The sequence below is a fragment of the Aedes aegypti genome, chromosome 2 (genome assembly GCF_002204515.2).
Source record: "Aedes aegypti strain LVP_AGWG chromosome 2, AaegL5.0 Primary Assembly, whole genome shotgun sequence".
NCBI lineage: Eukaryota > Metazoa > Arthropoda > Insecta > Diptera > Culicidae > Aedes > Aedes aegypti.
The window spans coordinates 71,074,450-71,362,807 of NC_035108.1; the positions used below are offsets into that span (position 1 = coordinate 71,074,450).

A 288,358-nucleotide genomic window follows, 5' to 3' on the forward strand; every position below is an offset into this window, starting at 1 on the left:
TGGGACCTATCTAAACAAGCACCAGAATCAAAACTTTTCCTACACGTTTCAAACATTTTCCTAGAGAGTAACACTAAAACATTCAAACGAATGATTTTTATCAAAAGAAAAAAAAATCAATCTTATATTACGTAATTGTTGAGTACACCCGATTCTGTTTTGCACGGATTTTTTTACACGGCCGTGCAAAAAAAAATTTCATACTTTTTTTTTTCGCCAAAACCTTATTTTTGCATGAAACGTCGAGAAATGGTGTGACTTTTTATTTGCACGGTTTTTGAAATTTTGGACTGAAAACTTTTTTTGCACGGTACGCATCCCCCGTGCAAAAATAGAATCGGGTGTATGAGAAAAAATAAGTTTTCAAAATATTTTCTTCTGTTTTTATTTTTGAAATATGCATTTAAAATTGAACGAAGACAGAGGTAAAATTAAAAATACATCATGAGAACGATTACTATTACTATAATATTTTATTTGAACTTTATTTTGATATTTCTACCAAATTCAGTAGTTGTGGAAAACAGTTCCATTAAGTGGTTTTCCGCCATGCATAACAGTAAAAACAAATAATAATAAAATATTTGAAAATTTGTCAATTATTGAAAGTTTACGTGCTGCATTTCGATTTATAACTTATGAATGATGTATTTTGAACATGTTTTATACCTCTTTACGCTTTTAGAGGAATTTTCAGTTAAAATTAAATGCGATGTGACATAACCTTACATTTATGTTTTCTTCATAAAACTTTACTTTTTTTATTGTTGATCTCTAATGTACATCAAATATGTACACAAAATTGAAAATCTATGATTTCTCAATCCTATTATTGCAATGGTTGACTTACTGATGTGATTTGACACATGAAACTGCGTCTAATGGCTCATTGTCCATCTTTCTTCTAAGGTTTTCACAATTTCGAAATTATTTGATCAAATTCATGTACACACCAGCAAATATGTTGCAAAAATGTGACCGTGTTGTTGGATCTGCATAATATTGACTTTTGAAAATTACATTGAACAATAGGTTTGAACTTTTGTTTTTTTTTATGTCCCACTTGCCCCGGGGTACCTTAACTGTGCTGCGCGTGCTCTAAGAACATTCCAAACATAATTAAATACACGCTGTAGGAATATGAAAGAAGCCTGTATTTTTTTCGTTTATGTTTTTTGCTGCAAGGTATATACGTCCCTTGCGTCTCTGATTTTATTAAGTACCTGGTAAAATTTAATCCAGTCATACTGAGCTTTTTAAACTATATTTCGAACTGTTGATTGTGATCGAACCTTGTATAGCAAAAAAAGCATTCTATTAGGCTAAGTTCATCTGTTTTAGGCTGTAATAGTGTTTGAACCTTTAATCACTTCATTTTCTTCTTGCGGGGGCAAGCGTTTAACACGTAGCGGTCGGCGAGCAATGCAGCCATCGAGTAAAATCATGAATCCGATTCTTCTTTTATATATCTTGGAACGCATCACCAACCGTAATACAATCCCAGAGCCTTAACTTATCCCACTAACCCAACATCCTTTCTATGCAACTGTGAAGATACAGAGGTATTCTTCCCTTCCCCGATGACCATAAAGACGTTGCTTATCCCAAGCCCTATTCATTGAAGCTCTGTGCAACCTCGATTGTTGTTGTCATTTATGGAGTAGCTACTACGAATTGCACGGTCATCTATGCTCATGCTTAGGTCTTCTGTTTTTCGGTTATTTTTAGCATCGCTGAAGGATGTACCGGTAAGTGTGCCAAAATCTCCAAATAGTCTTGCAAATATCTGGTTTGAAATCATAATTGATAGCTTCATTTTTACTGAACTGGAAATTCAAATCCGTACACCCTATGACCTTCCAGAGGTTTCTAGCACGCAGATTATTTTTGTTCTAATATGTTTTTCTATCTTGCATGTCTCTCTGTCTGGCTTCTAGTTAGCATTACTATGATGCACAAGCCATCGATTGAATACAAAATTTGCCACGAAACTCACAGCTCTTGGTAGACAGTGGTGCAATCTGACTGGAAACGTGTTCCAAAATCCACCAAATCCACAGTTTCAGCAATAGAAATATTAGTAGTAGAACGCTAGTAGCGCTGTTGTCACAAAACTGATTTTAATTATTATTACCTTTAATTATGGTTTTTCATTGTTTGTTCGATGTCTTGTCGTTGTTTATGTTTTTATAATTGATTTGACACTTTGATGCCCGGTACTCAGGCTGTCAGTTCGTGGCAAACTAGATGTTGGTAACACGAACAGCAGCGACATTAGCATTCTTAGGTTAATGCTTCTACTGTTTCAACCCACGGCTTAGTACAAAGAAATCTACTAACTATGTACGTACTAGCAAGCAATCCATCGATCGTTTTCGCCGCATTGCTGTTGCTTCAAAGAGAAGGGAAATCGGACAAGCTCAACACAACTCCAATCGGTCGGCAATCGGCTCTGCAAGGCGTCTCCATTCACCATTCGAGCGATCCACAAACTCCATCGCGCCATGGCATAGTGGTCCATATCTGATGAAAAGTAATAAAAACGATATTAGCAAATTCTTCCACTGATATATTTTTGGATTTCTTGAGTTTACACTGTAAGGGTTCATTTACAAATTTCATAATGTCGAAAATAGTCATTGTTGATACCCACCTACCCCCTTGTAACGCTGTTTGTATCAATATTTTCCAAATTTTGTATGAAATCTAACAGCTTAGAGACACCCACCCAAACTATTGCAGTAATTTTCAATATGTGAATGAGACCTTGTACCTCAAAATTTAACCCTCTAATACCCAACCCCGCCTTTAGACGGGGTACACTTTGGAATTTTGTGTATTTTTTCGTAGCTCAGAAATCAAAATGATATTATTTTTGGATTTAACCTTGACTTATAACATGCATATAAGAAAGGTTTTTTTATGACTTTTGAACCTTTTTTGTATATTTGAAAATTGTTTGAAAAATTGTATTCCTATATAACCTACAAATGCCTGGGGTTCATTTAATGTGTAATATAAAAAATCGAAGCTTTTATATTTTTCTACGATCAACCTATCACAGAAGAAGGGCTTGGTGGAATTAAAATAATTTCAAACCTTTATTTCCGTTAATTACACGGAAAATAAAAATAATTCCAGAAAAAAAAATAAATTTAATATTTTTAAAAGTACCGTGAAAACTTGAATTTTTATTATTGCCAAAAATCAGTAACCAGAAGAGACTCCAAGAAAAAATGAAAAAGAATAGAGATGTTCAAAAATTAAAATTATAAAACCCAAAATTCACAAATTTGCGAATAAAAATAAATTATTGCCCAAAACGTGTTTAGAACGATTTTAGATAACGAAAAATGATATTTCGATCGAAAATAAAAATTTGGGTATTAAAGGGTTAAAATCATTAGGTGAAGAAGTGTAAGTTAGAATTGAAATGTTTCAAATGGTTACCATTTGAGATTGCCAACACAAGAACTCCTTAAAAAATATTGCAATTTTTAAAGCTTGTGTAAGATATACAGGGAATGTTGAATGATTATTTACCCCTGTCACGTGTCACGTGTGTTCTATAGTATTCAGTGTACTACTTATTGCTCACTTGCGTCTTGTTTGTACAGATAGTAACACAGAAAATCAAGTTTGGCCACAATAGGTGTAGTGAAAGTGTACCAGTTATGGCCATAGTGGTTCCCTATTTGGCAATATGTGAAATTTCGATGACTTTCACAATTTTAATCTTTTTGAATGTTTTACCATTAAGATATATCCTATATCTTACTAATAAAACACACAAAACTTTTCAAAATGTGGAGACATTCAAGTTATCACGTATGGCGAAATAGAGAACCACTATGGCCACAACTGGTACACCTACCCTACTGCTTCAAAATGGTATGCAAATTATTATACAAATCATTAGACCCGTTACACAGGTAGATCACAGTTTCTGAAATAGAATCTATTTTACCTAGCAGGTGGTTTAGAACTCAGAGTTTGTCAGTCCAGAGACTACCGTTTCGAATCACATTACAGACAGCTTCAAATTCCGGACACTCTACTTTGTATGGGACACATTTCACACGAAATGTTTCAATTTGTGCTGTTCGAAAGTTCTCACTTTCGAGGCACATTTTGATAAACTTTTTCCATAAAAATCTACCCAAGCTTATAATGCCCAACTGCCTTAGACGTCTCTTTAGTGGCTTGACGACTTCAACTGATGGTTCAACTTTTCTAATAATGATTTCCAAGAGCTGTTTGGAATTCGAAACAAGCGTCTCGCGTTAAGGCTAAGTAGCCCGTCATTCGTTTTAGCAGCAATAATGACTTTTCAGTAGGGTTTTGGTACCGGGAGTACTGGTACCGAAAGAACCGGTAATACCGACTAATTTTTAGTACCGAAATACCGGTACTGGGGAGCACTGAGTACCGGTATTTTCGGTACTGAAAAAAATCTAATAATTGTTTCTGCACAAATCGTACGTTAGTTTGATAAAGTTCGTTGATGGCGAGGTCGATTGACGTGTTACAAAAAGCATATTCTATTTATCATATTTTCAGCATTAAGGACAATATATCCTCATAGCTAAATTTTTGCATCTTGTTTCCGTTTAAATCATGTTTTAGAACTTTAAAAAATAACGAGGATGAAGTTGTTGAACGGAAATGATTCACAAGCTGCTTATGATGAATATATAGCTTTCTAGACATTTTGGTACAAATATATAAAGGTTTTACGATATTGAAGCATTTTACGGTGCTTCAAGTATGGCACAAATATGGATAGATTTTTTATATAATTCGTATATTACAAGTCTGCCAAGTTCAAAGGGAGTTATTTTTTGGCACTTCGCAATGTGTGGGCAACAATTCGAGCATCAGGATGGACCCAGAAAGAGTTTTCTCCGCGTCTAATTTTTTTGTTACAAAAATACGTACGCGTATGGCAGTTAACCATTGAATTTTGAACATGCTTCGCATTTTTAAATCCTGCTTTATGAATAAAAAGCAAAGTGATAACATGAAAATAGTCCATAAATTTTTCAATTTGATAGAGTTTCCGCACCACATACAACATTACACAATATATCTGCAACTTTTTCTAATACGTTTAACTGTGGATGGTTAAGATTCTATGACACTACCCCGAACGCCACTACCCCGAATACCACTACCCCGAACGCCATTACCCCGAAAGCCATTACCCCGAATGGGTCATTACCCCGAACGCCACTACCCCGAATGGGTCACTACCCCGAACGCCATTACCCCGAATGGATAACATTTTGAGACATATTCTAGTTAGAGAGTGGGGAGAATATTATACGATTCCTTTTGAGTATTTCACGAGTTTGGCTCAAAAATGTATTTTTCAAATATTAGAAGATAAAAAAGCAGCTAGTTGTTCAGCAAATAATTTTTACACACTAAGTTTTGTCCTCTAATTTTGGGAAGATTCACACAGCCACATTGCAATGCTCTGAAGAACAGCCTATTTCGAAAAGAAGGGTGAATTTATTATGAGAAGGATAGCTATAATATGCACAAAATTAGGTTGCAGAAAAGTCTCTTATTGGACGTCGGTAGCCACTTCCTTTACTCATTTTTATAGGTGTCGGGCATTAAGATTAAGATCTTCTTAAAGATTTTGTTTCGTAAACGATGATAATGGAAGTTCAAGTTCACCCTGAGATAGTTGCTGCAAGTGTTGTTCTATGGAACCCGCCTAAAAACCAACCTAATAGACGACCGTTCCGCTATCGTACTTGTACACTTGTACATGTTAGAAAAATCGGCGGCCTCTAATTGACGCTACAGTAACTTTTGTTGATTTGTGGGATAAGAGACCTGTCTGTTTTAATACAAGAAGATAAAAGAAAGGGAAAATTTCCGATTAGAATTATAGCAGGAATCACTTTAGTGAATGCCTTCAAGATATATTCCTTTATAAAAAGCTGTTCTATATGGAAATATTAGTGACTAGCTTATCCAACAAAACGTGAAAGAGCAGCCTATTTAAAAAAGAAGGGCAAATTTCTGGTGAAATTTTTGCAGCTATGACGTGAATGATCACTGTAACAACGTGATGCTATGACACAACCTATATTCATAAGAAAGAAAAATATTTGTTGAAAAACAGAATTGAAATATGAACACCACCAACAAGTCCAAATACCGGTGATTACGCATCTGTTAAGCAACACCATATTGAGGGTTATGGATTCGAATTCCTTTCAGTCAATAAAAGGCTTATTTTATTAAAGCCCATTCACAAATTTCGTAACGCTGAAGGGAGCAAAAAAGTTTGTGGGGGGTTGTCCTCAAAATATTACAGCCCATTCACAATATGTAGAATTTCCATACAAAAAAAAGTACGAGGGGGTGGGTAGGTGTTAAAAATGGCAATTTTTGGCGAAATGAAATTTGTGAATGAACCCTTGAATTGCGAAGGTGCCCACTGAGCTGATAAACAGGCACTGTCTCAGAAAGAATGAGAAGAATATAGTTGCCATCAAGATATTTCGAAAGAATAGCTGGAATATAAAAAAGGGAAAATATATGATGAACATTTTACCGACGAATTTTACGTGGTATAAATTACCAGCCTTCATTAGAGACGCATTTTTGCACGCAAAACAAGATACTGTACTGTATCTCATACTATTCGGGGTAGTGGCTCATTCGGGGTAGTGGCGTTCGGGGTAATGACCCATTCGGGGTAATGGCTTTCGGGGTAGTGACCCATTCGGGGTAGTGGCGTTCGGGGTAGTGGCGTTCGGGGTAATGGCGTTCGGGGTAATGGGATGGAGCCGATGGTTAAACGACAAATTTGAATGAATGTGTTCAACACATATTTCTGAGTATAAAGTTTACTCATTGTTATTTAAAATATTTGTTTAGGAAGCGTTAAAATTCATAAAAATAAGAATAACCTTCAACAAACTTGTATTTATGTGACTAATTTGAAAAGGTGCAATTTTTTTGTCTTATACAGTGTGTTTTATATGTATTGCAAACAAATTTCCAGTACCGGTATTATACCGGTACTACCGGTACTGAGAGTTACAGTACCGTAGAACCGGTACTCGTCAAAAAGCGTCGGTACTAGGAACCCTACTTTTCAGCATGCATTTAAAAGTGATAAAACTCAGTCTTGATGGTTTATATTGACTTGAAAAAGTATCACTGTATGCACTAACATGCATACAGTATGCTGATACTTTTTCAGCTGTGTCAGTGCAAAACCAACTGATTTTCTTTGATTCGTAATCGTGAGATGAATTAGCAACAATCATCAACGACGCGTACAAATTTCAATGACGGCCTACTTCGCCTTAAAATCAATGGAAACATAGAATCTTTCAAAATAATTTAACATTCTGGTCGTCACGCGGTTAACCACCGCCAGAAGCACCATGCTGTTGCTGTGAACGAAAAACGAGGTTTTCATAGCTGTGTTGTAGCAAACACATAATGCGACTATTGAAGTGTTATCTGATGTACTGAGCAGGCAACCCTTACAAACCATATCAGTAATCCAACACAGATCTTAATGGTTAAATCGTCAATGCAAGAATCCTGCTGTGATCCTTTGCAGGAGTCCACTAAGAATTTAATCAGGAATTTACCTATTTTTTTTGACAATAAGGAACTTTCATGAAGGGTCTTCACAAAATTCAACATTTCATGCAGGGCAAGTAGGATGAACTACTGGGAGTAGTTTGGGATTTGGGCACTTCAATGAGGGTATGAATTTTCTCGGCTGAGTTGTCTAAAACTTGGCAATAAAAATCGAGTGAAAATAATGCATATTATGACCAAATATGAGCTTAGTTGTTCTTAAAAACCCAATCGAAGTAAATCATGAGTTCCAAGAATAATATACATATACACAAAAGATAATTGCAGATTTCATGGGTTTCTTAAAAGCAAATAAGGAATTCTCCGATCACCTTGATAACCATAAGGCATCTTTAAAGAACTCTACCGAAAGTAACTATTTCACAAAAAATCTCGAAAGAATACCACGAATGGTTTGGGTGAAAGCAGTGAATAATCGATTTGTCTTGTCAGTAAGCTGGCAAAATCTACAGAGGATTAGGCCGCAAATATTCCACAATTTTTGTATAGAAACCTCCAGAAATGATAATAAATTTTTAATGGTAAATTAAAAATTCAAGATCGCAATGCACAGAATTAGAATGGATGCGCGTTGAGTATTTATAGCTAACTTGAAATATTTATTTGACAGGATGACATTGAAGGTATTTCCTAGTATTTTCACATTTCAAATTTTAAACAAAATTTGCTACTTGGTAATAATGTTCACTTGAAACCAGGTTGGATTACAAATTCCTAACATTTAAACGACACATATTCTCAATGGCTTTTCGGAGCCCTTGAGAACTCGCTACGGCCCCCTTGGAGTCCGCGGACCACCGGTTGAGAAACCCTGTGCTATTTGTTGATTGCTCATGCATTTTTTGTGAATAACTAACAGAAAAGGCATTGAACTAAACGTTTAGAAACCGAAATTGAGATAGAAATTACCACTCTTATTCATATCAACAGCGTTTTCAATTTGTATTTAACTATTTGTGAAGATTGTGATTTAAAAAACATTTTTTTTGTCTCCCACAATTGGTCTTGAATGCCTATCATGAATTGCCATACGATTTCATCTACAGCAATATACTTACAAGTGTCTGTTTGAAGGCAACCAATCTAAAATTATGACAAATTTAATTGTCTTGAAGTTGTTACAAATCATGTAAATTGTGAATTCAACAATTAATCAAAAAATCAATGAAAATAACCACAGATCATAAAATGGAGATGTTTTGTAATTGATTTGTAATTATACTGAAACTGCTATTAAACTGCTGTGAATATGACACATTGTAACCAAACATAAAGTTCATGCTGTTACGCACATATGAATTGGCCATCTTTTAGTGACATTGTTTGCTATTTGTTTATGTGCAGCCAAAAATTCACCTTCAATGTAACTCATGGCAATTTAGACTAAGTCACAATGCCATAGCTCAGTAACCAAAATTGGTTGGTGTTGAGTCAGAGTGGACCAAGTGACATTTTTCATATTTTGAGAAAAATGGGCTTAAAGTCTAAAGCTTTGTATTTTTTAATGCATTAAAATTTTGGTACAATATTTCTACACATCCTTATGTTACTATCAAACAATATAATGTATAGTGGTAGTCATGAAAAATCATAATCCAGACCTATGATAGAACGATTATTTGATGGACTATGTGTACTTGGTCCACTCTGACTGAACTAAAGTTCACCGTTCAGTGAGTTGGTTCACTCTGACTGAATAATTTCTAGGAAAATATCAATGTACCAATGCACACGTTCATTAATTTGACCGAATGGGTCACTACCCCGAAAGCCATTACCCCGAATGGGTCATTACCCCGAACGCCACTACCCCGAATGAGCCGTTACCCCGAAAAGTATGATATACAATGCCGTATCTTGTTTTGCGGTCAAAAATGTTGACCATACTTTTATAAAGGATTGACCATTCATGTATGCGTCTCTAATGTAAACTGATAAAATTAAATACATCGTTAAAATGTTCATCATATGTTTTCCCTTCTTTCATATGTTCTTTCGAAATATTCAAGGGTGGTACTGGCGGCCCTTTATTGCTACCCCAACGTGTAGCTGGTTCTAAAATGTAAACAACCATACAAAATTACGATCAAACAATGGTGAAGGCGTAATCAATTTTGTCGAAAACATCCATTTTGAGAATTCAGCAGAATTTTCGGATTAAATTGCCAACAGCGCACTGTAGTAGCATGTAGCAAATAACTGCTTGCAAACAATATCCTTCAAGCGCATTTATTACCTGTATTCTTGCGAATAATATTTTTTACTATCCCGCGTTAAGCCTTAAAACTGGTAACTGGTTCTGGACTTAGGTTGGCGGCTATTCAATTTTACTCCCATTTGACAGCCGCCCTCCACCCTTGGAAATATTTGGTTGGCAACTATCTTCTTCTTTTTCTTACAGGGACAGTGCCTGTTTCTCAGCTCAGTGGGCAGTTTCATAGTTCAAGGGATCATTCACAAATTAAAAACGCAGAAACTTGCCATTTTTGAAACCTATCCACCCCCTCGTAACACTCTTTGTATGGAAATTCTACAAATTTTGTATGAGGTGTAACATTTTGAGTACAACAACCCACAATATGTTTGCTCCCTACAGCGTTATGAAGTTTGTGAAGGGGCTTTCAATAAAATAATCCTTTTAATGACTGAGAGCTTTCCTTGTCAATTTACCATTATTGTACATACGTCTCTATGCACAGGGATGCCAAGAAAATTTTCAATGCAATAAGATTCACCACCTGAGGGATTCAAACCCATACCCTCAATATGGTCTTGCTGAACAGCTGCGTGAGGTACGGTGGTGACGTTCATATTTCAATTATGTTTCAAACAAAGATTTTCCTTTCTTATGAATATAGATTGTGCTATAGTATCACGTTGTTACAGTGAGTATTCACGTCATAGCTGCAAGCATTTCACCAGAAATTTGCCATTTCTTCTCTAAAAGGCTGTTCTTTTAAATTTTCGTTGGTTTAGCTTTTTAATGTATTCATTGAAGTTAATCTTATTGTCATTCTAACCAGAAATTTTCCCTTCTTTTATCTATTGTACTAAAACAGTCAGGTCTCTTATGGAACTGCTCTCCACTTTGCAGCCATCATCATTTATTCATTGTCTGGAATCAATCACAACTATTTTTGGTGATTATTTTATCGAAATTCAGCTGAACGATCCTACAAACCAACGAAAGTTTTTACTGAAGCGGCGATCAAAGGTCACCGTTTTTTATGTAAAAGTATAATAGCGTTTCTACGCCACAACGGAACGATTGTATATTATATTCGTCTTTGCGGGTTCCATAGAACACCACTTGCAGCGATAATATCAGAGTGATCTTGTATTGCCATCGTTTACGGTATGAAATCTCTTAGAAGATCTTAATGGTTGAAGACCTGCATCTAAAAAAATTAAGTGAAAGAGGTGGGTATCAGCGTCCAAAAGAAGACTTTAATACATCCTAAGTTTGTTCATATTATAGCTCTCCTTTTCATAATAAATTCACCCTTCTTATCGAAGTAGGCTGTTCTTCAGAGAATTGCAGTGTGGCTGTGTGAGTCTCCACCAAATTTGAGTACAAAAACAAACGAAACATAGTATTTTGAATTTATTTGCTGAAAATCTAGCTCCTTTTTATCTTCTTGTATTCAAAAATTTAAATTATTGAGCAAAACTAGTTTAATTCTTATATGGAATGGTACAATTATCTCCCTACCTTCTAACTATAGTAAGTCTCAAAATGTTATGCATTCGGGGTAATGGCTTTCGGGGTAATGGCGTTCGGGGTAATGACATTCGGGGTAGTGGCGTTCGGGATAGTGTCATAGAGTCGTAAATAACACTGCACCGCTAAAACGTCAACTAATGAACTCGTGCATTGGTCTATCATTTAATGTTTGCATGGTCAAACTCGGTGCACATCTCTAAGATAAACAGATTATCAAGACCCTTCGACACCAGTATCGTAAATACTTCGATAATCCATATCGTCAATACCGAAATCAGTGGCATTACGATAGCTTCAAAATTAAGGTTGTGCAGTGTCAGAGTATTGAAGGCCAAAAATATTCAAATATGTGTTCAGTCAGAGTGGACCAAGTGAAAATCTTGAGTACCGACCAAAATACACTGGTCCAAGAAGCGGGTTTTAGAACATTCCATACATACACTACAGAACTACCATTAACTTCTATCGGACTCTGAAATCGACTAAAAAAATGCAATAATCAATCAGTTTATTGCTTTTCAACACTTGGTCCGCTCTGTCTGCACAGAAATTGTTGCAATTTCTGACCACCTATTCAAATATGGTAAATGGTCAAAAATCCAAATCAAATGCATCGAATTAAGTAATACTCATGAATATCTATTGGTAGATGAGTAGAAGAATCATTCGATGTCGAAAAATCCGACAAATCTCTTGAAATGTTTTGCATTTTCTTGCATTCCTCAGCACGCTGATCATTTTCGCTGTTATGGTAATAAGCACTTGCTCCACTCTGACTGCATACTTTTATCGAATTTAATTGATCATCCAAAGTAAATTTATCTCTCGCAGTTTACAGTGTCGGGTCCGGAACCCACCTTCGATCTTGGATTAGAATGGTTCACAATCTCACTTAGGCTCCAGCAACCGACAGAAATTCCTGGCTACGAATTAGCGAAATCACCGCCAATCACCCAATCGAACACCTTGCTGCCGTCATACACCAACCACAACCAGGGAAATTTAAATCCTTTCTTCACAGCACAGTTCAATTTATCCCCCAATAAGGAACCACAGACTTCACCCTTTGATGCACTTCTGGATCTCCTTCGAGCGGACGCGGGCTTTCGGTTCGTACCGTTAATCAAACACCTTTAGTTTTCTCAACTAAATACTAAATTCTATATTACGTACTATACTTGAATTCACGGGAATGTAATTTTAAACTTCGACCGATCACGCCGATAAGCAAAGGTAGACTGGTGAGAAGTAGAGCCGTTTGATATCATCATCAGAGCAAGCCATCCATCCACCGTGCTCTGATGATCGATATCAGTGACGTCATCTACTGAGAGGACTACGATCGGCTTGGTCAGTGCGCGAGCACCCAAGCTAACTATTGTCCATCGATAGTTGTTTATCGTCTTTGCATCCTAGTCTCAAATATTCGCTCTCCACATCGCTGTAGAGAGACAAGGACAGAAGCAACGGGCAGGAGAGACAAGATTTGTCTGTCCATCCATCCGTAGCCGTCTAGTCATGGGTTGTGGTAGTAGGGTGGGGCTTATTTCCAAAAATCTTCCGTAGTCAGGATTTACAAAGTGGAAAATGATCATCGGTCCCAAAATAACATCCTGTGAAAAAATGAGAATTTTTGGTGAATGTTTAGAGGTGGCGCAAAGGGCGTATGTGCAGTTTTCCCATTTTAGTGAACTCTGAAAAATTTTGGTATGCTTTTCAGCTTGTTTTGGTAATTTTAGGACCCTTAAGGGCAAAAAATCACCTCAAAATTGCGATATCTCCACTCCTTTAGATGATATTTGACGAAATATATATTATGCATGCGATTTTTGGTCCTTGAATAGGTTACAATGACTGATTAATATGAACCCGAATAAGAATAGCTGGGGAGGATTCCTATGCTTGTGGAATGGAACGAAGAGCAAAGAAGAATGATAGAAAGAACTAAGAATACAGAAGAATGTAAGGTGGGGTGGGTTAAACAGGGGGAGGGTGTAACTGATGATATTATATTAGAATCAACTATGGAGCCGTGAAAATATCTCGGTTGGATGTATGAGATGTGATTGCAAGTTTAACACTCACTAACACTGTTTGATATAACTCCAGCATTTGCTTTTATAATCTGAAAGAAATTACAGAGGGGCCCAAATCCATACAGGCTCAAAATTCGTACACTTCATACAAATAGAAGGAGTTTTATATGAAGTTAAAGGGTTTAGATTCATTTCTTAGGTGTTCGGATTTTGATCCCACACGAAATATACTTATTAGGTAAATCCATAAACGATTTCTGCTTTCCAGCAATAACACTTCTTGTTAGAATTTCCACATGAATTTCTGGATTATGATGCCATTTCAGCAATTAATTGCGTTTGGGGTACCAATACTTCACTTTCGCCACAACACCTTCAACATAACTTCGGACAAACGAAAATGCAGATGAAGTTCAATACATCGTTCTACATCTGTATTTGAAATCGATGTGTATAAACAACAGCAGAAGGAAAAAAATCGGTAGTCAAAATTCAAATTAGTACACGAGCTTCTATAGGGTGCAAGAGATAAAGCACTTCAGGTTGAAAACCTATCAAATAAAACCAAAATTAAGTCGTCACAGTTCTGAAAAATATTTTTTAGGACAGAGTTATATGAAGGAATTTTCACAGGATGTCGTATGTATATATAAATAATTATATTAATTAGTTATGAATTAAATAGATACTGCGTGAGGCTGAATTTCCAGGATGTAAATTTTGCAACGGTCCCATTCAATAAATTGCTATCATCATTCAGAAAAAAAAACAACCAAACGATTATTGAGCTAAAGCAGTAAAGTGACGTGCATCTATATCTACCAGGAGAATAATGATGAAACTTCGCATGGTATTAAGGACATTTTAGCCGTTCTTGAAATTTTTCCATAAAGTCCTATAAAGTTGCAATAAGTTCCAATAAAATCGTGTACATGGGTCGAAAACTAAAGATGGTTAAAAAATTGGTGCTCTTCCCCTACTTGAAGAAAAATTACTTGAAATATTTCTGAAGTGGGTAATATTAAATAGAAATCAAGGGGTCGGACCTGGTGTAGTGGTTAGAACACACACCTTTCACGCTGAGGATCTGGGATCGAATTTCATCCCCGAGATAGTCACTAAAAATTTCAGTGGCGATTTCCGAAGGATGGGAAGTAAACCCTTTGGTCCCGAGATGAACTAGCCCATAGCTAAAGAGCTAAAAATCTCGTTAATAGAGATTTAAAAAAAAATGAAGTCAATAAATATAATCATCGTTTTCTAGATTCCTCAGTTACGCTCAAGACATTGCTAGTTTCACCCTCCCACCTGTTTAACCCACCCCACCTTACTTTCTTCTGTGTTCTTTGTTCTTTCTCTCATTCTTCTTTGCTTTTTGTTCCATTCTACTAGCATAGGAATTCTCCCCAGCTATTTATATGCTTATTCGGGTTCATATTAATCAGTCAGCGTAACCTATTCAAGGGCCAAAAATCGCATGCATAATATATATTTCGTCAAATATCATCTAAAGGAGTGGAGATATCGCAATTTTGAGGTGATTTTTTGCCCTTAAGGGTCCTAAAATCACCAAAACAAGCTGAAAAGCATACCAAAGTTTTTCAGAGTTCACTAAAATGGGAAAACTGCACATACGCCCTTTGCGCCACCTCTAAACCTTCACCAAAAATTCTCATTTTTTCACAGGATGTTATTTTGGGACCGATGATCATTTTCCACTTTGTAAATCCTGACTACGGAAGATTTTTGGAAATAAGCCCCACCCTATTGTGGTAGCCTATTATCTAGCTGTCGACTGCTCCATCGGTGAAACAATACCGTCTGGGTTTTGGGCGAGCTGTCTGGATGGGCAAAACAGCAGAAAAATCCACTGGCGTGTCTAGGGGACAATGCGCCCAAACATACAGCATTAATTAAATCTGATAAGAGTGAAATGGAGGTAGGGCGACGCCGACCAATTGATAATCATAAAACAGTTATGTTACAAATTATCAGACATGCAACGACAACAAATGCAATATTTTATAAAAATAAAACAAATTACCTTTTATTTTTATAAAATATTACATTTGTTACCAGTATTATTTGGGATGGATAGTACAAAAATTTGAATATCCCATCCAGCTATTTTTGTGGATGGGATATGTTCTACTTGTCCCACTTAATTCTCGCGCCACTGGTTTTCGCGATCATTTCGATCAAATTGTTAAAAAAATCCTGTTTTTTAATGCATGAGGTTTTCTGAACAAGTTAAGTCAGATTTGCCCTTTTGGCTAACATCTGTAAGGAGTGCGACCACGGTGCATCACCGCCGTGGCTACAGCGCTGCATCAACGAACTCCCACCCACTCCTCGCAACGCGCGCACACGAAGTTCGAACCCGAAGCCGCCGATCGGCGCGCGAACCGACCACGACGTGGTGCTCTCTAGAGCTGGTGACGGGCCTCGTGCTGTGCTGCGTTTGGGACCGTCCATGTTTATGAAACACAATTTTCGATTTAGTCCCTAGTTCGCATAGTTTGTGTCAATATCGCTTCGATTCTTTCGCTCCTCGCCTTGTTTCGTTGTCCGAGACTATACTTGTGACTGAGTAACCGATACGGCTAAGCCTTGTGTGTGCGGAATCACGGTGTGGTGCGCTAGCTAGAGTTAGTTAACGCTAACTTAGGATTAATCGAGTGTTGGGTTTTTGGGAGTTTTCCCTGAAAAAAAAGGAAGGAAGGACGGCAAGTTCTGTCCGGGAGTACCGAGAAGTAACTGTGTTCTGAAAAACGACGAATAAAGTGACAGTGGAAGACTTGAACAACTCGGATTCGACCAAAGGAGGTGTCAATTTTGAATGAAAGTGATAATAACGAAGATATCAATCCAACAAGCATCGAAAGTGACACCCAGCAAGACCATTTCGTGTCGAGTTGCAGAGTGAATGTGAAGCAATAGCGGAGGCATAACAAGACTCGAGCTTTTGGACGGTTGCATTCAAAAGACTGCACTGGGAAAATAAGCGACGAACCTGATTTCTCTTTTTTTGCCGCGAATATGTATTTACGGTGCTCCTCAAACCATTACTTGCAGAAAAAAATCTACTCATCTAGCTCATTAGAGACCCAGGGACGAAGCTTCAGAAAATATCTCAAAATTTTATTTTGAATCCTCTGCAGAGCTTTCTTCCTGGAATTTCAACAGCTAGTCCATATTGGTACAGCATACAAATGGCTGGCCTGAAAATTGGTTTGAAGATCAAAAGCTTGTTCTTAAGACAAAGTTTCGATTTTCTGGTAAAAATTGGATACAGACATTTTATATATTTGTTACATTTGGCTTGAATGCCCTCAGTGTGATTTTTGAAAGTTAAATTTTTATCTAGCATGAGCCCAAGATACGTAACTGCATCTGAGCAATTTATTATAACTCCTCTCATCGTGAAAACATGTCTACTTGAAGGCTTCAAATAAAGACTTTTTGATTTATATGGGAATATTATTAGTTGAGTTTTGGAGGCATTAGGAGAAATCTTCCATTTTTTTCAAGTATGAAGAAAAAATATCCAAACTCTTCTGCAATCTACTACAGATGACACGCAGGCTTCGTCCTTTGGCAGAGAGGCCTGTATCATCCGCAAACAAGGATTTTTGACTTCCCTGAGGTAACTCAGGTAAGTGAGATGTGGAAATATTGTATAATATTGGTCCCAAAATGCTGCCTTGAGGAACACCAGCTCTTATAGGAAGTCTTTCAGACCTGGAGTTCTGATACCCAGTAAACACACGATCGTTTATGATAGGATATAAGAGTACAAATGTGGAGGCGATTTACGTACATTAAGCATGCAGTCTAATGGCGTATGAACGTATATCGCCTCCACAATTGTACTCTTATGCGCTATCGTATACGAGTTTGTGTTTACTGGGTAATTAACCTGAAGTGCATGATTTGACAGTTACCTTTGAATTATTCTAACAATGTATGTTGGAAAATTAAAGATTTTTCTCAATTTTACAATCAAGCGTTCATGCCAAACACTGTCGAATGCTTTTTCTATGTCTAGAAGAGCAAGACCAGTAGATTTCAGGTTTGTTGGAACGAATCAAGTTTGTTTCACGTAAAGGTTGATGAGTGGTCGAATGGCGGAGTCCAATTGGCAAAAATTGAATTTTCGCTCATGTGGACTATCATTCTGTTCAAAATGACCTTTCCAAAATATTTACTGATGGAGGAAAGTAAGCTGATTGAACAGCTTCTGCAGGAGCCAATACCCTAAGGTTTATTCAAAATTTTAGATAATTTTTAACAAAGCTTAGAGCCAGGGCCCAATTTAAACATTTTATTTTCAATTTTTTTGTTTCTCGGTTGTGTAAAACGTTTCTTGATTTCTTTCTGCAAAGCCTGCCATATAATCTTCATAGCAGGATCGCAAGTGCGTTGAAATTGCTTTCTCCTCATGTTTTTAAGACGGATCAAGAGTTTAAGATCATCGTCTATAATCACGGATTCAAATTTTACTACACATTTTGGAATTGCAATGCTCCTGGCTTCAACAATGATATTTGTTAAAGTTACAAGAGCATTGTCAATATCGAGTTGTGTTTGTAAAGAAATGTTAACATCAAAATTAGAGTCAATATAATTGAGATGAAACAGGGACATGATCAGAATCAAAATCAGCATGAGTATTTTATTGGCTACAAAGATGAATAGAGTCGGTTAAGACCAAATCAATCGTAGATGGATTTCTAGAAAAAGAAAAACATGTAGGACTTAATTGAAATATATCCTGAAGAGCACTCATCAAATAAAATTCTGCCGTTGGAATTACTTTGAGAATTATTCCATGACCGATGTTTGGCATTGAAGTCACCAACGACAAAAAAATGACTTATTGCGAGTTGATTTTCGCAAGTCAGTTTAGAGCAAATTAACTTGCTGTCCAGAGCATTGAAAAGGCAAATAGGCAGCTATGAAAGTATATTTACCAAGCTGTGTTTCAACAGAAACACCTAAAGTTTCAAAAACTTTCGCTTCAAATGACGAAAACAGTAGATGTTTTATACGAATGTTGATTGCAACTCCCCCACATGCGATCATTACAATAAACAAAAAAATTAGGAACCTTTTTTTAGTTTGGATCCAGGTTTTAAATAGGTTTCTGTTATAACTGCTAGGGAAAGTTCCCTATTTGTCCACATGCGAGATTCGAATAGCTTTTACATTTTCAATCTTTTTGAATGTTTTAACATCAAGATATATCCTATATCTTACTGCTTAAACACTTTTAAAAATGTTGAGGCTATCAAATTTTCACGTTTGGCGAAATAGGGAACCATTATGGCCATAACTGGTACACCTACCCTATATGCACGTTATTAGCTGTAAGAAAATAAGACAGCTCGTCCTGTTTACCATTCAAAGAACGAGCATTCCAATTTAAAATATTTAAATTATTATTCATTGAATCCATTAGAAAAACGTAATCCAATAACAACTTTATTAGTAAATTTTACTCCAACTTGGACTGCTTCAGTCATAGTGGTGGCTTTGATGATTGAATCAATCATTGGATTCAATTGTTCAGTTAGAAAATTAAAATCAGAGGCAGACACATCACTTGAAGTGGGTACATTATCTGATGATTTCCCGTTAGAATTTTCGGTAGACGAAGAGGCGGAGTAGATGTTACCTGTGGCGGTAGGGTTGTTTTTCCATTTGATTTGAAACAAGTAGAATGGGTACTGAATCAGAATCTAGCCCATAACTCATAGTACGAATAGGGGAGGAGTTCAAATTACCTGCTACAATATCGGCAAAGGATTTTCCTTGGGTAGATCCATTTGAAAAATAAAAGATTCGAACGGCTACCCGACTGAATAAAAAAAGTTTGTGAATGAGCATGAGTATGATCTTCTTGATAGGTATGATTCTCGATCATTGACTCGAAATTAAGCATTGTTCTTTACTCTATCAAGGGAATTTCGAAAACGACCGTTATCGTAACGAACATTACCGTTTATCTGCCTGGCACGAGCCCCGACGACTCGCCTACGCGAAGGGCAAGTTTGATTTATGACTTATGATTGCCCCCGCAATTTGCGCATATGAACTAATCGGTATCTTCCTTCACTGGACAGACGCATGAGAAGAACCTCCGCAAATCATGCATTAAGCATCCATGCAGCAATTTTTTGTTGCATGACCCACTTTTGGCACCGACGGCACTGAGTGGGGTTCTGGTAATTTCCTCCAGGTTTCTGGATATTTTCCCTTATCACACGGACATCGAATATAAGTCGTGCTTTTTCTAAAGCTGCAATATTAATTTGATCGTTTTTTCATTGTAATTATCAACATTATCCATTTGACCCTGGGAGAAAAGTTTTTGCGGAGAAACGTCGATTTTCCTTTTTTTCTAATATCACCGGTCTTGGGAGCACTGTGCCCACTTTTCATGATTTGGCACGCTTGTAAAATTTTCACAAACGCGCCAGCCTTCTATTGGATGCAGTTTCACATCGGCTGCTGGGATCTTTCCTTTTCACTCTCCGTCGCTGCTCATGGCTCAACCATGTGCAGCGCATTTATTTTGTATAAACTTGCTAATGAATAACAACATATTTTAATAACTTTGCACAAATGACTCCCACTACACCAAGCCAGGCGCAAAGCCGCTTTCCCATCCTACCAACCACCCACAGTTTTCACTCGAATTGTGCGTTTTCTAGCTGAGCGAATTTAGAAAACCTGAATTTCTCCAGTCGGCCCTCCGCCTCATACCCTTCACACATTCGCGAATCGCAGTATTTGAAGCCCAGCTGCTAAGGGTATGCGGTATGGATTTTTTCCATGTCGATACGAAACGAAACGATACGCGGAATATCTTGCGCTGATAATGACGAAACGAAACGAAATTTAAAAATGTTTCGTGTAACTCGATACGAAATCAAATATCTCACGGAATTTTTCGAAACGAAAACGAATTTTTTGAATTTGTTTCGCGGAATACACGTTTAAGTTTTTTTTCTTGTCATATGCTGGAAATTTGACCATAGGCATAAAAAACGTATTTTTAAATCCCCGACCATATGGAAACCTTAGTGTTGCTCACCGGAATCCTTACATGTTTTGGTAACTCTTTTCTGTTTGTTTTAAATTTTCTTATTAACTTTATAAGGTTTAATTTCAACATATCTGACATTCACACAAGGCAATGGGTGGGTTTAATTTAAGGCAAAGTAGGCCGTCATTGAAATTTGTACGCGTCGTTGATGATTGTTGCTGATTCATCTCACGATTTCGAATCAAATAAAACCAGTTGGTTTTGAACTGACACAGCTGAAAAAGTATCAGAATATTTTATACATGTTAGCGCGTACAGTGATACTTTTTCAAGTCGATATAAACTATCAAGACTTAGTTATATCACTTTGAAAGGCAAGCTTAAAAGGCATCATTGTTGCCAAAACGAATGACTGGCTACTTAGCCTTAAATGTTACAACTAAGAAGTGGGTCGAAACATTTTTTTAATCATGTGGATGTGATGTTATGCTAATATATACCATAAAACATGGAATAATGATATTCATTTTTTTTTTGCTGTACTTTATGCTTTGTGGCATGAATGAATGAGATTGGAGACACAAGTCGATAAGTGATCATGAAAACACTAAACTGAGAAGCAGACTCTGTTCCAGTTGGAACATAACGCCAGAAAGAAGAAGAAAAATAAGTAGAACAGAGGAATCACTGGAATATTTGCTTTAGTATTTGCTGGAGTATTGAATTAAATTAAATTTTAAAGAATCCATCAACACATACCTAAGAAATCAATCAATATAAATTTAAACGAACTGCAAAAGTGATAAACTCCAAGAGATATTGCGGCAGCAGCTTAACCAGAATTACCTGTTGGGGTTAATTTAGAAGTTCCTAATAAATTTTCTAGAAAAGCCTTGCATAAACTGGACGAAAGCAAACTTTTAGAGTAAACCTTGTAGAAAATACTGAAGGTATTTCTATTAGGGGGAGGTCCCCCAGTGCCGGACAGCACCCAATACCGGACAAAGTCGAAACATTGAGAAATCATGGTCCAATCAAGATGGTGTACTAGTAGAAAAGAAAGCTTTTATGTAGACTAATGTTTGCGTAGAATAACACATCCTTAAAATATGCATGCCTTTTTTGAAAAGTAGAAAAGTTTGAAAATCTTTAAAAAATTGACGTATCTACTTAATTTTGAGCCTATTTAGTAAGTATTTTGAATATGAAAAAATACTTCGGATCCCGTAAGCATGATCGAACATAATCCTAATTTGATAGTATGAATGTATTTTGTACCATAATTGAACTAACTATGGACAGATTACAATTTTGGTTAAGCACCTCCTGTCCCTCAGTTTCGGACAGCATGATTTGCTATGTGATATCTTTGTAATTATTGCATCAGTGTCTCAGAATACCTTCATTTTTCATGGGTTCCGTCGATCATGGTATAAAACATGCAATAAAACTAAGAAGAATGAACATTCAGAACATCATCGTAAAATGTGCTATTTTTCATCATATATGAAAGAGGTTTTTGATGGGCATCTTGCAAACTAAGAAAAACTCAAATTATTCTTGTAAATTTTGCAAATGCATTGAATTGGCAATTTTAAACTATTCCTATAGTGTACACATTCAATGATGTTCAAATTTACAGAATTCGAGGCATTTCCAGATCGTGTCCGGTATTGGGTGCCACTTTTCGAGATCGATTAATTTGGTACTAAAATTCATCATCAAAATGCAGTGTCAAAATTCATATTTATATTTTCAAATTTATTTTTGTACACTATGAAAATGATAATATTTATCATAAATGGGTAACACGAGCCCATAAAATCAATATTTTTTCGAATTATGAATTTAGTGGCTTAAGTGTCCGGTACTGGGGGATCTCCCCCTATTTTGAAGAGCAAATACTGGAGAAATGATCCTATTCCAAGATCTGTGAAGGAATTTCTGGACGATTTCTGGAAGAATTAAGGATTGTTGATATTATCTCATTTTCAGATTCTTTGTTTAAAACGGACTATAAAACCACATTTTCACTAAATTTTGAGCCTCGAGAGTATTTTAAAAAATATTTGAAAATTTCGAAAAAAAAGTTTTGAACCTGGACTACATAGCATAGAGGAACCGCAAATAAGGCTGACAAGTTCACCCATGTTTGTTCAGACAATCCGTTTTTCAATGAGCTAAATTTAACGTTTGGCTCATTTTTTTTTTCTCGGGATTTAGATGTGCGAAAATCGAAAAAAAAAATGTTGCGTTTTTCCATTGTGAATTACCCTAGGTACCCCACCAAACTTGAATCTATATCCGGAACTAATTTTGATGGTGCCTGCAATGCATGAATCAAATTTATAACTGATTTGTGATTTTTACAGAAATAAATCATCAAAATCAATCGACAGATGGCGAAACTAGAGAATTTTGAAACTTGATGTCGGTATTGAAAAGGTTAAGACTTTTGCCTTGCGGCATTTGGCTCCTAATACTTGTAATGATATATTATCAATATTCGCATTTTTTATTGATTGGGGGTCGTGAGGAAATTATGTCACGTTATAAGAGGAGAGAGGAGTTGGTGGTGTGGTAAAGCGTGAATAAACCTAGATTCACTTTTCGATAAAAAATAATGTATGCATCTTTCTTGTTTAAGGTGAATATAAATCGAAGGCATATCTCAGAATTTCAAGAGCACAAATCTAACGAACCAGACAGCGGTTCAAGCTGAACACTTGATCGATTGGCCATCGAGTAACCAATCGATAGAGTTTTCAGTAGAGTTTTCATTCCCGGGAACATTTCCCGGGAATTGAGATTTCCCGGGAATCTCGTTTCCCGGGAAATGATTTTCTGTTTCCCGGGATTCCCGTATTTCCCGGGATTTTCATATTTCCCGGGTGGCTTTATAAAAAAGAAATTACTATCTATTTTCAAACATAAACCATCGCACCATTTACTTATCACATAATTCTAACAAATGAACTCACTACATCACTAGTTATATATCGATGCTGATTTTTTGTTTTTTTTTTTTTTTGAAATGAAATAGTTGTTCAAAAAATAGATATCGTTTTTGACGAATTCTGCTATATATAATAAAGGAATTTTCAAGGGATCTTTTCTATGAATTCAATAGGCTTATAAAGTTTTCATGGATGTAACAGTCACAATTTTTAATATAAAGACTCTAGTTGGATTAAGAATAAACTCCACTTTTGCTTAATGCTATAAACTTTTTTGTTCTGAAGCCTAGCGTTTGAAATGAAGCTATCATTTATTTAGATAAACATGAATAAATTACTCATAAAGTACAGAAATAACCAACTAATTTACTGGAATAAAATACATATAGGGTCGATGAAGCCGCATGACTAAGAACAAATATTCGAATAAAATCGAAAAATAAAGCCAGTGGCATTGCTTTTACGTCTGAAAGCTTTTTATCACGGTTTTGTAAAAAAAAAACTCAAAAATACGAAAACAAATGTTTTTGTGTTTATTGTCGCCTTTACATTTTTGCTTTAAAAAGTGAATCAACAGCTTTTGATTGATATAAAAAAATTCTAATTTAATTAATTATTTTGTTTTATGAAAAATAGATTTTCTTAGTAGTGCTACTATAGGAACAATATGAACAATTGATGCAAGGGAGCTCAAATTATAAGCAAAACTATATTTCGATCATTTTTTTTTTAACAAAATCGAGTTGTGTATCAATGGTTAAGGTTCTGAGCTTCATGTTAAAAATGTATTGCAACGATTTGTAGCAAAACGGCCGTAAAAAGCTACTAGTGCGACTATAGGGGACTGCCTACTAAGCGAACACCGACCCTACACGAAATACAGATAATTTGAAAAATAAAATTCCACCAAATTTGCTTTATTTTCACGTTTTTCAGAATTTCCCGGGATCCCGGGATTTCCCGGGAAATGGTAATTTCATTTCCCGTTTCCCGGGAAATCAAATCCCGGGAAATTTGAAAACTCTAGTTTTCAGCTTGAATGGACGTCTGGTTCTTTAGATTTGTGCTCTTGAAGATTTGAGGTGTGGCTTTGGATCACCCAAATCAATACGATTTTTTACGGCGACAACGACAAACAATCGCTGCGATTTCGCTGCTACATGTAGAGTTTTATGACACAACAACGAAATCGCGGCGATTTTTTGTCGCCATCGCAGAAAAAATTGCGTTGATTTGGGAGAGCTGTTCTTATGCTGTGTTAAAAGTGACGTCATAGCGGGAAAGCAAGAGAGAGAACTAATGCGCGCATCAATAATCTGCACCACCTGAGCAAATCCAGAAAATCAGGGACTCACGCTCCGCAGCTTTTTTTGACATTTGTGTACAAACAATTTTAGCGATATATTAACGGATTTGCTCAAAAGAACACGCGATGATCCCCGGAGGAAATTGTGGTTTTGCTCTCTTCATTCTTTTGGAAGATAACTTTTTTTTTTTCTATCTTTATTAACGAGATTTTTAACCCTGGAGGAAGATAACATTGCGGTAGTTTATCAAACGCAGTTGTTCCTTTCCTGGGCTATTCGCCGCGAGGGCAAATGGGCGTTTTTGGAAACATTACAACGGCAGTGCAGTTTATCATATCATGCGGACCAGTCAATACTACTGTCATCCAACAGTTATGGGTAGCACACAGATATGGATAAGAGTTGGATTAAACAGAGAATATCTCATAAAATAGAGTAGCAATGACGCAGAACCTATTTACCTACGCGAACCATAAATCTATACAGCATCGCAATCAACAATAACATGCTTAAACACTTTTGCTCCATTCGTAGGATATAAAATGTCATACATATGCCTAGAAGCGTTGATTCATATTTGTGGGGCATTGAAACCCATACCACAGTTGGTTGGTGTTCAAACAGGCCGGACTAGATGATATTTTGGCGTTCTAAAGATACGTTAAGGACTCAATCAAATGTGATTTTTTCTATGCTATTTTTATACAGATGTATTATCAAATAGATAAGTTCCATTATTGCAGCAAACAACACAAATATTTGGATATTTCGCATGCCTGGGGAACGTTTTTCTGGAACCATGAAAAAACACTTGATTCAGTCTGTCTGAACACCGACCAGTTATGAATCTAAGATAAGACGATTCCCAAAACGCCAAAACGTATGCTTTCACTAGCACACCATTCGTTTACCTCGCAGATAATTTGCTGTTATAGTGTTCTGATCCATGATATGAGTCGATTTGATCCGTAATACGGACCCATTTTTGACTGTAGCTAGGAGTAGAAGCGAACGCTTTGCCTTTTTTTGTTCGAAATTAAACTCGAATTTCGCGAAATTCCGTTTTATTTCGTTTGTTTTCAATTTTCCGTGGAAATATTTTAACAATTTGGCGAAACGAAACGAAATAGCAAACTACAAATTTCGCCTGTGCGAGTTCCGTGGAATTCCGCGGAATTTCGTTTCGAAGCGTATTTGACGGAATCATTCGGTATTTCGCATACCCTTACCAGCTGCAAACCTTTCGTTCAATCTGCACGGAGGCTGCGCTTTTCAACTGGCAATTTCCCAACCGCAGTGCATTTCTCTTGAGCAACCAACCAACCTTTTCTCGACGTCATTCCATCATTTGGCGTCGTTTGCCCCTGGACAGAAAACCGGAGAAAAAAAGCGCCTCGTTTGCCTTAAGTCTCGGCACCCGAGGCAAAGTTGAGAAAACTCGAAACCGGAAGTCGTGCCTGCCGATTGTGGTTTTCACATCTTCACGATTTCCTTCATCCGCTTACTGTTTTTTTACCTTCGTACATTTCGCTAGGTATTGGAACAGCAGCAGTTGTGTCACGAGTCGTCCGCAGTCCGCAGAATTCGTGAAAGTGTACGCAAAACTTTTGCCGCGCGAGTGCGTGAATTTGGCCGTGTAATTTTTCGGTGAATAGATTGTGTGTGAGTGGTATTGTAACGAGTGAAGTGAATTGAAGGACGCCAGCAGTAATAGCGGCAGCAGCTACAAATCGCGCTCGCTCACTTTTCACACGAAAGCTGAAGGACGACCTAACCTCGACGCGGCAAGGCACGTCGTAGGGAAAGAACGGAAGTGAACGCACGGAGCTACAAAATGGTAAGTTTTGATTTTTTGGGGGATTGTTTTTGGGTAATTTTGTTTCGAGAATTTCGGTGGGGGTCAGAGTGTTTTGAGGAGATGGCCTGTCACTTCAGGCGAACTACGTAATAAGCTGTCATTCGCTTCTTAGGGTTATGGGGTACAACGAAAGTAACTTAAGGCTCAAGAATCCATCATCAGCAATCTTCAAAAGTGAAAAACCAGTTTTTTCGTTCGAATTCAAATAAATAAAAATCTATCATCGCAATCCAGATCGCAAGTGTAATGCAATGATAGGTTTTCTTGAACATTGCTTAAATTTTGAGCAAAAAACTGGTTTTGAAAATTTATAAAACGATGATGATTATTTTCCTCTAAAATGTGAGACAGAGCTTATTTCAAATCAAATAGATTTGCACTTTTGTATTTTTTTTAATTCTGTTTTTTTTTCAAAACAAAACTGTTAAATCTTAACATTTCGGATTATTTATACTAGGTGCCCGAAGCGTAATATGACATCATCTAGTACAGGCCTGCCCAGCATTTTTGAATCAAGAGCCACAGTTCAGAAACAATATTATATATTGTACCCTAGTTTTGAATTCACAAGCAATTCCAACATTTTCGTATAATGAAACGGATGATTCTGCTGGAGAAATGGAAAAGGCGAAGATTGTTGCAGAACATTAATTTTCGAAGTATTTTTTCAGACTCGAAACGTACTAGTGAGAATCATGCCCTAGATTTGATTTTGCAAGAATCTTGACCATCTGTGATAATTGTGCCTAGAACCCCGGCAGAGTCATTTCTGCAAATGTCGTTTTGAAATTTGTAAAATTCTATTCAGGATTACACAAAAATCATACACAAAATTTTGTCACACCCTTACCAGAGTTAGGTGAGAATTATGCATAAGATTCTGTGATCTTTCTACCGAAAATTCTTCTCGAAAGATTTCGTATCTCCAAGATAATGCGATGTTTCCGCTTAAGACTTTGTGTAAGATGTGTTACCCGCAACCTGAATTAGGTAAAAAAATCAAATTTGAAAATCCAATCTCCCATATCTTACTATACTTACGATAAAAAAGGTATACTGTGATGTTTCCAACGTTTTTGATGATGATTTAAAGGTGGCCCAAGGGCAATGGAAATTTCCATGAGAAATTTTTGAAATATGTCAATACTGTAATGTAAGTACAATCTTATTATCTCATAGTAAAAACTCATTCTTCAAATCTGAATAAAAGTAATTGCTGAAGAAAACAGTTCAATCCAACGGAAGGCAGAAGGTATATTCATAAACTTTTTTTTCATATAGCCCTCAGCTTCAGCAACCATCTCAAAAAAAAATAGCTCAAAAAGGTTTTTTTCTTCAACAATGTCTTTTACTCAGGTATGAAGAATGGTTTTCTTTTATAAGATGATAACAGTTAATGTTCGAAATGTGATTTTTTTTTCAAGACGCTTCATAGTGATTTCCATAAAAACAACACTGTCTTTGGACTGCTTCTTAATCATCACCGAAAAAGCTGAAAACTTCACAGGACTCTATTTTAATCGCAAGCTAGATATGGAAGATTGGATTTTCTAACATCCACAGATTTGGATACTAAGCAATCCTTATCGAATCCTCCTCACATGAAGCATGTTAATTGTTTATAAGGAATCTGACTGATAAATGTTAATGACTGACTATAATGTTAATAGTTTTCCAAGGAATCTGACTGATAAATCACATAGTAATGATGGAACTTCTCAAATATGAACAATTGATCGATGTATGGTAATAGTTATATCTGATTTCCTCAAGGAGGATATGTGCTCCGTTTTCGCATATAAATCAAAAATTCTTTATTTTCTTAAGAAAAAGTTTTCCCTCTAACTATGATGTCAATGCAAATCAAAAATATTTACGCTGGCATAGCTAGGTTATTTTTCTGCAGGGGGCCTAGAAGGGCCTAGCAAATTCTTGTTTTACAGAAATAATATCGCTCGCAATAATCACGATTTTTACAAAATTAGTATTTTTTTTTGTGGTTTGTCTTATATTGCTGCACATCAGTGATATTTTTAAATTCCTGTTTTAACCACGCAAAATATTAATTCTTCGTCTAATCAACAAAAAAATCTTCACGATTTTTCCGTTTTCTGATCTTACCATTTCTCGAAGCATCTTAAAAAAATTGCATTAAAAATTCCGCCAAAGAATGTTATAAAATTGTTTCAAACATTAAATGTTCTTATATAAATTCCATCCTTAAGCATACAACATTATTCAGATGTTTATTAACAATTTGTTAATGAATTTCAGGAATTACTGAAGATTTCTTTAATAATTAGTACAGAGTTTCGACAAAATTGTCTTCAAGATTGCCAAGCAAAGATTCTTTCCACAAATTCTTCGGAGAGTACACCAGCAGTTTTTTTCAACTTTTCCTTTGAGGTTCTTGTTAAAGTTTCTCTTTAGATTCCTTCAATAAATCTTTCAGAAAATCTCTCCAAAATTCTTAAAGAAATGATTGAAAATTTCAGCAAAAAATATCCAGGAAAAATTGATTCTTCCAGTTGTTACATTAAGGGTTCCTTCAATACTCCACAAGATTTTCATAAGCAATTGAATAGTTTTCAATTGAGAAAATGATTTCTCTGAGATTTATCTCCCCAAATAGGTTTTCCGCAGATTTATCTGCATTTCTTCCACAGAAAATTCTTTTAAATATTTCCTAGGCTGATACAAATATAAATTTTCTTCTATGTCCGAGACCACTTGGAAGGTACGAGGGGGGATAAAAATAAATAAAGAATAAAAAAAACACGAAAAAAAGTTGTTTTTTCGATTTTTTTATTTTTAACGATAGTTGTTAAACTTCGAATCGTCATCTTCATTATTTTACCTGGTTTTTACTCTAAAAATAAAAAAAACCTAACTGATATCAAAAAAATGATGAATCTTTTTTTTCTCCCCTTCAAAATTTTTTGATTTTTTAAGGGGGGGGGGGTGACATAAAAGAAGAAAATTAATATATGTATCAGCCTTAGATTTCTCTAAAAATCTTTTTGATGTTGCTCCCCACATTTCTTCAAAGTTTTCTCCAAAATAATATTTTCAAATTTCTTCAAAAATGTATCATTAAGAAAATGTTAAAAAAAAACAAACAACGAATGACAAGTGATTTTTTTATAATCTTGTCTCTAGAGGTGAATGATTAGAGGATAATTAAAACCTCTCTAATAAATAAAAAAAAAACTCAAAAAGTTCCATCAGAATCATTTTAAGAAATTATCCTTGAAATCTAGCGGAATCCTTTCCTTAAACATCGAATTCCCAAGAATCGGACCAGAAAGCCTCTAGGAATTCAGCCCTATAAATGCATAAGAATTCAACTCCAGAATATGGATTCTGTCAATGAATGATGAAACTATTTTTAAATGTTTTTAAGAACAATCCTTTTCCTTTTCCCAGTTATTTTGCAAAATGTTCCGCTATGCTAATTTCAGAAGTAAAAGTATTTCCTGGAAAATATGAATGGATGATTAGGTTTACTATTAGTTGAATAAAAAATAATCGAAACTTTCAATAGCTATTGATTTTTCAGATAATTAACATTTTGAATTATTTAAAATAAATGTTCCAATTATGTTGGACAATGTCTGGAAAAAATCATACTAAACGTTTGCATTTTTTTTTTATTCGTATCATTTCAAACATTCCATTCATTTCTTATATCTAGATACGCTATGTCTGAACCAGACGATTATAAAAATTGAATGTACCGTTTTGATTCATATTACGGACACTTAAGGCCTCAGTGAAGTATAACCCAGCTTGGACCATACAAAATAAATCATTCTGTATGATTTTTTAACGTTATCGAGCGTCGGAAGCCCTTAACTTTCGGATGGTGGGTAAAGAATACGCGTCCGCAACTTGAATAATTTTAAATAAATCAAAACGTGTGGCCTTTTCATGATTCTTATTCCGGACGCTCCCTCACTTTTGCGTCATATTCCGGACGCTTTGATTCGAATTACGAACACCTCATGATAATCATTGATGGAACAGTCAAATTATCAATTGAAATCGTTCAACCACTTAAGAGACGTCTAAGGTAGTTGGGCATTATAAATTTGCAATGATATTTATGGAAAAAACCTAATAAAACGAGCCTCGAAAATGAGAACTTTTGGACGGCGAAAATTGAAACATTTCGTGTGAAATGTTTCCCATACAAACGAGAGTGTCCGGAATTTGAAGCTGTCCGTAATATGATTCAAAACGGTACATCGGATTTTTTCTCGCTAGAGATCAGTATTTGGTCAACATTTTCATAATCGGAAGGTTTTAAAATATTCTATCGGTGAATATTTTTTTCATACATACCTGATTTTCTTGGGATTTGGTATGAAAAATGGCTAAAAAGTGTAAAAAATCAAAATTTCACCGATGGAATATTTTAAAACTTTCCGATTATGAAAATATAGACCAAATACTGATCTCTAGCGAGAAAAAATCCGATGTACATTCGATTTTTATAATCGTCTGGTTCAGACATAGCGTGCTAGGTGTTCTGTGTTATTAGATAATACTATCATTCTTATTTGGTAAAACAAATTTATGATTTTATTAACATTCTGTTAACAACATATTACATTTCATTTGCCGTAGCAGTTCAGATTTTTTACAGGTGAGTTGATTTCACCTGCTTATAAGAGAAAAAAAAATTTTTTTTGAACGTTTGCAATGATTTTCCCTTTTCAAATGAAACACTGAATACGTTACGGAAAATGGTACTTTCAGGGCCCATTAGAAACTATATTACTTACTTACTTTTTCTATAGGATTTGTAGATCATCTACATTCTAGGTATAAGGATGTTAAACAAAATTGACGTAAGGCATGAAGACATTAAGCACAATAGACGTTTGGCATAAAATACGGTAGGCATGATGGACGTTTGGCATAAAATAGCATGTATAGGTGTACACATTTGGAAATAATATTGAAACTGAATTTTCTTCCTTACGTATACATTCAAAATTATACTTATCGTTGGGAAAGGATTTTCTAAGAAAACTGTTACATTACAAATAACCTCATACTTGAGCTTGAGCTTGATTGGCCGCCCGTGGATGCTACTCCAGTATAGCCAGATCAGCTGCACTTACACAAGGAACCAATCGAATGACTGCTTGGGACTAACAGGCATCCTCAGTGTACAAGTGCTGGTGCCTGCCACGTCAGAATGCAGACCAATGTGGGGAAGGGGGAGGAAATGATGTTGCACTTACTGGCCCACTGTAGACCGTGGAGTCCGACTGCATCTACGCCAGTTCATGCAGGAGGCTATGGATTGGGGGAAAGGTATGGCAGAGAGGTAGTTTGAGTGTGATAGATTTATAATGGAAGATAGAAGCAAGCGAGAGGTATACAACTACAAAGTACGAGGAAAGGGACGGGCCTGGAATTGAACCCATGACTTTCTGCTTATGAAGCAGAAGCGGTAGCCATCAGACCACCAACCCCGTCTCACAATACAAATAACCTCATACTATTAAACAACTCCAAAAATGATTAACGACATTTGTTAACCTTCCCAAGTGGTGTGATCGACGAGAACCTCATCCTTTTTATAAAATATTCAACTATTACTATTGTTACTATTGTTATAATTATTTATCTTTTCACTATTATTAAGGTGGCGTTTTAACTTCGGCTAAGTTAGAACCTCTTGAGCCTCTCGCAAAACCATGATAAGTAATCGCTAAAATGATTTCAATTATATTGAAAATTATGTTTATAATCTATTGTGTCTAACGTCCATTAAGCCTTACCTATATTATGCCATACATATATTATGCCTAGCGTATTTGGATTGTTTTACATAGCCATTCAGCATGGAACCTTTTGTAGCCAGTAGGGTAAACAGGTATAATACGCCCCCCTAACGAAAAATTGCTCTATCGCAGTGTGTAACCACTAAGTAACCGCAGCGCCACCACCAGTGCAGCGGCGGGTTTTGAAATCAAATAGTAAAAAAAAAACTGCCGATATGAGAACTCCCGTAGATTGGGTTCAGACGGAACTATTTTTTTGAAGGTTTAAGTCTTCGCTATAATTGAAGTCGCACAAAACAGAGTTTTGTTGCGCAACATCGGATGATATTCTCCACCCAATCAGAGCAGAACACGTAAGGACCAACTTCGGGTCCCGATTTTGATATGCAAATATTTGCCAGCTCATAGTGATGACCTGATATAGGCTTGGATGATTTCTGTAAGATCCGTGCGAGAGATAAGATCGTAATTGAGTGCCAAGCAGCAAGAAGTTGAATTCAATACCACAAAAGCCAACCAAGTGTGCCTATAGTATAGTGGGTAATAATTTGCCAATCAAGTGAATCTAGTTTAGAAATTATTCAAAAATAATTCTTCTAGTTTTAGTAGCCGAATTTCTGAAGAGAAAAGTTTTAAACCGCATGAAGCTGTGCTTTATATTGCAAAATTTTAGGCCTTTGCCACTAGTGATACATAGCGCACCCAATATAGAATTGTGATTATAGCCTGTGAGCTATTACCGAAGGTTTCGTCGGATTGGTGATCGATTCCACCACGCCCATACCGGCGTACGCCACGTGTCCGCTTTGAGTAGCTCCTTGGGACCCCAAGTCGCAGCTAGGCGCACGTGTAGCATCTGGCAACCACCCATCGGAGTTGAGCGACTGTTGCAACAACGACCAAACCACGATACATATTGAGGTGACACACAAGCTGTAACTCCAGGTTAGACTAGTCTGTAAAAAAAACGTGCACGTTTAGGGCCATGATAGGGATGTATAGAGAATATATGAACCCTACGAATTTTGTACTCAAAGTTAGACCCTAAACAATCGTCGGATTACGCAGAGAAGATTCCAGCTGTTATCAGATTTATTCGGTTCGATTTCCGTGTAGTTTGGGTTTTAGCCATTATATAGTAGTCTTTACCTGACCTGCCCTGAGAGGACTAGCCGGGTACGGTGATTGAACACGCTCTTCCGCAGTACGAGCTCTCGTACTGGCGCTTAAGCGGGAGAGTTTTCGAAAGGGTAGTTCATTGAAGAACTTGCCGATTTTGCGGACATAGTTCGAAACATTTGGCAGTAAAACATCTACGTTTGATGGATTCACTCGCTGGTTTGCATTATTTCCGCCCTGCTGTCTACTAACTGTTACATTTTAACGCGCGAACTTTCATCGTGGTAAAGATCCCGTGTTGAACTGAGTTTTCGAGTACATGCGTAGGTATAATAGATTGATGTGTCGTGATCAAACACAATATTGGAGCACTGTAGTTCAATAGTTAATTGTTCAAAAGTATATATAGGGGATATTGAATGCATGGGGTCGAGTGTATGAGAAATTCGAATCAGTTATGTTGTCGAGTGCGAGAGTATCGGTCGTCATCGGTCGTCGCGAGTGCGTGAAAATAGTTTAAGTTGAAGAGTTCAAGCTGTGACTTAGTAACTCGTTTGCCGATCATTATCGGAAGATTACCGCTACCGTTAATATACAGAATGATATATCATCGCATGAGTACTCATGATTTCATGGGGTTTTTCTACCGCTACCGACATAGATGGAAATGGAAAATTTCACCCACTCCAGATGTTTCTGGGAATGCATTAATATAGGGTGAGTGGAATATTGGAAATAACCAAATTGAATGAATGTGACAACATAAAGTGTGTGATAGAACTACGGTGAACTGTAATGTTTCTCCAATGCGCAATAGCCCGGTTTCCTGAAAATTATCATTTGATTTTATCATCATCTTATGTCAGCCATTTTGTTATTTCCTTCTTACTACTGTTTTTCTTCTATTACTCTTTCTTTATTTACTCGAGTGTCTAATGTAACATTTTTTTTTATTAGTATAAATATCGCTAAAGTCAAATCTATATAAATAAAATAAATAAACAAATATGCATATACAAATTAAAAACCTTTTGAAAAGTTTGTAACGAAAATTTCAATTCACGGTGTAAATTAAAATTTTCTTTCCCGAGGTTGGGAGTAAATGTAACCACTAAGTAACCGCAGCGCCACCACCAGTGCAGCGGCGGGTTTTGAAATCAAATAGTAAAAAAAAAACTGCCGATATTGAGAACTCCCGTAGATTGGGTTCAGACGGAACTATTTTTTTGAAGGTTTAAGTCTTCGCTATAATTGAAGTCGCACAAAACAGAGTTTTGTTGCGCAACATCGGATGATATTCTCCACCCAATCAGAGCAGAACACGTAAGGACCAACTTCGGGTCCCGATTTTGATATGCAAATATTTGCCAGCTCATAGTGATGACCTGATATAGGCTTGGATGATTTCTGTAAGATCCGTGCGAGAGATAAGATCGTAATTGAGTGCCAAGCAGCAAGAAGTTGAATTCAATACCACAAAAGCCAACCAAGTGTGCCTATAGTATAGTGGGTAATAATTTGCCAATCAAGTGAATCTAGTTTAGAAATTATTCAAAAATAATTCTTCTAGTTTTAGTAGCCGAATTTCTGAAGAGAAAAGTTTTAAACCGCATGAAGCTGTGCTTTATATTGCAAAATTTTAGGCCTTTGCCACTAGTGATACATAGCGCACCCAATATAGAATTGTGATTATAGCCTGTGAGCTATTACCGAAGGTTTCGTCGGATTGGTGATCGATTCCACCACGCCCATACCGGCGTACGCCACGTGTCCGCTTTGAGTAGCTCCTTGGGACCCCAAGTCGCAGCTAGGCGCACGTGTAGCATCTGGCAACCACCCATCGGAGTTGAGCGACTGTTGCAACAACGACCAAACCACGATACATATTGAGGTGACACACAAGCTGTAACTCCAGGTTAGACTAGTCTGTAAAAAAAACGTGCACGTTTAGGGCCATGATAGGGATGTATAGAGAATATATGAACCCTACGAATTTTGTACTCAAAGTTAGACCCTAAACAATCGTCGGATTACGCAGAGAAGATTCCAGCTGTTATCAGATTTATTCGGTTCGATTTCCGTGTAGTTTGGGTTTTAGCCATTATATAGTAGTCTTTACCTGACCTGCCCTGAGAGGACTAGCCGGGTACGGTGATTGAACACGCTCTTCCGCAGTACGAGCTCTCGTACTGGCGCTTAAGCGGGAGAGTTTTCGAAAGGGTAGTTCATTGAAGAACTTGCCGATTTTGCGGACATAGTTCGAAACATTTGGCAGTAAAACATCTACGTTTGATGGATTCACTCGCTGGTTTGCATTATTTCCGCCCTGCTGTCTACTAACTGTTACAAGTGGACAATGGATTACTTCTATCGTTATTGGTGTCAAAGTGTTGTTTACTTAGTTGGTCATGCTCTGCATGCAACTTTCTCATGCCAGGTAACTTCTAAAAAGAGTACAAGACGTTTTCTGTAAACGATCCAAATCTTGCCGTTTCAAAACAAACCAGGCAATATGTTCCTCCCGTAGAAAAAGTTCCGCAGCGCTGTAGAAATGTTTTCAAGGAGAATTCCACCACTTGCTAAGCTTTAAAGGGTCTATTAGCAGTCTTCTTCCGGTAAAAGTTTTTGTAATAAATACCATAGTAAAGGATGGGCTTCATTTACAATGAGGCTTCCCTATCGGACTCAAAATTTTACGCCAAAAAGCTGATTTTCGATATTTTCGGTATTTATATTGATTGTTCATACTTCTCAAAGATCTTATATGCGCAACATCAGTTTTTCGCGGATATTCAAGGTGTGTAATCATATTTACGTGTCAAATAAACCCTCATCCCTAGAAAATGAAGTGGGGCGTATTGCCCGATTGGGGCGCATTATACCAATTTACCCTAGATCACATTCACATGATAGAGCTACATTGGTTCACGCATACGAATTGATCAACAACAAAAGAAAATAAATAATTTTCCTTATAATTTTAGCTCCCATGCACTCAATTTGACCAGGGTTCTCCTACTTTGGCCAGTCTCATAAGAAATAAATGTGATCGGCCAATTAAGAAACCGAAGCTAAATGTCTGGCCAAAACTGGTTCTGGTGGCCTATACTGACCAACGAGATTTTCAAAGCAAAAAAATAAATTTAGTTCAGTTCTGATATTTTTCAAACATAATATGGATTGAAAGCTTGCGTTTGACATATGTGTAGTATGATCAGGGTTCCAAAATTTGTTCAATAGGGAATTGACTGTTTATATTTTTTTCAGATTTTTATTGATGATAATTCTTCAAGCTGGTTTTTGGAATACTTATAAATAAATGAGAACCGAATTTGGTACAGTAAACTCTCCCTTACTCGATATTCCGTATCTCGATATCGAGTTAGAGAAACATAGTAAAAGTTGGTTCTCATGGCTAATTCGATGGTCACTAGGATCGCAGTTGATGGTCCCTTCAATATCGGGTTATGGAGAGTTAACTGTACAAGGGTTGGTTTACCATTTATTGCCATAGTAGTTCCCTATTTTCCAACACGTGATAATTTTAATGTTTCCACATTTGGAAATATTGTGTGTGCTTTAGCAGAAAGATATAGAGTATATCTTGATGTTGAAACATTTCAGAACATGATAAATATGAAAGTCATCGAAATTTTACATATGGCCAAATAGGAAACCACTATAGTCTTAACTGGTACACTCTCACTATACCATTTAATTCCACTAGAGTTTGTATACTTTGACAGACCCGTTTTTGAATTTCAACTGTAAGGCCGTCTTCAGTGTCATGTACTAGACTCGACTTTTTATTGTGCGTTACTTCTGACCCAACACAAATTTAGCAATATAAAGTCTCTCAAAAAATAACGCTATTTGTGCAAAACTGTAAAAAGGTGTTTCTATGAACTGTTACGCTACCTACATATTTATAGTAAAAATAGTAGTCCCGGCAAACTTCGTTTTGCCATCAAGTAGGCTGTTGAAACATGTCATGGAACCTCCCATACAATATGACAGTTCCGTTCATGCTCGTTTTTCCGACTTTCCCGGTGAATATCCTGGGATTTTTATACACACAAACACGTCGGAACACTTGACGAACAAAACGGAATTATAATCATTCAAATCCGTTGACCCGTTTGGATGCCATTTCGTGACATACAAACACCATTCCATTTTTTTATATAGATAAATTGCTCGAATTTAAAATCCACTTTTCATAGGTTAAAGAATCAAATGTATGAAAATTAGATTTTTATCTGCATTAGTCTTGATATGGCTGTGGTGAAATCATACCCATACTTTCTGGGACACCCTAATTCTTTAACAATTGTTATGCAAATATGCAACTTTTCATTATTTCCGAAACATTTTAAAACAGTTTGTATTTTGATGTGAAATTGATATTTTATGAATGTACCAAGAATTTGCAAAGCATTTAAAACGAAAGTCTAAAACAAGCGTCGTTTCAGAGACGAACACCATTGGAGAGAGTTTGATGGATTAAATCACGAAATAGTTTGATAAATCATACTTTAAATTTCATATATATATTAATGAAAACAGCGTTTTACACAACTTTGGCGACCTGTGTCTAAAAATTGTGAAGTGCTGGAACATTTCTGAGAATGACATCAGATACAGCAACCCCCAAATCTACTAGATTCTTGAACCTATACACATAATTTAATACTTGAGACACGCAAAAATGTAATTATTTTACGCTGTGTTATTGAAGTAATACTAACTATCGTTATAAAAAACGGAGAAATGCACATTCAAAAACAAGTTCATTTCATAATTTTGATGGATTATTCTCATTATTTGAATTGAAAAAAATCATTGACGTCTTTTCAATAACAACACACACGTAATAAGCCCAATCATTGTCTTTCAAAATAAGCAGAATGACTAAGTCACGAACAAACAAACCATCACCAACCGATTTCGCAATCCTAGTCCGCCTTTCACACGTCACACGTCCAGTTATGCGTTCGACTTAGTGACAATCAAATCAATAGCCAATACCAACTCCACAAATGTAGATGAATTGCAATGCACCGTATTGCGATCGGACAAGACAGGGCCGAATTCACAAAATTGGGGGCCCCAGGGTCACAGTCTGGTGAGAGTCTTTTCTTAAAAAAAATGGCTTATTTAGCAACACAATAAATGATATTTGGGGGAACACCTAAAATTTCGGGGCCCTTCGCCTCCCCTGTAAATACCGCCCTGGGAGAAGACGATGACAGTCCACCAGTCAGTGCGTAGCTTCATACGCTGCGCAACCAACTTTCTGCCATCCATTACATCAGAGCCCCTTTTGATTTGTGAACTGGGACTCTTCGGAGACGTCTTCGCTGGGTACTTTGGGGGTATGGGGGCAAACAAACAATAACAACTTGCAACCTGGCTCTTGTCGTTGCCTACTTGCGACTGCGTCATGGCCCGTCTGTCATGATAATCGGTCGGTAAGGGGCCTTCCATGAACCACGTAGTTATTTTTCTCAGATTTTCTTCCTCTTCTTCCTCTCGGTCCTCTGACAATACAAAAATATTGTAATACATTTTATGGACCGCAGTCTTTGGTCAAAACGAATGGTCCACGTACTTTATGAACAACCCCTCAAGGTACCCCTACCTTATGGGAGTTTAATTTACATAATCTCATTCTGTCCCGCTCGATTGAAGAGCGTCGTGTCTCGTCTCCATCATCGTTCGCCGTGCCGTGCGTTACCTTGAGAAGATGCGCTTGGTTCAACGTTGTTCTAGATTCCAAGCACGATCGTCGCGGGTCTATTTGTGCCACAGAATGGGTTTGATACAGTTTTCTGTCGTTTTTTATTGTTCTTCGATTTGGGGTTCTTTACGGGCCGGGTCCACACAGACTTGCATATCGCGGCACAAGTTTGCCATTATTATGCAAAGTATGTATACATTGCCAGTTTAGGATTGCGAGAACGAAACTTTCCAGGGAAGTGTTTGATATTCTGGATGGGTTGTATTCGGTGGAATTATGTCAACCGAAAATTGGTCAAGTTGAAGAATGTGTGTCCGGTTCTTAGATCGTGAAGTCCAGTAACCTTCAACATAATTATGAGCATCATGTTAAAATCTGTAGAGCAATGGGTGCGACCTTCAATGCTCTAGCATTGGTCAGTGTAAACTAGTGGTTTCCAACCTTTTCGAAGCTGTGGCGTCTTTCATACTTCTACAAACATCCTTCGGCCTTTGACTTTGTTTTTCAGTAAACAGAGGTTTGAAAATGTGTTTTTTGTCAGCTTTTCAAAAAACTGGATCTCTGTGAGGAAATCTTAGTATCCTTAACTAGATAGCTCCAGTTGGTATTGTGACATTGAAAATGTCATAGTAGTATTTCGAAAACATATGAATTTAAGATACGTTTAAGGGACCAGTAGCTTGATAATAAGCATTTATTTGTGTCCATCTAAAATAAAACAGGCTGATAGAATTCGAATCAAAGTGTATTCGCCAATCATGACAAATCACATTCATTGATAATGGCTTCGCGACCTTCCTAAGAAGTTTTTTTATAGTCCCTTAGGAGCCTTCGAATCACCGGTTGAGAAGCCCTGATGTAAACATAATTAGTTCGAAAGCTAATGGGACCTTGCGGTTAATTGTTCTGAAGTTGAGTGCCGATGTGAGCAAACACAATCCGAGATGAGCTCAACATATTCAACAAAACCCACAAACGTGTTAACGCCTCGATGGGGAGTTTCACAATCGAAGAGCAGCATTTTTTTACAAAATCAAACGTACCAGCTTCAAACAGCTCGTTCGTATGCATAAGCAATCGGATGAGTGATATTTCCCCAGGGTGCAAATTTGTTGAGGCATCAGCCAGTCAGCAGCCAGCATGGTGGATGTTTTAAATATCAAGAGGAAGTCAAGATGATGCCCGATGATGGTACTACCTACCTGCCAATGGGGGAACCGGTTTCAGCGAGACCATGAGGAGCAACCGGTAAAATGTCAACTTTATCATCGGGACACCAAAATAGAAATATTAGCCCGGTGCAAACAATTGGATTCGTGAGTTGAATAAGTGCTAATTTGAGAGCGTCATTGTGTCTTAGCTGCATGAGAATATGACACTACTTTTATCCCATTGTTACACAAGGGAATGGTAAAGTATATGATAAATTTGAACTTAAATGGCCTTAATATTTTTAAATTGAAGTGCAGGGTTAATGCTGAAATTTTTTGAAAACCGTGTTTTGCATCATACAAGCTGCTAGGCAAGATCCAGCAGGAGTCGACTGGGTTCAAAATTAATTTCTTGTCTTGAAGGTTTGGAAATTTGTTTTACTTCTGAGGCCTGTAGGTACTATGATGCCCTAAACGATCACCGGCATAGAATAGTACCAAAAGTCTCCATTCTCGAGACTAACGTAATTATCAGTCGTCAGCAAGGGATCCAAGATTGACGAACTCGTCGACCACCTCGAAAGTGTCCCCGTCTATCGTAACACTGCTACCTAGGCAAGCTCTGTCGCGCTCAGCCACACCTACTAGAATGTACTTTGTCTTGGTTGCATTAACCACCAGTCCAACTTGCGCTGCCTCACGTTTCTGGCGGGTGTACAGGTCTTCCTCCTTTTCAATTGTTCGGCCAACAATGTCCATATGGGATGGTACACAAATTACAGTATGGCCCATACAAAAATGCGAAAATTATTTGAACGTGAATATAGCATCCACAGGCGATATTTTCATTGTTTTTGATAGTGAATGTAATTTCTGATTATTGTAGTATATTCTGACACAAATTCGCTATCTAGGACAATTTTTGTCACATATTTATTACTGTCCTAAATAATGTAATAAAGCAAAGAGGTTCAAAGATTTTGTCCGCCTAAAGCTAGAAACAGCGTCTGATTGTCGTATACTCTGGAGATAAACTTTCCACCTTCAAAAATCACACTTTATTGTTGAAAATTTTAGTTTGTTTGGTATCAGAGGATGGAGGAGTTCTTAGAGAACGTGTTCTTCATGATCACAATAAAATATTTTGCCAGGGTCATAGTTTTGAAAGCATTTGCTTCTTATAGGTTTGATATGCCTTCATTTTTTGTTAAATTTGAATAAGAAATATATACGGAGGCCCATAACAGATTTTTGAGAATAAAATTTGTTCCTTCGGTTAGAGACAACTTATATCAATACTAGCTCATAGGTTTTGAGCAAAACGGAGCTGCTTATCACACTTATATGAAGGTTCAATCAAAGCTCTCCAAAATGAGCCGTTTTTTCGAAAATATGTTTAAGTCTCCAATTACTCAGGTATGAACCGATTCTATCATTTGATTTGGGCGTATACAGACAAGGCCTGTGAAGAATCTTACGCAATCGTTGATGTTTTAGAAGCTTTCATCACACAGATATTGAACTCGACGTCCGCATGATAAATTTTGAAGGTATGCTTCCAATTCCTCTCTGGTAAGGTGAAAGTAACAGATAAAAATCATGTCCAACGCGAAATACTGAGTCTAAATAGATTTAACAATACAAAGAATCAATAATATTTATGTTTCATTCACATTTTCTATGTAAAAACTACCATAAAACATGATATGACGATTTTCGCATTTTTTTATGGGCCATACTGTATGTCACGCTAAATTTCAACTTTTTCGACCACCTTGCCCCCCCCCCTTTTTGTCACACTTTTTGTATGAGTCATTCGAAAACTTTGAAAGGCTTGTCACGGCCCCCTTCCCCTTCTTGGAGCGTGACGTAATTTGTGCATGACCCCTATCATCCGCGAAGCAAACGAATTGACTGGATCTCGTGAAAAACATACCCCGGCTGTTATGCCCGACTCTTCGCATAACACCTTCTAGCGCAATATTGAAATACAAACACGAAGTCCATCACCTTGTCGTAGTCCCCGGCGAGACCCAAACGAACTGGAGTATTCGCCTGCGACCTTTACACAATTTTGCACACCTTCCATCGTCGCTCTTATCAGTCTCATGAGCTTCCCGGGAAAGCTGTTCTCGTCCATGATTTTCCATAGCTCTACGCGGTCAATACTATCGTATGTCGCCTTGAAATCAATGAAAAGGTGTTTCGTTGGTACCTGGTATTCACGACAGTTTTGGAGAATTTGTCGTACAGTAAATATCTGGTTCATTGTCGATCGGCCGTCAACGAACTCAGCTTGATAACTTCCCATGAACTCGTTTACTACAGGTGACAGACGACGGAAGATGAACTGGGATAATAATTTGTAGGCCGCGTTAAGAATCATTCGAAACTTCTATATATGACATTTGGTCGAACGGACATTTAGTCGAATGGACATTTGATCGAATAGGTAAAGTTGCAACAAAAAGCAAATTATATTTGGTCGAACCAACATTTCGCGAAAGGGATCGTATCTGAATAGCATGGAAACAAAGTTTTACGTTCAGTCTGACGTTGTCGAAAGTAGTATCAGCCTTTTTACCAACAATCTATTATGCGATAAGCAAAATTTTGTTATTCAATTTGATGGATCTCCCAACATATTGATCAATCTCTTGCATTTTTGACGTTTCATGCTACTTTTTTGTTCAGGCATGTTCTGCAATTCGAGATAAGCTGATCATAAATGGAAGCAAGCCAACTTTTGTTGCCTCAGTCAACTTCCGTTTTATACATAGAAGTCATAATAAGCCAATTGGCCATAAGTAAAGTTACCGACACCTAACATTCATTTCGCCATAAAGGGTTTTCTTGAAGCATTTTTTCCTGCCGTTTTAATTCTGATTTCCCCATAAGCTGTAAGATCCGGATTTCAATGTAAGATCCCGAGTACTCTCTCCGCATGCTTCTATCAGATGTAGATTAGCAGTTCATTTCGAAGAACGATGGCGTTTCATAAGAATAAAAAATTATAGAATCATTATGTTCACATCGTTGTATAGCAAAATAACTCGTTGAGCAGTTTTCGAAGAATGATGATATTTTGAAAGAATAAAAAAATTACTAAAGCTTAATACTTCAGTCAATGTTAACAAAAACTGCTACTAAAAAATTCATTATTCAAACATTGAAATCCTAGATTTTGGCATAACTTAACATTAAAAATAAAAGGATGTATGAAATTTAAATATAAGAGAACTTAAAATGTCTCGGTTTTTTTTTCGACATTAGTTGATGATTCAGATTATTAAAAAAAAGTTATCTTACCAACTAAGTAAAACTTAGAAAAAAAAACAATTTTACCAAATGATCTTTTAATAAACCATTTGAAAATAAGCTTTCGACCAAATTTTCGTTAGCAATTCGACCAATTGTTCATTCGACTAAATGTCCTTTCGACCAAATGTACTTTCGACCAAATGTACTTTCGACCAAATGTACCATTCGACCAAACGTCATTGGAACAAATGTCATTCGACGAAATGTCCTAAAGCCCAATCTAACTTGTCGCCTTTCTTGTAGATGGGGCATATTAGCCCTTCCTTTCACTCCTTTTTTTTTGTAGATGTTTTCATCGGCTTTTTTCGGTGAAATTAAAGTTAAAATTTAGCATTTACCGAACGTTTGGACCTACTTATGGATTCGGTCATCCTCAGCGGTTCCTTAAATATTTATTTCTTTAGCAAATTATAAAATAATCGTTTTTTAAAACTTACATGCTATAGAGCAAGTCCTATACCACCATCTACCTGTTTACTTCTGTTTTTATCAATCATTCGTTTTGTGTTGTGAGTATGCTGGTGTTTTGTACATTTTGTTTTCCTACTTTCAACTTATCTATCAGACCATTGTATGCGGACCTGAACTTGATGGAGTCTCTTTGTAAATTAACAGTATTCCCTTCTCCTTTAATTTTAATGTAGAATGTTTCCGCTATTAATCGTGTGTCTGTTCTCGGTATTTCGTTTAGTATTTTGGTCCTATCAAAATTGAAGCAATGTCCTTCGTTAATTGTATGTTGAACTAATCCAGTGCTTCCTATTTTTTTAGTTTTTACATCATTCTTGTGTTGTTCTAATCGTTTACTTAAAAATTGACTTGTTTGACCAATATATGTTTTGTATTCACACACTCCACAAGGGATTTCATATACTACATTTGTTCGTTTTTGTTTATCAATTTTGTCTTTTAGTTTGGTAAATACATGGTCTTTTATTTTATCTATAGGTTTAAAAGCAAGTGTAATGTTAAATTGTCTTAAATATTTAGCTATTTTTTCTCCCAGTCCTGGTACATAAGGTGTTGATATGAATTTGTATTCTAGAGTTACGTCTACTTTCTGCAATGAGTTGTACATATTATGAGTTCTCTCTTTAATTGTCCTTTCAACTAATGCTTTTGGGTAGTTATTGTTATTTAAATTTCACTCCTCCGGTAGCTGTTCTGTTTCCCAGATTGTGCCTTTCAGCCGGTGCCGGTGGCCAGCCTCTCCAGGCCCATCTTCATGAGTTCAGTTCCGATACCATCCTTACCAGCAGATTTATTGTTCTTGAGCTGGTGAATGACATTCTTAACCTCCCTCAAAGTGAGAGCTGGTTGGTTTCCATCGACCGCAGTACTGACGAAGGAGTTTCCTCCGTTGTCCTGTCCTTCATTGCCTGTGCTCTCAGCGCCATTCAAATGTTCGTCGAAGTACTGTCTCCACCTTTCGATTACCTCACGCTTGACTATCAAAATGCTCCCATCCTTATCCCTGCACATCTCGGCTCGCGCCACGAAGCCGTTGCGGGATGCGTTGAGCTCATGATAGAACTTACGCGTTTCTTGAGACCAGCACAGCTGATCCATCTCCTCGCACTCCGTCTCTTCCAGGTGGCGTTTTTTCTCCCGAGAGAGGCGGGTCTGCTGTTTCCGTTTCCGTTTATAGCGTTCCACGTTCTGCCTTGTGCATTCTTCTCCTCCAAAACCTCCTGGCACTCCTCGTCGAACCAATCGTTCCATCGACTCCGTCCCACGTACCTGACGTTGCTCTCAGCTGCATTGTTGATGGCTGCTTTCACTGTTCTCCAACAGTCCACAATAGGGATTTCATCCAGCTCACCCTCTTCCGGTAATGGAGCCTCAATGTGCTGCGCGTATACAGTTGCGACATCCGGTTGCATAAGCCGCTCTAGGTCATACCGGGACGATCGTTGGTATCGTACGATGTTAACGACGGAGAGTTTTGGGCGCAGTTAAACCATCACCAGATAGTGGTCAGAGTCGATGTTAGCGCCACGATAGGTCCTGACGTCGATAATGTCGGAGAGCTGCCGTCCATGAATCAGAACGTAGTCGATTTGTGATTCTGTCTGCTGTGGTGTTCTCCAGTTGTATCGGTATGGAAGGGTGTCCCGGAAGTAGGTGCTACGAATGGCCATATTGTTGGAGGCGGCGGAAATTGATTAGTAGTAAGCCGTTTTCGTTCGTCAGCCGGTGGGCGCTGAATTTTCCAATAGTCGGTCTGAATTCATCCTCCTGACCAACCTGAGTGTTTAGATGATGATTTCGACGTCGTGGCTTGGGCAGCTGTTGTACTCGCGTTCGAGCTGCGCATAAAAAGCGTCTTTATCATCGTCAGTGCTTCTTGAGTGAGAGCTGTACACGTTTATTATGCTGAAGTTGAAAAACCGGCTTTTGACCTCAACTTGCATATTCTCTCGTTGATCGGCCACCACCCAATCACGCGCCTCTGCATATCACCCATCACTCTAACAGCTGTTCCCAGCTTGTGTGTGCTGCCGTAGCTATGGTAGATGGTATGGTTACCTCTAAACGTTCGCACCATTGATCCCTTCAAACACACTTCTTGCAGCGCTATGACCGAATCCGCGGTCCTTCAGCACGTCGGCGAGTATGCGTGTGCTCCCGATGAAGTTGAGAGACTTACAGTTCCACGTACCGAGCTTCCAATCGCTAGTCCCTTTACGTCGCTGTGGTCTTCGCCGATTGTCCCGGTTCACATGTTCTCGTAGATTATTAGTTGCTTGATTTTTTTACACCTTTCCCCTAGAGTTCCGGAGGACCATTCCCCCTAAATGTTTGGAGGACCATAGTGCGCAGTTTAGCTTACATTTGGTCTTCTCTGGCACTCAGACAATGATCAGCCGCCCCTGACATTGGGAACAGACGTTGTTATGAGCCGACTCTAACATGGAGTACAGACGCTTCAGGTTTGCAGAAACAAATGCAAATAAGGATAGGAGTTACTGGGCAAGAGACTAAGCACCACACAAAGGGGTCTATTTTATTCCTGCAGGTACGCTAGGTACCAATGGTACGCCATGCCCAGCCATTTCCCGTGCTAGGATCCTATGATATGTTAAAAAGTTTGCATTCTTATCTCTCAAGGTCCATATAGTGTAAGTTAGAAAAAGCGCCCCTGCTGGCTCTCAACTAAAAGCATGATCCTCAACTCCTATAGATAGATCGTACTGAGCACTGAAACTTCGCCCAACACAGTACTGTGCTATATCTTACCGCATACGAGATATTCAACAACACCCCCAAATTGATGAAATCTTATAAGCCCTGGGACTCCTTTAACGCGGTTTTCTATAACGCCCCCCAACTATGTTCCTAATAGAAGACCAGGCTGCCATCAGATAAAACCTCGTTAACGATGTTATGCAAATTTACTTTGTCCAAGACTGTGTCTCTTCAACTTCGATTTCAACTCAGACTCTCCAGATTCTTTTACAACTGATCAAGCCAGCTCACTACTTATGCTTCTCACCTCCTTGCCCCGAACTTGGTTCGCCGTAGAGTCTAGGGATGGTCCTAAGCTGCCGGCGTCAGGCTTGATAATACTCCTCAACATCTCCACAGTTCGGTAACATACTCTAGAGCAGTGTGCTCTCTTTCTTTCTTTGCGAGGGATTGAAAAATGCTAAGCAGGGAAGCAATGAAAAATTGACGAGGAAGATGCGGCACAAAACACAACAAAGGAAAATTCCATGAAAAAAGTGTCATCACAACTCCGCGAGGCCTGTTTTGTTCAGACGGGTCACTCAATAGTTCTTTTAAAGTGTGAGTAAAGGTGAGCATAGCAGCAAAAGAGAAAGAGTACTAGAAACAATTCCTAGCATTATGTTGATTTATCGCTCGAACCGTATGAGGATTTGTGATGTGAATTTTCAGTTCAATTTTCACTCCTCAGAAACACACATTATTGCATTGCAGAGGAATTTGGTATGGAGTCAAAAAGGGCATTGAAATGTAGGATGCATGAATCAATCCGATCGTTTGAATGCTATTATTATGTTCAAACACAATAAGGGATCAAATTAATCGCTAACATCTACCAAGAGCATTAAAAACCTCTAAATTATAGCCATTTTTGTAATCCTTCAAAGTCGATATCTAACCCAAGCTGATCCCTGTCCACTCGACAAACCCGCAAACACGCATCAACTGCGTGCAACCCCCTTTCGTAATCTAACATCAGAACCTGAAGCTGGAAACCGATTAGTTTGACAAGTTGTCCGCCGGATTGCGCATACGAGCACGCATTCAAAATGTCACCTCCACCACAACATCATCACCATTTACAACTTATTTACGACATATAGCTCGTGGCCGTTCTATTGTGGTCAGCATCGAACTGAATCTCGCGTCATCGCCTTTGCTGTGGTCGTCGTCGTGCACAGCAAAAATAAAATGTAATATCACGTATTTTTAGAACACTTAAGGCCAACAGTGACTTCAAAAGCATTTGATAGGTACAAATTAGCTGATATTTGTGATAATTTTAATTCCTTCGAAAAGTCTAACCGTTAGCTATTGGGTGTACTGATAAAAACGTTTATTTTAACTTGTTTAGTATTGTTTTTACGTAAAAGTATGGAACAACATTTTGACTCAAATGCCGAACACTGCGTTCATTCTGTCTCATATTCCGAACACCTTTATTCAAATTCCGAACAGCACAAATAAATCGTATTCAAATGAATAATTTCGCAAATAAATTTATCTGAGCAAGTTCTACTGGTCTCGAACAAGAGAATCGTTGCTACTTCAGAGCAATAAAATAGATTGGAAGACGTTTAAATGGAATTGCAATTGATCGCCATTTCCATGTAATTTGATGACATATTTCAGCGAAACATTTCAACCACATCGCCATACAAAAACCGAGTGTTCGGAATATGAGTCTGTTCGTAATTTGAGACAAAACGGTACATCTTTCAAATATACAAAACCAAAGTTTAGCAGTTGAAAAAACAGGCCACAGTTTGAGGAATGAACAAATAAATTTAAAAGTGAGTGGGATTTGAACCGTGGTCACCACGCTTAAAGAAGAGTGTTCAATTTGCTACAAATTTGGCATTGCTACTTGAAATGAGATTTTCGGTATTTTTCAACGATCGAATAAATTTACGTTTTAAGCAAAATATCGTGAGGGATGTGATAGTATTCACTTACGTCCGATTACACAGTGCAACATTTTCGAGGTCATCGAATGTGAACATTTGGGTTTTGAAAGATTAGTTCAAAATTTGGAGTAACGCTCTTTTTAATTTTCCATCTTGATTTTTACTAAGTACGGCTTACTTAGGGCCTTCATTAGCCTAGTGGTAAAATCCGCGGCTATCGAGCAAAGGTTTCGAATCTCAGTCGGTTCAGGATATTTTCGTAGTGGAAATTGCTCCAACTTCCCTGGGTATAGAGTATCATCGTACCTGCTACACGATGTACAATGCGAAAGTGGCAACTTGGCCAAGTAAGTTTTCATTTAATAACTGTAGAAGCAGGCTTTGTCCTAGTGGGGACGTAATGTTGAGAAAAAGAAGAAAGCTATATTTCACAAACTTTTGGAAATTTCCCAATGCAACCTTCGGACGAAATGTTCTTCACACAAAGAGCCACAACTTATGTGAACCTGTCGTGTCGCTATTCAATTTTTTTCTGAGTGTTATATTGATTTATTTTTTGCTGTGCATTCATCGATGGTTCACATTTCAAAAGCCGCCATGTGCCCGCCGTCGAGTAGGTTTCAATGCCATCCAGATGTGTGAGATATGCCTTCGATTCGTTGGATCGTTCGTTTTTGCTGCAAAGCTCCACTTCACAATCGCCGACCACATGGCTATTTGTAGATGTTGTGAAAAACTAAAAGCCCAACTCAACAGCTCTGTCCAACTCGGCGGGGGGTTTGTTCTGAAATGCTTCTTGGTTTGCTGCCTAAATGCGGTTCGGGGTGCCAGGTGGAGGAGAGCCATGTAATTTCAACGATGTTTTTACAATTAGCACCGGCGACTGTTTTAGATTTGCTGCTTTGTGAAGGTACGTTTATGTACTATTATAGATACGTTCTTGCTAGCCACCAGCCGTCATCCAGTGAATGTATGTACTGTGCGGCTGAGGGGAGTTTCTAGTCAATGGTTTTAGTTTTGGGGTGGAGGCTTGAGCCAGACATGACAGCGAACGCGTTAGAGCTTGAAAATTAAAAGTGAATGGGTTGTGAACTAAATGGCTGGTATTAGTCCGAGCAGGAAATATCGACTACAATTGAAGGATTGTGACCTTTGCGTGGACTGCCCCGTGAGATTTCTACGATCGAAAAAGAATCAATCAAAATTAATCAACTTTCAAAGCTTGCTTGATTGTTGAGTAAATGTTATGAACGTATTGACATACAATCAGATGTTTCCAAAACAGATCACGTGATTTATCAAGATTCATACTCTAAACAAATAAAAAAAAATCTAGTACACCACCCACTGAAAATACGTAACCGTTGCTGCACTTTTAAACATCAGCCAAAACCATTTGAAACCATTTTTTTAATCAGAATGAAAAAGTTAACGGCAGCATTTCGAGGTATGATCACAAAATGCTGAAACATCAAAATTCCGAAGTAAAATTCAATATCTTTTCAGCGAAGGAAAGGACTATCCATAGCGGGTATGCTTAGCATTCCTGACAGTGTCATATGTCGTAGATGTATTTTTTTAGAACTCCGCGTACTTCAAGTAGCGCTTGAAAGAGTCAGCTTTGCATATGTTCAATAGTTTCGACACTGTAAACTGAAAACTGAAAGTTGATAATTTAGTGAAAATAATCTTTCAAGAACGGCATGTTTATCGATTTAATCGACTGTTAAGAAGCATACCTTGTATAGTAAATTCTGCGAGAATCCCTCAACCGATTTTACCGAAAAAATCTTTCATGCGCGATCGAATGTGTTACTTGAGGTCAGATAGACCCGTTTAAGCTCTGGATACCAACGAGTTAGAGCAAAGGTCTTAAGTATCGCAGGGTCGGCTTAAATTGCTTTCAAGGGTTCTGTCTTTCAACTGTTTTGACTTACACAATATAATGTGGGTGTATAAAAAGGGGGAGAGAGCCGGCCGGCTACGCACTGTGGAAGGGGTCTGCTGGTGAAGGTTTACCACGTGGGTTGGCGACGAATATCTAGGGCTACGCTGATTGACGGGACGCTTCGTTCCTTGTACTCGGAGCGCCTCGGCCTTTGAAACGGAGGTCCAAACACATGGAAGGGCTATACCTGGCGTCTCTGCCTGGTAATTGAAGGCTGCCAAATAGATCTCCTAGGCCTAGGGACAGCGATTTGTTTGTTTTAGCTCAAACCTGATCCGAATATATCCGGAAATAGATTTGTGTGATTCTAAGAGGCAAGTAACGTCTTGTCTCACTTTGGATTTATATTTCCACCACTTTGACTACTACTCGGCTATTATCAACCGTCCTTGCTGAGATGTGAAATGGAATAGAACAAATCGATAGCTGTTTCTGACCCTAGTTGCCTTTTCTTTTCGTATTTTCCCCTTTTTGTGCTTGGTTCCTTTTCTCGCAAATTGTTACCTTATTTAGCAAAATATAACATATTTGAGTGTGAATGCTTTATAACTAATTTAAAATTTTTATATGATGAATATTTAACATTTACTGATTTACATTTGAGTGTAGTTCCCGCTATCAGTATCATAAGGGTGTAACGGAAGTGATCGATTCTCTTCATCGATTTTCTCTTTTGTTTTAGGTTGGGTGACTGTTTTCTACTGCTATTTTTGACTCAGTAGAAAGTACTCAACACCCTTCAACGTACTGCATCTTGAAATGTTATGAGAATCTATTGAATTTCGTATAATAATGCAATGAATCGTCGAAGAGAAATCGATCATTGCAGATACGCTTGTATGAAACTCAGCGTGAAAGTTTATTTATTAAATTAACATTACGCCAGTGTTTAGATTTTAAATCGAATAATCCGATCGAATGATATTCAGAGTATGTAAAAGTTCGTGGACCATAACACTTCATGGCACATCGCAATTGGAGAGACCTATGAATGTTAATATTCACTGTCTCATTTGGTACGTGACGAGAAAGCGTCCAAGAGCAGCAACTCTCACAGACTACAACGGTACAGAGCCATTCGGGTAATTTCTGTTTTGCATAAAATTGGTAATAACTTTCGTATTTTCTGGTAATGCAACTCTAAACAAAAATAGAAAATATTCACTTCAGTTTTTTGATCAGGATGACAGTGTCAGCGAATGCTACAAGTGGTGACACACTGTAATGGGCCCCAAACAGTGGGCTTGTGTATGTCTGTTTTATTTTCTTATTTTGCACGAAAGATAAATGTCATGCGTGTTGTGTGAATGCAGGCGGATAAATGAGATAAAATTATGGCTCAATTGTCATTGATCGTTAAATTTTCTAGTGCCTGCGTATGGCACAAACATGTAAAGGTTAATTTAAGAATAGGCAAACAAAGATTTTTACATCACGGTGGTAACAAAAGTTTAACGCCAATTTCGATAAAGGGTCGGTGTATCAATATCCGCACAAGAATGAAGCCTGTGGCAATGTTTTTACGTCATCTGAAAGCTTTTTATCTTTGTTTTATGGGAAAAAAATATAAAACAAGAAAAATTCACATTTTTGTTTAAAACATGTAGCACAAGCGATGTTTTAAACAAAAATATGAATTTTTCTTGTTTTATATTTTTCCCATAAAACAAAGGTGTTATGGACGTAATGGTTTCCTATTTCGCTATACGAAATGAGATTTATTATTTTCAAATTTATAATAAGTTCGTGTGTTTTAGTAATTTAACATCGAATGTATCTTGATGTTAAAACGTTCAATAGTATTCAAAATGTAAAAGTTTTCGAGAATTCACATATGACTAAATAGGGAACCACTATAGCCATAACTGGTACACTTTCTCTATGTCTTTGCATACTTAGTTTTTTTTTCAAAATTTATCTGGACTATCATTTAAAACAGGCGAATTTTTTTTACCCGATTTTTTTTATCATAATAATGCAATCTAAAAATAGCAACTCCTTCGAAAAAAGTGTTGTATGTATGATTTGTAGATAATTGCTTTTTGGAGAAAAAGACTGCAAAAAATCTCATTTGTGGCTTATACTGAAAAAAAAATCAAAACTAAGAAGCAAAATTAAAAAAAAAAGTTTTTTTTTTCTACGAAACTTTGTTTCAAGATTGTTAATTATGTTTACTACCAACGGTCCATACATCGCGATATGGGCAATTTTAAGGAAAAAAAAGTTTTTCTCACAAAAACTATTTTATGTATGATATAAATTGTTTTAGCGTGTCATTTTCATACAAAACTCTGTGAAAGCAAATTATCTCAGAATTCAATGAAGCTCAATAAGTAAGTTAATCTGGTCTAATCAGTTTACTTTGAATTATCGAGAATTCCATATAAAAATTGTCACATTGCGGCCTACACTGAACAAAAAAATTGTTTTCCAAACTTCGATTGAAAAACGGTTATTTCTCATTTAAATGAAAAATTGTCTAAAGAAAGGTTATTATGTTTACTACACGCTCAAAAAAGAGTTCTGGAAAAAGTTAACTGTCAAAAATACACCAAAAATAACCAATGATCACATAAACATGATCAAGTTCACGGTGTATTTTTGCTTGTTGACGAGTTCTCGTCTGCTGTTCACGGATACGAGAACGGATTTTTTTCTGTGTATCAACCGTCCATACATTGCGTGATGGGCACTTTCAAGGAAAGTTAATTTTTATCTTCTAACTTTTTTAAATATGATTCGTGGTTTACGGCTAACCAGCCGAGTGAAAGTTTTAACAAACTACTGAAAAACTAAATATGACATATAATTTGCAATTGATGAATTGAATTGATTGATTGATATGAATATGAAAAAATCTATAGCAGTTCGCCAACACACAACTTTATTTAGGTATTTAATTTTGTAGAACACCTATAAATTTGAACTACGTAGTTATACTTGAATCTTGACGGTTTTTCACGCTCAGCCCTTCGAATATGCGGTTTTCCAGTGAGAGTTCCGTTTACTTTTGGGAGCTCGCAATCTGAGCCAACTGTCTCCTCTCTCTCGGGTCACAATTATCACAATTAAATTAACGGGAATTCCTTATAAAAATGGCTCATGACGCGTTTCTCGCCACATAACATTCAGTGATGGCAGGATTTTATTAGAATTCAGAAAAATGTATATGAGACTTCATTGAAAATATTATTTCTTTATTATTAGCAATATGGGCTAATGTGAGAAAAAAAAAACTTTTGAAAATCTTTTGTTTTTCAGTATGGGCCACGAATTAAATTTTTTAAATATATTTATTCAATATATAATCATTTTGAAATCAAATGGGTAAAAAAGTTTGGCCCGTTTCAAATGATAGCCCAGGTAAATTTTTGCACGCCTTATGGTAAAATGATTTTATATCTAATTTATTTGACGTCACTTTTTTCGCGAAATTAACTCAAGAACATCAGTACAGATCAGTACATTGATCCTTTTCCTTAAAAGAAGAGTTAAGATTTTATGCTGTTCATAAGTATCACACAATTGATTACAATACTTCGTACCAATATAATTAGTAAGGGGCCTTTGCAATATTGAAGAACCATCTAAGGATTGTTCATTTTATAAAGTGGACACTTTGTTTTTGCTATATCTTTTTTATTTATTGATAAAATCGTAATCGGTTTACTGTGCATCGTTCAACTATTATTCTACAATACTATTAATATATAAGATCTTAGAAAATGCTTTTGGTTGAAGAGTCAAATAATTTTTCCAAAAACTCCTAAGAAAAGCTGTTCGTCAAAGTTTAACATTATTTTTCGCAAAACAAAAATCCTAATTTTTATGAATATATTGTATGTTTGTATCCTTTACTATTCTACAAAAGGTATAGCTTTAAAAAAAATCAACTATATTCCACCATTCTCTGACATTAGGTAACTTTAGTGATGCACCCATTTATGGCCAAATTTGCTGATACACCATCCTTTCACTCCCAGCAAAAGAGGAAAGTAAAAAGCGTGTTCAAAACTGGTCTGGTTTACTAAATAAACTATATTTGTGCAATCGAGAGCCAAATCGTGCGTTTAAACCACAGTCCTAAGCACAAGTTTAACTATTTATGGTAGTTTTACTAAAAAGTCTCATACTTTTAAAATCGTGTACGCATATTTATCGATCTGCAGCAAATTGTAAATGGTTTTCTCCGAAAATTTCAATTGGTAATCTCAGAATAACATTTTACAAAAATAATAGGTGCAAAATGAAGTCGATTTTATTACAGCAGTGTTGTCAATTTTGATGATTGTCAATGTACTTTAAAAAGTCTTCTAAGAATAAAGCAATTGTGTATCTATTGTGCTTTAAATGTCACCTGGGGACTTAATAAGTAACTCTATGAAGGCGTAAGTCATTTTTCATATTAATACTATATTAGGACTTCCGTCAGGACGTACTTTTAACCAAAAAAAATCTACTCATACCGATCCCCTTCAATTTTTGGTTTTCTCTAAAAATATAGGGGGAAAATGATGTTATTATATCTGTAAAATTGTTGTTCCAAAAATAACTTGATTTTTTCCATCAGGCTTCTAGTTGATGATACTTTCGAAGAACAAGCCCTTTTTGAAAATAAAAAATATAAATTGTCGAATTTTCCAGCCAATTTCTAACAATCATTGATTTTGATAACCTCCAGAGACCGACCGTTCTAATCGTTGTTCCATATTCGTGTGAAATTTAATTATTTTGGAGAATTTGTATTATCACAACATTGTACAATACTAGTCAAACGATAAGCAGAAAACCGATTGAAATTTTATTGATAAATAAAAAAGATACAGCATGCACAAGGTGTCCATTTTATAAAATGAACAGTCCTTATTGATGATTGGTTACGTTTGTAGATCCTAATGCCTTTATTTGATAGAGATCTTGGAGAATAAAGAACATCCTCACAAATTAATACCTCGTTTTATGAACTAAGCTCCCTTGTTTTACGCACCAATTAAATTTACGCACCCTCTAGTTTGTAAATTGAGCTTACAGTGTACTCCATCGTGAGTTGGGTCCAACAAATTTTAATGAATTCTTGTTTTTATTTAGTAGGTCAGCCATTCCATGAAAAACCGATCTAGTGGGTCACTGAATTCCGTGAAAATTTGCTATTTTGTTTCTTATCCGAAATAAGGATACACGTATTTTTGAATTTTTTGATTAGGGTGACCATTTCCGAAATAGGGTTACCAGAAAAAACGCGATTTTGCAAAATTTTTATTTTTAAAAAAATTATAACTTTTGAACCGTTCGACCGATTTTCAATATTTTTGGACGGAATGAAAGCTAAGGATTTTGACTTTTCTGGAAAAATATGAAATTTCACAAAAAATTTGTTTTTTACATGAAAAAACTCAATAAATTACGTTTTTTCGTGTTTCGAAGGCCTCGGGACCGAAGGGGCTATTGTTGTTCTCATTTTTTCTTGAAAGTTCAGAAAATTTTACGTTTACTGTCAAATTTTTAGCGATGTATGTTTTTTAGTTTTTGAGATATATTTTTTTGAAAATAAAAAATAAGTCTTTTTTCATCGGCACACACTGTAGGTCTCAGCGCATTAGGTTGTTTATATAAAAAAAATCATAGCATAACCGATTTCCAATCTTTTTTTTATAGAATGAAAGCTTAAAATTTCAACTTTTCAGACAAAACTGAACAATCTGATAAAAATATGTTTAAACGTGAAAAATTTAAAAAATTCTAGTATTTTTTAGAAATTTTCATATATATTAATGTAAAAATTTGTTTTTTAAAGTTTTCTATTGTTTTTCTATTTTTCTGAAAAGTTGAAATCCTAAGCTTTCATTCCATAAAAAAAGATTGGAAATCGGTTGAGCCGTTCAAAAGTTATGATTTTTTTTAAAACAATAAAAATCTAATGCGCTGAGATCTACAGTGTGTGCCGATGAAAAGTTACTGATTTTTTATTTTCAAAAAAATATAGCTCAAAAACAAAAAAACATACATAGCTGAAAATTTGACAGTAGACGTGAAATTTTCTGAACTTTCAATAAAAAATGAGAACAGCGATAGCCCCTTTGGTCCCGAGGCCTTCAAAACACGGAAAAACGGAAACTATTGAGTTTTTTCATGTAAAAAACACATTTTTTGTGAAATTTCATATTTTTCCTGAAAAGTCTAGCAACTACTTTAGCATTTTTTCAGCTCAACGGCTATAACATATTTGAACTTTAATTTTAAAAAATGGTTCCAAATATGAACCTTGACACTTTGGATCATGTTGGACGTTCACTTTGTCAACAAAAATGCCCAAGTATTTTAGTTTCAACAGCTCCAATTGTTCCTGTCTGACATTTCGGAAGGGACACGGAAAACAGAATATACCCAAGATTTAAGTCTGAAACAAGAGTTGTGACAAAATCTCAAAAACCATACAGAAACGTTTTTTTGGACTTGAACCAATAAAAATCATTTCAAAATTTAGTAAAATGTGTTTCTAGCCTAAACTTAAGGGTTTTGTACTTAAATTGGGACAGAGCTTTAGAACGCTATTATTTCAAAAAGTATTCAACTGCTTAAAAAGTGTTCTAAAGAAGTTTCAATTAAAGCTCCCTTAAAAAATGCCAACAATTCCATCTAAAATAAACAAGTTATTTAACACATTCCGAGTGAAATATCTGATGAAAAAGTCTTGATGTATTACAAAAAATATCCGTGATTAATCAATAGTCCTAGGCAAAATTGAATGATAGATTTATCTAAGAAATTATTAGAAAATGACTGGAAAGGAGCTCCACCATTTTTTGATGAGATTCGTTCGTGGATTACTTCTGGAATAACTCAAATGTCTACAATAATTACAAAATTATGCTTTCGAAGTTTTTCTCAGGTTGATTGGATAATATTTCACATAGTTCTTTTGAACTTATTTGAAGAATCCTCTAAATAAGTTAATGATTTAATGTTGGCTACCGGTATGCAGATAATTATGCGATCAATTCCAGACTCTAATGCTCCAATTGTTGCGAATTTTGTTGCTAAGTAATCCTGTCAAATTTTTGTATGATGGGCATGAGCATAACCATAGATTACCGTACAATTCGTAGTTGCTACTCCGTGATTGACCAGAACAACCAAGCTGCACAGAGATTTAATCAATGGGGCTTGTGTGGGTTTTTAAAGTCAATAATGGCACCGACCACGTTATTACTCATCGGGGAAGGGAAGGAATGCTAGTTAGACAACAATTGTTACTAGAGACCGAATAAACCTCTGTATCTCCACAGTTGTCATGGAAAGAAATTGGGTTATTGGGAAAAGGAATAGATGTAATGTGATCCATGATATAATTACGCCAAACCGTATTCGCGTAATAATTCGATAATCGTAACCGACGCCGAACAAGTGTTCTTCGCTCGCCCCCGCAAGAGCAAGCGGCACGATTAATAGATCAAACACTACTAACGAATTGTAGCACATTTTCACTACGACGCGAACGGTCATGGCAAATATTGCGAATTCTCAATAATTTACTATGTTTAGCTAATACAAGTGTTTTGGAACATGATTTAGGGTAGAAGACTCGATTTTGAGCATAGCTACAATATTTTGGTTATCATAGGGCAAAATTCTAACAAAAATGCTGTTTTTCATACGTTTTTTGACTCTCAACTTTTTTGAACAATTATCGTTAAGGAAAACTTATGCAAGAAGAATCTTCTTCAATCGATTCCTTAGTCTTAAACGCGCGTTTGAGCAAGATATCTCCGCGGGGAGTGACGGGGAGCGATTTGTACGGTATAAAGAACCTCTTTTTTAAATATTTGAAGTACCTACGACAATAAGTAATAATTTAATAAGGTGAACGACGCTTGAATATAACTTTGTATTTGAAGATGTTGAATCTATATGAGAATAAGTTATCGATCGGAAAAAAATATGCTGGAATCAAAATTTGCACGGGTTTTAGTGAAAACTGATTAGTTGAGTTTTGAAGCAAAAATTTTGGTTTTTGGACATGTGCAGTTATTTAACGTCTGACCATGCCTAAAAACATGTTTATTTTTAACTTCTTGTACGTATTCTCAACTATTTGATATAGTAGATGAATGTTTGCCTTTGTTTTTTTTTAACTAAAAACTAAGTTTGGAAATGGGGTTTTTGCCAGCTATTTGAAAATCTTGACCAATGCCCTCGCAGGAGCTTGATCCTTGCTGGATCAAACTCTTCACTACACGATACGGCATAGCCAAAGCTAAGTAACGTTTGACGGAAGAGTGAAAACAATAAAACACAGATCAGTTAATTCGTTTGATTTTTATATTCGTTTGTTGTTCTGAAGTGCTCTAGTGTGCTGTCGGTAAGCATTTTTTCTAAGCTTCTGTAAGCGAAAATAAATCTCCAATGTTTCTGTATTATTTTATATTCGAATCCCCCAAACTCATTCAGAATTCCTGTTCAACCTTCTTCAGGGGATAAAAGAGATGATCGATGAATTTTAAACAGCCATGATGCTATTAAAAAAAACAAAAACCTAGTTTATAAAACCATATTTTCTTCTTCTTTTTCTCCTTTCTTGTTCCTGTTTCACAACGTAGCTTTCTCTCCAAATTGATTATTTTTGCATTTGTATTTCATGTGACAAGTACAGATACACTCTATGCTCTGGAAAGTCGAGAAAATTTCCATCGAGAGAAGATCGTCGACTGGCTTGGTCTTGCTTAATTGCTGTGCGTTTACCACCTCGGATATATGAACCCCGAAGGCATATTTGAATATGCATAAGTTAGAAATCATAAAGTCATAAAGATATGATTATAATCAAGAAATACTACCGGGGATGTCCTCTACTTCATTTTGTTCCTAATCCAATAGGCTACTATAAAGTGAACTTAATCACCGGGTATTGAAAGTGATCGCAATTGGTAGTCATATTGAGGCTATAATAAAATAAAAATAATCTCACTGAAAGCATACCGCCACCGGTACCACTAATCTGTCTGGTATGGCGGTAATTAAATTGAACTTCAACTTAACCTCCGCTTCCAAATCACCATTCACCTGTCTCTTAGAGGAAGAAAAAAACGAAGCTATCACCCGCACCAGTTTGGCCGTTAGACTCTCGTGCACATAGCTTGAAATCTGGTTTCAAAAATACCATTCCGAAGCAATGGAAAGTAATTACGACCGAAGGGACTTGGAGCCAGCGACGCATAAATCTGTTTTGACAGAATTCATAGCCACGGAAAGCCTACCGAAGAAACCCAACCAGTCAATGTGCGTAGTTCGCAGTGGAATTAGCATTCTGGTGGCGTGCAATGGCTGAGAGCATGCAAGACGTGCCCTGGGAAAATATCCTTCACATTTGAACGGGTCGTCTCTGATCAACAAGGTACATAAGTCGGCTTTCGTGGAATCGAAGCACCGCCGTAAAATTTTGTGAATAATCTTCCACGCTGCTGCACCATGGGCCAGCAGAAAAATTGAAAGACAAAAGTTTGTTAAATGAATTATACGAGACGAATTGCTCATTGTTCACATCATGTGTGTTTGTATGCCGATCATTTTATACGCTTTGTTGCAGAATTTCAATCCACTATATGGAGTTGAACTGTGTTCAAACGGCATATTTTCAAATCTGACACGGAAGTAACGTTAATTTAAATTTAATCATTGGTTTTACAACGTACTCTACTATTTTTTATAAGCTTTTGATTTTCAAACAAATTTTTAAGCCAGCCATACAACATATATGAATATGGACTAGCTGTTGCAATACCAGGAAAAAAGCTCTGCAGAGGATTCAAAATAAAATTTTGAAAATGATTCTGAAGCTTCCATCCTGGTATAGTGCAAATGAGTTACATAGAATATCCGATGTTGAAACATTGGAACAAATGTCGAATAAAATTGTTAAGAATTTTAGACAAAAAACGTTGCTATCTTTTATTGCTACGTTTTATAGGTTAAGATTTTAAGACGATATTTAGGTTAAGTTAATTGAAAGCGTTTTTATTTCCTCTTATAAGCAGGTGAAATCAACTCACCTGTAAAATTCGGAACTGCTACCGGCAAATGAAACGTAATATGATGTTAACAAAGTTAATAGAAACTTTATTAAGGTTTAGAATGATAAAGTTGTCTAACACAAAACACCTAGATATAAGAAATTAATAAAAAAAATTGAAATGGTACTAAAGAAAATATATAAAAAAAATGATTACAAAAAAAAATTATATCAATAAGAAATACAGGCAAACTTAGGCGGAATAGGAAAAATACCACAATCAACTTCTTTTTCCAAAAATTCAAAATTCTATTAATCAACTCCAATTCATCATCACCTCAACCATGGTTTTTAAAGTATAATTGAGTTCGTATTGCTGTTAGGATGATATTTGTTCACTACGAAAGTTCGTGGAATTTAGTCGCAACGCTTCCTCTTCTTTCCCATAGTGCGCCCACCAAACTGAATGGAGTAGAAATGTCAGTTTTCCTCACAAGGGTGAATTGTTTCACGAGTGACTTTCTGACGCGTGATGCACTCGTCATCACCGACCGCGGAGAGAAAGGCGCGCTTCGCTGATTGCCGTTTTTATTGCGCGCACTAATAGGCACCTACTCGCACACGAATTGTACAATTGTATTCAAATGTGGTTCGGTTGGTTGGAATTGCACCACGAATTGGCCATCAGGTCGTTGCAAAGGAGATACCTAACAGCTGAGGTTCGCTCTCAACTCTTCGGTTGGGCGATAAAAGGCCAGCGAACTTTTTGGCGTCCGGATTGGGAGTCGATCGGAGAGTTTCACTGCTTCTGGGCTCTGCTGGGAAGTTACGCAATAGGGCAACCACAGAGACAGATGGGCTGATTGTGAATGTGGTGAGACTTTTTCCGGACTTCCGCGACCGGGAAGTGTGATTTATGAGGTTGGTCTACTGCATAACCGAACCAGTTTGGCGAATTTTTATCACTGGCGATATCAACAGGTTTGGTGTGATTTTGGCTTTGTCATATTGCTGAGATTATTTCGTGTTTGTAATCATCAGCAAGGACGTTCTTTTTTTTGTTTGTTCATGAGAGAAAGATCTTTTAAGCTAATACAATTTCTGCTGTAGTAAAGCAAACCAATGAATCAGTCTTAGCTTAATTAACTCATTACGCGTGGGGATTTAAATTCGATACTTGTAATCTTCTGATATGTGTCAATACAGTTTTAGCTGATAGTTTTAAATTGAACCTAAAAAAAAATGCTAAATCAAGGTGAAGATGAATCGAAGCCAAAATTTAAAATTTCAAGAGCACAAATTTGGAGAGCCGAACACCCGTTTGAGTTGAAAACTTAATCGATTGGTCACCACCAGCTAGTGACCAATCGATTAAGTTTTCAGCTTAACCGGATGTTTGGTTCTCCAGGTTTCTTCTTCTTCTTCTTTTCTGTCGATACGTTCCCACTGGGACAGAGCCTGCTTCTCAGCTTAGTGTTCTTATGAGCACTTCCACAGTTATTAACTGAGAGCTTACTACGCCAATGACCATTTTTGAATGCGTATATCGTGTGGCAGGAACGATGATACTCTATGCCCTGGGAAGTTGAGGAAATTTCCAAGCCGAAAAGATCCTCGACCGGTGGGATTCGAACCCACGACCCTCAGCTTGATCTTGCTGAATAGCTGCGCGTTTACCGCTACGGCTATCTGGGCTCCAGATTTGTGCTGTTGAAAATTTGAGGTTTGGCTTCGATTCATCTTCACCTTAACAAATAAACAAACTAGTTTTGTTCAGGGCTATGTATACGTTCACTGGACTATACTTCCAAAAGCAACTAAAAAATAGCACTTGAATTTTAGATTATGTATTCTCCTATATGTCAGATAAAATCATTCTCTTCATCAGCTTTCTTCTCTATCATTTGAAGTTTATATTATCGAACGGACACTGTATTTTTTTTCTTATTTGATAATAATAATAATAATAATAATGAATTCCACTCTAATCCGCTTTCCTTTTTCCAATTTCAGGTATGTTTGCATCAATTACAAGGAGTATTTTGTTTTTTATAAATTTTCACATCTAAAGATGGTAAGCAAACTCAATGATAATCCATAATTCCTTAGCTTAGCAGTTATGTATGCATGAAGTAACTCAAAATTGGAATGAACTGCACATTAATCACGAATGTTTCCGATTGCAGATGAATTTTTTGTATTGGCTGCAACAATACTTGTAAAGTGTTAATTTTGCTCATAACACAAAGTAACATTGAACAAATCCAATTTTTTTTTAGAAATAACACACCGCAAGTTAAAGTTCTGGTCGAGTTTAGAGTCGATTACTTTTGGAAAACATATTCGAAATAAAATCCCCAAAATTTCACGATGCTGAAAAAACTGTTCTTGAGTGTATTAAGCTCAGTATGGAGGAAAAAAAAGTTGTAGAATTTCGTTCATAACGAATGAGTGACAATTTCCAAAACATTTGAACCGAATATTTCATACAAACTTAAGATCGAATGCGCCATGCCAGTAAACCCAAACTCGTATACGATAGCGCATAAGAGTACAAAAGTGGAGGCGATATACGTACATGCGCTATAAGGATGCTTGTAAAATGTACGTACAGTCGACTCTCCACATCTCGATGTTCTACATCTCGATATCTCTCCTTATGTCGATGATTACTTCGGTCCCTTCATTCTGCATACGATTTCTTCCTCCATTTCTCGATATCCTACTTATCTCAATATCTTTATATCCCGATGTGTTCCTGTTGATGTTTTGTTCACAATTTTCTCTCCATATGTCGATATGAACATTATCTAAGGTTACAAGACCAGATTGAGGCAATTCAGAACATTGGAAATTCGAAATGAAGTTTGTTTGTTTATTATTGTCCTAGTAACGGAGTGATTTTCAATCTAGTGTTCTTAATCTCGATCTCTCCCTATCTCGATGGTCCCTTCGATATCGAGATGTGGTGAGGCGACTGTATATCGCTTCCACTCTTATATCTTATTATATACGATCGAGCGTTTACTGGGAAGCTCGTAGAGCTACCGAATAAGTTGAAACTCTAAGACTGATTTGATCTCACTAATGTACCCGTGATATTCACAATTTTTCTGTTTAAGGGTAAATCTATATATGAAATCACAATTTATTTAATTTGGTGTTGGAAACATGTTTTTTGACCAAAATTATAAGCATTTTTCACACCATGCGTGTGTTGTTTACTTTTTTGGCAGTTTTCTCCTCTCTTCTCTCGCATCTCACGGACGGAGAAAGTTGCCAACAGTATGCATTTGATTTCTACAGTCAATTGTGTCTGTATGGTATCTGATATTCATTTTTGCTGTTAAATTGCGTCGTACATTGTTTTTCTCATGCTTAAAAATGTTTTGCAACACTTGTGACATTGTACACCTTCTGAGTGTTATGAAATTGTAAAATACGTGGTTGTAGCAAGTGTATGAATATCCAAACAATGTTTATTCCAAACATAAAAACTGTCATCACTTCCAATCAGTGAGAACTGCGCATCCGATTCATAAACAATGTTGGCCCAGTGAATTCGTATTCCGGTGTTATTTTTCGAGCACAAATCGGTGAACTTAAGTGTTTTATTGCTCCCAGGAGCACGGCACTAGGAAACATAAAGTGTTACAAGTATCGCATCAGATTTTTGAATTGTCACGGTGTGTAGAAATACCATGAAGAGTGAATTTTAGAACGGGCACCGAAAAGCCTCCAAACAACAATACGGTGCGTGAAGAAGAAGTGATTCGGTAGTGGGTGATATTTAACAACACAAATTACAGCAATATCTACTTGTTTGCATTCAAAAACAGGTAATTTGTGAAAAACACATTATGGAATGCTTTCAGTTAAGAAACCACCGCTCTACAATAAAGTTAGTAACTTCAAATAATCATTTATTTTGTGATCGCTCTCCAAAACACTGTGAGAAGCGTGGGAGGAGGGAGTGGAAAGTAAGTCAGGTGCCATATTAGAGGCCGTTTTGGTACCCAAAAGATATGTGCTTAACTACATACGTATTGTTCTGCGGGATACTTAAAACGTCCCGCTTGAGTTCGAACTATAAACGTACGCACACAATCATGCTTGTTTATATGTTGCATACATCCGGGCGTTTGTTCAGATGTTATTGCTCAATAAAAGTATACATGTTGATGCAAAAAATGTGGTTTTGTAAGGTTCCAATTTGTGCGTAACTTCAACGCGGCATTACGTTTGCTAGAATTTAAATTCAAACAGCTATTTAGGTGTTATGAAATAGAGATGGGCGTTTTGCCTCACGAATTGATTAAAATTTATGTCTTTCGATAAGCTTTTCAAGGACAGATATAACTTTTTTTGCATGTAATACAAACTATAACAGTGCACAAGTTGGCTCTCGGCGATAGATTCAGAAATTTAATTAATTAGCGAAAAAGCGAAAAACGTTTTTATACGTTTTTAACGATTTTTTTGAGAAAAACACATAAACATATTTTAAGAGAAGCATTTTTATCCATTTTCTATGATATAGCATTCTAAAACACGTCGTTCGTCCAAATCGAGGGTGGCGCAATTTGCCCACTATGAGCATAGTATCCCAGGCTCCCTATGTTAATTTCTATTCAACTGTGTTGCAAGCCACTTGTTACAGCATTGCTTGAGATACTATCTTGAGTCTGACTGATCTTTATGATTTGCTAGATTATCATTTACTTTCGCTACATGATTATTATATACCTTCAAGGCGCAAGAGAAATAATTCTACCGCATGGTTCAGTAATGACATTTCTATTGCAATTGTTAACCGTGACTTGGCGTACAGGATATGGTTTTAAACAGAGAACAATGGAAATAATTACAAACGACTGAGAAATAGAGTTATTACAATGATATATAAGCTAAAATCAATAGTGACAGACTCAAATTCAATGTCAATCTTCCCTGTAAACAGCTTTCGAACAATCTCAAGAAACGTCTATTTCATCTCAAACTTTTCGACCGAGTATCGCATAGTATATCAGTTGTAAAATTAATAAATTTGTTCGAGCTTTCTCAGTCTAATCTCATAAGATCTTATTTAAAGGAAAGATGTCAGGTTGTACTGTACAACAATGAATTGTCACCACTCAGACCAATTAGATCTGGATTACCTCAAGGATCCATTACAGGTTCTCCATTATTTTCCTTGTTCATCTACGATTTTCGTAATACAGGCTTTGGAAATTTAACGATTATTGACACACGAGACATAAGACAGAAACAAGACAGACACACACCACCCACTGTTTGGCCCTGATCACTGTGTGTCAACACTTGTAACATTCGCTGACCCACTTTCATTCTGATCAAGAAACAGAGGCGAATATTTTTTTTATTTTCTGTGCTATGTTTGCAATCAAACGGGTGTTCAATGATCCAATAGATTATAGTTAGGTTATCAGAAAAAATGAAAGTTATTACCAGCGTTATTACGAATAGCTCGATACTGTTGCAGTCTGTGAGAGTTGCTGCTCTTGAACGCTCTCGTGCCACGTATCAAACGAGAGAGTGAATGTTTACATTCAAAGGGCTCTCCGAATGCGATGTGCCACGAACTGCTATGGTTCGCTGTTACACTCTCCGAATATGGTTCGATCGGCTTATTGTTTGTTCTGATCGAAATCCAAACACTGTCGTAATACCTTGCGATAATGTTCGATTCACTTATTCGCCGATGGTGTTCAAATCTATTTTAGTGTTACTGGTATTTAAGTATGACTGAGATAGTCAGAAAGATTGATCATGACTTGAATTGCATCTTACAATGGTCGATAAATAATTAGTTGGCTGTAAATCTGGAAATATCAAAACTAAAAAATCCTCTCATAGAAGCCGAGATTTATTTTGATGGTCAAGGAATAGAATTATACGATAAATTAGATAATATTGAGGTTATCTTTACATCTTATTTGTTTTGGATGCTTCCATCAATTCCCAATGTGGAAAAATATACGGTTCACTTATAAGGTTAAATACTGTGAGCAGGCATTCTGAAATTTCTACAAAAATCAAACTTTTCCAGATGCTATTAACATGTGCTACTTAATCCTTTTGTATGTGTACAAGTGAACTCTACTAATAAATGCACAAGTGTTTGTAACAGCAAAGAAAATCAGTCAACCATGTTCAAGATGTGCAATTTTCTTCTTAGATATGAGAGTATTGTTATATGCCTGATGCTTTTATTATTAGTAAATGTCGATTGAATGTGGTTTACAATCACATTACGTATAACAGTCACATTATAAGCTGATTTATAGTAACTGACAAAATACAATTCTCGGCGCGTTCACACGCGTTGTCCTTGTTCTGAATATCTATGAGACATGTTTTTCGTTTCATAGGACACTCCGCACCTAAAAACCCTGATCTAATTGATGGTATTAGCATGAAGGAACCCTTGATTATGTTGTATTATACATTTTATAATGCTGATTTAAAACAAGATGTTTAAAACAGATGTTTAGTTTTTTTCAGTGAAAATTCTGAAAATTTGTTTGCCAAAGTTGCAAAACCAATGGCCGAAGATCATGTTGTGCAGTACAACCGTTGTTTGCGATACGTTCGTGATTGTGTGGTAAATACCTACATTATAATGGAATGCGAAGAACGTTTCCCTTTTACATATACCACGTAATGTTCTATGTTATGTGTACTGTCTTCTAATATAAGTGAGATATATATGTGTTCACAGGCACTCAATCTGTGGTCATCATTGATGACCATTTCTCACCGGTACCGCTGTAAAATTCTGATGCTGATGAGTAGTTAACCCGTATAGGCCTGAGTGAAAGAAAAAATACTAAAATCCTCACCGCTCAGCGAATTCTAAATAGATTCAAATAATTTTTTGTCAGTATACTAGCACACATATCTAGTTTCTAGAAGTGGACAGAGGAACCCGGAAATATTCATGTGGTCGGAGTTATTCTGGTGAATCACTGGGTCAGGTCGGGTCAGAAGGGTACTGTGCGTTTGTGCCCCTGGAGGTAGGCAAATTTCAAGTCACAGATAATTTCCAGAATCGGTTATAATGTGGCCACTACATGACAGAATTTTAAGAAAATTGCATTACTGCAAACCTTTTGAGAAACTATTGAATTGGATTACTATGAGTTTTGCATTTGATAAATCCTACAAATGACCATTTTTGGGTCCCGAGACGTCTCAAACTTACGATAAAGTTACCAATTTGTATCTGAGCATCTGTGCCAAGCTTATGGGAACGCATTTTAGGGTACAATTATGTTTGATTTATACTTTTCGAGATTTGAAACGGTTTAGTATTCAACTAATCTATAGCCGGTTCTTCCAGGCATTACGTCCAAATGGCCACATCCGGTAAATTTTGAACGGTGCAAAACCCTTCATTTATAATGTTGAATATTAGATCTTAATGATTTATGCAAATTAAAATGATTGTCATTGCAAATAAATAAAGGTAACCTGGCATGTCCCAAAAAGAGCCTTTTTTTACCCGACTTGACCCAGTAACCCACCAGAATAACTCCGGCCACAGGAATATTTCCGAGTTCCTCTGGCCACTTTTAGAAACTAGATATGTGGGCCAGTGAACTGACAAAAAATCATTTGAATCCGTTAATAATTCTCTGAGCTGTGAGGGTTTCAGTATTTTTGCTTTCACTCAGGCCTATACGGGTTAAGGCCGCACGGGACGACATAATAATCACCCTATCCATTTCAAGAAGCAAATCTCAAGAACCACTCCATATATCGATGCGAAAATGTATCACTATGATTCTATATATGTAGTGCACAACCCGATAAATTTTCAGCTTCATCGGTTCACTAAAACTCGAGATTTGCTTCCACAAAGTTTTGATGATTATTGTTAGAGTGAGACGAAAGATAGGGAAAATAACACGGTCTCCCGTGTCCCCTTAAGGGCTCTAATTGCCTTTGGATGATTTTGCTGTCAGAAATTAAAAAGAGGTAAGTTTTCTGATTGTAAAATTTCAAATGGACGTTCCTTTCTGGAGTCACACAACTTCGTGAAAAGGTCATTTATGGATGTTATGGTCATTTTGCCTCGAAACATGCAGAAACATGTTTTTTTTCGTTTCTACGTAATGGATGAAATGAACTTTGAATGTTCATTTGTCTTTACCATTTGTATCTCAATATACACATATGTGTGTTATTACATTTCAGTTGTTTTGCGTTGGTTGTGTAAAATGTGTTATACTGTGTAGTATGAATTGGATAATGTACTGTTGGCCTACAACAGACATATCTGTTTAAGCGTATCTAATTTGATCACACAACTTCATTAGGTCAATTGTGTGATCGGCAGTTAATCACACTGAAAGTTTATTCATGATATTTGTGATGTCACAAACACAATAGCATATCAATTTCATCTAAACAATTGTGATTTTTGAAGTTGGAAACACTTCTTAACGCCAAGCTCTTTCTTTCTTTTGTTGGATTTCATCGAGTCAACATCGTTGTTTCTCCCGAGCTGTGATATTTCATCTCTCGATTTTTTTTATTTCAACATGGCTGCCAACAACGTTCCTGAAGTCGAGATGCAGAGTGCTGAGGCTACATCTGGTAAGTTTGTGACCACCGAATCCCAGTTTTCTGAATCTGGCGATTCTTGTGCCATAAAAACAGGTTTACTAGCGGTGCCTTCTACTGCTGTGATTAACCCAGGTGACGATGTTGGTTTGCCACGTGCTGAAGATGTGCCTCCCAGTGAAATTTCATCGGAGGCCTCTAAATGGCGTTTTTAAGTTAGGCTTGAGAATGGCCATTTTACACCTGCGTTAAAAGACGCTTTTCTGAGGGATTTGAATGTGTGTCTTTACTCTTCTCCCTCATCTTCTTTCAACCCTAGTTTAAGGGGCTCTGGCCTTAGGTTTGGGGTTGTCTGGTTTTCTCCCGACAACGAACCAAGCTATAATTGGCTTATTGGAAAGCTCACAGCAATTAATGAAAAAGCTGGAGACCTTAAGTTCGTAATCGAACCTTACGCTGCACACCAGAACAAAATCTGTGTAAATAATCCTTGGTATCCCAAGGAAGGTCTGCGTGACGCAAATGTTTTGAAGAGATTGAAATTTCAAAACCCCTCAATTTCAGCTGATCGCTAGAAGGTTGTGAAGACTGGAACAACTGACAACAATAAATTGTTCTTATGTAGCATTGATGATGCTTCTCTGAATGTTTTGCAGAAGCAAAACTTCCGGCTGAACTACGGGTTCTCAAAGGTACAAGTAGATGTACTTCTGCAGAAGAAATCTGCTAAATCAAAACAAATGTAATTTTTATTACCAGTCTGCTTATATTAAGCACCAAATGTTGCATAGATTTCTATGCAATTAATTAACTGAACTTCGGGTTCCCATTTTTAAGCAAGTTTTGTTGCTTCGTCGTACATTTGAGGAAGGGGCTGAAATGGGTTGCGCAACGAAGTGATGCGGCTGGTTTTGATAGTAAATCCATGTTATTTTCTATCAAATCCTTGCGCATCGCTGCGATACACATTGCAGTCCATCCTTTACAATCCGTGCGGCGGTTCTTTCAGTAACATCTCCTTTAGATGTTCTGATAAATACAAGTTTTCTCTGTACTCCTTCCTATCTTTCTATTACCATACCACCCCCATCCCTCCCTTTTTCCGCTCAGGTAAATGATGTTAAGGCTGTTGTTTGGCGAGGCACAAATCTCCCAACTGGAGGGGAACGTGCTGCCAGAGCCATTTTACTGATAAAAAAACTCTTGATTGTGTTGTTTTATATATTTCATAATGCTGATAAAATTCTTAAATAATACAAATACCTAGTTAACCCTGTTGAAAATAAAATTAAATATCGGCGGCATTTCAAAGTCGTACAAGCTGAACAGATTTTTAAAACATTGTATATATGCTGATTGACAGTGGAGCAAAAAAAACTTAATATGCAAGTTTAAGTCTTTTTCTTACGATACATCGTCATTTTGCGGAAGTGATAAATTACAATGCAATATTAAATACCATAGACAAAAGCCTTCCAAATTTTGCATTGACTATTTTTGCGAAATTCGCGTTCAATTTTTGTTCCATTGTATAAATCGCAAAATAATACCAACAACCTGATGAATCAGCTGCATCAAAACGGATAACTACACATTGAACAATATGAAAGTAGTTGTAAGATGCCGAACGGGAAATAGTTGACGTTTCTGTAATGTTGCTTTTGGTTTCGATGCAATTTTCACGATTTTGTCGACGTCGTCGCAAGTTTTCAAATGATTTTGAGATTGCTCAATCTACTTGTGCTGTGAAGACGGTGATCAATATTTTTGATGCTGCTGATAGTGAAATAATAAACTGGCTCTAAATGTGTTTGTGAAGTGTCGTAAGAGGGTGTTTGTTTGAGGAATAAAATAAAGACTAAAGCAGTGCGTTGAAACAATTCAGTTTTACATTCCAATGTTGTGGAAATTTTGTGGAATTTGAGCTGCATGATGAGGTAACCCAAGTAACCACAAGCCCGTTTATTAGCCATTTGGGGTTATACGGCTATAATACGGCCAATAAAGTGCATGTGCATGTCAGCTATATAACAGCTCTATATTAACACGCAGGGAGAATTACAGTGATGTTTGGTTGCTTGGAAAGTGATGTATTTTTTTTTTTGTGCTGATTTTGTCAATAATCTCGCGTAGAATCTGCCAGAAAATGTTATAATTTCCAAAGTTATTTCCAACCACCAACACAAAAGTAATCTTGACAAAAAAAAAACAATTTATTTTCACCTTAAGTCGTTGATACTTCCCCATTTTAAGTACGGCAAATTCATCTACAGTAATGCATCATTTATCGCGATATTTCTGTGTTTCGTAATTTTAAAGTTCTTTAACTGGTTGCAACGTTGCCAACTTTCACCCATATAGAACTTGTATACAAATGTAGACTTATTAAGTCGAAGGAGGCACCATATTTATTTGATAAGTTGCAATTCCATAGGAGTACCAAAACAAAAATATTATTCATTCCACAGAGTTCAGCATGCTTAATATTATGATAATTCAATATTGTTGAGAAGCATTTTACTTTGGAATAAATTGTTACTTTTTTATCTTCTTCTTAGTATTACGTCCTCGCTGGGACAGAGTCTACTTCTCACCTTAGTGTTCAATGAGCACTTCAACAGTTATTAACTTAGAGTTTACCTTGCTAAAGATGCCATTTTTGCATTGATATATCGTATGGCAGGTAAGATTGAACTCCATACCCATGGAAGTCAAGGAAATTTCTAGTACGAAAAGATCCTGGACTGACTGGGATTCGAACCCAGACACCTAGATTGTCATCAAATCTTAAATTATCCTTTAGTTAAAGGTGAAACATCTTGGTATCCAAAGATGGCCGTCACAATGGCCGCCTTGTGCCCCTACTCACGTTTTCAAAGGCACTAAACTGGAGAAATAGTTGGCAAACGTTTCTGATCTTCTTATTTTTAGCTTTCTGCTTGTGCACAAAGCTAAAATAAAAAGTTCACTGTTGTTGGATGCTTTCTTCGCGAGATTTGTGCCTTTGAAGTTTCAGTGCAATCTTAAAAGTTGATTCCGAACTGTGTCACCTTAAATAGCCTTAGAGAGGGTCTGCTTGAAGAACTTGGATTCATGCAATAATTGAATTGATAATATGACATAATTATAAGTATTCTTCAAAAACTGTTCTCATAGAACTTTTCTAAGAAATTTCTGTGGATTAATTTAAGGTTTCTCGACGTATCTCTAGAGGGTATGTGAGGTAATTCGAGATATAATCACACTACCTGCAAAACTCACATCAGCTCTTGGTATCTAATTGTTTGTTTCTGGTTGCTAATTTCAATGTATCGATATCACTCAAAATGTTTTGTTGTTTCCTTTAAGAAAACGAAACCTCTCGAATACTGAAAACCTACAAACCTTGCCACTCAGTTACGTTCGCGGAAAACCCTCTGCCAACCGCAACATTACTGCATCCATCCAAGCATATCATCAATCAAACAACTCGGAAACAAATAATAACCACCCGAAACCATTTCGATATTCAAATCCACGAACCCACAAAACCAGGCGGCCGACAATGAGCATATTATATTGATTCAGTCTGCGACCTGAGCCCCGCCAAATAGAAAACCAATGCAGCATGCAACAACAACAAGAAATCCGTAGCCAGAAGCTCAACTCGACTTTGAAGCATTTGATTACGCAAATAAAGAAATAAAACTGAACCGGGGGGATAAATTGCACTGCCGCCACAACATGGCTCTGTGACTGTGGTCCAAAGTCTTTTTAAAGAAACTCTGGCAAATGGAATTACCCTGACTCGTAAGCAGCACCACCACCTCGTTGCGAACACGACGCGTGGCATGAACCGACACACAGTTGCCGTACTACAAGCAACGGTTGGCCAAAAGTACAAATCTTACTCAGATCAGTTAAAAACCTGTTTCAATGAAAATTACATGATTTTTGAAAGTGACAAAATATCAGTGATAGAATTTTTAAATTTGTAGTTTTTTGATTTTTTGGCCAGCATTAGGCCACCGTGTAACAACAAGAGGCGATCGGTTGCACTGACTGGCGGTGCTGGCAAAACCTTTCACGAAAAAGAGCTTATAATTATGATCATTACTATTATTCACCTCAGAAAGACACTCCAAGCTCCGAGCAAGAGGCTGTGTGCGACGACGACGACGACAAAGACGTTGTTTCGAGTGCCTCTAACGAACAAAGTTGCATATGTGAGGTTCATGTGTTTTGTCTAGTTGGTTAGTATTCGGTGTGCTACCGACACCAGACCTCAGACCTCAGACTGTTGGCAGCTGCAGTTTCGTTTCGTGAAGTCTCCGGCGCAGATATTTACATTTTTTCGCCAGCATCTTATTAATTTATTTGCCAATCGCTTTCGACAGAATGTGTTGAACCTGGCACGAACTGTGGGTATGGTTTGAAACGAGGGATCTTTGAGACGGGTGTTTGACATATTAAGAAGCGTGCTACCCGAGGCATGACTGGCGGCCACATATGACATTCGAAATATTTTCTATGATGGATTTGATTATGCTATTTTGCGACATATGTTTCGGAACTGTGGAATGTCTTTCAATTGGCTACAATGTTCGTGAACCCTCAATTTATATGGTCCCAATACACAAAATTCAATATAATATATCTTTATAGGATTGCCTACCATGATGACAGCATAGTGTCACGCCATTTTCGGGCGTATTGTAGAGCTCCATCTTCGTCAGTCTATACTTCTCCAGTTGACCCGAACGTTCAGATTCCCCAGGTCCAGTACGAAAAGATCCTTCCACTGCGTATATCAAGCATACTCGTGGTCGTCCACGATGTTGCCGACCTCTACTCGGCTCCCTGCTGAATATTATTTTCGCAATTCTTTCTTCCGACATTCGCGCCAAGTGACCAGCCCACTGAAGTGTACCGTATTTCTCATACTTAATAATATTCGCATCTTTATACACTTGATATAACTCGTGATTCATGCGTGTCCACACACTATTTTCTAGTTACTGTCCGTAGCGCATTAGGGGTCTATTTTGTAAATCAAGCGGATCCATGTGACTCGTCTGCAGTCACTGTCGATCAAAGTAACCTTGCATATTTCAGATGTCATCCATCGACTCCCATAGTAATCAAGTCACATAGAGTGACAACTGTCGAGAAACTCGAGTGACAGAGCCGTGTCGAGCGAATTTTTTGGTCGACAGTGACTCCAGTCGAATCATTTTGATCGATTCGACTTATAAAATAGGCCCCTTATGCTCAAAAACACCGAAGGCTTTCCGGTCTGCCTCTTTCAACGTTCATACCTGGTAACCATAGAGAGACACCGGAATAATGAATGTTTTTTACAGGGTGAATATTCTATCCGTTTGCAAGTTGCGGGAACTCACGTTATCCTTAATCTTCAACAACTTCAAACTCATCCCCATCAAACACTACGACGTTTCTTACAATTGCATTGTATATCACACAAGAAGTGAATGATGAAATAATACATTACTGTTGCTCAATTAACTGCAATCCGTAATCAAATGCGCGGTATGGTAACTATGCTCGCCTATTTTTATTGAAAATATTGTACGAATACGGTATCATCACAGCTCTTCAGTTAATCCATTGTTTTCTATGGGTAGAATTGATCAGCTAGCAGAGAAAGGTCTTAATTGAAAACTGTGAAAAAACTTACAGAGCGCTAATCTGAGAAGCAATTCAAAACGATAATACCCAACAAAGGAGCAATTTCCAGTTTATCGATCACCGTACTGGAAACGGAACCGAAGCTGAAATATTCCGTTTCCTTCCACGATTGCCCATGGACAACTCCGAAGCAGGTATCGTTTTAAGTCATTTACCGCCTCTTATCAACTTATCGGTGAATCGAAACTGCTTCGGTCCTCACAGTTCCAGTAGGCAGCACCGACAACATTTATAAAACCCAATCAACCTCGTCACGTCTTTCGCGCTTTCAACATTCGAACCATTTAACGAACAGAAGGAAAAAAAACAAACCTTGCCTCGACTGGCCGTATGAAGTAAAAAAAATACTTTCTCTTTCAACGGACTGAGTTCGAAGTATAAGACGACCGCTGCCGCGCTTTCAATCCCGTGGAGGAGGAAGTGCACCAACAAGCAGTAGAGGGCTTGAGAGAAAAAAAAATGAAACCTGTTCTTCTGTCTGAGACCTTTGCTAAGCAGGGTGGTCCAAAACAAGTGAAAAATACTATCTTTCATATCTTCCCACAATCTCAATGATGAAAGAAGAAGAATTTTAAGGTGGTAAAATTAATGTTTCAATTAACATGACAAAACGTATACACTTAACTATATTTACCTCGATATTTCGTATCTCGATATCGAGATAGATAACCTTATTAAAAGTTGGTTTTCATGCTTAACTCGATGGTCCCTTGAATCACAGTTGCACTGCTTTTGATTTCTGTAGCACGATACCTTTTCTAACTGTTTAACTTTTATGTCCACGTTGATGCTAAAATGCAACACAAAATCTCATTACTCCTGCTTTTATGAAAGAACTTGCTGAATAAGCTTCAAAAGAAATAGATTTATCATTATTTATAATTAGTTTGTTAATAGTTTGTTCCTATTTTGTAATCATGTAACCAGAGCCGGGTTTGATTCTTGGGGTGCTCGGATCAGATCTCATGGAGCGGGCCCTTTTACGCTTCACTTGTAGCACAAGATTGGTGAGAAAACCTCGATTTCAATTCACAACAATAACGTGCGTGGTGGTTCTAAAGGTGGCAAACTGCGTGACAACTGGAAGGGTAATTGAAAATACAACCATTTTCACTATTATTCAAAAACTGGTGTGTGGAACTTATATTTTGAAAGGGATGTCCAGTTCAAATATTGTGGAATGAAAATCTTGATTACTTTCAGTCGATGCCTAAATGAATAAATGCACTGCTTTATGTCTTAAGATTTTTATCATTTTATTTTTAGCTTCGATTCCGACGGAGTAATGCTACTTTTCCTGGAAAAAGAAACTCGTTTCACCGTGAAGCCAATTTTAAGAACAGTTTCTGGAACTCATAATTTTCATAACTTCAAACGTTTCGATATGTCAAATGAACCAATTATCTGTTTGCATCCTTCTTTAGTTGATCGGCAGTTCTTTCAAGTTATATTTGATGCTAATGCCAATATCATTTTTGGCATCAAATGTTTAAACGAAATTTTTCCTTTTTTAACTACTTTCCAGAGAATCGGGTCATTAGGGAAATCAGCATCAGAAGTTGATACTAGTCTAACGGTTGCTCGTATCAAAACAATAATCAATAATTTATAAGAAAACAAATGAAATTTCATTTATACGCGATTGGTTTCATTGAAAACAGTTTTTTTCGTTTTGTCTGAGAATCTTGGAGGATGTCCCAGGGAAATCCAAGAATGATTTGCTGGATAAAGTTATGGAGCAGTTGCGACTTTCGCGAAAAATCTCTCAAATATTTATTGAAGAAATGATTTCTAAAGCTTTTAAACCACACTCTTCAGATGATTTCTGAAATAATCTTGGAGAAATTCCATTTCTGTGGATCTCCTTGGAGAAATCCAGGTTAAATTCTTGAGGAATCCTAAAAAAATCTTGGAGTAATTCCTTTGGAAATAATCACCAAATGAATTCCTTCAGAAATTTCTGGATTTCTGGATATCAGAGCATTTGGGCAATTACCTGAAAATTTATGATGAAGTTCCAAGAGAAAACAATGAAAAAATAATTACAGCAATACTTGTCGTAATGTCATATTTTTCTATTGAGAGGAAAAATCTCCTGAAAATATCCTTTGAACGCTTGTTTGAGCTCCTCATATATAGTAACTATCTATTTACAGCCTAGAGTTAAATTTTTTTCTTAGATTCTCTGTTGCACAAAATATTTGCCAACGTTTCTCCTACCCATGAACACTGAGCCAGGAACAAAATTTAGCCAGACACAACCTCTAGTGCTTTAGGAGTGCATTTTTTCGGGTTGGTGTCAAAGGAGACTTATCTTTGTTTGTTTGTTTTTCAATTTGACGATAAAATTTAGTTGGAAATTTCGCCACATAGGTACAAACTTTTTTATTACTCGTCTTAGATCTTTTGCGTCTTTGGCAAAGTTTTATAACGTGTAAAAATGCGTTGCTCAAATTTGATACACGTACTGCATGAAAAAAAAATCTTGTTTTTATTTAAACATTTTAATTTTTCAACAAATTATTGTAAAAGTATCATAATTTTTAACATAACTTTTCTCAAAATGTTGCAAATTTTCGCAAAAACTTATCAATGTTCCGAAACACACTATATTCCAACAAAGTTTGCTGGATGTATATTTTGATATATTTGAGATGTCTGAATTTGCAATTATACTGACATGATGATATTGATGACATTTCCCCATGATATTGGAATTCGGGGTAATGTCATTCGGGGTGGTAGGTCATTCGAGGATTTGGAATTCGGGGCAATGGGGTAGAATCTTATCCAATATATAAACAGAAACTTGTTCAGAAGCTCCACTTGAGATTCTAGAAGCAATTCTATCACAGATTTCTACATGATCTTTCGCAAGAGATCTTAGAACTATTCACATTTTTTCAAAAGTTTATAGTGGAATGTAAAAATATTCTAGAGAAATTCCAGGTAAAATACCATAAAAAGTTCTCAAAGTAAACCAAAAAGTAACACTTTAAAAATCCTGATGATATTTTTTTGAGAAAGTTTTGAAGGTAAAATTTCTCAATTTTTTGGCAGAATTGTAGATAGAACAATTCGAAATATTTCCGAAATTTTTTTGAGAATTATTGCAAAATGCTTCAACAAATTTAAAATTGGTTGTCCTCAGAAGTAGTGCTTCAAATTTATTATAAGCTATATTAAATTTATGTTTTCTGTTCAAAGCTCATGAAATAACAAATTTTAAAAATCCTTGTAAAAATGTTGTGTAATTGCTCCGAAAAGCTATGAAAAATCGAGAAGTGAAATAAGTAGAATTTCTGAAAAATTCGCTAAGTGATTTTTTTTGGAGGTTTCTCGAAGATGTCTCGGTACATTTTTTTTTGCCATTCACAGGTTCCATTTCATCACAATTTGCAGGAGATTTTTTTCAAGGCAGAAATCATTGTACGGATGTCTATTCATGAATTTGTTCAAGGTAAAATCTCGAAAATAAATATAAGGAGCAATTTGCAAAATATTTTAGGTTTAAATCACTAGGAATCATGTAAAAATATTGTGATTGGTCAACTTAATTCCAGTTGTTATCTCTCAAACGTGTTCGACAGGGAATACTTGAAAAAATCGTTAATAGTATGCAATGAAATTTCATTAGTAGAATTGCAAGACAAATGCTGAGAGGAATTGTTAAAAGAATCATAAAACATTTCGAAGAAACTTTTGCATAAATTTTTGGAGATCTTTATGAAGTAATTTCCTTGTGGCTGCACTTAGAGTCATTTTGAAAATTCCAAAGATATGTTTATCCCTCGTATCAAATCAGTGAATTTTGTTTGAGAAATTCCATTTCTGTGGCTCTCCTTGAAATCCCAGTATCCTGATTCTTATCGTAATGGAAATTTCTTCCCTGAGACTTCCCTGAGCTGAGTAATAGGCTCTATCTGGGGACGTAATGCCAAGAAGAAGAAGAAGATTGTGAGAAAGAAGCAACAAAATAGGCACGCCAACAAACCTTTGTTATGTTTGTAGCAGAATATGACAAAGATCTTGACGATCGTTGTTTGTAACAAAGATGAATGCAACATTTATTCCAAACTTTTGTTTTCATGATTTTTTCATGTTTTTTTTTTTAATTTAATTTTAATTTTAATCAAAGGGATCATCGAGACAGGGGAAGATCGAGCCATAGAACAAATTTTCAATGAATACTAGATTGAAAATCACTGCGTTACTTGGTAATAAAAAAAAAAACAAACAGACGTCATTTTGTCTTCGCAAATTGTTTTGAACCATTAAAATCTAGTCTAGTAACCTTTGATAATGGGCATATCGACATATGGAGAGAAAATCGGGAATGAAAATCACATCGAGATAGCGATATAAGGAGAGTGAAAATGTATGCATAAAGACCGAGAAAATCATCAACATAGGGATATCGAGATGTAGAACATCAGAGAGTCGATTGTAGATTCAAATTGTGGTGTAGAATCCTTAATTATTTGAATGATCAGAAATCCATCGACAATGATGCAAAATCAAATCATAATACTGAAAAGTAAAAGATCTTTGTTTTGTTGCGCTCGTTCGACGAGAAAAGTTTGTTACAGGGCGAGGTCGTCAAGAACATACTAGGATGAGCACGAAGCGTTTGTTTTAGAGGGGTGTCTTGATTTTCATATTCTATCTAAAACATAAAGACCTCAATTGAAAATACGAGGCAGTAGAGAAAAAACCCACGGACATTATCTCAGCTGTCATCCTCAAAATATGTTTTGTATACCTACCTTGATGGCTACAGCGTAGCATCACGCCATTGCCGGGCGTATTGTAGAGCTCCATCTTCGTCGGTCTTGGGCGAAACTTCTCCAGTTGCCCCGAACGTTTAGGGTCGCCAGGTCCTCTTCCACTGCGTACAGCCAGCGTATTCGTGGTCTTCCCCGAAGCCACCGACCTTTACCTGGTTCCCTGCTGAATATTATTTTCGCAATTCTTTCTTTCTGCGCCACACACCATTTTTGGGTTTCCCACCGAGTATTGTCCGCAGCACTTTACGCTCGAAAACACCGAGAGCTTTCCGGTCTGACTCTTTCAACGTCCACGCTTCGTGCCCGTAGAGAGCCACCGGAAGAATTAATGTTTTATACAGGGCGAATTTTGTTTCGGTTTGCAAGCTGCGGGACCTAAGCTGGTTACGTAGTCCGTAAAAGGCCCTATTCGCAGCCGCAACACGTCTTTTCACTTCGCGGGAAACGTCGTTGTCACATGTCACAAGTGTTCCAAGGTAAACAAATTCTTCAACAACTTCAAACACATCCCCATCAAACACTACCTCAGCACTTACACCACCATGCCTGATTCTATCTCTACCTGCAACCATGTACTTCGTCTTGGTAGAATTGATGGTCAGGCCTATTCTCGCTGTCTCCCTCTTCAGAGGCACGAAGGCCTCTTCCACTGATCTGCGATCGATTCCAATCAGGTCTATATCGTCCGCAAAGCCAAGAAGCATGTGCGACCTTGTGATAATAGTGCCATTTCTTTGCACGCCAGATCTCCTAATAGCACCCTCGTGTGCAATTTTGAACAGAAAATTCGAAAGTGCGTCTCCCTGCTTCAACCCGTCTAACGTCACAAACGAGGTTAACACCTCGTCTGTGATCCGAACAATTGATTTCGAACCATCCAGCGTAGCACGTATCAGCCTAATTAGTTTCGCCGGAAAACCATGTTCAGACATTATCTGCCACAGCTCATTTCTTTTCTCTGAGTCGTACGCCGCCTTGAAATCAATAAACAGATGGTGAGTCTGCAAGTTATACTCCCAGCATTTATCTAGGATCATTCGCAAGCTTAACATCTGATCCGTTGTCGAACGGCCCTCACGAAAACCAGCTTGGTATTCGCCGACGAAGGACTCCTCGAGCGGTCTCAGTCTGTTAAACAGGATGCGCGACAGAATTTTGTACGCCGAATTCAGCAGGGTATTTCCTCTGTAATTGGCACACTCCAGTCTGTGCCCTTTCTTGTAGATAGGGCGGATGAGGCCATCCAACCAGCCGGTGGGCAATTCTTCGTCCTCCCATACCTTCAGAAGTACTCGGTGGATCGACTGGTAAAGCTGCTCGCTTCCGTGCTTGAGAAGCTCGACCGGGATCTCGTCCTTCCCAGCAGCCTTACAGTTCTTCAGCTCGCTGATAGCCTTTTTAACCTCTCCTATGGTCGGTGGGTCCACAGCTTGATCGTCATCATCTATGTTCATCCTGTTCCTCGCTACATTTCCATTCTCACCGTTCAACAATTGCTGAAAGTGCTCCTTCCACCTGACAGCCACCGCCGTTTTATCGGTCAGCAAATTCCCTTCACGATCATTGCACATGGCTGGCACTGGTACGGTATTGTGCAGCGCACCATTGACCGTTGCATAGAATCTCCGCATATCATTCCGGTTCATGCTTTTTTGTGCGTCAGCTACCACACTTTCTTCGTGCTGCCTTTTCTTTCTGCGCTGGATTCGCTTTTCTTCGGCTCTCGCTGCCCTGTACCGCCTTCTGTTCTGTCGGGTACCGGCCACAAGCATACGGCTTCTGGCGGCATTCTTCATGTCTGTCACCCTCTGGCACTCTTCATCGAACCAGTCGTTCCGTCTTCGTCGTTGACCAGTGCCGATCACTTCCCGCGCCGTTGTTGTCACAGCTTTATGGATAGGGTCCCACAGGCTGTCGACGTCTCCAGCAACGTTGACTCTTCCCAACTTCTCGTCTAGTTGCTGACGGTACTGCGCAGCTACCCCATCAGTCGACAAGCGTTGTATATTGAAGCGTAGCGTTCTGTGTGTTGCGGAACTCGTGACGCTGGATAACCGCGCCCGAATTTTAGCTACAACGAGATAATGATCCGAGTCGATATTAGGGCCTCGGAAGGTCCTGACATCAATGACATCTGAGAAATGTCGCCCATCAACCAGCACGTGGTCTATTTGGGAGCAGGCATCGCCACTCGAGTGTCGCCAGGTGTGTTTGCGGATATTCTTCCGCGCGAAGTATGTACTGCTGATTGCCATCCCTCTAGCAGCAGCGAAGGTTACTAGCCGCAGGCCATTATCATTGGTAACGGAATGAAGGCTTTCCGTTCCAATGACGGGCCGGAAGAAATCTTCTTTCCCGATCTGCGCATTTGCGTCGCCGATGACTATCTTGACGTCTTGTTTTGGGCACTCTCCGTAGGCCTTATCCAGGCTCTCATAGAACTCATCCTTCATGTCATCGGGCTTATCGTTCGTTGGCGCATATATGCTGATCAGGCTGTAGTTGAAGAACTTGCCCTTCATTCTCAACACACAGATTCGGTCGCTTACCGGTTTCCAACGAATAATTCGCTTCATCTGCTTCCCAATCACTATGAAGCCAACCCCACGTTCTGCTCTGTCGCCACCGCTGTAGTAGATGTGGTACTTGAATGAAGTGTTGGCGATGGGGTCCACCGCTCGGAATTCGCGTTCTCCGGTTCTCGGCCAGCGTATTTCCTGGATAGCTGCCACGTTCACGCCGACATTCCGCAGTTCACGAGCCAGGAGCCCAACACGCGCGGGTTCATTCAAAGTTCTCTCGTTCCAAGATCCAACTTTCCAATCGTTGTCCTTTATTCGTTGCCGGGTCTGTTGCCGTAAAATCAATCCGTTTGCTCTACTTTTGCCTTTCTTGGTTGGTGAAGAGTCTTCGATAGGCCACCTAACCAGGGTTGCGCTACCTACATCGTGCTAAAGGGGCTGCCTCCTCGATGCTGACACGATACAGCATCGTCCGCTTGTTCTTTACATGATGACCACGGTCATAGCCATCACAACCATCCACCTTTATCAGGGCTTTGGACCTGTAGCTCTGGTTCTCAATAGTTTCAAGTTCTTTCGGACATGCTACTATGCACAATGGTTGGGCGGCCAAAACTACCAAATTTTTTTTTTTGAGATTTTCATGATTTTTTTAATTTTAAAATATACCTCATGTGTTATATTATTATGATCCGTAACTGAAATTGAACTTAAATTTCAATTTCTATGACTTTTATGACGGCAAACTGGCTGAAGTCAAAAAATTGAAAAATGTAACTATAAAATAAAGCACAAAATTTATAATTTAGGAATGCAATATTTCCCCAAAGTTACCCACTATCTGAAAGCTTATGGTTCAACACTTTTATCGAGCATGAGGATGGAAAAAAATATTTGGTTGAAGTTTTAATACTATTCAATATTCCACTTTAGTAATTTTGATGATTTTGAACATGAAAAACAACTCTTGTCGCGTCATGTCGCCGCCATTTCGAATATTGCACATCAAAAAGCATCCTTAGATCTCACAAAAAAGCTTTAAATTTTTTGCAGAAATTTGCTGATTTGCAAGTTAGAGCTATTTGAATAATTCAATATTTTACATATAAGTTGACGATATTTTTCATACAAAGTTTATTTAAAATATATTTAACCTCTATTCTTACACATTTTGATCAAACTCGATCAAATATAAACAAAATTTGTGCTTTCAATCCAGTTTGATAACAATTTTAATTTAAAAAAATCTTTTTTTCAAAGTTACGTAATTTGTGAATAACCCCTTCTGGAACAACAAAAACGCCAAAGAACATATTCAGATTACATATTTCATCGATTAAGGCGATAAAAATAGTTTTGGCCAAACTTCACTTTTTTCCGACCATTGTGCTATGGTGAGCCGTCATGCGCTAGCGGTGTTTTGTATATGTTTCCCAAAAACTTTCGGGAAAACATAAATATTGCTTTGGCGTTAAGCCAACTTCTGAATTGGTCAATTGAAATTTTATCCGTCATTTTTAAATCTAGTTGTCTGAACATTTTGCAAAAACTGTGTTGCAACTAACAAAAGTGTATTGTGCTCAAATAGGTTTCAATGCTTTCACGTTGAAATTTTGGATGCGTCATTCAAACATAAATCGTAATTTGCACTTGATACATATGCGTTCAAAACGTTTTAAATGTAGGTTTGTTCAAACGCTGTAAAGCAGTTAAATTCAACTATGGAAATAAAACTGTGAGAATTAATTTCTCTGCAAACGGATGTTTAACACACTTGTTTTACGTTTTCGAATGATATCATGTTCCCGGTTCAGCAAAACTTAAATAATGACAATTTTATGAAACTATACTGCCCTTCTATGCCTACTAGTCCCATGTTGTATGTTAACCTTATGGACCGCAAGACAAATATGCGTCGAACGGCAGAATATAAGTATTTTTTTCTACAAAACAAGTTGAATACTTTTATCTTTTCGAAATGTTTTTGAAGGCTTTTATAAACTCTAATATTTCCATCAAATTGGTTTTCAATTCGCAATATGTTTTAGTGTGTTACTTGGGTATGTTATTAGAAACAACGAAATATCAAGAAAAAAGCTGCACAAGGCCCCCGAATTATTATTTTGATTTAAGCAGAAACTGAAAGAGGTTTGACTTTCATCGGTCCATATTTGAGACATGCCTGTTTGTTTGTACAAAGTTAGAGTTGTAGCTCCGGTTTTGGCCAGCCTAAAAAAAATATTTATAAATATTATATGGGATGCTTTATTTGTACCACAGTGTATGACAATTATCGAAACTGAATAGCCATTTTTTTCCGCATCGAAAATCGTAATGGTTTATATAGGCCACTAAAACCAGTTTCAACCATATTTTTATCTTTGGTTCCTGAATTAGCCACTCACATTGATTTCTTATGAGAGTAGCCAAGTTAGGAAATTGGTTGTTTGCAAAAGTTTCTGAATGATTTTGGTCCAACTAATGAATGTGAATGGTTGCTAAACACAAAATCTTTTATGTTGATTTGCTTTGATATGCAGTGTTTAATCCAATATGGCTATAATTTGCGCTATAGCCTAAACCTGATTCCATCTTACATCAAAAAGACACCTTGGAACTTACATCGTGTTTGGACCATCACCGAAAAGTCTGGCAATTTGAACGAGCTTTATCTCATCATAAATATTGTAAGAAAGATAAGATATTGGTTTTTCAGCTCTTTTAATAATTTTAACCACCCTAGCGCGGGTACCTCCGAGTGTTGCTGGTGCCGATGAAGTTCGCGTCTCCTTCACCTGACTTACCTCGAAAGTGCAATGCTTGCCCCGAGAGGTTACCCGCCAGCCTCCTCCATTCCACCCCAAACGAAAACAAAATGAACGGTTTGTAAAAGTTAAACCCACTTAGGTTGCCATGTGACGATGCGAACTGCAATGGAACAAGTCGCTCTGCGCGATCGCGCATGTGGTGTTTTTATTTCCCGCTGCTTGCATTGAACCGGACGGGTTTTGTAAAATATGTAAACTCATGTTCCCTTTCGTTCATCCCATAAAAAACCAGCGTGATTATGTTTCGTTGTCATCTTCTTTTTTTGGTTCCGGAGGCTGTGCGCGCAGAGCATGCAAACATGCCACCAGTTGTTGGAGGCTGCATCAAGAAGCAAACGACTTCAAGAAGTTCCCACAAGGTCAGCTAAGGGGCTGGCGATGCATCGGATTGTATCGAAAGTGAAACTGGTTGGATGTTGTAAAAGGGTAAACTGATGCGTTATGGGACTGGTTGATGCAACAGGTTTTTGGTTGTAAGCCATTAATTTATGAAAGAGTAATTTCATACTGCTTGAAAAGCAGGATCGAATTTGGTTTTTGAGGAAGTGGTTCAAGCCATCTTGCCGAACTCTCGAAATCCAAGCTGTGTTTCAACTGAAACACCCAAAGATTCAAAATCTTTGGAGTCAAATGACGAAAAAAGTTGATGTTTTATACGCCTATGAATGGTGAAAGAATCTCCTCCACATGCCCCATGAATTCGATCATTGAGATAAACAAAAAAGTTTCGATTTTTTTTAGCTTGGATCCAGGTTTCAAATAAGTTACAGTAATAATTAAAAAAAATTGGATCCATCAGGGAAACGTCATCCGATAACGATTTTATAGTAAGTTTAACACCAACTTGGACTGCCATAGTGGTGGTTTTGAACATTGCAATAATTATTATTGAGCAAGTAATTGTTAAATGAAAAATAAGAATTGTTGGAGATTCTGCCTGGGGAACTCCGGTAACAAAAGTATGTTGCCGTTCATCTGCCTGGTACGAGCCTCAACAATAAAGTTAGACTTATGGTTGTCACTCTTTCAACTTGTTCGTATGGCTTGATGTTAGTCATATCCTAATCCTTATACAATGAAATAGTGTCCAAATATTCTAAACAAGCCTTGTAGATGATCCTTCTCAATTTCCAATCATTATAATTTTTACTCATCAAGCTCAAACTTGAAACAACGTCAGGAAGGGATGGTTTCTCAATACCGATAATTGTTCATTCAAGAATGATTTACTCCTTATATGAAAAAGTAGCCTTATAATCAAATTTACCAACTAACCGTGGCACAGATATGAATTTTACATAATAACACACGTTTCCATCGTACACGACCGTCTTGCAATAAGTAAACCAATTTCACCGCCATGCTGTTGTTTTCCAACTTTCCGCAGACTGAACTACGCACATCGTTTTCCACCATCTAACATCAACACTCAGAATTTACATAAAAACCACTATTTACCACACTCGACTCGCTTTCCGGTGTTGTGTTAATCGTCCACTTCGACTACTACCCCACATTTCACAAAAAAAGCCGCAACAAACAACACGGACTCGCACATAAATATTTCACCCGATCAACCGTGACCGTGTCCTGGCCACGCAAAATGATGAAGAGCTGCAACAACAATCGAAAGCAAGTGCTGTCCGATCGAAAGAAAATAGTAAGCCGATAACAATTGCATGCAAGAATGAGCTACGGTTATGAATTGATATTATATGGATACAAGTGGAGACCTTATGAAGACCATATTATGCTATTATAACACAATCAGCTAATGGTTAATTATTCTTTTAACAATAAAATTTAATCAATAATGTAAAATTTCCTTCAAAATTTACGAAGCTGAATTTTCAATTGAAAACCATCTCAAACACATGGTTTGTTATTGATTTGTTATTTAACACCTACTCTATTACAGAGTGAGCTCTTGAAAAAGTTTCCTTAAGTTTTATAATGATTGAGTATTGAATTACTAATATACATTATGCTGATATTTCATTTGAATACCATGGCATGGTATGTATTTGCCATGTTTTTCAGCTCGGGTTGATGCTCCTATTGAAGTCTTAGCTAATTTACGCAAATCACGCGTTCGAGAGTTCAACAGCGGTTGTGAATCGATTTCGTCGAATAGTGGCTCTCTCGATTGCAGACTTCCTTGTTTGCTTTCTTCAGCGTTTGTTTTCTATTGCCTTTCAACACCCGGATCAGCGCCATATCATAGGTGTCTAACGGTTTTCTTCATTCTCCGTTTCTTTGCAGGTGAGCCATGGATTCAAAAACATGATGATAGTAAAGAAGTCAGCAGGCTTAACGAATCCTTCCGAAACGTGGTCGAAGAACCCTCTGCAGGAAATGTGATCAAACACCTGTTTTATTACCTTCTCCGGTGGAATTGGTGATGATCCGATATCCGCGGAAACTTGTTTGAAACCAGTTTTTGGCTATGATAAAAAAATCCCACAGAAATTTGCGACTTTTACCAACATCTCTCGACCAACTGTAACCATGGGTGTAGCCAAGCGGGAGAGAGAAATCCCAAAAGTTTTTTTAATTCCAGGTTTGAAAAAGTCTGAAAATTCAAATACCATTACCCACCAATTGGAACCTGAACCGTTATTGATAACGTTTCACCAAGAAATCTCTATAGTAGATTCCACCAATTTTTTCTTCGATGAATAACTTCAGATTTTCTCCATCCATTTTCTGGATTAGCTTCGAAGACTTTTTCGTTTTGTGTAATACCTGAAGTAATACCATTTCCTATTATCTGAGGTATTGTGAAAACTTTTTTACCTTTATGATGCCCGAAATACATTTCTGGAGAAATTACTAGGATAGTTTTAAAAACTACTTTAGGTTATTTACTAGAAGAATCTCTGGAGTAATTTCTGGGGAATCCCTGTTAAGTGCAGTGCTTGAAGATGAGTGATTTGTCTGGTAACCGGGCTAGTGATTCGTCTTTCTAGGCTTACATGGCTATTTAACGGCTAATATAAGACATGTCAGCTGTATAATAGCACTGTATAAGCAAGTGGGACAATTGAAGTGATCCCTTCCTTGACTACACCTCTGTCTGCGACAACGACGAACGCTATCTGATCAAGCCGAGTTGAATGAAACCAGCCACCTTCAATTAATGCTGCTGGCACCTTTCGCGTGATAGTCTCTCGCTGATGATGATCCGCCGTGGGATCTTATCGCCCAAAGTGCAAAAGCATTAACTCTCCTCTAAATTGGCCACCGCCGCAGACCCCAGAAGTTTCATGTGCAAAAGCTTCGCCGCCATTATGTAAGAGCATCACACGACCCGAGACATGTGCGAGTACTTATCTCTGGCAACAAGCAACAAGCAACTTAAAACAACAACAACGGCAGCACTCGCTCCAAGTGGGTACGTTTTCAGACCTCACGGTTGATTGAATCGGTTAGTTGGATGAATGGTGCAACAATGGAAAAATACAGCTAAAACGAAAATCTGTACCTTGCAGATGGGCTTGATATGTGAACATTTTGAAAGATGCAAAATCATCTGCAAAATGCCTCTCAACTGCAACACGATAATCTTCTAAACAATCTGTTGGGATTCATCGTCATCAGCGGGTTCGTCGCTTACTGATGATGTCCTGCCATTAAATGTGATGTGGGCTACACCAATGGAAGCAATCATTGACGAAAGGTTTAATACTCGGTGTTGTGGCATTCCGAGAAAAAACGGAAAGCAGTATTAACATACATGATTATTTACCATTTTGATCTTCTTATCAATTATATTCAAATCATAATGAAGTTAGTACCGTTGAGATCGTTAAGACAATCAAATCGAATCGAACAACTCATATTCTGAACACTCGGCTTTTGTACGACGGTTTAGTTGAAATATGTCATATTTTCACCAGGAAATGGCAGCCAATTGCAATTCAATTTCAACAACAGATTAAATGTCGGGAGTAGTGGTGATTCTCAAGTTCGAGGTTAGTAAAACTATCTCCGTTAAGATAATTTAATTCGAAATTATTCGTTTAAAAACGATTTATGCGTGCTGATCAAAATTTGAATCAAGGTGTTCGGAATATGAGACAGAATGAACACAATGTTCTAAATCAAAATGTTATTCTATGCTTTTACGTATGAAACAATTCTAAACAAGCTTAAATCAACATTTTCATTCGCACACTCAACAGATATTGGACGCATTTGAAGTAATCAATGATTATAAAATAGCAAACTGCATTTCTATAAAACCATTATTAGGGGATGTACACAAAACAGGTAAAGTTAAGTCACACCCTTCATCCCTAAAAAAGTCATTTATTATATTATCAACGTCATATCATGTTATATGGTAGCTTTTGTATAGAAACTTTAATCTTAACAAAATTGTTATTCATTATTTGTATACAAAGCAAAAAACATGTGGTAAATTTAAGTTGATTTTCATGCACATATTTGTAGCATCAAAATAAACATAAATTTCAACGACCTATCACTTATTTTTCAATCAAAATAACTTTAAATTTAAATGATCATGTAACATTCAAGCAATTCTAGTTGGAAATTGAATGTTACTCAATTTAAGTTACATGATGCTGTAATAATACACGGATTTGGTTTATTTTAATAGAAGTCCTCAGCTTACACTACATTGAATTTTTAAATCTTTTTTCTGTGTAGTTCAATTTGTGAACACTCTATTTTTTTTTTTGCTTTGAGCTTGGTTTTTATCTGTTATTTTCTCCTTACTAGACAGGAATTGGAAGCATACTTTAAAATTATATTATGCAGGAAAAGAGTTTATAATCATTATCATGAAAGCTCTTGGAACGATGCTTTTGGGACGATATCCTTCACAAGTCTTATCTCAAACATTCGCCCATGTCAAATGATAGAATTGAGTTAAACCTGAAGTGCTGGAGATTTAAACTTATTTCAGGATAAACAACACATTTCCGAGAGCCGTGATAAACCTTGATATAAGTATGGTAAGCGGTTCTGAAATGCTGAAAAGCCGCTATTAATCTAAGCTGTATCTTACCAAAGGAAAAAAACTCTCATAGACCTCTGTATATATGTTTTATTAAACTACATCAAAAAATAATAGCACATCAAACCAATCAGATGCAAATGTTCCTTAAACCATGTCCATGGCAAAATATTTTAATGTGGCCGAGAAAAACACGTTCTCTATGTCTTCTTTATCTTCTGATACCTAACAAACTAATATTTTCAACAATTAAGTGTGATTTTCAAAGGCAGAAAGTTTATCACCAGGGTATACGACGATCAAACGCTTATTCTGACTTTTAAAGAACAAGCCCTTTAAACAATCATGCTTAAGTACATTATTTAGGTTAGGTAAACAAATATATAACAAAAATTGTCTCACAAAACGGAGTTATATTAGAATATAACAGTATAAACTAACGCTTGTTAATTATAAATTCACGTTAACTTTTTGGCAATTTTTCATGTACCATACTGTAGTTAGGGATAAACATCTTTTTATCCTAAGTGGCCTATTTCTAAACTAGAATGAAGTGTTTTTACACTGTACATTTTTTTATGTGCCTTGCAATCCCATAGTCGTATAGGATAAGTGGAATTAATATTATGTTCATTTGGTACGGTGTTGATTCGAAGTGTCCGGACATGCTTCATTTACCCAAAAATTCTTTTTTCGACAACTTTTATGCATTAAGAATATAGAAGACATTTTGGTAACGGATTCTATGCGAATAAAATCGGAATTTGATCCAAAAAAAAACCGTGAAAAAGAACAGTTTCCGGTTTTGGAAACGTCCGACAATTCGATGCAGCACGGTACATGCAGCTTTGTGTGCGCTTGTACGCATACCAGCAGTGAGTTTAAATTCTTATAGTCTGTAACATTTGATTCTGTGATTACTAGAAGGTATCTGGCTATTAAACACCTTCGTCTGGTGCTACATCCCAAGATATTAACTGATATCAAATTTCTCTTGCTTAGTGATAAAGTTATTTTGCGTTTCAAAACACTTATTTCTACTTAGTAATATTCACGTTTTTAGAAGATTTAATAAAACAATCAGCACTAGATAATTCGCTGTTACTAAGCCTACATGTAAACTTTGATTATTTTATATGTAGTATAATAAAGACTTATTGAAAAACGTCCTAATTGCTAGGGAAATTGCCAAGTTCTAGGCGTACGATGCAAATTTACTAAGTTTATTTTTGCAATTAAGTTATCAAATTCATTAGTTGTAGGCATTTAATGTTTGTTTTAAAATCCTGAGACCAAAACTATATTAATGAGGCATTTTTTTATTCTTAAACATGTTTTGTTATATACTGATCAATTAAGTCTTAAAATGTTATTTTCCTCTTATTCTATTCTACACAGCAATAAAGAAATGAATATTGTCCGATGTAATTGTTAACTATGTATCAAAAAAATGTTAATGTGAATGAATCCGATCACATCCTTTTTACAACAATATTCCACTAAAAACGTAATCGGGTCCGGTAAACCAATTTGCCAAACCTATTTTGAGTATCAACACTTACACCAAACTGGGCCTTCCTTAGCCGAGTGGTTAGAGTCCGCGGCTACAAAGCATGCTGAAGGTGTCTGGGTTCGAATCCCGGTCGGTCCAGGATCTTTTCGTAATGGAAATTTCCTTGACTTCCCTGGGCATAGAGTATCATCGTACCTGCCACACGATATACGAATGCGAAAATGGCAACTTTGGCAAAAAAAGCTCTCAGTTAATAACTGTGGAAATGCTAACAAGAACACTACGCTGAGAAGCAGGTTCTGTCCCAGTGAGGACGTAAATGCCAAGAAGAAGAAGAAGAACTTACACCAAACTAATATCAAATTGAACTCACTTCCCACAGTGTAGTGTGATGGCCGAGAGGTATCAGACGAGATTCTCACAAGCTAGACCAGGGTTCAAATCCCGGTTCAAATTTTGCATACTTTCTGTTATCTTCTCAAACCGGTTGGTAAATCCCAATTTTCAGCAGTCCCCGACTGGTACGTTCAAAATATGTAATTGTACACCATATCCACGAAGACACTAATGTGCTGCTAATATAAAGTGATGTTAAAATATAAATTTTGCTGTGTATTCTTTTCTATTGTAAGTGCTTACACAGTCAATGTGGAAAAACATCCTGGATGTTCCGGAATTTCTTCCAGTAGTTTCTTGTTTGCAGCAAATTGACAATATGATACAAACATTAAAAAGATGCCGCTTATTTTTCAAAATTTCACAAAACCAAAAATTCGTGTGCTTCTCTAAATTAAAAATTACCTTATAAGAGAAACCGATAAGTTTGAGTCAAAAATATTAAAATTCAGAGGTGGCGCAAGCGACTCTATTGACCTTAACTTAATAAATACTCATCCGATTGCAAATATTTTAACATGGTTTCAAAGAAAATTTTGTTTGTTTTACAAAAGTGTCAACAACAGTTCTATCACGTTACGCCGAATGCCAATAGGCCGAATGTCGTTAGGTCGAAAGCCATTATGCCGAATGCCGGTAGGCCGAATGCCGTTAGGCCAAAAGGGTCATCAGGCCGAATGCTGTTAGGTCGAAAATGGTCGATAGTTGTGATGGATCCTAAGGCTCATGAGTTTTTCGATCGAACGGGTTGTTAGTTGTTAGATCAGGGTAATTTGCATTACCGAGAGTACGCCAAAAGAATTTTAAGGTCAAATGGGGTGTGAGTTATTAGGTCAGAAGAATTTGCATTACTTAGTAGTTCACAATATCTATATAATATAACTAGAAAGAACAGAAAAAAAGGAAAAAACACTTTCGGCCTAACGATTATTTCAACCTAACGGCATTCGGCCTGATGGCCTGCTTCCGTCAACAGTATAAACAGTTTAAACAACGTTTTGATTTAGTTATTTTGAAAATGAAAACTACGGTTTCACCCAAAAATACAAAATATTTCATTTTTTGACGTTTAAACGTCAATACAAAAGCTGGAACTTGTTTTCATTATTTTAAACATAACATAAGCCTTTAAAATAGTTTTACAAACAATTTTTAATTGATGGTAAAACAAAAATATGTTTGTATTCATTAAAATATATCGAGAGGGATTCACGATAAGGGCCTTTCTGATAAATCAATAACAATGAAAAAAATAATCAATTATCAAGTGTAATTTTTAATCCCAATTGGAGAAAATATACTTAAACCTTTTCACTATAATTCACATGTCATAAACCTATTTTTTAAACCCCCATGAACATCACATATATCTCCTACAATTTCCATTGCTATTTCGTATTCAAAAAATCGAATAAGTTCTCGCCTAAAACGTACTCGAAAATGTCAGTATCACACTGTAATCGGTATAATTTTCAGTATCTCCGTGTTTACATTTTGATTTCAATTAAGCCCACCATGTTCGCCTTGTTTATTTTTTGTTTGCAGTGTCGCCTTTTACTATCGCCATATTTTGATTTCGTTTTCAGATTCGATTTGATAAACAAAAACAGGCGTTTTTTTTCCTTTGGCCCCCTCCCTCCCCCACGTAACAGATTTTGAATGAAAAATTTTACACTACGAAAGACCTCCTCCCTCCCGTTGTTGCATTACGTAATATTTGATGGTTCCCTAAGACATGGCAGGGAGAAACCGATGCGAAATTTACACGTAAAAAAAATTGTGCGATAAAAACTACCATTTTAGGGGGTTAACTTAAGCGCTCGCACCGGCAATTTCCAGCAGACCAGAAATGAGCATGCTTTTACCATACAAGTAGTCGAAATCAGATTGGTGGAAATGATGTATGTCGAATGTACCAGTAATGTGGTGGGATGAACGGTAAACATGGTAAAATGGCATGAAAATCCATGGTAGTTTTTAGAATAGGCGTAGTCAGCTAAAATAGTAGTTTTTGCCACAGATTTTTTTTCCCGTGTATGTACGTCAAAGTGAGCCGAAATTCTGCTGTCTCGAACTGTCACTATGAGCCCGGATCTTGAGCAATGGACAAACATGATAAAAGCGCGTATTTGATCAAAACATGTTTTTGCATTTCATCAAATGTGACACAAATCTATTGAGAAGCTATTCATGCTTATTCAAAAGTAATGTCACGGTAGCACCTCTTATTCTGATTGAATATAAAGTATTCAAATTCGCATTATTTTACCTTTTCCAATAAAAAGTTTCTCCCTTTTCCCATGTTTGTCCAAAAATATCGATGGTAACACAACAAAATAAAACAAGCAATTTTCATCAAGTCTGCCTTGATTGTCATTGACATATCCAGTTTGAGATGAATCGAGTTATAGAATTCAAAATCAGTGCATTTGCGTTTCAACGGACCATCGAGGTAGCCATGAAAATCAACTTTAACTATGGTTCTCTAACTGGATATCGAAATACGAAACATCAAGTAAGGGAGAGTTGACTGTAGTATCTGTGCCTTTCCCTCCATGAGGTGAAATTTCTACAAATTAGCGTAAATAGTTTAATTATCACATTAAGGCCCAAGTAATAATGTGTGTGTAATCCTTCTAACCCCCACTGTCCGGCAGTGGTATTATGGAAGAAAACTTTCTGCACTTTAGAACATTCTTTGTTTGCAAAAGTTTTAGTCCGGGAGTTAGATGGCGATAGCTCTATTGCAGATCCCATGACCCATTTCAGAATGGCTGGAGAGACGCGTCCATTCAGAAGTCACTTTCACTTACAATAAGCCCCGCATGTATATATTGTCTTTATCAAATGGATAATGGCAATATATTCACACTTCCTGGTTTAAAGATTTCCTCTTTATACCTAGCGCGTATTTAGGTAATATTCATGATAATATGCATGTTAATATAATTGATTCGATCTCACCATTTTCTGCTTTTCCACTCCTTTTCCGATGCGATAGCTTCCTCTGAGATTCTCTGTATCTCTCCTCTTTCTTTTATTCGTTCGATCAATCTTCTCGTCTTTCACTTTCCATCTTTCTATTTCCTTGATTCGTTCTCCCGTCCTCCCTGTTTCAACCTGCAATTTATGAAGGGACATTTTATGAGTAGATATACTGTTCACATTTTATATAATATAAATAATATAAATTATAAGCATTATAATACGGTTCTAGTTTTTTTTTTTCTTAATGATTCTTTCATAGTTATTATTATTAATAATATTATTATTATTTTTGTAAGTGTGCTTTATTAGTTCTTGATCACATACATATCTTATTATACATATAATTAATATCACTTTTTTTTAATTCCTTTTTGTAATCAATCTGCACCTTGACCCACCGAGCTGCTTCTTGGATGTTGATTGTCCGTGTCATTTTGCTAATCCATTTGAATGCTCATCAAACGCAATTTGGATGCTCATCAACCGCAATTATTTGACCAGGTTCAGCAATACTGAATGAGCGCAGTTGATCATTACATATGATTACATAATTTTACAAAATATTTTTAAAGCTGTGTGAATCTAATGTTGTTACACTTTAAAATATTAAGTTGCATATTATGTTTTCCTAATCCTATGTAGTATTCAAAAATTAAACGTGATTTCATGTTTTTTGTCTTGCTCTTCTCAACATTTTCTTTATTCATCTACACCTGATTCCGATTCTTCTTCTCTACCCGTTGTTTTATATATCTGCTCTGCCTGCCTTCTTAATTCGTACTTATCTTTCACTATTCTATTCCAATCCTCCTCTGTTATGTTTGGTAGTCTATCTTTATCTTCTCTAACCGCTTCATTCCATGTTTTGGCAGGTCTACCTATCTTTTTCTTTTTGCATCTAAGATTTTCTGCAATTTTTAATGGATGTCCTTCTACTCTTCTCTGTATGTGTCCCCAATAGTTAATTCTCATGACCCCTATCTTTTTTACTGCTGTCTTACCATCTAATAATTTTGATGCAATTAATCTCCCTTTTGGCCTGTCTTCACAATACTTAATCATTTCTTTTAATATCTGAAATTCATACTTCGTTATTGACTTTCTATTTCTTTTAATTAATGTTGCTGTCTTAAGTCCGTATGTGATTGCTGGTGAAATGACTGTCTTAAACATTAATTTTGCTTAGCTCCAGGGTGGTTTATATCTTCTCAAAAATTCTAATATTAAGGCCAAAGTAATAATGGAACAAAATTCAAAACTGAAAAAGCAGTTTTCTCATTTTAAATACACAAACCAAAGGAAATAAAAGCACACAGCTTTTTATTTGCCAAATAAAATAGCTGTGTGTTTTTACTTCCTTCCAATTGTTGGTTTAAAAGGAGAAAACTGCTTTTTCAGTTCTGACTTTTGTACCATTTTTACTTGGGCCTTAAGGTGATGATAAGTAAATATCTAAGTTTTTTGTATTAATTGACCCTAAAAATGATTCAATATCTACGTTAATCAATGTAGAACTCATGAAACATTATACTTTTCAGATTTTTTTTTTTTTTGAAAAATTGTGTACGAAAATCTTGGCGGTCACTTTTACCCGTGGGAGGGCGGTTTTACCTCGTCACTAAAAATAACCGTGGTAAGGCATCACTTTTTCAAGCTTCAAGAAATAAATATTTTTTTACAAACACAACACCTGAGGTATCTTCTGATCATGCCCAAGGTTTCAAAAAACGACATGCTGCGTAGAAAAAGGATTTATTGATTCCTGGATTTTGGCATATGAATTAAAATGCTCAGGTGGGTGATCTTACCCCGTCTTCCCCTATCCACTGTTTTTTTCTGTTTTCTTTTCAGGTTAGCTATTCCCAGTTCTTCAATTATTTTGGTTCTTCAAATTACGAAAACTCCTCAACCTGCAGAAAAAGTGAAAACTTTCTGCAATATGCATAATTAGTTAGAGCTCTAATGTATCAACCTAAACTTAAATTTTTGTATGCAACAAAATGACAGCCTCATTTGCAAAAAATGCAAAAAGTGATTAATTTGTCCACGCATTACAGTACCTACTATACGCCCTGCGAATTGGATAAAATTTCAAATCGAAAAAGATCCTCGACAAGTGGTATTCGAACCTTTGGCTTAGTCTTGCTGAATAGCTGGTCGTTTACTGCTACGACTATATTGGCTCATAAATCAGAATAAGTTTTGAAAATTTAATATGGCGCTGTAGTCGATAAATTTTTTTATAATTGAATTGAAGATTAACCATTCAATGACGAAAATACTGCAACAAACCGGAAGCCTTTTCGTTAAGAAACAAAAAAGTTAATCTAAAACAAATAATTAGTTTTGGGACACCCTAATCAAAGGACGCTTTTATGCTAAAGTTTCACAAAATTTGAGTGAAATCGATGGACTTTCGAAAAATTACCTTGTCCCACGGAGCTGCCCATTCCATCCCAGAGGAAACCTGAATTTCAGTTCCCCTAGGTATAATTCTTGTGTTTCCTATCGGATAGCCTTCCGGCGTGTGGCAGTCTCTTCTCTATTGGATGGAGTATCTTCGAATCAATATTGTTAGATATTCATCAACTGGAGTGTCACCTATGATCGACTTTGTAATTTGAACCGTCTTTACTATATACTTCGTCGATTTTATTCACACAAACTTCAAGCGCGTCCATTCCTTAGAGTTGACGAATACCGCTTAATTTTTCATAGTAACTTCGAATGAACAAATTCGAATATTCGAAGGGCGAAACATAAGCATTTTAAAAGTGTTTTTTTTTCGTTTATTGATGGTAGAGTGTCCATCTCGGGATATCCCGGGACAAAAATCCCGGGACAAAAATCCCGGGATTTGACAAATTTCGGGATTTCCCGTTTCCAGAAAAAAACAATTCTGACTTCTCGGGAACCCGGGATTTTCCGGGACAAGCTTAGATTTTTGTCCCGAATCCCGGGACGAGCAAAATGGCCGAGAAATAGACACTCTAATTGATAGGAATATACTTCTTCATCTTATTTTTCTTACATCTTAAGTCTTCTCTGAAAGCCAGATTCTCAGCTTAGTGATCAATACCCAGTAAACACACCATCGTACATGGTGGGATATAAGAGTACACATGTGGAGGCTATATACGTACATCTTGCACGCAGTCTTATGGCGCATGTACGTATATCGCCTCCACATTTGTACTCTTATACGCTATCGTATACGAGTTTGTGTTTACTGGGATAGGTACTTCCACAGTTATTAACTGAGTGCTTTTTTTGCCAAATATGACATTTTTGAATTCGTATATCGCGTTGCAGGTACCACGATACTCAAGGGTCAGAGAAGTCAAGAAGCTTTCCATTACGAAAAGATCCTGAAATGACCGTGATTCGAGCCTAGACATCTTCAGCATGGCTTTGCTTTGTCGTGGCGAACATTACCACTAGGCTAAGGAAGGCCCCATAGTGAACTTAAATGTGAGATCTCATACATCCCGCGCACTTGGAAGTGATACGCTTGCATATGAGGCATCATTCTTGAAATCCACGATTACTGAAACCTAATTCAACATAGTGCACGCTTTCGAGTACTACGAAGACACTTTGAATAAATGATAAAGGTTAATCACCTATTGTCCGAAACCAAGGGACATCATCGGAAGGCCAAGCTCTTGATATTTTTGCTTTGTTTCAGCGATGGTCATAATTTCCATATCTCACCGCGTCCATCTCGTGTTTCGCTTTCAACTACGACCGTGGAATTATGAATAGATTTCGGTGATGGGTGAAACTTTTTTTTTCGGCAAGCTCGTTATGTTGATCTACTGTGCAAGGTCAAATCTCTGCTGAATACAAATAGCTCTAAACGAGCGGTCGATTGGAGCCAGGAAACTCTGCTTAATGGGACTGTGTGTGTCACTACACTTGGAGCAAGTTGAATTCCATCAAGTCTCGGTTGATTGGTTGGTTGACTATAATTCCACGGAAAACCGTATAATTATCGCCAATTAAGGATTGTCTTTGCACGCTGCAACTCCATGAAGGCGGGATACTGGTTCAACTGGCTCTGACGTTCCCACTAATCGTCATCGTTTAGCCCAGCTATCATAACCGTTATGACGGAAATGCGAACACTAGTTTAAACGGTTCCTCGCAAACTGAGAGATTACAGTTATCTCAGTTCTCATTAATCATCATTAGACGAAGAAGTTGGCTAAGACTGCTGCGTTCCCTGCAGTTATCTTCGTACCATATTTCTTTCAGTCGTAGGGAGAACACCAACAAACTCATAAGCACTTTGTACTGCAATGGAGGCTCTAGTACTGCCACCTCGATCAGAAATGGTTTCCAACGAACAACGTTTTCGCCGACAATCACCGCCGCAAATGGGAGTTGACGCCCGCGTTGAATTCAAAACACGTCCACGAAGCGAAAACAACATCCTTGACATGGGCTTTTCGCCTTTAGAACTGGTCTTCGGCCGGCTTGAACCCTGCTCGACCTCAGGTCGTGGCTTGCCGTCAGCTCCAAAGTCGGAACTGGTTTTTGTCGGCATCCGATTAGCAATGCATAGAGTGGTAGAGGTGCTCCAGAACGTGGAGAACTGGATGCACGCGGTGGTGATCCAGGAAATGGAATCATCACAATCGAGTTTTTGTTATCGTTGGGATCATGCCGCGATCATTCAGCAGATGGTGGCTTATATGGGGGTTGGTTTGGATTCGATTGAGTCGTGATATGGGGATTTGTTGTTGTTGCTGATTGCAGAGTAGGGTGTCCCATGGATTTCCTGAGAAGTCATCGTATAGCCAAAACGGCCGCTTTGAAAATCATAAAAAGCACCACTGTAGTATTTTGTGTTTGACAGAACAGCAATGTTGTCACACTGTTAAATCCTATACATATGATATAAGGTGGCGCCGCTGTTTTGATGAGGTGAGTGCCAAAATAGTGACCCTCAATGATCCTTCGGGATCAAAGTTCTTCTAGCTCATAAGAACATCAGGGGTTGTTTGACACTGAAAATTTTAATAAATAATTCATAATGACTGGCACAAGTAATAATAAATACCTCTGCTAGAGGTTTTTCAATCTTAGCCAATTCAAGATCTTTTTGAAATAAATAGAAGCACGAGCTTATCCGGGGGACAGGCCTTCGTTGTCTCTCCCTGGCAAGACGAAAAAAAAAAATCAATCAGTTTGCTACAAAAAACAATATATTGTATAAATTTACAAAAAAAATGTATTCTGCATTAATATTTATAACATAATTACGCCTTGTTTAATGTCTTGAAGAATTCATGGACTTTACCAAAGTCCATGTCTGCTATATAACTTGAGAGTAATCTGCTAAAATTCTGTTATGGAACTCAAAAAGTTGATGATAAGAATCTTCCAAGCTATCTCAAATCAAATTCATACAGAAATTCCTCGAAGAATGCGTTGAAGAAATTGATAACAGATATCACAGGACATCAACTTCAGATTTGTCGAGATATTTTCTTTTAGATTGTTCAAAGATTCCATCAATAGTCATTCCAGGATTTATTCCAGAAATCGTTTCTCGTAGTACTTCGAATTTCTGCTACGAATCTTCAGCAATACTTCAAGATATTTTTTGGAATGCATCTTTGTTATCAAACCTTAACTTTCTTCAAAACTCAATTATTAATTGCATGAATAATTTCAAGAGTTCTAACAAAGAACTTTCTTTTTTTTCAATTACTCGTCTAAGAAGGCAACTTCGAAAATGCTTCTGCATAAAATTACGAAAGTTTTTCATACTTTTACTCCCAGCCAGGAGTTAAACCCAGAATTTCGCATTAGCAATTATATATTTCAAGGAACCACTTCAGAAGATTTGTTGCTTTTATTACTTGTAAAATTCGTTCAGTTTTTTCTACACATGTCTTCAGTAATTGAGGGGTCTAAATGCAAAGGGGTGTAATTGACATTTTGGTCGGCTGGTCGGTTTTCAAGTTATCTAACAGTATTTAACGGTGATTTTATCGACCAACAGAAAAATCAGAGGGGGTTGTGTACAATGCACGACCGCAGGACGTTAACTACGCCAAGTGATTTTCTGCATTTGATTTTTAGTCGATTGTCATAGTTACAGCCTTCATTTAGTTCAAACTCTAACATAATGTCATGACGGTCGCAACATTTTAAATTATAAATTGACACCCAGTATATTGCCGTAAGATGTAGTTTACATCAAACGAAGAATGAGCAAAGAAGCAGAAATTGGTCTCCTTTTATAGTGCGCTTCCCAACCCACGTGTTTGAACGTGTTTGGTTGCATAAGAAAGGGGTCGACATTTTCTCAATTTTCGACAGTCTATCGTAAAAAATCAAATGTTTTCTCCATTTGAGTGGGAAAATATTGAAAATCTACCGATAAATGGCTGAATTATTAGTATTCAAAATCTTACATAATTTCGTGACGGTCGCAACATTTAAGATTTTCAATTGACACCCAGTATATTGTCGTAAGACGTAGTTAACGTCAAAATAAAATATCGATAATATTGATTCATACTACCGACACTTAAGGCCTCAGTGCCACAGTGATCCAGATACCAAGTTTACGCGGACATGAACTTTTGGACGTCATTTTGTGGTTTTAGAGTATAGGTTGCTTCCCAAAAGTGTCTCGAAATTAGTTGTACTACAATTCTTACGAAAGGGATTTTTTTTCTGCACTAATCGCAATAGTGTCCTATACGCCAACTTTTTAATGTTAATAGAAAGCAAGTTGGTATATTCAGCAAAGTTGTAGCATATTTTAATACAAAAAAACATTGTAGAACAAACTTTTTCTCTATCTCTTATACTTTCTGAGATAATTGACTTTTTATATGAATAAAATTATGAAGAAAATCATTTTTTCACTCATAAGTCATGTATTTACAAATTTTAGCAGCCTACTATGTTCTATTATATTCTACAACTTTGGTGAATATACCACAGTTGTGTTTCTTCTGGTTTTCTTATTGTAGGAGATATTAATTTAAAATCATGCCGTATAACAGGCCAAATAACTCGCAAAGATGCACTTGAAAATGAACCTACCAGTCACACCGTGGCTCTACACCCCTTAAAGAGTATTTGAGTGAAATTTGGTGAATATATTATGTTTATATATATTTTAAGACTATTTTCAATGACTGGTGATTTGCAATTAAAACACATTAATTAGTCATCTTTTCTATAAAACACACAAAAGACATGACCGCCGCGATTTAGCATGAAATAATCGACACCTGTTTAGATTTTGTAGATTGTACTATTTGTTAAAAAGCATAATTTTCAAAACTTTTTCAATAATCCTTGCGCTTCTTCGTGCAGTTCCGAAAGCTTCTGTGCGATTCGACGATTTGTCAGTGAGATCACTGGATCTGATGTGAGTAGCAATCGCAATTGTATTTTTTTGACATGGTTACTATGACTGATTTCAATACGACTTTAACTACTGTAATAATTACTGCTATACATAAATCAAAGACTCAAGATAAATAAATTGAATGCCTCTCAACTCTTGCAACACATTACCATTTATGACTTTCAATACGGCATGATTTTAAATTAAAATCTTCTTTGGGACGTTACGTCAGGAAGAAGAAGAAGACAATAAGAAAACAAGAAGGAATACAACTGTGGTTTATTCACCAAAGTTGTAGAATATAGCAGTACCAAAAAATTTGTAGAACATAGTAGGTTGCTAAAATTTGTAAATAAATGACTTATGAGTGAAAAAATGATTTTCTTCATATTTTATTCATATAAAAAGTCAATTATCTCAGAAAGTATAAAAGATAGAGAAAAAGTTTGTTCTGCAAAGTTTTTTGTATTAAAATATTCTACAACTTTGCTGAATATACCAACTTGCTATCTATTAACATAAAAAAGTTGGCGTATAGGACACTATTGCGATTAGTGCAAAAAAAATCCCTTTCGTACGAATTGTAGTACAACAAATTTCGAGACACTTTTGGGAAGCAACCTATACTCTAAAACCACAAAATGACGTCGAAAAGTTCATGCCCGCCTAAACTTGCTATCTGGACAATTGTGCAGTGGAGTGTAGCTCTTCAAAAGGCATACAAAATAAACCATTCTGTGTGATTCCTTACCGTAATCGATTCTTCAAAACACTTAACTTTCGAATGGTAGGTGAAGATTTTGATTCCGTAACATTAACAAATTTAAATAAATGGAAATATGTGGACTTTTCATGAGTTTTCTTCCGGACGCTTCCTCATTTATGCCTCATATTCCGGACAGCTCATGAAAATCATGAATATAAAAGTCAAACCATCTATTTAAATCTTCAGACCACTAAAGAAGGGTCTAAGGCAGTTGGGAATTATAAATTTGTATAGATATCTACGGAAAATGCATACTGAAACGAGCCAAGAAAATGAGAGCTTTTGAACGGCAAAAATCGAAACATTTCGCCTGAAATGTTTCCCATATAAAGTAGAGTGTCCGGAATTTGAAGCTGTCTGTAATATGATTCAAAATGGTAATTCCTAAAGGATTGGATTGTTTTTGTGGTTCTCGTACAACTTCTATGGAATGAAAATGGTGAAAAATCTCAAAGTCGGTTTTTTCAAAACTAGTTCTCTGTCACTCACATCCCTTTGCTTATAACCCCCTCAATTAGTACCTATGAAAATACTCCTGATGTTCATAACTTACTCCATAAACTCCTTCGAAGATCCTTCTAGAAGTCCATTTTTCTGAAATATTCACTACAAATTGTTAGTGAAATCCAAACATATGTAAGACGATTTTTTTTTTCAAACTTGCGTAAAAAAATCTTCTAAGAACTTTCAAAGATTCTTCCAGAAAATCAACTAATTTTTTTAAAGAACTCACACTAACCTCAATTCTTTATAATCATGCTGAGAAATTTCCTCAGAAACTGCTTAGATGTCAAAGGATTCTTACAGGAAAAATATGAAGAAGAAGAAAAAGTCTTACAGGAATCATTCCAAGAATTTTTCAGGAGATTCACTAGGAACATCTTCACGTATTACCATAGATAGTGTTTGCATCCAAATCGACCTCTTCGGTGGTAAAATTTCCCCACTGTCCGCTACTGCAATGGGCTTGAGAAGAAACGTCAAATGCTGGAGCAACATCTTCATTAACAGATGAAAACCGCTAAGAGAACCGCATTAAGACGCTACACCAAAAACCCTACTCCGCGGATGCGCGACCAATATGTTAGATTAAATGCCGCCTATAAGAGAACAAGTCGGCATTGCTTCAATCGCTATCAGCAACAAGTTCAACGAGACCTTACAGCAAAACCGAAATCTTTTTGGAGGTACGTGAATGAGCAGAGAAAAGTGTCTGGTCTGCCTCCATCTTTGTTTTTAAATGGCGATGTCGCTTCAGAGCCTCAAAGCGTTTGCAAGTCTTCGCTCAAAAGTTTTCTAGCACCTTTTGTGATGAAGTAATTCCTGAGGTACTCGTTACTCAAGCCGCCAGCAACGTTCCGTTGGTCAACGATTCGTGGGCTACCCTCACCGTCGACGATGACATGATTTCCCGAGCCGCCTCTCAATTGAAATCGACGATTAAACCTGGTCCGGATGGCATTCCTTCTGCTTTCCTGAAGAGGCATATTGATAGCTTGCTCGTTCCTATTCGACATGTGTTTAATTTATCCCTTATAAGCGGAGCCTTTCCGTCATTATGGAAAAATGCTTCCATGTTTCCCGTGCATAAAAAGGGCGAACGCAAAGACGTCAATAATTACCGAGGGATCTCGTCTTTGTGTGCCATCTCCAAACTGTTCGAGCTCGTGGTAATGGGCCCACTGATGACACATTGTAAGAATCACCTAAGCGACGATCAACACGGATTCATCTCGGGTAGATCGACGGCCACCAATCTAATACGCCTAACGTCGCACATTGCTGACAGTTTCGCAGAGGGAGCGCAAACGGACGCTATCTATACCGACTTGACAGCCACTTTCGATAAGATTAACCAAGCTATCGCAACGGCTAAGTTGGAAAGGTTCGGCATTAGCGGCAACATGCTACGTTGGCTCCATTCGTACCTCATTGGACGTAAACTGACGGTTACCATTGAAGGTTTTCAATCCAATGAATTTCTAGCTACATCCGGAATTCCTCAAGGCAGCCACTTGGGACCGTTAATATTTTTGATATACTTCAACGATGTTTACTACACTCTCAAGGGGCCTCGGTTATCCTTCGCAGATGATTTAAAGATCTATCGACGAATTCATTCGGACTACGACGCAATGTGCCTTCAGCAGGATCTTCATGCATTTGCCAGCTGATGCACCCTGAATCGAATGATCGCTAATCCCGGAAAATGTTCTGTGATTTCTTTTGTCCGTATTCGTAGACCTGTAGTTTTCCGGTACGAACTCTACAACACTGTGATTCAGCGCGTTGATAGTGTGAAAGATCTTGGAGTGATTCTTGATCCACAACTCACTTTTAAGCATCATGTGGCGAACGTAGTTGCGAAGGCATCGAGGACATTGGGCTTCATATTTCGCGTTGCCAACGATTTTACTAGCGTATATTGTCTGAAATCGCTGTACTGCTCGCTGGTCCGATCAACACTTGAATACTGCAGTGTAGTTTGGAATCCCTACTACCAGAACGGCTCTGACAGAATTGAATCAATACAGCACCGCTTTATTCGCTTTGCTCTCCGTCAACTTCCATGGCGTGATCCACTTCGGTTGCCGAGTTACAGAAGTCGGTGCCAACTAATTGATCTTGAGACTCTTCAGCTACGTAGGGATATCGCACGAGCTATGGTTGTAGCAGACACATTGCAGGAGAGAATCGACTGTCCTGTACTTCTGCAGTCACTAGATTTGAATGTCCGCCCAAGAGTATTACGAAACAATACGATGCTTCGACTTCTTTTCCGGAGAACAAACTTTGGACAACAGAGCGCCTACATAGGCATCAAACGAGTGTTTAACAGGGTCGCTTTTGTTTTCGACTTTCACCTCTCCCGACAAACGATCCGGAGAAAGTTTAAACCGTGTTTCTTTCATTTCTTGACGAATAATGTTGTTTTATGTTGTTGTATTTTTATCGTTGATTGAAATTTTGTTAGTAACTGCTTCATATTTGTTAAACTAGAATAAGATATACATAAGTTATACATCATTGGGACCTGTTTTGTCTGTTGATGTCATCCAATAAATAGTAACAGACACATCGGGTTTCTCGTAGAGCACGATTTACCACCACCCAATTGCCACCGACTGGATGACCGATGATGACTCGACTAGCTGATAATAACAGCTGACAGTGAGTGAACGTCATCTGGACGGCAGGGGTGTACATCGACACGATAGCGTAAGGGACAAGTGAATTGCTCTGCCTGGTAGTGCATCCAGATTCTCGATAATTCCTGGCTCAATATCGAATCGATCTCGCTGGTCAATGAGGCGACCATCCGAGAAATTCCCGCCAATCAAGGAGTCGACCGGTCCCATTGCTGCTCTTCCCGTTCATCGAGATGACCCGCCGAGAAATCCCCGACAATCAACGTGACGATTGGTACCACGGCGACATTCCTGCCGCCGGCAAGAATACCAAAGAGTGTGGAATCTCTGTCACAACCGATCGTTCAAGATTCTTGTCGATCTTTGAGCGGATCGGTACCGTTAAAGCCTTTTACTGGTCAACGACGCACACAGCAGAAGCAGACGTTCCTGGTCATCAAGGTGACTAGTCGAGCAAATCCCGCCGAATATCGAGAGGTTCGATACTATCGAAGCTTTCTGCTGCAATGATGGAAAGTGGCAAATACTTCTTCTGAACTGAAAAAAAAAACAAAACCAAAAGCTCCCGAGCGTCAGAGCGCTGGCTTACTCGCATCTGTCGGCTCCCGAGTAACTGAAGCTAAAAGTGATTCGCGAACGTGTTTGGAGCTGTTCAGAGTCATATTGGGCTTTTGGGAAAAAAAGCTGCTTCCCCTCCGAGATTTATGGTTTTCAAGGGATTTTGACTACAAGCTAGTAGTTTACTGTCGATATGATGGTTATACAATTGATTTGTCTGTCAAAACCATAATAAATCACACCTTGCTCGATTATTCGCGAGTAAACGCTCCCGAGCATGTTGCTACTTCTTTTGACATGTTCTCCCGAGCAGACAGGTGCGGACTTACTCACACCTAGCCAGTTCCCGAGTCTGTGATGTTTGTTATGCGTTGGTATACACTCGTGAGCTGCTTCGTGATGCGAACTTTTCCAGCACTGTTCTGCTGGTCAACGATGCACACAATAGAAGCAGGACCCGTTTACCCTGCACATCGACGCAACCATTTGAGAATTGCCACGTCAATCAATGAGTCGGTAGGTAGTATCGCAGGATTTTACCCCGTTTGGCATAATGGCCGTTTGGCATAATGTTCATTTGGCATAATGGCCGTTTGGCATAATGATTGACTTAAAATAAATATCGGCATTTTTTAAGTTTTTACCTAGATCAACACCACCGAGCCCATAGCAAACAATTTTGGTGGGTTCTAAACAAGCGTGGTGTTCGTTCAGAGATTTTCCAAGCTAATAATTTCAACAATTGTTGTGACATTAGAGAGCATAACTAAATAAAAATCGTGACGGGTCAATACATCTCAGAACATAGAGTATTTTTGAGCTTGTTGCGATAGCAAATTGGCAAAGAAAGTTCGCAGTTATTCATCAAGGGAACGCTCATAGAATATTGCACTGCAGATCAAGCTCTGTCCCAGTTTGGACGTAACACTCGATGAAAATTACTGGATAAAAGATTTTTTTGCAAAATATCAAAAGCTCTAATCCAAAGGTCTATCAATGCGACTTAATACAAAAATAGCCTATATACGAGAGCAGATTATTATTCGTTCAAAATGTTTATGGCTCTAAACCAAAAAAATCTTTTCATAGCGTAGCTCAAATGAAAAACACATTTTTAAAAGAAAATATTTGTTTCAAAACTTCTCAACGGTTCAATATAAATTCTTATTTTTGATATGTACATCAAAATCACCGTCTATAATCGAAAGAAGGGAAAATTTGTGATTTAAATAATATTTTTTCCAGCATATCTCGGAAGGAGATCACGCGTTTGTCCTAAAAAAGTATATGTTGAATTTTGGCAGGTTCTAAAGTAATTATAGTTCTAACAACACATCCGGCAAGAATTGATAAAACAGCAAATTATAAAAATGGTTAACATTTAGCTTTACTGAATAAAAATATACAACAATATAAATATAAAGAACAGCCTATTTTTTACATAATGAAACGAAAAAACGTAAAAGAGTGCGTGCAGTATCATGAAAGTAATTGTGTTACTTTTTCCCGAATGCCATTTCCCCGAATGACTGGTTTCCCCGAAAAGTGGTGACGAGAAAGAACGATAAACAATCAAAAAAGGAGAATTCTGTCATTCTCGGCGGGTCATTCACCACCCTGGAATGTATAAAGTCACGACAATTATGAGTGCTAATAACTTTTCGGGGAAGTGTTCTAGTCGCGGAAACGGGATATTCGAGGAACCAGCGTTTGGGGAAACGACATTAGGGGAACCGATATTGGGGGAAAAGTAGCACAACCCATCGAAGTAACTGCAGTTATCGATTTCTCTTTTCGCTGATAATTTGAGCAGATCAATGTTATCGATTGCCGCCCTTTTGTCAGTTGGAAACAAAAAAATACTTAATAAATATAGTTCCAAAGAACAGCCTATGCATAAAAGAAGGAGAAATTTATTGAAATTGTATATTAACAGTTTTCATACCTATAATTATGGTTACATCATATTTAGAAAAAAAATAGAACGATTAAAAGAAGGGTAAATTTGTGCTTAATATATAAAAATCTTCAATGCAAAAATTTGTTTCAAAAGCGAAAGAAGAATTAATATTTGAAAGTAGGGTAATTTTTGGATAAATAATAAAATACTATAGGCAATAACTAAAGGCAGTAAGCCTAAATTTATTCAAGAGCGAATGATTGTTGAATAAAGTGTCATTTTGTATCAATTAAATCCAAAACAAGCATGATGTCATTAGAAAGATTCGAAAGAAACGTAAAAACGAATAATTGAGAAATTCTTGGTTTCAGACTCATTATGCCGAACGACTATTATGCCAAACGACCATTATGCCAAACGACCATGATGCCAAACGACTTTATGCCAAATAACCATTATGCCAAACGGCTTTATGCCAAATGACTTTATGCCAAATGACCTACCACCGTATCTCAGCTTATTACTGGTCAAAGAGGCGACCAGTTTCGGATTCGTCGTTTACTTGAGAGGTCTGCGGGTGGATTCATTTGATCGCATCCCGACCGAAATCCAACCGATGAAAGCTCAAGGGGAGTAAGTATTCTCCAATTCGCCCAGAGTAGAGTCACCAAGGTATACTGTGACGCCCAACATGCTAGCAATCAGGGAACATCAACAAAGTGATTGCCTTGAACACCGTCAGAAGTCGATTCGAGAGAATGCGTTCGATCAACCAGATGAGGATTTATCCATCGGTGGAGTGACATGTGTCTACCAAGTGGGACGCGCTACCAATGAGCAGTCCGCGCATTCCAGAGAAGAGCAGTCACACCATTCATCCGCTGAGACTATGAGAGCTGGAACCATGATGAATACAGAGTCCACTATGGATGAGAGCTCGGGACCGATGCACGAGTTCACTAATTTGACGTTTAAGCAGTGTTGCCACATTTGTCCCGAATCTCTTCTGTGTTTTCGGCCGAAAAAATCTTTTTTATCTTAGGTCAACCTCCAAAAATCTTGGTCAAAATCTGTGTTGTGCAAAAATCTAAAATTTATTTTTTTTAGGTCAAAATGAACCTTTGCAAACGTATTATGGCTGTATTTAGCATGTCAACAACTATTAATTTGAACTAATTCTACTAAAAACAAGTCAAAGATATATAATTGCTTCCAAAAGTTTGAAATGCTTAAGATTTTGAGAAAAACTAAACAGTGTAATTGCATTTCTGCTTTATATCTGCTAAAACTGTGGCCTAAACTCGTTAAAAATCCTAAAATCTTAAAAATCTTTTTTAACTCAAATATCTATGATCTGTGATCACAGATATCTGCAGGCAAGAACAGGAAAAAATCTGTGTAATTAAAGATAAATCTGTGTATGTGGATCACTGCGTTTAAGTGGTGCCAAGTTCACGCGTTTCCATTCCGCCATCAATACTGCCCCTATTCCCGTAACAGTGCCATGTACATAGGAAAACCCATGGAACATGGGACTGTTATGCAATTATGGGCAATATAGACCTTGATCAATTGAATAACTTAGCCGAATACACCAATCTTCAAGTTTATCGGAATCTTGAGATATCCGATGAATGGATTTCATGACCCATTTCAGTATCCCGAGAACCACCTATACCATACAGACATTTTCTTTGAGCCATGAGCTAGAAGAAGTTTTAAGGAAGTTTTGAGATTTTCAACCAAATCTATCGAGTAACAAAGAAGTTATGCACATATTGCAGTGTTTTTCAATATGTGGTAGGTTTATTCGTAGGCAGCAGATTGAGTGAATTTTAATACATCCGACTAGTTCTTCAATCGGACATACATTCAATAAAAATTTTCCTACATCGCTTTAGCTTCCAGTTTGTTAATTTTCCATTAATAACACATTTGTTTTGACCATGGACCGTGTTTGATCTTTTTCGAGGATCATTAAAATTAGATTCCGTAAATCTTCTCTTATTCGACAATCAAAATCATCGAATTTTGGATGACGTGCAGTGAAAATTCAGCTTTGTTCCCCATAAGTGAAGAATTCATCTAACTAGCGTTGCAAAAATCTCAAATTCTCATTTCTCATGCTTGAGTTTTTTCATGCTTGAATTTTAGCTCACGAAACTCAACAGCCAAAACATCATGCATGATGGGACTCATCCGTTTGAATCATTGGCTTGTGTATCCACAGTTTTATTTGGGGGCGGACCTGGTGTAGGGGTTAGAACACACGCCTCTCACGCCGAGGACCTGGGATCGAATCCCATCCCCGAGATAGTCACTTATGACGTAATAGTTATAGTGGCGTCTTCCTTCGGAAGGGAAGTAAAGCCGTTGGTCCCGAGATGAACTAGCCCAGGGCTAAAAATCTCGTTAATAAAGATAGAAAAAAAAAGTTTTCTTTTTCTCAAGAAAAGCGCTATTTTTTTTTTTTTTTGCTAGAAATATAATATAAATGCTTGACAAAAATAAGGATAAACGAACATGATCATTGTACAGATTGGCCTCGGAAAAAATGCGACACTTTGTTTTGGGTGTAACTTTTTTTCGTCTGGGTAAAAATTAATGAAATTTTAGGTAATACTAGTTTAAAGTGTTTTGTTTATGTGTGCACAATTTTATCGCGATCTTTCAAGTAGTTTTCAAGAAGAGTTCAAAACAAGAAGAGCTACGCCAGCAAATCTTTGAAGCGGTGATCGATAATCCTGGTCAGTCGCACAGATGGATCGGCAAAAAGCTTGGAATCTACCATTCCACCGTGTCTCGCGTTGTGAAGATGTTCCAGGAGGCGAAGACCGAAAGCGGCCGAAACGTAAAACAGAAAACCCAGAAAAGGCGCGGAAGATAAGGCAGTACTTTAAGAATAACTAGAACCTTTCCACCCGAGACGTGACCAAAAAGGTCAATTTGTCGAAGTGTTTCGTCCAGCAGACCATGAAGCGGGCTGGGTCACGCGTTTTCAAGGTCAGAAAGGCGCCAAACCGAACTGACAAGCAAAATAAGGTGGCCAAATTGCATGCGCGGTAGCTGTACCCTGAGTGGCTGGTCAAGCCAGGCTGTCTCGTCAAGGTAGACACCAAACAAATCCCCGGCCTCAAGTTTTTTGACAGTACGTCCCACATGGAGATTCCGGAAAAGTTCCAGAAGAGAAAGATGGAAGAATTCGCGAAGAAATACCTTTTGTGGCAGGCGATCTGCGAGTTCGGACGGCACAGCAAGCCGTTCGTTACGACCGGCATCATGAACGGGCAGATTTATCGAGAGGAATTCTTGCAGAAGCGCTTGCTGCCCTTTCTCTGTCTCACCGTGGCCCACGCTGTTCTGACCGGATCTCGCTTCGTGCCCTTACGGCAAGCCTGTAATGGATTGGTACGAATCGAAGGGCGTTAATGTGGTCCCGAAGGAGGCGAACCCGCCTAATACACCAGAACTTTGACCGATCGAAAAATCTTAGGCGAAAATGAAGAAGAAAAACATTCAAAACCGATGAAGCTCTGAAGAAAAATTGGGAGGAACTGTTTAAGAAAGATGGGCAAAGCCTAGCCCAAGATCTCATGACCATTGTTAGGAGAAGTGCACGAGCGTACAGCTTGAGGGAGGAAATGCAATAAATAAATTATGCCAAAGCATAGCTAATATATAGTTATTCAATCCCTGAAAATTTTATAGTATCCGATTTAAAATGATTTTTTTATGATAACTTATGTGTGTCTCATTTTTTTCCGAGTCCAGTCTTTAGATAGAGCAAACTCAAATTTTTTAAGAATAATACCACACGAATGCCCAATTACGCTTATATAAAATATCAAAATAGTAGAAAATATACGGCTTTGAAAACATCTGCACAAACGTCAAAATATAATGATTTTCATCAGAAATGCGCGTGATCATTATTTTTTAATTGTTTCAGCAGAACCTCTTAACGATTGTTTAAGTTTCTATATTCTCAAAAATGCTATGATTTAGTATACCATCTGTTCTAGTGTTTAACTTACTCACTTGATACTTGATGGGCTACAATTCGCTAAGATGAATCTGCGCCGAATGGATGAGTCTTCTCCACTGGGCTCGGTCCTGGGCCAATCGCTTCCAGTCGCCCTGAACGTTAAGTGCCCTTAAGTCCTCCTCAACCGCAAAAAGCCATCGTGTGCGCGGCCTGCCACGAAGTCGGCGGCCTCGTCCGGGTTCTCTGTTGAATATTATTTATGCTTGTCGTTCTTCCGGCATACGGGCAACGTGACCAGCCCAACGCAGCCTGCCGTGTTTAATGCGCTTGGCAATATCCACCTCTTTATACACTTGGTACAACTCGTGATTCATGCGACGCCGCCAGATGCCGTTTTCTAGTTTACCGCCGAGTATTGTTCGCAGCACTTTACGTTCAAACGCACCGGAAGCTCTCCGGTCGACTTCCTTCAATGTCCATGATTCATGGCCATATAGGACAACCGGAAGGATCAGTGTCTTGTATAACGCGAGTTTTTTTTGTTTGCAGGCTACGGGACTTCAGCTGGTGACAAAGCCCGTAGAAATCCCGACTCGCAGCTACAATACGTCTTTTCACCTCGCGGGTATCATCATTATCGCATGTCACTAGTGTTCCAAGATACACAAATTCTTCCACCCCTTCAAACTTTTCACCACCTAGCACCATTTCGCTACCACTAACACGTCCGGACCCACGTTGACCACCAGCTATCATGTACCGTAATCCGGGGTATCATTGATCAGCGGGGTAACATTGATCGGAATGACTGCCGTTATACGCATAATTGTCCCATGTTCCAAAATATGCAATCGAGAAAAACGCGTTTAAAGATTTTAACACATTTAGGTCTCGTATTGACCAGGTGTGTGGTAAATTAACTTAAAAAATCCACAATAGTATAAAGAATAGCGTGTTTATTAGAGTCAAGAGTTTGTACTATGGGAATAAAGTAAATTTAGCTACGAAATTCAAAGTGGGACTGTTATGCCTAGAAATACGGGGTTTTTGGTGAATTTCTACGCATAACAGTCCCACTGAGAGTAGAGACCAATTTTGTGCTAAGCATATTGCTGTAGATGACCGTTCTTACGTATAGATTGTATCGAATGTAGAGGACGTATATCCTCAAGACTATGGTAAGACACCTAATGAAGGCTCACGTGACATGTGCCAAACGGAGCCACGTGTGGGGAAGTGAAGAAATATGATTTTAAAGTTTGGGATGGAAAGCAAATTTTCTGTACGTGTGATAATGAAAAAATATATGAGTTAGTGAAAGAAATAGTGGATGAGTAAGATAGCGAGTTTATAACATGTTATAAATTCCTAAATCGACTCATCCAGCTGCAGGTTTGACAGAAACTCACCTGCAATGCAAGGTTATTGTGCGGAGTAAATATTTAACTCAAAATTCATGACACAAATCTTCACACCATTTGACATTTTTTTGGACTTTGTTTGCAATATCATGATATTTGATACATCGCAAAATAAGTTAATAATAATAAGATAAGTTAATTAGAACCACCAACATATTTGCCACTTGCACCGAAGAGCCAACTATGCGGAATAACCCAGTATGTGGCCAGGTCATCCTATTCTTCTTTTGACTTGACTTTGACTTTTTCTTGACTTCATCAAGTTTGATATTTCGCAAGATAGTTTTCAAGACCGCCAATATAATGGCCACTTCCTGGGAAGCAGGGTATCCAAAACAACCTGGCATGTTATCAGTCATTCAAGAACCTTTGAATTACCCTTCTTTAGCCTTGATTTGGAAATTTATGAAGTTTAATGTTGCCAGCTAGATTTCGGAACCGACAGTTAAGAGTCCATTTCCCTCAGGGAACCGGGAATTCAGAACAATCCGACATGTGGTCAAGTCATTCAAATACATTTGAACCACCTGTAGACTTGATTTGCAAATTCATGAAAATTGATATGTCGCAAGCCAGGTTTCAGATTTGCCAGTATAATGGCCACTTCCACTAGTGAACCAGTATTCGGACCAACTCAGCATGTGGCCAAGTCATCCAAAAACGGTCGAACTATTTTTATTTGGACTTGGTTTGCTAAATCATGAAGTTTATTTGTAGCAAGCCATGGACTCGAAATTAAAGTAGTTACTGATTCTTCAAGTGGGATTATTTCAGTACTCCTCGTGATGAATCCAAAATTACGGTGAATTTCTAATCGATGACGGCGGTACAAAAACGATATGAGCAATGAAAATGCGATTCTTACTAAAAATGGCATCGCCGAAGACGATTCCGTTGTCAAAATTTTCATAAGTATACTCAATTAGGCAACATTAACAAATTACTATTAAGAATATAGAATTTCCTTAGGAAATTGCCTACCTTTAGGCGTATTCCGTGGTTCAAGGTGTTTTTAATTTTAAAATAACTTAAAAAGTAAATGACTTGTAAGCGTTTGGCCTTCATATTTGGCTTCAGAAGCCATGATTTAAGTAAGTAACGACTTTTTCAATATTACCGAACATTGTTTACATAGGTGATCAATGTTACCCCATATGAGCTAAATAAAAAAATCGCTTAAAACATTTTTTTAAACATGCTTAAATCTTTCAAAAAACAAAATACAGTATGTAGTCTCGAGGTATGGGAGACAGTACTTGTTTTAAAAATATTAAATTTGCAACATTTGCATTTACAAACGAAATATTTGAGAAATATTCAAAAAAATGATCAATGTTACCCCGGATTACGGTACTTCGTTTTTATGGTGTTGATCGTGAGCCCAATCCTCGCTGTCTCCCTCTTGAAAGGCACGAACGCCTCTTCCACTGCCCGAAGGTCAATCCCGATGATGTTGATATCGTCCGCAAAGCCAAGGAGCATATGAGAACGTGTGATACTGGTACCGCTTCTCTGCACACCGGCTCTCCTGATAGCACCTTCGAGCGCTATGTTAAGCAGCAAGTTAGAAAGAGCGTCACCATATTTCAATCCATCTAAGGTTACGAACGATGACGAAATCTCGTTCACCACCTGCACACTTGATTTCGATCCATCAAGCGTTGCACGAATCAGTCTAATCAGATTCGCCGGAAAACCATGTTCGGATATAATTTGCCACAACTCGTTTTTCTTCACTGAATCGTACGCTGCTTTGAAATCTACAAACAGATGGTGAGTCTGCAAGTTGTACTCCCGGAAATTATCTAGGATTTGACGCAGGGTAAACATTTGATCCGTCGTTGATCGGCCCTCTCGAAAACCAGCTTGATATTCGCCGACAAAGGACTCCTCATACGGTCTCAATCTGTTGAACAGAATTCCAGACATGATTTTGTACGCCTAATTAAGGAGTGTTATCCCTCGGTAATTGGCGCACTCCAGTCGATGCCCTTTCTTGTACAGAGGGGAAATGAGACCTTTCAACCAACTAGTAGGCATTTGTTCTTCCTCCCATATCCTCAATATGATACGGTAAAGGAGTTCGTGCAGCTGCTCACTTCCGTGTTTGAGAAGTTCGGCCGGGAGCTCGTCCTTCCCAGCAGCCTTGTTGTTCTTCAGCCCATTGATAGCTTTTTTTACCACATCTAGCGTTGGAGGTTCCACAGCCTGTCCATCGTCATCGATTTGAATTCTGCTACCAGATCCACTTCCATTATCTCCGTTCAACAATGACTCGAAGTACTCTTTCCACCTGGCGGCCACCATTGTTTTATCCGTCAGCAAGTTTCCTTCGCGGTCGTTGTACATGGCGGGAGACGGCGCTGTTTTTCTCCGCACACCATTTGCGGACTCGTAGAACCGTCGCATGTTGTTCTGTTCCATAGTTTCTTGCGCCTGAGCAATTGCTGCCTCTTCATCCTCCTTTTTCTTTCTGCGATGGATCCGTTTTTCGGCTGCCCTTGCTTCCTTGTACCGCTCTCTGCTCTGACGGGTACCAGACACCAGCATCCGGCTTCTAGCCAAGTTCTTCTCGTTCGTCATTCTTTGGCACTCCTCGTTGAACCAACCGTTCTTTGGTCTCCGTTGAGCGGTACATACCACTTCTTGCGCTACTGTGCTCACCGCTCCGTGGACTGACTCCCACAGATCGCTGAGGTTGACGCTTTCGTCGATTTCGCTAATCCGCTCGTCGAGCTTTTGATGGTAGTCCGCTGCTACACCATCTGCTGACAGGCGTTGGATATTGAAACACAACGATTGTCGATTTCTAGAACTCGAAACGGTTGATAATCGCGCTCGAATTTTGCTTACAACGAGATAGTGGTCTGAGTCGATGTTAGGACCCCTGAAAGTTCTAACATCGATGACATCGGAAAAATGTCGGCTGTCTACCAGAATATGGTCGATTTGATTGCAAATTTCGCCATTTGAGTGTCGCCAGGTGTGCTTGCGGATATCCTTGCGTGCAAAGTAAGTGCTACTGATGGCAGCAAAGTTCACTAAACGTAGGTCGTTGTCGTTGGTAACAGAGTGAAGGCTCTTTTTACCAATGATAGGGCGGAAAAAGTCCTCTTTTCCGACCTGCGCATTAGCGTCGCCGATGACAATTTTCACGTCGTGTTTTGGGCATTCTCCATAGGTCTTTTCGAGACATTCGTAAAACGCGTCCTTCACGTCATCGGGTTTGTCGTTAGTCGGTGCATATACGTTGATCAGGCTGTAGTTGAAGAACTTGCCCCGAATCCTCAATACGCAGATCCGCTCGTTGATCGGCTTCCACCTAATAACGCGCTTCATCTGCCTCCCGATCACTATGAAACCGACTCCGTGTTCAGCTTTATCGCCACCGCTGTGGTAGATGTTGTATTTGAAAGCGGTGTTAGCGATGGGGTCTACCGCTCTGAATTCACGTTCTCCAGATCTTAGCCAACGCACTTCCTGAATTGCAGCCACGCACACGCCAACTTTTCGCAATTCACGAGCCAAAAGGCTCACTCGTCCAGGTTTTAAGGTCCTGACGTTTTAGGTACCGAGTTTCCAATCATAGTCCTTATTTCGTTGCCAGGTCGGTTGCCGAAAATAATGTTCGTTTCTTCTTCTTTCTCCATTTTTCGTGGTGGATAATGAATTCGGTATGCTACCTTACCGGGGTCGCGCTATCTACATCACGTTGATGGGACTGCCATCTTAGGTGTAGCTGACGTCATACAGCGTTTCATACTCAGCCGCTGGATGCCAGAGCAGACGCTGTTTGAGCCACACCTCCTGGTGTACAGACGCTCTAGTGTTTAACACCATGGCTTTTTGTACATTAATATTTTTCTGGGACACCCTATTGCAGATACGATTGAAGTACTTTCGTTTTATTTCAAGAAGAATCTTTCATTCTATATGAGATTTAGAGAGAATTAATTTGCGAGTTTCTTTAAAATTTATCCAGCATAAAAGAAGATTAAAAACGCTTCGAAGATTGACGGATAAGACTAATCTCACTAAAATGGTAATGATTAATCTGACGAAGCACACCGATGAAATTGGCCAATAAGCTTCTGCTATTCAACTCACCAATTGAACATTCCATACAAACCAACGAAAGTGATATCCACGTGCATCAATTCAAGGCGCAAGGCTTTCACAAAAGAAAATCAACACGTGATTCACAAATAAAGCTTTCAATTGCTTCAACACTTCGTTGCGGATCTATGTTTTCTTTCTTGGCTTCCTCCTGCTGTTGAGCTTCCAATAATTCCGAAGCATTGCAAAGCTGCTAACATAATCGCCGGTTACGGAGCTCGTACCTACTCTGAAATCACTTTTCATTCGCGCGCTCAGTCGGGGGTGTGGATAGAGAGTGAAAAGCGCAAACATAGCGCCAAACCAAACAAATCGCGCTGATCGGCTTTACAAGATGCATGAATGGTCGGGCAGAAGGGGTTGGTGTGTAATGATAAAGCGAAAAACGACTTATGAGGTAGGAGGCAAAGGGAACAAGTGAAACCAAAACAAAGAGAAGTTATGGTAATAAGGCATTGAAGGTGACCCACTTCCGCTATTGGAGGAACTGCTGGCGCCACTCTATAGATGCGTTCTGGCATATCTGTTGATACACACCGAACCATGCATCAATTGTGTTATTAAGTTCTTATATTGTGGTAATAGAAGACTGCAACTATTTTTGCCAATATAACTTGGTAATTTTATGTTAAAGGTGCTCCAATATTTCCACATGATCTATTTTATGCAATTCATTAGTTCTATAAAGCTTTATACCAGGGAGGCTGCTTCAGAATCATCTCCACAATTTCATTTTGAAGTATCGTAAGAGTCTTCTTCCTCTGGTATTACTTCAGCTAGTCCATATTGACAGCATTAAACATGGCCGGCATGAGCATTTGCCTGAAGTTCAGAAGAAGGCGAAACCTAGATGTTCCGTTAATTACTGAATACAGACATTTTATATATTTGTTGAGACTTTTGAATATTAAGTTATCTAGCATGAGTGCAAAATCTGTTCAATAAATGAAAACCGAATCCAGCACTATACTATTCAATTCCACTAGAGTTTTTTGCCTTTGACAGGCACGTGTATTTCGACCTGAACTGTAAGGCCGTCTTTAGTGTTGTGCATACTAGATTCGACTTGAGAAGTCCATGGTACTTTGCTGTATCGGTATAGGTTTCACTTTCAATCCCTTGTATAAAAATCGATCATTTCTAAGTAAAGCTTAGGATAATCGCGTTAGTTAAGAGCACAAACGGATTAGCTACAAAAGAGAAATAGTACCATCATTGCGGTGGCGCAGGGAGACGTATAAATGAAAACGATCAAATTTATTGCTTCTCGTCGGTGGCGCGCGCACTTTTCGCTTTCTATGCATAGGTATTAACCATACGGAGAGAGATTCGGTTTTCTCCTTCAGGTTTCACTTTAGGGAGTGCCGTGCCCGCGATTTTCTCGATTGGAATTATTTATGAGTGCCAAGTCGGGTGCGCTTTCTGCAACAACAGCAGTAGCAAATATTGCGGGTGAATCGGACATAAAACAAATTGCGGATCTGTGCTTTCGATTCGTTCAGAGGCAGATGAAATTTGAACGGTGGGGTTGTTTGAACACATGCCAAAAGGTTGACTCTATAGTTACGATCCAGCCGAACCGGTTTTCAAACTGGAATATGGAATCGCAAAAGATTCCAGTTATTCTTGGTTTCTGTAGATACACATGGCAGAATGATTGGTTTGAAATTCAAATTCGGCAATGTCATCCGGAGTGGTCAAACATACACAAATTAATGACAAAAATTTGCAGACGAAGTTTAGTAAATAGACAATATTTGTGGTTGGTTCTATTATACAATTGATATGTTGTTTCCGCAAAGAAACACAAGCTATTTCAACAAATAGAAAAATGCCAAGGTTGCACCAATTTTAAAACCGGAAAGAAATTCTGCTGAAGTTTCTTGCTATTGTCCAATTAGCTTGCTTTATTCCATTAGTGATTTTTTTTGAAAAAGTCGATTTGAACAGAAATATCATAGACGAAAATTCAATTTTTACCAATGAACAGTTCGGACTTTGGCGTGACCATTCGACCACTTATCAACTTTTACGTGTAACGAATTTGATAGTTCAGTCTGCTTACTCAGCTGGTCTTGCTCTTCTAGACATAGAAAAAGCATTCGACAGTGTTTGGCCTTGTTGGAAAATTCAAAAAAAAAAACTTTATTTTTCCAAAATACATTCTAAGAATAATCCAAAATAATTCGTCAGATCTCCAAGTCTCAAACAGAGCTTCATAATAAATGTACTCCTAAAAAAAGGGAAATTAACTAATCAATTCAGTCTACAAGTTACCTTAGAAGGAGAGCATTTCAGCATTGATTAATTCATTGACAAATGACTTAAAACTAATCATTCATTCATTCTGTATTGTCTCGTTTCAGGTAAGAATATAAAATCAAGGACTTGCACAAAACCCCATTCATACCGTCCAGCTGAACAACAGGTAACCATTACGACTAGCGGAAAACATATCCATTCGCCAATTAGTGACATTTCAGTCCATTAGCCATACAATCGATCATATTTCAAACCGATCGACTTCGGTTCGATTCACGATTTCCGCCCCTTCGCACAGCCAAAGACCGTTTAACAAAACCTACAACCTTCGCTCTGATCTCCGCAAATTACCGGCGATTGACATTTCGAGTCACGATGACCGCTACCGGCATCTTCATCAGTATTCTCCATTCGAGTGCGCGTAAAACTTTCGGCAGGCCAACAACCGCTCAACTGGCAGTGATCACCTTTTGTAATATCCACCCACACCCCTTGCAATGGGGGAAAAAGGAATATAGAGATGATTGCTTCCTTTCCCTCCTACATGGTTGAGTACCGTAGAACGGGTTAACTTTGATAGATTTTTGTTTTTTTATATTACTGTCTTGAGGATTAATATTGTATATTTTTAAAACAAGTGAAGTATCTTAGTGTAATGGAAAGATTATTTAATAGTCAATTTTGAATGGACCATTTCTATCTCGTTTTTCTTAACATCGTATCAATATTAAACTTGATAACAAGTATCTTCTATTTTCTATCTTCTATCTTCTATATTCTATCTTCTATCTTCTATCTTCTATCTTCTATCTTCTATCTTCTATCTTCTATCTTCTATCTTCTATCTTCTATCTTCTATCTTCTATCTTCTATCTTCTATCTTCTATCTTCTATCTTCTATCTCTATCTTCTATCTTCTATCTTCTATCTTCTATCTTCTATCTTCTATCTTCTATCTTCTATCTTCTATCTTCTATCTTCTATCTTCTATCTTCTATCTTCTATCTTCTATCTTCTATCTTCTATCTTCTATCTTCTATCTTCTATCTTCTATCTTCTATCTTCTATCTTCTATCTTCTATCTTCTATCTTCTATCTTCTATCTTCTATCTTCTATCTTCTATCTTCTATCTTCTATCTTCTATCTTCTATCTTCTATCTTCTATCTTCTATCTTCTCTTCTATCTTCTATCTTCTATCTTCTATCTTCTATCTTCTATCTTCTATCTTCTATCTTCTATCTTCTATCTTCTATCTTCTATCTTCTATCTTCTATCTTCTATCTTCTATCTTCTATCTTCTATCTTCTATCTTCTATCTTCTATCTTCTATCTTCTATCTTCTATCTTCTATCTTCTATCTTCTATCTTCTAATCAAACGGGAGTGAACGAAACTGCCATTTTGTACGGGACGTTTCATGATGTTTTCCAATAGCCTACTTGATTGCAAGACAAAGTTTGCTGGGACTACTAATATTCAAATATAAATGTTCTCGATTCCAACTAAAATAAACCTGACTTGAAGTGGCATGTAAATATTCATGACATTTGTATTTGTTTTGCTTAACAGATTGACCGAAATTTTGTAACTTCGTTTTGTAAGTTGTTGATCCCGTACTATCAAGTTTACCTTAATTATTAAAGACACCTCGTTTTACGGTACCTACACATTTTTTGTGAGTGTTGGCAAAGAAGTGATTGTCGGCCGTAAGATTCGATCAACGATCGAGGGGTGTCAATTCGAGTCGATCGAATCGAAAGGGTGGAACGGATTTCAAGTTTAACAAGTTATTCAACAATAATTATCTCACAGAGCAGACACCTGGCAAGATCACCGGCAACGCGAATGCGTGTTTTTATAGGTGCAAACAAGGAACTCTGTGCTTGGCTAAAAAGAGGCGATTGCGTCAAAATCATGAAAGAATAGTACAGTTGTTCTCAAATGTTATCGTTTGGATTGTTCGATCGAACTTTTTTTTTTAATCGAAATAATCTCTTATCAAATCGTACCCGATCACAACTAAAATAAAAATCAGATTTTCCGGATTTTTGTTTCACGTTTCTCCACTGACTGTATCCCAATAATAATTTTGTCAGTTGAGATAAATCCTCTGGAATATCTATTGCACGTTGCAAACCTCTGTATAAGACTCTATAGCTAATTAAGTTAAATATCATAAGACCATAGGAGAGCATTTTTTTGTGACTATCCAGTTTCCTTTCAGCCGAATTGGCTCGGTCATACGTTTGTCCATTGTGCGACCGAATCAAGCGACAGATCCGGAAGCGATTGAAAGGATCGGTAGTCCGCAAATCGGGTGCGGCTTGACCGCGCGCTTTCAGAAACCTGATCTCCGTCAGGGTTGATACCCTGTTTAAAATCCATCTCATCTACAGATACGCACCAAGTAACGAATTTTGTAACGGCTCCAACCCTGGCCGTCTATCCGCCATCAACGAAACCCGGACGCCACCGAAAGAAGTCCGGTTTAACGATGAACAACGCCTAAAAAGAGCATAACGAACAGCATGCCACAGACAAACGGGCATTACAGCTATGGCAATTATCTAGAATATTAACGCCCAATGCTGAAAATAGGTGGCGGTAGTGTGCAAACATTGAAGACGAACAAAAGCGATACAAGCGCCACGAGTGAACCGTATGCCACTATTCTGCTGTACGACGAAAATAATTCAAATGTCACGTCTGTGTGTCGGTGTGCATATCTAGTTTGGTGATTAATAATACCGCGTTTCGAGTTGATTTCACGGACACAAGATCCCCCGTCCCTCGCCCATCAATTCCTTCATAGTGGCAGCCTTTTATAGACAGACCGGAGCTATTGACGATTGCATCTTTATGGTTTCCACCAATGTCCAAATTCGTTACAATAATTCCGTTTATACGCCTGTGTTTCCGGTTTATAAGCCTAAAATAAAAGCGCTTGTCCGAAGACAGCCCCAAATTAGTACCAATTTGTCAAAATATCACCTTTCAAAACTCGCTTGGATAATCTCCTGGACCTTCACGCTTATGTAATGGGGGACGAGCCCCTCTGCGATCTCCTATAATATCTGGAAAACCATAATCACGATCACCAGTGCGCTTACATTTCAATCGACGCACAAAGGAGTAATTTGGATCAATCATGGCCAAAACTATTTTCAAGCCTTGTTGATCTTCTTATGCTCAACTATGAACTAAAACTAAAAAAACAGGTTATATCTTAATTAGGATTAGTTTTAAACCGCCTACCAATCAACAAATAATTGTAATGAAAAACATGCCGTTGCACAGTGGGACGGATTGGGGTTTTAGGAGGAAAGATGGAACTCACGCCTTTAATTGTGATTTTACGTAAAAATGATGTTCTACAAAGTTGTTTCTATTTTAAAAACAATTTTTTTGGTCGGAGCGAAAATTAGCGTGGCCCTTTGTGAAAAAGATAATCATAAAAACTTTTTGATTTTAAGGAATATTGGTACAGTTTGTTCTACAAAGTTGAAGATGAGAAAATTTTAAGCTGATTTAACCAAAAAAGTTTTTTTCTAGCTCAAAAATTGACCGTTTTAGAGCATTTTTCGCTGTTGATGTAGGGTGGCCCTTTAAAAATAGGTTTTTGTGTTTTATTTTTATTATTTCAAGTTTTGTCAGATAGTTGCCTTCCCATCACTTTTAGAGCTAATTGAAACGCAATCATACAAGATATAGCTAATTGGAACGAATAGATACAAGAATCTTTTCGTCATGAAAATTTAATTTACTTTCATAGACATAATGTATCATCGATACTAATACATACGATATACGAAAGCAAAATGACAAATATGACAAAGATGAGAGCTTTCTTCTTTAATAGCTGTGGAAGTGCTCTTAAAAACAGTAACCTGAGAATCATAATCTGTTCTAGCTGGAACGTAATGCAACTAAAAATAATATTTAAACATTTTTTCTAATGAAGAGTTATAGACTTTTTTTATAACAAAAAATAACATTTTATGGGTTTATAGAGCAGGGTAAATAGAAAAAATTCGTTGATATAATTAAAGCGTTTTTCAGCTTAAAATATGAATAAAAATTGTATTATTCTTCGGCTGACTGGATCATAAGTACATAACTGTCAAAAACAGTTTTTGAGCATCTTCCAAAACAGCTCTACGTATAAAATAATGCATATGATTATATTCCTTAATCTGGACTGTAAAGCATCGTAATCATAAATCATACTCTAATAATGAACCGTTTCAGGTACGCTTTATCTCCTACGATGCACAAATTACTTGTAAACGGATTTCCGGTAATTAAACATTCGTTACTTCCAATCAGAATGTTTCCCGATGAGGCTGGTGAATCCCATAACAAAAGTGTTCGAAAGTTTAGGAGGATGACAACTTCAACCGTGAGCTGCATTTAAAAGATGTTTAGAAGACTATTTTCCTTATTTTTATTGCTGACCTCCTTTGAATATATTCACAAGTACTTTTATATAAATATGAAATAAAATACTTTGTTATTCATATTTAAAGCCGAAAGGAACTTATTATTATGCAAAAACAACTTTTTGTTTTGCCTCAAATACATCTACAAGTGAAAAAAAAGGTTTGTTTTTCATGAAAAATGTTTATAACTCTTCATCGAAAAAAATGTGCAGGCCAATATTATAACAAACTCAGTTAGTAAATGGTGTTGAACAGGTAACAATATTTCTTTTCATTTCACAATGTCGAACAATTCAAAGGTTATTTTTTAATAATGTCAAAAAAAGAAAAATATATGTTTATTGAAACTGCATAAAAAAGCACAATGCCGACACTTATAGTGACGAACCATACAAGTTTGTTTTAATATTACATAAAAGTTACGCTTTCAATAAAAAATGTGTTATCATAAGCATGGAACGAACTCACCAGTTGGTAATCCATCCTCGACTAAACACAAAACAGACACTGACACTAAAACTTCTTGGCGTCCCGAAAACAAACCGTCTCTTCACGAGGCACTACCCAGCAAGACGCTCCAAAACAGGAAAAAAAATTCTCCGGCGACGAAAACCCGCGCGAAACAGTGAGCAAAATCTATCCGACGACGCGAAACCGAGCCGTCCTGCTTGGGCTTCACGAAGCACTACCCAGCAAGGGGTCATGCACAAATTACGTCACGCTCCAAGGGGGAGGAGGGGGTCGAGCCAAGCGTGACAAGCTTTAAAAAAATTTCGGAGAACTCATACAAAAAGTGTGACAAAGGGGGGGGGGGTCAAAAAAGTTGAAATTTAGCGTGATATAATTTGTGTACCATCCCCAAGATGCTCCAAAAAAGGAAAAAAAAATCTCCGGCGATGAAAACACGTGCGAAACCGTGAGCAATACCTATCCGACCTGAAACTCTTTAGAAAACGCTATTGAGTTAAAAATCTTTGATAGGCCCTTTGCAAAACGTAATCCAAAAATAAAGCAAAATATTGATAAAAAGTGTCATATTGAATAGCTTACATGTTACAACATTGAGTATGGTGAGAGACCAATGACTCTCTCTTGCACATTCGTCGAAAAGCGAAAGGGCCAAGCTTTGGGCACGCTAAAAAAAATCAAATCGACCAATGCAAAAGGCCAAATGCTTGAAAATCGAAAATAAGACAAGCATTTAAACTCAATTTTTTTTTCGCCATTTACAAAATCAATATTTCTAAAACTACGTCTCATTTTATTCTTAGGATTGTCCAGAAAATTCCACAACTACGAATTTATCATTCGTGGATTTTAGGAGGTTGAGAAATTGATCCAAGAGCTCTTCCAGTTTTCTCAAAGAAGGCGGAGTTGTCCAATCCAGCAAGGATTTCTCAACAGAGTACTCTAACAATTATGCATCATTCTTCATTATTACAGATGGATGTTAACATTAAGTTTTCCAAGTTTCCCTTCAAGAGTTTTTGACAACTCCAACTTTTTTTCCAAATACAGCTTCAGAATGTAGGTCTTGTGTCCGTGCGGTTAGTGTCGTCAATGTCATGTCTGTGTAAAACATGTACAAAATGAGAAATCCTTTAAATAAATGTAATATAAAACCTTCGTTTTCCATTGTTTTATCTACTATGTTAAGAAAAAAATCTAAGCTCATTAGAAAAGCAAAGAATCAAACTAAATAAGTTCTTTAACAAAAATATTGTTCAAATTTTGTTTATTATTTTTTAATGAACTTATACATTTTTTGAGATATCACATAAAACGTAACTAATTTTCTTTGCACTTAAGGCTAAGAAGCCCGTCATTTGATTTAGCAGCCATGTTGACATTGTTTACAATTTCAAAGTAATAAAACTCAGTTCTAATAGTACATAGAGATCTGGAAAAGTAACATTATATTTAGGATGAATCATCAAAATAGTCATTCCAGTGCTTGGAATGCACTGTGGGAGACTACGTCATGCATACGTGCTTTGAATTTTGAATCGTGTCACAAAATACAAGTGTTGTCATTACAATGAATATTTCCAAAAGATTTTTTGGGACCCAAGTAAAATTGAAACAAAAGTCAAAACTGCAAAAGCAGTTAAATGTACAAACACTTTTACGGGTTGTTTCCAGAAAAAATATATTATATTTTTGAAAGTACCATGTCACCTCCAATGGCTCAAGGGGGTAAGATTGGGTCAAAACGGAAAATATGATTTATGTTATATTTCAGCCAATAACGCTGATATTACTGAAATTTATTATTCATATGTTAGAGAACTTATTATTACACATAATTAATAAAAATATACATTTTTAGAAATAGTAATAGTTGTTTGATAATTCGACAAACTTGAATAGTGAAACTAGAAAAAAATGTACAACAATAAATTTCTCCTGTGCAAAGTATCACGCATGTAATTTTACCTCTATTGTTATAGTAGCTGAAGGATGACAACCTTTTCAATACACTTCACTCGTATGATCATAAATCTATTTGATTTTTCAACAAAAATTTCATTTTTTCGGTGCGGTGTATAAAACAATAAAAATGGGTATGAGATTGGGTCATGCAAGAACGATTGTGAATGAAGTCACAAGTCTACATGTTTATCGTTTTACGATGCCGTTTGTACGCTTCCATCATTAAGATGAGTTTATTCTTCCTATATATAGCATAGCTGAAACATCAAACAAGTCTACTTAAGGATTCGATTGTAACCCGTTTGGCATAAGGTCGTTTGGCATAAAGCCGTTTGGCATAATGATCATTCGGCATAATGGCCATTTGGCACAATGGTCATTTGGCATAATGGCCGTTTGGCATAATGATTGACTTAAAATAAATATCGGCATTTTTTAAGCTTTTACCGAGATCAACACCACCGAGCCCATAGAAAAAAATTTTGATAGGTTCTAAACAAGCGTGGTGTTCGTTCAGAGATATTTAATAATTTCAAAAATTGATGTGACATTAGAGAGCATTACTAAATAAAACTCGTGACGGGTCTTTACATCTCAGAACATAGAGTATTTTTGAGCTTGTTGCGATAAACATAATTGAAAACAGTAAATTGGCAAAGAAAGTTCACAGTTATTCATCAAAGAAACGCTCATTGAATATTTCGCTGCAGATCAACCTCTGTCCCAGTTTGGACGTAACACTCGACGAAAATTACTTGATAAAAGAATGGATTTTTTTTTGCAAAGTATCAAAAGCTCTAATCCAAAAATCTATCAATGCGACTTAATGCAAAAATAGCCTATATGCGAGAGCAGATTATTTTTCGTTTAAAATATTTAGGGCTCTAATGTAAAAAAATCTTTCACAGCAGAGCTCAAATGAACAACACATCTTTAAAAGAAAATATTTGTGGAAAACATTTTCAACAGTTCAATATAAATTCTTATTTTGGAAGTTAACATCAAAAACACCGTCTTTTACTGAGAGAAGGGAAAATTTGTGATTGAATTAATATTTTTTACAGCATATCTCGGATGGAGATCACGCGTTTGCCCCAAAAAATGTATATGATGAATATTGGTTCTTAGGTAATTATCATTCTAACAACACATTTGGCAAGAATTGATAAAACAGCAAAATATAAAAATGGTTAACATTTAGCTTAACTGAATAATAAAATTTAAAACAGTTTAAATATAGAGAACAGCCTATTTTAAAAAGAAAGGCAAAATTTACAATTAAACCAATAGAAGAATGGAAGCCAACAAATATTGCGGCATAATAAAACGAAAAGACATAAAATAGTGCGTTCAGAATCGTCGAAGTGATTGTGCTACTTTTCCCGGAATGCCATTTGCCCGAATGACTGGTTTCCCCAAAAAAGGGGGGACGAGAAAAAACGATAAACAGCCAACAGAAGGAAGTATTCTGTCATTCTCGGCTATACACATGTTGGCAAAAATGCTGAGGACGGTAAAACTCTAAAGAACCGCCAGTTAAACAAAGAAGGGTGCGTATTAGTTGGTCAGTTCGTTCACCACCCTGAAATGTATAAAGTTACGACAATTATGAGTGCTAAAAACTTTTCGGGTAAGTGGGCTAGTCGGGGAAACGGGATAATCGGGGAACTGGCATTCGGAGAACTGGCGGTTCGGGATACGACATTCGGGGAACCGACATTCGGGGAAAAGCAGCACAACCCATCGAAGTAACTGCAGTAATCTATTTCTCTTGTCTCTGATAATTTGAGCAGATCAATGTTATCGATTACCGCCCTTTTCTCAGTTGGAAACAAAAAAAAAAATCTTAAAAAATATATAACTTTCCCAATATGCTTAAATTTATTCAAGAGCGAACGATTGTTGATTAAAGTAGCATTTTGTATCAATTGACTCCAAAACAAGCCTGAAAGATTCAATAGAAACGTAAAAACGAAAAATTGAGAAAATCTTGGTTTCAGACTCATTTTCCAAACGACCATTATGCCAAACGGCTCTATGCCAAACGACTTTATGCCAAATGACCTACCACCCACCTTTGGGGAAACTGAATAGGCTTTATGGCAATGTGGATAAGACTTTGCAAACAATTTGAAAGAAAAAAACAAGAAAATTTATGAAAACTTGACGATAAATGCTGAATTTAAATACTTTTTCTCATAGTTCTTCAATTTTGGGTATAATCGTAAAAAATTTGTTTATCATACTTGTGAAACATGTTAGATGTCTTATTTCAAGTTATTTCAATAACAATGACCCAATGTCACCCCCTCTGTGAGAATGGGTCATTTTTCATTCACTTGTAGTGACGTTTGAATAAATATTTTTCTAATTGTAGATGAATTCGATTGGGATGTTTGAGATTTAAACTACGTTTATTTGTCTTTCTCAGTCATGGGACAAAAAGGCCCAATAAAAAAGCCAGATCGTCGGGCAAAGCAAAACATACTGTTTTGATTTTTCCCCAGCCAAATAAACGTAGGTTAAAAAAATATGTTTCTTTTATATTTTCGACAGTTGTTAACGTACCATCAAAGTACATACAAACCAAATATGAAGTGAATTGGAGTTAAATTGCGATATTTACGCGATAAATAATTCGAACATATCCTTTTTTGACCCATTCGCATCCCCAACGACGGTATTGAAATTATGAACTTGGTGTCTTCGACAAAGTTGCTTGAAATAGTATTCCTTACAACTTTTGTGAAGACTCCAACCCTGTATATTGAAAAGTTTTAAACATGAATTTTCTATGTCACTTTAAGGGGGATAGATCAAAATGCTGAATACATAAAAAGAAGCGCATTTACTTACTGAAACACTTTCTAGAAGACTCCAAAACGCTAGGAAGCATAAATAAAACGTTATTTATTAGAAGCGCTAAAATTATGAAATCCGTCACTGTGTAATGTTGAACTTTGTATGAAAAAGTCGTTTTTATATTAATAATATTGCATTCATATGAACTTTTAAGAACAAGAAATTAAAAAAAGAGTGAAAAAATTAGGATTTTATGGAGAATTCGATTTGATGTACAATTGTATTGTCTACTAAATCGAGGTATACCTGTATGAAAGAGACGACCATGGCAGGTGGCATTCAATTTTTTTTCAGATACTTATGGAAAAATCAGTCGACCAATTTATAAATAACTTGTTTCAGCTCCATTGTAAACGTGGGGCGGGGGTGTTCGTATTTTTGAAGGAGGGTTTTAACGTTTGTGATGAAACGCGACGTGGAGGGAAGGGGTATGTAAAATCTGTGAAAAAATGCTACGTCATTTACAGACGGTCCCTGCCAAGTAATTCAATGTTACATTGATTTTCTAAAATTTTTGGATAATTAGTTGCTTTTTTTCCTAAAATTTCCATGACGAACACCCCTCTGTGCGACGTAATATCTTTAATCGAACACGAACTTGTTAATGCCTTGCCAATGAAATCGAAAGTGTTAATCATCGCTCGTCGTTGTATCATTACTGCTGATCGATCGAGCCTCCTCGGTAGTGAGCATCAACTTCGTGCTGGTTGAACATCAGAACAAGCCAGCAATAAATATTTCACCTCAATTGCGTTCGTGAGACGGATGTCAAAATTGAATAAAAATGCATTATAGGGGCAAGGAAATTGGAGGTGGCGGCACAGCGTCGACGCACTCGGTAAGCTTAGCCAAACTGACTGCTGAATGGGCAATACCTAACCCAGTGCTTGTTCGCACCGCGGTAAGACATGCAATCACAACGTGTTTATTGTAGATTGAGATATCTACGGCGATTGCCGTTAATTGGGGCTGAAATGGATCGAGTGGCATTGCAGAATTGTTGCTTGTTAGAAAGTTGAGCCGTGGCGTTCAATAGCTAGGATCGTTCGAATACTTCAAGAAGCAAATGATCTACGGCCTTCTATTTAGGAAATCTTTCACACATACCATGCAGCATCAATTTTGGTTGTCCTCGGTAGTAACAACGAAATTCTTTAAAACATCGATTATCCTTCGATTATGTAGGATGCAGAGCTACTTGATTACTTCCATGCTTCACTTAGACATCGGGGGGTTTTATTGGCCAAATTTTGTGAAACTTTGCATTAGGAAGCACTTTAATATGACGCAAATCGTGGCCAAATATGAGCTCAGTAGCTTTCAAAAACCCCACTGTTGAGGTGAATGTAAACTGCCAAGAATATGGTCCAATCCCCTAGTCGTTTTTTTTTTTTTTTTTTGAAGCTATAGGACCCTTTGCACTCATGATCATTCCATGTTACACTAAATCCACTATTATTTGAACTCATGAACTTCTTGAAGTATAGATCTTCAGATTTATAGAAATATAAAGAGTGATCTCCGGGTGCTTCTATATGAGCATCCTAGTTTGCAAGGTTCTGAAAGGTCGCTCGCTACGCTTATAGATTTGATGGCCTGTACTCCAAATAGTTCTCGAGTAATATTAAACTGTCGATTACATATGCTGAATCTATCAAATTCATAAAAAACACGATATATCAACCACTCGCGAAGAAATGGCTTGAACTACACTTGATATGGTTGCGAAATTAAGAGCCACCGCGCGCGGAACTCGTAGAAACTCTCAGTTTTCACTTTCTTTCAAGTGTCACCATTGCGGACGGCGTATGGACAGAGTTACGAAATGGATATCATGAACGGTGAACAAACCGAACTGATTGGTTGGTGTCGCTTCGGTAAACATGTGATGGAAAGCTTCAACACACCTACCTATTGAATGATAGGTTGATACAATCACTCGAAGATATACACCCACAGGAGATCCGTTTCGTTTGATGAAGCCAACACCTGTGATACGGAAGTTATAAGTCGTATGACATGTTGCAATAAAGTTAATTTTAATTAGACGTATCCTTTGCAGTAGTGTTTGTGATATCAATGAATCACACACGTGCCAATGGGAACACCTTTCAAACGTAGGACCTTGATTTGAAGCACGATCGACATCTACTCCCCCTTTTGAGGGATACCAAATTTGAATTATACCTTGACAGCACGCGCGTATCGAATTGCTATGTTCCCTTCCCCTCATATGCTAACCTATCGATCGAACGTTAATGGTAGGGTAGGACAAGTAACCTCCAAAATGCAACAGAGAGCTGTAGAGAGGGGGAGACATAGTCGGCTTCCAAGTGAGCAAATACTAACCGCATTAGCGACAATATTTATTTAATTGGCCGCGTTTTGTTGACTGCTGACTATTCGTCGATAAACGGTGAGCTGCCATGCTGCCGCTCAACGCATAATTGGCCCACGTACCACCAGAACAAGTAACCGATAAAAATGCGATTAAAAATTATATTACAAACAACAACAAAATAAGCTCAAAACGGATTTGTTTCCTCAGCAACTTTCTTCATTAAGACTTGAAGAATGAGTTTTCACTATGGGATGATAAATTTGTACTTACATTACAGTACTAACGTGTTTGGGACATTTTTCAAAATTTCTCCATAGTAATCACCTTTAAATTACCACCTAAAAAGCTGAAAATTTTACAGAACACAGAATGTAGCGCGGTTTTTGCACCAGGGTCAGTTTCATTTCTCGAGCGCGTACACGGAAAAAATAACTCTAAGAAAAAAAATAGTCACCAAATAACTAAAGTTTGTGCATAAATGACTAATTTTTATACTTCTTTCATTTATTCTGGGTTTCTTCCGGAAGACCATCTAAGATCATAAATTGAATCACTTTTGGATTCTTCAAAATAAAACGAAAAATTCTTCTGGGATTTTTCGGAAAATCTCACAAAGATCCATCCTGGCATCCCTCATCAATTCATCCGTAAATTTATCTGAGATTACCCTAAAAATCTCTTCGAAGTTCTTCCAGTAATCCTAATGGAATCTTTTATACGAAATCCTTCTGAAATTTATCAGGAAATCCCTTCTGAGATTCCTTCTCTTCGAAGTTCTTCCGGTAATCCTAATGGAATCTTTTATACGAAATCCTTCTGAAATTTATCAGGAAATCCCTTCTGAGATTCCTCTTCCAATTTATTTATGATACTACAGAAAATCTTTCGAAGAATCTTCCAAAAAAAAACCTGGGATTCTTCCAAAAATCTATCGGAAAGTCCTCTTAGTTTCTTTCGGAAGTTCTTCCGAAATTATTATGGTTATCTCTCTGGTCACTCTTCCTGGGACTTTCTCTTGCATTATCCCGCAAATTCCCTTGGATTGTAATGGAAATGTTCCGGGTTTCATCCGTAAAATTTCCCTGGAATTCTGCCAAAAATGTTTCTTTTGCTTTCCAAAGGGATGGAATTCTTTAGAAAGATCTGAGATCCTTCTGAATATATTTTGAGGATTTTCCCAGAAATCTTTCGGGGTTTCTCTCAAAAACCCCTTAGAATTTCCTCCGGAAATCCATCCAAAATTATAGCATTAAACCATATGAAATTTACCCAGGAAACCATCAGTAATTCTTTCGTGAATGTGGGACTTTTTTAAATATGCCTTTTAGATTTTCCCAGGATTATTTTGATTCTTCTGGGATTCTCCTGAAAATTCGTTTGAAACTATAGTAAAAAATCTAATCTTTCGCTGTCAGATTATTTCGTTCAAATTCTTGGGATTCTTTCGGAAATTCCTATGGAATACTTTCGTAAATCCTGTCCGGAAGTTCTTCCAGATTTCTCTTGAGGATTTATTTAAAAATCGTTCTTATGGAAATCCATTCGAAATTTTTCAAAAATTTTCTCGGAAATTCTTCCAAAAACTCCTCAGAAATTGTTCGGAAATTCTTCTGGCCAGTGTTCTAAAAATCTTTCCCCAATTCTTACGGAAATCCGGCTTTAGTTTTTCCAGTTTTCTTGGTAATTTTCCAGTCTTCTGGGAAATTCTCAAATATCCGTTGGGAATTCCGATACTCTGAAACAATCTCTCTGTGATTGTTCGGGAAATATTCTTGATTTTTTTTTGTGATTAATCAGTTAATTTCCTTGGATTTTTTTTTTAATATTCTTGGTGTAAAATTCAGAAAAATATTTAGTTTAAATGTAAGTCCCTTAAAAAAAACTTCCAGATAGCCCTACGGGACTCTTAAGAAATACTACTGAGACACTTACGGAAGTCTTTCTAATACTCTTCTAAAAGTTACCCTGAAAAAGTTCTGGAAATTCCGTTTGTTCTTTTGTAAATCTTTCTGGAGTTCGAACATCGCTCTGGAATTATTCCGGAAAATTTTCAGGAATTTCTCCGGTTGTCTTAGTGAATTCTTTCAAAAACCCTGAGAATATCCTGAAAATCTTACAGGGATTCATCCGAAATAACTTCTAAATGGATATCATTATGAAATACATTCAAAAAGCTATTTGCAATTCTTCCATAAATCCTCATGGGACTCTCAATTTTTTGCGAAGTTTCCCCAAAATTCATTCATAAATCTCTCTATGATTCTTCTGCAAATTATCCCATAACTCCTCCGGAAATCCTTCTACAATCCCAAAAGAAATTCCCAGAAGGATTTTTAGAAGAATTCCAGAAATATATTCGGAAGAGTGCTAGATTTATTGTCTGAAGAATCCCAACGTAATTTCCGCAAGAAAACCAGAATGATTCACGGTAGAATCCCAGGAAAACTTCCGGTAGCATCCTTTAATGATAACTGGATGATATGGTATTTCCGGATGAATCTCGAAAGGTGTTAATTCCAGAAAAAAAAATCCGGAAGTATCTTTCAAAGAAATTATGAAGCCTTTCAGAAAGATTTCCGGAAGAATCCTAGGGAAATACTCCAAGGAATAAACACACGAAGATTTCATAAAAAAAATCCAGGAGGAATGCTCAGAAGCATCCTAGAAGTAACTTCGGAAGAACTTATGATAAAATCTTCGAGAAAAAAAATCTAGTAGGAAGTGTTCAGAGGATCCTCCGACAAATTTCCGAAAGAATCTCATAACGTTTCTCCAAAGACATTCGGAAGAATTTCAACAGGATTTCAGGAAGAGTCCCAGAAGCATGATATTATAATGATATTGACGAAAGAAATTACTGCGGCTTTTCAGAAGAATTCCTGAAGGGTTTTCTAAAGTATTCCAAAGGGATTTCCGAAAGCATCTCACAGATGATTTTCGTTAGAATTCAGAGGCATAATCTTAGTATAAAGTATAATCTGAGGTAGAATCTCAGAAACATTTTCCGAATAATCTCAGAGTTCGGAGAAAGAATTTCTATTAGAGCCCTAGGAAATCTGAGGAAGAATCGTCTAAAAAATATCCAATGGAGTTGCAACAGGATTTTCGGTAGAAACTACCATATTTCCAAAAAAATATCTCATAATTTAATGTCCAGGATTATAGAATAAATCTTGAGGAGATACACGCTAAAATCACAGCGATATTTCCAAAAATATGTCCAGAAGAATCACATCAGTAAAACCGGAAGGGTCCTATAAAATTGTTAGGAAGAATCTCAGAGCGATATCTTCAAGAATACTGGGGTATCCGGAAGAATTTAGAGATATCATAAATAATCCCAAGATTTCCAGAACAATCTCAGAGGGGTTTTGGAATAAATCAAGAGGAATTTAAGGAAAAATCCTAGGGGAATTTTCCAAAAGATTCAAGAGCAATTTCCTCAAGTATAATTGGGGATTTTTCTTAGAACGTGTAGGGCGAACACAAAATTAATGCGACACCGTAAATGTCATGCCAATTTACTTATAATGTTTAGAATCGAACCTAAATTTTGAGGTAGTTTTATACATATATCTACTTCAAAAATCAAAAGAAAAGTTAATCGATGGAGCCTTGAGTGTAAAATTTAAGGCATTTTCGCTTGATGTCCTCCATCAAAGTCATTACAGTGTCATCCGGTACCAGTTTCTCAATTTTTTTCATTTTCTCAACATGTCGTCTTTGACTGTCTTCTTCCTCTTCCGAAGTTCTCGCTTCATTATTGCCCAGTACTGCTCCACGGACGCAGCTCCGGACAGTTTGGCGGATTTATGTCCTTTGGAACAAAATGGACAGAATTGGCCTCATACCACTCCATGACACATTTAGAATAGTGGCATGATGCCAAATCTGGGCAAAATAGCGGAGCTTCGTCGTGCTGCTGCAAGAACGGCACAAGGCGCTTCTCGAGGCACTCAGATTTGTAGATCTCGCCATTTACTGTGCCCTTTGTCACGAAAGGCTCACTCCTCAGTCCGCAAGAGCAGATGGCCTACCAAATGAGATACTTGGAGGCGAACTTCGAATTTTCTTCATCTTAAATTTGTCATCCACATCACACAGCAGCCATATTTTGTCAGCATCTTTTCGTAGAGCTTCCGTGCCCGAGTTTTAGTCATCGATTGTTGCCGCTCATCACTGTTTGGGAAGTTCTGTTCCTTGTATGTATGTAGTCCTTTGAGACACGCCGATTTTCACGGCTTGAGACGTTGGGATTTGCTTGAATCATCCGTTTCACCTTTCCCTCCGTCTTTTTGTTCTCCGGTCCCGGTTTTCTTCCAGCTCCTTTGCCGTGGTCCAACGTCAACCACTCCTGGAACCGGTGTGACAGGTCAGGAAATTCCAGGTGTTTGGAAAAAATGTGTTCTCTCGACTCGCGTTGGTTCACTTCCATTTACGTTGAATCAAAAAACACGACTTCGAGTTTGACAGCATGTAAACAATACACACCAATGAGAAAGTGTGCAAAATTTGGTTGATTTTTACCCAATGGTAGAAAAGTTAAGCCCTGTTGAATGTGTTGCAATAATTTCGTGTTCGCCCTTTTGTAACAATATTATGATTCAAATCAGTTTCTTGTGTAGCATTAGATTTCACTGTGAAGGCAAATCGTAACATCAATATTGCATTTAATCTATAAATCTTTATCCAGGTGAATTTTTGCACTTCCAAATTTAATAACAGTTCGAAGAGTAGAATCCCTTTCTTATTAAGGATATACATATATTTTTTATTTGATGATAAATACTTGAATTATATTCTTTTAAAAATTAACAATAAAAAATTAAAAAAATAATAATTATAGAAAATATGTATTTACTTTAAATGATTGGTTTCAGGAGTAATTTGATTTTCTATGAATAATAATTATTTTAGTAGTAATTTAGAATTGAAAATATAAAGTGTTCTGTTATGGAATACTTGTTGACTAAAACAGACTGTTGTGCGCCTTTTTTTATTCACTCTCCTTCACAACTCAACAACTCAGCGTGGATTGGTGAGCTGTCTAGTTGTTGCAGATGAAAAACTTATCGTGCAGCGCGACATCGCTTCAACTCACCAAAGAAATGGCCAATTGAGATTAACAACAGCCCTACTGCTTGGCGCCGATCACTGTGTGTCAACACTTGTAACATTCGCTGATGCGTTCTCATTCTGATCAAGAAATAGAAGTGAATGTTTTTCCTGTGCTAGGTATGTTTGCAACCAATGTTCGAATATCCAATTGGTTTGAATTAAGTTGTTCAAGGTTGTACTACCAGAAAATATGAAATTTATTAACAATTTTATGCTAAACATAAATTACCCAAATGGCTCGATACCGATACTGGCTGTTCTTGAACGCTCTCTCGCCATATACCAAACGAGAGAGTAAAGAGCAACATTCATAGGGCTCTCCGATTACGATGTGGCACGAACTGTTATGGTTCACGAACTACTACACTCTCCGACTATGGTTCGATCGGCTTATTCGGATCGAAATCCAAACATGTTGACCTTTTTTTTTAATATTATTATTTATTTAGCAGGCTCAAGCGGTCTTAGGCATTACGGAGCCGGATTATATTAACTTAATTTACAAAATCGTATTTACTAATAATGGAACTAGATTAGTTTTGAGGATTCGTAAAACTCGCGATTTTGTCGAGGTTAGGAGTACAATAATTTCTGGAAGGGATGGGAATTTTGGGTTTACTCGTTGATCTTCAACAGTAATATTCGTAGTGGCGTTATTGGTGCTGATCAACGCAGAGCGGACATGATAACCTGTAACGGTACAAACAGACGGGTTTCAAGAGAAACAAGGTGGACATCCAAAAACGGGAAGGAGTATACGAGGTGGACAAGCGGAACAAAACAGCATGTTATCAAACAGAAATGTCGATTTGCTTCAAAAACTTGTAAACAAGAAACATGTAGTCAAAGTCCAGTCTACCCAACACATCTCTAATGTCTTCCTTGTCTAATTTACGTCGGGTCCTGAGGGATGTACATAGATTTGATCTGGCAATTCCGTATTCTGGACAGTACCAGACAACATGGTTGATGACTTGGAAACCTACTCCATAATTACAACGATTACTATCTGCGAGCCCTTTTCGATAGTAGTGGTTGGACATCAGCCGACACATTATCCTGATAAAGTCACGACTCATGTTCATCCCTTTAAACCACGACTTCTTTGATACTTGCGGGAGAATATAATGTAACCACCTGCCCAAATCCCCTTTATTCCATTTTTGTTGCCAACTGAACAAGGACTGCTGACGGGCAATTGTGAAAAATTCATTGAAGGCGATTTGTCGGTCATAAATCTCGCCTTCCATAGCGGCCACCTTGTTGTGTTGCGAGTGCGTCCGCTTTCTGATTGCCCGGAATCGAGCAATGTGACGGGACCCAAACCAAGGTGATGGTATGATTCGACAAAGCACTCGTGGGTTCGATTCCCGCTCCAGTCGGTGGAAACTTTTCGTCAAACGAAAAAATCCTTACTGGGCTTCTGGGTGTTCAGTATTGTCCGTTGCCTAATGTTCGTGATTGTTCAGTCTGTGCAGTCTTTGGCAAAAGACGGTGTAAATTGTCTTTTTAAAAGTGGGTTGGATGATAAAAAGAGGTATTGCATTTGGAAACGTTGTGCAGAAATCGGAGATGTATCAAATAATGATTGGATTTGAATATTTTTTCATTTGTTTCATTTGAAAAGAGACAGTGATGCCACCAACATTTTCAAAGTCACAATCCGCTGTAAAAAAATGCGTATTCAGTGTTTTGTGTGAGAATAGAGGTTCATGGTGTTTCCGAGCAAAGTTAATTTTTGATAGATGTAAACTGTACGTAATGGTGGTAAAAAGTCAAAATTGACATGAGACAATTATGCGTAGAACAGCAGCACAGATTATGAAATTTGCTTCGACTCCGCTCAGCTGAACGGTATTTGGCGAGTGGACGAGTGTGATACCGTTCACCGGCATTGAAATCCCATCGAACACATCATGAAAAAGAAGGTGGTAGATGGTTCTACTGCGATTAATACGAACCGATTGTTGGTCACGAACAGAGTTTAGAGAGGGTATGAAACTTTGAGCTTCTTGCGATGCAATAAGACATTTTTTCAGTCGAATTTATTTCGACTGATTGTCAAATGATTCAGCTGAAGTTAGCACAAAACCGTTCGATTTGTTCGGAAAAAAAATCCAAACCAGTTCGGCAACGATTGCATTCAGCAGTCAAGCTCGAAACACGTTTTTCAAGGCAGCAGAACCCTTTTACTTTCAATACCGAATCAAACTTCCTCTGTCTGTCTGTCGAACTCTCGGGCAATAACTGTAATAGCAGCGCACCTCGAAAAGGTATGACATTTTAGTGGTTTAGCCGAAGCCGTTACTGGTCATTGACCATCGATTTCCACCTGGCAACAGACCTCAGACCAAACCATTTACTAAGAACTGAAACAGTTTCGAGAGAAACAAGTCCACATTCGATCTGGTACGGTATTTGTCGATTGCAGCAAAAACTTGCTTTTCACGATTTAACTTTGCATGGTGTAGTGGCTTGGGTTGGATGGATGGCGCAAGCTCTAGATCTCCAAAGAGAGTTAATGCACACTTGGCATCAGGCAGCACACGAACTGGAACTAGATTACCTTGGGAGGAGTTTTGCATGGTATAATTTACGCGCGTGGCCGGGCGTGATAAAGGCATCTCACTCGGTGTATGCTTCGGAATTGACAACTGAATGAGATGTGGCAAGTCTAGGAGGGGTAGATCAGGTTGACGAGCTGGGAATGGTGCTTCTAGAATGTAGTCTTGATATAGTCTGAGCAAGTTGTGCGTAGGAATTTCTGAGTTCTTAATGAGCTTGAACGCTCATTAGTGAATCGATGACAGGGAAGGAAAGATACTAGCTTCTGTCGAAAATAAAATGAACTCAATACTGTAGATGATATCAAGGGAAAATTTACCAAATTTTGAACTGTTTTGCTATCTAACGATAGAGACCAGCTAAATTATGTTTTTTGTGAGCTAGTTGGGATCTTAAGGACTGGTCACGATTCTTCCAATTGACTTAAACTACTCCTATGGATTAGTGTCTTAAATTTTCCGGTACTCTCCTTGGACATCCTCTTGGGAAAAGAACGTAGTAAGAGGCTCTTAAAAGGTTTTATTGTTGCTACAACGAGCAAAAGGAATGGTGTTCGGACGCCAGAAGAACCTTTACAGCTTTTGTCCAGCGAAGCTTAAAGCTAAAATATATTTTATTAGGCAAATTCATGAATCATAACTTATATCTACTTACGATAGTCTTCTCCTAACTTTTCAACGTTAGGCTGGTCCTGAACAATTCGGTTCGAAGAAAATCTATCGTTTAAAATAGTATTAGGTAATTATTAGGTAATACTTTAAACGCATTTAGGTTAAGTTTACCCGCTGTCGAACTATTGTCAGTCAGAATTACTCCGGTTTTACCCGGACGTACTTAAACTGGCAATAATCTAGAGCAAAGAGAAATCTAGTTCATAATTACTTATAACTTCAAAACTCGCCCCAACTTACTTTTAGTTCTCGATTTTAAACCAACAATCCCTAAATAATGCAACAAATTATATGTTCACTTTTGTCAATCTTATCCACACGTTGTTCAATATTTTTATGCCAGCTCTGTTTCCGTCGCATTGACAGACGGACTACAATCGCCGGCGAGTTCACTGCCAGTGAGTTTTCCAACTGTCGTTGAACGACGAAACAAAAGGGAAAAACCGCGTTATACAAATATTATCACTTTCTTCCAAGAGTGATATGGACAATCTTGAATGATGATACTCTATGCGACCGACCGAGAATCGAACCCAGACACTTTCAGCATGAATTTACTTTGTAATCGCGATGCAAGCGACGACACATACTTCCCCTGGGCTGACTTCGCGTCAGAGCCCTGTTGAACTTCTACTGGACGCTCATGTGCATTTCGTTGCTCTACGACGACTCGTTCTCGAGCTCTCCTGGTTGACCAGTTGGATGCCGAGGTCGGTCCAGCGATTTCGGTTGGAGGATGGTTTCCAGTTCACTGGCGCTCCGACGACTCAAGCTGGTGATACGCTACGTACAACTGAGAGCAGCTCTCGGCGGTAGATCTATTCTACTCCGAGGAAGATTTCCCCGGCGTTGGATGATCTCCCGAACCAATGCTATCCGGGCAGATTCCAAGGTCGGTCCTGCGATTCCGGTGGTGGGAAGCTTCCGGTTCATAGGCGCTCCAACGATCATTTGCCAGTGCAACAACGCGATCTACTCAACTAGTTCCCGACGGTGGACTTAGCCTACTCCAAAGCTTGCCGGGCAGATTTCGAGGTCGGTCCTGCGACATCGGTGGTTGGAAGCCTCCGGTTCACAGGCGCCCCGAAGACCTTTTGCCGGTGCTGTTACGCGAATTACTCAACTAGACCCCGGTGGTGGACTCAGCCATTGTCCGACTCGACGTTGGTCGGCCAAGTGCCAGGTTCGGTTTTGTAATGCCGGTTGGCTTCCTTTTTGCAGGTGCCCCGATACTACGCTACGCCCGCTCTACTCCGTCTAGTCCCTGACGGAGGATCCAGCCTATCCCGATAGCGACCCGGAGCTCTCTGGGCTTCACACCATCTCCTTTGCAGCAATGACATAATCTGCGTTATCCCTCTGTTCACCGCATTGCAAGTACTTTCATTCTAACACATGTTCTGCACGATATTGTCTGGCTTTAGGACTCTTGCGATTTCTTACTTCATCTCGCTTCGTATATCCCTGAATCGAGGACCATCGAATATAACATGCTACAGGGTCTCCTCGAAATTTGCACAGGCCGGACCATGTGGAGACTCTGCAGATATTTCCGGAAGCATCCATGGCCCGCCAAAAACCGCGTCATGAAAAAGTTAACTCTGTGGGCTTCGTAGCCGTGCGATTAGTGTCACCAGGCATTTAGCCACATCGTGCTAAGGAGTGTGGGTTCAATTCCCGCTGCAGGCCGGAGAACTTTTCGTGAGGAATGTGGTACAGTCAGACTGTATCATTAGGAGTTACATGCTAGTCCGTTGTCGAGTGTTTTGCTTCCTTCAAAGGGCAAAATGCCCACTGGAAGCATTAACGTGTAGGTGTCTTTTCTCCATGTTTTCTGGTTGTCCGGTGGGGAACGTGCCATTGGAGCCGGCCTTTTGATAGGAATGAGCCTGTGGGTCCAACTTCCTTTCTCCGAGTTATTTCACTCCTGCTGCCACTTGGCCATTGTGTCCAATCTGATGGAATTCCTCACATTGTCCATTTGCTGGTAGCATACAATGATCTAGTCTACTGTAAGGTCAACGTCCTACGTTCTTTCCACTATTTCCATTGCAATCATACGACATGGTCTGAGTATTCTCACCTTCTGAGAATTTCATCAGCCTTGTCAGGAGGTTGTTTCTCTCGGGTAGTTTTTTATGCGTATTCAACAGACATGGAACCCTAAACAAGGCCAGAGAGCTAAATGTATTCTCTGGCTTAAGCAGCAGCACCAGCTTTGCATATTGCACGAGGATGATCACATTCAGCGCTTAGTATTCTATCCGGACAGTGTTGATGGCAACGTCGTCATCGCATCACACTACGGGAAGACGCCATCTACGCTTAACTAAAGCGTGTCTAGCTACATCTCAGATGGCATCAATGTGCTGTAATCTTTGCAATAACAATTCGATACGCGTTACCTCAGGCTTTGACGACTGTATCTTGGCACAGCCTAGCGTATGACGTCTTTTTTTTAGTTTTTTTTTTTTTGGTTTTGGTTATTAGTTGGTAAACTGCATTTACGAACTAACCCAGCGTTTCACGTTCGATATGGAGTTCGTCCATCTTGCGCCAGAGTGTGGACTCGAATCCAAACTGACTAAATCCACCTTCACCCACGAGCCATTTTCCCCGGAACTACCTCTTGGAATTAATTCATGGGGGAAGCTATTGAGCTAACCGCTGCACTGCTCCTTGCTTCGCTTTCTGCGTGTAACTTACTTGCATATTGCGCTCCTGTACTTCCCTTGCTCTCTTCGTACTGTATTTGAAGCTGACATTGCGCTAAGACCATGTTTCTCCTGCCGCTTCTGTGATTGCTGCGCTTCGTTGCTCTGCTGCGACGTGTTTGGGGCTGGCATCTGCGCCTGCTGCTAATCCGCCGATTCTCGAGCTCTCCATGTTGGACCAGTTTGATGCCGAGGTCGGTCCAGCGATTCCGGTTCACTGGTGCCCCGACGACCCAAAACTGGTGATTGTCACGATCACTACTCGGCATAGTTCCATCGTCGGGAGCTAGCCTACTCCAGCGAAGAGTTCGCGACGTAGGAATATCTGCAGGCGCCTCGACGACTAATTACCGATACTACGCTACGCCCGCTCTACTCGGTCTAGTCCCCGACGGAGGATCTAGCCTAATCCGGTAGCGCCCGTTGGTCTCTTTCATATGCTCGCTTCAACAGACTGATTTGTCAAGTGCCGAGGTCGGTCCGACGGTTTCGGCTGCCCCAACGACTCAGAGCCATGTACTGTCCGTTGTGTTGAGTGTCGCTGCACCTCTCGTCATTTTCGTTGTAAAGAGACATCAGCTGGACGATTGTACTGTTTACCGCGTCCCATTTCTCTTCGTCAGCACACATTCGTTGGACGATATTGTGCAAATTAACGTCATTGCCAACGACGAATGTCATCTAGGCTCGCTCATGCTCGAAGTGCGGACATTCGAAGACCACGTGCTCAGGGGTTTCGTCAACATCGCCGCACTCGGTGCATAACGGCGATCTTGCGTGTCCAAACCTATTCAGATATTTCTTGAAATAGCCATGACCTGACAAAAACTGCGTCAAGTGGAAATTCACTTCTCCATGTTTTCTGTCTACCCGCATCGACCGGCACGGAATTAGTCGGTGGATCCATCTACCGTTCTCAGTGCTATTGCACTGCTGTTGCCATTTCCTCATGGTTTAATCTCTGGCTCTTTTCCAAATTCCCCGCGTGCCTCGGTCCCTGTATCACTCGCTGTACTCTTTGAGTTGAAGGCTTATAGGGATCAATCCTGCAATCACACAGACTGCATCCGATGATATCGTACGATACGCGCATGGCCATCAGTCTGAACGTACTGTTCAGTCGGGAGCGGTTCCTCTTCATCTGCAGTGCTGTCACCCATACGGGGCCAGGGTATCTGTGTATCGACATAGACACGCTCGCCAGTAGTCGCTTCTTACTGCTGCTGATCACTGAGTTGTTGGGCATGATCCGGGATAAAGCTGATATCACCTTCACGGCGCTCTCACATGCATAATCGACATGGCTGTTGAAACTCGGCTGATCATCGATCACCATTCCTAGGTGTCTGACTTCCCGTTTTGAGTAGATGGTACACTGTCCAACCGAGATTCTCGCATGCTGCACTGCCTTTCGGTAGAGTATGACGTCTGCTTTGTGGTAAAAATACACAACACCAATACTATACATTGAGGAGGGTCTGTAGCCTTGAGATTACGCTTTCGCTTCATAAGCGGAAGGTCATGATTTCAATTCCTAGCCCCTCCACAAAAAATCCGTCCAGCAACCAGAAGACGCCTCACGGAGGACCGTGCTTAGGGGAGCAAATCCATCCTCCGTCAGTATCAGATGGTGACTGAGACAAACTGACCCTCTTCGCAGGCAGCTAGCTTCACTAACAGCAGAGCTCTCTCCTACCTGCTTGGTGTGAGAGTAAAAGAGTAGGAGAGAGTGAAAGTAGATGTAAGCATAATGGAACCAATTCTAAAAGAAAAAGCGTCGCCTGAATGAGGTTTTAGATCGTTAAGGCTGCGCGGGAAGTTATTGTAATCATCAATCATAACCCTATCGATTTGAAAAAGCAATTCTCCTGTTCCACTTCATCTATTTGGAAATTTATCACTATGATTGTATGTAGTGCATAACCTGAAAAATTTGTAGTTTCATCGGCCATGCGATGTATTGGTAGTAATTATAGTATGAGTCATGAGATTGGGGAAATAACATGGAACGCTGTGTTACTTGTGAAGAGAACTTGATGTTGTTCATGCTACAATAAAGCACCCATCCAACTAGGCATCGCAATGCCAATCCGGAACAATTTGTTCGATTTCCGGTTCGAAAATCTGCTTCTCCAGATTTGTGCTTTCTCAATCTTATTGTTTGTGCTGGAAGCTTTTTTGTTATTATTATTTTGAACAAATAACAACTCTAAACAAGTGCAGTAAGCAAGCCAAAGAACCTCGAAGGTGCATTTTTCTCACACTACGCAGCTGTTTGTTTGGTAGATATGTTTTTGTTTCGTAATGCAAACGTTGTAATGTTTGCATTTTGTATTGAGTTGCACGAGGAAAGAAAGGCAAGGTCACCGGCCCTGCATAGTATTGTTAAGTTCCGTTTGTTCTTCTAGTTTTAAAAGTTCAAGATCAAACCGAAAAGTGACTGGCATGCATTTGACTGCTCCATTAGTGTTAAGTCTTTTCCAAGTCCGTTCAAATTCCGAAGCTTTGAAACGATCACATCGGCCGCAACAATTAATTCACCATGATTCATTGCGTCCATACCTAATTGAAAAATCCTTCAGGTACCGACAAATGTGTCTATTTCAAATTAGCCAACCACACGTACAAAAATAAGCAAAATCACCACTAACCAAATTTTCCTCATTTTCCCTCTTTTCAGGTGAGTTACGAAAACGAGGCACCCACCCACCCACGACTAGGAAGCAACAATGGCAACCATTCAAACATTTTCCGCCCCATTTACGGTGAGCGCGTAGTGGAAACATGCAAACGCATTTTCCTCAATCAGGCAACCAATTGGCGGTGAAATTTTCCAACCCTCCAACGCAACGATGAAGTTAAGGGTTGGTTTGCATGGATTTCATTCTGGATCATTCCTTACGAGTGCTGCACCCCTGTTGAGTGGAAATCATAATTCATGCTCCAACTGGGATGGTATTAAATGCATTCGCGTGACAACACAGCGAATGATAGGGGAAGGTGTTTTGGGTTTTTGTATCACTTACACAATAACACCCGTTCAACCATCAGGTGTAGGATTAAATTGACAATGGTGAAAACGCGTGCTGTACGTCACTGTGACACCTGAGAGAGCGTTTCCCCTTAATTGGTAACGAGTTTGACACGATAAGCTACAGTTTGAGTGCTTCACTAGGGAGGTGCAATATTGTTACAATCAAATAAAATTTTGCTCGCAAAGCAACAGATCTTGAAAATTGTACAATCATCGCTTCAAAACTTGAGAATTATCAATTTATAGGATATACCGACACGGTTCCTCATAAAAAAATCAATTTTCAATACTTAAATGATCACTTATGTGAACTCTTGAGGTAATTTTTTTGTTGGTAATATTTTGGAGAATGTTATTTGAATTTTTTTTTCAAAAATAATGCTTAGAAATTTATGGTTTTTGAAAAGCATTTTATTTTCATGTTTTTCAAATGTTATTACAATTTTTTTGCCTTTATTGACTTCTGAACAAAAATGGTCTAAATCTGACTAACATTGAAAACACTTCAACCTCAACCTTCAAGAATATTCTGTTTACGAGAACTTTTCATAACCGAATTTAGGGTTAACTGCCGTTAGTAATACAAAACTTCGATATGGATATTTAAAAGTGACATTAACTTGATAGATATACCTAATAGATAAAATATCAGAAAATGATATCTAATATTTACTTCTAGAATACCATTCGAATAGCATATTCAGCTTTTTTAATATCTAACCAATAGCAACAAGCTAGTCGTTAGCTATAGAATCATCAAATCATACTATGACTCAGAAGTTCAAGGAATTAAATTTTGATATTATCATAAGATCATTTATCTCTTATGTCAATCAAGTCAAAATCACTTTTTGATGTTCAATAATTTGCATCTGCTCAGGTAGCAATATTTTTTTTTTATTTTTTTGGAAATCAACAACAAGATACCAAATTCGAATGTTCAGTAATTTTAACGTTATTTCACACAAGATTTTTCAATACTTGCCTGTTAAAGGCTTTCACTATGGAGACTAGTTGAAATAAGATATCTATGGAACTTCAAAATGCCCAACTGCCTTAGCTGCCTCTCCAAAAGTTCGATGAGTTAAATTCATAATTTGAATTATCTTATTATTATTTTCCTGAGCTATCCGCAATTTGAATCAAACTGAGCGGATTATGAGGCAAAAATGAGGTTGAGTCTGGAATGAGAATTAAAAAAAGGGCCACACATTTGTATTTATTAAAAAAAATTGCGGAGTGAAATCTTGAACCATCATTGGAAAGCTAATTGTTGTCAAAGGATGATGAGTTATGTTGTTCATTCAACTTAATGTGCCCGTAATATGAACCGAAACGGTATTCTAAGACTATTAAGTATGTTATACCGTATGTAATGTGATGTAATTACGTATGTAATATAATAATATAAGAATATAAGTCTATTAAGTATGTAATACCGTGTCAAATATTTCACTAGGATCTGACAGCAGACCAAACATTTGTTCGGCACTAAAGGAATTCTGATAGTCAAACAAATATTTGGAACGCTGTCGAATCCCAATCAAATATTTTACATCGTGTACTGTTAGCGTTAGTATCACTTCGTTGATTTTTGTCAAAACAGCGTGGAAACAAAAGTGAGTCATTCAGCACTTCATGCCATTCGCATGTTCATGCTATCTTTCATTTTCACACCTCATAAATTGCGATCCATGACCATTGAAGTGTATTTCCATAAGATCTAAGATAATCACCATTTCAAGGTTTTTCTCATTATGACTTTCACGTACTGAAATGAAGTTTACACAATTGATATATTTTCAAAAACCCCCAAACCCATTCTTTTACCTTTTCGACTTGCTAATCGATTCCACCACGTTCACACTGCGTTCTGCCTTCGCTGCGTCCGGTTTGTACGGTCCTTCAGCTCCACCCACTTTGGGTTCGTCCTGCTTTCCGGCCACCAACGCCTCGTCAAAGTAGTTCGACGCTTCCTTCGGACTGGTCAACTCCCAATCGGTTATGTAAGTCCTGACGAGGTAATCAATCAAATAGCTCAGATAGTGAATCAGGCGAACGATTCTGATGTCGTCATGCGCTCGGACACCTTCCTCCCCTCCCACAGGCGCTCCATGACATTGACCAAAGTGCTAGAATCATTCAGGAATGAAAAGTAAGCCCGTTTTATGGATCTAGGTGTGTTCGCGACAACCAGCCGATTAACCGTCTAATCGTACCCCAATGATCAACGCGATCAGCAGCGAGCAGCAACCAACTATCTTGGTCGTTCCCATTGTGGCACAATCAACAACACTACAGGTGGCTTCCAGTCAAGAACGATGTGATTTTGCCTCGCGATCACGGCAAGGAATCTAAATTATTTATAACTTAGCGATCGATGATGGCTGCCTACAACGACGCGGTGGGACAAGGTCTCTGCTAGGCAGCTAAACAAACATCAGGGCAAACATGACAACTTGCTGTGCAATCGCTGCACAGTGTTTTATTTTTTCGATTTTATGAGCTATTTGAATAGCACCGTCGATTTTAACAATATAAGGACTGTACACGAAAAAAAATATGAATCTGATAAAAATGATCATCAAAAATGTATTTCAAGCCGGACATTTCTGGAACTCTCAGGCTTTCTTTTTTATATTTTTGGTCTTAGCTAGGTTCGACTTGTTTGGTTTACTACACCCACAGATCGCCTTCCACAACAGCAAATTTGACGAGCTTTTTTTTTGAAACATTCAGGTGGAACTTACCGCCAAAATACTCCGGGCCGGGGATCTGCTTGGCGTCCGCTGTAATATACGTCTCGTCGTCCATCACGATGCATTTTGGTTGTTCCTAGCTATTCACGGTAGGGAAACTGTGGTTAAAATGAACAGGTTTGTTTTTTTTACGGTAATTATGCTATAAATCTATGTAAAACATAGCACTATCCTTAATTCTTAGACAAAGAAGCTATTTCGACAACTCTAGCGCGATCTTGAACTGTCAAAAGCTGGAAAAGTAAACAAAAACAAATTACGCCTCTCCGTTTTCTCATGTGATGTAAATTTTCACTCGTGGAATTTAAGGTTTTCAAGACTAAAATCATCAAAAATCTATTGAACTGCGTAGCACATCATATTTTTAAAGTATATATGATAAATAGACGGTAATTGAAAGTATTTTTATCTTCTAAATTATTAGAACAAATGAATTGAATATGTTGATTTTTTGGGGATAAAATGAACCACTCGAGATGGGGGTAATACGAACACCATGGCAGGATGAATACTACCGGATTTTATTTCAGATGCCGAGAGTTTTTCGGAGGAAATACAAAAATAGATATAGACAGCCATCCAAATGGTCGCGGCTAAACGTTCCATCGATTCCGGAATGTCTGGGAGATATGCATTGATCATGTACCAGATGCCGAGAATCATGCCGCAACCCGTTCAATTTGAATGGTGTTCATTTTACCCCCACTACATGTTCATTTCACCCCCATTGTATGTTCATTTTACCCCCCAGTATATGTTCATATTACCCCCGTTACATGTTCATTTTACCCACATGTTTGGAGCATTGACTCTGTGGATTTTTTTTTTTCAAAATTATAACAATGTTGATAAAATTCTATTTCTGTTGCAATATTTCAACTTGTTATATTGCATAAACATCCTTCTTCAATTCTGAGCAATTGGAAAATAATCTGACAGCTTAATAAGCAAGAAAACATGAAAATTGTTTAGGGTGTTGATTTTGCCCCCAGTTCCCCTACAGTTTCCTAACGCAGGATTTGATCTCCGTATTCTATTTATTGTGGTTATCATCATATTATACATCTTTCTTACCTTTGAAATATGAAGCCTAGCCCGCTTCATAGGCCAGGGATAGTGGTTCACCTAGAGTGAATTTATGTCAAAGAAAAAGTAGATTTTGTCTGAGAATTGACAGAAAAATGAATGACAAGTTCATCCACTTCTCCTGGCCTATTGTCTGCTGGACGAACCAGATGGAAGAATTGACCACTCTTGTCCACGTCCCTAATCGGTAGGTTCGGATTCTGCTTGAAGAGATTCCTCACTTTTGTTGCCTTCACGGGCTCGCATGTCTTCCCCCGAGTAGCACACATGTTATAATTGAGGCAGAATTATTCTTATATGACCAGATCTAGTCATATAAGAGTTATTTTGCCTCATTTAGACAATGTGTGCAACTAGGGCCCTTTTCTTCCAGTTTGACGCTGGGTCGTCTGGGTCAACATGAACGATTGAACCACTCATGACACGGTGGAATAAGGTCCTAAAGCCTTGTACTAATTTAAGTACCAAACTTTTAAGTTTAGGCCACACATGTTAACTTTATTTGCTTTTCGTTGGTTTACGGCCAAAAAACATTTGTTCAGATTTTTTAAATATTGTCCCCTGGTTAAAACTCAAATTTTGGGTAAATTTTGTTTTCCGTATCCCTTCCGAAATGTCGGGTAGAAACAACCCCAGTGTTAAAAAGATGAGCCTCTTTGGCGTTTTTGTCGGCTAAGTGAACGGCAAACTTGATCAAAAGTTTCAAGGTTCAAGTTTGAACCTATTTTTAGAATTAAAGTTTGAATTTGATATAGTCAATATTCGATCGAGAAAATTTGCCAAAAAGAAGCTCTGTCGTGTTATTGATTAAATAAAAAAATAAAAAAAAATTAGGACCCTATTGTCGATTCCCAGCTGTTTCGCAATCCATATGTGAAATTGGCCTGGAATACACACGACCACACTCAAATTGTTTGTTGAAGCACTTCTTGCCTGGAAACCATGTCAGTAATCACCTGATAGATTGTAACGAAGTTTTGCACATGTAAACTTTATACTCTAAACTAGTTTTATCCAAAATTCCGTTAATACTTACACATCCTAAGTTTGTTCGGAGAGTTTCTCGGTACTATGTTGATTTGATTTGCCCGGCCGCTTCAAATTCCGGACACCTGAATTTACCCAAAAATTATGATTTAGCCAACTTTCATGAATGGAGAATGTAGAAGACGTTATAATCATGAATCCTGAGTACAATGAGTCTGATTAAAAATTTTTCCGTTAGGTGGCGCTAGTGACAAATTTTCTCCAATGGAATCTATCTCAAGATCCTTAAAAGCTAGAAGGTTGGTGTCTTCGGTAAAGCTATTCAGCCGATCAAGGGCTATCTAGCAGTGAAAAGTCTGAATGTAAATTCATCCGCTTGGTGGCGCTAGTAAAAACAAAACTTCAATCTTCTCTACCTCAAGAGCCTTATCAGCTAGAAGGTTGGTGTACTCGGCAAAGTTATTCACCAGATCGAAGGCTATCTTGTGGTAGAGGGCCTGAATGAGAATTTATCCATTAGGTTGCTACGGATGAATTTCTAATCAGACGTTTTACTGCTAGATAGCCCTTGAACTGCTCAATAGCTTTGCCGAAGACATCAACCTTCTGGCTGTTAAGATCTTGAGATACAGACAATTCAAGCGATTACAGATAATTGTCACTAGCGCCATTTAACGAGAAAATTCTCAATCAGACTCTTCTCCGCCAGATTGTCCTTGAATTGCTGAACAGCATTGCCAAAGACACCAACCTTCTAGTTTTTAAAAATCTTGAGATACATACAATTGGAGAAAATTTGTCACTAGCGCCACCTAGAGGAAAAATTCTCAATCAGACTCATCACCGCCAGATAGTGCCAGCTAGCGGACAAATTCCCAATCAAATTTTTCATCGCCAGATAGTCTTTGATCTACTGAATAACTTTGCCGAAGACACCAACCTTTTAGCTCATTTGGATGTTGAGATATCCGCTTGAAACCAATTTTGCACGACTCCTGTCCACGCTCTTTCCGTTACCAAGAGAAGGGGGAGGGGTTAGGGGGGATGTCACACCCAAGGAGTGTAAGACCAACTAACCGCATTTACTTCAAAATTTATTTCAAATTAATTCATCTACTAGTATCCAAATTGTAGTCATTTGAAAATTCAAGGTTTGTCTCTCTTTTAAGGGATAAAATGTTTTAATCCTTTTAGAAATTCTTCCAGAGATCTCACGAGGAATATCCCTTGTGATTCTTCCACGAACTTCTTAGGTATTCAACCATGTGCTTTTATAAATTCCTACGGTGCCTTCTTCATGAATTATTTCCGTACTTTTTCGTTGCTTTCTCCTAAAACTCCTTTACCAGCTTTCCATGAGATCTTCCAGGGATTTCCACGAAAATCGTTTCCTGAGATTGGTAGTCATTATTCAACAGATTTTTCCTGAAGTTTCTTTAAGTTTTTTGATCCTACTAGACGATTTCTCGAATAACCTCCATCAAATTGCTTTGGAAAACTCTTAAAGAACTCCGTCACAACCCCTCAATTCAGGTCAAACATTTCAAGTGGGCTCAAGAGGTATTGAGTCTTTTTTTGGATACGTTGCTGATGAGCTTATTTTAGCCTGTGCCTCAATAGCCTGTTTGTCCATAATCGGGAATATTTTCCTAGCGATTTATCAAAAGAACACTCCGCGGATCTATCTGCATTTTTTTTTACAGAAAATTCTTTGATTGTTTCTTTAGATATATATATTTTTATCAATCATATGATGTAGCTTGACGGGCCCAGATAGCCGTAGCGGTAAACGCGCAGCTATTCAGCATGACCATGCTGAGGGTCGTGGGTTCGAATCCCGCTGGTCGAGGATCTTTTCGTAAAGGAAATTTTCTCGATTCCCAGGGCATAGAGTATCTTCGTACCTGCCACACGATATACACATGCAAAAATGGTCAATCGGCAAAGAAAGCTCTCAGTTAATAACTGTGGAAGTGCTCATAAGAACACTAATCTGAGAAGCAGGCTTTGTCCCAGTTGGGACGTAACGCCAGAAAGAAGAAGAAGATGATGTAGCTTTCGCGTCTCTTCAAAACTATCTCAAAAAATATTTGAACATTCCTTTTAAAAAAAATCAATAGATTCCCGAGAAATTTGTTCATGGATTTCTTCAGAGAATTAATTATATTTCTCCTAGGATGTTGTCCTAGGATTTTTACAAAAAAAAAACACTGGAGATTTATACAAGTATTTTCCAATTTATTTATTTCACAATCAAAGAAGCATTTATTGCTGGAATTAAAATAAATGAATTGATCAATTGATGTGCGACATTTTCAAACGAATTTATATTTTTGCCATACATTTGGCACTTAACCAGGTTAAAATTCCTTGAAAAAATATCTATTTTGAATTAAGCCTAATTTTTTTACATTACACCCGATTCTGTTTTTGCACGGATTTTTTTTACACGGCCGTGCATACATTTTCCATACATTTTTTTCCGCCGAAACCTTATTTTTGCATGAAACGTCTAGAAATGGTGTTATTTTTTTGCTCGGTTTTTGAAATTTTGAACTGAAAACTTTTTTTGTACGGTACGCATCCCCCATGCAAAAACAGAATCGGGTGTATTTCCCACTGTTCTGAAAAATTCCTTTAGTATTTTTGCCTAATTATTCAATAAATCTCGTCAGGCATTATACGAATTGCAGCTAATATGTGGATCTGTTGAGTGAGTTATTAAAAATTTTAAAAAATACAAAACTTTGAAAAAAAACTACATAAAAAATATAAAGCTTACAAGTTTTTCAGAATTTTTTTATTATTTTTCATGTATTTTTTTAATATTTTTTTCTGAAAATTTGAAATCTTATTCCATAAAAAGATTGAATTGTTCCAAAGATATGATTTTTTTTAATGAAAAAAATCTAATGCACTGAGACCTACTGTGTGCGTCTATAAAAAATGACTGATTTTTTATTTTCAAAAAAGAATATTTCAAAACTGAGGTAGTTTTTCGTGAAGCCCAAGCAGGACGGTTCAATTTTGCGTCGTCTGATAGGTTTTGTTTACGGTTTCGCGCGTGGTTTCGTCGCCGAAGAATTTTTTTTTTCTGATTTGGAGCGTTTTGCTGGGTAGGTATTTGGGAAGGCACAAGCAAGACGGTTTGTTTTCGGGACGCCAAGAAGTTTTGCTGTCAGTGTCAGTTTTGTGTTCAGTCGAGGATGGATTACCAACTGGTGAGTTCGTTTCATGCTTGTGATAACACATTTTTTCTTGAAAGCGTAACTTTTAAGTAATATTAAAACAGACTTTGTATGGTTCGTCACTATAAGTGTCGGTATTATGCTTTTTTCTTATACAATTTCAACATACATATATTTTGCTCATTTTGACATTAATAAAAATTATCTTTTGAATTGTTCGACATTGTGAATGATGACGTATTTTTTAAAACTTCTACCATATCGAGACAAAATTCACAGTATTACTCATATGTAATTTTCTAACAAACTATGTATAGTTCGTCACTACAAGTGTCGACATTATTCCTGTTTCATATAATTAAAAATATATACATGTAATTTTCAATTTTCGTCATTAATAAAAACATCTTTTGAATTGTTCGACATTATAAATGTTGACGTATTTTTTAAAGCTTCTACCAAAAACTTCTCGATACAAAAACACAAAACTAGCTTTAAATATAAGTCGTATATTTCCCCCTTGTCCATGGATCGCATCATCGACCAGAGGTGACTCCCAGATCTTTTCCTCCCTCACTAATAAACACCCTTCCCGTGGTGATTGTGGAGATGCAGAGGTATTCTCGGTCTCTAGAAGCAACAATCATTACACCCTAACATTCCTTCCCCATCCCAACTGACTGTAAGGACTTGGCCGGCGCCGTAATTGATCAATAATATTAGATCTGCTAAAATTGCACTTCGAGAGCAAGCGGAAACTCCCATCCCTTATTCATTTGGATCGTAGTGCAATTCTTACCAGTTCCGATCAATCACGGAGTAGCAACCATTGACATGTACAGTCAGTCTATGCTATGCTATGCCATGCTATCAAAAAAATATATTTCAAAACTCAAAAATATATACACTGAAAATTTGACAGTAAACGCTTAAATTTTCTGAACTTTCAAGAAAAATGAGAACATCAATAGCCCCTTTTGTCCCAAGGCCTTCAGAAAACGAATAAACGGATTTTTTTTATTTTTCAAGTAAATGTGTAATTTTTAATTTTTCTTGAAAATTCAAAACCTTTTGCTTTCATTTCGTTCAAGAAAATTGAAAATCGGTCCAGCGGTTCAAAAATTATATTTTTTTTAAATAAAAAAATCGCAAGTTCGCGATTTTTCTGGTCACCCTATTTCGGAAATGGTCGCCCTAAACAAAAAATCCAAAAACACGTGTATCCTTATTTCGGATAAGGAACAAAATAGAAAATTTTCACGGAACTCGGTGACCCACTAGATCGGTTTTTCATGGAATGGCTGTATAAGCATAAATTGCATGAGAACATTAGGTGCTGAATGAACAATCATTGATCGAAGGAAGGGAAAAAAACTTATGGAAATGAAAGCAAGTGTAATGCAAACAGTCATATTATCAGTATAACTTTTAAAAATTACCAATGAGTTAAAGAAGGTAGAATTTTCAATTAAAATATGTGCTAATTTAAAGTCGAAAGTAATAAAACCAGTATGATACAAAACAGTAGCCTACGTTGCAAGATGACATTATTTAAAGTCAACTTCCACAGTTGCTAACATAGAGACGAACCAGTCATCAAAGTTTCTACACGATATGTGCAGCTTCTTCCCGAATTAAAAAGTCGTTGTTTTTTAAATTCTATTGGAACTAGATGTGGTAACAAACATTCCGTTTCGTCTAATAATCAAAGTCAACAAACTAAGTTGATCCATCTAAACGTGCGATGTTCTATGATACCATAAAATGGGCAACTTAAAAAGGCGTAATTTCGAAGATCAGATCTTATTTTTTGTTGGTTGCTAGATGTCAAATGGAACTAATACACCAATAAATTGTACATCTATATTCCAAACATTTGTTGAGATATTTAAAAAATGTGTTGAACCATTGCACAGTGGTCCAGGAATCAGTTTTACGCGGAAAGATGCATTTTGAGCTTTAGAATGAAACATTAGACAAAAACGGCCTTCTACAAAGTTGTTTGTATTAGTTAAGCCCTTTGTTTGGTGTTATTGAACATTAGGGTGGACCACATTTTAATAAAAATTGTGTAACTAACTTTCTTATTTGTAGAAATTATATTATACATGCTTCAGCAAAGTTGCAGACCATTCAATTTCAAGCAACTTTGCCAAAAAAGTTTTTTTGTATCTCTTAAATTGACCGATTTAGAGCTTTTTTCCTACGGTGACATAGGGTGGTCCGAACAAAACTGGTTTTCTGGCTCTAGAGTTTTCAATTCAAATTTCTCATCAAAGTAGTCTATGAAACACTTTTAGAGCTTTGAAAAATGCGTAATTTGGTGAGTGAAGAAACTCGCTATCTCCTTACGTTTAGGAGTTATTGTTGTTTTTCTCTCAAAAACATGCCTACTTTGATTGTAAATATCTCTGATTGGAGCAAATATAAAAAATATCTTTTGACGGCATTCAAAAGACAAAATAAAATTGTATATTATATCAAAAAATTACAGATGTTTTATTTTTGCAACTCTAACTTTTGCCTTGAAAAACAAAAGATTTTAAGCAGAAAAACTTTAATAACTTTTGAACTAAAATAGATATCAACAATCTTTTTGCATGAAAATTTGCGTTTTGTTAAGTTCTTAAGTCGTTCATAGACCGCTTTGACGAGAAAGCTGAAATAAAAAAGATAGGGCTCTAAAACTATTTTGAAGATTTTCATAGTATGTATTTCTTTATTATTTTGCATTTTGAGCATGAAAATGAAATTTTAGACAAAAATGATCTTCTACAAAATTGTTTCTAAAAATGTAAGCTTACATACTGTGTCATTTGAAACTAGGGTGGTCCACAATATCACGCATATCATATAATCAACTTTTTTATTTGCAAAAATACTGGTATATGCTCTTAGGCAAAGCGGTAGAACTTGAAATTTTGATCAACTTTGCCAAAAAAAATTTTTATGTAGCTCAAAATTTGACCAATCTAGGGCATTTTTTCCTAATCATCGCAGGGTGGTCCAACAAAAATAAGTTTTTCAACTCTAGTTTTTCCAATATTATTTTCTCGTCAAAGTCGTCTATGAACGACTTTTAGAACTTAACAAAACGCAAATTTTCATGCAAAAAGATTGTTGATATCTATTTTAGTTCAAAAGTTGTTAAAGTTTTTGTGATAAAAAATATTTGACTTTCAAGACGTTTTATTAGAGTTACAAAAATAACACATCTGTAATTTTTTGATATAATATACAATTTTATTTTGTCTTTTGAACGCCGTCAAAAGATATTTTTTATGTTTGCCCCAATCAGAGATATTCACAATCAAAGTAGGCATGTTTTTGAGAGAAAAACAACAATAACTCCTAAACGTAAGGAGATAGCGAGTTTCTTCACTCACCAAATTACGCATTTTTCAAAGTTCTAAAAGTGTTTCATAGACTACTTTGATGAGAAATTTGAATTGAAAACTCTAGAGCCAGAAAACCAGTTTTGTTCGGACCACCCTATGTCACCGTAGGAAAAAAGCTCTAAATCGGTCAATTTAGGAGATACAAAAAAACTTTTATTGGCAAAGTTGCTTGAAATTGAATGGTCTACAACTTTGCTGAAGCATGTATAATATAATTTCTACAAATAAGAAAGTTAGTTACACAATTTTTATGAAAATGTGGTCCACCCTAATTTTCAATAGAACCAAACAAAGAGCTTAACTAATACAAACAACTTTGTAGAAGGCCGTTTTTATCTAATGTTTCATTCTAAAGCTCAAAATGCATCTTTCCGCGTAAAACTGATTCCTGGACCATAGTGCATTGTCACCCCAAACAACTGTACCTACATATAAACTTCTCCGAACAAACTATACCTCTAAAATCAACGCTTTAGACTCTATTCAAAAAGCATATAAAATCGACAAAACAAAACACTGTGCGTTGTCGATATCCAAGTTTATGTATATTCATAGAAATCAGAGATCAAATAGCACACATCGAGGAGAGAAGGCGCGATTAGTCACCTGAAGACCTCCACCGCGGAGAGCACAGTTCCCTTCCTGATTGTGAAAAAAACTCGACTCGCTATCACATAGAAACCTACTTTTTCACGGCGTGATTATCGGCAATTCGTGACCAAGCGCTCTTGTGGTGCCCATCAGTCTGAGATCAACCTCAATTCAAGCACGAAAAGGCGAAAATCGTTGTTCGAAAACATGATCGCTCTTTGAAAACCCGGTGAAACCGAAGAAGATTTCCCAACCAATTTCACACTCGTGTTTCAGGGTAGTTGGCGGTTGGCCTCCCCGTCTATAAATGATTAAATTTTTCGCATTTAGACTCGGAGGTGAAGCGGCTCGTGCTGTTTCGAGCGAAACAGAATAGATTAGATGCCAGGCTAATCCGACGCTGATGGAAGGGAAAATGTGCAAAATGAGCTCAATTATACGGTTTACCAAATTGAAAATCTGAGCTAAGCAGCTGATGGATCGTTTTAGCTGCTTGGTTTTCACATTGGCCGTGGTTCATATTGCAATCACACGGAGAATAAATAAAATTGTAATGCTTTTCAATTAATTTAATTCAAATTCTCTCTTATAGAACATACATAGCTTCAATGTGACCAATACTTAGATTATGAGTAGGAATATATTCCAATGTTAATCGCTCCTACTTCAGAAACCAACTAGAGCAATCGGTGGTAAAAAAAACATGAACATCCACACTTTGATGATTCCACGCACTCATCCCCTCATCAGCAATCCAATAGCACAAACACAGCCACATGAGAGGGGTTGACGAAGCTACACCCTCTTTACGCATGACCGAGCAGTGGAGTCCCTCGCTGTCGTCGGCTGTCACATTTTTCCCGAAAAATTTTCCACCCGATTTGCCATGAATCACCTCCAGCAAAGCCCTGCCAGCCTGATCCGTGGAAATGGGAAAATTTTCGCATGGCTGAACAAATTAGTCGATTGATGATTGCACGTTGGCACCCCAGCAGGGGAAAACGCTTTTCCGAATGGCCCTATCTTATTTTCTTCACGTACGACCGGAAATGCTCGAGTCCAAATATTGGGTACTAAAGCGCGGGCGGTTATTCACACATGACTTCCTAGTAGAATGGAAGCACAATTTTCCGCTTCGTTAAACTCATTGAACAATCCATTGGTAGGGTATCATCAATGAATCGATTTCTTTTGGATGGCTGATAATGATGGCTCAGATAGCCGTAACGGTAAACGCGCAGCCTTTCAGCAAGACCAAACTGAGGATCGTGGGTTCGAATTCCACCGGTCGAGGATCTTTTCGTGTTGGAATTTGTTTCGACTTCCAAGAGTATAGAGTATCTTTGCACCTTCGTACAAATGCAAAAATAGTCAATCAACAATGAAAGGTCTCAGTTAATAACTGTGGAAATGCTCATAAGAACACTAAGCTGAGTAATAGGCTCTGTCCCAGTAGAGACGTAACGCCAGAAAGCAGAAGAAGAAGACTGATAACGGTTATTGTTTCACACATTTCTATAGTGAGCGGGGTTTCGATGGTAAACTGACACATGCGCAATAGAGATTTCTTATATGCATTTCTTCTAAGTATGAAACACAGTATAAAGTAGGAGGAAGTATGTTTCGGTGTCCTTCCTTTTGCGTTTGCCAAAATAGAAATTTATACCGTCCCATAAAAAGCGCAAAAGAATTTCTTTTTAAGCATATTTTGTTTGAAGGAGTCACCATGGTTTTATGTCGGGATTCTATAGAAATTCCTTCAGTTGTTGCTCTGAGTACTTGTCATTTTTATAGGAATTACTACAGAAAATCCTATAAGCTATAAGCGAAATTGTTGCTTTAAAAAACATGAGTCATTAACTTATAATAACTTCATTAACCACTTTAAGGATTACCCAATGAATTTTCGAATGATTTCACAAAGTGATCGCTTCAAAATTCAAAGTTGATGAGATACGCAAGAATTTCTCAACAGATTTGTTCAAGTTTTTATGTTGAATTCCATAAGATACTCGGAGATTAGGTTCCTGACTCCAGTAAAAAATAACTGAATTTCCAAATCGTGAAAAATATGGTTTTGTTTCTCGAGTTTCCCGGATTTCCCGAGAAGTTTTTCGAAAACTAAGAATTGGCCATCTATATTCATGGAATAACCATTGTTGGCCACGCCAACTGGAGGCAACAAAAAAACTGAACCATCGCAGGAATTTTTGATTGGTTAAAATATCCTTAAAGAAGCGATTCATTATTGATACTATTTTTTTGACGTGCAAATGCAGTCTGAATGCGCTTCAAATGCGGCAACACAAAGTAACCAAAGGATACTTAGCAACCATGATCAATATCACCGCCAACCCAGCATAGAAAATAAAACTTTGACTTCGCCTTCCTTGTTAAAAATCTTACCGCGTTTGGTATTCCCGCATTTGATATTTGCATTTCAAACGCACACCGCAATACTAAGATACAGTTATCATATCATTTATATTAAGTACCTCATGCTCTTTTGTCTACCATAGAATGTATTCCCTAAGAATTTCTCCGCCATGCAGGACTTATGTTGGCAGCGCATGCGGCTATAGCTTTAACAAATTTAGGAAATGTTTTACTAATTCATTGCATGCCTAGGTTTCTCTTCTTACCTTCAAATTTGGATAATCAATTATAGAAATGTATTAAATTGTCATAGCCCTTGTACATTTTAGTTTTCAAAGTTTTATTTAGGATGTTTTTTCGTTTTGGTCACAAAGAACGCATAAGGGCGTAACTGCAATGATCTATTTCTCTTTATCGATTTTCTCTTTAGCTAATTTCTGGACCGGGAGAGTGTTATAATTGATTCAACAGAAAATACTCATAGTCCAATGTCATCCTGCATCGTAAAATGCTCCAGAAATGGATAATTGTTTTAGTTCAAGTCCAAAGAGAAAGTCGGTGAAGAGAATTGGATCACTGCAGATACGCCTGTATGATACTAAACGCGAGAAAACATTACATTCAAGATAATATGAATGGATGTATAGCATGAATTAAATAAACTAATAAAATTGTTTATCAATTTCGTTTAAAACGTAAGTTAACGGTTGTCTCCTATTCCAGTTTTTTTTTTCAATAATGGCAAACATGATTTGAGCTTTTGCATGGTTTGTCTAATACGAACTCCTCATTTATTTTTATTAAAATGATTTGATATTGAATTTTGCTTATTTTTGAAGGCTTGGGCTGATTAGATTTCTGTTTAATTATCTCTTGTATGCATAATATTTAAAGAAAAGAAACCCGAAAGAACTGATTCTCTGCTTTTGGTTTCCAAATCTTTTATATTGACTTATTTAGTATACTACATGTAATCAATGAGTAAAGAAGTACTCGAATAAGTCGAGGTATAACTAATGAAAAAAAATCGACGAGCCAGTGCTTGACAAGTTTGTTTTCCCAAATTAAGCCAATTTAAAAATATTTGAGGAAAAATAAAAATGTTGAACAAAACAGAGAAAGACCTATACAGATTCACTGGAATAAAATATATTGAAGGTAGGATTCGAAGCCTTTTTCTAAAAAAATGCGTCTATTTTGCTGAGTGAAATCATATTTAATTTCCCGTTTCCCGGTTAGCTAATTTCCGAAAAAAATGAAAACTCTACTCAAGATTCCTACACGGAGATACAAATAAACTGCCAGTACACTTTTTTATATTAAATTTAAGTCGAGCACTCGACACTGAAGAAGTTTGTAAGTCGCAGACGAAATAGGCCTATCTGTCAAGATAAGCAACACATATTAGAGTTTAACGGTATTTGCTCGCCTTACTAGTGATTTTAGTATTTTATTTGTTTGAAAAAAATGAAGTGTTAAAGTTTAATTAGTAGTTTTAATACTGCCAGTACTTTCAGTATCAGTGATGCACCAAAACCGTTTTCAAATGCAAAATAGTCAACATCATACAGCTATGCCTCTACTGACGAATTCCATGTCAAATCGGTCAGTCACCGAACTCGACCATCTTCGATTTGCAGTAAATTGTGCACATGTTTTTGGTATGTGTAAGTGTTTTCCATAGAAAATTCGATCATTTTGACTCGGGAATATCTTTTGAAAATGGCATATAAATTTTTGCACTCAACTTATTTGAATAATTCTAACTCCGAAACTATTGATTTTAGAGAAAAATAGTATATAAAAAAGATGTAGAGAACCGTCTGGCCTACAAGAAAAAAATATGTGTGTGTGTATACAATCCACCTCCCACTGACCGGCAGTGCTTTTATGGAAGAAAATTGTATGCATGTATTTATTGATACCCTTCGATATCTTTATATATGCATACAATTTTAGCCCGGGAGATGAAAGGTGATAGCTCTATTGAAATTCCAACGACCCATTTCAAGAATGGCAGTAAATACACACACATTCTGAGGTCATTTTCATTTACAGTAAGCCCCGCATAAAAACATCCAGATATCAAATGGATATATGAAATGTTTTTACACTTCCCGAATCGAAAATTAAATTTTCGACCCTGGCACGTATTTAGTTTCAAGTGGTAATAGGTGAGTAATAATAATAAAGAATAAAGAACGATGTTACCTGGATGTAAGGCTGTTTTTCCGTCGCCACACTGAGCTTACCGCAAAATACTATACACTTTTTCACTGCACTACGCGCATAAGATGATTGCTTCACCCGCCCCCGCAGGAGCAAGCGTCACGGCCAAAGGATCACACACTACTCTGGCCTACAAAAAAAAAACTGAAAAAATATTTTATGTTTTTTTTATGAAAAATTCAGAAAAAAAATTAAATTTTAAATTACACAAAAATACTTATTTTTAATATTTTTTAAATTTTCACCATAGAATCTTGATTGTTAACAGATGTTTGGATCAAAGTTTCATGATGGAGACATTTTTAATAAAAAAAGTTTTTCTAAGAACAACTTTTAATCGATTTTCAAAATGTTGATATTTTTTGTCAAAATTAATACGTTCTGATGATACTATAAGAACCTTAAAAAGATTTTTAAGCATAATTATTATATGAATAATTTCTCAAGTAGCCATTTTCTTTCCACTTACTTATTTTCCCTCATGGAGAATCGCGAATAGCTGATGAAAATGGCCTATTTTAATATTTAAATAATATTTTTTGCATTAAACTCGATATCATTCGAAAACGGCTACTTCTAGAAAAATTATTCGTATAATCATTATGGTTTCGAATCATTTTAAGATTCTCATTATATCATCAGAACGTATTTATTTTGACAAAAAATCAAAATTCGGCCAAAAATTGTTGTTAGGAAAACTTTTATATTAAAAATTTCCGAATCATGAAAATTTGTCCTAAACATCTGTTTACAATCAAGATTCTATGGTGAAAATAAAAAATAAATAAAAATGGGTGTTTTGTGTAATTTTAATTTTAGGTTAAAGTTTTGATTTAATAATAAATAAAATATTTTCAGTGTGTATTTTTTTCTTATAGTCCAAACGGGTCACTACAACTTCTTCATAGAACATTTTCCCTAAAATCAAAAGTTTTGAAAAATTTTCAAATAAGTTAGATGCAAAAATTTATAGGCTATTTTCAAAAGTTATTCTTGAGTCAAAATGATCTATTTTTCCATGGAAAACACTTATTCTATCATACCAAAAACACGTGCAAAATTTAGTCCAAATCGAAGACTATCGAGCACGATTTTTATATTTCTTTTTCGATTCATTCTGGATGGAATTCGTCTACTTTTTCTCAACCAATTAATTTTCTATTTTCTGTGACAAACTTCAAATTAACTTTATTTTTAATAACTGTTGAAAAAGTTCTGTGAAAAGTATTGATTCAGAATTTACAGATAGGTCGTATTTCATTCTTTAATTATGCACCGATACAAAAACTGTCCTGGAAAAAAATTGTGCAACAAATCAACTAGGTATCTTCAGAACGCCTGTTCAATAAGTGATAAGTATAAAATGCGTTAAAAACATCTAGATAGTTCCCTGTGTAGTTTTTCTGTGATATCACTTTTTGTACTGGTGCATTTGTTCTTGTCATAATGTAACCTATCTATAACTTTTGAATTAAAAATTTTCACACAACTTTTCCAACCTTCATTAAAAAATTAGGTAATTTGTAGTTCGGGATCGGTTGAGAAAGGGTGAAGATAAAGCTTTCTGAAGGTGATCATTTTGTGTGGGAAAACGGCATTGGGACATTTTATTTGTCTGATATTGTATAATTCCTTTCATAATTTATCTGACCAGACTCTTTAGCTTGTCCATTGTCTAGCGCCTAGCGTTAAGTTACATTCTGTACAACTTTATGACTAAAAAACAGTCTCTGTATATGTAAGATCTCTCCTTGAAATTCCTCCAAGCATAACAAAAAGAAGAAAGATTTCTACATAGCATACCCAAGAGTTCTTCGAAAGTTCTTCCAGGTTTTTTATCTTTATTAACGAAAATTTTAGCCCTGGACTAGTTGATCTCGGGACCAACTGCTTTACTTCACTTCCGAAGGAAGTCGTCACTATAACCTTTGTGTCATAAGTGACTATTTCTGGGATAAGATTCGATCCCAGGTACTCGGCGTGAGAGGCATGTGTTCTAACCACTACACCAGACCTTTCCCCTTCTTCCAGGTCTTTCTTAGGGATACATTAACTCCTGATTTTTTTCTTAGGAATTCTTCCGTAGATGAATTCTTATAAGCGTCCTTAAAGGTTAAAATGTATAAATGTAACTAATGCAAGTGAGCACTGAATAAATTCCTGGTAGCGTGTTCATGGGGAAATAAGAAAATATATGCTAAACTGATTTTCTGGTTATTTTACGGAGAAACTCTAGGAAATTTCAAAAAATCATCGCAAGCATATTTGATAGAACTTCAAGGAAAATTCCTGGATAAAAATCTTAGGAGAATTTCTGGTGGAATTTCTAGTAAAAATTCCTACAAATAATCTCGTAGAGTTTTTTTTATCTTGAATCAATGCCAGTAATTAACTATTAAAGAATTCGAAAAGGAACTATAAGTAAAATGAGGGAAATTCATTTTTTCTGAAACATTCTGCCAACTTCCAGGAACGATTGAGCTTGAGGCTTATTATTAGCAAATTATTAAAAAAAACATCCTGGATAAATCCTAGATATCATTCCAAATAGAAATTGATTGAGCAATGCTCAAAAATAAGTAAATGCGGATTTTGAAGAATCTCTGTAATATATTTTTATATGCTTGGCAGCAATTCCTGTCTAGAGCAATGCTTGAAAGTGTTCCTAGTATTCCTAGTCGAATCCTTGAAAAACTGCTGGTATAATTTCTGTAGGAATTATTCGATATTCTTGAAAAAAATGCTGTTTGGATTTTTCAGAAAGCTTTGAAATATAAAGAGCAAATTAAAAAAAAACTGTTAAAGGCAAAATTTTTTGAATTTCTAGAAAAATCTAATTGAATTCTTGAAGGATTTTATTAAAATATTTCTAGGCAAATGTTATAAGTCAGGAATCATTTAATCATGAGCTTTCAGAGAAGATTTTAAATTTCAATCTTGAAAGAGTTGCGAATAATTAAAAACAAGCATGTTGGAGAGAACTAACGGGTGTTAATTCTGAACGAATTTAAGAGAGATCGCGTGAAAAAATGTATTGAAGAAATTGTAGAAAAATGGTTCTTTTTAAGAACTCGTAGATCCATTCCCAAATAGCATTTACCGTTACGGCTATTTGGGTCCCTATCTGAAGTAATTTTATATGAAAGTTTACTCTTTGATTGACTGATAGCTGCTCTTGACTATCCCAAATTTAAATTAACATTGAAATTAATTATACCATGGAAGAACAAGTTTTTAGAAAATGTTTTATGAACTATTGAAAGGTTCTTCTCCAAACAATCAACTATTACCAAGGCCATATAAAGACATCATTCAAATAAGCTGTCTCATACATTACAGATTCGTTTTCTGAACCCAGTTTGGAATTTGCACTGAGAATAAAGATTCGTTTCCAGAAAAAAAATCTAAGCAAATTGTCTACATTAGGTTCCCATCCATTAACCCGAACGCCACAACCCCGAATAAGGCATCACCCCGAAAAGTATGAAATATAGAACAGTATCTTGTTTTGCGGATAAAAGTAGTTGACGACACTGTAATAATGAAAACTAGTAATTAATGGTGCGTAAAATTTGACGGCAAAATTTTCATCGTATATTTATCCTTCTTCCATATGTCAGCTTTTCTTTCAAAATATCCTGTTGGCAACTATCTGCTTCTTCTTTCTGCGACAAGTCCTGCTCAGCTGAGTAAGCACTTTTGCAGTTGACTAAGAGATTTCTTTGTCAATTGACAAGTTTTGTGTTTATGCCCTGAGCCCAGGGAAGTCAACCCATCACCATCAATATGATCTTGCTGATTTGCGATAATATCTGGTTTATCATCCACTGCCATCATTTGAAAATCAAAATCTTCAATAAGATCGTAGTGCCGGTAGATTGACATTTAAAAACGCGAGTGAAGAGAGTGGATAGTAAGGTCCAACAGAAAACTTAACCATCGTAGTTCTACACATACATATTAGATAGCTATAATATACTTTTCATAATAAATTCACCCTTTTTTAAATACAGTCGCCTCTCCACATCTCGATATCGAAGAGACCATCGAGATAGGGAGAGATCGAGACAAAGAACATTCATTTTTGCAATTTCTCATCGTAATAGGCTGTTTTTCATCACGCCAATCTGTCATGAAACGGCCTACTTTCCTGCACTGAAGTATGCAGTGCGGGAATAGTCATTACCTAACTGAAACCAGTGCTGTAATGATTTATTACGCAACGCTTTCTCATTACGCAACTGTTTTGAGTTGCGTAATGAATCATTACACAACAATTTTTCAGAATTGTGAAATGATGGTGAATGCATTCCGATATAATTTCTGATACCCTCAAGTGGTCTTCTACGAAATTGCAAAAAATGTTGTACGTAACTCGTTGCAGAACTCGATTTTTACAGCACTCGTCGTAATTATCCTACTCGGCAAGCCTCGTAGGATAAATTTACGACACGTGCTGTAAAAATCATCATTCTGCAACTTGTTCCGTAAACTACTATTAAGGAATACTATATTGAAAATCACTCCGTTACTAGGAAAACAATAAACAAACAAACTTCATTTCGAATTTTCAAATTGTTCTGAATCGCTTAGATCTGGTCTAGTAACCTCAGATGATGTTCATATTGATATATGGAGAGAAAATTGGGAACAAAAAACCAACAGAATCACATCGAAATATGGAGATAACGAAGTAAGGATGATATCTAGCTATGGTGAGAGAAATCGTATGAAAAATGAAAGGACCGAAGCAATAATTGACATAGGGAGAGATATCGAGATGTAAAGAGTCGACTGTAGAATATTCTTCTGAGCATTGCATTTTATAAATGTGGTTCTTACAAAAATTGAAGGAATATTCCCAACAAAACTGAAACATGAAAGAATGATTTGCTGAAAACCTAGTACCTTTTTCATCTTTTAATATTAAAAATATTAAAGAACTGTACAATTATCTAGAAGGCAAATCAGAATGGTATCAAAATGCTATGCATTCGGGATAGTGGCGTTCGGGGTAGTGACCCATTCGTGGTAGTGGCGTTCGGAGTAATGACCCATTCGTGGTAATGGCTTTCGGGGTAGTGGCGTTCAGGATATCTTAGAGTGGTTTATTCTGTAATTCACAAAATTCAATTGTAAAACTTACCGATTTATCAACATGTTGTAAGATTTCCTAATACTGTACCAGTACTGTTTAAAAAAAATATTTGGATGATAATACATGCATCCCACTAGATGTTATTGTACAATGCTATTCTTAAAAGTCCTATAATACTCGATATTGCAACGATTTCATATTTTTGTAGGTAGGTAGTTAATTAAGCTATTCCTGAATAGATTCTTTTATGAATCCTTCTGAGAACTTATGGATGGGTTAATTTTTAGATAGATAGGAGTTCTGCTGCCAGCTATTCAACAAGACCAAACAGACATTCGTGGGTTCAAATATTACCAGCTGAGCAACTTTTCAAAATGTAAATTTTCTCAACTTTTCTAGGCAGATAATTAATTCGTGATTGCCATACGATATACACATACTAAGATAGTCAAAGAGAGCTCTCATGTTAGGCTAAACAACCCATCTTTGATTTGGCAGCCATGTCAACTTTGCAGTAAATTTCAAAGTAATAAAACTTATTCCTCAAAGTTGATGTTGATTCGCTGAAGCACCACGATATTGGCTTACATGCAGAAAATATGCTCAAGCATCATGTCGGGTCAAAATTGTTTTAGTTTGCCTTAATAACTGTTTAGTGGATGTGCTCATAAGAAAATAAGATGAGAGTATGCTCTGTCCAAGTTGGGGCGTAAAAATAAATAGATCCAAGACGAATAGAAAAAAGATTACAAGTTTACAAGCACCAAAATACCGTTATTAACTTAATTAAGGGTTGTTAAATCCATGGCCATTTTTCAAAATATCATAGCACGTCTAGTTTTTGAGATATTGGCTGTTGAAAATGCATAATTTAACTATTTCAGTCAACTTGTATATAAGTTTGCCAACTTGTATAGCAATTTATTTGCTTAATTTGCCTCAGAACTCAATAACAATATTTATCAACAAAGTTCATAATACTTCCGATGCTCAATAGTTATTTTTTATTGGTTTAGAATCACACTTAGAACAAATCACCGAAGTCGGTAATATATTTACCAAAATCTCAACAGCTGAGCAGTCGGTAACCGGTTCGGTAAATGTAAAGATTACCGAACGGTCCGTAATTTGCAATTGGGATGGAATTTGTCAAAATTACTGAACATTCGGTAATCGTTTACCGAAAATCTGTAATTTAGGACCAGTGATTTTTTTCCCGGAAGGTTGTTTCTAACAAGAAAAAGAACAAACGTATAGGATTGTTCCACTACACTTTATTATCAGATTAACTTGTAAAATATTATTATCACTTGGCTTGGCAATTATTGGTACCAAATACAGAAAATGAAGCTGTAACGTGGAATCTTGGCTGCTTAGAAGTAGCGGTTAGGCTGCAGACGGACGTGAACATGGGCTGTAAAAGATATCATATAGTATACGCAATATGACCTTAACATTTCACTTTATTTAGCTTACCGTATGAAAACAACATCCACACTAAATCTTCAAAATTAATGTTTTGCTAGTAGCTACATAAAATTAAAAATCAAGTTCCACAGGTGAATATCGAAAGTTTTGTTTTGACGTTTCGATTGGGCCAGATGACTGAGCTGTCGGTAGTCTAACTCATTGATTACCGGATTGTCAGTGTAATATTTTACAGACTTCGGCAATGTCGTACATTTTCAAAATGTTCGGTAAATTTTTACCCCAACTTACCGAAATTCAGTAATTTTGTCAATGACGCACTGTAAAAAGCTGGCAATTTACCGATACATCAGTATTTTTATGAATTACAGATCGTTTTCGGTGATTTCGTTTACCAAACTCATAAAGTCTGTTTAAGTGTGAACAGTTTTGTATTTTTCCGTATAAGAGAAATGAACTCATGTTGTATGGAGACTGCAAGCATGTTTAAAAAATCGATTTAATCTCAATTTAATCGTGCAATTTCAACCAAACTATATCTGAAATGAAAATTTAAATCCAATTATTTATGCTTGATGGATTAGATCACAAAAAATTGATAAATCATTGTTTAAATTCTATGTATTTGCAACGAATGAATTCTGTTTGTGTTATTGTCAGCAACCTGTTAATTTTCATAATCGTTTTTGACAGATCCCTCGCAAGATCCGTTGCAGACTGTTGATCAAACCATCAAATTTGTAAATAAATCTATAACCAGATTCTGGTTCATAGGTTAACTATAAGAATTATTCGAGATGACGCAATTATTTTATAATGTGGAGGCAATCTTCTAAAAAATTTATACAAAATAAATTTTCGTGGCAAAGCTCTCAATTTTGATTTTTTTTTTTTTTGCGAGGGGTAGGTAACGGCCCCCATTGATTTGCTCATGGTCTCACTTGCCCCAGATCGACCGTTCAGCAAATTTAGTAAACGCTACCTTCCCTTCTCATCGCTTACTCATTGTTTTTTGAGCTGATTAATTCCACTTTTCATTTAACTTTCAAACCATAACACTAAACACCCTTTGCTACAAGGCAGACTGCACTTGTTCCAAGTTATGGCATAGCCGGAGGCAATTAACTGCTCGCCGTACAGCCAACCAATAAAACTGAAATGCTTGAGAAAGTGTAAAACAAGTTTAAGAAAAAAAAAAACAAGACTCCATATCCATCATCATTCCGAACAATAGAGGCGTAAAAAAGGTGTCAAATGGTTCGTTTCGTAACACCCCTTGGACGGGTTTGTTTGGATGAAAAGTGATCAATTGAAAACTGTTACGCAATAGCCTGGAATTGAGTGGAAGATCAATAAGAAGACGACAGAAAGACTTTCCAATTTGATGCACTCTTTAATTTATTCAACCTTTCCGAGTTCGAACTGGTTCAGTGCCCTCGAAATTCTTCGTGTTCATTGCCGTACCGAACCACAAATCATAGAGCGAGGAGACGCGACCTTGACCGGGTTCAATCCCGCCAAAACAACGAGTCGTCGCCCGTTAACGGTCCGTCGATCGATGGATGAGCCTCGCGGAAATCTTGATCAGATCGATTTCAACCCCAAAAACAGAAGTCATCTAGACCAGTGATTCCCGATCTGTGTGAAGCTGCGACCTTCTTTAGATTTCTGTCAAAAAATGGATGCAGACATTTTATATATGTATTACTTTTGGTTTGAATGTTCTCAATGTCATTTATGAAAGTTAAATTTTTATATAGCCACGGACCATTGGTTGGGAAACTCTGCTCAATACAATTCGTGGCGTGCCGCTTGCTACCAAAGTCCTTCATTACTATTGCACTTAAAGCAATCCGCGTTTGGGTTTAAATGTGCCATAATCATCTTCGCACCCCATCCAGGGTCAACCACAGTCAATTGATTGGCTTTTAACAAGCCGTAAAATATACATCTCAATAGCTCTCTTATGGTTAAACTGTCCAAGAAGGTGAGAAGAAGCGCCTCCGATGTTTAATGTCACCGGGTGCTGTTGCGCCCATAGTGGCCATCATCAGTCAGGGGAAGAGTGGAGAACCTTGATCGAGTTGATCTTATGCTGCTGCTGTTTTCGAAAATATCAAGCAGGAGACTTAGTCGAGTGGTATTTTGTTGAGTAGGTCAGTGGTTGTGTGTGAGGAAATGAGGTCTTCTGCTTCTCGCGGGCTCGAGGTAGGGCTCTCTAGTGCGATTAGAATTGGAACCTTAGGCGCATCAGGTTGAAACCGATCTTATCGCGGTTTAATCAGTTGTCATAAATTATGAAACGCCATTTGAGAGACCACTGTGCTATTGAACGTGGAATGCATAAATGTGAGGATGATTAATCACTCGAGTTGGTGCCCTATGTGGGCCAAATATGACTAATGGTTTTGAACAGCTCCCTTCACAAGTCTACTTTGTGTTGATTTTGTACTGGAAAGGAAGGTAATAAAAATGACGTTCAAACAAATTCTGAAACACTTGATACCTCTCATGGAATCTATGACATTTAGTCGAAAGGACATGTGGACGAAATCGTTTGATTGCAATAGTTTAGGACAGTTCGTCGAATTACATTTGATCCAACGTACATTTGATCAAGGGACATATTGTCGAAAGACTTGAAAACACTTTGTCACATGATATTTGGCCTATCGACATTCGTCTTAACGGCATTCGGCCTAAAGATCCCGTTTGAAATAGTGAGACAAGGGCTCACTCTGGTAGACATGAGCTCTATTTATTTAAGTTTTTGCAGAACTGCAAGATATAAGTTGAAAGCCGTAAGAATTTGATGATTGAATACTAATAGTACAGAACTTCAAATGCACAAACAAAATATTCGTTTTGTACAAACTAGTTATTCCTTACAATTACCAGAACAATACGCCATAAAACTAAATAATACCAATTTCATTTGTCCACTTTTGATTCCTCGAATCCATTCACTTAGAACGGCACACCCCAAATAATCCAATTCAGTCGCCACTCTAACAATCGCAATTCAGAATAACCTTGTTGGCGTCATTTTCTCCTCCAAACAAACGAATTCATGATCGCGTCCCACCCCTTAAAACACAGTGTAAAGTTTCTTTTGACAGCATAGACCTCGACGGCACACCGTTTGGTTTTGGGTTGGACACTATAAACTGATTCGCATGTCATGTTTAGCTACCGTCGAAAACGAAACGCCCATTTAGGAATGGTTCCTCCTCAATGGCATTAGTTAGGGGCCCAGGTGGCTTTCACACCCGCAACAATGCGTCCCACACTTGAGAGGCGTTCTAGCTTACTAATTGATTCTGACCACCGGCAATTGCCGGTCCTTGATCTCGAGACGAGACTAATTTGGATGGTTAAGTGACATTCATGGGCGTAGCCAGAGGAGGGCAAAGAGAGCATTGCCTATCTAGGAACACCTCAAAGTAGTCATCAATGAACCCCTTCATTTTCATGGTAGTTCCAAATCTTTCAGCAAGTTAAAGTCATGGCTCCATAAACAAGGATATTTCTCTTACATTTTTTCGCGAACTTCAACCATGAATAATTCCTAGACAAAACTCTAAACACTCATCCCATAATTAATGAACTTCTACCAAAAAAAACATCCAAATTTTTTCTTCAAGAATTTTCTTCACGCGATCAATTTCCAGTTCGTTTAGGAAATGTACCCGGAAATCTTCTATGGGTGATGTAGATTTTTTCCCAATCATTTTTACTTCGTCATAAAATTCATTCTGCTTACTTTTATTTTAAGTAAATCCGCAATATATTTCTTGTGATATGACTATCAATAATTACTTCCGGGCTCTGCCCTGAACACCGTTCTGTCTCAGATTCCGATCATGACTCATATTCCGAACAGTGACGATAGAGATAAAAATTGATATTGTCATAATTTTTAAATCTAAAGGACTTGAGTCATACAAAAATTGATCATTCTGTGAAGAAATTCGAATGGTTTTCTTGAAAAATCACCGTGAAAAATAGAAATGCATTTTGCACAGAACATGACCTTTGTCTCGAACAGAACACAGTTTGTGGCGTGTTAACCTTTTCGTCCCCTACCTCCGACAAGCATTTTCAAATCGCTGCCATTTCGTCAATTTCCCTTCGATGTTTTGAAACCATTATCATTTGACTTAAAAAAGATACCAGTCATTTGTCACTAATGGACAAAGCTGCATTCAGAATCAGACCGGGGATATTTCGGATAGTACTGGAGTCACGAGGGTCCCAAATTCGGGAAATGTGGTTATTTTTTAATTTAATGCAGTTATATCACCGAAGATTTTATATAAAACGAAGGATAATGATCGATTTTCATCGTTTAAACATAATTTGTTGACCGTTCCGGAACACCGTAGCCGGTTCAGCTAGGGCTTCTTTGAGGACATTTCTGTTTCATGTACAAAACGTACCGTGCGACGTCTCAATCTTCATGAATGTCAAAAAACGAAGAAATAACTTGATACAAATGATTTAGGGTTGAAGATTCTATTTTGAGCATAGTTACAATTTTTTGATTCTCAGAGAAAAATACTAAAAAAAAACTTTTTTTCATGCGGTTTTTGGCTCTCAACTTTTTCTAACAATTATTGTTTAGGCAAACTTAGGCAAGAAGAACCTTCTTCAATCGATTTCAAAACTATATTTTAGCGCCAGTCGTTAAAAGTTTGTATGAGATTTACTATGGGAAAACTTTCTTTTGCAAAGAAAAATCGCCAGAGGTCGCCCATTGTCCTCTATACAAATTCTGAACACAGATCTCGATAGGTATTTTTACGATGAACAACATTGCCCAAGACCGCAAAGCAAAAAAAAAAGTTATTAAGCATAGGCTATCCGGAATTTTTGCCCGATTTTGTTGTTATTGTTATTCCTTTACGTGTTAAACAACGTCACCTTGCTAATAGGTTTTCATTGAATAACTTTTTTCACAAGTGTCGGATTGTTTCGCGGTCTTCGGCAATATTCTTCATCGTAAAAATACTGGAGCGAGAATCTAAATTTTGTCCCACACTAGCGTCCATATTCCGAACGTGTTTTTTTTCTTCTTGTTCGTTCCTTTTTTTATTGAAACCATCCGATGACCTTGGAGGGATTGTATCTGCTCTGTGTTCAATACTGAGTAGGAAACTAATTATCATCACAGTTAATCCATTTTTTCTCTTTTGATTGACGATTATCAAAAGATCAAATTGAATACACTTAAACAACAAATGTCCTGGGTCCATCGCCAGATTTCAAGGCGAATCCTAACTTAATAAATACCTCTCCCAACCTCCTCCTCCGTAGCACTTATGAGGGCGTCGCTGAGTCGGTGGCCTCTATTGTTCCTGTAAGCAGTCTGGATGAGATTATCAAATGCCACATGAATGTTGCTAACGCTAACGCTAAAACGATGATTTTACCAGTATATGGGAGTGACCCATTTCGCTTAAAGACGTTTCGCATGAGGGCATTCCACATTCGGACGTTTGGCATAATAGACGCTTCCATAAAGCTGTTTCGTATAATATGTAGCATTTTAAAGAAGGCACATGATTCTCTTCATGTCAAACGTCCGTTTTTTTCAGAATTTCACAAAAGTTTTTTAGAAAACTAAAACAAAACATTTCTTTAGAAATTAATTTCATGGTTTCTAAAGAAACTACAGTTATATTGTTTCTAAAGATTCCAGCTAGTATTCAATCTTGAGTTTTTTCAAAACAACAATAGGAATTATGTGAGGAATTCTTACAGGAATTCGTCCAGTGCTAATTTCAGATGATTCTATTCAGATTTATCCATAAATACTTTCAGAAACATCTCTTAGAATACGTCTTTTGGATCCTAAGAAATTAAAAAAAAATATTTCTTCTCACATTTTGTGAATTCCTGCAAGAGATATTTTAAGAAATTTCCTTATCAAACCCTTCGACGAGTTTCTGAAAGAATTTATTAAGTAAATCTAGAAGGAATTTTCAAAAACATCTTTTGGACGAAATTTCAAGCACAACTAAAGTTAACTTATATAAAGATCTATGGATGAATTAAATTTGTTTACCGTAAGTATATTGAAAGATTTTCTAAAGAAATTGATTGAAAAACAATTAATGAATCCTTAGTAGTCCTTAGTAGTGTTGATTTTTAAAGATGTCAATATTGGAGAATCCTTGGATACATTTCATAAAAAATCTCCAGAGTAATTTCTCAAGATAGAAATCCAAAGAAGAATTATCCACGAGTATCATGCAAAACATAATAGTTGAATCCCAGATAAATTACATAATTAGCTTAATGACAAATACTTAGCGGAATCCTCGACAAAATTCCTTGAACAATAATTACAACAGTTAATGGAGGAATCTTTGTAAACAACCCTAACAAACTCATGAGGTAATAGTTGTTTTTTTTTTCAAGTAATACCATTCATGAAATACTAAGATGAATTGCTGGGGAAAATTGTAGAATAGTGTCGAAAGGAATAACTGAAAGAAATCTTCAAAGAAAATCCCTTCTAAATTAATCTTCAAAAATACAAAGAATACTCTTTGGAAGATGATAGGATGAATTGTAATGTGTTTCTTGCATATAATGTTAAAACTGCTCTCAAATGTTTTCGAATGAGCTGAAAAAAATAGCTGAATAGTTCAAAATCCATATATAATGTGGAGATCAGGATGATCTCTGATCTTTAACTGACTATGCGAAATCGTCGATCAGTGGCAATATTATGGATTAGCTCGTCGCGTATACCCCCCTTGATCGCACCATACTTAATGCACAAGGAAGGCATGGAAATTTCCTATTTGCGAAAATATCCTGAACAGGCTGAGAATCGGACCCAGACACCTCCAACATGGCTTTTTTTTGTAGCCGCAGAAATCACCATTAGGCTGAGCAAGGCCCCTTGATGCTCTGCGTCCTGAAATGTCGAGAAAATTACGAAAAAAAACCCTCGAAGATTAGAACTCACAACCCAACACCCAAAATTATTCTGAATATTTTCACGTTTAGCACTAGGGAAATTTGGGTTCATGAATATAAACTACAATAAAAACGATGAAACAGAAAATGCATAATCGCAATAACTCAAATAATACAGCGATAAAAAATATCGTGTCGTATTCACTTGTATGGAAAAATCTTGAAGAATCTTGTAAAGCATCAAAAATCTCTAAAAAAAAATTTGCAACAAATCATGAAAAAAAATGTTGGGGATAATTATTGTGATATACGTGCAAGAAAACCTACAAACATATTCTTGGCTGCAAATTCCTGAATCATCCACTGCTTAGATACTAATAGAACACATTTGAAAAATAAATGTTCATTATTTTTAATCTCTGGACAAAATCTAAAAAATATTCCTGGACCAACCCTTGGGAAAAATACTCGAGGAATTAGAAAAGAACTCGTAGGAATATATGAAGAAATTACACCAGAAAAATTCATATATACGCATTTTATCGGAAAAATTGTTAATCTTTGGAAATTTTTGACTGGATTTTTGGGAGAACTCTTCAAAAAATTCTAGAAGAAATTTCCAAAAAACAAAAAATCAAGAACCATTTTAAAAAAAACTTGTAACAATACTGCTATTTCAAAAGTCTAGTAGCAATATATAATAATAAATACTGGCTTGGAAAATTTTCTTGGAAAAACTTTGGAGGTACCTCTTCAGAAATACAAGAACATCCCTAAAAAAACACACAAACAAAATTTTAAAATGAATTTCCTTTAGGAAGAAATTTGAATGATTCCTTAAAAAAAACTTTTAGAAAAGACGTAGAAGAGGTTATACTTTTTTGGAAGATTTAATGCATGAACTAGTGCATCATGATCGTTTTTAAAGGTTTATGGACAAAAGGTCGAAAGACAAAAGGTCGAAAGGACAAAAGGCCGAAAGACAAAAGGTCGAAAGGACAAAAGGTCGAAATTGATTTGCTTGGTGGGAAATTTTTCCTTCTTTGAAAAAAGATGTTCGACCTTTTGTCCCTTCTTTTTTGTTCTTCGACCTTTTGTCCTTTCGACCTTTTGTCTTTCGACCTTCTGTCCTTTCGACCTTTTGTCTTTCGACCTTATGTCATAGATTCGTTTTTAAACAAATTCACATGCGGTTTCATAGGCGATATTTATCTTATGCATGTGAAATATGAAGAGATCTATGAATTTGCTGCAGGAGTCATGGAAACAATTCTAAAGGAGCACTAAGAGGAATATCTATAGTGGGTAGAACTCCTGTTAGCACACCATTTTTTTTTAGAAACGTTTTACCGATTAAAACTTAAGATAAATGTACTATAAGGAAAATCGTACAAATACTAACAATAACGCATAAAAGATACAAATACTAACAATAACGCATATAAATATTAATAACAGTACACATACTATGAAAACAATTGAGCAGGGTAAATATTACTCGATTATCATGTTATTTGTTGAAAAAAGTTGTTATTTTTCATGTTAACACAATTCCTAATTTAATAAAAGTAGTCAAGTTTAGAAATTTATCATCCATTCGTTCGGAAAGAGCGATAAAAATGTACATAAAGTATTTTTTTGGGTTTAAAATGTGATTGTAACTTGTGAAACTAAAAATTAAAAATTGCCACATTGTAATAAAGCTAATAATAATAATAAATTGCCACATATTTCTGAGGAAAAAACTAGTGGTGTGTTTGATGAGTCACTTTCTTTAGCAATAATTACTTATTCAGTTTATACATTCGGTAAACATTACCATTTTGCGCTTATAAAAATATCCATAGCCATCATACAAGAATCAAGAGTGTTTTTTTTTTTGAAAATACTTAAGACTTTTCTTGATAAAATTCTTGTCGAAATTACCAATGGTACTTTAGATAGTACAGTATGGTAACTCATTGAGCGCTTCTTAGATTAATGATTAGGAGAATTCGTTCTGAAACATATGAAAAAATCTCGGAAGGATTTTTTAGGTCTATAGAAAAACTGCTGCAGGTTTTTTTGTTCACGAAATCGTTGGATTATCTTCAATAACATGATTGTTTTCAGAAGAGACTGCAGAGAGTATCTCTAAAGTAATTCATAAGAGATTTTTTGAATATTTTCTGCAGATTCCTGAAAAAACTTTCCTAGACGGAATGGAAAAAATCTCAAATGAGTTGCTTGAAAACCACCAGAGGAATCTTAGAAATATCTATGAAACTATTCATGAAGAAAACACTGGTGGATTCCCTAAAACATACATATGAGAGAGAACTTTGAAAAAAACTTGTTTGACAATAGTTTCTTGGCAAAAACTTTCTGGTAGCTTCCTGGAGAAACTCCAGGAGAAATTTGAATTGATTTTTATTGAACAATCTTTTGAGATCCATAGAGTGGTTTATGAAGGAATCTCAATAAGCTTCTCTATATATCTCTATATGCTTATTATTGAATTCAAGTATCAGGCATTCTGAAGTAATATCTGAAAGAAGTACGAGAAACTCTGGAAAGTTCAGGGAGAAAACCTTAAAGAATTTCTGGAGGGTTCAAGATGGAGTTCATGGAGAAATTGCTGAACTTCCAAGAGAAATACATAGAGCAATTCTTGAATTAATTTCTTGACGAATTTCTGTAAAAATCCCTAAAGGAATCCCTTAAGCAACTTTTTTTTATAAAAGTATCAAATTTTACGATCCGTTTTATTCATCGGCGTAAAAATACAAAATCAGCGGCGTAGTGCTGATCGGCGTATGACTCGCCGCCGATACCGGAGGCGGCGTGGCACTGCGGCTCACAGGTCTATTTGTAAGAATGTTTTACAAATATTGTATGAACTGTAACGATATGAGGACACTAACACACTTGCTTCAGCGTTCACACATTTCAGTGAATGGGTTCTTTAGTTAGCTTGAGGAAAAGGTTCTTTAAAGTTTATAGAAAAACGTTTATATAAGCTTCAGAAGAAGGATTTTTTTTACAATTTCCCCATTCACCAGGATTTTTCAAGAAGCCTCTTCCTCTTTGGAGCTTCTATGGAAAAGCTCTCTAAAGATTTCTGTGGAAAACTTTCTGGAGCTTCCAGGGAAAAGCTTTCCAGAGCTTCCATATAAATCGTTTTGGAACATCCAGATGAAACCTGTCCAGAGCTTCCATAGGAAAGCTCTCCAAAGCTTGCACGAGAAAGCTTTCCAGAGATTCCAGATAAAACCTCACCAGAGTTCGAGAGGAAAGCACTCCAGAGCTTCAGAACGAACCAATTTAAGTAAGTACGAAAAGAGACATTTTTGAGCTTCCAAAACAAGTCTACTCCAAATGCATTTTCGAAAAAGCCTTTTCTGAGATTTCAGAGACTTTTTAGAGCTTTAAAGGGTTATTCAAATTTCCAGGAAATCTGTTTTTAAATCTATCTTTCAGGCAATATCTACTCCGAGCTTTCATATGATGTCATTTTTGAACTTCCATAATGTCTTCTGAGTTCTCTTTTAAAGCTCAAGAATCCATCATTCAATTATCAGCAATCATCAAAAATTTTAAACCAGTTTTTTCGCGCAAATTAAAAAAAATCTTCATGAAAATCTAGCACTGCATTACAGATATCAAGGGCAATGTAATGATAAATTCTCCTGAACATTGCTTCATTTATGAGCAAAAGAAAAAAAGGTTTTGGAAATTTGTAAAACAATGATTTTCCTCTCAAATTTCCAGATAAAAACTCATTCTAGCTCCCAAGGAAAATGCATTCCAAGCGTCCAAATGAAGGCTTTTCCATACTCCCAGAAGAGTGCACTTTGACTAGATAAAGACTTATTCGAGCTCTCGAAGAAAAGCCCTACCAAGTTTCTTAAAGAAGGCCTTTCGGGCTCCTAGAAAAGGGCATTTCGTAGCATCTAGACTTCTATTTTAAGCTTCCAGAGAAAGTCCTTGTCAAGCTTTTGTTTCCATAAGAAGATAAACGAGCTTTCTGAAGGTTCTAAAGAATTACACTGGAGGTTCCAGAAACGAAGGCCCTGCAAAATAGAAGGAAGTGAGATTAATAATAAAGGCTTGCAGAACTTGTAATTTTCCGAGTCTCCAGGGAAGGTATCTCCGAAGCTTCCAAAAAGTTCAAACTTCAAACTCCTGAATGAAGGCTCGAATGGAGCATTTAGTGGAATCTAGCTAGGCAAAGTTTTTTGAAACTTCCAAAGTTTCCAAAGTAAGACTGAAAAGATTCCGAGACATCTAAAAGTAGACTTTTATGTAATTTCTAGAGAACGGCTTTCGTGAGCTTTAAGCAGTCTTTTTCTTCTTATTTTCGCCATTTCGTTCCTACTGGGACAGAGCCAGCTTCTCAGCTCTGTTCTGTCATATTTGACAACTGTATGCTTTCTTTTACTAAAGTTTCCATTATCACATTCGTGTATTGTCTAGCAGCCAATATTATAGTCAATGTTCCTGAGCAAGTTAAAGATTTCGAAAAGATTCTGAGTGACCTGACTGACCGAAAATCAAAGACAGACACCTTCAGCCTCGTCCAAAAAGATTAGGTCGCTTGCAACCCCGCTATGGAAAAATTTGGCTACGCCCATGGCGACATCACTAGGTGCGGGCAGAATAAAGCTCTTTTCAACCGTGGGAAAAACCGCACGGCCACTATTGCTGTTCGATTGTTTTCCTAAAGGGAGACAGGTGGTCATTGGAGAGATCTAGATTATCTGATGAGATGCACTGATGAACCATTTACGTCTGGTCCCAATTAATCACGTTCTTTTCTGTCTCTCTTTTTCAGGTATGTTTGGCAGCTAGTGCTAGATATGATGGTTCGAACTGATCTAGGCGAAGATAAGTATGTCGATCAATTTAGTTAAGCACCGGTTTTTTGAGCTGAGGAATGTATGAGGCGGAAGCAGACTATGATTTGAATAAGGCTCATGGTCAAATTTTGAATGGCAGCCAAATCAACAAGCATTTGAAGAAGGCGAACAATCTGAATTTTAATCAATAGTTAACAATAAAAAGATTGAACATAGATAAATAAGCACTAAAAATGTGTTATTAACAGTAAATTGATAAAAACTAGCAATGAATTATCGAAAACTAGCAATACAAATATAATTTATATTACTGTGAAAATTGTCAACAAGTAAAAAAAATATCTTCGATATATTTGAATTAAAAGCTAAAAAAGTCGAAATATTTCTGAAAAAAATAATTATTACCATTTAATAATTTCCAATGACAAAATTGAATAATTTATGAACAAATTTTTCAGAGTGGTATGTATATTTTATTTTTCTTCGAAAAACTTCAAAAAAAATACCACTTTATTATTTTACAGATATGTTTTGAACAAAATAAAACTTTTATACCCTGATTTTAGATTTGTTGTCGGTAATTTTTTCCAGAACTTTTTTTATTATTTTGATAGGTACTGGTTATCCTTTTCATTATAATGTTTTCCTTGAGTTGAGCTAGAGTTGAAAAATTAGTATAATTTTAACCGCAGAAAAAATCTCATATCTCACGTTTCATGGTTCCCTGCTCGCAAGAAATCGCACTTTTCTGCTTGATTGAGCCCAGGGTCTTCGCGATTGAATTGCACGATAACGGCTAATTCAGTGTGTGATGTTATGAAAAAAGGAAACCCTATTCCCAGGGCTCGTTATCCTTCCCGCCTGGTGGTCGGGAATATGTCGTGTTCGCATGACTGCACACAGATTGCTCCAACATGAATGGTTGTGATGGTGATGGAAATTTCATGCGCACGCGTATTGCTTGGTCACCACATTTGTGACATAGGGGGAGATCCCCCAGTACCGGACACTTAAGCCGCTAAATTCATAATTCGTAAAATATTGATTTTATGCGCTCGTGTTACTCATTTATGATAAATATTATCATTTTTATAGTGTACAAAAATAAATTTGAAAATATAAATATGAATTTTGACATTGCATTTTGATGATGTATTTTAGTACCAAATTAATCGATTTTGAAAGGTGGCACCCAATACCGGACACGATCTGGAAATGCCTCGAATTCTGTAAATTTGAACATCATTGAATGTGTTTACTATAGGAATAGTATATAATTGCCATTTCAATGCATTTGCAACATTTACAAGAACAATTTGAATATTTCTTAGTTAGCAAGATGTACATAAAAAACCTCTTTCTTATATGATGAAAAATGACACATTTTATGATGTTGTTCTGAATGTTCATTTTCCTTATTTTTATTACATCTTTGATACCATGATCGACGGAATCCATGAAAAATGAATGCATTTTGAGACACTGGTGCAATAATTACAAAGATATCATATAACAAATCAGGCTGTCCGAAACTGGGGGACAGGAGGTGCTTAACCAAAATTGTGATTTGTCCATATTTAGTCCAATTATGGTACAAAATACATTCATACTATCAAAATAGGATTATGTTCGAATATGCTTGCGTGATCCAAAGTTTTTTTTTCATGTTCAAAATAATTACTAAATAGGCTCAAAATTAAGGCAACACGTAAATTTTTTTGAAATTTTCAAACTTTTGTACTTTTTTAAGAAGGCATGCATAATTCAAGGATGTGTTGTTCTACGCAAACATTAGTCTCCATAATAGCTTCCATTACTACTAATACACCATCTTGATTGGACCATGATTTCTCAATGTTTCGACTTTGTCCGGTATTGAGTGCTGTCCGGTACTGAGGGATCTCCCCCTACACGTGCAAGTGTCACCACCGCAATTCGTTCACCTGTTCGTCAGCAACTCGTCAAAACGAAACATCGACGAAGAGAGCTGTGCTCAATGAAACTGAAAGGAAGAAAAAAAAAATAAACGTTTCATGGCTCGGTTTGGTTGGAATGTTTGGCCTCAAGCAGCTTTGCGAGTTGAGTCATGCAGTTTTCGTTTATTTTTCGGTGTGCGAATTATGTAATCGCTTCTGCAATGGGAAATTGCTGTTTGTCAGGCCGCCAGCAGAAAGGAATATCATGTGACATGATTCATTTAATGTTTAGTGTATTTGATTGATGTTGATAAAGAAGCTTCAATAACTACATACTGTTAAGGTGAAGATGAATCGAAGCCAAAACTCAAATTTTCAAGAGTACATCTGGAGAACCAAACACCCGTTTGAGCTGAAAACTTAATCGTTTGGTCACACCCAGCTAGTGACCAATCGATTAAGTTTTCAGCTCAAACGGGTGTTTGGTTCTTCAGATTCGTGCTCTTGAAAATTTGAGTTTTGGCTTTGATTCATCCTCACCTTAAAACTCTTAGACGACTTCATTAGCATTTAATAAAAGAAAAATGTCAATGTTTTATTTTAAAATAAAAAAAGGAAAATTGAAAATTTCTTTCAAATTATTCAATCAAAAATGGTCACTCAGTACCCTAGCAGCAATTATCCCCTGTCGTAGTTTTGCAGATTAGTCTTCTATAAAACTATGAGAAGACCTGACATGCTACAGAAGTAGTTGAAGTGAAGAACGAAATAGTTGTTTTGATAGGTCCTCATTCCCCATTAAATTTCATCAGTCACTGGCAATTACCACACTTTTGCTGTCGACACTTTTGTTTTTGACACTATAACTTATGGCACCGATAATCACTCATTAACTTTCCTAATACACATCAAACATACTTTCTATTATAACACTTTTCACTAAAATTTTTTATCAAAATCACATCACACTACTTTCATATTAATTAATTTTTTATACATCTGTTATCATTACTGAATAAAATGAATTTTCATTATTTTTTGTTGCTATGGAGTAATTACTATACGAACTAAGATTTAGCACTATGAACAAGAAATTTACAGTGAAAAAACAAAATCATTTCTATCAATTAAACTTTAGTCGCGCTTATTATGAACACTTGTATCAAGTTTGTGTGACGAACTAGGCCATAGTGTTTATATTCAGGGAAATAATTGCAAAATGTATAATGACCATTATTGAGCTAGTACGGTTCACATTTGTAGAGTAAAGTGGGGCAAAAGGTCGAGTGGGGCAAGAGTTTCTTTTCAAGATATCTAGCTCAATTCAAAACAAAACTTATCAATGACATGGTGGTTCGAATGCTTTAGTAAGAGACTTCGAAAGTTATTTAAGTAAGAGACTTTCACTACAAATATCATAAGAATCTATTGAGATTTGAAAAAGTTATGGCTATTTGTTGTTTTATGACGTAAATATTGTACTGCAATAAACCAAATATAGATAAAATCCTATTCGATTTTTTATGTAGGGGTGTTTCTAGGCCTATCATAAGGACGCACTAAGACGTATTAGTTTTACATAAAGGCTTGGAAACAAATTTTGGCCCATAATGGGGCAAAAGTGCGACCCATATATAAACTCGCAGAAAAAAATACAAATTGCCCCAAATCCACATATTATCTTTCAATCAAATTTGCCTCATGGTGCAAAAAAAGTCACCAAAATTTCACATTTTCATTTATTTTTGCGAAAAACTACTGTTTTTGGGTATATTACAGTTAACCCTGTTTTGGGCAATTTTATTACGTGAATGTAGTGTGTATTTATCTGTAAACATAAGTTTAAGGTTAGTATTAAGTATGTCTGTTGTAAAAGTGTCGATTTTTTGCGTTTCGGCCAGCGAACTTTTGCCCCACACTTGATTCGAACTCTTGCCCCACCTGTGGGGCAAAAGTTCGTTTAAGACAACCAATTTTGAAACTATTATAACTAAAAATTGGTAAATATTTTAACACAAGTTTGTTCAGCAAAATTTTAGCCAACATGTTGAAGGTTCACTGTGTGGTATTTATTTTTATTTTTCAACTGCTATTGTTCTAATGGAAATTTTAATTATAACACTAAGGTCGAACTTTCCTCAGCTCATTGTCCTATTAATGCATTTGGATTTCTTAGCAGCTTCATTGACCACCCGAGCATAGGAAAATAACTACTGAATACCAAATTGAGGTATTCCATACCAGACAATTTCCAATACCTAATACCTGAATGAGGTATGAATGAGCCCTGCATAAGAGGTAAAATACCTCAAATAATACCTTCTGCATATTCTACAAATACCAAACTGATAATTAGATCAGGTATTGTAATACCTCAACAATACTTGATGGATTTTCATAGAAAAGTGAAATTTTTCAATAATAGTTCAATACCTCCAGCAGACCTCAATAGCTGTTCAATACCTCAATGAAGTATTTTTAATCGTTTTAAAGATTTTTTTCAATACCATTATAATACCAAATTGAGGTATTGACAACTGAACAATACCTAATTTTGGTATGATACCAAAAAATGGTATGCATAAGTTATTGGGGAGTTATTTGTTCCTCCTCGGGCAGAAGCCCTGCTGTTCAAATTCTTGTAGCTGTTAATTAACAATTCAACTACGCGGGCGGTTTTCATTGCAATCGAAATGCTTTTCAGCTGCCATATGATTGATAAGAATGAAGAGTATGACAAAAGGATGATCAAATAGTACAGGCTTCAAAGATACCTTCAGAGACTATAACGGGTACAACATGTTCTTCAAATTGGAGACGAACCAGCCACAGGCTGAAAGTCTCTATAATAAAGATAATAATAATAATAATGTTCTTCAAGTATTTCGTCTCAGATTCCCCCCAGAAAAATTCAAAAATTATATCGTATCTTATTTAGAATATTTTAGGGTCTCCTACAGGAATCTCTCCAGGAATTATTCCACAGGTTTCTCTACCTATTCTCTCATAAATTCTTCCAGCGACTTTTCAAAGGATTCTTAGAAAAATTTCTCCAGAATTTGTTACAGTAAATCCTTGAGATCTCCAAAGCTACTACATCCAGTAATTTTCTCAGGTATTACTTTGATTTTTTTCCAAAACTATCCTAGAATTTCCTACAGATATTTTTCAACTAATCCTTCAAACACATTCTCCAGTTGTCACTCTAGGAGATATTCCAAACATTTCTTCAGCATTTCTTCTTCGGAAATCCAAAAAAAATTATCCCAGATCGTTTGAAAAAAAATAACATATTTTTTTTTTTAAGAAATCCTACAAGAATTCTTCCAACTATTCATTATGATGGATTTCTTCGAGAATTCGACCACTTTTCCTCCAATAAATCCAAAATTCCTCAAAGAGTTCTTCAAACAAATTTTTTTTCTAACATTTTTTCCAGCATTTCATCCAAGTATTCTGCAGTTTAACCAAACATTACTTGACAAGTTTCTCAAAAATTCCCATGCAATCTTCGAAAGTTCATTTAAGTTTCACACCAGCAATTTTTCCAACAATTCCTACACAATTTTCCATAGAGATCCCGTTTAATGTTTTTCGAGAAATTTCTTTAGAAAACACTGCGAAATACTATCCCGAGATTTAATTGATTTTTTTCGATTATCTTAGCACATTATTTGAGAACTCTTCCAAAACTTCCTCAAGAATCAAGGAGTGATTTCAAAAATCTACGTGCTCGACTGGGATTCAAACCCAGGGTTCTTGTATGCTAGACGAGTGCTTTACCAATTTAACTACTGATGTTTTTTTTTTCATAATTTCTCCCATAATTTATCCATCTTTACCACGCGTAATTAGTTAAATAATTTGAAACCCATGCAGATTTGATTACCGAACAGTTTACTGCCGTTATACGCATAATTGTTCCATGTTCCAAAATATGCAATCGAGAAAAACGCGTTTAAAGATTTTAACACATTTTGGCCCCGTATTGCCCAGGTGTGTGGTAAATTAAATTAAAATCTTTACAATAGTATAAAAATAAACGTGTTTATTACAGTCAAGCGTTTGTATTATGGGAATACAGTTAATTTGACTACAAAATTCAAAGTGGGACTGTTATGCCTAGAAATACGGGGTTTTTGGTGAATTTCTACGCATAACAGTCCCACTGATAGTACTGACCAATTATGTGCTAAACATACTGCTGTGGATGACCGTTCTTACGTATAGATTATACCGAATGTAGAGGACGTATATCCTCAAGACTATGTTCAAGCACCTTATGTAGGCTCAAGTGACATGTGCCAAACGGAGCCACATGTGGGGAAGTGAAGAAACACGATTTCATAGTTTGGGATGGAAAGCAAAGTTTTCTGTTTGTGTGATAATGAGAAAATGTATGAGTTAGTGATCTGTGTCATCTGTGAATTCAAGGTTATTCTACGGAGTAAATATTCAACTCAAAATTTACGACACAAATTTTCACACGATTTGACATTTTTTGGACTTCAAAATCATGATATCTGATACATCGCAAATTAAGTTTTAGAACCACCAACATATTTGTCACTTGGACCGAGGAGCCAATTATCTGGAATAACCCGGAATATGTGGCCGGGTCATCCAAAACCTTTTGAACTATTCTTCTTTTGACTTGACTTTGACTTCTTCTTGATTTCATCAAGTTTGATATGGGATCATTCAAAAATGACGTCCATCATTAGGGGGAGGGGGGAGTCTACGAATGTGTGAAAGTGTGTGTATAAGGCATTGGAAAAAGTGTGACAGAGAGGGGAGGGAGGTCTAGAAATCTCGAAAAACGATGGACGTCATATTTGGATCGTCCCTATGTCGCAAGATAGGTCTCAGGACCACCAATATAATGGCCACTTCCTCTGGGGAACAGGGTATACAGCTCAACCTGGCATGTTATCAAGTCATCCAGGAACCTTTGATTACCCTTCTTTAGCCTTGTTTTGGGAATTTATGAAGTTTGATGATGCCAACTAGGTTTCAGAACCGACAGTTTAGAGGCCATTTCCCTCAGGGAACCTGGAATTCGGAACAATCCGACATGTGGTCAAGACATTCAAATACATTTGAACCACCTTTAGACTTGATTTGCAAATTCATGAAAATTTATATGTCGCAAGCCAAATTCACCAATATAATGGCCACTTCCACCAGTGAATCGGTATTTGGTACAACCCAGCATGTGGGCAAGCCCATCCAAAAAAGGTTGAACTATTTTTATTTAGACTTGGTTTGCTAAATCATGAAGTTGATTTGTCGCAAGTCATGGACTCGAAATTAAAGTGGTTACTAATTCTTCAAGTGGGATTATTTCAGTACTCTCCGTGATGAATCCAAAATTACGGTAAATTTCTAATCGATGACCTATTTTGATATTGAAAATTTCAACCAAATTTGACGTCAGGCTCGCATGAATGATCCCGATAATAAAAACACATAAAACAGGTTCTGTTCCACATGGGATGTAAAGCCAACGTAAGAAGATGTCCAAAACGATTTTCCCAAACACCAGCTAAATCAAAACTCTCAACTGAATATTTTGTGCGAGATCAGCGCAGTGAATTGTATAGTGTGACAGTTATGCGTAGAAATACAGTAGTGGGACAGTTATGCGTGGAAATTCAACAATGGGACAAATTGACTTGACTTGCTTTTCATTGTGTTTCCGAACAAAGTTAATTTTTGGTAAGTGTTTTCTAAAAGTATACGTAAAAATAAACTGTTTGATGACAAAAAGTCAAAATGCACAAAAAGTAACATGGGACAATTATGCGTATAACGGCAGTTTATTTGGCGATCAAAAGTGAGGTTAGGTTGGGAAAGTTTTTCAAATTGAAATTTATTTACGGTTTCTTGTGCCTTAAATTGCAAAAATCTTGTCAGTTAAACGGTTGTGGTGATTTTTCTTCCAAAGTTATCACAAGAAATTTTGATAAAGATGCATTAATCCCTATTCTATAAGAGCGCCATCTATGCATTTTAGCTTTGCGTTAGATCACCAATATAAGCGTCAATTCCTCAAGACTTATTTGAAAATATCTCAAAGAATTACTGGAGACATTTCTGTAGAGATCTAGGAAGTAATATCTGAAGCAATTGCTGATACCTTCAGATAAATCCCTAGTTGAAATTTTATATAAATCATGAAAGACGATTTTAAAGGAAATCCCTAGAAACTTCTGGAAAGGTTATTGTTTGAATTTTAGAAGATGTTCTGACCGGAAACCTTAGAGAATGTTCCAGGGAAAGCGATGAATAAATCACTGGAAGCAATCTTGGATAAGTGAGACTATCTTGAAAAATTATTGAATGAATTTTTGGTGGAAATTATATGGTTTTGGAAATAATATTTGAAGAAATTCAATTTCTGTGGTTCTCCTATGGAAATTCCAGGAAAAAAATTTTAGGTATCCCACAGTTTGCTGAAACACACATATTATCGAACTTGCATGAACCTCCTATCTTTTTTCAATAAAAGTAAGATTTAATAAAAGTCGATTTTTGTATTTTGACCCTTTCCTCATATAGCTCAAATTCAGCAAGCTCAGCCAGGGGAGCTGCAGAGGCCAGTTGAAAGAACGGCTTATTTTTAAAAGAAGGAAGAAACATCTATGAAATGCAAATATTTGAATGCATATTGACATGGTCAAGTAAGAAAAAACCTTAGACTCCTCTTCAATACTTATGTATTTTGAAGGAAGAACCTCTCCTGTCCATTATCTTTGGTGGCCATTTCAAATATTTTTAAGTCAACATACTGACTTGAATGACTGTAAATCGTTTAAAAGGACGTTAATGAAAAAAAAACTCAACATTGTAGCGAAATAATTTTCCGGTAAATGGTCCATTCCGGGTAATGGTGTCCGAGTAATGTCGGAGAACCAATTCCTACGGCACGATTATTGATTGTCAGTGAAAAACAGTCTTGAAATATGATTCTTCAGAGTTGTGCTCTTGGCTTCCATGCATCTTCACCTTGACATGTAAAATTGAGTTTTAGAGGGAACAAATGAAAAAATGGTGAAATATTGAGTAACACTTACAGAAGCAAGGATTTCACAGAAGATATCTGTTGCATAGGAAGCATTTAAGCTCCGGTTCCAGCAAATTATTAATCAACATATAACCTTCAAAACATATTACAAGTGTTTTTTAAAGTCTGGGTTCTATTTCAACAAATACTGGAAAAAGTATTTCGTACAAGTCAAATTTCGCTCTGAATGAACGACGAGGTTATGACGTGCAGATATTTTTTGACGGCTCTTTTTAAACTCACCTACATTCCTTGACCACGAAACATCAAGAAGGTTTTCTTGGCATTACGTTCCAATAGCGCACGGTCTGTTTCATAAGCTATCTTACAAGTACTAATGGAGAGTTTTTTTTTGTAAAGTTATAAGTGTTAGGTACGTGTAACAAATTGGAAACTTTCCTAACAGTTCGGTAACTTTTACATCTTCCTTCAAAATATAATATAACCAATGTTAAGAAGACGTTTAAAAACAAACGTATACCTTTTATCGTTTCACATGCAGTTTTCTCATAATTACATAATTTATTCGCAAGATCAGTGCCAATCTCTGCCCATCAGTACCGATTGTTATCCACGAACCACGACGTTGTCACATCTCCAGATGTTATGACGGAGGTCTTATCATTTACTACGGAGAAGGTAATACGCACCGTAGACGTAATAAGCGTGCCTTCGCTCGGTTCCCCCCAAAGATGCGAATCACCGAACCCTCTTCAGTGCAGAGGTCCAATGAATTGCGGTAATGATCTTACCTTCTTGACAAGCGGGATGGTTGACGATGTTGTATAATTATGAACCGAGTGGTCAGCGTACAAAAGCGGAACATCGTCCATTGTCCTACGGTTCGACGTTCGATGGTCACTTCGCTGGGCTTCATGGAACGACACTTCATCTGAACTGTGTCATCCGCTTATCTCACCGGCTGATTGCTGTTGTTGTCGTAGCATGTGCCTGTGATGGATTTCATGGTTCGCATTTTTCGGCGATTATACGGGTGAGTTCCGTTAACTTCTGCGAGAGTGAAAGCAAATGACGACGACGCTGGTGGTGTGAAAAATTGTTGAATCATAACAACCGCCCTAATTGGGTGGATTTTAATCTGCGGTGGTTTTGCAACTCGCTGATGAGATCTCGGAATCGGTGCCAGCTGGAATTCAAGGAGGTGATAGTAACCAGCTTAGGAAAAAGGCGCCAAATCGAAGAACACCTTCACGCATGACTGAACTTGGAGTCCATTCACAGAATCGGGTCGAGGAAAACTGTAGGGGAAAGCACCACGCTTGTATCCCTTCGAACCTGCTGCTCTGGTTCCGGGAAATTCCCTCATTCATGCTTGAGTGAACAGCCATGGGAACTGGCATCGAAATCACCCTCAGGGCAGGTTGTGATTGCGATTAAGGGCCATAATTTTCCAATTTAGTCACAATCCAGTGCACAACCGAATCACGAGCAGAAGCTCACGCTCGAACTCACACGTCACCCAGGCGTGGGAAAAAGGGGAAGTACCATGATGAAGCTGTGCGCATGCGTTCGTTTGCTACCCCCGTTGTCAAATTTCTCTGCGGTGGTTCTTAAGTTTTGAGAACCGTATATGAAGTTCCTTCGAAATACGTTCCTAATATAACACATATTGAAATTTTGTTGTGAAACTTAGAAAAAGATTAAAATTTTCTATGTCTAAAAATGTCAGCGTCCAAAAATGAAAAGATCTCTGTTTTCGGTGGAAGGTGATATGTAAAACAATACTTTGTTTTGTGATGAACTGGTTGATTTCACCGGTACCCTTTTGTAAAAGAAAAATCATGTTTTATGCCCCAAAAGACAATCGGTAAAGTTACTGTTATAATTTGATGACAGATTTTAAAAATATTCAATAATTTCACTACTTTTGATATTTTTATCTACATAATTACTTTTGAATATGATCTTATTTAACAAGACATATTTTACCTCAAAGGCTTTGCATGAATATTTCTTCTAGCGTGAACTTAAAAATGAAATTACCTTCGTTCCTAAGGTGTAGAGGTATTCGTAGCAAATTCCTGGTTTAACAATTTAATCCTTGGCATATGTAGATATGAGATCTTCGAAACATTTATTGAAAGTTCCTTGGTGAACAATTTATGCTACCTAAAATTTTCACTGTTTGTTCAATTAGGCAGTGCAGGCTATACTTTATACTGGCAGCCCTATTTACAAAGTGACTCTATGACAGTACCCCAAACGTCATTACCGCGAAAGTATATTTTGAGATGTTCAATTGTGGAAAAATTGTGGTGTGGAATTTCGATCAATTAGATAATATTCCTATGGAACCCAAACAGGCATAGCTCTTAACGCGCAGTAGGATCATCCTGAGGGTGACAGATATAAATCCGAAGATCGAGGGTATATAGTAGAGATATAACTTCTTCTTCCTAGCGTTACGTCCCAGCTGGTACAGAGCTTGCTTCTAAGTGCTTCTGTTAGCACTTCCTTAATTATTAGCTGGGAGCTTTTGGCGATTGACAATTTTTGAATGTGTATATCGTGTAACAAAATATATCGTGCTATATTCTGAACTATTCGGAGTAATGGCTCATTCGAGGTAGTGGCGTTCGGGGTAATGACCCATTCGGGCTAACGGCTTCCGGGAAGCGACCCATTCAGGGTAGTGGCATTTGGGGTAATGGGGTGGATCCATACAAGTATGATGTATGCCATATACAGGACTCGTATTAAAAGTCAAGAAAACAAATTGATGCGGAGTACAGACCCTAATTGTTAACCGCTTGCACTCGCACTACTGGCGAAATCTTCTCGAATCTAACGGCAAGACTGATGAAATTTTAGACTGGTATCTGTACATAGTAGTGATCCTAGCGAAGATAATTGACAAATATCTGACAAAATTTTTAAAGAATTCCCAACGAAATTTTTAAAGAATTCTTCCAATGGTTGTTAGTTGTTTTCTATAAAGCCCAGAAGCAAGTTTCTCAAAATATATGAAACAGCTGGCAGAGGCAATGCTTGGTAGATACATATCCTATCTTTGGAAAATTTCTTGACGAGAACTCCACCGATTCTGGGGGAACTTTGGAGATACCTGAAAAAATCTTTCGAGTATTACCAAAATCTTTTGGCATGGTTTTTACAGAAAATTTAATTGTACTAGTAAGAATATCTTTAACAAATCGCTGATTTCATAAAAAGCTTATATTTGTTAGATGTTGATCATTTTCTTTTTCAAAGTTCCTCATAGAACTCATGGAAAAATGCTTGGTAAACTCTTCTCAAGATTCCTAATAGCTTTCATCCAGAGTCAGATTATTCAGACAGAATGAATGTTTTATTCTTGTCCTGTTTTGGTTTATCTTTGAATGGTATCCATAAATCTTCCATGATCTATAAGCTACATGGATCATTATGTCACGCTCCAAGGAGGGGGGAGGGCAATCCAAGCGTGACAAGCTTTTCAAAATTGTCAAAGAACCCATACAAAAAGTGTGACAAAGGGGGTGGTTAATAAGTTTGAAATTTAGTGTGACATAATGTGTGTACCATCCCTTGTCTATTGAAATAAGAACTATAGTAGTAGACACTGTCCCCTATTGTCGCAGTAGTGGTTTTTTGCGGCCATTTTGCTGTAAATCGTAGCATAATATTTTACGAACGCCAGGTGCTATTTATCAAGTACCTTTTGTACCTATAGTAGCACTACTAAAAAAAATAAAGGAAGAATTAGGAATGTTTCTACATCATTCGAAAAAGTTTGATCCATTTTTGAAAGGAAATATAGAGAAGTTTTGTAAAATACGATTTTGATTTGTGTTGTGCCTACGCTAGTGCTACTAAAGGAACATAAATTAGAAATGGTGGTACTATAGGCACATGTGCTCCTAAAGTGGCACAAGCGATATAAAATATAAAAATATGAGTTTTCGTAGTTGTCATATTTTTTCTCCAAAACCAGGATGAAAAGTTTTCAGATGACGTAAATATATTGCTGCTGGCTTCTTATGAATATTTGGTCTTAGCTGTGCGACTATTAGAACACCAATCCTATATTTCGATTATTATTATTATTATCTTCATTAAAGAGACTTTCAGCTCTCGTATATTTTGAGTTCCCGATAATAAAACTACAGATCAAATCGCTGTTCTTATGGGAAGGGTTTGGAAGAAAATAAGGTTGCCACCTGCTGACAATAGTCACTGTTTCGTCCAAGGAAGGGGGCCTAGATTGTGTTGGAGGAGGGATGACGAGGACGATGACGAAGAACATCAGCTACTATATCAACTTCTAACTTTATGGATTCATTTCCACCGAGAGGCAGCGTGCCTACATACACGATGAGAAGATGAGAAACTATATTATATACAGTCAGTGACATGAGTTAGTAACCAAATGCTGTTTTTCCATACAAAATGCCCAAGTTTGGGGAGCTGTATTTCAGCTTCTGGTGGTCCGAATCGGTTGAAATTTGGATGACAAACTACAAATAACTTGAAGTTTTGCCTGTAAGGAAATTATTACATTGCAGTCATTTTTCATAGAGTTTCAGAGGGTTGTTCAAAGACAAAAGTAAGTAACCGAGAAACTTTGTAATTTAATTCTAAAACGGTAAGTTGTGGCTTGTTCGTCTGTTCCACAAAGTTGTTCAATTTAAGAAGTCACGCAAATTTGGAAAACACACCAATTTTACACGACTTACCGTTTTCGAATTAAATTACAAAGTCTCTCGATTACTTACTTTTGTCTTTGAACAACCCTCTGAAACTCTATGAAAAATAACTGCAATGTAATAATTCCCTTACAGACAAAATTTCAAGTTATTTGTAGTTCATCATCCAAATTTCAGCCAATTCGGACTACCAGAAGCTGAAATACAGCACCCCAAACTTGGGCATTTTGTATGGAAAAACAGCATTTGGTTACTAACTTATGTCACTGACTGTAACTACATTTGGAGCGTGCCTTTTCCAGGCATCGCAGTACGAGTTCATAATTGTAACAATATTCGATTGTTCGAATTACGCGCGCTACCATTTCTATACTTTGGTGCGTTTGCAGGTTGGCGCCAAAGCAGAGAAGCATCACGCTGTTCTATCAGGCTAATGCGAACGGATAGGAAGAAGCAAACAATACGCGTTGAATGATTCAACTTTCGTATGCACGCCGCTCGGTTGGCGCGAAAGAGCATACGATGATGCCTTCCGTAGTGCAAGCGCAAACAGTCACACTGACATGAAAGATTTGAAGCATAATAAAAATCAATTCGAAAGAGTTGTTGACATTTATGGGTATTAGAATCAATAGAGGATTGTGCAACGCAAAAATTAAAACAGACAAACACGTAAGGAACCGTCCATTAATTTTGTAAGAGGTTATGTGGGGAGGAGGGGGTGGCATTTCTTACGTGCCTAACAAATTATATTTAATTTTCATACAAAAAAATCTTACCATGGAGGGAAGGGGGTCTAAAAACTGTCAAAAGTGTCTTACGTAATTAATGGACAGCCGCTAATTTCAAAAGAGACGGACACACAGCACTTTATTAACATGTTGTAATTCAAACATAGCTGTTAAAATGGAAGACTTGTGAGCCAGATTTCAAAGGCACTAAGATGCAGAAATAATGAAAGTACGATGACGTTCTTCTTATTGCAAAATATCCCCTAGTGCACAATCCTAAAATAGATATTGCACTGTTGTTTGATGCTCCTTTTACATGATTTGTTTCTTCAAAGTTTTGGTGCTTATCGAATTTGGGTTCCAAGCTGTTTCACCTTAATAACTAGACAACGGACAAGCATGCACCAATGGTACAGCCAAAAATATGTTTGACTTAATTTTTCAATAGCTGTAGCAGATATTAAACCTACATCCCCTGAAAAGATGCTAATAACTGCCTGACGACACAAATCGCAGTTTGTGTATCTGAGAAAATTGCAATTGCATCGGCCTATTGGGTGTCCCAGAAAGCATGGGCACTACTTTACCATACTGATATTTCGAGACTAGTGCAGATAATAATCTGATTTGCACACATTTCATTCTTGTGCTTATCAAGAGCAGATTGTGAATTTTGAGAGATTTTTTCGTTACTTGTTTTTAGATGGTGTTACATTTCTGGAAGCTCCTCTTATCAGTTCTGCACAAATTGCGTTATATCTGAGCGACTTTGTTGTACTAAATTTGTGCTAGGTCACAAGGTACGTTCAAAAAAAATCTGAAAAAATAGGGGAACCTGGTCCAATTCGGACCCTGTTCTAATTCGGATCATCAAGCATTTCTCAATACTGGCGCTACTGTAAAGATCATGGGTACCGTTTTTCTGCTCACCGTTTGGCTTAAATCTAACACAATAAATTTGACGCCTTTCAGTTATTACGTTTGATTTTTATATTAGTTTATTGTTTTGAAGTGCTCAGGTGTACTGTCGGTTGGCGTTATTTCCAAGCTTCTATAAGCGACAATAATTATCCAATCTCTCTGTGTTATTTTATAATCGAATCACCCTAGCCTAAGCTTTCATCTGACCATATGGTTTTGATATGTCTATGCACCGTTTTTGCTCAACGAGTTTGAAAATCTCAAAATGTGTGTTGGTCCAATCCGGACCTTTTGATATGGTTCAATACGGACCTCTTGTTTTTCAACGTGTACTCAGTCTATTCTAAGAGCTCCACCCCGTGAAAATCTTCCCGACTCAATCGAAAATCACAGAAGTTGTAATATTGATTAATAGTGCCTTTGTTTCTGTTGCGGTCAAGAAAATGGCTTCGCAAAAAATCTAAGAAATGAGGTAGATTACCAAAAACTAAAGGAATCAATAAATCAGCAACTTGAAAAGCATCTTCATCAATACCACAGCCAAGCTTTATCCAAAATAGTTTGGCAATACGCTATAAAAAACGTTTACGAGTAGTACATAAGAACAATACAGTTAACTATCCCTTATCCGATTTACTGTGTTTTTGTTCACAAGCTCGAAGGAAAACGCAGTCCCTTCAATATAGTGTACTTCAATCCATAAATATAAGTAGGTACTTCTCAAACTTGAATTTCCGAGACTTCGAGTCTGTTTGTTGTCTGTTTCAGTTTCCCATACAAGTTCACCTTTTCAACCCGATATTTCATAGCAAAGTTTCAATGTGTGGAAAATTTTACAATATTCAACTTCAAAATTACTTTTTCGAATGTATTTTGTCAAAATAAATAAAAAAAAGCTCTAAAATTTGAAAATATGTGTACTTCATCTCGATAGCTCCCATACACGATAGTCTGTTCAAAATCGAGTCTAGTTGACCGTACCCAATTTTGAACAAGTTTCCGACATATTATTTAATGAAATTCATATTGCACTTGAGCTTGTTCTGACTCGAATTAGTTTGAAATTTCTCATACATTGAGTTCATTTTTTATGCTTGCGCTTGCAGAAAAAGTTCAATAAGCTTTGATACCAAACAAATCTGAGTAATATTTTGTTACTAACATTGCAAATAACGATGAAATATAGGGTGGTCCGAATTAGAACATGGGGGGTCCGAATTGGAACAGGGTTGGTCCTATTCGGACCTTTTGGAGAAGTTGGTTGAAACATGTCTAGCCATGTCCTGGTAGGAGCTATCACAAAACTCTCTGAGAGAAAAATGTGCGCGCTGAATTGCGCTTTCTCGAAATCATAAAACTTTTCATGGCATTCATCGTGCTGAAAAGATATGGCCAAAAAACTGTTACTAGGTCCAAATTGGACCATGTTCCCCTATATTTATCATTGCCCACCGGCTTCAGCTGTGGTCGATTTTTAAAGGGTCAAAACCAAGTCCTTGTAAATCCGTTAAAACGTGTAAAAATCTAAAAATTCCAAAAGTATAGAACATAGGTAAATTTCAAAAGATTTTGTGAAGTTATCTTATGCTGAGAGAAAAACTAGCGATTTTTTAGAATGTTGCCATTCTGTCAAAGTTCCCTAGCAAACCTTAATAAAATTTTAAACAAAAATTCATGTAGAACCTCTTAGATACAATGTACTTGAAATCACTACATCGAAGAATATCGATAAAAACATTCATTACTAGTTAAGTTCCAACAAACCACAAAAGTGGCGTCTGTGCTCGGTAAGTAAGAATTGATTTTCTGAAGTCAAAAATTTCAATGTAATTAATTTATCAAACAAAATTTTCACATGCAACATTTAAAATGCCCCAAGGAAAAATACAAAAATATAAAAATATTTATTTGTTTTATCAAACTCGTGCCCATACTTTCTGGGACACCCAAATTGCGAAAAATTTGTAAACTGCCTTATGATTGAAGTTTGAAAGGTGAAGCCCAAGCAGGACAGCTCGGTTTTGCGTCGTCGAATAGATTTTGCTCACGGTTTCGCGCGTGTTTTCGTTTCCGAAGATTTTTTTTCTGTTTTGGAGCGTCTTGCTAGGTAGGTATTTGGGAAGGCAAAAGCAAGACGATTTGTTTTCGGGACGCCAAGAAGTTTTGCTGTCAGTGTCAGTTTTGTGTTCAGTCGAGGATGGATTACCAACTGGTGAGTTCGTTTCATGCTTGTGATAACACATATTTTCTTGAAAGCGTAACTTTTAAGTCATATTAAAACAAACTTTGTATGGTTCGTCACTATAAGTGTCGGCATTATGCTTTTTTCATATACAATTTGAGTATTCATATATTTTTCTCTTTTTGACATTATTAAAAATATATTTTGAATTGTTCGACATTGTGAATGTTGACGTATTTTTTAAAACTTCTACCATATCGAGACAAAATGCACAGTTATACTCATGTGTAATTTTCAAACAAACTATGTATAATTCGTCACTACAAGTGTCGGCATTATTCCTGTTTCATATAATTTAAAATATATACATGTAATTTTCAGTTTTTGTCTTTAATAAAAACATCTTTTGAATTGTTCGACATTATAGATGTTGACGTATTTTTTAAAGCTTCTACCAAAAACTTCTCGAGACAAAAATACAACACTAGCTTTAAATATAAGTCGTATATTTCCCCCTTGTCCATGGATCGCATCATCGACCAGAGGTGACTCCCAGATCTTTTCCTCCCTCACTAATAAACACCCTTCCCGTGGTGATTGTGGAGATGCAGAGGTATTCTCGTCTCTAGAAGCAACAATCATTACACCCTAACATTCCTTCCCCATCCCAACTGACTGTAAGGACTTGGCCGGCGCCGTTATTGATCAATAATATTAGATCTGCTAAAATTGCACTTCGAGAGTAAGCGGAAACTCCCATCCCTTATTCATTTGGATCGTAGTGCAATTCTTACCAGTTCCGATCAATCACAGAGTAGCAACCATTGACATGTACAGTCAGTCTATGCTATGCTATGCTATGCCTTACGATTGAAGTTTGAAAGTACAACTGAAATAAGCAATTTACAATTTTACGTTAATTTTACTAGTTCCAAGAAAATTTTATAGAGATTCGAAAGCAAAACAAGTTTTACTTAGAGATGACACTAGGTACTAGAGAGTTGAATACGGTACTAAGATAAACTGAAAACTCCATCAATGAGTCGTGAAAAAATTGACATTGGAAGTCTCTGTCGTGTGAAATTCGCTCAGCCTTGAATAATTTGATTCATTCAGAAAACGTCATTGCGAGTCCTAATCGTGGAAATTCCATTCAAGGACTCCTCTGATCAATCGAGCGAGGAAAAAAGAATTAATCGGGCGGGATTAGGAAATCATGCCCAATGGTGACGCAATCGTGTCAACTTTTCCGCCAGCAACGAAAACCGGAGGCTCGTCATTTGCGTCAATCGAGCCAGAATGAGAATTTCCCGCTGCCAGGAAAATATACCGTTAGGAGGCGTTCGGACTAGCACATTCGGACCCCGGAGGACAATAACCGGCATGCTCCAGCCGGTCTACCCTGTTCAGATTGCTACGGGTTCTAGGAAAGGGCGCAAAAGTTCTAGCAGAGCCTCCCAAATGGAGCCCACGGGTACCTACTGGCCGCATCGGAGCCTGGTGTAAGTTTCTCCAATTTTCTGCTCCAGTGAGCAGTGGAGTCTCATAAGTTGTCGTGCAACACGTGGAAGGCTTCTGCTTCGGAATGCGGAAGCGATTTTTCCAACGAATCCCGTTTCCGAGGTTTTGCGAAAGATCTTGTGCGGTTTAGGAATTGTTGAATAATGGAAATGTTATTTTCCTTTGAGATGGTGCTGGAATGTTTGTCGATTCATATGAGGGATGGTGATATCATGAGCTCTTGATAGAAAAACATTCATTTTCCATCGCGCATGACTGCACACAGTAGTCTCTCTGGTTGTGATGGTCGCTTGTCACTGGTTCAAAAATGTACGTAACACCTGTTGAATTGAACGATGAGAGGGCGTCTGCAAGACGAGTCATGCATGTCGTGCTGGGTGCTTTATCATTTCAATTTTCATTCACACAGGAATATATAATTTTTAATTGACAAACTGGTAGATATAAAGACCATTTGAGATTATCCAAAAGCTTTTTGTAATCCTACAGGTTCTGAAGCATACAAGTGTGTTCAGTGATATCTCTTAGACTTTTTTTTACAATGCATGTTGACAACAGCATCTTATGGGATCCTTCACTAGGATGATCAGATCCAGAACTTTATTACGAAAAAATCGAAACAAATTCAAGAATGGAAACAATTTATACTTCTACCGATGATTTATAAGTATGATGAAAGAAAGAGTTTGACCATAAAACGTTTTGCTTACAAAGCACTTTGATTTTGCATTCAAACCTTACAATACTGGATAATCATGGTAAACGAAAATCGTTTGAATATCACTGATTTCCTTCGATTTAGTAGACTTACAACTTCAAAAGGGCGTAACTTAAAAACGATTTTTGTTATTTTGCCCAGAAATGCAGCTTAGCCAAAGAAAATGACTAGTGAGCTCTTATTTTATTAATTTTCCTGGTGCACTGTGCTTTTCAATTTCTTCTGTCGTTGTAGTGTGACTACATAAATTTCATGGTCTTTCATACACAAGATAAAATCATCATCTTATCCTCTCTCCGTGCTTCCTGATGTTTCGTCCCATTCAGAAAAGAGATTGCTTTTTTAACAAAATATTCACCTGTCTCAGCTCTTACAGAAACCAGTCTAGTTCTTACCAAAAACTCCATAAATTACCAAACAAAATCTCTAAGGTATTCTTAAGGCTAAGTATCCCCTCATTTGTTTTGGAAGCCATGTTGACATTTCAGATCTCAATTTCAAAGTAATGAAACTCGGTCGTCTTAGTTGATATCAATACAGAAAAGTATCAGCATGTACCCTTTTTTGCAGAAAGTATGCTGGTACTTTGTCAGCTACGTCAGTGCAATACCAATTGATTTTCATTAATTCGTAGACGTGAGATGAATATCCACAATCATCGTTGATGCACACACATTTAAATGACGGCCTACTTTACCTTAACAATCTCTATTTTTAATTAATATAAAACATTCTATCGAATTTCTACAAGAATCCTTATTTCTTTAAATTTCTCATCGAAATGCTGTCCGGAATATTCGAAACAATTCTCACCAGAGATTGTATTGCTAAACAATACAAGAGATAAGATGTGATTGCGGACCTTCCTTAGCCGAGTGGTTAAAGTCCGTGGCTACAAAGTAAAGCCATGCTGAAGGTGTCTGGGTTCGAATCCCGGTCGGTCCAGGATCTTTTCGTAATGGAAATTTCCTTGACTTCCCTGGGCATAGAGTATCATCGTGCCTGCCACACGATATACGATTGTGAAAATGGCAACTTTGGCAAGGAAAGCTCTCAGTTAATAACTGTGGAAGTGCTCGCTTATAAAAACACTACGCTGAGAAGCAGACTCAGTCCCAGTGAGGACGTCATGCCAAAAAGAAGAAGAATATGTGATTACATTAACCAAACATTAACTGTGCAGATAGGGGACAACTATTGGAAGAAAAAATAACAGTTCGAAGTCAAGGTCACGATTTCATTTCTAAAATTGATTCGAATTATCTCTGAAAGGTGTCAAAAGGTGTGAAAGGTGTCTGAAGCAATGCTGCCTTCCATAATCCACAGCACCTCACCTTCATTCCGTAATCGGCTGCAAAGTCAGACGACCAATTTTGGAGAAACCAAGAACTGGAAACTTCTCTTCGGCCATCAAGTTCAATTAGAGCCGTGCCAGAAATTCAAACCACAAACACACACCCCTAAAAAAACGTTCATTTTCAGCTCTTTCGCTATCTTCTAACAAGGCAGCACATGCTAGCTGCAATTTCAGCAATTATTCTTACTTCTACAACACGACGTAACCAACCGCTTGGAAGTCGTCGGTCGCCGCCGTTGGAAAATTGCGGTCAAGTACAAAAACCCCTGCATCGCCTTCCTCCATGAACCCACCTCAATTCCGACACAAGACCGACCCGCTCCCCCCGACAATACATGCGAACAACAGCAATTGTACTTTGGGAAACACTTACTTGAGCGGCTATCTCCACACAGGGGTCTTATTAGAAAACTTATGGCAAAAATAATGTATTCATATTATTTCACAAGTTTTGATCAATACAACCAGTGTTTTATTCAAATTTGGCGACATGTAGCTCAAAATTGTGACGTGCTGAAACATTTGGCATCAGATTCAGACATTTTCTTTTGAAATTCTGGAATTTATGTACTCATAGCTCTCCGATATTGTAGATAAATGTTCAAATTTGCTTTTCAACTAATAATATGTATGGAAATAATGGTATTGGCCAGCTTTCTAGAAAACTGGACCCCTGTGCGCCACGCCATTCAAAGACCTAATGCATGCCCATAATGTTGGGCCTCCAAAAGTGCAGCGTGTGCCAGAGAGCGACCCCGGCATCTGACCCCGCCGCGTGCCGCCAAGCGTCGTGCGAGACGATAAAAAAAACGCAGACCCGTGAAGTGGTGGAATGTCAAAACAGCAACAAATGAAACCCGAAAAAAATGTGGTTCCAATAACGGTCACTGGTCAGTGACGGATCGTTTAGTACTTATGAAAAAAGTCACCGCAATGAACGCCCATCCAGTTGGCGAAATTGATGATCGACCTTACCAAAGCTACCGTATTTGTCTATAGTGGCTACATTCAAAGCCTCGCAATTGATAGGTGTCGGATTAGGTGTGGGGGTTTAATGTGCGGTTGAAGCTCGCGAGCAATTAGCGATTATATCTGCCGCCAATTGATATTTAAATGCCGCGATGCTGTGAAATATGATGCGCAGAGAGGTTTGCCGCAAAACATTTGCTTCTCTTTATGCACACACGGATGGGTGTCAAGTATCAGCAATGAAAAGTAGGGATACTTAAAGTTGTTCACCTGTTGAATGAAGAAAAAATGCTTGAACTATTTATTAATTGTGAACTTTCTGAAATGAAGCTTTGACATAGTTAGGGCGACTCTGCTTTTTTGCTACCTCTTAAAATATTTTCCGTTACATAAATTGTCTCTGAGGGGCCCCTCCCACACATTGCACAGTGTTTCGATCTAGAACATATGTCTCCCAAAACCTCAAACTCTCTTTAATATAGCTGAAATGATGTATCTGACATATTTTTTGCCATATTTTACTATTATGGACTTTTGTTTTCAATTTTTTCTTGTTTTGGACTGATAATTAGAATATTCAGGTGTGGACAATACATTTTCAGCTTTTTCAATCTTCCATATAAAATGCTCAACTTGGACAGGCTAGCTGTCAGTTATTTATTGACAGATTGAAATGAAATTTTCAATAGTAAAAAAAAACAACTAGACTAAAGTGAAAGTTTTAAAAAAAAACTATTCATCCAAAGATATGCAAGCTCTACACAAAAACCATCATAAGTAAATATGTTCATCACGTCTAAATGTCCACCTTATTTATTCAATACGCCAATTTTTAAATTTTGTTAAATAAATCACTACGATGAACTCGTGATTGGAAAAATCACTCAAAAATCACTCTAAAATATATTCATGTGATGTCTGAAAAAAAATGTGAAAATTTCATGCACATTTGTCCATAAATATCCCAGATCTAACCCTGCCTTGGTGAAAGTATCATCCATTTATTCAGTTTCAGCATGATTGTTATGTCTATAACTTTAGTCTGCTATCATACGTGTTTCAACAGCAAAAGCAGGTCCACGTAGAGAATGATCTTTCCAATTTGTTGCATTTTATCTGGAGACTACATGTCGAGAAGAAGTTTCGTTCAACCATCTAAATAACCTGAGATAATTTGTGTTATATTATTTAGTGACAGTTCAAATTTGAAATCAAAATACTTCAAGACCCTAATATCATCAAATAAAGGTGTGGACAATATTTTATTGAGGTATAATACCAAAATATTGTATACATAGAGGCCCAGAGTCCTAGCGGTAAACGCGCAGCTATTCAGCTAGACCAACCTGAGAATCGTGGGTTTGAATTCCACCAGTCGAGGGTCTTTTGGTAAAGTAAATTTTCTCGACTTGCCAGAGCAAAAAGTATTATCGTACCTGCCACACGATATACACATGCAAAAATGGTCAATCGGCAAAGAAAGTCCTCAGTTAATAATCGCGGAAGTGCTCATAAGAACACCTGCCTGCTTAGAAGCAGGCTTTGTCCCAGTTGGGACGTAACGCCAGAAATAAGATGAAGAAGAAGATAGGAGCGAGTTTTTCTTTTCTTCTCGGGATGCAATTCATGGCTACTGCGATTGCAATGCACGTACTAGCGTGTCAAAGGATTATTATTATTTAATAAATCATTTAAGATAATTTTTGTCAGTGCTCACCGCATCAAAACAAAGGCGCCACTGTACATGGCATTTAACATTGTGACAGCATTGCTGTTCTGTCAAACACACAAGGCTACGGTGGCGCTATCTATGCTTTCCATAGCGGCCGTTTTAGCTATTTTAATGATCCATTAGAATTGCACTCCGTACACCTTCAAACGCGTTGAAAGTGGTCTATCGCAAGTTTTCGCAAAATAATTTGTACCCTACTTGAATGCTCTTGTTTTTAGTTATTCTCATCGCGGGCATTCGTGGGCTACTAATGTCTTAGGGTACTTTTCTAAAAAATAATATGCTTTTGGAACAATTTTAACTTTAATTCAACTTTGTATGAATTTAATGAAAAATTTTATTCAACTTAGGTGTACTTTATGGATATACAAACAACTTCTCTGAATATACCATTGCGGCTTGAGCGCTTTTTACATTCATAAATAGCTTGTGAAAGATGGAACGCAAATATTAATTTTCTTTAAAAATCATGTCCACGGTCCACTCAAGGAGCTGTATAAAATTCAAAATTCAATGGATCTGCTTCAAACTTTGGATTTGAACCACATAAGTATTAACGAAGTCGGGAAAAATATTACTGTTCGGATAAAACAACTTTGATTTTGAGGTTTTGGCCGTCTTCGGACCATTGTGCGTTGGTCAGCCACGAGCCCCCTAGCTAAATTCTGATCTAAGTACGTATTGGTAATTCACCAAAACGCAAACCAATGTTAGTAAGAATAATATGAAAAAATATGAGAACTATGGATATATGAATGTTTTTGTGAAAAAGGAATTCTTACGCCACTTATGTTATCAAGAGATATTTTAAGCTATTAACATACATTATTATCTCCATATTTTTTATTGTACATATTTCTATGAAATGTACTAGGATATTCTTAAGCTTCATCTGAAGGTTCGCCTATGAATAACACATACGTCAACTTGATTGAACCTACCTTCTTTACAAATTTTTTTCTGGAATCCTTTTTTGAACTCGTCCTAGCGATACAACCATGAAGTTTTCCATGAATAACTTCATGATAATTAGAGCGCATTCCGTGTAACATTCATCCCTTTTTTAATTAAATTTTGTCAAACAAAAACTCTTTGTAAATTACTCCTAGATAATTCCTCAATCTCTCTCAGTATCCCATAAAGACTCTGGAAATTTATTTAACCCCTCTACCGGCAGCTTCATTTTTTCACCACAAACACATATTCTAATCACGATAATATTTTTGTTTCTGAATATTTTTACACCATTTATTCACAAGTTCTCAAAAAACTCTTCTATTTTAAGAATCTGTATCGGTTTTGATCATTGGTCATCTGAATCCAGATATATTCCAAAATTTCTTGGGGGACCGACGCGTAGCCATAACCCACGTAAATTTATCAGGCTACAGGTTTTTTTATCGTATTCGGATATTAACTCTTCGGAACAATACAAAAATGAGAGTATGATGTGAAAAAATAAAGCAATTTGTTGCAGTCGTCTTTGAGTAATGGCCATGAAGGTATCTTGTACCACGCTGGCCAAATAAATATCTTCAAAACTACAAAAAAAAACTCAAATTGTAATTTTCAGATTTCTCCAAGAATATTTATCCGATTTGTATGATTTTTTCAGAGTAGGTCCTTATTACCTGGCATTGTATGGTCCACATTTTATTTTATTTTTTTTTTTTTTTTTTTTTGATAAATTAATCAAAAACTAAATGGCCGCCAAAGACATTTTATATGGAGAATGTCGGTCCCCCAAGGAACATCGGAATATCTTCAGAACCAGATCACCAATAATTATTATTGACACGGAATCTCAAATTAGAAGAGTTTTTTGATAACTTGTGAAAAAATGGTGCAAAAATATTAAGAAACAAAAAAGTTATCGCGATTTGAATTTTGTTTTTGCGGCAAAAAATGAAGATGCCGGTAGAGGGGTTAATAAAAGACACAAAACCATAAATTGGTGTGTGCATGACGTCAGGCATAAATACGTTAGGCACACGGACGTTGTTGTTCTTTCGAGTCATACCGCTTAAAATATTATAATATTCCATCTAATTAATTCTTGAATGATGATGTAGATCCTATACTGAGCATCCGATTTTTTTGGAAAGCTCTATGCAATATAGGTTTTATTAGTTTTGCATACAGTGAGTTTGATTTTCTTACACGTAATATAAAGCAAATTAACAAAAACGTTGACTGAGGAGGCAAAGGAAGTGTTTTCAAAGTATGAACTAGCTCTAAGTGGGGATGTAATTGCGTTGAAGGCACCAAATTTAATCGAAGCATAGTTTTCCTATCTAAAACTTTTGAATCAATAGCTTTCGCACAGCTTATTCAATAGTTATTAAAAATTGAATTAAGTTGTAGAAAGTCACAGAAAAAACGAAAAGAATCGGTTAAGAAACGGTGGAGATATAGCTATCTGAAGTTGACCATTTTGTATGGGAAAACAACTTTGGTGCATTTTTTATGTACTGTAGATTGAACGTCTCAACAATAAGTGGTTGATAAAGAAAATGGGTTGAGATGCATTTTCGAATGACCAAAAAGTTTGCTTTTATATATTGCGATTAAAGGTTTATAACGTGAACATAGCTATTTTCGAAACCCATTCCTCGTTTCCCCTAAGAACGGTTCTTGTATGAACATTGTACATTTTTTTTTCCAAAATGTAACATTCAAAAACACTTACTCATCCCCTTCGGTGTTATGAAATTTGTAAATGAGTTCCAATTATTTTCTAATCAAAAACATGTCAAACGGCACACACAAGTTATTCTATGCCAAACGTCCATTATGCCGAACGTAGTTATGCCTAACGTCTGTTATGCCTAATATTTGTATATCTAACGTTCGTTATGCCTAACAACCTTGTGCCTTACGGCCTAACCTTACGTTTTTATGCCAAATGGGATATAGTCGTATTTTTTCGACAAGGGGATTCCTCAACATGTTATGTCAAGGATTTTTGCAGTTTATTTTAGGTTCTTTGAGACCCAAGTAGCACTGGTAACAAATGCAATATTTTAGAAAAATAAAACAAATTACATTGCCGTTGCATTTCAGATAATGTGTAGCATATCTTATTGATGATTTTCAATTTGGGTTACTAAACTATTACATTGTAACTTACGCTTTGTTTACATTACATAGGTGTTGCATTTTTACTTGCATGTAACTTAACCTAGAGCTGTCAAAATGAATAAGTTACATTGAAATTGAATCTGTGGTTGCAAAGAAACAAATAACACGCTAGGTTACATACAGATTGCTAAGTAACATGTGTGTAACAGCATAAAGTTTGTTTACCATTTGTCATAGGGGAAGGGGTGAAAAAATGAACAGGATGGTAAAATGAACACCGAACTTGTTAAGCATGAATAACAAATTTCAATGATTTTTATTACGCACGGATGATTTAGAGCATAAATAAGAGTGTTTTTGTTGATACGAAGATAAATTGAAGTCAGAACCACGTTTAGAAATTAAAACTGATGTAATTTCAGGCACGGAGATGTTGAGGTTTTTCAATCATTTTCGTAATGATATGATGTCGAAGCAAAAACCTTTAGAACTGTTTTCGAAGGGATTATAATCATCCATAGATGTTTGTTAGGACTGTGATAAAAAAAATTCAAAAATGTTTGTTTTGCTCGTGTGTTTTACCACCAACATGAATATTTTCATAATATTTTAATGACGATGAAAGAATGTGAAAATTTAGCTGTCTTAGTCTTAATTCGTGTCGCTGCGTTAATTAACTTCTCTATTTTTGATGTTGTGCGATAGAACTAGTTATAATTAATAAACAAATTAATATTTAAATGAAGGAAAATTTCTGCGAAGATATCGAGTTACATTTGTAATGTTCTCTTTACTACTTTTGTGGGGAACGCCAATCTTTGAGTCGATGACACGGAATGACGAGAATTCGTTTAAGGGGGCAGGATCCGTCATCAACTCGATAATTTTCAAAAGCAGTTTTTTCGTTCACAATCATGAATATATTCATGTGTTCACTGTATTTTATTCTCCAACCGAAACACAGTGAACACATTTTCGACGAGTAAATTTCAGTTTTGAACAGAAAAAAATGGCTGTTGAAGTTTCGATGATTACGATGACGGATCCTTGAACGTTAAAGTGTTTGGGTCCTCTAGACAATTTGTAATCAAACGTCAACATTCCACCCCAAAATCGCTAGTGTTTGGAGGTGATGTTTACTTCAAAATTTTGAAATCAACATCTCCAACTTAGTTCTAATACCCTTCGTCCACGAATTATTGTGGCGCGTCGATCGTCGCAAGTTTCTCGTTGAACAATCAATCCCGTTAATAATTGTGTTTTGTTAAGCTTAATTACTTTTAGACGACAGCAGTCAGTGGCTGTCTTCTTTGTTGAAATTTGTTCTGGGATTCCAACTCCCACAGGGTCCACTTACGCACTGTCATAGTTTGTATTACGTGCAATAAATATGTTAAATTTGTCCTTGAAAAACTTATCGAAGGACCAAAACTTCAACCAACTCGTGGGGGCAAAACCCCCATCCACCTATTTCATAAAACCAAAACAGTTGTTGAATTCAAATTCTACCAAACGTAATGCCACGCTGAAGTAACGTGCAAATTAGAACCTTACAAGTAAATTTTTCGCATCAGCATGTATCTATTATTGAACAATAACATCAGAACAAACGCCTGTAGGTATGCATTATATATGCATAATCGATGAAGAGAAATAACCCATGTTAGTTAGGCCCTATTGAAGTGATAGCACAGAAATGCACAAGGGGCTACCATTAACAACGCGGTTATTTTTTCCCAATTTTAGACCTACATTCCCCCTAGTAGTCATTTGTCCATACACAAAATTTACAATTTGTATGGACCGTGGTCATTGGGTAGAATCTCTCCCATCCCCCAAGAAATGACTACGTGGTCAATAACCATAAGCACGCATTTTTTTAATTGATTTATTAACCCTAGAAATATTCAAATGGATGGATGATGTTTCTACTATTCGATAGAGAACATAATTCGAGAGATTATAATAAAAAAGCATGTTTTTCACATCTAAATCGCTATTTTCCTTATCATGGGCATATTATCCTCAGTTCCTAATATTGGCACAAATTGATCAATTTCTAAATTCAATTCGTTGTTTCACCTCAGGACGCAAGATTGCATTAATTCCTAGCGTCTTGTAGTGAAAAATTGTTAACAAACCCGCATCTTGTCACCTTTATTCACAGAAGAGAGGATCGACACGCTTGAATTTACTTTCTTTCGAGCTTTTTGAGAAATTTGAGCACGTCACAAACCATGTGCTTTCTTGGAAGGAGCATTTAATTTTCATACTTTTAAAATGTTCCAGTCAATTGGCATAGGGGATTTTTGTACATTATTTGATGATTTATCGCAAATTCATCGTTTTCCCATTAAACGCAAGACGATTTCGTTTAGGTGTTCATTTTAATACCCCTTCCCCTATTGACAGCAGTGTAATTTATTGGCAGTTTCAGTATAGTTACACATCAGTTTCAAAATAACATAAGATTTCTGGGTAACTAATGTGTAACAAACAAGTAACTTGCTGACAGTGGTCAACACTACATGTCAACATTTTTTATACGTATTGTAAATTTTTATATAAGAACTTTACTATTTTATGACTAGTTATTGTTTTCATAGATATTTTCCCAGTGATTAATTAAAATTGTTGAATTTGCAATTTGCAGCCTCTCTAACAGCTTTTTAATAGTTTTCATAATTTTAGATTGGCTGTCCTCAAACAGTTATTCGGAAGTGTTTCTGCAGCAAGATGAAATTAAATGGCGATTTATGATAGGCAACCCAGAAAATCGAGCTGCGGGACACGAAACAATGTGATTTTGGAATCACAATCTTCACAAACAATCAAATTAAAATAAAAAACACTGCTGTTTTCAGTAACAGTGTCAATATCCATTTTTTTTGTGTCAGTTCTAATGGAATAATATCTCAACAATCCAGGTATCATGTGTTATTCAATATAAAATTACGATCTATTTTATGAGCGCGTCAATTTTGAGCAAGTAAAATGATTGATTTCACCACAAATTCAAATCGGCATGTTAAATCTATTATGTACTTGTGCATAATTACGCGTTCGAAAATCATACGTATTACTTTTATTGACATTCAATATTAAAATGGTTGTTCGGTTCCAAAACTGTCAGAAAGTAACAACAACTTCAACGCCGTTTAATTTATTTTGTCGCAGGAAAACCCATGCGTAATCAACAAAATACATAGCAGTCGCTTGTAAACTTCTTATGTAACGAACAAACAAGTTACATAAGGCTCGACTTTTTGCACTTTTTCGGTTACATAGCAGTATTTTTTCATGTTGCAAATGTATCATATTGTAACTATTGAATATGTTAAGTAGCCGTTGCTGTGAGCTACTTGTAACAATATGTGCTGCTTGGGAATCTACTCCAAGGATTCTTTCAATTTCTTATGTTTTACCATAGTGGTTCGCTTTACTCAAAAGCTCGGCCATAAATTAAGCAGAGATCTCAAGAATATAAAAATCAATCAATCAACCTGCAAGAAATGCGCCAAGGATGTTGTCAGCCATCCTTTACGGACACGAGGGAATTGATGAATAACTCAATACTTCAATAGTCCGTTTAGAAACCCGTCGATATTCTTGTTAAAATTCCATCATTGTCCATCATAATCTCATCAGAAATGGTTCCATCGAGAAGTCACATGTTAAAAATCACATCGGTTACGAAGCGTAATAATAATAACATTTTTGCGTGTCAAATCATGTGTATAATAAAATTTAGGGTTGCTGAAACCGATGCTGCTCTAACAAATGTTACACCACGGCACAATTTTTACACATATAAAACACTATTTTTTTCAATTTCACATGAAATTTAAACTGATTTATCAAACTTTTCAGTAATCTAATACACCAAGCATACCGAATAAGACTTAAACTTACGAAGTTTGGTTTAAATCGTTCCATTAAATTTCGAATAAATCTATTTTTCAAGAATACCTGCAGTCTGAAAAGAAACTTTGAGCATTAAATATGTAACTAGCTTTGTTTTTAAGTGTTCTTCATCACATATAGTTTGAATTGTGTGGTAAATTAATCAAATATGTTGCCATACAAGTAAGTAAACTTGTATGGAAGTTAACTAAAAACCAGACATGCTATGATATTTTTGAAAGCGGTAATGGAATCAGCAACCCTAAATCAAGCAAATAGCTGTATTTCGGTGCTTGAGACTAAGAAATCTTCCAAGGTGTTCCTGGAATACGATGAGGATCTTTCAATATGCTTAGATACAGTTAAAGTCGAAATACGCGTATCTGTCAAAGGATATAAACTTTAGTGGAATTATTGGAATCTAAAGATGGCTCTTTTCAAGTTATAGTAAGCATCACGGAAGATGAATCAAACACAAAAAGTTATGTATTCATATTACGCTTGAATACGTATCACTACTCTTTCAATTAAGCTTCCTATTGCAAGTAATTTACGTTTTTCATTATTTTCCACACGTTTTGACACTTCTCGACTACCATTCTTCCATGTACAGTTTTGATTCATATTACGGACACTTAAGGCCTCAGTGAAGTATAACCCAGCTTGGACCATACAAAATAAATCATTCTGTATGATTTTTTAGCGTTATCGAGCGTCGGAAGCCCTTAACTTTCGGATGGTGGGTGAAGAATACGCGTCCGCAACTTGAATAATTTTAAATAAATCAAAACGTGTGGCCTTTTCATGATTCTTATTCCGGACGCTCCATCACTTTTGCCTCATATTCCGGACGCTTTGATTCGAATTACGGACAGCTCATGATAATCATTAATGGAACAGTCAAATCATCAATTGAAATCGTTCAACCGCTTAAGAGACGTCTAAGGTAGTTGGGCATTATAAATTTGCAATGATATTTATGGAAAAAACCTAATAAAACGAGCCTCGAAAATGAGAACTTTTGGATAGCGAAAATTGAAACATTTCGTGTGAAATGTTTCTTATACAAACGAGAGTGTCCGGAATTTGAAGCTGTCCGTAATATGAATCAAAACGGTACTTGTGTTGGCAGTTTGTGAAATTTGAGAATCCAGCGTAGCGCGATCAGTGAATCAAAGTCGCCGCTCGGCGGCCAGTGATTGAAAATGAATGTTAGATAGGTTGTTGTCTGTACTTTTTGTCACTGGCTCCAACTGTTAGCGTTTAAGAACGATATAAACAGTCGTTGCCCTATTACGTTGAAAACCCAACATTGTCAGCCGAAATGATCGCGAAAATTGTGGAATTTTACAATTTCGTGCCTTTAATTTTACCGTGTACAACGTCCACCTGTACCGGGTAAGTTCAAATGAAATTCTGCAGATAAATTCACTTGCAATTTGATGATTTTGAAAACCCTCTGCAGTTATGGTAATAACACAATATTATAGATTTTTAGTGAAAAAATATCAGTCCATCAAAATGTTCATATATCCAACAGATTGAAAAATATTGGGCAATAACTAAGCGTATTTCTAAGAAATAAGTAAGAAAACAACACATTTCCTTAAATAAAAAGACGAGTAACGTAGACAATGGTACTATGCAATAAGCTTAAGTGTTAAATTCAACAAAAAAAACTGACAACTTGGCTGAAAAGCTAGGAAATATCATTTAACATATTTTCCCTTTAAATACTATAAAATGATATGATAAGATATTTTACTCTTTGAGAACTTACTCATTTTGTGCGGCCAAATTCTAAGAGGAACAGACTTTAGTTGTTGGAATTTAATCGATGTTTCCAAAAGCATAAGCATAAGCATAGATGACCGCACAATTCGTAGTTGCTACTCCGTGATAGACCAGAACAATCGAAGTTGAACAGAGATTTTATGAATGGGGCTTAGGATTAGCTTACCATTCTCAATGTGCACAAATCGAGAGTTCGAAATCTAAAGTCAATAACGGCGCCGGTCACGTCTTTACGGTCATCGGGGAAAGGAAGGAATGTTAGTTCGACAACCGTTGTTACTAGAGACCGAGATCACCACTGTTAGTGGGATAGGATTCAGATCTGGGAGTCACCAATGTTCGGTAATGCGATCCATGATATTTTCACACCTAACCGGATTCGCGATATTATTCGATAATCGCAATGTACGCCGAACAAGTGTTCATCACTCGACCCCGCAAGATCAATAGATCAAACACTACTGACGTGCATGGCACTTCTTTACTATAACGCGACCGACGCGCGACATGTTCGTTCCTGCCCTCGCACTATGGGCCAGACAACAAAATTTCGATCTATTAGAACCGAAATAGGGTGGCTAAGCCCAAAATGTTTCAACATTATGTATGATTAAAACCAAGGCGGGTTCAATTCTTTGGCTGCAGAGTACAATGCGCACACCTTGATTAAAACTAACTTTTGAGAATGCCATGATTTTTTTAAATCTGAACCACTGTGCCGTTTCAAATTACAGCACATTTTGGACTACCAAATATAAACCATTATGCAGTTGCGGTAACTTATCTTATAGAATGATAAATGAGCACTATTTGTAATGTTACGGAATTATCACATCTTCAATATTTCGAAAATTGAAAAGGCGCTAACGTCTCTCCATCACATTACGGTAGCCCTCAGCTAGTTGATTTTGGGACCAACGGCTTTACTACCCTTTCGATCCTAGGTTCTTTCTACACCATCCTGATAAATGTAATGATCGAGATCTTATAATCGCACCCGCAAGTGCAAACTTGAATAGTGAACCTTATTTTTCTGCGCTACCTTGATATCAATAGAGTGTAGTATGAAGATCTAGTTCATTGTTTAGCCGCCATCCACAAATTACGTAACGCTTTAGGGAGAGGGGGCTCATGCTTTACGGCTCATACTCTTTTTTTCATACCTAACGCTTTTTTTTGCGTAAAAAATGAACGCTGCCTTATCGGCTCTCACCAAAAAAGAACCTGTTATTCCCCAATGGAAGACACCTTAAGTCCTAGTCTGTAGGCTAACCCAACAAACATTTTTGTGAAATAAGAATGGAACAAATCATTCTCGACAATACTTCAGCTGAATAAACTGTTAAATAGCTACTAATGTTACTGGGAAGCGCCGATTTATCCACCTTCGCTTAGGCCATAAACCACGTTTACTGATATACTTGAACTGGGTTTAACCTTTTCAGTAGTGGGTGCTGATACCGAAGTTCATAAATTCTATTACTTTGCAATCGTTCGATCGATTGTGATGAAATTTTCAACAAAAATCACAAATGAGTTGTATTTTTGATTCATGCATTAGAAACTTCGAATTTAGTGATGATTTTGTACTTAGGTCCAAATTCGTTGGGGTACCTAGGCTAAAGTGATCAGAACCACTTTGTAATTAATAACGCAATCATTTATTCATTCTTGGGTAGAAAATTATTAATTATGAAAAGTATCATTGCATGATATATTGTAGATGCTCCTTTGGGGTTCGTATCGAAACCGATATCCGGTAAATATGATCCCAAACGACAACAACAGTCTCCAAACTGAAACATGTAATATATGCTGTAAAAAAACTATGTTACATTGATTTTTAAAGTTTTCGACAAAATTTCATGCATTTCTGTCATAATTTTCATTATGAGATACCCTAGGTACCCCAACACTCTAACCTAAGTCTAAAACCATCACTGAATTCAAAATTGTTAATGCATGATTCAAAAATATAACTCATTTTTGATTCTTGCTGAAAATTTCATCATATTCGGTCAAATGATTGCGAAGTTACAGAATTTTGAAACTTCGATGTCGGCACCCAGTACTGTAAAAGTTAAGGCTTAAGCAATGGTGAAGAAACCACTTATAAGTCTTCAAAAATAAGATACGTGACATTATTTTGTGTGGAAAAGCTCGTCTGATGTTCTCTTTGGAAACAGTCAAAATAACGAAGGAAATCAATAAGGTTGATTTGCTTCCTTGAGACTCATTGCAGTGATGTCATCGAAAGATTATTTGTTGTTTTGACCAGTGCTGGGAATGGTAATAGTAGTAGGCTTGAGTTTTGCGAAAAACACGTGGCTCTCCTAATACAGTAGTTAAAAATTGTGAATCTCATCAAGTAGCCTATGTTGGGTACATGAATTTTCTAAATCAGGAGTGTCATTGAAGGCTGCAAATGCGGGAAATGCAACGGGAACATTTTTCTACAGTAGTTTTGGGTTGCCCTTAGCAACGGGTTTTTTGCTATTTTCAAAGCATTTTGCCTACACTGCCCATAACTGCATAACAGTCACATTCGACATTTTTGACAAATTGGAGTTAATACCATGGAGAGTCATCAAATGATAAATACTTTCGATCAACTTACTAAAATCTGTGAGATTGTTCTAGAAAATTCGACAAAAAATACCAAGTTGTTTTGTCACATTGGCATTTGTAACCGCATAACAGTCACATTGAGATTATAAATGAGCCTCATACTGCAGTAGCAACGAAATTTCTATCAGAATTATTTTCTGACTATTCACCCAATACGCGATATGAGCTGTACAACATTTCAGCATCAAATAAGCTTTTTTGAATTCTTAATGATTTTTTGAAATTTTAGTTTCCTCCCATACTGCAGTAAAATGCAAACTTGGTATCCCATTTACTCAATGCCTACTTTTGTCGAATGTTACAAATATGCAGTTATGAGCAGTACAGCAGCGACACGCGTGAGTTTCACTGGCTTCGGTGACTGTGATTCGCTACGCTTGCCTACTGTAGTGTGAATCTCAGCACTTTTCCCAACTCTGGTTTTGACCATTAGGAAGATCATACTTTATTTTTACCGTTATTTAAGAATATAGTCAATGTTAATGAAAGGATGATTGAATGTCAGGGACTCAACTATAAGAAGCATTACGTCTGAACTTTAAACAAGATTTTCTGCATCATATTTGCACTTTACAAAATATATTTGAAAGTCCACCATAAATCCAGAACAATTTAATTACCAGTTCAATTCCTAGATTAGCCATAAATAATGATGAAAAACTGCGAAATCTACACCCCTTTTTGATCGATAATTAATTGTGCTATTTTCCTTTCGTTTCTTTGCAGTTAACGCCACGGATACTTAGAATAGCGATAGTGTTATGCATCCTCGTCGCAATCTTCTCTCAGTCAACAGATAGTGCTCAAAGTAAGTACATTACAGTGGCTACTAAGCCACGGGTTGTCGGTCGATGACGGTAACGGCAGTTGACATTTTTCCCATCCACGATTACGATTACGCAAATCTCCAATACCGGTCGTAGCTGAGGCATTTAGCTTGGTATATAAATATGGTAGATTTACGACCCATTCTAGCCCATAAAATCTGACTGACTTCCTTTCAAGGTGACCTCGCAGGCAAACGAGATCGTGATTTATACCGTCCATCGATCGAAAGGTCTTACTTACTTTGTAAGCTAAATGATCGATGTTTCCTGTTGATTAATTACTATAACATAGATCTATAGATAGTACCCCAATTGCCTCAAAGTTCTAATTTATTGATCCGCTTTCCAGCAAAACGAAGAATACGACGACCGACTAGTCTCAAATCAACGGCAGCCAAACAGGCCGTAGAAGATAATCAAATTCCAGTGAAGAAGGTTGCCCAAGATCGATCCGATCAGGCTCCCGCCTCGGCAACGAACCGTTTCCGGGTGCGATCGAAAACGCGGGGGAGCACAGCACTAGCGGCCGGAGCTGCTGCCGGCGGAACTGCTGCCATCATTGCCGGTGCCTCCACCAATGCCCTGATCACCAAGAAGGTGCAGGATAAGGATGGATACAAGGTAAATGTGATGGTTTAATGTTCTGAAGTAACCTTAATCGATGTTCTTAATATTCGTAGATCGTGTGCTACTACACCAACTGGTCCCAGTACCGTACGAAACTAGGTAAGTTTGTCCCGGAGGACATTCCGGCCGATCTGTGCACCCACGTGATTTTCGCCTTCGGTTGGCTCAAGAAGGGAAAGCTCAGCTCGTTCGAAAGCAACGACGAAACCAAAGACGGCAAGACCGGTCTGTACGATCGGATGATGACTCTGAAAAAGGCCAACCCTAAACTGAAGATCCTGTTGGCTATCGGTGGTTGGTCGTTCGGAACGCAGAAGTTCAAGGAAATGTCCGCCACCCGGTATGCTCGCCAGACCTTCATCTATTCGGCCATTCCATTCCTGCGGCAGCGAAACTTCGACGGTCTGGATATGGATTGGGAATACCCGAAGGGTTCGGATGATAAGAAGAACTTTGTCCTGCTGCTGAAGGAATTGCGCGAAGCTTTCGAGGCTGAATCTCAGGAAATCCGCCAACAGAGACTGTTGTTGACTGCTGCCGTCCCAGTCGGTCCAGATAATGTTCGTGGAGGATATGATGTCCCGGCCGTTGCTAGCTACCTAGACTTCATCAATCTGATGGCGTACGATTTCCACGGAAAATGGGAACGTGAAACTGGACACAACGCTCCTCTGTATGCTCCATCCTCGGACTCGGAATGGCGTAAACAGCTCTCGGTGGACTATGCCGCAAGCTTGTGGGTTAAACTGGGAGCACCCAAGGACAAACTGGTCATCGGTATGCCAACTTATGGACGATCATTTACGCTGTCCAACACTGATCGATACAAGGTCAATTCGCCGGCTAGCGGTGGTGGTAAGGCCGGAGAATACACTAAGGAGTCCGGTTTCCTGGCGTATTACGAAATTTGCGAGATGTTGTTGAACGGTGCGGCCTACATTTGGGATGACGAGATGAAGGTTCCGTACATGGTCGATGGTGACCAATGGGTTGGTTTTGATGACGAACGTTCCATTCGTAACAAGATGAACTGGATCAAGACGAGTGGATTTGCCGGAGCTATGGTGTGGACCGTGGACATGGACGACTTCAGCGGAACTGTGTGCGGTGGAAATGTGAAGTACCCGTTGATTGGAGCTATGCGCGAAGAACTGAGAGGAGTCAGCCGAGGCAAGGAAGCCAAGGACGTCAACTGGTCTGAGGTGGCCGCAACCATTCAGGAGAAGGTGATTTTGTGGGGTTTTGGTGAGGATGTTTGAATTATCTACTGATATTGGGATGTCTTTACAGGAGGAAGAGAAACCGGAGCCAATCAAGATTCCAGTTGCTGAGCTGCTCAACAAGGTTCAGAAGCCGCAGAAGAAGATCATCAAGCAAGGATTGGCTACTATTGAGAAGAACTGTAACATTCTGACATGTATTTAATTTGAGTCAGAGATTAATAGATGTTTTTTCACAGCTCGCCCTGGACAAGTCTTCTGCTATCTGACCAGTTGGTCTGCTAAGCGCCCTGGTGCCGGAAAGTTCGAACCCAAGGATATTGATGCCAAGCTGTGCACGCACGTTGTCTACGCTTTCGCTACGCTGAAGGACCACAAACTGACCGAAGCCAATGAGAATGATCCGGACATGTACGATGAAGTTATCGCTCTGCGTGAGAAGAACCCAGATCTGCAGATCTTGTTGGCTATCGGAGGATGGGCATTTGGATCTACTCCATTCAAAGAATTGACCTCGAATGTTTTCCGCATGAACCAGTTTGTGTACGAAGCTATCGAATTCCTGCGCGAGTATCAGTTCAACGGTTTGGATGTCGACTGGGAGTACCCACGTGGAGCTGACGATCGTAAGGCGTATGTCGACTTGCTGCGTGAACTGCGTATCGCCTTCGAGGGTGAAGCTAAGACCGCTGGACAACCGCGGCTGCTGCTGACAGCTGCTGTACCTGCCTCGTTTGAAGCCATCGCTGCTGGATATGACGTACCGGAGATTTCCAAATATCTTGACTTCATTAACGTAATGACGTACGATTTCCACGGACAATGGGAACGCCAGGTTGGACACAATTCTCCGTTGTACCCACTGGATACCGCCTCTACTTACCAGAAGAAATTGACCGTGGACTTCAGTGCCCGTGAATGGGTTAAACAGGGAGCTCCTAAGGAGAAGTTGTTGATCGGTATGCCCACCTACGGACGTTCGTTTACCCTGGTTAACCAGACTCAGTTCGATATCGGAGCTCCTGCTTCCGGAGGTGGTTTGCCTGGAAAGTTCACGAACGAGGCTGGATTCCTGAGCTACTACGAAATCTGCGCCTTCCTCGGAGTGGACAACACCACACTGGTGTGGGATTCAGAACAACAAGTGCCATTTGCCTACCGCAAAGACCAGTGGGTCGGATTCGACGACGAGCGATCCCTCAAGACAAAGGTAAGTTTTAGGAGTAGGTTGCGTATGTTGTGGACGAGTTGTCTGAGATTTGATGTAATTCACAGATGGAATGGTTGAAAGACATGGGCTTCGGTGGAATTATGGTCTGGTCTGTCGATATGGACGACTTCTCTGGTCGCTGCGGAGCTGGCAAGTTCCCGCTGTTGAACGTGCTGAATGAAGAACTGAAGGACTACAAGGTTCAGCTAGAGTACGACGGGCCATACGAATCTTACGGACCACGCGGAGCGTACACCACCAAGGATCGTGAGTATCTCTATGATTTTTTTTTTTTTAAGGGTTTCAGTTCTGCTTATTCCTAAATCATGTATCTAAGACTTGATGAAGCAGAAACGATATATTTGTGTGGATAAAATTAAACATTTAAAGCACAATTTTCAAAATTTTCTAATTATTCTTCGTTATTTTAGCTAACGAAGTTGTTTGCGCCGAAGAGGATGGCCACATCAGCTATCATCCTGACAAGAGCGACTGTACCCACTACTTCATGTGCGAAGGAGAACGCAAGCACCACATGCCTTGCCCAGCCAATTTGGTCTTCAATCCCAATGAGAACGTCTGCGATTGGCCCGAAAATGTCGAAGGCTGCCAGCAGCACACGCAGTCGCCACCTGCTGCCTAATTCGAGACTCACAGAGGTCTATTGCATTGCTAGCATAATCGCGATAAACACAAACACTTTAATCCCTCCTTCCAACCGCACCCGTATTTCCTTAGAAGTAGCAATAGTAAGAGAATAATTATGATGAATTCGTTACTGCCAATCCAAGCTAGAGAGAGCCTTAAAAAGTTATGTAACAGAAAATACTCTACATTTGGTAATCTTCAGGTGAAAAACCACTTTGAGAATACCAATCGATCGTTGAACTGTTGTAAATATCTTCATATACCGCTTGAAAACCAAGAAGCACCCGAATCAAAAACTGCCAATCCGTTAGAAAACTTTCAACTGCCATTTACTTTGCTCACTTTCTTACCGAATGATCCAACGGAACAAAATTTATTTATAACCACAATTCATTTCAAATCACAAGAAAACAACACAAACTTATTACAAGGAACATTGAAAACTGAAAACCTTTTTCTCTTTAACAACTCTATCGTTTATCAAGTACTATTTATATAAAATTACTAAGATAGCAAACACTTAGTTTTAAGTATTGTTTAATGAAAATAAGTACGAGGAACAGACAAGAATTAAGCGAACAATAAACATCAATGATGAATAAAGATATTCATCAATTGTTAGAAAATAAAGAAACATTCGAATACAAAAGCAAGCAGGTTCACAATCCCTAGCACAAATATGAGGTCTGCTTGCTAAGTTCAGAGCATTCTCAAAACTTGTTTGATCAAAAATTTATCCTAAACTAATCACAAACCTCTTCGATCGATACCACATTCTTATCTCACAAATTGGCAAACTCTGTGTAAATGTGTTTTTGAGTAGATGTATAAAATCTGTGATAATTAAGTGTATATACGAAAAAATACAACGAAACGGAACGAAACACATCGAGCCAACCAATCAACATCCAGCAAATCCATGCATGTGTGCGCGCCAAACCACCCCAAAAACAGAAAGCTCCGCTAAAGAATACTTTCAATACAACAGAACAAATCATACAAAATAAGGACTAGACCTAGAAACTAACACTCGTTAAGCAGAAGGAAGATGAATGAGCTGCTCATTTTCTGTTTTGAAGGAAAGTGGACGCCGTCGGCAGAAGGTGCAATGCCGCAAGCAGTTGCATTAGATCTTCCACAAGCTCGAGCGACCGGTTGAATTTGATTTGTTCGAAAGTTTTACGAGAACTGCACCGTGAATCAATTCAGAGGAAATGAAGAGAATGAAAAGCGTCTAAGAAAACAAATTAGCGAATTGAGTGCAGTTAGCAGAGCGGACACTGTATAACAAATACAAAACAAAACAGAGAAAACGTTGACTAAGTGTAAAATATATTGTATGTAACGTACGAGACAGTTTAAAATTATTTTTAAATAAAGAATTATTTAAATTCACGGTTGGTTGACATTTTTTGTCCGAATCATCCTTGAGAAAGGTAGCAAACGATCCGAACATCAGAAATTGTCACATATTTATGTCCAGTACAAGTATGAATTATGACTCTCTGGTACATAATTTGAGCGCATTCGATGGCTCCCTGTGTATTCGCAGCTGCAACTCGTCCTTTCAAACTAAATGGAATAACATTTTAACGTGACACAAGTATTTCAGGATCATGGAATTGTTTAAAGACTTTAAGGGGGCAGGATCCGTCATCGATTTCGGAATTTTCAAAAGCACTTTTTTCGTTCAAAATCAAGAAAATTTACAGGAAAAAGTGTTCACTGTATTCAATTCTCAAACCACAACACGGTAAACACATTTTCGTCGAATATGAAAAAGTCTATCTGAATGCACAGAGACCGGACAACCCGGGCTTGACAGTATAAAAATAAACAAAAATAATGGCGTTTTCAGAATGTTCGTGTCTGCCCCAGATCATTTTTAAAATATACTTGAACTTTTTGCATTTTTTATTTAAAAATCTAATCTGATCAATAAACCGACACAGTGTTTTATATTCAGGACAGCGGAATTCATGTACCATATAATGTTTTAAACGTTAAGTCCAATATGAAGAGTTGTAATAAGATTTGCAGGAAGCCCTCCCCCTTTTTTTGCACCCTCCCCATTTTTAAAGTATCGCAAATGATGGAATATTTGATATACAGGGGGTTGTCAAAATAACTGGGACAGGCAAAAATTGGGCCAACTTTGGAATGCTGTAACTTTGACAAAAATTGACCGATTTAAATTCTTTAAGAAGTAATGGACGGGTCAACTAATCTAGTTTTGAGGTGCATCCACGGAGATGAACTATGACCACCGGATACCGGTGATAATCCGGATTTCCGGAAGCATGTCTTATGCAGTAAAATTATGACATGTTTTTAGCAAAGGTCTCGGCTAAAAATTCAAAATTTTATTACACATGAAGATAGAAGATCAAATTCTGAAGCGATTGGTGCACCAAGTATTAAGATCGATCCAGAAACAACCAAGATATGGCCATTTCCCCGGAATCGGTGCCGGTAGTGGATCCGAATTGGGATCAAACAATTTATTCACTCAAAATATGTCGCGCAATATTGTTTTCTCCCTAGCTTATCATAAAATACCCTATTATAAATTGAGAAAGAGTCTTGTACAGATTTGGCCACTCATGGCGCTGCCAAGTGCCCCGGGGGAACCTTGCATAGGGGACATTTCGATTTCGACACCAAAGCATATCATGCGACGGCTCATTCTTCATGTCTTGTCTTAAATAGGGCAACTGTAGACTCAAAACGGATAGTTGACTACAGTGACTACTTCCGGGACCACCGGATGTCCCCGAGGGAACCTGTAATTAGGGACAATTGAAATTGAAATCCAATACATATCGTGCGACGGTTCATTTTTTATGTCTCGTGCTAAATAGGGCTAATGTAGACCTAAAATGGATAATTGACTACAGTGGCCACTTTTGGGAAATCCGGATTATCACCGGTATCCGGTGGTCATAGTTCATCTCCGTGGATTCACCTCAAAACTAGATTAGTTGACCCGTCCATTACTTCTTAAAGAATTGAAATCGGTTAATTTTTGTCAAAGTTACAGCATTCCAAAGTTGGCCCAATTTTTGCCTGTCCCAGTTATTTTGACAACCCCCTGTATATCAAATATTCCATCATTTGCGATACTTTAAAAATGGGGAGGGTGCAAAAAAGGGGGAGGGCTTCCTGCAAATCTTATTACAACTCTTCATATTGGACTTAACGTTTTAAACATTATATGGCACATGAATTCCGCTGTCCTGAATATAAAACACTGTGTCGGTTTATTGATTAGATTAGATTTTTAAATAAAAAATGCAAAAAGTTCAAGTATATTTTAAAAATGACCTGCACAGTTCGAACGAAACGTGTAAATTTCTGAGACATATAATGCACATAATTGGAGCGTGGAATATCATGGATATTTACATGATATGTCATGTAAACTTCAATTATATGTCATGTAATCTAGCAGGATTCTGAGTGATTACATGACATATAACACATTTTTACATGATTTCAAACTGAAATTTACATGACGTCATGTTTACATCGCATAAATGAAGTTTACATGACGTGTAATCTTCATTATTTTTAACTGTGTGGGAGACACGAACATTCTGAAAACGCCATTATTTTTGTTTATTTTTATACTGTCAAGCCCCGGTTGTCCGGTCTCTGTGCATTCAGATCGACTTTTTTTGTCGAACAGTGTAATTTTCAGTTTTGAACAGAAAAACTGCTTTTGAAGTTTCGATGATGACGATGATTACGATGACGGAGCGTTGAGCGTTAAGCATATCCAAGCTTAACACCAAACCCAATTTGAACTAGTTCGGCTCTACATGCAACCATGTACCATTAAGACTTGATTATGATTGTTGTCGTACTTTCAAGATAATCCAAAGCTATGAAAGGAATTATTTGCAGTCAATATTTCTTCTCATTACTGGCAATACGCCTCAACTGAGGACTAAACTCTATTATCTAATTTCTAGGAAAAGGTGGTTCCAATCTTTCTCCAAGATTTTTTCAAATCCAAATATTTTTACCGCAACTCCTCCAAAACTTCTTCTAAGAACATTTGCAGGAATTTTAAAACAATTTTTAGGACTCCTCAACAATTTTTCCTGACATTTCATCAAGATTCCTACGGAAGTTCCTTCTTGAATTACTTCAAGTGTGCTCAAGGAAATCTGTGCTGTATTCCTTACCAAATTTCTTTGAGAACTTCGATGCCTTCACATCATTGAATTAACCCCTTTACCGGCAGCTTCATTTATTACCGCTAAAAATATTCAAATCGTGATAACTTTTTTGTTTCTCGATATTTTTGCACCATTTTTCCACAAGTCCTCAAAAAACTCTTCTAGTTTAAGAATATGTGTCGATATTGATAATTGGTCATCTGGATCCGAAGACATTCGAAAATTCCTTGAGGGATCGACGCTTAGCCATAACCCACGTAAATATCTCAGGCTGCAGAATTTTTATAGTATTCGGATATTCACTCCACGGAATGGAGTAGTGTTTGATCCGTTGAATCTGTTGCTTGCTCCTTTGTGGGCGAGCGGCGGGATCCGGATCAATTGTAGCTTTCGACCTTGACGCGCGTCGGTCGAGTACAGTGAAAAAGTGCCGCGTTCGATTAGTTCTTTTTGATCTTTCGACCTTGACGCTTGCTCCTGGGCAGTGCGTCAAGAAAGCCCGAACAGTCGTCAGTTGTTTTCCCTCTCGGGACGCGCGCCTATTTTCTCTGAGTGATAAGAGCAAACGAGTGAAGCTGAAAGTGGATTGTTGCTGCTCAGTCAAGGATGACGGATCAATTGGTGAGCTCGTTTCATGCTACTATTTCTAATCTATGAAATATGTTTGACTGCCCATTTAATCGTTACAACGGTGGAACGAGAATATGATTTTTAAACAAACTATGAATGGTTCGTCACTGTGATTGTCGACATAAACTCTGATTCATGAATTATTTATGGTTAACATTATTTATTTCAAAACACCCCTGTCTTTTTACCTTTATTTTTGTAATTGAAAAAAACTTTGAATGGTTCAACACTACAAGTGTAGACTTGCGAAAGATTCAATTTTTTCAACAAACTTTGGATGATTCGCCACTATAAGTCTCGGCATAAGAATAAGAGTGTTCAATGATGTTTCAATCAATCGAGTTTTCTGTTTCTTTTCAAATAAGTAAAATATAATAACGCATGCTTGCGTCATGACAACTGTAGGAATGTTACATGTAGGTATTTGTTCAACAAACTTTGAATGTTTCGTCACCTCAAGTGTCGCCATAATTTTCTCTACATAGAAATTGTTCATTCAAAAATTGCAATATGCGGTAGCATGCGTGCGAGTATATCTTATATTCACCGTATTTTTTTTAGTGATTTTCACCGTGTTTTTCTAAAATTTCCGTTGCATACAAAAGTTTGTTTTGCCTACGACGGTGCTCTGTATATCGCAAGTAGGGCGATCATCGGGGAGAAATACACATGATATGGACAAACTATCCATGATTGTGAAATGATTCCCCAATAATATAAGCCAGGCCTGCCCAACCTTTTTGAACCGCGGGCCAAATCGCAGATAAAAATGTGTGTGGCGGGCCACATTTTTGGACGCTTAAATATATGCATGAAGTTTGACAAAGCCAAACCTCGGATTTTCAAAAGCACAAATCTAGAAAACTAGACAATCGTTCGCTGTAAATTTGATCGACTGGTCGCCACCAGCTGATGACAATTGGACCAAAATTTCAGCTCGAATGGTTGTTTAGTTCCCTATATTTGTGCTGTTGAAAATTCAAGGTTCAGCTTGGATGTATTTTCGCCTTAAGTTCCAAAATTTTTTATCACTCGTAATGTTCTCATAAAATAAACACAGTAAGTATGACAAAAGTTAGTAAACGAAATTCAAGAGATATGACAAAAATTGGTGAACGAAACAAATTTCATTTGGAAAAACCAAAAAACAAATGAAACATCCTGCTACATATCGTGAAAGCCTCTTTCAAAATTATGAAAAAAATTCCAGCATATTTTGAAAGATCTGAGTACACCAGAAATTAAAAAGCCTGTGAGAATAATGCCCAGGATTTTATAAAATCATACTCCGAATTCTCCCAGAACCCGACTTAATATTATCAGAATGGCCCAGAATGTTTTAAAACCCTGAACAAGCTTTTACGAAAATCTTGTTTGGAATTTTCAGGATTTTACAAGAATTGTGTCTAGGATTCCTTCAGAATCTCACCCAATAATCATTCCGGAATCCTTTCTTGAAAACGTTGTGAATGGTTACAAGTATATAAAAACAAACCTGCTCAATACTCTATCATTTTTTCGCTTAGATTCTGTCAAAATCCAACATGGTGTTATATGGTAACCTTTCCTAGGATTTTAGAAAATTACGTTTTAAATCACGCGCAGCTGTTGGTAAAATTTACTTCCAAAGTTCTGTGAAAATTTGAGCCTTGATTAAGTGAAATTTTGTTTGAAAATTTATCCTTATGGCAATGATATTTTTGTTGTAATCCCAATATTATTAATCAAATATTTGTGTATTTTCTCATAATGAACCTAAAATTATTACCTCAAGTCAGATTTATAAGTAGAACAATTTTAAACTTTATAAAAACTGCGATCGGCAGTGCTTAAATCTAGCTGCAAAATGCCCAGATTCTAAAGAACTCAAATCATTCACAAAATAAAAAGTTGCCGAGCTAAAATGTTAGCTTGAAACTAAATTGTAAATTAAAACGGTTAGTCTTCGTATGTTCTATTTAACTTCGGGTTGGTAGAAAAGTCAACGGGCCAAATATGAGAAGAATCTTCGAACCCTCCGCTGGCCGCACAAAATGAGGTCGCGGGCCAGATGCGGCCCGCGGGCCGTACGTTGGGCAGGCCTGATATAAGCCATCGATCGATAGAACCTGCTTGATCGCCAAACAGTATTAGGGCGCTTGAAACCTCCTTCCTTTTGGCTGTCTTGGTAGTGTCATTCTCAAAACACACCCAAGCCGTTTCCATAGGGGACGTTAGCCACAAGGAAGTGACGTTTCAAGTAATACTGTTTAATATGGTATGCCCTCTTCAACATCTAATCCAATTTCTCTCGCCGTTCCCTTACGGACCTATCCATCTAGTATTCATTGCTTTCTTCTCCATGCTCCCTCTTACTTCGAGCAAAATGGACCGATATGCCGATAAACAAATTCACAATAAAATTATCACGGTCGATATCTTTGTATGTAAAATCACATGTATATGTCCTGCCGAAGCAGGGAATGATGCTACACGCACCCTCATACGACCTGTGTTGCAGATCAACTCCGTTGTCCCCACTGACTTGGACCTACTATCATCAGGCGCAAACTTCGTTTCCTCAGGTAAACATGCATCAAGTATATGTCCTGCCGAAGCAGGTGAACAGTCTACACCCAACCTGACCCACAGCACATTGCAGACTTGTCAGGCGTCCAGCTGTTCTGCTATTTCGACCGATCTTCATCAGCTCACTGAACCACACAACACCAACGTGACAAGTGCAAATCGAATCACCGTCTACTATCAAAATATCAGAGGGCTGCGTACAAAGATTGATGACTTCTTTCTTGCTGCATATGAATCTTCTTATGCATTGGCGTAGGAACAGGGGGGGCCAGGGGGGCCTGGCCCCCTCCAGGATCATCCAGGCCCCCCCAGAATTTCTGATCATAATAAAAATTGAAAATAAAAAAATAACTACATAAGACGAACCAAAAACTTTAGAATCATTGTACATGGCTCTTGTTATTTACAAAACTCTCTTCTGTAAGTAGTTACGTTATTTTAGAGAAAACCTCGCTTGTCTTACACAACATCAGCGTGGCGGTTCTGACTTCGGTAAATCGCGCCACAACCGAAAGTTTAATCGACCGGCAGTCGATCGATAAGTTACTGTTGGAAGTAGCTTCTTATTGTATGCGATTAGCGCATTTTTTTTCGACATCTTCGTTGCTAAAATACCGTGGTACAAAAAAAGCGTCAATATCCTGGAAATTTGATTTCTAAAATTATTTTTTTCTGAATAATCCAAATAATGCTGTTTGAGCATTAAGCAGCATATTCACTGCATTGTGTTTTCTCATGTGTTCGGTGATGATGATTCCCCCTATCCCAGACAACCAGAAATCGCATGAAAGTTCACGTTACAACTCGTTTATTCATACTAATTACATCAAACTCGCTAAACACCGTGGATAAACTCGTCAGATTGACGGGTTTCCTCGCATAAAACACTTCTTTTCTGAGTTCATTTGTACATTTTGTTTCGTCCCGTACACACGTACAAAGTAAGTCGGATCAATCCGTAGCAGCTGTCAAATCATCATTTGTTATCATAAGTTAAGTCGCATAATATTGCAGGTTAGTTCGGTAGAATATTTATACTCTCGCATTGTATGTTATTATTCATCACATAATATATGCACGCATATCGCCTCCACTTTTATACGTAGAAGGCCTTTTCGCAACATCTTATAAGTGAAATTTTGTACATATAGAGCCTCCAGGTGATTTCGTTATATGTACATTTTGGTTGTCTGGGATGAGAATTCACTGAAGAATATATATTACTAAGATTACAAATACAAGAACATTAACTTCAACTCGTAAAATGTCCGAAAAAATAGACAAAACTACTAAAGGAATTTTTAAGACAATGCATAGCGGGAATTTTTGTCGAAAAATAAGGCTTAACCTTCAAGGAATTTCGACATGGCCAAGTTTTCTTCAGATAAATGGCAGTGATTTAACCTGGTGCGAAAAAAAATGTAACAAAATCGACCATAGTGTTTTATTCCAACGATAAATTCTTTTCGATTCAATGTTTGAAGTATTTTCGCAAGAATAAATTTATTGCTCAACTCAATTTGAAAAAAAAACTTATTATTTCATAGATTATTTGAATGATTTTCAGCAGATTTGTAGCAAAATTTTGTTCGATATTCTCGACTTTTCGATGTTCTCAATAGAATTTAAGTATAATCAAAATCCTCAAGGAATATTGAAAGGTGGCTTCAGAAGTTTTGCAAGTCTCTTGGAACTTAGTCAAATAATATTGTGGGACATGTTCATACTTTCAAAGCTTCAATTCCTCCTGGTGGACATCCATTCCAACTATGTCTACTTTTTTTTTTACCTTTTTATGGTTTATTCAAAAATTTGAAAGAAAAATGTTTTTGAAATGTCTCTTGCCTTCGAATCTTCAGAGGAAATTTGTTGAAAACCCCCAGAAAAACTTTTGCTAGGAATCTGTAGAGAAACGTGTACCGAAATAACTGGGAAGAGGGAAACGATTGATTAAGATATTCATAAAGAAATTTGTATTGATCTTCCTTAAAACACTTCTCTAGAAATAATGTTACCAATTATTATCAGAATCCATATTCTTGGTTTGAATTTTTGTGCGGTACGAGGGCAGAATTTCTAGAGGCTTTCTGGCAGGATTCTAGAAAACCAGCGGTCAAGGAAGTATAGATTTCAAGGATGAATTCTCAAAAAGATTCTAATGGAACTTCTTGAAGAAATTGTTTCATTTGCAAATTTATTACAGAGGTTTAACAGTCATGTAATTTACCTCTAGAGAAAAGATTATAAATTATTTTTCATTGTTACCTTTTGTTCTCCCAGCTTCAACATTTCGTTGCTTCTCCTTCATTCGCATGACGCTTTGAGGAACCTTGTACAAAAAGCTTTCCATACTTCAAAAAACATCATTTTAAAGAATTTAAAAATAAGCTAAATTATAGCAGTTTTGAAAAATTACCAAATTCTAATAGTATGGCTCCTGTTTTTTTAAAGTCCATCAGGGATTCCTCAACAATTTTGCAAAGTAATGCAAAAGTTTCTCCTAAGATTAAAATTCATTAACATTTTACACTACAAATATAATCACAATACATCTTTGGTAATGTTCTTAAAAAAAAACCGGCAATATTTTCGCGTTGAACTTCTCAGTACTACAAAATAATCGATAATAGACACTTTGAAAAAGTTTGTTTGAAATTTCTAGAGGTATGGTTCTTTCTACATCAATATGTTCATGAAACTTCAACAAATTTACCAACAAAATTCTTTTAATTTTTTTTACATGTGTTTCCCTGGAAATCTGGTATGGAGTGATTCGTAGAGGAATTTGTAAAGCAATCCCTAAAAATATTGATAATAACGTGGAGTAGTTTTTGAACCAAAATATAAAGAGTGTATACATTTTTGAATAATATTTATGGAAGAATCCTGAGATTACCATTGGGCTTATTTATTGAACCTGATAGAATTCCCAACGAAAGTTCTGGAGATTTTTTATTAAGAAGTTCAATAATGAATTGCGAAATCTTAGTGAATTGGATGGAAAATATCTTCAAAAATTTCCAAAAGAATCGTTAGTGTGATTTGAAATTCACTGGAAAATACTTAGATAAATCTCTGGTAAATTTTTCGGGAGAATCTTAGGAAACAAAAGTGTAGTTTTCTAAGAAGTCTATGAACAAATTACTCCGGAAATCTTTGAGTATTTTCACAGAAGAGTTTTCGAAAGAACTGTTGAACGTTTTCAGCTAGAAATTTTATAGGAAAGTTAGAATTCTATAAATATTTCTTAGTCAGGGTTTTCGAGAGCGTTTTGAAGGAATGCGGGATGTTGCTCATTGATGTTAGAGAAATCTAAAAAAAATAATTATCTGTGAAAAATCGCTGATAGATCTGCGGACAACTTCTTTGAGAAACATCTTTGTTCCCAATCGAATTCCTTTTAATTACTCATGAAATACTTGTGGAATTTTACAACGAATCCTTGGATTAACACCTGGAAGAATCATTCTTTTTTTTTTGCAGGAAATGTGGATAATTTTTTCTGCGTTTTTTTCAAACACTCCTGTAGAGGAACTTTAGCATGAAGTTCAAAACCAAAGTTGGAAAAACTTTTGGCAAACTCTTTAAATAATTCGTGGAATGAATCCTTGCTTGGTGATATTGATGACATTTTTGGTGAGACTTCTAGAATTTAGTATATCTACTATTTTGTTTGGAGAAAACCTCAGTAATTCCTGAAAATCATTAACAAATTAATAATGAACAACTGGAAAATACTTTAAAGTAACAATTGATAAAAAGTAAATTGTAACAAGTACGTAGAGTACCTTCCAATCGAAAATATTAAAAGAATTTCTAACGAATTTCTGGTGCAATTTTTCAACAGATTTTTTAGCAATTCGAAAGAGATTCTTAGACAAATTTTATGGTGATCAGAAAGTCTGGGAATAATTTTCTGTGGGAATCCCAGGCGAACTCAGTGAAAACTGGTAAAGGAGTCATGGAGAAAGCACTGAAAAGTACGAAAATAATTCATGAAGAAATTCCCGTAGGAATTCACAGAGGAATCTTTTCAAAGCACGTGGTTGAATACCTGAAAAATCGTGGAAGCATCACAAAGGACATTCCTTGAGAGTTTTTTTTGTTAGAATTCCTAAAGGATTTTAAACTGGATTACAGCAATAATGAATCTTTTCCGTAGCGAAAATTGAAATTTACAAATATAAACAATGCACCACGAAATGAGACAAATAAATAAAACAATACAAATCTGTTAAAATTACGAAATTTGTGAAAATCTTGATTATTGCGACCGACATTACTTCTGTAAAACAAGTATTTGATAGGCTCCCCCTAGGCCCCCTCCAGAAAAAAATCCTAGCTACGCCAATGTTCTTATGATGTTATCGTCATTACTGAAACGTGACTTAATGACCAGATCTTTTCACCGCAGCTGTTCGGTGATCGGTTCACCGTATATCGTACAGATAGGAACTCATCAACCTCTTCTAAAAAAAGAGGTGGGGGCGTACTTATTGCTGTAACCAATCGTCTTAGCTCGGCTCTACCTTCAATTGCAATCGATAGTACTGTTGAACATCTTTGGGTGAAATGTTTTGTTGCTGGTAATATCGTCGCTGTTGGCGCTGTTTACTTGTCGCCGGAAATCGCTAATGATGCTACCGTAATTGAGAAACATTTGGATTCAGCTTTGAACATTACCAACTCTTTAAAGTCTGGTGATTGCCATCTTCTTCTTGGTGATTTCAATCGAAGTAGTATAATTTGGACTCATTCATCTTCGGGATATTTGTATGCTGGCCCAAGAGATTCGCATTTCTCTCCTGGTAGCTGCTCCCTTCTGGATGGATTCTCCCAGTTGGACATGAAACAGTTGAACTACATTGAACACCATCGCGGACGAATCCTGGACTTGATATTTGCCAATTCAGATATTGCTTCGCTTTGTTCTGTACAAAGAGCGAATGATCCTTTGCTAGAAGAAGATCCGTATCATCCTGCGTTAGTAACTTCGCTTACTTGCAACTGTCCGGTACTATTCGATGAAATAGAGACTCCCAATGAATTTGACTTCCAGAAGGCAAACTTTTCAACACTGGATTATGATATTTCGCATATCGACTGGACTCCTTTACTTGATGCTTCTGACGTTGACGGTTCTGTGGATTTCTTCACCTATACGCTGAAACAGCTTTATATTAATAACGTTCCTGTACCTCGACCACGAAGAAAACCTCCATGGTCCAACAACCATTTACGTAACTTAAAGCGTCATAGATCCAACGCACTGAGAAAATACATTAACCTGATAACAACGGAGTCAAAGAGACATTTCAATATTGCCAGCAACAGGTACAGATCGTATAATAGATTTCTTCATGCTCGGTACACCAATCGAATTGAATCTAACCTGAAGCATAACCCAAAAAATTTCTGGTCGTTCATGAATGCTAAGAGAAAGGAAGCTGGCTTACCAACATCTGTATTTTTAAACGAAGAAGTATCAGATTCTTGTGACGATATGTGCAATCTTTTTGCAAAACACTTTTCAGACGTTTTCCGTAAAGAGTCTGTTGATATACACCGAATCAATAACGCTCTGGCTGACGTTCCTCTAAATGCTCTCAATATGGAATATTTCCAGTTTTCTGAAAATGAAGTCCTGAACGCGCTGAATAAACTCAAGTCATCTTCTACAGCGGGTCCTGATGGTATTCCTTCAATCGTATTAAAAAAATGTGCCTCATCGTTGTGCGCTGCTCTCACCATTATCTGCAACAGATCAATTGCTGAATCCAGATTCCCCACCAAATGGAAAGAATCAATAATGTTTCCGGTATACAAAAAGGGAGACAAGAGAGACGTAAAAAATTACAGGGGAATAACTTCATTATGCGCTGGATCCAAGCTGCTTGAAATCCTAGTCAGCAATGTTTTGTTATCAGCGTCTAAGTCGTACTTTTCTCCTGACCAGCACGGATTTTTTTCCGGGACGCTCCAGTGAAACAAATCTGGTACAATTTACGTCGTTTTGCCTGAGAAACATCGAAGAAGGAAATCAAGTCGACGCAGTCTACACGGACCTGAAATCAGCTTTCGATCTGGTCGACCATTTGATTCTAATAGCTAAAATGGAAAGATTGGGAGCACCTTCGTTCTTCACTCGTTGGCTTGAATCGTACTTGAGGAATCGGCGATTGTCTGTTGAAATACGTGCGGTACAATCAGTAATTTAGGTCCGTTACTGTTCTCGATATTCATCAATGATGTATGCTGCTTGTTACCTGCTGGATTTCGTTTAGTGTATGCGGATGATCTAAAGATCTATCTAGTTGTAAAGAATCACGAGGATTGCATCGAGCTGCAGAGGTTGGTTGATCTCTTTGAAGACTGGTGTATCAGAAATCATCTGGTTATAAGTGCCCAAAAATGTACAGTGATATCATTCAACCGGAAAAAATGTCCAATAACATGGGATTATCAAATCTGTGGTACTCTGCTGTCGCATGTCACCGTCGTCAAAGACCTTGGAGTCCTTCTTGACACAAATCTGTCTTTTCGTAACCATTTTTCTAATATAATTGCAAGAGCAAATAGAAACTTAGGTTTCATCATGCGATCAACCGGAGATTTCTCTGATCCTTTCACTTTAAGATCACTATATTATTCGCTAGTTCGCTCCACACTGGAATATGCATGCGTTGTTTGGAGTCCTTACACAAATGTATGGATATTGAGAATAGAAGCAATTCAGGCCAAATTCACCAGATATGCTTTGAGACTGCTCCCCTGGAACGATATTGCCAACATGCCAGCATATGAAATACGATGCCGTTTGCTTGGTATGGAATCGCTTCGCAATCGACGGAATTCTTTGAGAGCATTATTCGCCGGTAAACTGTTATTAGCGGTTATAGACGCTCCAAATATTCTTGAGCGACTGAACATCAATGCGCCTTCAGTATCCCTGCGTTCCAGAGATCCTCTCAGACCGGATTTTCGTAGAACGGATTACGGAATCAACGAACCCATCACTGCTTTGTGCCGGGAATTCAACAAAGTCTATCATCTATTCGATTATTCCATCTCAGCTTCAGTATTCAAAAGCAGACTAAGACGTTTCTCTCTACATCCGGAATCTGAGTGAGCAAAATTGTGTCGCAATTAGGTGAGTCCCAGTCCAATAATTTTAAAAGTTTTAAATGATGCTTCTTGAGTGTTCTTTTCTTTTTTGTTCTCGGTCATCTTTCTTCAATACAACGAGTGACGAATACAGCTGCGTATGAACTTGACAAATGATTACTTCTCTCATAGCTCTGTATAAGTATTTATTGCGTAGAAATGTCGTTTTGTATTTTATATTTTTTATGTATTATTTTTAATCTGTATGTAATCCATTGTATTTTGTTTTGAAAAGATATGGGGTTTTACGCCCTTTTGATTGGACTACAGTTCATGCAAAAGGGCTTTTCCCCATCTTAATCCTCATTAAGACATCGATCAGTTGAGGTATGAAAAAATAAATAAATAAATAAATAAGTAAATAAATATCAAATGAAAATATTATATTTACATACAAGCATGTTCATATCTCACAAACAATTATTTATCATGGTCTAATCGCTTATCAAAGTGAATCCTGTGACCCAACGATCCTCCCCATTAACAAACATCCCTCTCAGTAACCTTTGTGGAGATGCAGAGGCAAACACGGTCTAAAACATAAAATTCTTTTACTTAAGCAAGCTTTTCTCAAAAACGTAATCTAGGAATACTACCAAAATTCCAATCGAATACATAACATGGGATAACATCTAAAAACATAATTTACAATGAAATTAATGTCGCTCTGAAATTCTTCCAGTGCTTCCTCTTTGGACAACTTTGCAATTCTTCGAGTGGTTTTTCAAGAAATTGCGTTATACACTCTAGGTTCTAGAACTTTGTTTGGTTATTGAAGGTGAACTTCTTGAAATTTCTTGATGAATTCTTCCTGATATTTCTCCAATTAGTTGGCAAGAACTCTCCATTCGTTTGCTTCGTGCTTATTGCTTCAGTAAGAATCTTAGCGTATTTACCAAACATCTTTCCAAGCCTTTTTCTAAGAATTCTTCCAGTAGGTATTGTAGGGGGTAAACATAGAGTTCTTCAACAATATCTTTCAAATGTGCTGGCAGAATTCAAAAATAGGGGATAACCCTTTTATCTCTTATAAATGTTTCTAGCAAGGGTAATTTCAAAAAGGTATTTTTGAAGGATCTTTTCAGAATTTCACCATAAATGGCATCTTTACGAATGTCATGACAAAGCACCGAGTATTCATCTATCATTCTATTTATTGTTTGGCTATTTTTATTACCCCAGAAAGTAATACAAAGATCTTTACCAGGAATCTGTCCAAATAAATGTGCTGCTAGCATTTATCTAAGAACTCATCCGACGATTTCATCAAAAATTCTCATTGGTTTTTTTTTTAATATTTACTCGCATTTCCATCCATATCTTCAAAAATCACAAAAAAAAATTAAAGGAATACTTCTAAGGATCTTAAAGAAATCGTAGGGAAATTTCTAAAAAAAAACTAGCACAACGAAATCATTCAATGCTTTCTGCTAGTGAATATTCTTATGTCCCTCCTCTCCTTAAAGACCACGTTTATGGTTTATGGACAACACCAAAAATACTTTAACGAATAAAGATTTGTACTCAGAGAAATTGTTGGATGTTGAAAAGGTTGTTGGGCCGAAAATGGTTAATAGTTCTTATGGGTCTTAAAGCCGAATGATTTTTTTTTTTGGCCGAATGTGTTTGGTCAAGATTATCGTGTTACCTTGAAGCCCACAATATTTGCTGTGAAATAGAACTAGAAAAAAGCCTTCCTTTTCAATAAGGAAAACCACTTAGACTATTAAAACAAAGTAGCTTATATTTTTCATCTTTAATAGTCAAAAATTATTTATATTTTTCATTTAAAAAGTCAAATGTTATTTCGACCAAACGGCATTCGACTTAATAGCCTTCGGCGTAACGACCTGCTCCCGTTGTCAGAAAAAAATTGGAAGACTTTTTTTAGCTTTGTTATTGATAATTTTCACCATGGGTGAGATCGGATTTAGAAGTCCTGAAATTATTTGATTCGGGAATTCTGGTAGAATTTCTCAAAAAACTCTGAAAGAAATACGCAAGTTTTCTTTCTGGCGTTACGTTCCAACTGGGACATAGCCTGCTTCTCAGATTAGTGTTCTTATGACCACTTCCACAGTTATTAACTGAGAGCTTTCTTTGCCGATTGACCATTTTTGCATGTGTATATCGTGTGGCAGGTACGAAGATACTCTATGCCCTGGGAATCGAGAAAATTTCCTTTACGAAAAGATCCTCGACCAGTGGGATTCGAACCCACGACCCTCAGCATGGTCATGCTGAATAGCTGCGCGTTTACCGCTACGTCTATCTGGGCCCCGCAAATTCCCGAAGAGTACAAATTCTGAAAGAATCTCTTGGAGGACTTTCAAGTGGTATCTATGGACATATAGTTTTATCAGTTTAAGCTTGATTTTTATTACAAATGGAGAAAAAGATCATAGAAATTATTTGGAAAAATCCAAAAAATATTAGTGGAAACATTTTCTGAGGGATTTCTTATTCCAATAATAATCCTTGGGAAAAAGTGTAATTCTTGGACTCGAGTTCACATAGCATAGCATATACTGACTGTACGTGTCAATGGTTACTACTCCGTGATTGATCGAGCCTGGAAAAAAATACACTTCGAACCAAATGAATAAGAGATGGAACTTTCCGTTTATTCTCGAAGTACACATTTCAGCAAGTCTCATATTATTGATCAATAACGGCGGCGTCCTTAGTCAGTTGGGATGGGGAAGGAATGTTAGTGTTGGAGAAGTGGTGGCAAAAGGAACAGGGATGGTAAAATGAACACCGTGCCTTTTTTTAAACGCGATAAAACTATTCAAATTCCTCGTTTTTCTATCAAAACCAAGATGATTTCATTAAGGTGTTCATATTAGCACCCCTTCCCCTACAGTGATTGTTGTCGCTAGAGACAGAAAATACCTCTGCATCTACACAATCACAATAGAAAGGGTGTTTATTAGTGAGAAAGGAAAAATATCTGGAAGTCACATTTGGTCGGTGATGTGATCCAGGGATAAGGAACAAAAATACGAACGTTACTTGAAACCAGTATAGCATTTTTGATTCGCAGTAAAAACATTATTGCAAGAAGATTGAAAAGTACGTCGACATTAAAAATGTCAATGACGAAAAGGAAGTAATTTATTCATATTATAATAATATCAAGCAGGAACAACGGTTCATGCCAACACCCGCAGTGACAAACCAACCATAGTTTCCTTGAAAATTAGCTAAATGTAACATTGTCATAGTAAAAATGTGTAACAGTACTGACCCGATTTTGTCAGCCCCCGATTTTGTCTGCCCCCGATTTTGTCTACCCCCGATTTTGTCAGCTTTTTGACCCGATTTTGTCAGCCTATTTTAAATTTGTCAAAAAATTGTTATCGTCATGTTTTACCACGTTCATATTAAAATTGATGATAATAAAACACGCAGGGGCGTAGCCAGAGGGGGCAATGGCAATGCCTTTTATCAAGTGTTAAAAATCGATTTTACCAATATAAAGGAGGGGGAGCCCCTGATAAAAAAAAACTGGCTACGCCCACGTCCATCGTCCTCTTAAAAGTCCATGTAACCATGTAACGCGTCAAAATTTGAAAAACAGGAATAAAATAAAATGACCCGATTTTGTCAGGTTCCCCATTTTGTCATCCTAAAATTCATCGGGGGGCTGACAAAATCGGGTCCTTACTGTATCATAACCATGAAACGAGCTCACCAATTGGTACTCCATCCCCGACTTGACACGAATATCTTTTCACACTCGCGCAACGTGAGCCGGACACGATTGATCTTGATTCCATCGCTCGCCCCTCAATAGCATGCAAAATAATATAAGGACTACTCGCTTGCTCTGGCCATTTCGAGGCATTGCCCGGCAGATCACTGCCTGTAATTCATGTACTCGAGTTCGAATGTAAAAGCTTGAAGATATTTCTTGCAACATAGGGGTAGTCGGGGTGGTTTCGCCTATGGGGTAGAACGGGTACTCCTTAAAAATTGCATAAATTCTTGTAATTTCATCTGAAATAACATGCAACCCCAAAGCTGACAAGGAAATTAAGCAATAGGGATAATGTAAGTCAGTTAAAACACTCAAAAAACCAAAGATTTTCGAAAAAAAAACTGCCCACATTGCTCCGAATGACTCTTCTGAATTTCATCATTTTAGAATGGTGATGTTTGACTGTTACAATGTAAATTTTATTCAATTTGCACAGAGTGTTTATAAATACTAATAACTTTCAGGTGTGGGGAAAAAAATAATTCAATGTTTAGCTTTTATGAGATAATTTCACAAAAATAGGGTTCTCAAATCGATGGGGTGATAAATAATAAATAATAATAATATAAATAATAAATCGATTCGAAATATGACAAATTTGGATTCATTCGTGAATTTTATAAGACAAAGTGAACATCCGCATGGTTGTATTGGTAATGTATTGGTCTTATATTTTTGAAAATCATGCAAAAATCCGAAGATTCCATAATTTTTGCAGCACTATTATCGATTTTTCCTTGAAGTGATCAATCTGCCCCACTTACCCCTATTTGGGCGATGTCATGAGAGCCCAGTATTAAAATTCTCATACGTCATCGAAAACGTCTTTGTGTTGAAGTTTTCTACTTTTAGAACAATCCATCCAAAAAAGCTTTTAAAAAAACCTCATTGTTTTTTTGTAGTAAAAAAGTACAAAAAAAAAATGCTGGAGGTATTTATTGATAAATCTATACAAAAATTCCGGACGAATTTAATCTCGCAGAATATCCTAGGAGATTCTCAGCAATAGTGTTGTGAAATATTCAGATGAATCTCTAAAAAGTTCCTTGACTAATATTTTGAAGAATTTCTGACAGAAACCCGAAAAGTTTTATTACCGAATATTATCAGATTTTTTGTATGATCCGATGCAGACTCTTAACGAAATTTCAAGAATTATCATAACGCAATTAACTGATGAAGATAAATGATAGAAACAATTATAAAAAATGTAAAAATAAGTTCAATAATTCTAAAAAATATCAATAACTATCAAAGTTACACGTATCTTAATTTTGTGAACTTTCTGAGGAATGTTTGGAAAAAATCCTTTTTGATCTTGAACGCAATTTAGGTGAGACTGCTAGCATTTTTTGGAAAAATCCTCAGTAATTCCAGAAAATCCTAAACAAATCATTATGTACAACTAGATGATATTTTGAACTAACTTTTGGAATTTGTATGTAATAAATACGTAGTGGACCTTCCTGGAGAAATGTTTAAAATAATTACAAAAGCATACTCTGGAGTGATTCCAAGCAACAGCACCAAAATTTGGTAAATTTTTTAATTCAATTTTTTCTATTAAGCTGAAACTTTGCACAGTTTTCCAGTTCCATCTAAATCGTCATTTTCCGATATCAAATCTTCAAGTTGAGTCACGACTAACTTTTCAAAAGGGTGTATGTGAAAATGGTTCAAAAATATTCAAAAAGCTGCACAGCAAAAACGGTTCGTTCGATTGTTAGACAACTAAAGAAACAAAGTTAGACAACTAAATAAAGATTCCAAAAAAAAAAAATACACACAGTAAAAAAACATTTTTTTTGCATTAAAAAAACATAATTTTTGACACAAAAACTCAAATATCTCAAAACCCTATCGGAATACCAACGTAATTTTTTGAGGGAAAACGGTCCATTATATTAGCTATCTACTATAAAAATTTGGTGATGGTAAACCAATAAACAAAAAAGTTATGACATTTCAAACATGTCACAATTTTCACATTTAGTAGAAAAAAAATTTTTTTTTTTCGGTGTAAATTATTACGGGAACCGCAGTTTGTTGCTGATTTTATTGTTAAGGGCCTTGCGTGAATTAAACAAGTCGTTTTCATGTATTCATTAGTATTATGTATATTATATGTATAAATATTATGTATATGTATAAATATTATATGTATATGTATATATGTATAAATTAAAATGAATTAACAGATTACACGAAAATATTTTTTTTTTTACCAGGATATTTTTTTTAGAGTATGATCGATGAGTTTCTAAATGTTATATATAAACTTTAAAAGTTTTGGATTTGGGTATGCGTTATGAGATCATGAAAACATTTTATTAATACTTATTTATTTATTTATTGTTATTCAATTTTTTTACAATATCGAACACTTTTGCATCATTATCAGTACAGTTCGAGTATAGTTTAGCTTTAATTTTATTTTCTGACAATGGAATGAAACAGTGAAATTTTTGGGTTCCTTGGATCGTTTTCGCGTTATTATATTGCTCGCTGAGCTCTGATGCCGTTAATTCGTACTCTTCAGTAGTAGTAAAACAAAATGATAATTTTGTTAAATCTTCTTCTTTTCTGCGATTCGCCCAATCAAATAGTTCTTTTGCAGTTTTAATTGGATGCTCACGTTCTTTGCCTAAACTTGCTCTTGTGGCCATGCGCTTTATGGTTCCTCCAATAGCATCACAAGGACCTTTGCCATGTGACGTAGCAAAGTAATGCCATTCTGCATCAATTCCGTACTTTGATTTAAATTGACATAGGCTCGAAAAATTCTTACGGTTTTTGTACTGCGATGCTGCTCCATCAGACATGAAATATATCTTTCTGATTTCTTTATCCTTATCAACGCGTAAAAAGTTAATCATTTTGGCAATGAACAAATTTACAGATACTGAGTCGTGTCTTAAATCTTCGGAAATTACAATAAAACTAAAATGTTCAATTTGCGTACTTCCATTGAAATAAATAACGAATGGATGAATTGTAGCTTGTTGTACGTTCCAGTGATGGGACTGCACTTCATCTTGCAATACAAAGCTATAGTTTTCAGAAAAATCACAAATGACTAAAAATTCACCATCTTGTAATGTATTTTTCGTATTTTTTAAAAAGCGGGATTGCTCTGTTTTAATAAAGTCGTGAGGAATTAAACTTTCTAATTTCAAGCAAAAAAATGACACAAACTCATCTACAGGTTTTACAATAGTTTCTAGGTCACACCTATCCGTGGTCACCCATTGCTCAAATGATAACTGATCAATATAATTTTCTTCAAACTCAGCGAATAAAGTATTTTGATGAAGAATGATGAAGAATCTGGACAATCCGAACAAGATCGTAGATAGCAATTTGATGTTGTATTTTCACACAAAAGACTACCAGTTAACATTTTAATATCCTTTGATAAATTGATTCTTTTCAAACTATGTAAGATTAGGTTAATATTTTCGTGTGTTGTGCACACACAAACATTATGTGTTCCTCAATTGGATAGAAGCTTGCATTGCCTTGGACGAAGGCTTGCAAATGAGGAAAAACCTACCTTAATATTTTCGTTAATTTCCTTGAAGCGTGTATACGCTTCTTTCAAAGTAGTCATCATTAATCGTTTTTGGATTGCTTGACGCTTTCCATCTTTTTTTACAGATACATAATCTTTTTGGCCAGGCATAGCTCTACTTACTTCATCGTCTTCAAAACATTGATTTTTTTTTTATTTTTGTCTCATCTGTTAATGAAGTACTCGACCTAGCATATTTGGTTGCAAGACAGTTATTTTTGAATTGTTTTGCCTCTTTTGCTGTATTTCTATTGGTTTTGAACTCATCAATGGCGTCTTGAATAGACCACGAGCTTGGCAGCATCGACAAAATCAATAATTTTTCTTTCCTTGTCGTGGCTAGATTCGAGAACCTTTCCTTCATATTCATAATTACCTCATCGTAGTCTGTATTTTCCACATCCTCAGGTCCAAATTTGAAGAGGTTTCTTCGTACAGCTTCGTTGATTTCACGGTATTTTTTCTCGGGATAATTGACGTAACCCATCTTCGTCCATTTAATCGGAGTCACTTTTATTCCAGCTATCCCTTCGTTGAAGCGTTCGATGTTGACCTTCTGGATGCACTCATCTTCTGATTGATTTGTTGAAACAGATGTCGCTGATGGTACCGTGGCAAGACTATCTGCACTTGGTACTTCTGGTAACTCCTCAGTTGTTGTCGGTGCATCTAGTAATTCCTCAGTTGTTGTTGTTTTCGAACTTCCTGCAACCTGATCCACCGATGATGTACAGATTGCCCGTTTGTCAACGTTTAAACGGCAGGACGTACAAATGCGTAAATTTGTATTCAATGTAGACATTGGAGCATAACCAGCCGCTTTCAGTTTATCTATGGTGCTTTCGGTGAGATTTCGTAGCTCTTTCGAACACTTTTTTTCTGCAAACGGCCTGCAACAGTTGAGAAAGCGACTACTCGTTTTTACTGACTAGTTTGGTGTCGTTTGCTTGACTGAAGAAAAATTTTACAATTAAATCTTTTATAACCATAGTGGTAGTATATTTTAAGCTTTTCCGTGAGTATGTTCATGGTATGTACCTATCATGTTTTTGATGTTGTTGAAGTTACTCGCTTTCTCCCAAATATGATTAACAAAGTCTATTCTTTACCAAGGCGGGTCTACCCAGGTGTAATCAGATTTTAACTTTGTGGAGAAAACCAGCGCCGAGAAAACCGACCTGCTTTACGTATACTAGATCACCTGGGTATAGACCCGCCTTGTTCTCTACGAGGTAAACTTTTTGCAGGTAAACTAGTCGTATACCTGTATAGAAAACTTTTTTTTTAGCTTTTGTCTTCAATATTAGATTTCTTATAGGTTTCTTTTATCAAAAGGTTTCAACACTATTGAGAGAATTTTTCTTCAGTTACGTACAATAAAAAATATGACACTATCAATACTTTAGATCACAACACTGGATCGCGTCTAACTTTCTAATAGATGCTATAATAGTTATGAATAATTAAATAAAATATCATGAAAACAACTTGTCAACCTCATGTGGTACCCTTAACAGAAAATTCAGCAACAAACTGTGGTCCTAAAAAAAATTAACAATGAAAAAAAAAATTTTTTTTCACTAAGTGTCAAATTTGTGAAATATCCGAAATGTCATAACTTTTTTGTTTATTGGCTTACCATCACCAAATTTTTATGGTAGATAGCTAATATAATGGACCGTTTTCCCTCAAAAAATTACGTTGGTATTCCGATAGGGTTTTGAGATATTTGAGTTTTTGTGACAAAAATGATGTTTTTTAATGCAAAAAAATTTTTTTTTTACTGTGTGTATTTTTTTTGGAATCTTTATTTAGTTGTCTAACTTTGTTTCTTTAGTTGTCTAACAATCGAACGAACCGTTTTTGCTGTGCAGCTTTTTGAATATTTTTGAACCATTTTCACATACACCCTTTTGAAAAGTTAGTCGTGACTCAACTTGAAGATTTGATATCGGAAAATGACGATTTAGATGGAACTGAAAAACTGTGTAAAGTTTCAGATATTTTTGAAATGGTCGATCAGAATCGACTTGCATGCCTCCGTGGAATCCCTCTCTGGCGGAATTCTTCAAAAAAAATTTATTTGATTCAATTTGATAGAGATTTTTCGAGAAATTTTATAATCAGAAAGCCTAACGAACTTTCAAAAAAACAAGTGTTGAATAATAATCGAAACATTCCAGGAACCATTTCCCGTGGGAATCCCAGGAGGTACTCTGTAGAGAAGTTCTTGGAGAAAGCATAAGCATGAGCATGATTGACCGCCGGCAATTGCTCTTCTGTTATTGTAAGAACAGCTGTACGTACACTTATGGGAAAGAATACATTTTTGTAAACGATAAAGATATAATTTTAAATTAATACGTGAGCATATAGGATGCAGCATACATCATGAAGATGATCGATACCGATAGCGCGGTCTACCACAAAGGAGCATGCAACAGATTCAAAACTACTCGGTAGAGAAGCTCTTGGAGAAAGCGCTGAAAAAGTACGGAAATAATGCATGGAGAAATACACGTAAGAATTCTCAGAGGAATCTCTTTAAAGCACATGGTTGCCCGGAATGCCTGAAAAGTTTGTAAAAAAAATCACAAGAGGTGTTCCTCGTGAGTTTTTTAGAAGGATTTTTGGAGGATTTTTTACTGGATTAGACAATGAATGAATATTTTCGTAGTGAAAATTAAAATTTACAAATATCAGTGAAGTGATGTGTAGCGATGTGCGACAAAATCAATGAAAAAAAATCAATATAAATCTATGCAAACTACGAAATTATGTGAAAATCGTAATTAACGTAAGTAACATTTACGAAATCTCAACCCTAATTCTGAACGTTTGCGTAAAATATTCGAAGTACATGCTGCCCCTAAAAGCATAACTGCCCCATATGGAAAGAGTAGGCATTAAGAAAATATACCCCTAAAATTGAAATTTGTCTTCTTGTTTATAATTTTCTAGTACATTTCTGCATTAACATTTAGCAGCATCGGTTTAGGCCACTGCTTCCCAAACTTTTTCAACTTTCGCCCCCTTGAGGCCAATATTTATCTGGAATCGCCTCCCTGATCTATGATTTAAATATTTTAATTGACCGTTGCATGCCAACAAAAATGTCGCATATTCATAGAATCATAATACAATAACTACTGTGTACATTTAAACACTTGTATCGAATACTGGTTCAGCAGCCTATAATGCACGCAAGATATTGGCAAAATTGCTATTATGAATTACAGTCCAATAAATCATTCCTAATTATTGTGGGTTATCGATATTTAAGAAAATATATATAAATTAACACAATAGTTATTGTATTACGATTTCATACCAATTTGCTATTATCACAATACAGAGTGTTTTTGAACTCGTTTTTCAAAACAATATTCAAAAAGGCGTTTTTTTCCAAAAAAACACAAAAATCCGATTTTTTTTGACGTACTGAAGGTTCAAATTCAACGCAACTCTAATATTTAATTCTATTTTTGAATCGAGTGTTTTTTGTCTTCGGCATCAAACGGTTTAATCGTTGGAACTCGATTTTCGGCTTTTTTTCAAAATTTGTTTCTAAAATGATTGATAAAACTTGAAGAACTGATAAGAATGAGTGCAATCGTTACATCAAAATGGTTACTGTAATTTTTTTTCGTAAAAAAAAAAGTGGATGCCATTACAAGAAATATTAGCTCCCTAACCTAAAAAATAAAACTTATATAAAATATTGGGCATTTGCAAAAAATAGGAAAATTCTCAGATGAATATTTTGGATATCGAAAATATGTTGGGTGTTTAAATGTTATCTGTGAGTAATCATTCCGACCTTAAAGAATCTCAAATTTCGACCATTCTTTAAACTCACTTGATATTTAAAAAAAACTAAATACATTTTGTGTATGACAATCATCAAGTGTTGTATATCATAATTTTAAAATGACCATGACTAGAGATATAACGCTCTAAGGTAAAATAGTCCTGGAAACAATTAAGTTTGGAATTGATTTTCCTCCAGATGTGTGCCTTTCAAAGGTTATTGGTAATTTCAAATATTCCCATGTAGGCTTTTGGCCCCCTTTCAGGATTTTTCGCCCCCCAAATTCTGTTTTACAAATTTTCGCGCCAGTTTTTGGGAATCACTGGTTTAGGCCATAGCGCCAATTGTAGCCATGAAGGAATCTACACCTCTTTACACAGAAAAAAAACACAAACAAGTTTGACCAATTTCGTGTTTAGCATTCTACATTCACATGAAAGAACTACATTTATTTATTTGTCCAAAATGATCTAAAAACATCATTTAAGGTTTAACCTTTTTACGCCAAATTTGGCCAGGGTCTTCCTCATTTGGCCACTCTCGTGAGAAATCAATGTGATTGACAAATTAAGAAACCGAAATTAAGAACGTGGTTGAAACTAGTTCTGGTGGCCTATATTAATCAACACGATTTTCAATGTGATAAGGGGCGATCCATTAAATACGTAAGGGTTTATGGGGGGAGGGGGGGGGTCTGATATTTCTTACTTGCCATACAATTTATTTTTCATTTTCATACAAAAAATCTTACCATGGGGGGAGGGGGGGTTGAAAAACCCCGAAAATTGTCTTACGTAATTAATGGACAGCCCCTAACATGGTTTATGGTCAGTTTCGATATTTTTCATGCATAATATGGATAGCATGCTTTCATTTGGCTTATTTGTATTGCATGTAGGGCTTTCATAGGTTGGCTAAAACCGGTGCTTCTACCCTATTATCTATACTTTCCGTACAAATTTTCACGTCTCGGAGTGAATCTTCAATTTCACAGTAAAACAACTTTTCATCGGATTACTCATTTCCATCATTCACATTCCATTCTATGTCTAACCGAAATTCCGCCGAGCGAACCTCAACAACACAAAAACCTACACCCAGCATGTGTTTTACAAACATTCCAAAAAGTGAATTCATCCAACCAAAAACTCCCCAGCGAATAGGCACACCTAGGCAGCCAACCTCAACTCAATGCTGCTGAACTGGCAAACAAACCGACTCTGCGGCTGAGATCTCGCCCTTTGCATCATATGACGCTATACCGGAAGGTCATGACGCCCCAACTTGGCCACTTGCTAGCATATAAACGAAATTCTTCGGGATGGATCATATCAGTCGGTGGCAGAGTTCCACATGTGTCCAGTGCGTGCCGTGAGTTAGAATTGACATCGAGTTAGAGTTCGACGAAGACAGTTGCGATGGGGAATCGCGGTCAGTGGTTACCGGTAGTTGTGCTAGTGGCCACATTCGCGGTGGTCACCAGCTATGAGATGAACTACATGTACTATCCGCAGATGGATTCGTACAATGTGCTAAGTCCCATGAACCTGTGTGAACAGTTGTGCGGTCAGTGCGGGTGTGTAGGAATGTTCCTGGCGGATGATGTGTGTCAGTGCAGTTGTGAGACCACCGGATGTGATGCAGGATGTAAGTGATAGTAGCGAATGGTCAAAAGCGGGATTCTAATTGAAGGTTTTTGTTGTACAGATTTGAATTGCACAGAAAGCATGATGCGTGTGTGTGACGACTCGGATGTGGATTGTGAGTTTCCCGAAGAACAGGAATACGGTGTGAGAGTAAGGACGGCTCGGGGCAAATGCTGCCATCACGATGATCATCACCACCATGATGATTGCCACCATGATCATCACGATGATCACCACTGTTGCAAACACAAGCACAAAAAGCACAAGCATAAGAAACACAAGAAGGGAAGGAAGATTCATATAAAGATTGTAAGTATCTGAGTAGTGAGCATGTGACGTAACATGTGAACTGACATATGATCTCATTTTTCTATTCCAGAAAGGAAAGTTACCTGATTGTTGCTATTTCCACCATGACGAAGGCGGTCAACACCACCACCATCACCATCACGAAGAAATTGCAGCAGAGGAAGTCATCGAAGAGAGATTCGAAGCACCAAGAGAGGAACCGAAATGTGAACAACCGAAGATCGAAGAGAAATGTGCAGAGCCGGAGCCGGAACCAGAGCCGGAAATTGAAGAAGAGAAACCTCAATGCTGCCACCAAGGTCCCACTGGCATCCATTGCGACAACTGTCATATTTACCATGGTGATAAACCCGCAGAAGCTAAATCTGAAGGTTCAGAAGGATACGGTGCCAAAAGTGAGGATGGTGGCGTAGTTCAACCTGGATATGGAGCTCCTGCCGCTCCAGCTGCTCCTGCATACGGATCACACGCTGCTCCAGCAGCTCCTGCTTATGGTGCTCCAGCAGCTCCTGCTTATGGAGCTCCAGCAGCTCCAGCTTATGGAGCTCACGCTGCTCCAGCGGCTCCCGCTTATGGAGCTCACGCTGCTCCTGCTTATGGATCCCATGCTGCTCCAGCTGCTCCTGCTTATGGAGCTCATGCTGCTCCAGCGGCTCCTGCTTATGGAGCACATGCTGCTCCAGCAGCTCCTGCTTATGGAGCACATGCTGCTCCTGCCTATGGGGCTCACGCTGCACCAGCTGCTCCGGCTTATGGAGCTCACGCTGCTCCTGCTTATGGGGCTCACGCTGGTCCTGGTTGTGCAACTCACGCTGCTTCTGCTTATGGAGCCCATATTGCTCCAGCTGGTCCTGTCTATGGAGCTCATGCTGCTCCAGCGTACGGAGCGCACGCTGCTCCTGTGTATGGAGGCCATACTCTCTCTACATTTGGAGCTCTTGCTGTACCTACTTTTGGAGCCCATAACGCCCATTTTGCAGTACGACCTTCCCATGCATACGGTGTGCTTCCTGCACACGCTTTTGAATTAGGTCCTGCACATGCTTACGGAGTGATCCCTGCCCAAGCTCACGCAATTCATCCTACTCATTCATACACACTGGATTTTGAGCCACCCCCAAGGTTACCAAGCTATAAGAAAAGCTTTCGAGCAACTGAATCGTTCGTGGCAGATGAAACACCAGAAGAGATAGATGAAAACCAGGATATGGGCCCTCAATTACCTATCTACGAAGGCTTTAGACGCGAAGAAGGTCATCGTCACAGCTCCAGCTTTGGATCTGACCGTGAATCCAGTTTTGGAGCTGGTCGTGAATCTAGCTTTAGTGCAGGACGTGAATCCAGTTTTGGGCCTAGTCGTGGGTCCAGTTTTGGACCTAGCCGTGGGCCCAGTTTTGGATCCAGTCGAGGATCAAAATTTGGTCACGGACGTGGGCCCCATCCAGGTCCTGACTTTGGTCCAACTTCCGAACACCGAGGCTTCAGTGAACAAGACTTCGATGGCAGCAGTGGATTCAGTGCTGCTGACAGCTTCACTCCCTTGGAAGACCTCAACCCCGAACAAGTTATTGAGGTACACCATCACAGCGTAACCATACCAGGAGATCAGGTGAAGCCAATAATCGATAGGCTTTTGGAGCAAGAGCAGCAACAACAACAGGTACCTGCACCACATCCAATAGATCTTACCATCTACAATCAAATAGTAAACCAACAGTTGTGGGACGCATGGAAGCGCGAGCAGTACAGTACTCCTATTTTCCAACCGACTCCGCAGCCTCTGCGGGATCAGGTTGAGCCCCCGTCACCTGATACTTCTCCTCTCGGCTATCCACCTGCCCCACCATCCCCTCCAAAGGATGATTATCTTCCCATCATAGTTCCCCCAGGATCATTTGTCGAACCAGTATTTGAACCACCTGCCTTCTTTGCAGGGCCCGACACAGGACCGGCAGTCTTTGAGCAGAACGAAGATACTCCTCCACCAACCTCACCACCACCACCACTCTACGTTCAGGAGCAAGGCTGGTCCAATTTTCCCTTCGATCGGGCAGCCTACGTCGGGTCGCCACAGTCATCCCACATCATAGTGCCGGTGTCCTCCTTCCGACGACATCAAACCCCACAGTGTGCCAAGTGATCCAATGGAGTTAGTGTTCGTGAAATACAATATAGTTGAATGAAAATTGAACATCTGGGCCTGAGTTTGAACTTGACGATTATATCACATCCTGATGGTGCTACTAATCTGATGAGGTTTTCAAGACGGTTCTTTTCTGAACTATTCAGATAACTACAAAATAATTGCCTTCGTCCATATGCGAATCGTCTTTATGCGAAAAGTCTTCATGTGAAATTGGCCACCTCTCTTCAAATGGTTATGGAGATATTATATAACTTATATGTTTTCCAAAGAAGCTCTCAAGCTTACAAACCGACATAAACGTCTTATGTTGCATATATATGGTTCAAAAAACTTGTCATAAGCAGCCATAAAAAGCTTCTTGACTGGCTTTTGCTTGATTTATTCCTTGAGCTCCAAAATATCGTCTACCAAGTTTTCTCCAGACGTTGTTCTATCCATCCGGAACCATTTAACTTGAATTTCTTCTTGATTCGCATCACTTAGACATTTCTTCCTTGAGAGCTTTCCGAAAAAAAAAAACAAGCAAAATTATTGAACTTTTGGAGAGGAAACCTCTATCAAGAGCTATAGAGACATGTTTTTAACAGTTACTGAGGCGACAAAAACGGAATAACTTTGATAATGCGGGCAAGTTTGATAGTGCGGGACCCACTACATACAAAACGAAATAAGATAATATCTGTTAATCAGTTAAGTGAAACGAATGCAAGAGTAAAGAACATTAGTATGACATTTCACGGCAGAGCTATTTTCATTTGAATCACGCTCATTTGAGACTTAATATACGAATATTAAAAATTGATGCAATTTTAGCAATTTCGAAACGTTTACAGGTTGTTCTGTTCTACAATCACTATTTGATGTAGTTTTGAATAGTTCTACACTTAAATTTGACAGCCTAGTTATAATAGAACTTGAATATGGTCTCAAATCTCTTAGCGAGAACCATTTTTACAAACTGTGGTCATTTTTGTAATCTTAGTTAGTAATTTGGAGCGGTGCATGACGCGTAAGAAATCTTAAACCCCCCCTCCCCCATAAACCTTCACATAATTAATGGACAGCCCCTTTACATGTAACGATGAACGACTAGAGGTATGCAATGCCCTATAAATGTTCGTAATTCATTCAATTTTGTTTGTTATATGCTCCATTATCAAAGTTACCCCAAAAGAGAAAACCGACTTTCGGTTATATGAAAAATTATATATCCATACAAAATAAATCTCTCATAATGCATAAATATTCAAGTTTTCTTCGAAAAAACTATCAAAGTTACCCCGTTTTACGGTACCTGTAAAACATCTACTGATCGCTTCGCTACTTGCTGACTAGTAACGACTGACTACCGTTCAAGAGTTCTTCAACGGAGGAATCTGCAGTTCGTCTTGAGTGCTTTTCCCCGATGTGCACATTTGACTCAGAACACCTATTCTCGGAGTGCTGCTTCTGCTGATGCCAGCTGCGACTGTCAGTTGTAGGGTCAATAGGGGCAGTACGGTCCACCTAAGCAAAAGTTCTTGAAAAGCATAGAAAATCAATGCAATTTAATCGATCCATAAGCTTAATTTGTAGTTTGAAGCATCTCCTTTCATACCACAGTTGTATTTTGGTAAAAAGATTATTTAGATTTTTTTTGGGAACATTTTCGAAAATCACTATTTTTTGTGTGACTCTACACTCTACGGGGCGAAATGGTCCCCCCTACGGGGCAATATGAGCCACCATACTAAATCTTATTATTTTAATTGGAAAACCATTTGCAAGGCTTAATTTAGAAGAAGACAATATCATACATTAGAGTTTAGTACAAAAACTGGGTTGAAGTCTGATTTGAATCATGAAATGGTATGTTTTGCTGACAGTTCAATAAATCATGGTTCTAAGAGCTTCAGTTTTCAAACATAGTCGTTCAAATAAGTTTGACCAGTTAAAAATTCTAGTTTTAATTGAAATCACGTGCGATAACAATATTGCAATTAAACTGCTAAAATGACATGCCATTTTTGGTTATCTATTTTTGTGATAAGATAGCTTTGACCGGCTATGACCATATTGCCCCGTTCCTAGATGTTTCATATAAATTATATTTTATTGAAAATTTATTTTAGAATCTATACAATTTTGTGCACATAATGCCTATGAATAATGGAAGAATGAACTGCTGTGAAAAAAATTGAAGTCAATAAACAAAACTTTATGCAAAGCTTATTTTCACATCCAAAATCTTATAAGATTTTCGTAGTAGCATCAACATTTCAGATTTTTATCGATATATGAAGTTCCAAATCAGTTTTTTGCCTAGTTTTCACGGTGGTGACTAATTGAAGCATACTTTATAAGGTCCTAAGGTTATTGAGATCAAAATCTGTGTTTTAAGCTCAAATAAAGGGTGGCCCATTTTACCCCGTATGACCATACTGCCCCGCCTTCCCCTACCACTGGTAACATCTGCATCTCCACGCGAATACTATCGCGTCTTCGTTCGTTCGTTTGCTGAGTCGCTATGTTCTCTTGTTGTACGTAGTCTTGTAATTCAATGGCAGTCCAAACAAAGAGGACATACTGGAATTGACACGATCCTTCAAGGATATCATGTTCAGAGACTGATCAGCGCAAGTCAGGAATGTCACATCTGAGCCTACGGTGAGTTTCAAACGTATGCTAGGGCCTGCCGGCAGTCTCCTTAAAAGCTTTTTCGTCAATTCAAGTTGATGTCACCCTATTTTACTCAGGGAGCAGTAAAGTACACTAATTGCAGATTTGTTTACTTTTTTGTAGTTATTGATCAGAGCTCGCTGTTGAACTTCCACCTCATTGTAGACATAATACGCTTGAGCTCGTCCACCTTCCAAAGAAGGTTCCAAATGTGGTATGGAAAAAAATCTCGAGTTTCCACCTGTCGTGAAGTCAAAACTTAAATGGAAATCTCAGTAGGTACCTTTGTGAAAAGCTTGAAGTAGACTAACTATATGACATCTCTATGGAGATTTTTATGGAGACCTCTGTGGTGGCATCTATAAGAAGACCTAAGAAAACCTCTGTGCATATCTCTATGAAGCCCTCTGTGGTGTCTTATATGAAGACTTCTGTGGAGATCGTTGTTGAAACCACTGCGAAGACTTCTGTGGAAACTTCTATGGAGCTTCTATGGCATCTTTTGTGGAAGTGAAAACCTCTGCGCAGAATTCTGTGAAGTTTTTTTTTCCAGAGGACCAGGGTCTGTGACATCAAATAAAACTATTTTCAATTCTCACTAAAATTTCTCGTATCCTTGTTTTGTAAAGTAAGGGTATGTCTTCTTCTTATTCTTCTTCTTCATGGCGTTACGTCCCAACTGGAACAGAGCTTCTCAGTTTTGTGTTCTCATTAGTACTTTCTGTTATGAGTTTATAACTGAGAGCTGTCTTTGCCAATTGATCATTTTTCGGAATACGGAATACCGTATTTTGTATAGTAGAGTAAAAAAAAGCTTTAAAAGCAACACACAACAGTTGACTCATGTCGTCAAAAACGCTGCTCAATACGAAATTTCTACGGTGTCTCTGCGACCACGGTGTACCGTAAAACGGGGTAACTTTGATAATGCGGGTAACTTTGATAGTGCGTAACCCACCGCATACTAAATGAAATATCATAATTTCTGTTAATCTGTTAAGCAAAACGAACTAAAAAATATTAGTATGACACTTCATGTTAGAGCGGTTTTCATTTTAATCAAGAACATTTTAGGCTTTTAATACGAATTTAAAAAATTTACACAATTTTTGCATTTTTAAAACGCTTACAAACAATCTGTTCTACGATCACTATTTGATGTAATTTTGAATAGTTGGCCACTTATCTTTGATAGCATAGTTATCATAGAACTTGAATACGGTCTCAAATCTCTTAGCGAAAAGCATATTCACAAACTGGGACCATTTTTGTAATCTAAGTTAGAAATTTCCATATAACGTTAAACGCCTAGAGGTATGCAATGCCCTACAAATGTTCGTTATTCATTCAATTTTGTTCGAATCATACTCCATTATCAAAGTTACCCCAAAACAGAAAACCAACTTTCGACTATATGAAAAATTATATATCCAATCAAAATGAATCTTTTGCCAATTTATCGACTGTAATCGATAGCTAGGATGCCAGTACTTGTTTTAAAAATATAAATTGTAAATCTTTGAAACAGCATGCAAAAATATTCAAGTTTTCTTCGAAAGAACTATCAAAGTTACCCCGTTTTACGGTACTATATTAAGAAGGTGATATATTCCGAAAACTGACAGCTACTTTTCAACGTCATTCCTATCCGCCTCGAACAAATTTGCCAAAAAAATGATCTAGTGGTTCGGAAGGTATATGGTACGATAGGAGTGACGTCACATGTTTACAATGAAACTTGGTATTTACATCAATAAAGAGCCTGCCTTGTTAATTTTTATGCCGTGTCTGCGACTACTTGTAATATTTCCCGGAACTTTCTATCGAGGCGTTTTCTAGCTATCGATGCTACACACCAACAGTCCTCCTCGTGAAGCAGCCCAAGCTTCCGTCTCAGCCTCCACGATGCGGTATTGGAACCAGACCCATGTTCGATGCAAACTTCCCCATCTTCAACGGCTAGACCGCTATAGTCAGGACCTGGGAGGGAGGAACAGGTACTAAACACTTCATTTGACACAAATTTAGTTCAAACTGCAAGATAACTCCAGCTTGCGAATGACAATCAAGGCAGACTTGATGAAAATCGCTAGTTTGATTTTGTTGTGTAGCTTCGATCGTTCTGGACAAACATGGAAAAAGGGCCAAAGTTTTCTATGCATTTCGTTTTCGTTTTTATTGGAAAAAGTAAAATAATGCGTATTTCAATACTTTATATTCAATCAGAATAAAAGGAGCTATCGTGACATTACTTTTGAAAAAGCATGAATAGCTTTTCAATCGATTTTTTGTCACAATTGATAAAATGCAAAAATATGTTTTGATCAATTACGCGCTTTTATCATGTTTGTCCATTGTTTAAGATCTGGGTTCACAGTGATAGTTCGTGACAGCAGAATCTCGGCTCACCTTGACGTACATAAATATCGTATCGGTTTCTCCCTCCCAGGTCAGGACGTCCACAATCATATCTTCTGACGACCAGCAACGTAGCTTAATCTCCCCTGATGCACATCGCTCCTTGGTGTAGTGATAACGGTTATCGATGTGATTGGATCTACGCTTCTATTGATCGAATGCTTCGAAGCTCATGCACCCCTTGTTGTCTTCGTGAATGACTGTTGCGCACGACGGTAACAGTCGACAGAGCTATATAGCTTGCTGCGTAGCCTCTGATAGTGCTGCATACTAGGCCTCCATGGTCGATGTGGTAACACTGCTTTGCTTTCGACTTGTCCAGCAGGACTTCCGGTCGCTGGTATCTCCAACCCAGTCGGCATCGCTGAAGCCTTCCAACGTTAACTCAGTCCCGTTCCTTCCGCCAAGTCGCATATTGTAGTCCACCGTGTGAATTAGGTATCGCACAATCCTCTTAGCTTATAGCTAGTCTAGCCCCGCGGGCAGCTCACTTTGGAGCTCAGGAATATCTGGAAGAGTGTTCATGGCCTTCTGTATTTAGTGACCCGACTAACTCGTGGTGTTCTACGTTGTTCTTTGAACGTCGGCTCATTATCTTGAAGTACCCTCGGTACAGTGGATAGTTTGAACACTTGGCACCTTCCATTCCAAACCGCTTTATCAGTTTCCGTATGAAGAGACTTTGATCCAACATGAACGAGCCATCAGCGCACCGTGGGACATGAATTCCCAGAAAACATCTGTCGTCACTAAGCTTACAGATTTTCAGCTTGCTCTGCTACGATTCTTCAATTTTCGCAATGTCCTCCTGCCGTGCACACACGATCAAAATATCGTCTACATGGATCACCATATACACCCATTCACCACTGCGGATGTCAATCATGATATCTGTCCTTTGCCATATCTGGCGGCCTGCTTCAGGCCGTAAATGCTTTTTTGCAATTTCTCATCGTAATAGGCTGTTTTACATCATGCCAATCTGTCATGAAACGGCCTACTTTCCTGCACTGAAGTATGCAGTGCGGGAATAGTCATTACCTAACTGAAACCAGTGCTGTAATGATCCATTACGCAACGCTTTCTCATTACGCAACTGTTTTGAGTTGCGTAATGAATCATAACACAACAATTTCTCAGAAATTGTAAAATAATGGTGAATGCATTCCGATATAATTTCTGATACTCTCGAGTGGTCTTTCACGAGATTGCAAAAAATGTTGTACGTAACTCGTTGCAGAACTCGATTTTTACAGCACTCGTCGTAATTATCCTACTCGGCAAGCCTCGTAGGATAAATCTACGACTCGTGCTGTAAAAATCATCATTCTGCAACTTGTTCCGTAAACTACTATTACGCCACCGACAGACTTGATACTCCTTTCCTTTTAAGTAATATCCGGGTGGCTGATGCATAAAGATTTACTCCGTCGGCGTCCTATATAAGTAAGTTTATTTTGACGTCCAAATGCTTAACGATATAGTTATGCTGGCCTGGAACAGTCCGCCCAAGCAACATTGGTAGCTGAATAGCAGCTTATTCAGCTAAAATGCTGTTTGTATAACCTCTTTTAAGCTGAAAGAACAGTTATTCAGCTACCAATGTTACTTGGGCGTAGAACGCGCAAAGTGCACTGCTGCGCCACCGAAAAAATCTCGTCGTAATCGCTGGGTAAACCCTTGTGCGACAAGCCTGGCCTTGAACCTCTCGACATTCCTGTCTGCGTCGTACTTTCGCTTGTTAAACCACTTGCTTCCGATCACGTTTCCCTATGCCGGAGGTCCTACTAGCTCCCAAGTCCCGTTGAACATCAGCGAACTGTACTCCTCACTCATAGTCTTTATCCACTCTTTCTTTTCAGCACAAGTGATCGCTTTCTTCAATGTGCTCAGCCTATCCGTTTCCAATGCTATCATGCCCATCACGTAGTCTCTGAATCTTGCCGGCAGTACTCCACGAGTTGCGCACCAAGATTCCGGCCGTTGATTGACCAGACGTCCAGCAATCTGTTCAGCATCCGCCTCTCGATCCTCTTGGGCACAAGCTTCTTCTTCTTCGCCTGGAAACTCGTCTGCAGTACCACCTGCCACCTGTGGTAGTCTGCCACCTGTGGCAATCCGCACTCCAGATTCTCCACAAAACGGACATCTCGGCTGGTCGTTATTCGTCCGAAAGAAAACGGCATGCTTTATGTTGATTGAAGTAAACGACGAACATCATTTTGCGATCCTTCACTTTCATCTTCTTCCACAAGTATCTACACCCATGCCCGATATCCAAAGATTTTCAGATGCTTGAATGACGGTTTCCGGCTGTACCACCGTTCAAACGGATTAATGCCGATTGATCGCGACGGCAAACGGTTTTGGAGATACATTGCAGTCAACACTGCCTCGTCCCAGTACTTCGCATCCAGTCCGGCTTCCAGCAATATACACATGACCATTTCCTTTAGGTTGCGGTTACGTCTCTCGGCCACCCCGTTCTGTTGTGCCGTGAATGGCACCGTGAACTGGCTGATACCTAATTCCTCATTTCGCAAAAAAACCGCAGTCCACCAGTTTCATGCCGTCAGCCGCAATACTTCTGTGAACCTGTGCTCAAAACACTTCAACGCCCCGATGGCCTAGACGCCTGTGCCACATATGCTGGCAGTTGAGTGTGTGTGCTTCGTCTACACTCACTATACTACTTTTAGTCACGGTATACATAACAAGGTAGGCTATTCCCACGTGTAAACAACGATTTTTAATGAAAACTTGTGTCGTCATTCCTATCGTGAAGCATGAGGCTAGAAGGATAGAAAAAGAGAGACGGTCTTGCTTTCTCTTGTACTCGTTCGAGTTTGCGATAGGAATTACGTCGAAGGGACAAAACGTCGAATGCCGAAATGTCGAATGCCAAAACGTCGAAAGGATAACACGTCGAAGGGACGAAACGTCGAATAGAAAATACGAAAGTTTGACTAAATGTCCACCTATTCACTAGCGTTGCAAGAAGTTTTTGTCTGGATAAGGAGTGTTTGTAAAGAAAGAGTTGAAAAATCCTCCATTCGACAGTGTCAAGGTGAACACTTCATCGTACATCATATTTCACAGTGCAGGATTCATGTGGGACTCCCGCCGTTACTTTGGTTGACATTCGCTCCTGGTTTGACTTTCAGAACCAGTAGAGTAAAGTGGGGCAAAAGTTCGAGTGGGGCAAGAGTTTTTTTTTTTAAGATTTCTAGCTAGATTCAAAACAAAACTTTTAAATGTCATGGTGGTTTGAATGCTATTCAAGTAAGAGACTTTCACTCCAAATATCATAAAAATCGATTGAGATTTGTTAAAGTTATCGCTATTTGTTATTTTTCGATGGGAATATTGTAATTTTAGGTCAAACTTTCGTTGCATGGAACCAAGTATAGATAAAATATACTTCAATGTTTTATGTGAGGGCGTTTCTAGGCCTATCATAAGGATGCTTTGAGGTGTATTAGTTTCTGTATAAAAGCTTGGAAACAAGTTTTGGCCCATAGTGGGGCAAAAGTTCGAATCACCGGGGCAAAAGTTCGACCTATATACAAACTCACGGAAAAATTTGTAAACTGCCTAAAACCCACATATTATCTTCAAATTTAGCAAAATGTGCCTGATCGTTCGAAAAATGTTACCAAAATTTTTCATTTTCACTTAGTTTTGCGAAAAACTGCTATTTTTGGGCATATTACAATTAACCCTGTTTAAAAATGGGTAAATATTTTAACATAAGTATGTTAAGCAAAATTATAACCAATATGTTGAGAGTTCACTGTATGGTATTTATTTTGTTTCAACTGCTATTGTTTTTCTGGAAACTTTAATTATATCACTAAGGTCGAACTTTTGCCCCACCTTACTCTATAACTAAAAATAGTTTAATTTTTTGACACAAGTTTGTTCAGCAAAATTATAGCCAATAGGTTGAAGGTTCATTGTATGGTATTTATTTTGTTTCAACCATTATTGTTATCTGGAAACTTTGATTATACCACTAAGGCTGAACTTTTGCTACCCGGTTCTGAAAGTAGCTTTGCAGAACTTTACACAGATATTCGGGAACCCGCATTCTGTGTAGGGCTACGACGATAGCTTTCCAACTGGCACTGCTAAACACGCTCTTAACATCTATCGTCACTGCGCAGTATCGATTGCCTCTACTCTTCTGCTTGGACGTTTTTTTCCGTGCACGCGATAATCGTCCGAACAGCATCCATCGTCAAAGTGTGCTTGCTGAGGATGACCTTCTCCAGAAATTTACCAAGAGTATCTAGCAAGCATATTGATCTATATAAAGCAGGATCTTCTGGCGGTTTTTTTTTCCGGTTTTGGCAGCAATACCACCTTCTGCATCTTCGTTAGAATACCAAGAACATCCGTAACTAACATTTCCAATTACTTGTTAAGGTATGATGAGGGTATGTATCCTGTTCAAAAATCATCAACAGACCACTCAATACGCTTGTAGATCCAAAAGCTTACATTCCATGTAGTAGATCTTAAAATCTATAATCTATGGACTTGTAGATGGACCTATAACATTTTTGCATGTTAGTACGATATACCGTTTATGTCTCTCTTAAAAACACATAATTTTTTGAAGAATTTCAGTTGAGTAGCGATATAATTTTACTTTTATTCTGTCAATAATTTGTCAAACCTGCACAAAACACTATTGTATGTTTTCGATCACAATAATAGCAATCACAATTACAAAACACCTAAAGTTTCTTAAGTTGCATTGGAACCATTTTTTATTTTCAATTATATGTACATAAATTATACCACTGAGAACTGAAAAAATAATAATAAAATCGTAATGCCATACAAAGTATCCAACAACAAGTATGAGGAGTCGGCTAGTGATTCACTATAATATTTTATTTTTTCATAGTAATAAATATAAGGTGTTCTGCATCAGAATCGTATCACCATTTCTACATATTTTGTTTCACATTTCTCTAAAAAGTGGTGTATGTGAAAGTTGTATATCTAGCTAAAACCTACAACTTTGCTGAAGGAAGCACGCCATTAACTTTGAAATATTGTGAGCTACAGGCGAATTTCGAGTTTCCAAGTGTATTTTTGAAGTGAACTTTCTCAATTTACAAATATTACGTTCTCACAGTTTTTGCAGTAAAAATTTGTGGCCTAATGTGTGGCCTTTCTAATGCTGCTAAAAGAAAAAAAAATATCAAACCAACTCCATGAGTTCTTCTTCTTCTTTCTGGCGTTACGTCCCAACTGGGACAAAGCCTGCTTCTCAGATTAGTGTTTTTATGAACACTTCCACAGTCATTAACTGAGAGCTTTCTTTGCCGATTGACCATTTTTACATGTGTATACCATGTGGTAGGTACGAAGATACTCTCATGCCCTGGGAATCGAGAAAATTTCCTTTAACGAAAAGATCCTCGACCAGCGGGATTCGAACCTACGACCCTCAGCATGGTCATGCTGAATAGCTGTGCGTTTACCGCTACGACTATCTGGGTCCCTCAGAACTCCATGATTTATGAGCATCTGAACATTTCATAGTTTTTCGCTTAATTTGCTTATAACTTCAAAATCATCAGATTTACAGACTTGTAATGATGAGCAAAAATGTGTATTATTACTTCCTCTACAACTCTTCACATTCACGTATAACTGAAAACAAAAATGTTAGAACAAAATAGAGGATTTTTTAGGTCCACCCTAAGTGAAACTTTCAAAATCAATTTACTTAGCTCAAATGAAAAGCTACATCAAAAGTGTCTTCGACAAAGTTGTTCAAAACAACATTTTCTAAAAGTTTGCAGAAAAGTGCAGCCACGAATTTCATCAAACAAAAAAAGTTAGTCTAAATTTGAACTTAAATAAGGGCAACCCTACTCAACTTTTTGCTTAGAGTTTTGCACTCGATTAAAAATGTTAATAAAATAACTCAATTAAATCAAACTCAATAATTTCTCTGAAGTCATCGAACGTCTAAAATCGACGAGAGCAGAGAAAACACTTTTTCCTGCTAAATTGTCGATTTGAACCTTTGTGCATTGGAAAATGGAAGGAATGTCAGTTAGACAACCATTGTTACTAGCGGCCGCATATACCTCTGCATCTCCATAGTTATCAGGGAATGGATATTGTGTTAGTGGGATAAGGTATTGATCTGGGAGTCACCTGTGGGTGGTGATGCGATCCAAGATATTATCACAACCTATTGGGTTCGCGATAAGTAAGTAAAGTAAGTAAAGTAAGTAAAGTAAGTAAAGTAAGTAAAGTAAGTAAAGTAAGTAAAGAAATAATAAAATGCAATGTGAGAAAACTAACAGAAATACATCTTTCTTGAGTTCTTTCAATGCAAAACATCTACCAAACATTATTTCAAAGTTAAACTTTATTCCTTATTCCTATTCGGTCCACTGGATAACATCTGCAGAAATCTTCGTCCTCGTGCTCGTCGGTTGACCTTCTTCCGCTTGTTCTTACGGTTCAGTTTCCGGCCGGGTCCCATTCGTTCCATCCTGTCGTCCACTTCCCTCCGCAATCTTCGTCCTCGAACGCCCATCTCACCATCGATGAAGCTTACCTCTTCTTCGAGTGTCTCAAAGTCAACCTGCTGTTCAGCGGATTCTAGCTTCTCCAAGCATTTAACATCTGTTTAGGAGGAAAATATCGGAATTATCACTAACCACCCACGCCTCAACCGATCGCCCCTCGAAACTTACGTTCCTCGCCATCGATGCCACAATCGCAAACACAGTTATCACCCACGAAGCTTCCATCACAGCCGCAGTAGTTGCACAGTACCAGGCACGATGCATTCTTCTGCAGATTGTTTCCACCCTCGATAATATCGGAAGAGTTCGTCAGACTGTTGCGCAAACTGCTCTCCGCTGCGCTGGTCACGAACACGAGTAGCACCCCGAGACCCAACATCGAAATCAGGTACTTCATATCGTCGTTTTTATCTTCGCACAGCTTCTTCAAACTATGGAAAGCACCAAGATGTCACGCTGCTTCTCCGGGCGGGTGGAAGTTATATATCTTTTAAAAGAGCGTTTCCCAAAGATCCAGCAGTTCAGTTTTAGCTGACCCATCAACAACGGCGGCTGCTGAGTGAGGTCTTTCCGATTGTTGTGAAAACATCTTCGCAGTGCAACAGCTGGTGGGTTGCAACTTTCTGAACTGCGTAGACGCATGACCAGAGGTCCTTCAGTGTAGTTGCGAAATCATGGGAAAACTGTGGCCGTGGTTTGTAATGATGTGTGGACTAGTGTTAGTTTCTGGGACCACTGAGTCGACCGACCATGCCGAAAATGACCAATTTTCACTTATGGGAGAAGTTCCCAACGAAGGAGTTTGGAGATTTACTTGTGACGAGTATTGTTACTACTGTGGATGCGTTGGACAATTTCTTCATGATGAAAACAAGTGTGTATGCAGCTGTGAACCAGGAGCTGCGGGTACATTTTCAAATTGAATTGGAAATTTCCAAAACATGGTGCTGATGGGTTTGTGTTTTCCACAGATTGGGACTGCCTGGAAGACGTGAAGCAAACGAAGGAATTTCTCGGTTTGAACTACACTCTGGAAGTACGAGAGAATGAATCAAATCCGGTGGAAGATACTGCAGAATCGAATGTGAGAGTTCAACGTGAGATCGATCCCCCTCCTAGGCGTCGTCCGATGGGTCGCAGGAATCCCAGACCAAGTCGTGGCGAGCCTCGAGTTTCACCGAACCCTGAGAGACCCAACAGGCGACGTCGTGAGCGTAGACCGTTTCGGCGCCGGGAGCCGTTAGCGCCTACGGATCCTTAATTTGAACGGTATTGGGAAAGTAACGCTTATGGAAATCTGCTAAATGTGAGTCCTGAATCTGTTCAAGTAGAAATCCATATTTATTGACAATAAAGGTGGATTTTATAAATATTATTAATTTTTATTAGTCATATCACATTTTAAAGCCTAATGGTTCATCATGGAAACGTGCCGAAAGTGTTTTAGTATTTATTGATGATATCAGCTCAGTTAGGCATAAAATAGGCACGTGCAGAAGTACAAGGTGGGGAACTTTTCGTTGCTCATGTTCTACCGAGCTGTAATCGGAATGGAATGGTTCAGGGGGAAAACCCCTTCTCAAAGGTTGATAGGGTGCCGTCCCTAAACCACGTGGTCATTTAAAGGGATGGGGTACAGGGCGAGGAAGTTCCTGAAATTCCAAATGACCACGCGGTTTATTATAGTCCTTAAACAGCGCGGTCGTTTTTTTTTTTTGGAATTTCTAATTAATGGTGTTATGTTGTTTTGAGCTTATCGTGCCTTAGAAACGAATGGTTATGATGTCTAATAAAAAAATAACCGCAAGTAAAGCCTGTGGAGTACCACATGTGGAGGGCGCCACATTATCTGTCTTTTCTGCGCAACTTGGGGGTAATGTAGATGGCCATGTATTTCTCAAAGATAATCGGCTGCCCTTATTCATCCTCAAATCTGGAGTAAAATAAGGACAGGAGGATAATAATGATACGTTGTTAGTTAATATAAATCATTTGTCACATATAGAGTTTTGTTTCATTCATTGTATACAGTGTACAATGAGCTTTATCAGCTTTGACGTCTTTCAATAGATATCGCTGTTTCTTCGCTTCTATTTTTGCTGGGCTGTGATTGCACAAAACCTAAACCTGCCCGGTTTAGGTAGTGGTTATGATCAGGGACAGCTCAATCTTAAGCATCAACAAGCAACAATGATCAATCTTTGAAGACTTATACAAGATTGGCAGTACCATCTAGCGTTAGTTCAAGACTCTTATTTTCATAAAAAGAACTTTTATCACAGTGAACGCGCTCCGAAAATTGTTTGAACGTAAATTTAGCATCCACAAGCGTTACTTTCATTGTGTTTTGTGTTTTTCTGACATAAATTTGCTATATAGGACAATTTTTGTCGTATTTTTTTAACTGTCCTAAATAATGTAATAAATCAAAAAAGTTTAAAGATTTTGTCCATTCAAAGATAGAAAAAGCGTTTGATTGTCGTATACTTTGGTGATAAACTTTCCACCTTCAAAAATCACACTTTCAACGATAAAATATTAGTTTGTTTGATATCAAAAGATTGAGGAGTTCTTAAAGAACGTGTTTTTCATGGCCTCAAAAAAATATTTTGTCAGAGTCACAGTTTTGAGGGCATTTGGGTCTTGTGGGATTGATATGCCTTTATTTTATGGAAAAGTTTAATAAAACATAAAAACTGAAGTTATACAACAGTTTTTTGAGGAATAAAGTTGTTACTTCGGTTAGAGATAACTTATATCGATACCAGCTGAAAGTACCATACACAGCAAAAAATTCTCAAATTTACATGGCACGTAATTCTTTATGATAATCATGTAAAACGAGTTGCAACTGAACATACAACGATAATTAATGTAAACTGTCTCATTGCATTCGATAATGCTTGCAAACTTGAGTGAAACTGAAACATTTCATGATCTTCCATCCAACATTCGCCAATGTTGCATGCTTTCTTGCATCTTGAAAGTGAAATTGCAAACAAGAATTCTCGGTTTACATGATTCTACGATGAATATTCTGTCAAAAATAATGCACATGAATGGATCGACGACTTGTCATTTGATGTGCATTATTTATGAATGAATTTTCAGCGTGAAAATCATGTAAACCAAGCCGTTTTGCGTGCAACATTCTTCGAGAGAAGACGTTTCGCGTTCAATATTAAGGATTTTGGTAACAATGTTGTATATAATAGATGTGTTTATAGGTTTTATCATTGAATAATACATGAGAAATGGCTTTGCATGATTGAGGCTAATATTACGTTACGTGTAAATCTAAGATTTTTTTGGTGTGTATGATTGTACCAGTTGTACCAGTTGAAAGTAACAGATAAAAGTCATGTCCAAAATGAAAAACTAAGTCCAAATAGATTAAACAATACAAATAATGAATAACATTTATGTTTCTTTCACATTTCCTTATAAAAACTACCATAAAACATGATATGGCGATTTTCCCTTTTATTTATGGGCCATACTGTACAAAAGTGGAGGCGATATACGTGCATATATTATGTTATGAATAATAGCATACAATGCGAGTGTGTAAATTTTCTATCGAACTAACAAGTGATTTTTGCTACTTAACTTATGATAACAAATATTGATTTGACAGCTGCTGCGGTTCGATTCGACACAGATAAAAATATTTGAATTTCAATGTAGCGTATACAGAAGACTGTAGTGAAAATCAATCAAATTCATCTATTGTTACAGCATCACGTTCAATTCTCAATTAAAGATGCTTGAATGTTACATGATCGTTGAAATTTAAAGTACATCCGATTGAATAATAAGCGATTTGTCATTGACATTTTAGTTTATTTTGATGCTCCAAATATGTGCATGAAAATATATTGAAATTTACAACATATTTTTAACTGTGGACTTACTTTGTATGAGTATACGGGACGAAACAAAATGTACAAATTTACTCAGAAAAAAAGCGTTTTATGCGAGGAAACTCATCAATCTGACGATTTTACCCACCGTGTTTTGCAGGTTTGATGTAATTTGTATGAATTAACGAGTTATTACGTGACCTTTTATGCGACTTCTGGTTGTCTGAGAATGGCAATGTGTCCATGATAATGTCAGTGGTTGATTTGAAACTTATCTAGATATTCATACTCAATAATTGATTTGAGCTCGATAGGCTTCATTTGAAAATCCGTTCGCTCACTATTAAGCTGCAAATAACACTGCGGAACACGTTTTTGTCTCAAGCACCAAAATACCGCAATACACTCAATTCAGGTTTGCTGAATCCATTGCCTTTTTCAAAAATATCATAGCACGTCTAGTTTTTGAGATATTGGCTGTTGAAAATGCCAAAATTGACTATTTTAGCTAACTTGCATGCAAGTTTGCCAGCTTGCAAGGCAATTGATTTGCTCAATTTGTCACAGAATTCAAACTTTATGTTTATAGCAATTCTCATCAACAAAGTTTACAATACTTTTGATGCGGGAAATTTATTTTTTGGTGGTTTAAAAAAGTATTGCATTTTCCCATATAAGAGAAACGAAGAATTTTGCATGGAGACCTTGCTGTCTAATCCTAATTCAATCGGGCAATTTCAATCAAATTACATCTAAAATGAATGTTTGTGTACTATTATGCATGCTTGGTGTATGAGATCACAAAAAAGTTTGATAAATTATACCTTGAATTTTATGTGAACATTAATAAAACCAATGTTTTATGCAACTTTGGCGACCTGTAGTTTAAAATTGTGATGTGCTGGAACATATCTAAAAATGGCATCAGATTCAGCAACCCCAAATCTACTAGAGACACATAATTTGATCCTTGAGACACGCAAACATGTCATATGTAATCAAAGGAATTCGAATCATGGTCCAGTGAGGGAGAGTCGTGGTCGTTACTTTTCGAACATAACAACACATTATTAACGACAGAGTGTTTAGTTTGGAACAAGGTTTGTATTGCTGGTAAGAAAATTACGTTTACGTTTGGAGTGAATATTATTGAAAAATTAATTAGATCAAACGCAATTACATCCAATTGTTGATATATAGCTAGAAATTACGTCATTTTGTGGTGTCAAAAATTGATCGAATAAGACTATACACATACATGTATGGTGACAGTAATAAAAATATTTCCTTTGAAAACATAACACATCCACAAACCCTGCCTTGGTTAAATTGTAACGTAAAATGAAGAAGAAAAAACGTCCCACGCTCCTCAAATCACCCACCGTAACCTTATACCAAGAACAATGACAAGGTTCTACAAACAACAAACACGTTGAAGTCCAGCTTTGCTTTACCTGCAGAGGTAAGTGCTCTGACTGCTTGTTGTTGTTCTTGAAACACAAACCCGTTATAATTCGTCTGACGAATTAGCGTCAAGCTAGAAAAAGTAACCCTTCGACCAAGAACGTCTGCCACGTGACTAAATCCACCAAACAAACATCGGTAACAGTCCGGGTAGAAATCAAACAAAACTTATGATACCAACGGCCAGAGGAAAATGATTCTAGTACACTTCCTAAACGGCGCTCATTCCTCGTCAGATAGTCGAACAATCAAACGCAATGAAGCTCAGTTTTACGGTTTTGGGAGCAGGCGTTCTTCTGGGCACGTGCCTTCTTGTGCAGTTTTCTACGGTAGAGACAGCTGCCATAGTTGACCAAGGCAGTGCTCACTTCAAAGCTCAACAGCAATCTTGTAGCGATCTGTGCGGATTCTGCCCATCGTGCAATGGATTCTACTGCGGCGAGGAGTGTATCTGCGAATGCCAACAGGATGCCAATGAGCGTAAGTACTGGAAAATGTGTTCAAGTGGTTGGTGAAGTTGTTTGAATTTTAATTTCCCTGCAGATGCGCAATGTATTAACAAGATCGTGGAAAACAGTGACAAACTCGGACTGATGTACGACGTCCTGATCCAGCTGCCGAGTACTGGTGGTGGAAGTCACGGTGGCATACCCACCAGCATTGCAACTCGTTTCTCCAGGAGTGCGGCCCCAGGAAAGCATCACCATGTCGTTATGGACGCGGATGACATTGCCACTTTCAGGAAGGTACTGTTCTCAAACTTTGGTCGATCGCCGTCTTCGTTGGCTAAATTGGATACTACCGATGCTCATTTGACAGGTGTTGGAGTTCATCAAACTGCCGGCACAACTCTCCCAAATAGGACTGCCGACGAAGTTACGACTGAATTCGCACTCGAATCGTCGACAGCACCACATGGGCCCCGGCAGGAGAACTACACATTGAGTGGGATCGATCGATAGGATATGGTGGAACGTGGAGGAGGGATGCGAGTGATCGGGTATTTATTGTAGGAATTTATGAAATTGACTGTACTTTAAGAAATAAAATGTGATAATAATTTCAAATTTCAATTTATATTGTTCTGATGTCCCAAGATGTAAGTTAAGACAGTTTATTAGTTAACAAGCAAACTAATTACGTTCTTCACCCGTCATTTTTTTTAGGATAACGACTGTACATCAAGAGCAATTACGATTATTACTATTCAAATAAGTCCTGAACATATCAAGGGGTATATTTCATAAACGTTTTCTGAAAGCGACAATCATTTTTTGGATAATATATAGAAGTTTGGATGAAAATTTTGTCGAATCTTCAAAAATGAGACTATGATTTAAGTGAAATTTTAAGTTAAGTTAAGTGAGATTTATTGATTCAATTAAAAAACAGTGAGCTGTAAGTGGTTGGTATGTTCTGCAAGTTTGAGTAATTTCCGAAAGTGAACCACTTTGCCGAAAAAACTAACAATCCAAAACTTACCATTTTTGAATTAAATCGAAAAATCTCTCGGTAACTTACTATTCTCTTTGACAACCCTCTGAAACTCCTCAGAAAATGACTGAAAGTTAGTGAGCTCGGTAAACACAAAGTTTCAGGTTATCTGTTAATTCGTAATTCAAATTTCAGCAAATTTGGACTACCAGAAGCTAAGATACAGATCCCCCCCCCATTTTGTATGGAAAAACAGCATTTGGTTACTAACTTTTGTCACTGGCTGTATTATCCGAAACCATTTCCAACTGGACTGTCAGAATAATTAGGTACAATTATCACTCCGTACTAAATTCCAGGTACTCTGGGGTATGTGGACAATTCAAAAAATACCCTGAATTATATCAATATGGCCATCAAACTCTAATACTTTTAAAAGTATTTAACAATCTTGAAATCTTAAATAATATTGATATGGTTTCGACATGTTTGAAATTGGTCACTTCCCCCGGGCACCATGTATCTGCTATACAGTGGTTCTGGAAATACTTCCGGAAGCATCACCTTCAAAAATCTATTGATATGGTTCCTGACATGTTCCTAATTGACCACTTCCCCCAGGGCACCTGGATCTCAGTATAGAGTGCACTAATGGATCTGAATATGTCGCTGGAAGCATCATATTGAAGTTTTAAGTCCAGTTGGATATGATTTCGGAAAATATATGTATGATGCGAAGTCCAAACATGACAGACCATGTTTTCAGAAATCAGTGAATTAAAATGGTCATATTTCGGAAGATTTCCAACGAATCACGTAATTAATGCTGGCGAACCGGTTCCACTTTCCGGTGCGTTTCCGCTATCATTTTGTTTGGACCTCGATTATTAAATTTTCAAATGGATCTAGTTTCATGGAAAATTTTTAACATCTATACAACTTCACAAAGAATCAAAATTCTGATAATATATCATCGAGTAACCGTTGGACGGGGCTACTTTCGATTCCGGGGGCTACTTTGGATACACACCTTTTGAATTTATTTGCAGCGAAAATATTAATCTGAGCAATTTTGTGTCTTCAGCACTTTTATTGACCAATGTATGATCTACCACTAGGCATGATTTTTTTTTTTTTTTGGAACAACAACAACAATCACAGGATAAACAAAAAACAAAAAAAAGAAGATTGTCCGGATACTGATACGCGTGGTTGTGAATCCGGACACAGTGTTTCAGCATCAAGTTTTACAAGTTTTAACAACAAATATTGTATTATAATCATTGGTAAACTTAAATAGAATGCTCAAAAGTGATATTTTTGTGATTCTGAATATTTATAATCACCATTGAGTGTAAATTGTGTGTCTTCATGTGGGAAACGCATTATCTTCTGAAGTTTTTCAAAAATAATGTATTAAGTTGTTCTTGGAATTAGTGACGAAAAAGAAACATTATTTTCCATGAATCTATGAAATTATGTATCGTTATATCAAGGTATGTTTGATTTTCTATGGTTTTATGTGGAATACAGCTGTGGTGATTTGAACGTCCGGAATTTGATGCAACTATTTCCGGATTTTGATTCAGGTGTCCGTATTTGTGAACACTACATGGTGGATAATTAACAGAATTTTCACTATATTTTCATTAAATTCATTATCAATTTGGTGTATATCAGCAAGTTCTACATTAAGAGTTATCATTTTATAGCAATAAGTTATAAAATACAGATTACCCAATTGCATACAGGCATTTAAATATCTGTATCACCTTAGGCGTCCGGGTATTGATGCAGCACGGTAAAATCGATTACATTGAAATCATATGGATACGTAAGGGAACGGCGAGAAAATATGAATTAGATGGTGAAAGTAGCACATCCTATGAAACAGTATAACTTGTTACGTCCCAAGTCCAAAACTGGGCTCAATTTAGTTATCAAATGGCATCCGTTGTCAAAACTATACAAATAAATGGAATTGTAGTCAGTTTTGTACTAATTAATTGGATGAAATTTGATTGAAAAGGGAGTTGGGGTCGTTTTTACACGATCTGACTTTCCAGAATAATTCCGAGCCGGTGGAATTTCCAACAATTCAAATGACCCTAGACCCTAGATGATTCCAATCGAGCTAAAACGAAGGCAATCCGGCAAGAACTGCCGAAATGGCAGCAATTCGAACTTGCAGGACGGATACGGCCTAATAACTTTTTGGTTTATCGACATTGGGCCTCAATCCTTATAATAATTAATAGTAATAATTAGGAGTAATAATTATTCAATGACAACAGATAATAATCCTCATCGCTGAACCATATTTTTGAATTTTGAGTTCGATTTTTATTTTCTTACAGGTATTCCACTAACAAGCTCGAACGTCATCATTAAGTTGCAAGAAAAAATGGCTCAAAAGTCAGAACTGAAAAAGCAGTTTTCTCCTTTTAAAACAATAAATTGATGAAAATAAGAACACACAGCCTTTTTATTTGGCAAATAAAAGAGTTGTGTGTTTTTATTTTATTCGATTTGTCTATTTAAAAAGAGACAACTGCTTTTTCAGTTTTGATTTTTGCACCATTTTTACTTGGGCCTTAAAGGTAGTTATTTTAATCTAATGTTTTTTTTTTAACACCAGCCTTCAAATGCATTTCATTCAGCTGGTACTCTTCCCCTACGTTGACCCCTACGCGGGTTATTGCTCTGGCTTCTACGCGGCGCATTACGTTGGCCCCGACGCTCCGAGCGTTTATTCGCCCTAGCAAGATTCGGAACCGGCCGTTCGCGGACCGCTCGCTGAGATCGCTTCTCAGCTACTGCCACCCGGCCCATTCGGTGTCGCTGCTGAATCTGCTCGACCCGTTGTCGAGCAACATCGTTCCGATACTGCTGCTCTGCCCGCCTTCGCTCACCCATCGTTACGAAGGCGTCCAGAAATTTTCGGAACATGTTCGACCGTACCAAACCGGGAAACATTGATCCGACCAATTTCTCTCGGGGCCGTTGTCTCAGGGTCTGCTGGAGCACAATCTTATCCCCATTGGGGCCGTCCATTTCGACTTCATGCCACACCTCGTTGTTGACACAGTCGGCTAAATTGCAACGATATTCACAAATCTGCTTCTCTAAAAGATGAGTTTAAGTTAGGAACAATCTGCGGAAACCAATTGATACACGCCTCACCTCCAACGATAGCCCAGACGGAAACCAGGATTAGCAACACTCTTGCATACTGGCTACACGACATGATAACTCAACAGCTGCCCATTGATGCCGACTCAGAGGAAAACTGAGCCCCGGAAGACATTGACTCAACCCATTGCTTTCGGTGGTCTTCAACTTGACCCAGAAGTTTGGTCGAGGTTGTGTACCGTTGGGTGCACATTTCACCAGTTGAAACGTTTTGGTTTCGTTGGCAGATTGCGACCAAGCCATACCGAATAGAGTAAACAGTGGCAAGCTATAGGTGACGATAGGCACACAATGACCACCAATGAACGTGATTATGGTGAAAACAAAATACCGTTGAATTACGTGTCTGTATGGATGAAGAAGTCACTTTTCGTTGTCGCAGGTACGAAGTCAGGAAATGTAATTTGTAACAGAAAAAAATGCTCGCTAATAGTGTAGCTTACACTGTTACTAAGATAAGATAAAGATAAGGAAAATTTCTACAAATTTAAACACTGATATGCTTGATTTGAAGAACGCAAATAGTCGAAGGAGTAAACGCACAGCTATTCCTTCAAGTCCATGCTGCGAGTAATCTCCATGTTGAGAGTGGCACACAACACTGTTTCCCATACCAGGGAAGTCTGATCATAGGCCGAGTGCCAACGAGGCGTTCAATCGAAACTGCGCACAATGGTCCTCCGGAAATCTAGAAGGTTGATGTCAAACCATGCAAGCCAATCTTGCATAAACGCTACGGTAAAAACGTCGACGAGAAAATACGGCCCAGATAAATCGAAAAGTGCGGAATCAGGTGATGAAAACTCGGTACGGTACTACTTCGTCGACAGGAAAAGGAAGGTCTCCAACATAGCGAAGGGCCACGAATTCGACGATTAATGATACAAACGTTTACAGATAAGCATACCATCTACCAGAGCAGCGGGATCATTTAGGTTGAGAATAACTTCCATAGATTTGGCGATTTGCAAAGGCGAGGGTGGGTGATGGCCGATCAGCGAGAGAATGTAACAATCGAAGATCAGACTAATTCTTGAACTTTATCTCAGCAAATGTGCACAATTCTCACTCCCGAAGCACATATGATGACATTTACGAGCAACTTGAACACAAGCTAAGATGACAATATTACCATAGGAGATTGAACGTTTAGGTTGGCAAGAACAAAGAGTTCAGATCATTATTGCAAAGATTAGCGTTCGCCAGCTGACGAACTGATTGATTTCGCCGCCCAAGCAACAAAAAGCTTAGATAAGAGGGCATGTTTTGGCTTAAGCAGCTAACTTTTTAATAAATTAACTGAACTTCATCTCACATAAACAGTTCCGGATTTGGGCTTCGGGGGGCCCGGGTCAGATCACATAAAGGGGGCCCCTTTATACAAAATTCAGCACGTTTTAGCATTTCACAAATTATCGAATTGAATTTGAGTTTTGAACAACATGGTCGGTCCAAACATATGAGGGGCTCAAATTCAAAGAAGTGTAAGTGACATTTTCGGTTGTGAGCTATATACATTGCAAAATTCGACTGATTATAAGTTCCAATGGCGCTTTGAGGTAATTTTTCCGTTCCAAGGTAAACATATAGTAATTTTTCAGAAATTGGCTCGTTTTTTGACTTAATAATTTGAAAAATCGCTGAAAATCTTCAAAGGGTTTGTTCACAAATTTCATAACGCCAAAAATGGCCATTTTTGACACCCACCCACCCCTTGTAACACTTTTTATATGAGTATTCAACAAATTTTGTATGAGCTGTAACACGCCAAGGACACCCACCCACCCCCTTCAGCGTTATGAAATTTGTGAATGGGCCCAAAGCCGTTTTTCTCCAAAGCTCCTTTTGATTCTATTTAGTACAAGTTTCCAGTTTGTCTCTTGTTGCCGCATTCACTGGAAAAAAAACGTTTTTTTTGGCAAGAATACACTGCCGTTATACGCATAATTGTCCCATGTTGCTTTTTGAGCATTTAGACTTTTTGTCATCAAACAGTTTATTTTTACCTTTAGTTTTAGAAAACACTTACCAAAAATTAACTTTGTTCGGAAACTCAATGAAGAGCAAGCCAAGTCAAATTGTCCCATTGTTGAATTTCCACGCATAACTGTCCCACTACTGTATTTCTACGCATAATTGTCACACTACAAAATTCGCTGCGCTGATCTCGAACAAAATATTCAGTAGGCAGTTTTTTATTAGCTGGTGTTTGGGAAAATCGTTTTGAACATCTTCTTATGTTGGCTTTACATCCCATGTGGAACACAACCTGTTTTATGTGTGTGTGCCTGACGACAAATTTGATTGAAATTTTCAATATCAAAATAGTATTTCCCATCCGTTTTCCAATGCATTTCAGTTGAATTTTCAGAGTCGATCACCAAATTCTTCTTGACCGATTAGAACTTTACCGAAATTTTGGATTCATCACAGGGAGTACTGAAGTAATCCCACTTGAAGAATCAGTAACCGCTTTAATTTCGAGTCCATGGCTTGCGACAAATCAACTTCATGATTTTGCAAACCAAGTCTAAACAAAAATAGTTCGACCGTTTTTGGATGACTTGGCCACATGCTGGGTTGTTCCAAATACCGGTTCATTGGTGGAAGTGGCCATTATATTGGCAAATCTGAAACCTGGCTTGCGATATATCAATTTTCATGAATTTGCAAATCTAGTCAAAAGGTGGTTCAATTGTATTTGAATGATTTGACCAAATGTCGGTAACCTAGGGGAAATAGCCACTAAACTGTCGTTTCTAAGACCTAGCTGGCAAAATCAAGCTTCATAAATTCCCTAATCAAGGCTAAAGAAGGGTAATTCAAACGTTCTTGGATGACTTGATAACATGCCAGATTGTTTTGGAGACCCTGTTCTCCAGAGGAAGTGGCCATTATATTGACGGTGCTGAGGCCCATCTAGCGACACATCAAACGTCATGAATTTGCAAATCAACTCAAAAGAAGAATTGTTCAAGAGGTTTTTGATGACCTGGAAACATACTGGGTTATTCCGGATAACTGGTTCTTCGGTGCAAACATTTAAATGTAAATATTTACTCCGCATAACAACCTTGAATTCGCAGATGAGTTTCTGTAAAGCCTGCAGCTGGAAGAGTCGATATAGGAATTTATTACATCTTATAAACTCTCTAACTTACTCATCCACTCTTTCTTTCACTAAACTCATACATTTTCTCATTATCACACATACAGAAAACATTGCTTTCCATCCCAAGCTTTAAAGTCGTATTTCTTCACTTCTTCATACGTGGCTCTCACTGGCTCCGTTTGGCACATGTCACTTGAGCCTCCATTAGGTGCCTTAACATAGTCTTGAGGATATACGTCTTCTACATTCGGTACAATCTATACGTGAGAACGGTCATCTACAGCAGTATGCTTAGCACATAATTGATCACTACTATCAGTGGGACTGTTATGCGTAGAAATTCACCAAAAACCCAGTATTTCTAGGCATAACAGTCCCACTTTGAATTTCGTAGCTAAATTTACTTTATTCCCATAATACAAACTCTTGACTCAAATGAACACGCTACTCTTTATACTATTGTAAAGATTTTAATTTAATTTACCACACACCTGGTCAATACGAGGCCTAAATGTGTTAAAATCTTTAAACGCGTTTTTCACGAATGCATGTTTTGGAACATGGGACAATTATGCGTATAACGGCAGTACAGTACACAAAGCCAATTGACCTGAAAATTGAACTGCACGGTGGAAACAACTGGAAAAAATGAATCATCAAATTATATGCAAAAGTATCCAAGTTTTTAAAATCCACCCATGACACACAAAGCCAATTGACCTGAAAATTGAACTGCACGGTGGAAACAACTGGAAAAAATGAATCATCAAATTATATGCAAAAGTATCCAAGTTTTTAAAATCCACCCATGACAAAAAAGTCCAAATTTTGATACTTATATATTTTGAAAACAAACAATTTAGGATAAACATAACCTTCCACAAAGTTTTGCATCTCATCTAAGTGAACAAATTTGCAGAAGCAGGCCTTCATCTAAATTTTCACATTTCAAAAATAATCGAATTTGAAAATTTCGGCATTTTTTTCAAAACATTATTTTTTAATAGCTTCCAAACTGTTGAATAGAATTTGGTTATTATCTCACAAATCACATTTCAAGTTGTAGTTCAAATTTTAGGTCAATTGGTTTGTTAGAAGCTGTTATACAGTTCCCTAAACTTGACCATTTTTGTATTAAAACCGGCCTTCACGTACTTCATTCTTGGCAGTACTGTATATTATATTAATTATATTCAAAGCTTACTCTAAGTCTTTACTGAATTCAAAGAAAACTTCATCAACTACGTAATACAAAATAGGAAAGTTTTTAAAAATAATCACAGAAGAATTTCCCTTACGCTTCATGTTTCTGATAAAATTGCAATGTTTAAATTTTAAAGTTCTGATAGGAACCAGATAAACTCTTTGAATTGAGCATTTCTTTAGAGGCTCAGCAGTATTTTTAAGAACCTGCAAGTGAATTTTCAATTCAAACATTTAAAAAAAAAAACTAACTAAAGAAGAATTTTGAAGATTTTGGCTTAATATTCATCTCTTTAATGAATGTTCGAATCCTTTGAGCAGAATCTCAAATAGAGAAACTTAAAAGTAGATGGAGTACCGTGTACCTTTTAATTCCGCTCCTAAATGCTTATCTTTGACAGATACGTGTATTTCGACTACCACTTGCAGTCTTTTTCAGTGTCAGTTACTCGTATCCACTCCAGTATCCAGTGGATACGAGTAACTGACACTGAAGAAGACTGCAAGTGGTAGTCGAAATACGCGTATCTGTCAAAGATAAGCATTTAGGAGCGGAATTAAAAGGTACACGGTACTCCATCTACTTTTAAGTTAATATTCATGATTTTTTGTAATACATTGAAGGATAACAATTGACCATACTGTGAGATTAGGTAATGAAAAAAAAATAAAATATTGGAAAGTTGACTTTGACGTTAGAATCATATATTCAAATGTCTGAAGAAAAACTATTGTAAAGTATTTTAAAATGTTTTGGTTCTTAATTTTAGTTCCTCGGGGGGCCCCCTTTACCGGGGGGCCCCCTTTACCGGGGGGCCCGGGGCATTTGCCCCCTTGGCACCCCCCCAAATCCGGGCCTGCACATAAAGTTCATTTAAGCCGCTTAAATAGAATGCTGTTGACCAAAATTTGAAACAAATTCTACTCGAACTTAATCTGTACTTTCTAGTTATTGAGTTCAATTAATTCCTTAGCCAAATGGTTAGAGTCCGCGGCTACAAAGCAATGCCATACTAAAGGTGTCTGGATTCGATACCCGGTCGGTCCAGGATCTTTTCGTAATGGTAATTTCCTTGACTTGCCTGGGCATAGAGTATAATCGTACTTGCCAACCGATATACGCATGCGAAAATGGCAACATTGGCATAGAAAGCTCTCAATGAGAGTCTTAAAGTCGAGTCTAGTACACGACACTGAAGACGGCCTTGCAGTTGAGGTCGAAATACGCGTATCTGTCAAAGGATACAAACTCTAGTGGAATTAAATGGTATACAGTGTCTTACCGATTTTGGCAACAAGGCTCGATTTTTATGTTGCCAAAATTGGGATGTTGCCAAATTCGGGAATTTTAAAATGCTTGTGTTTTTATCATTCTAATCTCGAAAAGTATCAGAAAATGCATGGCAATTACTACGAATGATGTGAAAAATGTCTGGGAGCCTTCTTCAGTTCAGCTTTTGATTTAAAAGCAGAAACATGTACTGATTATATGCGCCATCTGAAAAGCACACTTGTTCTACACAGTACAAGCGTGGTATTACTTCCAGTGGACATTTGCGACTGTTCTAGAGCGCAAATGTTCTTTAAAACCAGACCATATCAAAAGTAGCAGATTATGAATACAGGTTCGGTTGAGGATCCTTTCGGGCGGGTTTATTTTAGAGATTTCTTGAACATAGAGCGCAATTTTGGTGACCACACGTCTTAATAGTAATGAAGGTTCTAAGTGAAAAAAGTGGAAGTTTTACTAAATAACTTCTTACTATCAATGTTATCACGGTTGAAATGTAATGTCAACTTTTTTGTCAAGACTGGCACCACCATGCTCCCAGAAATAGAGTTAATGACGAGTTCTTATCAAGCATTATGCTCATTTGCTGAGATTCAGGAATAATCAAGCAGGGGGTTGCAAAATTAATTATTAGAGGGGCTTTCCTGAGCCGAGTGGTTAGAGTCCGCAGCTACAAAGTAAAGCCATGCTGAAGGCGTGGGTTCGATTCCCGGTCGGTCCGGATTTTTTTCGTAATGGAAATTTTCTTGACTTCCCTGGGCGTACTTGCCACACGATATACGCATGCAAAAATGGCAACTTTTGGCGTAGAAACTTCTTAGTTAATAACTGTGCAACGCGAGGAGTTATATTCAAACTGAAAGTTATTAAAAATTTTGCTGCCGAAATTTCAAATTTCATTCATTTCATTGCGTTTCATTTTTCAAGATTTATTCTGGCTACGCGAGGGTTAATTGAGAGCAAAGAGAAGTAGCAAACATGTCCCACAGCTCAAAACTCTATTTATCCCCGTTTATCACACGGTTCAACTATTCCCCTTTCGGTTAGGTAGCGAACGGTGAAGAAATAGGAGAAACAATACTGATGAGAGTAGTCCAAATCTCTCACTGCCAGCTGATCAAGTAAATAGGGGAATAAAGATTAGTTGATAGTATACCGCCGGGAAATACACGCCTCGTCCGTTCAGTCCGCAGTAAAGTGTTGTTTTGAGTTACCGCGATCTTTGCCGTAATTAATTGCCGGAATAAAGTTTAGTTGCACGGAGTGAAAAAGACTAGTTTCTACGGTGTCCGAAATCGATCCGTTTCCCGCGCGCGCATACATTTTTGGTCCTTCGAACCGGATCGAGGACGGTCAGGATCGGTTTGCGGATACGAAGCCCGCTTAAGTGAACAGTGCGAAAAACAGGATTGCGAACTACTGTGTGAGCTACTGTGTGGGCGATTTACATTGAGAAAGCCGCAGTGAAAAATTGAATTGTGAACAGTGTCGATCGTCACGGCGGGTGGCGAAATTTAGTGCAGTGAGGAAGAAAGTGTGCCTACCGCCGGTGAACTAAGGTCGGCGTGAAGAATTCGTGCCATTTTGGACGCGGTAAATCGCCATCGCAGGAGGAATTCGAGCGCCAGGAGGAACAAAGCTGCTAACAACCGGGCGCCATCGAGTAAAGTGCTGCATAACATCGTCGGCGCCATCGGAGTTGCAGATTCAGGGAAGTACTGTGTAACGGTGGCTTGGTGCATGTGGCCAACCGAAATAAGGCTGAATAAATCCAGTAAATGCATGTGAGTTTTTTCCTTTGGCAAGGTGCATGAGTTGTGTCCGCTTTCTGTTGGTCTCGAAGTTCCGCTTGGGTCTGTTGGTTGCTTTTCTTCTGTGATTCATCTCCCCTCGCTGCTGTCGTTGGGTTGTACAGTTCTAAATCTGTCTACTTTAAACGCGATCGTGGAACGTCGAGAAGATCTGTCACAGTGAAAGTGTACCGGTGATAGTGATTCGTGCTTGGTGATTGAATTTGATTTGACCAGTGCAGTGATGGCCAGTGATTTGCGTGCTTTGTTGAAGCGTGAACGCTTGCTTCAGCAAAAGGTGACAATCGTGGAGAAGTTTGTGACCGCTTTCGACAAAGATCGTGATGAGTGTGAAGTTGAAGTGCGACTCAAGGGCCTGAACGAAGTGTATTCGGAGTTTTTCATCCTACGTGAGAAGATTGAGCTGCTGATGGAAGACGAAGAGGAAGAGAAGGAGGATGAAGACGAGAGCGATCTGTTGAAGAAGGGTTCTTCTGGCGGAAAAGATGCGCACACCCGTGAGCAGGAAAACTTCCGTGTAGCCGAAGAATTTGAAAACCGCTACTGTAAGGTGAAATCGGCCCTGCTCAAACTGCTTCCACCCAATGATCCGGTCAGGCGCGACTGTGGAATACCAGCCGATCAAACCGCAGCGCATTCCAAGGTGAAGTTGCCCGAAATTAGTTTGCCCACGTTTAGTGGCAAATTAGGAGAATGGGTGATGTTTCGCGACACCTTCCGCAGCTTGATTCATCTGAACGGACAGTTGAACTCGATGGACAAATTCACCTACCTTCGGACGTCGCTTACGGGAGATGCTCTGTAGGAAATCAACACCATCGAGCTTTCGGCTGCCAATTACGAAGTTGCGTGGAAGGTTCTCCTGGAGCGCTACGAGAATAAGAAACTCATCGTCAAGGCGTATTTGGATACTCTGTTTTCGCTGGAACCACTTAAGAAGGAGTCGTATGACGGACTGAATCATCTCGTTAGTGAGTTCGAGAAGAATTTGCAGATGCTGGACAAGGTAGGCGAGCAAACAGCTCAGTGGAGTACCATTCTCGCCTACATGCTTTGCGCTAGGATCGATACTGCGACGTTGCGTTTATGGGAAGCTCATCATAACTCCAAAGAAGTGCCGAAATATCAGGATTTGGTGACATTCCTGCGCAACCAGTGCGCAGTGTTGCAGTCAATAGCTCCGTCGAAGTCTACCAGCTCCGATCAACGTCCGACGAAGTTTGCTGTGTGTCATGCTGTGGTGAAGATGTCCAACAAATGTCCATTTTGCGGCGAGTTTTGGCATTCTCCGTTCCATTGCAACAAGTTCCAGAAGATGAAGGTCACGGAACGCAACGAAGCGGTGATGAGAGCAAGCTGTGTCGAAACTGCCTGCATCCTGGTCATATCTCAAGAACATGCGATAAAGGTGTCTGCCACCACTGTCAGCAGAAACACCACACCATGCTCCACTTCAACCCGGTAAGATCCTCCGTTCCACCCGCGCAAACGCGAAGTCAAGATGCCAGCCAACCCCAACGTCAACCACAGTCCAACCCACAGCAACCGAACCAACAAGCACATACTCAATCAAACAATGCACCTACACACACTGCCAACTCACAAATCAATAGGCCACAGCCTAGCACAAGTCAAGCCAGCACAAGCCACAACTACGTTGCACTACCCAAGACACCTACACACAACATCCTCTTGTCAACGGCACTCGTACGAGTTAAAGACCGTTTTGGAAATGTCCTGCTTGCCCGAGCATTGTTGGATTCTTGCTCCCAACACTGTCTCATGACTAAGGAGTTCTCGAACAAGCTCAAATTTCGAGTTTCACCCACCTTTTTGTCCGTGCAAGGTATTGGGTCTGCACAAAGTGTATCCACCAAGCGAGTGAGTGCTGAAGTTTCTCCAAGGTCGCGAATGATTTCTCCGTTCGAAGAAGAGATGCAGTTTTTCGTCTTGCCGAAGCTGACTGTGTCGTTGCCTACCTCCAGTTTTAGCCCATCGGAATGGAGTCTGCCGGAAACAGAATTCTTGGCGGATCCAGACTTCCATGAATCCGGACCGGTGGACGTGATAATCGGAGCAGAACATTATTTGGATTTGCTGGCAGATGGACGACTGAAAGCGACGGAGAATGGACCGACTTTGCAGAATACTGTTTTTGGATGGATCGTCTCTGGCCGAGTGCCGGATTGCCCAATCAGCGGATCCCGTTCCATAGTCAACGTCTGCTCAACTGCGGAGCTCCAAGACCAGCTGACTAGATTCTGGGAAATCGAAACTTGTCGTTGCATCAGTACACATTCCGTGGAAGAATCTGCTTGCGAGGAGAACTTTGCGAAGACAACTGTACGCGACGATACGGGAAGATTCGTAGTTGCTCTGCCGAAGAAGGATTTCCTCATCGAAAAATTGGGTGAATCAAGGTCTACTGCGATCAGACGGTTGAATAGTTTGGAACGAAGATTGTCAGCGGACTCCGAACTGCAGCACCAGTACTCCGAGTTCATCCAAGAATATCTGGACATGGGACACATGGTAGAAGTCACCGAGGACTGCGAGGGAGTTGCATACTATATGCTCCATCACGCAGTCTTCAAGCCGGAGAGCACAACAACCAAACTTCGAGTGGTGTTTGATGCCTCCTGCAAAACCTCAACAGGAGTTTCGTTGAACGATGCGTTGATGGTCGGTCCCGTCGTACAAGACGAGTTGATCAATATTAATCTCCGATTCCGTCTCCATCGTTACGCCGTCGTTGCTGATGTTGCAAAGATGTATCGCATGATTGCAGTTTCCAAATATGATCGAAAGCTCCAGAGGATCGTGTGGAGAGGTAGCAGCGACGAAGAAACTCGAACGTTTGAGTTGACAACCGTCACATACGGTACTGCTTCAGCTCCGTATCTTGCCACGAGGTGCCTGAAACAATTGGCGGAAGAAGGAGAGGAGTCCCATCCAATGGCAGCCGCCGTGCTAAGAGAAGACTTCTACGTCGACGATATGCTGCCCGGCGTGGACGAGATTGATGAAGGCAAGCAGTTCGTCGAAGAAATGGTGGATTTGATGCAATCCGGAGGTTTCACGCTGAGAAAGTGGAACTCCAATTGCGAAGAAATTCTGCGGCACGTTCCGGAGCATCTACACGACGATCGGACCATTCTCACGCTGGATTCAAGCGATTCTACTGTGAAGACCAGTGATGCATTTTGAACTGAACGGAGCATGTTCAAATTTTGCTCGAGAACGCAGTAGACAGTGATCTCATGAGCCGGAGCCCACTGCTGCTCTCGAACGCCCCGTTCAGATCGCAATGCACTGCAATGGTAATCAAAGCATAGATTTAGGTTTTTACCAAGGAAAGATTTCCTGAATCAATAGTGAAACCAATTAAGTTTGAAATAAATATATTATGTCTTGCTTTGAGTACCTTTTAAACAACTTTAGCGCGGTAAGATGCCGTGAATGCTGGCGACACAATCAGCGTTCAGTTTTTTGCTCACTAGCGTTCAAATTTTTGAACTGAACAATGAGCAAGCCTACTTGATCACTCCGTTCAACAAATTGAACTGGAACGCGAACTGAACGCGTTCAAATGCATCACTGGTGAAGACACTAGGCCTACAGTGGGAACCACGTTTGGATGTCTATCGCTTCAGCACTCCGAAGTGGAATGAATCAGATGCAGTAACGAAGCGGACAGTTCTGTCCGATATCTCCCGTTTATTCGATCCCTTGGGATTGATCGGCCCAGTCATCGTTCAAGCAAAGTTGTTCGTTCAGGAACTCTGGAAGCGGGAATGTAGATGGGACAGTCCGTTGAGCGAAGATATGACAGAAAGATGGCTTGAATATCGCAGAAATATGATCGGCTTGGACGGAATAAGGATTCCACGTTGGATTGGCGTTACAACTTCTCGGGAGTCTGTAGAACTGCATGGTTTCTGCGATGCATCCAGGAAGGCGTACGGTGCGTGCATCTATATTCGAACCGTCGCGGCAGACGGTACTGTAGACGTACGATTGCTGACAGCAAAGTCTCGAGTTGCTCCTCTCGAGAACCTCAAGAAGAAGAAAAAATCGCTTTCCACACCACGGCTTGAACTTTCCTCAGCGTTACTACTCGCACATCTCTACGAGAAGGTGATCGACAGCATCCACATGACCGTGGAGTCGCATTTTTGGACGGATTCCACGATTGTGAAGTACTGGCTATCGTCAGTTCCCTCCAGATGGAAGGAGTTTGTCAGCAACCGAGTATCGGAGATCCAGCACATCACCGTTGGCGGTACCTGGAATCACGTCCCTGGAATGGAAAACCCGGCAGATATCATTTCTCGGGGTATGGCACCCCCGCAGCTGCAGTACGAGTCTCTCTGGTGGCGTGGACCGCATTGGCTTCTCCAAGAACGAGCAAACTGGCCGATAGCTGAGCCAGATACAAGCGAACTGCATCCGTCGCTTTTGGAAGAAAAGGGAGTCATTTCTGCATTACTGCCCAGTACGGAACCTAGCGAAATTTTCGGTTTACGGTCTTCGCTGACAGAGCTTGTAAAGCTTGTAGCTTTCCTACGACGGTTCTGCTTTAATACAAGGAGTGCGAATCGTGATAATCGCAAGCAAGGTCAACTAACGCTCGTCGAACGCGACGAGGCTCTTCGATTGCTAGTTCGCTTAGCACAGCAAGAATCCTTTTCGCAAGAGTATACCGAGCTGTCGCGTGGTCGGAGTGTTCAAGATTCCTCGCGAATCGCTTCGCTAAACCCAGAAATGGTGGACGGCATTATTTGCGTTGGCGGCCGGTTACGGAACGCCAAAGTTCCGTCGAGTAGGAAACATCCGTACATCATCGATCATCACCATCCATTCGCCATGCTTGTCATGACCGAATATCATCGGGATCTGTTCCATGCGGGACAGCAACTACTAGTTTCGACCGTTCGCGGCAAGTTCTGGCCGACAAACGCCCGAAATCTAGCTCGAAAGGTGATCCATGATTGTGTACGCTGCTTCCGTGTCAAGCCGAAGATTCACGAGCAATTGATGGCCGATCTACCATCGGAGAGAGTTACGCCTTGTAGTCCCTTCCAACGCGTCGGCATCGATCTTTGTGGACCGTTTCAAGTCAAATACCCCCAGCGTTCTGCCCGTCCCGTGAAGTGTTTTGTCGTCGTTTTCGTTTGCCTGGTAACGAAGGCAGTCCACCTGGAGTTAGTGGCTGACCAAACATCGCAGGCATTCCTGGCTTCCCTCAGACGGTTCTCGTCTAGACGTGGAAAACCATCGCTAATCATGTGCGACAACGGCAGAAATTTCGTCGGAGCTAAACGCGAGATGGCAGAATTACGGCAGCTTTTCATCAACCAACAGTTCCAGAACGCCGTGGTCCAAGAATCGTCGAAAGACCACACTGAGTTCCGCTTCATACCAGCCCGCTCCCCAAATTTTGGAGGATTGTGGGAAAGCGCTGTAAAATCGTTCAAAACGTTGCTGAAACGAACGATAGGTTCAAGGACGTTACAGTACGACGAGTTCCAGACGCTGCTCACGCAGATCGAGGCAGTTTTGAATTCTCGTCCGCTCACACCAGTCAGCAACGATCCCAGTGATTACGAGGCACTAACACCGGGCCATTTTCTCATCCAACGTCCGTTGGCAGCGATTCCGGAGCCGAACCTTGATGGTCTACCGGAAAACCGTTTGTCTGCATGGCAAACCGTGCAGCACTTTGTGCAACTTTTGTGGAGGAAATGGTCGACCGAATATTTGTCCAACCTGCATAACCGCACGAAGTGGACCAAGAAGCATGACAACGTGAAGATAGGAACGATGGTGGTATTGAGGGAGGAGAATCAGCCACCGTTGAGTTGGCTTCTGGGTCGGATAACCGAAGTACACACTGGAGCAGACGGAAACATTCGGGTAGTGACAGTCTGAACGAAGGATGGCAGCTACAAACGAGCAATCTCGAAGATCTGCATCCTTCCAATCAGCGACAATATGCAATCCGCATCAGGGGAGAACTAGGACTCCTCCACCGGCGGAGGTCGAAAGACCTCCGCAGACCAGTTAAGTTAAGTTATGTTTTGAATTTCAAAAAGTTAATCGGCTCATTTTTCATTCGTAGCCACATTCCGTCCTCGTTTCAAGCCCAAGAAACGATGGAAGTCACTATTCGATCCGGTCTCTCCAATTATCGAGGTAATCTGTTTTGTTCTGGTGGTGGTACGTTCTGCATGAACGGTGCATGAAGCAGTCGTGCTGAACTTAGTTCGGCAATATTATTTTGTTCCGTGAAGTCAGTCATCTCGGCAGTCGTAGACTGCACAATTCAAAACCCTGCTAACCACAATCACACGCTTGGCTATTTGAGGTACGAGTGTGCGAACTCGCAACGGAGGTAGAAGAGCGCTATTCGTCCTCCAGGAATCAACGAAGAGGTCGTCAACGAGTATGGCCAACTCTAACAACGGTCTCGAATCGGAAATGGTTCCACCAGCACATTTGTAGTTCGCTAGCAAGTACCGACGATCGCCACTGTGACGTGTAGGGGTATCATCAGCGCCTGGAGGCGCCGCGGAGGCCAGGAGGCCTCCGTTCCAGGCAAGTCTTTGTTTTGTCCAGTAATTCAGTTTAAAAAGCACCCGTTCATATGATTAATAGATCTACCGCGGCGAGGCGAGGGAGCCCCGTCTTACCGATGACGAATCACCACCGACGAGAACAAGCAATCGAGATGTCCACCCAGTCAAGCAAGTCAGAAGTCCAACCGCATCCGTTTATCCGCCAAGAGTCGAAGAGCAGCAGATCCGTCAGCCTAGAGAGAAGAAGAAGTGAAGTCCGCAGCAGCAAGGATCGTCCAGAATCCAGATCGAAGTCCAGCAACCATCCGAAACCGTCATCGTCTCTGCAAGCAACCAAAGCGTCAACAGCAACAGCAAGCCAATGTTTACCACCGAGTATGGGTCATTCGGCATCGAAGAAGCAGCAACACAATGCGGCCAGTACCAGTAGCAGTAGGAGTACGGTCAACCCGGCGACCGAGAGTGTAAATAGTAAATTAAGAGTAAAAAGTGAATTCAACAAAGTAGTACAGAGTAGATAAAAGTTAGTATAGAGTAGGTAGTTGATTGAAATCGCCGAGATTTCAAGGCGGCCGGCATGGCTACGCGAGGGTTAATTGAGAGCAAAGAGAAGTAGCAAACATGTCCCACAGCTCAAAACTCTATTTATCCCCGTTTATCACACGGTTCAACTATTCCCCTTTCGGTTAGGTAGCGAACGGTGAAGAAATAGGAGAAACAATACTGATGAGAGTAGTCCAAATCTCTCACTGCCAGCTGATCAAGTAAATAGGGGAATAAAGATTAGTTGATAGTATACCGCCGGGAAATACACGCCTCGTCCGTTCAGTCCGCAGTAAAGTGTTGTTTTGAGTTACCGCGATCTTTGCCGTAATTAATTGCCGGAATAAAGTTTAGTTGCACGGAGTGAAAAAGACTAGTTTCTACGGTGTCCGAAATCGATCCGTTTCCCGCGCGCGCAAACATATTCATTAGATTTTTTTTAAGAACTCGTCAAGAAACTGCTTGCAAAATCTCTATTGTGCATATGAATTTACTCAAGGATTTCACCATTTGATGCTTCTGGTAGAAATACAATCGCTACATGTATCTCTAATGTTTTGAATTTGATTTCTGTAAGATTCTGTAACATCCGTAAAAATGAAAACGGATAGCAAAAAAATGTAGCTTAGATGCGGAGTCAGTGGAAAAAAATTGTAGTACAGGTCGGACTCGATTATCCGGGGTATAGATTTTTTTTTCACTCCGGATAATCGAATCATTGAGAAAAAAAATGAAATCTTCGATAAAAGAACATAAATATTATCTTTTTTTTTGTTGTTTTATTTATATGACGCGGTGGTGTAACCTGAAACTATTTCTAGGAAAAGTAGGGGTCTACACAAGAAATTTTTTTTTTTTTAATCAGCATACAGAAAAACCATTTTTTTAAACCCCCTCTGTTCTTAAATATTATCAAAACTGCAAAACCATTCATGTTGTATATTGCAATACCAAATTATCTGAGATTTATGCATAAAAATTGAAAAACAAGAACATCAAAAATCAAATTCCGG

At 37.6% G+C, this 288,358-nt stretch overlaps 5 protein-coding genes across 8 annotated transcripts; 3 read left to right on the plus strand and 2 right to left on the minus strand.

Moving 5' to 3' along the window:
- Positions 1-15,829: 15,829 nt before the first annotated feature.
- Positions 15,830-222,818, plus strand: LOC5565645 (probable chitinase 10). Of its 4 annotated transcripts, none has more exons than XM_021841185.1 (9): positions 15,830-16,049; positions 26,251-26,553; positions 217,618-217,699; positions 218,068-218,339; positions 218,399-219,571; positions 219,636-219,747; positions 219,805-220,775; positions 220,841-221,042; positions 221,207-222,818. In XM_021841185.1, the coding sequence occupies exons 2-9, from the start codon at positions 26,551-26,553 to the stop codon at positions 221,416-221,418; spliced, it is 3,027 nt and encodes a 1,008-aa protein (XP_021696877.1). In that variant the 5' UTR covers positions 15,830-16,049; positions 26,251-26,550; the 3' UTR covers positions 221,419-222,818. The 4 variants fall into 4 exon arrangements, with proteins under 4 accessions (XP_021696877.1, XP_021696878.1, XP_021696879.1 ...); XM_021841186.1 differs by having other exon boundaries at positions 15,890-16,035; XM_021841187.1 differs by having other exon boundaries at positions 15,890-16,030.
- LOC5565646 lies at positions 148,578-149,161 on the minus strand. The gene is made up of 2 exons (XM_001649971.2): positions 149,020-149,161; positions 148,578-148,932 (listed from the first exon to the last, which is right to left on the minus strand). Exons 1-2 carry the CDS (start codon positions 149,074-149,076, stop codon positions 148,627-148,629), a joined length of 363 nt encoding a protein of 120 aa, XP_001650021.1. The 5' UTR covers positions 149,077-149,161; the 3' UTR covers positions 148,578-148,626.
- A 40,210-nt stretch (positions 222,819-263,028) lies between the features above and the next one.
- Positions 263,029-264,197, plus strand: LOC5565660. The gene is made up of 2 exons (XM_001649967.2): positions 263,029-263,760; positions 263,826-264,197. Exons 1-2 carry the CDS (start codon positions 263,529-263,531, stop codon positions 264,113-264,115), a joined length of 522 nt encoding a protein of 173 aa, XP_001650017.1. The 5' UTR covers positions 263,029-263,528; the 3' UTR covers positions 264,116-264,197.
- Positions 264,198-268,024: 3,827 nt separating this feature from the next.
- Positions 268,025-269,241, plus strand: LOC5566962. Its single transcript, XM_001651325.2, has 3 exons — positions 268,025-268,661; positions 268,725-268,927; positions 269,001-269,241. Exons 1-3 carry the CDS (start codon positions 268,439-268,441, stop codon positions 269,124-269,126), a joined length of 552 nt encoding a protein of 183 aa, XP_001651375.2. The 5' UTR covers positions 268,025-268,438; the 3' UTR covers positions 269,127-269,241.
- A 3,026-nt stretch (positions 269,242-272,267) lies between these two features.
- LOC110676952 lies at positions 272,268-273,019 on the minus strand. Its single transcript, XM_021846982.1, has 2 exons — positions 272,799-273,019; positions 272,268-272,740 (listed from the first exon to the last, which is right to left on the minus strand). The coding sequence occupies exons 1-2, from the start codon at positions 272,860-272,862 to the stop codon at positions 272,268-272,270; spliced, it is 537 nt and encodes a 178-aa protein (XP_021702674.1). The 5' UTR covers positions 272,863-273,019.
- Positions 273,020-288,358: the final 15,339 nt, after the last annotated feature.

Coding starts and splice junctions, on each gene's coding strand:
- LOC5566962 (XM_001651325.2), top strand. CDS start 268,439: ATGAAGCTCAGTTTTACGGTTTTGGGAGCAGGCGTTCTTCTGGGCACG. Junction 268,662..268,724: donor CCAACAGGATGCCAATGAGC/GTAAGTACTGGA, acceptor ATTTCCCTGCAG/ATGCGCAATGTATTAACAAG. Junction 268,928..269,000: donor ACATTGCCACTTTCAGGAAG/GTACTGTTCTCA, acceptor CTCATTTGACAG/GTGTTGGAGTTCATCAAACT.
- LOC5565660 (XM_001649967.2), top strand. CDS start 263,529: ATGGGAAAACTGTGGCCGTGGTTTGTAATGATGTGTGGACTAGTGTTA. Junction 263,761..263,825: donor CTGTGAACCAGGAGCTGCGG/GTACATTTTCAA, acceptor TGTTTTCCACAG/ATTGGGACTGCCTGGAAGAC.
- LOC5565645 (XM_021841185.1), top strand. Junction 217,700..218,067: donor GTCAACAGATAGTGCTCAAA/GTAAGTACATTA, acceptor TCCGCTTTCCAG/CAAAACGAAGAATACGACGA. Junction 218,340..218,398: donor AGGATAAGGATGGATACAAG/GTAAATGTGATG, acceptor TAATATTCGTAG/ATCGTGTGCTACTACACCAA.
- LOC5565646 (XM_001649971.2), bottom strand. CDS start 149,076: ATGGGAACGACCAAGATAGTTGGTTGCTGCTCGCTGCTGATCGCGTTG. Junction 148,933..149,019: donor TGATCGCGTTGATCATTGGG/GTACGATTAGAC, acceptor GAATGATTCTAG/CACTTTGGTCAATGTCATGG.
- LOC110676952 (XM_021846982.1), bottom strand. CDS start 272,862: ATGTCGTGTAGCCAGTATGCAAGAGTGTTGCTAATCCTGGTTTCCGTC. Junction 272,741..272,798: donor CGTCTGGGCTATCGTTGGAG/GTGAGGCGTGTA, acceptor CTCATCTTTTAG/AGAAGCAGATTTGTGAATAT.